Raw genomic sequence first — 288358 nt, 5'->3', positions numbered from 1 at the left:
GGCTTTTCATTCCTTAATCTATGGATGGATGAATTCCATTGCTAGCATAATATAATATGGATGCAGGTAACCATGCCTCTATTTCCACTGTGTTTAAAATGTCATAATATATAGCATAGCATAGTTAGGGTTTGAGTCTTCCCACAGTAATGGTACCTAAGGAAGGAGGTGAGGCCTTGGAGAATGACTTTAGTCTCTTGGTTCAAGGCAACAGAAACCTGGCTTAAATTAGCTCGTACAAAAGTGGGTTGGTTCATGGTCTCCTAGAAGGAAATGAGCCAAAAAACAAAGGCATAGCAGGGCCTCAGGAAAAAATTAAATCTTGGAACCTTGAATACTTAGGGACTTGCTCTCTATTTTTCTTCCGTTTCTTTTTGTGTGTTAACTTCATTCTCACTGACCACCAGACTTTGCCCAAATAGTAAGAAATGTGACCACCATTTATGGTCCATATGATGTGAAACGGATATTCTATATCCATGTATGAATAAATGATCGTTATCTATATCTAGGTCTAGGTCTGTATTTATATCTATGACAATATAAAGTAGTTCTTCACACTAAAGAGTGAAATAAGTCCAACATATCAGAAGTGCCCTTCCTGTAAATAAAAGCAATCTGCGTTTCACTCTCTCATTTGGGATTTGTTTCCAAGTTACCCACAGCTCAGATCATCTCTACATGCCATCAGAAGGTAACCAACCCCCAGTGAAAAGGTAAAGAATAGTCTATAAATTTGGTGGTTACAACATCTTAAAATGAAGAGGGGCAGTAGTGCAGAAAGAAGAATTGCCAGCGCAGTCTAGAGAAAGGAGACTGGGGGAGTGGGCAATAAGAATCTTGGGAATTTGGAAGTGGCAGAACCAAATGCTACAATCTCTGCATTGCCAATCAGTAGGAGCTAGAAGGATAGTTTGATCCTGACACCTCCAGTGGGAATTAATACTTAGGGAAAAGAAGTATGTCAGAAACTAAGGATGCAAGTGGGCCTTGGGAAAGCATTCCAATATTTGTACCTTTACAAAAATCATATACTAAATTAAGATAATAACATTTAGCATACTTCATATTAGTAACAATAAATATTATGTAAGGAATTCTCATTTATCATTCCTTATTTGATACGAGCTTTTTAGAAACTTCTTCCTCCTCCATTTTAACTAGATGGTTGTAAATTCATTTTGTATTGCTACCAAAGATATGCATAATACACCAGCATCTGCACAGTCTCTGCATCCTGTTTAAAACCTCTCTACTTTTAAGATATAGGATTGTCAGGTTCTGCTGCCAGTTCTCACTGGGTTCCAAAGATCTTTTCCAGGTCTTCCCTCCCAACAGGGGTGTTCTGAAGTGCTCTACTGCAGGACTTCTCAAACTGTACTGTGCATGTGAATCCCCCCGGGGATCTGGTTAAAATGCAGACTCCTACTCCACAGGCCTGCAGTGGGGCTGAAGGTTTGCATTTCTAATGAGCTCTCAGGTGATGCAGAGGCAGCTGGCACAGAGACCCCAACTTTGAGCAGCTCAGCAAGGCTCTCTGTGACCTTTTCCTTCACTGCAGTTGGCTTTATGCCCCCCAGTCCTTCAGCAGGAGGCTTCACTTCTTTGCCATCTGCTTGGCTTCTTTTTCTAGCCCCCACATTCTCATCTTCTAATTATCCCCAACAGGGGTGCTTTGCTTAAATAAAATTTCCCCAGGTTTCTCAGGAATAAAATCAGAATGGCTAGAGTTTCTCGCCAGGGAACCTCCCCAGTGAGGATAAGGAGTGAAGGAGCGAAAGGCTGGGAGTAATTGGACAAGGAACACAGATTTTAGAAAAGGAGAGTCAGCAAGAAGTAGGTGTCATGCTAGGGTCAGAGGATCTCAAAGGGTCTATATTGCTTCAGAACTGGGAGAGTCCGAAATGAAATTCCAGTCATGTAATTGTGACTCAGCCTGTGGAATGAACTTTGTGTGCTCACTCATACACGATCTTTTCCTTCCTGGTACTCACTTGCCTACCCCCTTGTAGTTAGGTGGGGCCATGTGATGAATTCTGGCTGGCAGTTTGTGAGTGGAAGTAATGTGTATCACCCCTATGCTGAAGCATTTACCTGCTGGTATAAGACCCTTGAGCACTCTTGCCCTGCTGCATTGATGAAGAAGGCCACCTGTTTCAGTGGTGCAATATAGGATGTTGAGCCTTTGTCAACCTGTTTTGCTGAGTCATCGTTGCTTTGTCAGCCTGTTTCGTGGGTCATCATTGGTTGAGTGATCAAGACTTACACCATTGTTTGTCATTGCTTTAACTAGGAGCAGTGTTTGTTACTGCAGCAAAAACTAGCTTATCCTGACTTATACTGCACAGTGAGAGAGGGAAGGAGGAAGCACAGAGGGAATTAGTGAAGCTTCATGGAAGCTCCCCCAGGTACAGACTTAGACCATATATAAAAGATGGAGGAAGCAGGGCTGCCTCCCAACAGAGCTCAGGAAGAACGGAGGCTTAAACTAGAGCTTAAAAAGAGCAGAGGCTTGGGGAAAATGCTGATCTCATCAGAAGGAGGTTTTATGGCTCTGTATAGATTAAGAAGAACAGGAAAAGGAAAGACACATTGTTTGGAGGAAATGATGTAAATATACGAGGGGACAAAGAGGAAGCAAAACTGCTCACCTCCTACTTTGCTTCCATTTTCCATAGCAAGGGAAATAATTTGTAATCTGAAAAGGATGAAACAAAGGGCATGAAGGGGGAAGTGGCGTTTAAGACATTAGACACTGAGCTTTGTCTCTTCAGCATCTAACATTGCACTGGCACAGTGGTGTTGCTCAAGAACATTTGCTGAATGAATGAATACAAATATGTGAAGGGGTATGAAGAGGGTCTAACTTATTTTATTGGATTCAAGTCTTTGGGCCCAGATGAATTAAATTCCAAGGTCCTGAGAGGAAGTGCAGCTGTGAAAGCAGAAGCAGTGTTAGTAATCTTCCAGAAATCAAGGGCAATGGGAAAGGGAAGGTCAGATTAGAAATCTGAGTTCTTTTAATAAAGGGAGGAAGAAAGGGGGAAGCCAGAGCCTCTCCAACAGTGAATTAATTTTAATGTCTGGCACAGTTCTAGAAGCATCTATTCCCATTTCTCTTCTAGAAATGAGTCTATTAAGTTGATGACTTAGGAACAACTGGGAAATAAAATAGTTATTGGGAGTCTCTTTATACTTAGAATCACTTATTTTTATTGAGGACTTACCTAGTGCCAATCAATGTGCAATCAACAATTGCACAGATTATTTTAGTCAACGCTCATCATCATCTAATGAGGCACCACATTCTTACAGTTGAGGACAGGGATCATACCATCAGGATCCACATCCTGCTCTCCCTGACTCCAAAAACAGTGCTCTCCACCATGAAGCTGCAAGAGCCCCCACAACTGGTGGAGAGCTGTTGGGGGAGAGGTGAAGACTGGCTGGAGGGTGGGATAAGTTAAAGCCCCTTCACCTGTGGCCACAGAGACCACCCTACATGCTGCCCTATGTTTACAAAATCAGAATGGCCTGGAAGTCGGCATGTGGCTGAAGCCTCCCTCTTGACCAGGATGCACAGTGGAGCTTCAGAACCACTGCATAGGAGGATGGAAATGGTGGTCTTCACCAATTTGAAGGACACTGACGTGAAAGAAGAAACAGGGAAGATAATTAGTGTTATTGTTTGGATATTTGTGCCCTCCAAATCACATGCTAAAATGTGATCCCCAGTGTTGGAGGTGGACCTAGTGGGAGGTCATGGGGATGGATCTCTCATAAATGGCTTAGTACCCTCCTCCCGGTAGTAAGTTTTCACTCTATTAGTTCACGTGAGATCTGATTGTTAAAAAGGGTCTAGGTCCTCCCTCCTGTCTCTATTGCTCCCATTCTCACCGTGTGACACCCCTGCTCCTCCTTTGACTTCTCTCATGATTGTAAGCTCCCTGAGGCCTTACCAGAAGCAGATGCCAGCTCTATGCTCCTTGTACAGTCTATAGAACTCTGAGCCAAAATAAACCTCTTTTCTTTATAAATTATCCAGCCTCAGGCATTCCTTTGTAGCAATGCAAAATGAACTAGTGCAATATGTTAGCTTGAAATAGCCAATTTCCCTCTTGTTGATTGTCATCTGTTGATTTTTTCCTTCTGTGCAGCCTTAGCATCATTAGGGGAAAACCTTAGGCTGATTTGCTCACAGGAGGGAGAGGACAGATGCATGACAGAGCTCATGGAGCAATGGGAAATTATTGTCAAGCAGAAATGAAGTGTAGAAAGGTGCTCAAAGGAGAGAAAGATGGGCAAGAGGTGCAATTAATTGTCTGCCAGTTCCTCATGCTCCCACGCTGCCCCCAAACACCACTAGAGTCTAATTCTTGAGTGGGAGTGGTGGCAAGTAAAGACACACACAAGTATGAGAGAATCCCAGAGCATGGCATGTTTGCAGCTTCCCAAGGCATGTCCTGGTAAAATTCCAAGCTCTTTAAAATCCACCCTCAATTTTCCAAAGCAAATTCTGTATTAATATCTGGTCATATTTAAGATGCATGTCATATTGTTCCAAAACCCTTAGTGCATTTCCCAGCTTTAATAACTTCAGAAGTATAAATGAAACAAACTTACAAAAGAGGTTATATAAAAATGTAATTATTTAAATTCCATTTACACTTACTGAATTTGTGAATTTGAAGCAATATATTTTTTAATTTGACATTTTAAAAAATGATAGACTCCTCTTGCAGATGGTAAGCATTGACTGAAACAAACAATTAAAAATGGGATTGTTCTAAATTCACAAAACTAAAAAGGTCTAAAAGAAACTTGAATAACTAAAACTTCAGATGATTTTTTTGGTAAGTTTGCAACATTTGTTTACACTTCTGCAATGATTAAAGCTTAAAACTGGCAGGGCATGGTGGCTCATACCTGTAATCCCAGCACTTTCAGAGGTTGAGGCAGGAAAATTACCTGAGGCCGGGAGTTTAAGAATAGCCTGGGCAACACAGTGAGGCCCCATCTCTAAAAAAGATTTACGAAGTAGCTGGACATGGTGGCATCTACCCATAGTCCCAGCTACTTAGGAGGGTGAGGCAGAAGGATGGCTTGAGTGCAGGAGTTTGAGGTTACAGTGAGCTATGATTGTACCTGCTGCACTCCATCCTGGGTACCTGTCTCCAAAGAAAGAAAGAAAGAAGAGCTTAAAGCTTCTCTAAGATTTTGGAAACACTGTGTAAGAAGACAGTTTCTCATCCTCCACTGTCAAATTACTTTGCCAGCTGAATCTGCAAGCTGTGCAAACAGCATTCAATACTAGGAGCTGTGGGTTGCTTATCAATGACCAATCAGGACTTTGAACTTTAAAATTCTGTAATCATTGCCAAGTCCTCAGGCGTATTTGGAGTTTCTGTTTCTTTGGCTTCTGTTTCTGTGTGTTGGCTTGTTTTATGAATTTTGGTTTGTTTTGTAATTTATAAGAGCTCTGAGATCCAGGTAAGCCTATTCCCATAGTGAAGCAAAAGAGGTGCTGTGTGTGTATTTTAAAAAAATTTCATCATGGAAGCTTTCAGAAATACAAAAAGTAGTATAAATCCCCATGACCCAACCCCAATCACTATGAATGTTTTATTTATTATTTTGCTGAAGTATTTCAGAGCAAATCATAAATGTGTAAAGTTTTGTTGAGCTTAAAAAGACAGCTTCAGTATTGGAAATGGAACCAAATAGTATTAGGGTAATTGTCAGAGAGAGAGAAAGAAAGAACAAAAGAGGGAGGGTGGGAGGGAGAGAAGATACTGAAATAGAAGAACATCTACAATGAGATTCCTATATTTATCCCCTCATTCCTTCCTGGTCCCTTTCCACAGTTTTCTCTACTTCCCACCTACTTAGTTCTTTACTTTGAAATATCAACAACCTTGGCAAGCAGATACAGACGAAGGTTTTGTATCAGAATGAAGGAAAAGGAAGCCCGCACTCTTTTCTGTGTCCTTTTAGGCCTCTCTCCTGCCTGTCTTCCCTTGGAGTTTGCAGTCTCACTGTCAGGCCTTTAAGGAGCTAGGTGGCTTTCTTTCCCTTTTCTTGTGCAGAAGGAACTTAACTCTTAATCCTGGAACATAGCCATTTTTCCTTTGCTAGCAAGGCTTGGGAATAGGGCAAGGAAAGGAAAACTCTATATAGTGGAAGGGATCTGTCATTCCTTGGGGACACCTCACCCTGGAACAGCATTTCCTCAAACTACAGTTCTATGAATGTCTAGAATTCTGATTAATGAAACTAGGATTTCCACCAATAAAGCTCCCCAAATTAGTTTGGGGCACAATATTTACAAGAAGTATTAGCCTGTTAAAAACTTAAATGATATGCAATAAAAATAACCCTCTTTAACTTTATCTTAGTTTTAGTGGAACTTTTTTCTGACTACCTATTAATATCTCATTGTATATTAGTTTTTTGTAAAGCACAGTTTGGGGAATGCTGTCTTGAAATTAGTCTTTCTGATCTGAAACAACAGGGTGGGATAAATCACCTCTCCCAGCTTGGTAAGGGACAACTCATTCCATTTGGATATTTAGATGTGATGGAAGGTCAGAAACCAGAGAGTCAGAGCTGACTAAGGGGATATAGGGTCATTAGATCCAACGTGGAGTATACATGGTGATTGCAGAGGGCCAGTGTGATTACTGGTTAAGGCAGGCAAAGCCACCAGACAAAGCAGAAAAGAGGGGTACTCAGGTGCCCACTGGCAGCCTTGAAATTGGTGTGGGATCCTACAGAGACCCGAGTTGGGGTCAAGGGAGCCTGTTGCTCTGGTGGCTCAGGGCATGGGCTGCTGAGGCTAGGGTGAACTCAGACTTGCTCCTAGAGGCCTATGGCCAAAAAGAACATTCATTCTTGAAACAGCAGTACAAAGACCACCAGCCCAAGGGAGGAGTTAGAAGAGCAGAGGAAAAATAACCCAACAATTATGTACATATGTATGTATTTTTATAGCATGTGTCAGTAAGGAATTTTTACATTTTCAAGATGTTTTAGAAGTAAATTAAAAAGCAATCTCAAAAGACAGCATGATATTTAAATGATTTCATCGCCCACTTTTAGCACTTTCAAACTATGTCTTTGCCATTCTTGAGATCTTAATTTTGATTCATTCTCAAAATTGTGCCACTCTTTTGTGAAGACTATGCTGTTGTTTTCTTGGCATTTAGCTTTGTAGAGACCAGCTTGACCTGTGTTCCTCTATATATAATTTATTTTCTTTTAAAGACCTAGATTCTTATGGAAATTTATTTTAACTTTGAAAACATTTTAAACTTTTTAGTTTGAAATAATAGACTCACAGGAGGTTGTTAAAATACTACATAAAGTACTGTGTATACTTCACCTAGCTTCCCCCAATGGTGACATCTTACTTAATAATATCTATTTATTTGTTTATTTATTTTTAAATAGAGTTGGCGTCTCGCCATATTGCCCAAGCTGTCTCCAACTCCTGGGCTCAAATGAGCCTCCTGCCTCGGCCTCCCAAAGTGTTGGGATTACAGGCATGAGCCTTGGTACCTAGCCTATAATACAGTATAAAAACCAGGGCATTGACATTGGTACAATACTGTTAATTAGTCTACAGGCTTTTTCTTTTTTTTTTTGACAAAGAGCCTTGCTCTGTTGCCCAGGCTGGAGAGCAGTGCTGAGATCTTGGCTGACTGCAACCTCCACCTCCCGGGCTCCAGCGATTCTCCTGCCTCAGCCTCCCGAGTAGCTGGGATTACAGCACCGCCACGCCTGGCAAATTTTTTGTATTATTAGTAGAGATGGGGTTTTGCCATGTTGGCCAGGCTGGTCTCGAACTCCTGGCCTCAAGTGATCCACCCACCTCAGCCTCCCAAAGTGTTAGGATTACAGGCTTTATTGTAATCCCAATCCTTTTATTGGATTACATTCCCTTTATTGTAATTACCATGAGCCACAGCACCCCGCTGTTTTTTGTTTGTTTGTTTGTAATAACATGCATTCATTTGTGTATGTTTGTGTATGTATAGTTCTATGCAATTTTAGATTAGATTCCAACATTTATCTTACAAATCTTTTCCTTCCTTTGAGCCCTGAAGCCATTGCCTTAGTTCAGGTCTCACTGTTTTTCACCTGTAAGATTCCAGTAATCTCCCAGCATCCTCCATTCATTCCTCTATTCCCTCTCATCCGTCATGTGCCCTCCTGGCAGAGTTATCTTTCCAAACTATAAACCCCTATTTATCTTCCAGCTTTAAGGCTTTCAAGTAATCCTCTATTGCTACAAGATAAAGTCTAAACTGATTTTGGATTTTGCCCTTGTATTTCTCTCTCTGACCCTACATCTTTCTCACTTATAATCTGCACTCCAATTGCTGGTAGCTGCCTTGCTGTACTTTTACTGGGCTTATGCATTCAGACATACTTTTCCTCCTGTCTAGAGTACCTTCTTGCCTTTGTGCATCTGAAAAATTCCTTCTGTTCTGTCAAGAATTTGCTCAAATGCTGCCATTTTCTGGGAAGATTTCTCTTCTTTGCTCCCATAATTTCTTTTTTTTTTAATTTTAATTTTTAAGTTCAGGGGTACATGTACAGATTTGTTATATAGGTAAACTACTGTCATAGGGGTTTGTTGTACAGATTATTTTGTCACCCATTAGTTGTTTTCCTGATCCTCTCCCCGCTCCCATCCTCCACCCTCCAGTAGGCCCCAGTGTCTGCTGTTCCCCTCTATGTGTCCATGTGTTCTCATCATTTAGCTCTCACTTTTAATTGAGAACATGTGGTATTTGGTTTTCTGTTTCTATATTAGTTTGCTAAGGATAGTGGCCTCTAGCTTCATCCATGTTCCTGCAGAGGACATGATCTTATTTTTTATGCTCCCATAATTTATTTTTCTTGCCTGTTAATATAGCACTTCTTGAATAGCTGTTTCTATTCATGTAGGCATACATTAGAAATGTATTCAAGCAATAGAGTCCTGAGTATAAATGGCGGCTTAAACAAGTGGAGGTTATTTTTCTCATAATAAGATATGCAGACGTAAGCAGTTCATAGGAAGGAAATGCACTCACCAATGTCATCAGGAACACAGGGACTTTACATATTACTCCTCCGTCCATGGTCTCTGGCTTGTCACCCCTTCATCACTAGATGGCTGCTGTATCATGTCCACATTCCAGACAGGAAGCAAAAAAGCTGTGTGCGAAGCTGTCCCTCTTTTCGTGTTATAGCAAAAGTTTTTCCAGAACACCCCTCAGCAGACTTCTGTTTATATTTCCTTGACCTGAATTGTATTTCATAGCCATTTTTAGCTAGAAGGGAGAGTAGATAAACAAGTATTTCACTCCACAATCTCTATAACAGAGAAGGGCAAGGGAGAGGAGAATTGGAATTATGTGTAGAGTGAGTCAACCTACAGTGTCTCTCCTACATACAGTGTCTCTGTTGGACTGAGAACTACCTGCTAGAAGATGGGAGTATTAATACTAATTTCTGTTCTGAATTCCTTTGTGTCTGTTATAGTATTTGGCCTTTGGTAAATACTTCTTTGAAATTCATAAATATTTGCTTTATTTTGTTTTTAAATTTTATTTCATGTTTTATTTTTTTTTTGAGATAGAGTCTTGCTCTATCACCTAGGCTGGAGTGCAGTGGCAGGATCTCGGCTCACCACAGCCTCTGTGTCCTGGGTTCAAGTGATTCTCGTGCCTCAGCCTCCTGAGTAGCTGGGACTACAGGTGTGCTCCACCATGCCTGGCTACTTTTTGTATTTTTAGTAGAGGCAGGGTTTCATCATGTTGGCCAGGCTGGTATTGAACTCCTGACCTCAGGTGATCCACCCACCTCGGCCTCCCAAAATGTGGGATTACAGGTGTGAGCCACCGCATCTGGCTGAAATTATAAATATTTGAATGAACACATGCATGCAGTATACCAAACATTAAGAAAAATAGGAAGGGTTTTAATTTTTATTTTGTTAGAGAAAGGTTGTTTTTCATTCACAATCTGAAGCTGTGCACAGGTATACAAACACAAAGAGACATAGATTTGTGTGCTATTAGGTAGAATAACAGTAGCAGTTAGGGCCTAAAGCCTCAGGTCTGTTCTCTGCCATTCTCTGTAGGTTACTGTCTTATTGGTGTGAGAAGAGGGGAGACTAGATCATAGGGCAACCAATAACCCTTTTTTTTAAAAAACGGAATTTAGCTCTTGTTGCCCAGGCTAGAGTGCAGTGGTGTGATCTCAGCTCACCACAACCTCTGCTTCCCGGATTCAAGTGGTTCTCCTGCCTCAGCCTCCACAGGTGCCTGCCACCACGCCCAGCTAATTTTTTGTAATTTTAGTAGAGACGGAGTTTCTCCATGTTGGGCAGGTTGGTCTTGAACTCCTGACCTCAGGTGATTCACCCGCCTCAGTCTCCCAAAGTGCTGGATTACAGGTGTGAGCCACCATGCCCAGCCATAACCCTCTTGAGTAGCAAATGCTGACTAGACACATGGAGGAGGAAAGAGGAGGAAAGAGGAGGAAAGAGGAGGGTCAACTCAGAGAGAGGGGAGCAAAACTGGGGTGTGCCCACAAACCATCACTTCACTAATGGTCTTTAACTACTTGGGAGAGATTATATTCTTTTGGATGGTGAGACTGTTCCTATTTTGCAAACCACTGTAAATTTATTCTTCTATGTTGTAATTCCCTTTAGCTACCCAAGCTCTTCAGTAAAATGAGCCTCACACATACAGCTGTATGAGGTGGTGTTGTGGAGGCCCATAGGATAGTGAAGATTGGGCTTTCCCAGGCCACCCTCCCGGAGGCCAGTGTGGCAGAAGCAACCCTGCATGGACACAGATAACTGTGAACTTGCTGGGGCTGGCTCAGCAAGTGAAGATGGGATATTATGGAACTGTCAACAGCAGCACTGACAGAAGCAGGAGGGGACACACCTGCCAAGAGAGCGACTCAGGATCAGACTCAGGGCTCATAGCAAACCCTATCATCTCCAAATATATTGGAGAAAGGAGTCTCTGGAATGGAGACGAGGGATGAAGAGAGGGTTGCCAGGATCCAGTGTTGCATCTTATGAATTGTGACCTTCAGCAAGTTACCATCCTTTCTAAATCTTATAGGACCAACACCACAGGGTTATTGTGAGGAGAAGAGGAGAAAATGCACAGGACGCACTTAGAACTTAGTTAATGCTCAATAGTTATTACCGCCGTCTTGGAAATCTTAAGTTCTACTTCTTATCCCTCATTATAAACAAGGGGAAGCTGAGCCAAAAGGGTGTAAAGATTGTTCCAAAGTACAGTGCTATGTTGCCATAGTACTCTAGGCATAGCTTCATGTCAGCCCTTATCATATTGCTCAAAAATTGTTTTTGCACCAGTTTCCACCACTGGACTGTTATTTGAAGGGCAAGGTCTGCCTAAGCCAGCTGACACACCTGACACAGGGCACATGCCACAGCATGTAGTATTGCTCAACTAATGTTTGTGGAGCTGAAGTGTCACACAGCCAACCTCTCCACACTCTTATTCCACACGCACTACCTCCCTTACCAGTGTGACCTCTCCCCAACCTCTAACCTCTCCTCTGGCTGTTTGAAGTGTCCTGGAAAACCTTGAGCAGACGTTTTCATTCAACAAGGACTTCCAAGGGACAACCACCCTTTCCCTTCCTGTCCGTTCTTGGGCAAGGCAGAAACTCTCAGTTCACAACAGGAAACCAATACCTTTGTGCTATCAGAAGACATTTCCTTCACAGCACAAAACGTCTGAGTAATAATTTCAAGCCGGGCTTCACCCATTTCCTGTGAAAGGAGGCAAATTTGCCTATCCTTGTCCTGGAGAGCCCTGGTTTCCCAGGCCTGCAGTGGTGCAAAGCCTTCTGCGCTGGGAAGATGAGTCTATCTTCTCCCTTTCACATACCAGATCCAGCATCCTGTGTCGCAGACACACTTGGGATGGCTTCTTAACATTTATCCAGAACACAGTCACTGTGACTAATTTGTGCCCTGTTCTGAGTATATTTCATAGGCAGCTTTGAGAGTACAAAACTCCTGGTTAAAGAAAGTCACAGCTTTTTCTGAAAGTCGAGTCAATTTGGCTACCAGTAATTAACAGAGGTTGGGGCCATGAAAAGTCTGTGGGGCTGATTTTCAGTAGCTCCTTTGTAACTGGTTTTTGTCTGTATGGAAAAATGACCGGTTTTTCCTGACCATATTGTCCATTCCACTGTCTTGGGACAGGGGTTAGAGCACCTGGGACAGATGACACTATACACTCTTAGGATTCTGAAAGTAATCTAGTCCTTCTTAGTGATCACATTTGATCTTTTAATGTTAAGTCTGGGAAAGTTAAGGGACACTCTTATTCAATTGCCTCTATTTTACAAAAGGGAACACTGAAGCCTCCAAAGGCAAATGACTTCTCAGAGGCTGCAGAAGAGCAGCGTCAGAACCAGGTTAGAATTCAGGTTTCTTCATTTTTAGGAACATTGCCTTCCCTCCTCCAAAGATGAACATTTTGAATTCCAATCTTTTAGTATTGTCTTAGAAGCTTCTTATATGGGTAGCAGAATTCCTTGTGTTTCTACAAGAAAAGTCGGCAGGAACTCCTGGGTTTTAGGGAGAATTTAGACCAACCTTTCTCTTCCCACACCACGTTAGGCAGGAAGGGAAGGAACAGGCTTATTTTGAGCAGCTCCAGGCAAAGATATTTAATCATATGAAGTAGAAAGAGTTCATGAGGGAGACAATGATCAGCCAGCTTACCGTCATGGTGGAAGGTGAGCCTGTCCGCAGCAGTCAAAGCAAAGTATGCCTCCAGTTTCTACAGCAGTGGTCACGCCTCATCCATGGGGGCTAAGCTGGAGAGACCAAGCAGAAGCATCAAGCATGCATTTATTGGTGGTAAAACTGGCACTGGAATCATTCAGTTTTGAGAACAAATGCAGAATCTGTAGAAATCAATTGGCCGGGTGTGGCAGCTCACGCCTGTAATCCCATCCCAGCATGTTGGGAGGCCGAGGCAGGCAGATCACCTGATGTCAGGAGTTCAAGACCAGTGTGGCCAACATGGTGAAATTCCGTCTCTAAAAATACAAAAATTATTTGGGCATGATGGCAGGTGCCTGTAATCCCAGCTACTCAGGAGGCTGAGGAGGGAGAGAATTGCTTGAACTCAGGAGGTGGAATTTGCAGTGAGCTGAGGTCATACTATTGTACTCCAGACTGGACGACAGAGGAGACTACATCTAAAAAAAAAAAAAAAGAGAGAGAAATCAATTGACTGAAAGAGGCACTAAAAGCCAAGACTAAGAGTAGTAAGTTCTCTAAAGCGAGAAGGGGAGGTCCCAGATCTTGTGGGACAGGAATAGTGTAGGACATACAGGTAACCATGTGGACTAGACCAGAATTGTTTCTCTCGCCACACTGGTTTCAGTGCCTTGCCAGTGCCTTAGGAAGGAGAACGTGTCTGAATGCTTGAATCTAAGTATGTATTCGGTTGGTGCAAAAGTAATTGCAGTTTTTCCCATTACATACATTTTCCCGTTTTCAGTTCAGGGAGTGGGCTTCACCATTTTCTGTTTTCTTTTCTTTCCTTTGTTTGGGGATGAGGAAGATGGGGTCTCTCTGTTACCCAGGTTGGAGTTCAGTGGCTCTTCACAGGATCTATCAAAAGGCACTACAGCCTCGAACTGTTGTGCTCAAGCAATCTTCCTGCCTCAGCCTCCCAAGTAGCTGGGACTACAGATGCGCCACTAGGCCTGGGTACATTTTCTTTTTTTTTTTTTTTTTTGGAGATGGGAGTCTCTCTATATTGCCCAGGCTGGTCTCAAACTCCGGGACTCAAACAATCCTCCCATCCCAAAGTGCTGGGATTGCAAGCGTGAACTACCATAATTGGCCTCCATGTATTTTTATAGACAAATGCTTTATCAAGCAGGGTCCTGAACAAATGGCATAGCCAAATTTGGATAATTTGAGGAGAATTTAATAAAGGGAGAAATTGCAAAGGTGCGGAGATTAGGGAATTAGTACCATCATGTGGGGCTTGTATGGCTCAAAGGGAGAAGGGAAGTGAGCAGTGGGGATATCTGGAAGGAGACAGTCTTATAAAGGAAATGCTTTGAAGAGAGCAATGACTTTTGGTCAAGGGACACAGTCACTTGCAGGAAAACTCACAGGGAGAAACCCGGAGAACAAACGCCCTGACCTCACTTTCCTCCCTCCAAAGCCAACAAGAAGCCAGAGAAGCAGGGGGCCGATTGACACATTGCACACAAACCAGCCTCCTGGGCACGACATCAGGGGTGGGAATTGGGGAAAGGGGATATCTGGAAGGGTCAATGGGAGTCTTCTGGCATGGTTACTTGGACTGCACAGTCCCTAGCTGATGCTGCTATTGGCTATGCCACTTATTGTGCCCACATGTCTTTTAGGGAGATTTGTGCAAAGAGAACAGGGCCAGGCATGTTTTATTTATTTGCAATGAGGGCTTTGGACTCAACTCCCTCTGTGGACCCCCTGGCCCTGGTGAGCTGCCCAGGAGCCCACTTGAACTACAAAACTCTCCCAGCACCTCTGGCCTAAGCCAAAACTAAATAAAGGCCAAGTGACCTCCTCAGTTCATTGCTTGCCCTAAGGCCCACACCCTAACCCTGGTCCTTGCCAGCCCATGAACAGAGGAGGCAAGGAGGACGAGGAGGACAGTCTCATTAAGGTGAAGAGAGTGTCTCATTTATCTCTAAAGTTTGGAGCAGCTAAGCCACCCATTGCCATGCGTTTCCTGGCATGGGGCCCCTCCCAGGTGGGAGGCAGCCCCAGGCCTGTCATATTTCACATGCACAGGAGTCCAGTTTGCCAGTGTGAAAATCCCAAGAGAAAGACCATGCCATTACAGAGCGTTAAGAAAAAAGATTGAACTATTTTTATAAATTATAAAAGTAATACATGCTCAAGTAAAAATCTCAAAATTAAAAATACAGAATGGTGTAAAACAAACAATAAAAAGACTTTTGCCCACTCACCACTCTCGTTTCCTAGAGTTAAAAAACTGCCCTAGGGCTAGACACGGTGGCTCACACCGGTAATCCCACCACTTTGGGAGGCTGAGATGGGCGGATCATGAGGTCAGGAGTTCAAGACCAGCCTGGTCAACATGGTAAAACCCCATCTCTACTAAAAATACAAAAATTAGCCCGGCGTGGTGGTGAGCATCTGTAATCCCAGCTACTGAGGAAGCTGAGGCAGGATAATTGCTTGAACCCAGGAGGCGGAGGTTGTAGTGAACTGAGATCGTGCCATTGCACTCCAGCCTGGGCAACAAGCCACTGATCAGAGATCTTAAAATTGGAAAGGGTGTACATCTTAGAATGAATGAAAATATGAACAGGCTAAAAAACTGCCCTGGGTTCTTTTATTTCCTTCTATAATTTTATATACAGCTAAACACATTTTTAAACATAGGTGGGGTCATATTGTACATAGTATTCTGCATCTTGTTTTGTTTTAGGTACTTGACCAACATATGGGCTGACTGCTAACATAGTCGCAACTGAAGATGATCCAACCTCGATGTGGTCCAACCTGGTCAGGGTTACAAAAAAGTCCAACCAGTACACATTTTTATGAATCTGCCATCATCAGATACTGTCCATTTGCTTAACTGCTCAGTCTACAAGTATTTATTGAATGTTTGCTATGGTTCACTGTGCTAGGCAAGAGGACTGGAGAGTTGAATAACATGGAGTTCCTACTCTGGACTTTATCTGAGGAGGGAAACAGATATATGCAGGTGATATTGTTTGGCTCTGTCCCCACCCAAATCTCATATTGAATTGTAATCCCCATGTGTGGAGGGAGGGACCTGGTGGGAGGTGATTGGCTCATGGGGAGTGGTTTCCTCCATGCTGTTCTCGTGATAGTGAGAGAGTTCTCATGAGATCTAATGGTTTTAAAAGTGGCACTTCCTCCTTCACTCTCTCTCTCCTGCCGCCTTGTGAAGAAGGTGCGAGCTTCCCCTTCATCTTCCACCGTGATTGTAAGTTTCCTGAGGCCTCCCCAGCCATGCAGAACTGTGAGTCAATTAAACCTCTTTTGTATATAAATTACCCAGTCTCAGGCAGTTCTTTATAGCAGTGTGAGAATGGACTGATACAGTAAGTGACTATAATTCAGCATGGCAAGCATGTTGATACATATGTGAAGAGGGTAATATGGAAATCCTGATGTCAGGCACCTCACCCAGTTTGAGTTGGGGAGGAAATCAAGGAAGACTTGCTCGTGGAGGTGATTCTCTAAATTTAAGCTTTAAAAAGTTAATAAGAATTGGCTGCAAGAGGGAGGCAGTGGAAGGAGAAGCCCTGGTGAAGGGACAGCAGGAGCACAGGTCTGGAAGCAAGATGCAAACTTACTCTTATTCTGTTGGAACATAATGCATGAGATAGAAAATAGCAAAGAGGAGTTAAAGAGGTAGGCAGAGGCCAGACAAGAACAGATGTTGTAGGCCATGGTAAAGAGTTTGTATCCTACCTAGTATGCAATGGGAGAGCTACTTAAGGGTTTTCTACGAGAAGCATCATTGTAATTATGTTAGTCAAGTTAGGCTAGGTTCTGCTATAGTAACAAATTACCCTTGACTTAAGTGCCAGTGACTACCACAACAAAGGCTTACTTTTTGCTTACACTTCTTGCACAAAATAGAACAGTTGAGGGCCCTGTTCCATATAGTCATTCAGGGATCCAGGCAAAAAAGGCTCTGCTATCTTGTAGCAGCACCATCTGGAACATGGTGATCATATTAACAGGGAAGAACAACTGTGCTTTTCAGTGCCTGTAACTGAAGATGACTCACATTCCTTCTACTCACATTTTCATATTGGAGCTGGTCATATAGCCCCTTCCCTCCCAACTACAAGAAGGAGAAGAAAGCATGGAAGAGGCTGGGTGCGATGGCTCATGCATATAATCCCAGCACTTTGGGAGGCCGGGGCAGGTGGATTACTTGAGGCCAGGAGTTCGAGACCAAACTGTCCAAAATGTGAAACCCTGTCTTTACTAAAAGTACAAAAATTAGCTGGGTATGGTGGTGAGCACCTATAATCCCAGCTACTTGGGAGACTGAGACAGGAGAATCTCTTGAACCCAGGAGGCGGAGGTTGCAGTGAGCCGAGATCCTGCCACTGCACTCCAGCCTGGGCGACAAAAAAACAAACAAACAAACAAACAAAAAACAAGGAAGAGCAAATCGGGACAAGGAGGAAAGACACTATCCTCACTACAAACAAAATATGGAATTCCAAACACATAGTAGTCAAGGCACAGAAGATGAATTTCCGTGGTTTAAATCCAGTGGAAGAGCAATTTGTGGCAGTAACTTAGGAGAAAGATAACAAGGTCCTAAATCAGGCAGATGGTGGTAGGAAGGGAGTTGAAGGGAAGCAATAAAGAAATATTTGGAAATACAATTGACAAAACTTGGCAAGCCATTTAATGGGCAAAAGTAAAGGTGTTGAGGACAACCTGCAGTTTTCTGTACTGGGCAGCTGGGGGTAGGGGAGATGTTCACAGATCTAGAGAATGCTGGAGGGGAGCAGCTTAGTGGGGAGGATGAAGTCAGTTTTGGACATGTCGAATTTGGCATACTAGTGAGGTGTCTGGAAAGGGGATTTCTAGCAGAATTGGATATGTGGTCCCAGAGCTCAGAAGAAAGATCTAAGGGGGAGATTGCTAGGTGTTGAAATCATGAGTATAACAACTGGTAAACGTGACAGCAGGTGATAAATACACAGTGGGAATATGTATGCACTGAGGATTTATTATGTTCTGTGGCTGATCTGTGCACCTTATGTGTATCTTATTTAAACTTAAGCAGTCTTGAAAAGGTATGCATTATTATTATCCCCATTTTAGAGGCGAGGAAACCGAGTCAGAGAGATAAGTATTTTCCCCGAATCACACAGCATGGATTCACAGAGCTAGGATTCACATCCTGGCATGTCAAACCCCAAAACATGGAGCCTGGGCCTCATGAAGGGAATGAGACTGATCTTAATCCTAGTCAACAAATCAAAGGACATAGAAGAGTTTTCTAGGTTGGGGCAAGTGCTTCAACAAATTCTAGGAGCTGGGAACGAACATTTCAGTGTTGGTGAGCAGGGAGGATCTGATCTGGGCTGGAGTAGAAGCTTCTTGATGTCAGGCACATAGCATGGCTTGTCTTCTGAGACCATGAGCAGGGGTTTCCCTTTCTCCAGCCACAAGTTCCTGTCACCTTATCTGTAAGCCACAGTCCAGCACCTATATCTTGAGTGTGCATGCAGTGTGTTAAGTGCAAGAAGCACACAGAATTGAATAAAATGCCTGGTTAGGTCTCCTGCTTTGTATTTTACTCTAAATACAGTAGTTCATATTTCCTGCCTGTCATCAAATTGGTTTGGGCCTGTATCCCAGCATGCCAAGTTCATTCTGACACTATCATTTGTTTGTTCAAATAGTTTTCATGAGTGAGCCATCTGCAATCTCAATGCCTGGCAGTGGGCCTCCTCTATGGGATATATCAGAGGCAGGGTTGGGCGTGGAATCAGGAAATATGGTTTCCATGCTTAACTCTGCTCCTCACTAATGATGTCACCTCGAGCAAGTGAGGTAATTTCTCTGCCTTCTTGTCTTTTAATTGAGCATAGTAGCACTTACCTGAAGGTACCATTGTGACTTTTAGATAAGATGATGTGACGATCAAAGCGGAATGCAAAGATAGCAGTGTAATTGATTCAAGTCACTGCTGTGTTCTTGTTAATTCCATATGCAGGCCTCACAATGATTACTTCCAGCCTTCTCTTTCTACCTTAGATTCTCAAATCGACACACTCCCCATCCAACAAATGGCTGTACCTTCTATTTCATTTGCAGTAGTGAATTATAGTTTATATACTTACTATAGCACCATTGAATATGATAACTGAAGATGATGCTTACCTCCTGCCATGATTTATCCAGAATCATATCCAGGAAGTGAACAAGTCATGGCTCAAGCCCACTCCTGTTTGATTTCCAGCCATCCTCTCTAAGCCTCATCTTCCAAGTCCTCAATTTCTTCTTCCTTTTTAGAGGAAAATGTGTTCCTTCAGCTGTAAAGTTTCCCTCCCTCCTCTGACTCAGACCTCATATTTATCAGTCCCCATCGCCATCTCCCCTCTCTCTTTGCCTTCCTTCTCCCTCTACCCTTATGGGTTTGTTACTGGGAAAGCACAGGCTCACTGCCTGACACACCTAGAAGCCAATACTATGTCACTGGCTTTTGAGAGAAGAAAGGCTTTATTGCAAGTTGACTGGCAAGGAATTAGGAGGCAGTGCTTAAATTTGTCTCCCCGAGCTGGGGACTGGGACAGATGTTATAGGCAGGGGTAATGAGATGCGATCTAATTGGATCTTGCAATGAGGTGATGCTAGGTGTGATCTGACTGGATCATGCTGTGGGAATGATGCCAGGGCTCCATCTGATGGAATCATGGATCCTGCCACGTGTCTGCTTCTTAACTCAGTTCCTTATTCTTTGGTCTGAGCACTTAGGTTCCACCTGTGTTGCACACTTGGTTCATCTGGGTATGCTCAGGTTACATAACTTGCAACCTGGGGTCCATAGCAACTGATAAACAATGCACAATTTTATTACACAAAGTTGGACCAGATTGGACTGGTACTGCAGTTATACTTTCAAAGGTATGCAGGCCCACCCTTTACTGGGAAGCCATATGTTATATGGTCAGGCTTTGTGCCCCCACCCAAATCTCCTCTTGAATTATAATCCCCGTAAGCCCCACATGTCAATGGAAAGACCAGGTGGAGGTAACTGAATCATGGGGGCAGTTCTCCCATGCTGTTCTCATGATAGTGAGTAAGTTTTCATGAGATCTGATGGTTTTATAATGGGCTCTCCCCGCTTCACTTGGCACTTCTTCCTGCTGCCTTGTGAAGAAGGTATCTTGCTTCCTCTTAACCTTGTGCCATGATTGTAAGTTTCCTGAGGCCTCCCTAGCTGTGCTGAACTATGAGTCAATTAAACTTCTTTCCTTTATAAATTACCCAGTCTCAGGCAGTTCTTTATAGCAGTGTGAAAATGGACTAATACAATATGCCACCCCATTGTGCTTCTTTATGACTGAATCCACAGGTCTCTTCTTTAACTACCAGGTTTCTGGGAGCAGGGTTGGCTTCCTCAGTCTTCCTTGCTCATTGCTTATTTTCTCCTCCTCTCCTGCAGTCTGGCTTTACCCCTTCCCTCCCCTGAGCAAGGACCCTTTGGCAGCTCATGGGCTGTCCATGTAGGCAACCTCTTTAGATCACTGGAGACTGCTGAACATCTTAGGTTTTGCAAAACTTTCTCCTCATACAGCTTTCATGACACTTTTTCAATTTGGGGTATGTGAAACAGGTTCACTGTGCACTGGTTACCAACTTCTCTGAATCTGATGAGACAGAGCATATGCATATGCAACAAGTTACATGAAGTGGATTTATTCCTAGATGCAGGCAGAAGGGACAACATAAGCCTAGGATTCATTACATCCTGGTCCCCCAAGACTCAGGAAATCTGCCCAGGGTAGATACAATCTTCTCTGCATGTGCCTCATTTGCACTCTAGCTGAGGAACCCCAGAAAAGAGATCATCTTGGGTTTTATACTCTGGGGACATGTGAGTCACTGGGTTAAAAATCTGAAAGACATCTTGTTTCTAAGGGCAACTGAAACAGAGAGCCTGGGTTTTCCTGGCCAGCTTCCCCTTATCTCAAGATATTGTGGCCAGGTGCAGTGGCTTACAACTGTAATATAAGCGCTTTGGGAGGCCAAGGCAGGAGGATCACTTAAGGCCAGGAGTTCAAGATCAACCTGGGCAGCATAGCGAAACTCCATCTCTACAAAAAAATTAAAAATTAGGCACGTGTGGTGGTGTGCACCTGTAGTCTGAGCTACTCGAGTGGTTGAGGCAGGAGGATTGGTTGAGCCTAGGAGTTCAAGGTTACAATGAGCTATGATTGCACCACTGCACTCCAGCCTGCTGGGTGACAGAGTGAGGCCCATGTCTCAGAAAAGAAAAGAAAAAAGAAAAGAGAGGAGAAGAGAAAAGAGAAGAAAAGAAACATGTTACATCCCCAGCACATTCTCAAGTTGTTCTTCAGAACTACAACTGAGGAAAGAAGGAGACAACTGGTTTGGTTCAAGGCCACCCAGAGGACTGCCCTGAAGGGTGTCTGTGGTTGGTTTTACTTATTTTATTTTTTTTTATTTGCCAAGTAGAAGCCACAAAATAGCTCCCAGAGTGCATCACTGAAGTTTCCCCTTGCCAGACATCCAGATGTGTAGCCTTCTGTAAGTTTCCCGTGACATTCTTTTTATGGGTTTAGGGTCCAATAGGGTCTGCAAGTGTAAAAGGAAGGGGAAATTTTCTGGCTAACTGAAATCTCAATTATCTGGTTGCTGTGGAGGATACTGGCTGTGGAGTGGACATCGACCTTCGCCTTCAAAAGACCACTACATTTAGAAGACGTAGCCCCCCAAACTGTGGTTAGTCTTTAGAAATAAGCTATACTACATTCAGTCCACGGACCTCCCAGCTGAACCAGCCAGGATCCACTGGGTTAAATTACTCTCACTTTGGGCCAGCGTCACCGGGTGTCAAGCTTTTTTGTGGCTCAGGGATGGGGTGGTGGTGGAGTGTTTTCTGGGGACAAGAAGAGGATAAAAACAATCAGCAAAGTGACTAGGCATGTTGCTCTCATGGTCAGACCTGGGACTCCGTGGAGGATGGTGGGTTCTGTGTTTTTGTGTTCAGGCTGCCACAAAAGATTCTGAAGCTCTTGAAACCATTTTTGATTTATCTCTCTTCCATGATTCCCAAAGCCAATTTTACAATGAACTTTCTCCCAGGAGTCTTGTGTCTCTCCCTCTTCCTATTCCCACTCTCTGGTTCACTACCTCTTTTGTGGCCTTTCCCAACAAAAGAGGCCTTTTCTAAGTAAATCTCAAGCTCTTATTTCTCCCCAGTCTAAGGCACCTACACTTCCACAACCAGATTAATCTTTGTGAAGAAGCTACCTGTTTAAAAACCTTGGCTCTCAAAGCCTGCTGAATAAATCTCTAAACTCCTTAGTGAGACCCTTGAAAAATCTACCCTTGGCTATTCTTTCTGTTAGCATCTTCTTTGTTTCCAGTTGCATGCCCTTTGTTCAGACTCAGAATATATTTGCATATTTAGGGATAATGGTCAAAGCCTGGCTTCCAATGTGTCTCCAGTAGCTGAGATGGCATCTTCCCCAAAAGTACTCTTTAGGGAAGAGGGGCTGCCCATGTCAAGTGCCCACAACCTACGACAGTGACCATTTCTCAGTATAGAGGGGCACACACATCAGGCCTTGAAGAGTACGAAGACCACCCATGGACATATGGGCCAGACTCTGAGGACCCCCTGGCCACTCAGCCAAGGAACAGGGTTGGGGCAAACTCTAGTCTAAGATTTAGGAGAGTCCCTGGATTTGGCAATAGAACAGCAGAATAGCAAAGCTGGCAAGCCTCTTAGAGTCTCCTGGTTCACCCCTATTCTACAGTTGGGCAAAAGGAAACTCAGAGAAGAGAAAGTCTGTTTTGTTTTATTATTTTTTTGAAAATCTGTTTAAATTTGCATTTATGAAATTGAGCCTGTTTGAGAATGACCTCCTGCCCCATATCTTGGTATTTTGTGTCAGTAAATTCCGTGGGGTCTTGGTATTTTGTGTCAGTAAATTCCGTGGGACACTAGGGCCCTTTTGCTGATCTCAGATAGCTGCTTTGTCTGTGGGAAGCTGAAATCAGCTCTCTTCACCATGAGGCTTATTGTCTGTCTGAAGTCAGCAGCTATTGCTGTTGCCAGGTTCTTCAGCTGGTGATATACAGGCATTTTACATACAAGCAACTCCTTACATACAAGCACCTCCTAATAAACCATCCGGTGAAAATCCGTCATTGGGAATAAGCTGCACAAATGAAGCTCTTCACTAATAGCCTGGTGTCTATTTTCCTGGGCATTTCTCCGTGAAGAATTTACAAAGGACACCAACCCCCTAAATGCCCCTACAGCTCCACTTCTTCTGCAGTATGCACTTCTCTATTCTGAGATGACAGGGGTCACTGTTGCAGGTTGTGGGCAGATGATGGGGTAGCCCATCCACATAGCTCTTTCCTGAGGGGTACTATCAAGGAATATGCCAACACACCTAGTGGAGAACAAGAGAAACCTTTTAGGAACAAATCTCTTATTTAAAGCTTGGCTTTGTACCTCTGGTAGAATTCAGCTGTGAATCCATCTGGTCCTGGACTTTTTTGGTTGGTAGGCTATTAATTATTGCCTCAATTTCAGAGCCTGCTATTGGTCTATTCAGGGATTCAACTTCTTCCTGGTTTAGGCTTGGGAGAGTGTAAGTGTCCAGGAAATTATCCATTTCTTCCAGGTTTTCTAGTTTATTTGCATAGAGGTGTTTATAGTATTCTCTGATGGTAGTTTGTATTTCTGTGGGGTTGGTGGTGATATCCCCTTTATCATTTTTTATTGCATCTATTTGATTCTTCTCTCTTTTCTTCCTTATTAGTCTTGCTAGTGGTCTATCAATTTTGTTATCTTTTCAAAAAACCAGCTCCCGGATTCATTGATTTTTTTGAAGGGTTTTTGTGTCTCTATCTCCTTCAGTTCTGCTCCGATCTTAGTTATTTCTTGCCTTCTGCTAGCTTTTGAATGTGTTTGCTCTTGCTTCTCTAGTTCTTTTAATTGTGATGTTAGGGTATCAATTTTAGATCTTTCCTGCTTTCTCTTGTGGGCATTTAGTGCTATAAATTTCCCTCTACACACTGCTTTAAAGGCCTTTGATGAAATTCAACAGCGCTTCATGCTAAAAACTCTCAATAAATTCGGTATTGATGGAACGTATCTCAAAATAATAAGAGCTATTTATGACAATCCACAGCCAATATCATATTGAATGGGCAAAAACTGGAAGCATTCCCTTTGAAAACTGGCACAAGACAGGGATGCCCTCTGTCACCATTCCTAGTCAACATAGTGTTGGAAGTTCTGGCTAGGGCAATCAGGAAAGAGAAAGAAATCAAGGGTATTCAGTTAGGAAAAGAAGAAGTCAAATTGTCCCTGTTTGCAGATGACATGATTGTATATTTAGAAAATCCCATCATCTCAGCCCAAAATCTCCTTAAGCTGATAAGCAACTTCAGCAGTGTCTCAGGATACAAAATTAATGTGCAAAAATCACAAGCATTCTTATACACCAGTAACAGACAAACAGAGAGCCAAATCATGAATGAACTTCCATTCACAATTGCTTCAAAGAGAATAAAATACCTAGGAATCCAACTTACAAGGAATGTAAAGGACCTCTTCAAGGAGAACTACAAATCACTGCTCAGTGAAATAAAAGAGGACACAAACAAATGGAAGAACATTCCATGCTCATGGACAAGAGATACCAATATTATGAAAATGGCCATACTGCCCAAGGTAATTTATAGATTCAGTGCCATCCCCATCAAACTACCAATGAGTGTCTTCACAGAATTGGAAAAAACTACTTTAAAGTTCATATGGAACCAAAAAAGAGCCCGCATCTCCAAGACAATCCTAAGTCAAAAGAACAAAGCTGGAGGCATCACGCTACCTGACTTCAAACTATACTACAAGGCTACAGTAACCAAAACAGCATGGTACTGGTACCAAAACAGAGATATAGACCAATGGAACAGAACAGAGTCCTCAGAAATAATACCACACATCTACCACCGTCTGATCTTTGACAAACCTGAGAAAAACAAGAAATGGGGAAAGGATTCCCTATTTAATAAATGGTGCTGGGAAAATTGGCTAGCCATAAGTAGAAAGCTGAAACTGGATCCTTTCCTTACTCCTTATACGAAAATTAATTCAAGATGGATTAGAGACTTAAATGTTAGACCTAATACCATAAAAACCCTAGAAGAAAACCTAGGTAATACCATTCAGGACATAGGCATGGGCAAGGACTTCATGTCTAAAACACCAAAAGCAATGGCAACAAAAGCCAAAATTGACAAATGGGATCTCATTAAACTAAAGAGCTTCTGCACAGCAAAAGAAACTACCATCAGAGTGAACAGGCAACCTACAGAATGGGAGAAAATTTTTGCAATCTACTCATCTGACAAAGGACTAGTATCCAGAACCTGCAAAGAACTCAAACAAATTTACAAGAAAAAAACAAACAATCCCATCAAAAAGTGGACAAAGGATATGAACAGACATTTCTCAAAAGAAGACATGCTTACAGCCAACAGACACATGAAAAAATGCTCATCATCACTGGCCATCAGAGAAATGCAAATCAAAACCATAATGAGATACCATCTCACACCAGTTAGAATGGCAATCATTAAAAAGTCAGGAAACAACAGGTGCTGGAGAGGATGTGGAGAAATAGGAACACTTTTACACTGTTGGTGGGATTGTAAACTAGTTCAACCATTATGGAAAACAGTGTGGTGATTCCTCAAGGATCTAGAACTAGAAGTACCATATGACCCAGCCATCCCATTACTGGGTATATACCCAAAGGATTATAAATCATGCTGCTATAAAGACACATGCACATGTATGTTTATTGCGGCACTATTCACAATAGCAAAGACTTGGAATCAACCCAAATGTCCATCAGTGACAGACTGGATTAAGAAAATGTGGCACATATACACCATGGAATACTATGCAGCCATAAAAAAGGATGAGTTTGTGTCCTTTGTAGGGACATGGATGCAGCTGGAAACCATCATTCTCAGCAAACTTATCGCAAGAACAGAAAACCAAACACCGCATATTCTCACTCATAGACGGGAACTGAACAATGAGATCACTTGGACTCGGGAAGGGGAACATCACACACTGGGGCCTATTATGGGGAGTGGGGAGGGGGGAGGGATTGCATTGGGAGTTACACCTGATGTAAATGACGAGTTGATGGGTGCTGATGAGTTGATGGGTGCAGCACACCAACATGGCACAAGTATACTTATGTAACAAACCTTCACGTTATGCACATGTACCCTAGAACTTAAAGTATAATAATAAAAAAAATAAAAAAATAAAAATAATAAAGAATATCTCTTAATAAAAAATAAAATAAAATAAAGCTTGGCTTTGTTGTGGTCTGTGTTGTGGTTGTGAATGTTTATGTCCCTCACTCCCCCTGCCCTCCCCACTTATACATTGAAAACTTAACCCCTAAGATGATAGTATTAGGAGGTGGGGACTCCAGGGGGTGATTAGATCATGACAATAGAGCCTTCAAGAATAAGATAAGTGCCCTTGTAAAAGAGGCCCAAGAGAGCTTGTCTGCTTCTTCTGCCTCTTTCACCATGTGAAGACACAGCAAGAAGCACAGTCCATGAGGAACACACCCTCACCAGACACTGAATCTGTCAGTACCTTGATCTTGGACTTCCCAGCCCCCAGATCTGTGAGAAATAAATTATTGTTGTTTTATATGCTACCCAGTTGATGATATTTTGTTATACAGCCCAAACAGACTAAGACAGCTTTAAAGTCAAATTATTGACTTTGAGGAGAGGGGAGTTTAATGTAATTCTTATAGCACCAAGAAACCCACCCCACAGACTTTCCCTGCAAATCCTGTCCCTAGAGAATGGTATTCCAGATACACTATTTTCCATTTCAACACGGCGCTCAAATTCGGTCACTGATTACAATTTTCTTTAAATATGTCATCTTTAAAGTGCTGCCCAAATTATTCAACAGGATTTTTATTACATCTGGTACCCACTCCGATATCTTTTTCTGGTGGTGGATCATCAAGAAGAAAGCATAATACAACTTAAAAAAATTGTTTTTCAGACAAAGTAGTTGATAAGATGTATGGTTTGGAGTTTGGTTGGAGATTCTCTGGACAGGCACAGTCAGAGGAACTGCGATTACAATGCAGGGTTTGTCTCTGCCCCCCCAGCTCCTAACATATGTGGGGTTGGCCAGAAGGCCTGCAAAGGAGGCATCTGGCAGCTGGGTTTCTTTTCTGTGGAAATGAAAAGAGAAAGGAGTATCCTTGTTAGGCAGACACCCGCATTATTGATGGTCAGTAAATAAGGGCAGGAGGAGGGTTAGCTGTCTGTACAATAAGCAATTCAAGATTATGTCAGAATGTGATTGCTTTGGGGAAAGGCCAAGCAAACAGTAGGAATAATGGACTTATTGTTACTTCAAGGTTGCTTATAGCATCTCTTAGTTGTAGTTTAATTACAGGAAAGTATAAAGTAAAAAATATGACTCTGGATGTACTCACATACATATATACATAAATGAACACACAAAAGAATAAAAAATAAGAACCTCTAAGCAGATAGAATAGCATATGCAAAGGTCCTGGAGTGGAGGTAGCACTGTGAGTGTGAGGGAGTGAAATTGAGGGTGGAGTGCAGCCCAAAATAAGGCTGGAGAGGCAGGTAGACTGGACATGGCAGTACCTTGTAGGTCATGGTAAGAAGTTGGGGTGGGTTTTTTCTTGGAGCAGTGGAAAGACTTTGAAAGTATATTATGCAGTGTGTGTATGTGTGTGCACGTGTGCATTTGTAAAATGATTAGATTTACATTTTGAAAAGACACCTCTGACTACAAAATGAGGAATGGACTTGGGCAAGGTGGGGAGAACAAGAGAGGACATACGAGGAACGATTTACAGGCTACCGAAAAATTCCAGCCAGAGGTCATGCTGGAGGCATTTGTATCAGGGTGGTGAGGGAGGTGGTGAGTTATTTAATCTGTCCCTTGCTATTGGCTTGTTTGGTTGTTTTTGTTTATTTTGTCTAGCTGTTATAAGAACCAGAAGTTGGCCAAGAGCATTCTTGCTCACATGTGATCTTGGTAGTCTTTGGTCAGTGTAACTGTAGGGTAAACTTCTAGTTGTGGAAGATGCATGTGTTTCACAAATGAATGAGATGTTGGCAGCTATTGCTCAAGTGCCATTCCAAAATGCTGCCTCGATGTATACACCGGCTGTGATAAGAATGCCAGTGATTTCATGCCCTTGCTAGTGTTTGTATTTTTGCCAATTTGAAGGATGAAAAATGGTATCTTATTTTATTTTCTATTTCATTTTTTAAAATGATAAATGTGGTTAAATACTTTCAAATGCTAATTTAGTCGTTTGTATCTATTTTTCTGTTACGAGTCTGTTAACACACTTTGCCCTCTTTTTAATCAGATTGATGAGTTTTTTCTTACTGATTTGTATACATTCTTCATAAATTAAAAAGTTATCTTGTTTTCATATGTGCTTCAAATATTTTAATCAGTTTGTCATATATATTTTGATTTCATTTGTAATTTTTTTTGCTGTATAAAAGCCAAACATTTTTCTGTAATGAAATTAATTTTTTCCTTTATGTCTCTGGGCTTAGTAGGTGTTCATCCTAGAAGATTTTAATAAATTATTTATTTAAAAAATCTTATCATTTGTTTTTTGTTTAGAATTTTGATCCATAGAGTATAATTGAAGTCAAGGAATGTGATGCTTTCAGCTTTGTTCTTTGTGTTCAGGATTGCTTGGGCTATTCAGGTTCTCTTTTGGTTTTATATGAATTTTAGTTTTTTTTCTAATTCTGTGAAAAATAACCTTGGTAATTTGATAAGCATTGTGTTGAATCTGTATATTGCTTTGGGCAGTATGGTCATTTTAATAATATTGAGTCCTCCAATCCATGAGCATGGGATTTTTCCACTTGTTTGTCATTTATGATTTTGTTCACCAGTGTTTTGTAGTTCTTCGTGTAGAGATCTTTCACCTCCTAGGTTAAATGTATTCACATATTTTATATGTTTTTAAATAGCTATTGTTAGCGGGATTGCCTTTTGATTTGGTGCTCAGCTGGATTATTTTTGGTGTATAGAAATGCTACTGATTTCTGCACAATAATTTTGTATCCTAAAACTTTGCTAAATTTGTTGATCAAATCTTAGAGTTTTTTGGTGGAGTCTTTAGGGTTTTCTAGATATAAGATCATGTCATCAGCAACAAGAATAATTTGACTTCCTTTTTTCTAATTTGGATGTCTTTTATTTTTTTCTCTTGCCTGATTGAGCAGGTGAGGACTTCTAGAATACAAGTTAAGTAAGAGTGGTAAAAGTGGATATTGTTGTCTTGTTCCAGTTCTTAGAGAGAATGCTTTCAACTTTTCCCCATTAAGTATGATATTGGCTGTGGGTTTGTCATAGATGGCCTTTATTATGTTGAAGCATGTTCCTTTATGTCTAGTTTGCTGAGAATTTTTATTATGAAAGGATACTGAATTTTATCAGATTTTTTTTCTGCATCTATTGAGATGATCATATGGTTTTTGTCCTTAATTCTGTTAATGTGATGTATCATGTTTATTGATTTGCATATGTTGAACCATCCTTGCATTACTGGGATATATCTCACCTGATCATGGTATATTATCTTTTTGATGTGTTATTATATTCAATTTGCTACTATTTTGTTGAGGATTTTTGCATCTATATTAATAAAAATGTTGGTCTACAGTTTTCTTTTTTTGTTGTGTCCTGGTCTGTTTGGTATCAGGGTGATATTGGCCTTGTAGAGTGAGTTAGGGAGACTTCCTTTCACCTCAGGTTTTTGGAATAGTTTTGGGAGGATTGGTGTTAATTCTTCTTGGTATGTTTGGTAGAATTTGACTGTGAATTCATCTGGTCCTAGGCTTTTATTGGGGGAAGATTTCTTTATTACTGATTCAGTTTTGCTACCAATATTGGTCTGTTCAGGGGTTCTATTTCTTCCTGCCTCAATCTTGAGGGGTTGCATATTTCCAGGAATTTGTCCATTTCCTCTAGGTTTTCTAGTTTGTGAGCATATAGTTGTTCATAATCTTTTGTATTTCTGTGATATTATTAGTAATGTCTCCTTTTTCATTTCTGATTGTATTTATTAGGATCTTCTCTCTTCTCTTGGTTAGTCTAGGTAATGGTTATCAATTTTTTTTTTTTTTTTGAGACAGAGTCTCACTCTGTTGCCCAGGCTGCAGTGCAGTGGTGCGATCTCAGCTCACTGCAACCTCTGTCACCCAGGTTCAAGCAATTCTCCTGCCTCAGCCTCCTGAGTAGCTGGGATTACAGGCACCCACCACCACACCTGGCTAATTTTTGTATTTTTAGTAAAGACGGGGTTTCACCATGTTGGCCAGGCTGGTCTTGAACTCCTGACCTCAGGTGATCTGCCCACTTCAGCCTCCCAAAGTGCTGGGATTACAGGTGTGAGCCACTGTGCCTGGCCATGGTTTATCAATTTTATCTTTTTGAAGAACCAATTTTTGTTTCATTGATCCTTTGTATTTTTTTTGTCTCTATTTCATTTAGTTCTACTCTGATCTTTGTTATTTCTTTTCTCCTGCTAACTTTGGGTTTGGCTTGTTTTTTCTTTTCTATTATACTGCAAAACTGTAGTAACCAAAATAGCATTATACTGGTATGAAAATAGACACATAGATCAATGGAACAGAACAGAGAACCCAGAAATAAGGCCACTTATCTGCAATCAGCTAATCTTCAACAAAGTCAACAAAAATATACACTGGGGAAATGACATCCTCTTCAATAAATGTTGCTGGGAAAATGGAATAGTCATCTGCAGAAGAATGAAACTGGACCCATACCTTTTACAATAAAAAAATTCACTAAATTGGATTAAAGACCTAAACATAAGACCTGAAACTATAAAAATCCAAGAACAAAACCTAGGCAAAACTCTCCTGGACACTGGCTTAGGCAAAGAATTTATGACCAAGTCCTCAAAAGCAAACACAACAAAAACTAAAATAGACAAATGGAACTTAAACTAAAAATCTTCTGCACAACAAAATTAAAAATCGTTAGAGTAAACATAACCTACAGAATGGAAGAAAATATTTGTAAACTATGCATCTATCCAACAAAGGGTTAATATCCAGATTCTACAAGGAACTCAAACAATTCAATACGAAAAAACAAAAGAAAAAAACAAAAAACATAATTAAAAAGTAGGCAAAGGACATAAACAGACATTTTCCAAAAAAAGGCATACAAGTGACAAATGAACATATGAAAAAATGCTCAACATCACTAATCACCAGAGAAATGCAAATTAAAACCACAATGAGATACCATCTTATACTAGTCAGAATGGCTATTAAAAAGTCTAAAAACAACAGATGTTGGCAAAGATGCAGAGAAAGATGATGCAGAGAAAGATGTTGGCAAGGATGCTTGTACACTGTTGGTAGGAATGTAAATTAGTACAACTTTTGTGGAAAACAGTATGGAGATTTCTCAGAGAACTAAAAATAGAACTACCATTTGATCCAGCAGTCCCACTATTGGGCATATACCCAAAGGGAAAGAAATAATATATTGAAAAGATACCTGCACTTGTATGTTTATTGCAGCACTATTCACAGTAGCAAAGATGTGGAATCAACCTAAATATTTATCAATGGAGGAATAAAGAAAATGTGATATATATATGTGTATATATATGCATACACATAACTGTATATAATGCATTATATATTATGTATGTATATATACACATACATAATATATATACACATGCACTTACACCATGGAATACTACTCAGCCATAAAAAAGAATGAACTCATGTCTTTTGCAGCAACATGGATGAAACTGGAAGCCATTATCCTAAGTGAAATAACTCAGAAGCAGAAAGTCAAATACCACATATTCAATTATAAGTGGGAGCTAAACAGTGGCTACACATGGACACACAGAGTGGAATAATAGACATATGAGACTACAAAAGGTGGGAGGGTGGGAGTGGGGTGAGGACTGAGAAATTACCTATTAGGTACAATGTTCACTATTTGGGTGATGAGTACACTAAAGGCCCAGACTTCACCACTGTGCAATATATGCATGTAAGAAACCTGTACTTGTACTCCCTAAATATAGAAAAATTAAAAAAAATTAAAGTGCTAAAAGAAAAACAAAGTTTTGATCCATTAGTTATTTTGATATGAAGAGTAAAGTAGGGATCCAGATTATTTTTTTCCAAAGACTCAGTTATCTCTACATCATTTATTGACTAATTTTTAATTTTCCTATTTTAAATACTAGCTATATTATAAGTTAAATTCCTGTATGTATTTAAGCCTGTTTATGGGCCCTGTATTCTGTTCTACTGGTCTATTTCTTCTTTTGTAAAAATAGGTTTTATTATTATTATTATTATACCTAGATAATATATTTTAGGAATAGTTCTTTCCATTCTCTACAAGTCCATTACTCTTTTTTTTACCTGAGTATTCTGCATGATAAATTTTATTTTTACAGATAAATTATAGTTCTTGTTCAGTTTCCAAACAAAATCTCTTGATATCATATTTTCCAGATGGATTTTCCAGATAACTTTTTCTAGATAAATTTTGATTCTTAAGTTTCAAAACAACGTTTTTAATATTGTCTTTGGAAACTCATGACTATAGAAATGATTCAAAGAAAAAATAAACATTTCCGATCAAAGATGAAGATATGTTTCCATTTACTCGTATTTTAAAAGGTTTCTTTCTATAGGTTCTAAACAAATTCCTGCCTAGTTTATTACTAGGTATTTTGTCTTTGTACTTATTGTTGTACCGCGGGAGATTTTTTCCATTATACTTCATTATTTCAATAGAAAAATAATTTTTCTATATCACTTGTGTAACTAGTCACCTTATCAAGTTCTCTTATTTTTTAAATTGATATTTCTATTAAGATATAGTTCACGTTCCATAAAATTCACTCTCTCAAAGTGTACAATTTAGTACACTTTAATATTCACAAAATGTGCAACCATCACCACTATCTAATTCAAGAACATTTCACCACTCCACAATGAAACCCTATACCCATTAGCAGCCACCCCCAACCCCTTCCCCAATCCTCAGCCCCTAGCAACCATTAATCTGCTTTCTGTCTCTATGGATTTGCCTATTCTGGACATTTCATATAATGGAAATCATTCAATATGTGGTCTTTTCATCTGCCTTCTTTTACTTAGTATATTTTCAAGGTTCATCCATGTGGTAGCATGTATCAGTATTTCATTCCTTTTTATAGCTGAATAATATTTCGTTGTATAGATATAACACTTTATTTACCAATTGAAGGAAACTTTCATTGTCCTCACTTTTTGGCTATCTTGAGTACTGCTACTATGAACATTTATGTCTTTGTGTGGACATTGGTTTTTATTTATCTTGGGTAGATATCTAGGAGTAAAATTGCTGGGTTATGGTAACTTTGTGTTTAACTTTTTGAGGAACTACCAAAATGTTTTGCAAAATAGCTGTAACATTTTACATTTCCACCAGCAATGTATGAGGCTTCAAATTTCTCCACATTCTTGCTAATAGTTTTTATTGTCTATCTTTTTGATTACAGTGGAAGTGAAATGATATTTTATTGTGGTTTTGATTTGCATTTCCCTAATGACTAATGATGTTGAACATCTTTTCATGTGTATATTGGCCACTTGTTTATTTTCTTTGGAGAAAAATCTATTCAGAGCCTTTGCCCAATTTTTTTTTAATTTTTAAATTTTTTTGTTTGTTTGTTTTGTTTTTTGGTTTTTGGGTTTTTTGAGACAGAGTCTTGCTCTGTTGCCTAGGCTGGAGTGCAGTGGCACCATCTCTGCTCACAGCAACCTCCACCTCCTCGGCTCAAGAAATCCTCCCATCTCAGCCTCCCGAATAACTGGGACTATAGGCATGTGCCACCACACCCAACTAATGTTTGCATTTTTTGTAAAGACTGGGATTTGCCATGTTGCCCAGGCTGGCCTCAAATTCCTGGGCTCAAGCAATCCTCCTGCCTTGGGCTCCCAAAGTGTTAGGATTACAGGCATGAGCTGCCACATCTGGCCGTTTGCCCAGTTTTTAGTTGGGTTGTCATTTTATTATTGAGTTTAAGGGTTATTTACATATTCTAAATACAAGTAGTTTATCAAATACACAATTTACAAGTATTTTCTCCCATTCTGTGGCTTGGCTTTTTACTTTCTTGATAGTATTTTTTGCAGCACAGAATTTTTAAATTTTGATAAAGTCAAATTTATCTATTTTTTTAGTTGCTTGTGTTTTTAATGCCGTATTTAAGAAACTATTACCCAGTACAAGGTCATAAAGATTTACACCTATGTTTTCTCCTAAGAGTTTTACAGTTTTAGCTCTCATATTTAAGTTTTTTTTTTTGTTTTTTGTTTTGTTTTGTTTTGTTTTGTTTTTAGGCAGGGTTTTGCTCTTGTTGTCCAGGCTGGAATGCAATGATGTGATCTTGGCTCACTGCAAACTCTGCCTCCCGGGTTCAAGCACTTCTCCTGCCTCAGCCTCCCACATAGTTGGGATTACAGGCATGCACCACCATGCCCAGCTAATTTTGTATTTTTAGTAGAGACAGGGTTTCACCCTGTTGGCCAGGCTGGTCTTGAACGCTTGACCTCAGGTGATCCACCTGCCTCAGCCTTCCAAAGTGCTGAGATTACAGGCATGAGCCACCGCCCCTGGCCTTATTTAGGTCTTTGATCCATGTTGAATTAATTTTTCAGTATGGTGTAAGATAAGGATCCAAGTTCATTGTTTTGCATGTAGATATTCAATTGTCCCAGCAGCATTTGTAGAAAAAGTTATTCTTTTCCCATTGAATTGTTGTGGCAGTTTTGTAGAAAATCATTGACCTCAAATGCGAGGGCTTACTTCTAGACTCCTGATTCTGGTTTATTGATCTATGTGTCTCTCCCTGACCCAGTACCACACAGTCTTGCTTACTATTGTTGTGTAAGTTTTGAAATCTGGACGTATGAGTCACTCATCTCATTTCGTCATTTTAAGTTATTCTTTTAATGAATTGCCAACATTCATTTGCTGACTAAAAAAAAAATGGAGACTGGATGCAGTGATTCATGCCTATACTCCCAGCACTTTGAGAGGCTGAGGCAGGAGGATCACTTAAGGCTAGAAGTTTGAGACCAGCCTAGGTGACACAGCAAAACTCTGTCTCTCTAAAAAACTAAAACAATTAGCTGGATGTAGTGGTGCACACAGGTAGTCCTGGCTAGTTGGGAGCCTGAGGTGGGAGGATCACTTGAGCCCAGAAGTTTTAGGCTGAAGTGAGCTATGATTGTGCCACTGCACTCCAGCCTGGCTGACAGAGCAAGACCTTATCTCTGAAAAGGAATAATAATAAAATAAAATTAATAAAGATTTTGGGTCAATATTTATAAGTGTACTTCATCAATGGGGAGAGATCCAAAAACTGATTGACTATGGGCCACATTCAGTTGGCTGACAAACTTTTTGTCCTATTGATATTTCAAAATAGGGGCATTAAACAGAAACACCTGGATCTACAGCTTCTCTTGATTAACCATGTTGCTTCACTAAAAAGGCTGATGGGGTGGAGAGGTGGTAGTTTCCTTTGCACTGATGATGCTTTCCAATCTCCAGTATTGCCACTCACAAATGTTCAGTCCTGTGCTTTTAGGTGGTCAGTGTCACCTGTCTTAGTCACCTTCCTAGATTGTGAGCCCATTTAAATTTGTGACATTTCTCAGTTTTCTTTTTTATTCTTTTGTTTTCAGGTATTTGAGGCTGTGGAACAGTGAAAGTGACATCAGGATGAAGCGCTCTTTGAAGGATTGGAAGAGTCACTTGTGAAAATGTTGATGTGGTGCTTATTAGTAGTAGTATCTCTTTCACCTTTTAAAAAATAATTTTCCCTCTCCCAGCTTGGCCCTCCCTGCATGGCTATAGTCTGAGAATAGCTTACAGGCTCCTCTGCGTCCCTGGACCCAACGATACAGTGTGGGAAGGAGGAAATGTCAGAGAGTTTTTCTCAGCCTTGACTGAAGACCTGGACTTGACTCTGATCTGAAAGATTGTTTATCGGGCCATTCCAGGGCTCCCTCCACAAGCAGGAGGGGTTGTGTCTTTTTCCTGGGTGATTGCAGTGGGGGACCCCTCTTTGACTTCATGTCATTCTTCTAACTCAGCTTTGAGGCCTGGAGTCTGTTCTTACAGCCCTCAGGCCCCTTACCCATTCCACTGGGTGCCCCGCTACTGGTGTGGTAAGTCAGGGCCCTATCAACATTGGTTTTTATTGTACATTTTCCCCAGGCCACACAATCACCTACTTAGATCAACGTCACTCCAAATTGGAGGCTATCAGTGAGAGTTATCAGGCCTCTCCTCACCCCACCAGCTTCCTCAGCACCTCCATCCATACAGTGGGGAGAGCAGAGGAGTGGGTTGGGATTTATGCCACATTGCTCCCACATCTTTCATCTCTTCCCCTTGTCATCATTTTTGGAAGTTTATGGTTTCTGGGGTTAAGGAAGGTTGAGTTTGTGGAAGTCCATGTAGTGGCAGCAAATTATCATAAATGTTTTTCACAGTGGAGATGCTCCCTGAATAGATCTAGAATCAGAGAAGGAAAGTTGGCTTGTAGAGTGATCTAGAGCAATGACCCTTAGTTATCCTATAACCGCCAGAAACAATTTGCTTAGATTAAAATTCAGCCTTCTAGACAAAGTATTTTGTAAAAACAAAACAAAACAAAAATGATTCAATTGCATTGATTTATGCCTGCTTGAGAAAGGATTCATGAGTCTATGAGGGAGGAACACAGATTAAGCAGTCTTAGATATTTCTTAACCCAGACCTTCTGCCTCTGTGGCCATTGTAGACAGAAAGTGCACTTTGACGACCACTTTCTCAGAGAACAGTGACTGAATAAACATGAGCTGTGGTGGAGGGGAATTGTAGACCTCTACTACTTTTCTTTGCTCAGCCCTTCTCCTTGTTACGTGGTAACAGAACTTGACCTCCTGGCCAAAAGGATGGGCACACAACCCAAGCTAGGGAAATAAAAATCCTCTTCTAGTATATTTTCAAATTGGGGCTGGGAGAGAGAAGCCTGCTTTTCTTAATGTGAGAGTGTTGTGAAGGCATAAACCATGGTCCACAGTGAAAGTGAATCTGAAGCAAATGAAACCAGCATAAGGAACCACAAGAGGAAGAGAGAGCTCAGGGTTCCAGTAATTTCTGAAGCTGGCTCCATCGCTGCCTTTCCCATGACTTGGTTATTGAGTTGATTAATTCTGCTCTTGACTAAGCTCATTTATATTGGGCTTGGAGAGTGTGCTGACTAACGGAAGGCAGAACAACTCCTCAGGGATGCAGATGTATGAGGCTGGATAACTGTGCAACCACATTCATCACCTTGGCCCTGCACTCTGATTCCTAAAGAATCTGAGGCATTGCTTTGTCATGGGAGATTGGAGTGCAGATTCTTTGAATTAGCATTTCAGTGTGACTGTTAATCGCTTTAGTGAGCATGGTCTCTATTCTTAACTTTTCATATTTGATTTTACAAAAATGGTTATTAAAGTAGATGATTGAGAGATTAAGGTATCAGAAGAAAGATGAGTCTATTCACAGTTTTCATATGGAGATGCTAATCCTCAAGGTATATAATGTGGCTGTGGTGTGGTGTGGAATAGGAAGGGCCCTGAGGAACCAATCCTCATCTCAAAGCCATTGTAAACCCTTCATGGGGCCGAGCCATTCCTGGTCCTCAGTGTTGGCCAAGGGATCCCTCAAGTTCACTCAGGCTTGATCCCACTGCCTTTCCCTCCTAGGCATGTGCATCTCTACTAGGGGTTGGATGTAAGGTATGAGTGAAAGAAGGGACATGTGGATGGCCCTACCCTCGACCAGTAAAACAGATTCTCTAGGAGGTAGGGTGAAGCACTCATAGGGTTTCCCAGCTCCTCAGATGATTCCAATGGGCAACCAGGGTTGAGAGCCATTGCATTATGCCATGCTACCTGCCTTAGTGCCATTTCTAGTTTCTCAGAGTCATTCTCACGTCCCCTCCTTTATTCTTACTTTACATTCAACCCCTAGCATATCCTGTTGGACTTACCTTCAAAAATGTGTCCAGAACCCCACCACTGCTCATGGCCTCCACTACTACTATCCTGCATGCATCTCCTAGCTGGACCATTCAGTTGCCTTGTTTCTGATCTTCCTGCAACTATCCTCACCCTGCCCCACTGTCCTCTATCAATATAACAGCCTGACGATTTTGCAGTATATGTCAGATCATGCCATGCCTGGCTCCCATATCATCAGAGTAAAACTCAAAGTCCTATCCAGGGTCCACAATATCCTCTCTGATATGGCTTCCCTTCCTCTCTGGCTTCAGGTCCTACCAGTTCTCCTCCATACTTTCTCTGCAGCCACGCTAGATGCTTAGCTATTATGGAGCATGTAAACAGTCTTCTGACCCAGGGCCTTTGCACTTGCTATTCTCTGCCTCACAGCTCACTTGTTCAGTTTCTTTGTGTCTGCTCACATTCCCCTTATCTAAGAGGCTGTCCCAGACTACCCATCTACAATAGCAGCCCCATACTGTGCTATATATTGGTCTCTCTCCCTGGAGAAGCCTTTACTCTCCATCCCTTCACCTTTCTTCTTGGCACCTAATACCACCTAATGTATTTATTTATTTATTTTGTCTGTCTGTCTGTCTTCACTAGAATGTCAGTTCCATGAGAGCAAGGACTTGGTTTTGTTCACTGTTCTCTCCCTAGAACCTGAAATAGTGTCTCTTCAATGATCATTTGTAGAATGAATGAATATTATGCAATGTTGTTTCCTTCCTTCCTTCCTTCCTTCCTTCCTTCCTTCCTTCCTTCCTTCCTTCCTTCCTTCCTTCCTTTCTCTCTCTCTCTCCCTTTCTCCCTTTCTCTCCCTCTCCTCTCCTCTCCTCTCCTCTCCTCTCCTCTCCTCTCCTCTCCTCTCCTCTCCTCTCCTCTCCTCTCCTCTCCTTTCTTTTGATGGCATCTGGCTGTGTCACCCAGGCTGGAGTGCAGTGGTGCGATCTTGCCTTACTGCAACCTCCGCCTCGCAGGTTCAAGCAGTTCTCCTGTCTCAGCCTCCCAAGTAGCTGGGACTACAGGCACACACCACCATGCCCGGCCAATTTTAGTAGTTTTGGTAGAGACAGGAGTTGGCCTGGCTGGTCTCGAAGTCCTCACCTCAAGCGATCCGCCTGCCTCAGCCTCCCAAAGTGCTGGAATTACAGGTGTGAGCCACTGTGCCCGGCTGCAATGTTGTTTTCTAATATAAGAAATTAAAAGGGAAAATATGGCTAAGAAAAAGAAAATAAATCTATGGGCAAAGTTAATGCCTAGAATATGTTCCATATATCTCATATGTTTCACTAAAAGGCTTGAATGCAAATTTGGCTTTTGGCTTTTGGCTTTTAGCAACAAAGGTAAAAAGGAAGACAGCATTAATTGTAGAATTTAGTGACCATAAAAAAAAATAAGGCTGCTACACAAGTGAAACAGAGCTATTCCTAATACTAAGATAGAAGACACATGATCAATTTATTCCTCATTAGAGGATACAGTGTGAGAAAGTGAATAATATCCTTGAAATAAATACAGTGAATTTCTCAAAGTTCTTTGATCCTTGGAGACTGTGAAGTCAAGATTGTTGTTTGAGGGAAGTGCTCTATTTGCCTTTAACAGTATTTAAATATTTACATTAAACCTATATCTAGCTGCCAGATAAAACTTTTTTTTTCCTAAATTCCCCCGATATCCAGGTTTTTGTCCAATTCATCAACAAACCCTTCTGAGCATCAGAGAGGATGCCCTATACTACTGCCAAAGGAATTTGGATCCTCTCCAGGGTGACCAAACGTCCTGGTTTTCCTGGGACAAGGGGGGTTACTGGGATGTGAACCTTTCCATGCTAAAACCAGGAAAGCTCAGGCACACTGGAATAAGTTGGTCACTGTACTATTTGTCTCTGATTTGTTGCCTTGGTTCTCTTGTGAAACATTCATGAAGTTAAAGAATGGATTACTTTGAGTCTTTGCAAATGGAGGCATGTAATGGTAGGTATGCTGAGCTCTTATTTTCTTTTTCTGACCCACACTTAGATAAATAGGGCAGAATTTGAAATGCAAGATAACATTCTGGAGCCCAAGATCAAGTGTTCAAAAATAAGTGAGAAGCCTGGGCACAATGGCTAATGCCTGTAAAGCCAACACTTTAGGAATACAAGGCAGGAGGCTCATGGGAGCTTAGGAGTTCAAGACCAGCCTGGGCAACATAGTGAGACCCCCGTCTCTACAAAAAAATAAAAAAAAATTACCTGGGCATATGGTGTGTGCCTGTGGTCCCAGCTACTCAGGAGGCTGAGGTGAAAGGATTGCTTGAGCTTGGGAGGTGAAGGCTGCGGTGAGCCATGATCATACCACTGCATTCCAACCTGGGCAACAGAGTGAGACCCTGCCTCAAACAAACAAATAACCACAACTGAAAAACCTAAAATGTAAATGGGTAAGCAGAAGGATATCAGGCAGTTTTGAAATGCAAAGGCCTACAGGTAGGCTCAAGTTAAGGGAGATGTACAGCACATGGTGACAGGAGAGCAGAAGACAAACAAGGCTCCAGGAGGCCAAGGAAGGAGAGAAGCCACTGTTCTCCTGGTGGTAGGCTGGAAAGCTACACAGGAAGGAAGCCTCCATCTGAGGACCGACCTCCGTGCTGGGTGTAGAGGCTGCTTTACTTTCAACTGTGAACAGGGCAGCTCAGCAGAGGCCTGTCTTATGCCATCTTAAACCCATTCAGAAATGGCAACAGTGGCCCCATTAGATATTTAAACAGGATGGGCTTAGGTTGTCATAGTTAGGTTCCCTGACCACTGGACCTGTTTCATAATTTAAAGTCTCAGGCTCTTTCCTGTGACTCACAGTGAAGCCTTGGGTTTCAGGAAATTGTTAAAGAGGTGTTCCTACGTCTTCGACTCAGTTATACACTTTCTAAAATATAGGGTAGATAAAGAAGGGGGAAAAAATGACTGTCTTTTAATTTCCACAAGTCCAGAGATGATGTTGATATTTAATAAATGGGTCTTCCAGTTTTTCATATGCATAGATATTTTTAAAACCTGGGGTGATATTATTTTATGTTATAACCTGTTTCTTCATGTATATGGTTTCTAAGCATAAAATATACACATAGACACACATATGAAATTAGAAGCACATTGTATACCTAGTTAAGGATCCTGCTTTCCATGTTTGTAATGTGCCAATTTTGCATGTCATTATTATGTCTCTTGGAAATATACCTTTTATGGTACACAATATTCCTTCATGTGGTGTAAAATGATCTGCTTAAGCATCTCTCTATTGGGTACTTTAACTCTTTTCAATTTTTTTATGTTAAATGTAACACCACAGCATTTTTTTTTTCTTTTCTTTTGAGATGGAGTCTCGCTCTGTCACCCAGGTGGGAGTACAGTGGCTCAGTCGCGGTTCACGGCAAACTCTGCCTCCCAGGTTCAAGCGATTCTTCTGTCTCAGCCTCCCAAGTAGCTGGGACTACAGGCGCACGCCACCACGACCAGCTAATTTTTGTATTGTTAGTAGAGACAGGGTTTCACCATATTGGTCAGACTGGTCTCGAACTCCTGACCTCAGGTGATCCACCCACCTCGGCCCCCCAAAGTACTGGGATTACAGGTGTGAGCCACCACGCCTGGCCATGTGTTATTTTTAGTCCTAATTCTTCCTTTCTCTTCTTAGAACAAACCCCATCATGAAATTGTGGATGTCCTTCAGGTCTGTGCTTTTTATGCTTGTATTACATTTGACATCCCTGAAAACAATAGATAGTATTATTTTTTTGCATATTTTTTTAAATAAAAAAACATACCATTGTATATATTCTGCAGTTTCTCTTTTTATAAACTGAAGATTATACTTTTGAGATTTTTCCATTTGGATACTTAGATTTAGTTTTTTTAGTTGCCGTGTAATAGTCCAACGAGTGAATATATTCCATCATTTTACCATTCCTCTATTGTAACACCTGGTACTGCCTGATATTTTATTTTTATTTTTATTTTTGTTTTTATTTTTATTTTATGACAGAGTCTTACTCTGTTGCCCAGGCTGGAGTGTAGTGGCACAATCTCGACTCACTGCAACATCTGCCTCCTAGGTTCAAATGATTCTGCTTCAGTCTCCCGAGTAGCTGGGATTACAGGCACATGCCACCATGCCCAGCTAATTTTTGTGTTTTTAGTAGAGACAGAGTTTCGCCATGTTGGTCAAGCTGGTCTCGAACTCCTGGCTTCAAGTGATCCCCCTGCCTTGGCCTCCCAAAGTGCTGGGGTTACAGGTGTGAGCCACCACTCCTGGCCATTGCCTGATCTTTAGTCTCAGAGACTTTCATTCTGTTCTCCTCCAGCCCACCATACACAGAGTACTGTAATCTCTCTGAAATGTAGTTGTAGATTGCATTTCCTGAGTGTAGTCTCTGAGCTGGAGACTAGGAGGAAGGAAATTTATTGGAGAGTATTCCTGCAGCCGACACTGGTGGAAGAGATGGGAAGGAAGCAGGATGGGTAGAGGGAAAAACTGGGCCATGGTACAGCCTCAGGAGGTCCCAGCCAACCCCACAGCAGCATCTGAAGCTGGAATGACCCTTTGAAGTTGCCTTGAGATGGGGTGAACATCTAACAGTCATTGGATGTGAACTGCCCTGGAAGCAGGTGTGGACTTTGGGCAAAGTGGTTCTCTTTAGCTGAGGTGCTTTCCAGAGAAAGCTGACCAGTGGCTGCATGTCCAGCAGCAGTGGAGGGAGGGCTCAGTTCTTCAGTCAACCTGAGAAGCACATCTCAGCATCCCCTGCGGTTGTCTTGTTACTTCACTGCCTAGAGAATCAGGTGCTTCCTGCAATTGTTTGGAGGGCTGAGATTTCCAAGGGAAACTGCGCCATGCATGGCCCTCTCCTCCAGTCCTACTGATCCAGGCCTTGGAGTGTTTTGTAGATCTGCTGCAGATTCTGTCCACTCACAATTTAGGAGTGTTTTTTCCTTACATGCTCACCCTTATTTGGTCTTATCTGTGCTCTATATTAAAAAAAAAAAGGTATTGAGTAATTGGCATATGGATTAATTTATTAATGAATTCATCTATTCATTCACAAGTATTTACCTAGTACCTTCTGTGCCCAGACATGGTTCTAAGGGTTAGAGTCACAGTAGTCAGAACTTATATTCTAAAGGGAAAGGCAGGCAGCAAGCTAACAGATTAATATATAACATAATGATACATAGGCGTATGTTAAATGAAAACAAAATCAGGTTACGGAGATAGAGAACGGGGGAGGGAAAGGGCATTATTTTAAATAGTGACCTTGATAGGCATTTCTGGCAAGGTGACATTTGCGCAGAGACTGGAAGGAAATGAAGGAGTGAAAAGTATGAGTATCTGAGAAGAGTGTTCTAGGCAGAAGGCCCAGAATGTGCAAATGTCCCAAGGCAGGAGAGAATCTGGAATGTTCAAGGAACATTAGAAAGGCCAAGGTGGCTGGAGTGGAGCGAGGGAGGGAGGTGTAGGAGGAGATTGTTCATAAAGACAGAGATATGGTTAGGATTTGTGTCCCCACCAAAATCTCCTGTTGTACTGTAATCCCCATAATCCCCACGTGTCAAGGGAGAGACCAGGTGGCGGTAATTGGATCATAGCGGAGGTTTTCCCCATGCTGTTCTCACGATAGTGAGTTCTCACAAGAGCTGATGGTTTTTATAAGGAGCTCTTCCCCACTTTGCTTGACACTTCTTCCTGCCACCTTGTGAAGGAGGTGCCTTGCTTCCCCTTTGCCTTCCGTCATGATAGTAAGTTTCCTGAGGCCTCCCCAACCATGCTGAACTGTGAGTCAAGTAAATCTCTTTTCTTTATAAATTACCCAGTCTTGGGCAGTTCTTCATAGCAGCATGAGAACACACTAATATCAGCATCCAGAGTGAGATCAGGTAGGGCCCTGTAGACCATTGTCAGGACTTTTGTCTTTTACTTGCATTGAATAGGAGCCATGGTTGAGTGTGAGAATACAAGTGACATGATCTGACTTAGGTTTTAAAAGGAGCATCCTAGCAGCCATGTGAAGAATAGAAGCAGAAGGATAAGAATGGGAGCAGGGATTGCAGTCGTCTAAAAAGACGTGGCTGGACTGCATCTAGGGGGACTGGACACGTTCCACTAGGGGGTGTGCATAGATGGTGGGGAGGTCCCAGGACTGAGTTTTGTGGCTCCCAGCATGTAGAGGTCAGGAAGAGGGTGAGGATACAGGAAGAGAGGCCAGCCAGGTGGGAGGAAAACCTGAGATTGAATTGTTGGTGGAAACCACGTGAAGATGGCATTCTGAAAGGCAGGGAAGGACCAGGGGGGGTTAGACATTGCAAAGACCTCACCCTTCCCAATTTGCTACTGCTGATGTGGCGTTTTCCAGATTACAAGTTTTCAGTCATTTCAATTAGCATTTGGGAGGTAGGGGAATTAAACGCAAGCTCAAATCTAGATACTGATTGCCATTGTTGAAAGTGATCAAAGGGAATTCAATGATGTATTTTGAAGAAAGAGGCCACTGTATGGGGCTTTTCCTCTTTTTTTTCAAACCTGTCAAGGACTCTTTTCTGGATGTCAGTTTCAAGGCAGTTCTCTCACACAGTGGTGCCTGCCTTTCTTCCTAGAACCCTGCAACGGGAGATTTACGTACTCAGCCTTTTGTTCATCCTGGCTGCACTTGTCCACGGCATAGCGGTTTTTCTCCACTATAAACTACTTCTGCTGAATAACTTTGTTCTACTCGTCTTTACATCCCTCATGGCTTGAAGCCCAGTTTTCCACACTCAGTGCACTCTCATTATATATGGAATGTAAAATTTACTTTTTCTAAATATAATTTTTTTCCTTTATTAAGGCATCAATCCAGTTTTTGGCAGAGGATACACTGGGCTGTATTTATTGGCAATATTATTATCTATGTAAGCAAATAGAAAAGAAATCAGAGCTATTTAGTGAGGTTCAAAGACAAGGAAGTCCCTGGAGTTCCCTTTGGTCTCTGCCTTTTCAAATTGCAGTTGAAACTATTATTCTGGGTAAAGAGAAACAGAACCCAGGGTTCCCTTTGAAGAAGGGAAACCTTGTGCTTCTTGCCTCTTGAGGACATCTACCAGCCTCTCTCATGCAGAAGGAAGGAGCACCCCTGTTTCCAATCAGATGTTAAGTTAGTCCCCTGCAGTATTTGAAAGAGTTTGCTTCTTTTTGTTTGGGAGACATAGCTAGCCTAACTAATCATCAGTCTGGGGCCAAGAGTCAGGCTTCCCCATGTCACACACCCCTACAAGCCTGCTTCCTAGCAAAGAAGTGTGCCCTGAGGTTCAGTTTATTCTGGCTGGCTCACACTGCACAGTGCCCCAGCATGTTAAGAAAGGGAGAGAACAGAGCATCAGGACATGGGAAAATTATGACATCAGACTCTGGGAAAGTGACCGAAAGCCTCCACAGACACATAAGTTAGTTCATATTTTTGTAAAGTTTACCACTGCTTTCATACCCTCACATTAGTTCACTTGAGCTGCCAAGATCCCAAGTAGATTAGGCAATATCCATTTCCATTTAAGACAAAAACTGTCTGCATTTACTTTTGCCTGCTAGGAGATTGGTATATTTCATACTAAGTGATGGCTTTTTTTTTACTTTAATTTTAGGTTCGAGAGTACATCTGCAGGTTTGTTATATAGGTAAACTTGGGTGATGGAAGTTTGTCATACAGATTATTTCATCACCCAGATATTAAGCCCAATACCCAATAGTTATATTTTCTGCTCCTCTCTCTCCTCCCACCCTCCATCCTCAAGTAGACCCCAGTGTCTGTTATTCCTTTCTTTATGCTCATGAGTTTTTATCATTTAGCTCCCACTTGTAAGTAAGAACATGTGATATTTGGGTTTCTTTTCCTGCATCAGTTTGCTAAGGATAATAGCCTTTAGCTCTATCCATCTTCCCAAATGACATGATCTTATTCTTTTTTTTATGGCTGTGTAGTATTCCATGCAGTATATGTATGGCATTTTCTTTATCCAGTCTATCATTGATGGGCATTTAGGTTGATTCCATGTCTTTGCTAGTGTGAATAGTGCTGCAGTGAACATTCACATGTATGTGTCTTTATGGTAGAATTATTTCTATTCCTCTGGGAACATACCCAGTAATGGTATACACCATTCAATCTGTCAGTTGAGGCTAAAATCATCTCAGGACCCTACTGGGGCTTACAGATCTGCTTCCAAGCTCATCTGCGTGATTGGTATGTACACAGAGGAATAGATATCATTCTGCCATAAAGACACATGCACATCAATGTTCATTGCAGCACTATTCACACTAGCAAAGACATGGCATCAACCTAAATGCCCATCAATGATTGACAGATTGAATAAAGAAAATGTGGCACATATATACCATGGAATACTCAGCGGAATAGGTATATTCTTATACCTGGGGATAAGAGTGATATCCTATTCTTGGGATACCAAATAGATAACCTGGGTTATCTATTCCTGGAATCCTAGGAATAGGATACAGAAACCTGGGTCGAATGGTAGTTCTGCCTTTAGCTCTTTGAGGAATCACCATACTGCTTTCCACAGTGGTTGAACTAATTTAAATTCTCACCAACAGTGTATGTGTCCCTTTTTTCCATAACCTTGCCAGCATCTGTTATTTTTTGACTTTTTAGTAATAGCCATTTTGACTGGTGTGAGATGGTGTCTCATTGTGGTTTTGTGACTTTTTGTTTGGACACCTTACTGAGGTGAGGTTGAGAAAGACAAAGCCCCCTAAGCATAGCCTAAGTAGCAGGGGTGAGTTGAGAAACACGAATTTTTTTGTATTATCTTGGAGAAATCTAGAAGCCTGGAAATTAGAGACACTTGGCATACACCCATTTTATAGATGGGGTAGCTGAGCTCAGAGAAGTTAAATAATCTGCCTAAAATATTTTAGAAATTTGAGTAAGAGCCTTAGACCTTGGCCCAAATCTTCTTTCTGCTTTGGGTTGTTCTCTGCCCCTTCCTTCCTTCCTTCCTTCCTTCCTTCCTTCCTTCCTTCCTTCCTTCCTTCCTTTTTTCTTTTTTCTTTCTTTTTCTTCCTTTCTTTCCTTTCTTTTTCTTTCCTTTCTTTTCTTTTCTTTCTTATTTCTTTCTTTCGAGATGGAGTCTCATTATGTTGTCCAGGCTGGATTCAAACTCCTGGGCTCAAGTGATCCTCTTGCCCCAGCCTCCCGAAGTAGCTGGAACTACAGGCATGCACCACCATGCCTTGTTTCTGTCCTGCTTACTTGTTATACAGGTGGTCACCTTTTGTCTCTTCCTTCCTAGGCTCTGACCACTTCTGTTGGGCTATGGCCTCACTTTATTGAAGTGCAAAATAAACAGAATGATATGGTGGGTTCCTAAGTGACAATTTACTAAACTACTGTGAACACTCTTATTCTCAAGGGAAGAGCTAGAGCTCATCATGAAAGTGTGGAATTGGGGTGAGGGGAGCAAGGGAAGCACTGGTTTGGGAAGCAGGGGACTTGGGATCTTGCTTGGTCTCTGCCCCATCGCATTGTTTGATCCTGAGCAAGTCACTTCTCCTCTGTAGATCTCCCTCAGTGAAGAGATCAAATGAGTTAATGTCTAATGTCCTGTGAAATATCTCTCATCATTCCTCCTAGTATCTGCAGATCACCCATCTCAGTTTGCTTGAGACTCAGAGGAGTTCTCAGGATACAGACTTTCTGTTTTAAAACTGGGACAGTTCTGGGCAAACTGGGATGAGTTGGACACCCTGGTAAGCCTAATCCTCCCAGAGCCATTTGGATGGGTGTGGAGCCAGTCTCCCAGAGGGTGCCCTATGATCCTCACCACCTGCTGTTAACAATCTTGTGTAGTCCCACACTGTACCGAGGTTGGTTGGGATAACCAATAGCATATGGCAGAAGCAATGGTATGTCACTTCTGAATTTAGGTTATAGTGTCTTCCATCTGTCATGAGCTCTGCTGTCTTAGTCAATCTCTCTCTGTCTCTCTGATTCTCTGCTGTCTTAGTCAATCTCCCTCTGTCTGTCTGATTACTCACTCTGTGAAAAGCTAGCTGCCATGCTGTGAGCAGCTCTGCGCAGAGGCCCATGTGGTGAGGAACTGAAGTCTCTGGCCAATAACCAGAAAGGAACTGAGGCTTGCCAGTAATCATGCAGATGAGCTTGGAAGCAGATCCGTCAGCCCCAGGAGAGTCCTGAGATGATTTTGCCATCAATTCAAATATTGACTTCAATCTCATGAGCATCCTAATCCTGAACCTCCAGCTAAACAACTTCCAGATTCCTAGACCTCAGAAACTGTGAGATAATAAATGGTTGCTATTTTAAGCTGCTAAGTTTTAGGGTAGTTTATTAGATAAAATAGATAATGAGCAAATAAGTTGTTATGAGAAAATTCTCAGAAAAAAAACAAACAGAATTCCAATACTCTTATATGGACAGGACAGGGACTTATTTCCCTGGCTATAGTCAATGGTTTGGGATAAGCATGTGATCTAGGACTGGTCCAGTCAGAATGAACTTGGAGATACTGGCACACAAATTCTCTTTTCTGTTTGGCTTTTGGTGCTAACTTGTGAGCCATAAGAACAGAGCCTGGAACTGTCCAGGATGGCGTGAGGTATGGAGGTGAGGGGGTAGAGGAGGACAGTGGAGGTGATCTTGTGAAAGCAAAGTAAGCATGGATTCTAGTCATGTGTGAGTCCCAGGTGAGACTGTACCTGAAGTAGACCCTTGGCCAGTGCAGCTATATATCCCATCTACTCCCTGTTGTTTTAACAAGTTGAGTTTGATTTTCTGTCCCTAAGGATATCTGTCTGAGTCAGTGACTGTTTCCATTTCATAGGTGAGGAAACTGAAGTTCAGAGCAGTAAAGTAACTATCCCAGGGTCATGTAGCTAACAAGTGTCAGAGTCGGAATTGGCTCCAGGCCTTTCTGACAGTAGAGCACTTGCTCTTTTTATAAAGCCATTCTGGCCGATGAATTAGCTTCTGAGAACTCTGGTTTCTAGGAGCTTGAAATTCCTGGAAAGATTGAATAGATCAGGATGAAAAAAAGCTATGAGGCAGGCAAAGTTCATTCAAAATGAATGAGTAGCTCCTTTTTGTGTTCTGGCTGCCATCCTTGACCGAGGAAATGACCAGGCCCCAGAGAGCCTGTGCATGAGCATGTTTTCAGTTTTCAGTGGAGGTCTGAGAGCAGAGCCACAGCATCTCCAGCAGGTTTTTAAAAACTTTTTTTCTGGCATTGGCTCTGGAGCAACAGCAAAGCAACCTACAGAAGGTATATGAGTTTCTATAGGCCAATGAGTTTCTACAGGCCAGTGTTCTAATATGAGAAAAGTTTATGTCTTGCTTATAAAAGCCCCCTGCAGATGTTTCTGGTGGGACAGCTCTTCTGGGCCAGCTTCCATATAAGCACTGACTCAGTAGTTCAGCCACCTCCAACACTTGGCCTCCAAGTTACTATGGAGGGAGAAACATGAGTATAGAGGAGGCACCTTTATTTCTAACTGCTCTGGACTGAAAGTGATGCATCATGACGGTTCACTTTGCATTGGTGAGAACTCCTCATATGGGTTCATTTAGATGTGAGTTGGGAGATGCAGCTTAGCCACATGCCCATAAAGAAGGAATGGGCTTGGTGAGAATCCACCAAGGTTGTGCAGTTTACACCCAGCAGAAGTGGGTGGCTAGAGCCAAAATCTAGACCTTGTTTCACTTGTCACGTTGTTTTCCCTGGTACAGGGTCACATCAACCCAGAGGAAAGGAAACCTGTTTCTTCTCACAAAGGGATAACTTTTGTTTCCCTCATGAGTCAACTTGAAGGATAACTTTAAAAAATTGGTCCATGCAGAAGACTATCTTTTTCCAATTTGTGTAAGGGAACTATATAAGTTTACTGTAGCTCTGGGTATCCTCAGCCCACAGATCTGGCAGGCAGCTTGCAGCCCATCTTCAGAGTAGGACCAAGAGTCCAGTCAGACTCGGGTATTTCCACACTAGCTGTCTTTGAGAATTCCATCAAGTAGATAGAGAACTTCTGATTCAAGGGATTTTATAGAGATTACAATCTTTTTCAAGCTTTATAGAATGTCTGACCTAGGATTGGTTTTAGAGGTTATGTCCTTCTCCTTCCTAATTTTACAATTGAAGAACAGTGTCCATCATGTGTTTGCTGTTATTGTTGTTATTGCTATTATTATTACTGCTTCCATATGAGAAGCATATGGGGGTCAAGTCTCAGATCTGTATTCTAAGGGAAGATCGAGAGTCCCATTTTTCTCTGTCCCTACTATTTTGGTGCCCGGTAGATTATGAGATAGAAATCTTGGTGCTGCCGATATAAGCCCATCTTCAGATGGGTAATCCCGATGTCTACCTGAATCTGAGAATTACTATCTTTTATCAGTTCTGAAAAATTCTTAGATATTATATTTTTGTACATTTCCTATCCCCATTCTCTCTTTTTGTAGAGTAGCTGCTCTTTCTGGAACCCCGATTACATATATGTTAGACATTTTCACTCTCTCTTCCATGGCTGCCAACCTATCTTTCATATTTTCATATGTTCTATTTCTGTATATTTGTATGTACTTTTCTGCATAATTTCTCCCTTCTGTTTTCTAATTGACCCATTTATTTTTCTTCAGCTGTGTCTATTCTGCTGTTCAAACTGTAGATGAATTTAAAACCTTAATTTGCCCTATTTTTTACTTCAGTTTTATCTTTTCTTCATAACTACTTACTCCTTGTTTATAAACTCTTGTTCATTTATCATATTTTGGCATCCACTTACATTTGCTTTATGTTATGTAAATGATAATTCAATATTTGTAGTCTTGGTGGGTCTTATTCTGCTATTGGTGATTTCTGCTGTCTTTTACTCATGATGGCACATTTCTAGCATGTTTTACAGTTTATGATTGGGAAAATCTTGGGGCCTTATCCACAGAACAGTTTTGAAGCTTGGTTCTAACACATATTCATCAAGAGACCATATGAATTTCCTTTTACCAGATGTATAAGAGCACTACTAACTTTTGGCCCGGTGTGGTGGCTCATGCCTGTAATCCCAGCACTTTGGGAGGCCGAGGAGGGCAGATATCACTTGAGGCCAGGAGTTGGTGTGCAGCCTGGCCAACATGGTGAAACCCCGTTTCTACTAAAAATACAGAAATTAGTTGGGCGTGATGGCACACACCTATAGTCCCAGCTTCTTGGGAGGATGAGGCAGGAGAAATACTTGAACCCAGGAGGCTGAGGTGGCTCCACAGCACTCCATTCTGGGTGACAGAGTGAGACTCTATCTCAAAAAAAGAAGAAAAAAAAAAGCACTACTAACTTTTAAAGGGTCACTTTAAATGTTTAAGCATTTAAAAAAAAAATCACTTTACCCATGCCTGTGTCCTGAATGGTATTGCCTAGGTTTTCTTCTAGGGTTTTTATGGTTTTAGGTCTAACATTTAAGTCTTTAGTCCATCTTGAATTAATTTTTGTATAAGGTGTAAGGAAAGGATCCAGTTTCAGCTTTCCACATATGGCTAGCCAGTTTTCCCAGCACCATTTATTAAATAGGGAATCCTTTTGCCATTTCTTGTTTTTGTCAGGTTTGTCAAAGATCAGATGGTTGTAGATATGTGCTATTATTTCTGAGGGCTCTGTTCTGTTCCATTGGTCTATATCTCTGTTTTTGTACCAGTACCATGCTGTTTTGGTTACTGTAGCCTTGTAGTACAGTTTGAAGTCAGGTAGCATGATGCCTCCAGCTTTGTTCTTTTAGCTTAGGATTGTCTTGGCAATGCAGTCTCTTTTTTGGTTCCATATGAACTTTAAAGTAGTTTTTTCCAATTCTATGAAGAAAGTCATTGGTAGCTTGATGGGGATGGCATTGAATCTATAAATTACCTTGGGTAGTATGGCCATTTTCATGATATTGATTCTTTCTATCCGTGAGCATGGAATGTTCTTCCATTTGTTTGTGTCCTCTTTTATTTTGTTGAGCAGTGGTTTGTAGTTCTCCTTGAAGAGGTCCTTCACATCCCTTGTAAGTGGGATTCCTAGGTATTTTATTCTCTTTGAAGCAATTGTGAATGGAAGTTCACTCATGATTTGGCTCTCTGTTTGTCTGTTCTTGGTGTATAGGAATGCTTGTGATTTTTGCACATTGATTTTGTATCCTGAGACTTTGCTGAAGTTGCTTATCAGCTTAAGGAAATTTTGGGCTGAGACGATGGGGTTTTCTAAATATAGGACTTCATGACTAGAACACCAAAAGCAATGGCAACAAAAGCCAAAATTGACACATGGGATCTAATTAAACTAAAGAGCTTCTGCACAGCAAAAGAAACTACCATCAGAGTGAACAGGCAACCTACGGAATGGGAGAAAATTTTTGCAATCTACCCATCTGACAAAGGGCTAATATCCAGAATCTACAAAGAACTTAAACAAATTTACAAGAAAAAATCAAACAACTCCATCAAAAAGTGGGCGAAGGATATAAACAGACACTTCTCAAAAGAAGACATTTATGCAGCCAACAGACACATGAAAAAATGCTCATCAGCACTGGCCATCAGAGAAATGCAAATCAAAACCACAATGAGATACCATCTCACACCAGTTAGAATGGCGATCATTAAAAAGTTAGGAAACAACAGGTGCTGGAGAGGATGTGGAGAAATAGGAACACTCTTACACTGTTGGTGGGACTGTAAACTAGTTCAAACATTGTGGAAGACAGTGTGGTGATTCCTCAAGGATCTAGAACTAGAAATACTATTTGACCCAGCCATCCCATTACTGGGTATATACCCGAAGGATTATAAATCATGCTGCTATAAAGACACATGCACACGTATGTTTATTGTGGCACTATTCACAATAGCAAAGACTGGGAACCAGCCCAAATGTCCATCAGTGATAGACTGGATTAAGAAAATGTGGCACATATACACCATGGAATACTATGCAGCCATAAAAAAGGATGAGTTCATGTCCTTTGTTAGGGACATGATGCAGCTGGAAACCATCATTCTGAGCAAACTATCGCAAGGACAGAAAACCAAACACCGCATGTTCTCACTCATAGGTGGGAATTGAACAATGAGAACACTTGGACACAGGGTGGGGAACATCACACACTGGGACCTGTCGTGGGGTAGGGGGATGGGATAGGGATAGCATTAGGAGATATACCTAATGTAAATGACAAGTTAATGGGTGCAGCACACCAACATGGCACATGCATACATACGTAACACACCTGCACATTGTGCACATGTACCCTAGAACTTAAAGTATAGTTTAAAAAGAAAAAAGAAAAGAAAAACTACCTATTGGGTACTATGCTCACTACCTGGGCCCGACATACCCATTTAACAATCCTACACATGTGCCCCTGTATCTAAAATAAAAGCTGAAATTAAAAAAAAAAAAAAAAACTTTAAATGTTTGGTTTAGGGGCCGGGCACAGTGGCTCATGCCTGTATTTCAGCACTTTGGGAGGGCAAGACGAGTGGATCACCTGAAGACAGGTGTTCGAGACCAGCCTGGCCAACATGGCAAAATTCTGTCTCTACTAAAAATACAAAAAATTAGCTGGGTGTAGTGGTGGGCACCTGTAATTCCAGCTACTTGGGAGGTTGAGGTGTGAGAATCACTTGAACCCAGGAGGCAGAGGGTGCAGTGAGCCGAGATCATGCCAGTGCACTCCAGCCTGGGCAACAGAGTGAGACTCCATCTCAAATTAAAAAAAAATAGTTTGGCTTAAGGTTTTTCTGGACATGCAGATAGTATAATTCTGATCTCAGATCTGCATGTTGTGGGGAAGCTTGTGGTTATGAATTCTCAGTGGGACTGTTTTCTTTTTACCTCTTTTATACAGAATCAGGCTGAATAGCCAATTATCCCCATCAGAGATATAAGGCAAGACATGACCAGACCATGCCTCAATCACTTGTCATCAGTACCACATCAGGCATATTCTGATTTATTTCAGGGGAGACCATTGGCATAAAATGTGGAATACAGATCCACACCAGCCCCTGCTTATGGTTCATTGGCTCCCTAAAAGTCTCTTGGTCTCTGCAGTGACTATGAGTGAACAACAGGTCACCCTTCATGCTTAGTGAGTGGTTAAACTAGATCTCAGGAACATGCATTACAAGGAAAAAGGGACCACCAGATTCCTCAAAAAGTACATTCAGCCTGGGCATAGTGGCTCATACCTGCAGTCCCAGCACTTTGGGAAGCCAAAGTGGAAGGATCACTGGAGACCAGGAGTTCAAGATCAGTCTGGGCAATGTAGCAAGACCCCATCTCTACTCTACACACACACACACACACACACACACACACTCACATACATACATACACACACACAGACACATTCACTGGAGTAGTAGATAAGAAATGATAAGAGTGAAAGTCAACTGGGATTGGGAGGTTAATTTGGCTGTTTAGAGATATGGTCTAGAAGTTGTAAGGAAGAAAATATAGGGATGCCGATCCAAACAGTAGTCTGATTTTTCTCTGAGATTATCCCAGGGTGAAGGAGCAGAGACAGCAAATGCTTTAATTGGTGCCGATATGGGCATGAGAAGTTGCTGATGAGAGAATGGGTTGTGTGACTGAGAAGGGGGCTGTAGCAGCATAAGGAAGGAGGTGCAGCCAGGTGGAAGCTGTAAAGGCCTGAGGTCTTGAGGTAAGAGCTGATGTGGAGGGAGTGAGAGCACTAAAGAGATGGGAGGCTGTCGTTTGGATTTAGTCTGAGAGAAGAGAAACAAAGGAGTCACCTTGGGTAGCCCTGGAAAGATAAAGAGAAAAAAGGTGGTTAAAAAAATTAGAGAAGCTGAGATGAGAAGGCAACAAGGTCCCTCTGCAGGAAGCTTTTCATCCGTGGTGCAGTCAAGCCATTCTTCTTCTACCCACCACCATTTCTGGTCTCCTTGTGGGGACAAACTTCTGTATTGACAGAGATGAGCATGGAGGAAGCTCTCAAGTGCCCAAGGAATAAAAAATGGCCATGCTGTGTGATTCTTGTTTTTCCATCCCTTTGGCCAGTAGTCAAACTGTCACAAATAAAAATGTCATGGACTCCATCTGGCTTCTTCTAATGGATTTTTTAGGAGTAGAGCAGATGGTTCACCCAGCAAGAAAGAACACTTAAGGTCACTTGCAAGTGGAAAGAGATTTGCATTTGGGCGTGGAAAGGGCCACTAGTATGGAAACATTCACACACGTAAGTTATGCAGAATCCTTTTTGAGGCTTAAATGGAGTCTGAGAAGGGTTTCCTCCCAAGGAATGTTCCCAAGTTCTTCAGCTTCATAGGATTGCTCTTTCATGTAATGTGTCTTAGTTTGGGTTCCACCAGAAGTAGATCTTGAAACAGGGAATTTGGAGCAGATGTTTTATTTGGCAAGGGAACAGAAGAGGTAGGGGGTAGTGAGACAGGGAAGGGAAGGCAGCCAATTAAAGGTGCTTTATCAAGCCAGCTGTAACCAAGAGTGACTAGAGCTTCACCCAGAGGGAAATGTCTGAAGTAAATGTAAAAGTACAGCTCAGAGTTGGCCCCTCATTAGGGGCAAGGGAGCTGGGGTATTTATACACTGGCTCCCATCAGTCATTGGTTGAGGGTTGCTCTGAGGTGCAGGCAGAGGGTGTGCATTGATTCCCCTGTTCTTCCATCCCACTGCAATGGTCTTCAGAAAGGCTTCAGTGAGAAGATGCATGGCCTGGCATTTGTAAGTCGGCAGGTGTTATTCACCGAAGTGGGTAGGGCAAGGGTACTACCAACCTCTGCTAGGATAGTCAAATAAAATAGCTGGGACGCATCTACTTCACATGCTGGGAAGTCCAGCAGCCTCTTCAGAAGTCTCAGAGGATACTAGCGCAGGGGGTGGGAGGACTTGTATTCTCTTGTTTGCTTCTTATTCTGTATTCCTGTTCTTGATGTATTTTCATCTCTCCATTTGCCAACCTTCCTGCAATGGGAATTGTGATGGCTGCTGTCTTTGATTTGCTTTATCAACAGTATGTGCAGTTCCTTTTCCCAAAAACCTCAAAGCACCAATAACACTTGTGCAGATAAGGGACATTTACTAAGGAATTAGGAATCATAGAGGGGAATTAGAAAACAACTCAGACGAGGCAATTGCTGTCCCACCTTCATTCTGGACCACTTCTTCACCAGATACTTTCCAGATTCCACATCACAGCCTTGTAGCTGGGTTCCATTCTCCTTGGGAGACATGTCTCCATCTTTCCTCTTCTCCAAGACTTGGAAACCCCACAGTCCTTACGTCTTTTTTTATTATTATTTTATTTTAATAGGGTCTCACTCTGTTGCCCAGGCTAGAGTGCAGTGGCACAATCTCGGCTCACTGCAGCTTCGACCTCCCAGCTCAAGGAGTGCAGTGGCACAATCTCGGCTCACTGCAGCTTCGACCTCCCAGCTCAAGTGATCCTCCTGTGTCAGCTTCCCTAGTAGTTGGGACCACAGGCACACGCCACCACACTTGGCTAATTGTTTATTTTTAGTAGAGACAAGGTTGACGGGGTCACACTATGTTGCCGAGGCCGTTCTCAAATGCCTGGGCTCAAGCAATCTGCCCACCTCAGCCTACCAAAGTGCTAGGATTTTACAGGCACCACACCTGGCCCCTTACATCTTATTCTGTAAGGGAACCATTCCCATATTCCTGTTCCTATGTTATGCAGCTCATTTTATATTTAGGCTCACCTTTTTAGTTTAAGAAGCCCCACCAACATGTTTTCATGAACAGAAAAGGAATCATTTTCTCCTTAAAAAATAAACAGGCTAGGCGTGGTGGCTCATGTCTGTAATCTCAGCACTTTGGGATTCCGAGACAGGAGGACCACTTGAGCCCAAGAGTTCGAGACCAACCTGGGCACCATGGTGAGCCCTCCATCTCTAAAAATAAATTTAAAAATGCAATGAAAAATAAATAGATAAACCAACTAACAAACCAACCAAACAAACAAACAAAAGTGGGTCAAATGGCAGCCAACTTTTAAAGCAAATTTTTCCTTCCCTATGACAAGTGGCTACAACGTGGCATGTGGATGAGTGCATTTTATCAATGATACTCTTGCTATCCCTGGTCAACCACACCATGAGAGACAGATAGCATGCTTCATTTTCTGCTTTTTTCTACTTCCATTTATTTCATGTTTATTTTGAAGATTCAGTGGGACTCATCAATGAGTGTCATGGGAGACACTTAAGAAAATGCTGATACACACAGTTTTTGATTGATTGCAAAAGACAAGGATTTTGTATTCATTCACTTAACCTATTCTGGGCTTCTGCTCAATGCCAGGGACATTGATATGTACTGGGGATGCAGATATGAAAAGATGGTGTCACTCTCCTTCAGATCCTACCGAATGGAAAAAGAGAGACACACAATTCAGAGAGATGCACAATGCTCATTTTGGAGTCGGAATACCTGGGTTTGAGACCTAGGTCTGCTTCTTGCTAATCTCAACACCCTGGATAAATCATATACTTTCTTTGAGGAAGACGTGGTCCAGAAAGCTGAACGTTTACCCTTGAGTCCCAACAGGGTAGGGCCTGTAACACAGGCATACCAGTGCCTGGTTCCACGTCCCTTTCACTGGACCATATAGCCTCTCACTGGCTAGATGGTAGAAGAGAATTCCAAAAGTAGAAAAACAATTGTAAACATGAGCTTGCCTTTATGCCCAGAAGGCTTATACATTGTACAAGTTAAAAGCACACATTTTCTTAAGCATTATTTTTCATGACTATCATTCTGATTAATAAAACAGAGATTTGGAGAGAAACATTTTTCCACTAACTGGGAAATTCATTAGACTGAGGATACCAGTTTCAACTTCATCTCAGCACATTTGTGGGATGTGGAAGAAAACAGAGAAACCTGTTTGAAGGATGATTCTAGCTGTACAGCAGCTCCTGATCTGTTTTCCCTGATTCTTAAAACTTATGAATAATTTGTTGAACAGTCTGAACTTGCTGTGGAGATATTTTTAAAACAGTTCTACTCCTTGCCTTCAACTGTTCTATGACAAATCCCCAATTCCTTTTCCTTGTGGCATCTGGGGCAGATCTGAATGAAGCCTTGGTTTAAAACTCATTATCACATTGAATTTAATACTTACTTCATCCTCACTCCACCTGGCTTAGGCCTGCAGGACCTGGGACAGATGAGATTAGGTTTCTCTTTTCCCTCCTCTCCCTCCCCCGGGTCACTCTTTTGCATTGTGTTGGGGGCTGGTGCTACTGAGGTCCTCTTTCTGTTGATGGTTACTGCTTTTCCACCATGGCCATTGGGTAGCAGGTGCTCAATGGCAGCCCCTCTGAGGGACTCACATGTATCTTGTAGTAGGCCCTTTAGAAAGAAGCCTCTGGCCGGACACAGTGGCTCACACCTGTAATCCCAACACTTTGGGAGGCTGAGGCAGGTGGATCACCTGAGGTCAGGAGTTCAAGCCCAGCCTGGCCAACGTGGTGAAACCCTGTCTGTACGAAAAGTACAAAAATTAGCTGGGTTTGATGGTGGGTGCCTGTAGTCCCAGCTACTCAGGAGGCTGAGGCAGGAGAATCACTTGATCCAGGGAGGTGGAGACTGCAGTGAGCTGAGATTGGCGCCACTGCACTCTGTCTCAAAAAAGAAGAAGAAGCAGCCTGTGATCTGCACAGTTCCCTTATGTGTGAGATGCATGTGAGATGCATTCTAGCCTGATCTCCTATCAGCTCCACCTTGATGGTGTCTAGAGCTTCCCCTTGCTGCGGTTCCCTCACCTGCTGGCCATTGCTTTTGAGTGGCATAATGGCAAGAAGGCTTGGTCCTGGCTACTTGTACTGTGCCTATCACTCTATGGCAAATCTACGTAACTTTGATTCTCCAAATAGTGGGAATTCAAACGGCCACCTGTTACCCTGCTTTTCATCTGCCATTGTTTCTTCAATTCTCTCTCCCCCTGCTGCTTTAGGCATAGAAGCATGACACCTCTTACTCTGCACAATCAACTACTCAACTTAGAGGGAGACATTAGTTCTCCTTCTTTCAAACCACCCAGTCACTATGAGGGGGTTCTCTTGGACCACCCATCACTTGGTATAGGGGTTAGAAAACCTCCAGAACTTCCCAAATAGTTCTATGACTTATGATTCCAGTGACTCTCCAGATTTCCTCCCCCGCCACCCCACCCCAGTGGTTATCTCCTTAATACAGAGACTAGAGGGGAAGATGGGGTAATGGGCTCTGCTTCCTCTTAGTCATCTCTGGAGGGGGATGATAATTATTCAGAATGCAAGAGTCTATTTTTTCCTCAGCATAATTCTAGATGCAATAAAAAATCCCACACAACACCCTAATACAATTAAGGTAATGAACAATTCTCACTCTATCAAACTGATATAGGAATGAATTCAGGGTGATACACAGATGAAGAGAATGAAGCTTAGGTCTCAGGTGCCTCCCCCCACACAGACCCCTTCCAGGGCCCTGGGGATGTGTTCACATGTTCTTACATTTTTATACAGTTTGAACCAATAAATATTTTGAATCACATTTGATTAAGACCACCATTTCTATCCACTCTGGCTTCCCCTCTGTTAATTTCCCCTTGTGTCTGTTGACATCAGAGCAGCTGCAGGTATATTTAGGATGTAAAATTGACTTAGAAATAAATCTGTTAGGTTGGCACAAAAGTAATTGCAGTTTTTGCCATTTAAAGTAATTGCAAAAACCGTGATTACTTTTGCACCAACCTAATAGTTTGAGTTTGATGGGATATATTTATGTCATTCACAGCCACTTCCATGTAGAGTTAAGTTATTGTTCCCTATTCCTTTACAGGAATGGTTTTTGGGAACACGCCTACCATTCATTGTCTGACTCAGTGCCACCTTGTCACTAAGGCGCAGGGCGGGGGTTGTAGCCCCTAGGTACACATCCCACAGCAGCCAGTGCAGGAAGTATGTGGGTACTGGTGGAAAAACAAGGTTTGAAATACATTCAGACTCAGTTTAGATCATCTTCTCATGCAACTGTAACATCAGCTCCAAATGATCTGTCCAAATTGGGAGAAGAGATTCTGATTTAAAAGTTTGATAAAACACCCTCCTCTTACAAAGATGAATTCCTCTCATATACAAAATAAATTTGACTGAGGGTTTTCCAGATTGTATACTTCTAAAACTCTATGCAACAGAACTAATGATAAGTTGTGGAATGAAAAGAAACCTTTATAATTTATTAAATGGTAACGAACAAATTTTGATCAACCAGGCCAGATGAAAGATGAAATTAGCTTTCTATTCGTGCTACAGAAAATGATACTGAAAACTGTCACTGTGTGTGAGGAGATCAATGAACAGGCAGCCAAAAATGTAGGAAAAGAGTGTTATAGAGGGCAATTAGTAAAAATTATGATTTTTTCCAATTTATAAATTTGTGGCATTTCTGGCTTTCTAAACATTTGTGATTTGTTTCAGTTTTTTCTCTAATTTGAAAATGTCCCTTTCATATCTAATTATATAATTATATGTTGGTGGTTTTATATTCTTTCTCTTAAAGATGATTCCTTAATTTGTTTAAACTTTAGGAATCAGAAGGCTGGATTGGCCATTGGTCATCTATTGTGTATTTTGGTGCTACAAGATGTCATCAAAGTGCCAAACTAGTTCCGTGCACCTACGAGTTTTAGGATCTCATTAAAATAGTTTTTTTTTTTAAATCATATAAGAGAGTTCTAATGAAGTGAGCACTTTTCCACACTGCGGGTGGGAGTATAATTGGCTGGACTCTTTGGGGTTTGATTCTTCTAACGATTCGTTAAAAAAAAAAGCCAAAAATAGTGCATGACCCTTAACCTGCACTCCTGATAATTTATGCTAAGCAAATAGTTCATAAGAAAAACAGCTCCAAACCTCACTACAACTTTACTGTGTAAAATTTGTGAGGCAGCTTAAATATCCAGCCATCAGGGAGTCATTCAGAAAATGATGATGTCTCAGCCTTCAGTTAGTTCATCAACATGAAAAAAATGCTTATAATATGTTGGGTAGCACATTATAAAATGTTTCCGACACGATGACAACAACATGCAAAAAAGAGTCTGCATTTGGACAATGACTAGAAGGGAATATGATAGTTGTTATGTCAAAGTGATAGGACTAAGATTTTGTTTTCTTTTTGCTTTTGTTTTCTTTCTGAGATCAAGCCTCACTCTGTAGCCCAGGCTGCAATACAGTGGCACGATCTCGGCTTGCTGCAGCATCCGCCTCCAGGGTTCCAGTGATTCTCCTGCCTCAGCCTCTCAAGTAGCTGAGACTACAGGCACGCCACCATGCCCAGCTAATATTTTTTGTATTTGTAGTAGAGTCAGGGTTTCACCACGCTGGCCAGGGTGGTCTCGAACTTTTAACCTCAAGTGATCCAGCTGCCTCAACCTCCCAAAGTGCTGGTATTACAGGCTTGAGCCACTGTGCCCTACCTCTTTTTGCTTTTTTTTCTTTAGTGTCATGTTGAGTTTATGTTTTTTTGTAAAGGGAAAAAAGAATCCAAATGCTTTGGGTATCTGCTGTCTAGACTGTCTCTACTTTACTCTTTCCTTTTCCCTGCACTTTCTGATGCATGCAGGAACACATACATACACATGCACCCATGCACACACACATGCACACACACAGGTGCATTCTCACATACTTTCACATACAGGCATATGCTTTCACACATGCTCACACATTCAGACACACTCACATGCACTTTCCAGCAACTTTATTCTCCCTGCACTCTGGGATCTACAGTGTTTGCTCCATAAACAAGTCTGGACCCCTTACATGCCACTCTGCAAGGGCTGTTTTCTGAGCTCAGTAGTGTCCTACCAGGCATTGTCCAGGTCTCTCCAGACTGATGAGTCTATAGGCTGCCCTTGCAGGAGTTGCTCCGACTTCCATCATCACTCTTCCCCCAACCTCTGCCTAACTGCCTCACTGCCCCCACAAAACCTGTATACCCTAGAACTGCTTTTTGTTTCTGTAAGTTTCCAGAGTGTAAGTTTCACTCATCTCTATAGGTTAACTAGAAAGGTTCAAAAAACATGTCTGGTATCATCACAGCATGTTGCTTAAAGTGATGGCTTCATAGCTGGAGTCAAATCAACCCAGAGCCTACCTCACTGCTTGTTTACTACATGACCCAGGAAAATCACTTTCCTTTAGGTTCTTCTTTTTAAAAATGTAAGAGTTGGACCGGAAGGTTTGTTAACATCCCTTCTAGCTCTGATTCTGTGATTTATAACCCATGCATATTTCTTATTAGTTCTGTTTTGTAGTCTGCTGCAGCACTGTGCCATGTGATGGCTGATACCGCCTGGAGAAGTTTTCAGAGGCCGTGGGGGCACAGCTGCTAGGGCAGAGCGTGGGGAGTGTGAGTTTCTGCCTCATATGGTCTGGGGCTCCAGGTCAGCTGTTTTTTACGCAAAGGATGGTATTCATTTTGGCTTTTGAGTGCAGAGAAAATCTAAGAGGCTAAAAATTTGTTGTGGATAAAAATCACGTGCTTAATGGAATAACTTAAGAGCTCTTGTGATGTAGGGCCAGACTTCCAGGATGGAGGCATCCAAGACAAGACAAGGAAAAGAGACTTACATGCACTTTCTAACAACTTTATTCTCCCTGCACTCTGGGATCTACAGTGTTTGCGCCATAAACAAGTCTGGACGGCCTTAACCCCTTACACGCCACTCTGCAAGGGCTGTTTTCTGAGCTCAGTAGTGTCCTACCAGGCATTGTCCAGGTCTCTCCAGACTGATGGGCCAGTCTACAGGCTGCCCTTGCAGGAGTTGCTCCAATTTCCATCATCACTCTTTCCCTAACTGCTGCCTAACTGCCTCACTGCCCCCCAAAAACCTGTATACCCTAGAACATCTTTCTTTTACTGAAGGCAATGAAGTAGGCTGTAAGCATATATTCTGGGAGACTAAGAGCTCAGTGAAACTTGTGTTTAATGAAACAGTGTGCTTTGTGGATAGGATTGTGGTTCCCGAATACAGAATGAAGGAAATGGAAGACCGTTTTTAGGGAATGAGTATTCCTTTATTTTGTAATAGGTGCAGTCTGACAAACTGTTTACCCAAAGTAAGCCTCTGATGTAGAAAAAAGGCAAGTTGAAAGAAGGGAACTTGGGGAGAGCATAGTTGTAATTACCCTAAAAGTGGGCACCCAGATGAGATGAGAGGGTTGAGGGGAAGTCTGGGATAGCCAGCCATTTAATGACACTGGAAACATTTAGTAGACATTTTTCCCTCTGGTTCTTCATCCCTTACCCTGGGACCAAGATTTATTAAGGATAGGGAGGATCTTGGTCATGGATTTGTACTGAATCTGTACTGACTCAGGACCAAGAAGGGAGCACCCTGGTTATGGGAAGGGAAGGAATCAATGCTTTTGAGGAACCCATCTCTCACTCTTCCCCAGACTGAGCCAGATAGTTTATTGATTAATTTATTTATTAATCTTTATTGAGTCAAGCTTTATGGTGACAGCTACTGCAAGGATATAGAAACAATATGTTCTGGCCGGGCGCGGCGGCTCATGCCTGTAATCCCAGCACTTTGGGAGGCCGAGGCAGGTGGATCACGAGGTCAGGAGATCGAGACCATCCTGGCTAACACAGTGAAACCCCGTCTCTACTAAAAATACAAAAAATTAACCAGGCGTGGTGGTGGGCGCCTGTAGTCCCAGCTACTCGGGAGGCTGAGGCAGGAGAATGGCATGAACCCAGGAGGTGGAGTTTGCAGTGAGCCGAGATCACACCACTGCACTCCAGCCTGGGCGACAGCAAGACTCCGTTTCAAAAAAAAAAAAAAGAAACAATGTGTTCTTCAAGAAGCTCTTGAGCACTTCGATGAGAGTTCTATGACATGAGGTATAGGCAAGAGAGGTAAAGGCAAGATTAGGCAAAGTCTACTTAGGGGAGCTATGTGCACAGCTGACCCCAGGTGAGAGACACCCTCAAGGAGGTATGGCTCACTAATGCACACATGCTTTCCACTGGGGACAACAGCGTTGCCAAGGACACACAATAACAAGACTCGAAAATAGGACCAGTCGCTGGTAGAGTTATAATTCAAATTCAAGTTTGTATGTAGCAATTGTAACACAAACTTATGTTCAATGCCACATTTTTCAGAATGGATACAGAAAATCTATGCCCAGCAAGATTATAGGGTGAAATATAAGTAACTTTCTTATTGCGTTACTGTACTATTCACCAATTGTTCAACATCTTCACTGGGGAGAAAACATGTAGAAACGGGCTTGCATTGTAATGAAATAAAAAAACTTTCAGGTTAATTGAAGGAGGAAGAGTCATTATAAGTAACTAAAATGTTCACAGACTTTGCTCCAGGAGATCTGGAAGGATGGAATAAAGAACTATCAGGAGTATAAGTCTGGCTTATGGCAGAAAACTAAATTGAATGTCCTCTAACTTGAAAATGCAACAGACATCATTGAAATTTTCCACATCACGAGCTTAGGGGTTGGAGCCCCAGAGTTAAGGGTTCTTCCCACTCAGTCCAGCAAGAAGTGGCTTGGATAGGAGAAATGTAACTGGAACCATCAAGCATAGGACCTGCAAGAAGCTGAGGGTTAGAATCCTGTCCATCTCCCAGATACCATGATTCCATTTATTTGAAGTTAAGAACTAGCAAAACTAATCCATGTTGATAAAAATTAGAACTGCAGTTGCCTAAGGGGTGGACTGGGAAATTGACTAGAAAGGGAAGCATGGGGGGATTTTCTGGGGGTGATGGAAGTATTCTTTGTCTTGATAGGGGTGGTACATTTTTCAAAATTCATTAAATTATATGCATGATATCTGTGCATTCCACTATGTGTAAATTTTACCTCATTAACGATATAGAATTAGTAGGGGAAATTATTTAGAAATATTTCTGAATGGCCCATACTTCAAAAGGGAAACAGCCCTAACCTTTAGAGGGTGATGTCACAAGGAACACAAAAGACTGGACACCCAAAGACCTGGGTGCTACACTTGGCTCTGCTGGCCTTTTGATGGGGAATTCTGTTTTCCTCTCTACCTCTGCTTTGTCTATCACTCAAGGAGTTTTACAAAGAGATCGCTAAGCTATGACATTGTGAGACACCTTGTCCCTACTTTCTGAGACAGAGGTTGGGCACAATGACCTAAAGGTGAGACTCGATTTGGTGATTCTTGTGATCTGAATCTCTTCCATATGTCTAGTGTCAGCCCGGCTCAGGGAGCGGAGAACATGGGCAATCTGATACCTCCAGGAAGTCCAATGCTCTGTTGTTGCTAAAATTAGAACCAGGCTGCAGCTTAGATCAAGGCCATTCCTTTCCCAGCCCCACGGTGAGCTAACTCTTCTCCCTCCACCCTGCACCGTACAAATGTGCCGGTAATTATAGCAACATGAGCACCAGATGATTCATCTGGGAGTCTGGAGAAAAAAAAGCAGAAACCAAGTTGGAGCTTTGCAGAGATCCTGACCCTTTTAGATAAGGAGATGAGAGTAGGCAAAAGGAGAAAACAAATGATACAGGAGGGAAGGAAGAAGGAAAGAAAAAGGCAGAAACAATTGAAGAGAATTAACTTAGCCTGGACAGGAACATGAGCGGAAGACCTAGTTAGTTCCTACTTACCCTTTGCGGCTGTGCTGGCAGCATACCAAATGACTTCCCCAAGGACAGTGGTCCATTCTTTTTAAAAAATAACTTCAAAAAATGAAATCATGATCTTTCCTGGTAATGCATTTCAGTAGCTTGCTAATATCTGTGTGCCAGTGGGAATGGAGCTGGAGTTAGGCTTGATCCCAGCTTTGATACAGATTAACCATGATCTCGAGCAATTTACCTAATTGTTTGCATCTCATTTTCTTTATCATAAAACAGAGAGATTTACCTCAAAGCACATTGTGCAGCTAAAATGAGGTCAAATATATGAGAGTGCCTGGAAAGTACACACAGGTTGGCTCAACCTAGGTTTAGCTGAAAACATACATAAAAAAGATTTTCTAATCTAGCTGGTCTTTGTTTCTGCCTCTAGGGATCTTAACTTGTCGTCCGTATCCATTTCTGAGTTGTTCTGTAGTAGTTTCTTTATCCTATATTTCTCCAATCATCCACTAGGTTTGCATGCCAATGGCAAGACTAAAGGTGCCTTTGCCTTCTGGTTGACAATGGAGTGGCAGGTAGCTTTTTAGGAGCTACCCTATCTTGAGCCTGTGCTATCCAAGCTCTCTATGCCATTTCTTCTACTGTATGAGGGGATAGATCTATCCTGCAAGGCTGCTGTGCAGATTAAAAGCAATATCAAATAAGAAGTGCCTAATATACTGGTAGACACATAATAGATGCTTAAGATGAGAAATGTTTAATAGGATGAATTATTAGGAATTTTTAAACATTAGTTATTTATGCCTGCAATCCCAGCACTTTGGGAGGCTGAAGTGGGCAGATCACCTGAGGTCAGGAGTTCAAGACCAGCCTGGCCAACATGGTGAAACCCCGTCTTTACTAAAAATACAAAAATTAGCCAGGTGTGGTGGTGGGTGCCTGTAATCCCAGCTACTCAGGAGGCTGAGGCAGGAGAATTGCTTGAACCTGAGTGACAGAGGTTGCAGTGAGCCGAGATAGTACCATTGCACTCCAGCCTGGGCAACAGAGTGAGACTCCATCACAAACAACAACAACAACAACAACAACAACAACAACAGCAACAAACATTAGTTATTTAGTTAGTAAATTTGCTGCCTTGGACTTTTAAGCAGAATAAAAAACTATTTTTCTTTCCCCTGCAAAGTCCTCTGATGATCATGCCTTGTGTTCATGAAGACTGAACTTCCTTTCCCCAGGGGGAGTGATGCTCCCCTTGACACACCCCATCCCCTTAGCTCTTACCTTTTCCTGGCACTTTGACGTGACGTCCATCTTCCAGAACCTGTGTCTTTCTTTCTTTTTTCTTTTTTGCTTGGGAATTGGGGACTTTCCTAGCCACCTGAGCCCACTCTGTCCCCACATGGTTGGAAGTGTTGGGGAATTTGTACTCTTCCCCAGCAATCTTCAACCAAGGACTGATGGGAGCTGGTGGATAAATACCCCAAATCCCTCCCTCCTCAGGTGGGATACAGTTGAGGTTTGTGTTCTGTGTTACCTTCCAGAGTTCCCCAGAGAGATGAAGACCCAGTTGCCCACAGTGGAAATTTACTTGATCAGGTACCCTTTGTAGGCTTCTTCTCCGTCTCACTTCCCTCTGCCCCTACCAGGGTCCTGGGTTCACTTCCCATTCACCTACTTACACTCATTCCTTTTCTCAGAGTCGGCTCCTTGGAGAATTCAACTAAGAAGACTTCAGGGAAGGCTTTGCTTTTGAAAATTAAAGTCTCTGAAGGGCAAGCTTCTTCTACTGTAGGAGGGGATAGATCTGCCCTGCAGGATAGATTAGCCAAGGGTTAGGGGTTGGAAGTTAATGTGGACTTGGATCCCAGGTAAGGAAGCAGCTTCAAATTGACTGGGAAGGAGACCAGAGCACAAGATCACATGCCTCCAAGGGTCAGAACCTCCCAGGGGATGTATGTGTGGATGTTAGTGGGGGACTTGAGGCCTAGAGCAAGGTGCCAGGTGGCCAGGTTGGGAGGAAAGGCAGCAATTGATGGAAACATCTCACCACTGCAGAGGCCTCACTCGACTGGATGAGTATTTGGGTAAGCAAGAGGGCTTCATCCAGAACCTCACCGTTAGACAGTTGGGGAAGGGCTAGTATGCAATAGTGGCTTTGGGGGAAACACAAGAAAAAAACAACAGAAAGATGTCCCCACACAAAGAAACACTGTTTTTGGACACGTATCAGTTGCCTAGACTTCTCTATGTTTGGTCATAGGGAAGAATAGTTGATTTTGAACTTCATGCCAATCCTGGCATATGGAGAAATTAAAACACACCTAATTTCTTTTGGGAAAATACATGCCTCCGTTTTGTTTTTTTCACACACACACACACATACACACACACACAAGACAGGTTTTTTTTTTTTTTTTTTTTTTTGAGACAGGTTCTTGCTCTGTCACCCAGGCTGAAGTGCAGTGGGGTAATCACACCTTACTGCTGCAGCCTTGACCTCCAGGGCTCAAGCGATCCTCCTACCTCAGACCCTGAATAGCTGGGATGACAGGCATGTTCTACTACACCTGGCTATTTTTGTTTTTATTTTTGTAGAGACAGGGTACCACTATGTTGCTAAAGCTGGTCTCGAACTCCTGGGCTCAAGTGATCCTCCTGCCTCGGCCTCCCAAAGTGCAGGGACTAAGACATGAGCCACTGTGCCCGGCCTATGCCTCAATTTTGTACTTGACTGCCAAGCTCTTCACGCTCATAATACCATTCTTATCACTGCTGTTGTTAATAGTAGGAATAATCATAATGATAATGATAAGAACAATAGATTGAGATTTCGCACTGCTGGTGGGGCAGGACTGAGCTGCATCTTTAAGTGACCCTCCCTGTACAGTGGATCTGATGCCCTCACTTCTGGTGGGCTCCATTTGCAGTGGGTTTTCAATCTTATTGATTGGATGTGTTGAGCAAAATTCAGAGACAGTGCTTTACAGAACTGCCCTGGCAGGGCTACGAAATGGCCACACGGGGCTACCCAGAATGAAGCCACAGCTTCTAAGTGGGGAAGGGAATACAGAATTAGTCTTCCTTCTGGGCATCCTGGCCACCCCCTCCTCTGACCTTGTGATGCTCTCTCTCTCTCTAACCTCTCCCTTCCCCTGGCACTGACTGATAAGGACAACAGAAGTCTGTTTTTGCCAACCTCGTGAGGTCTGTGGTGGCCTAAAGTGACTGTGGGGTCTTGACCCTCAGGTCTTACAAGAGTCAGATATACTGCGAGACCAGCTTCCCAACCAGAAATAACTTCAGAGAAACGGGGCCAGGCTTCCGGAGTCACAGGACTAAGAGAGACTGAGCCAGCTATTTCAGGAGGTCTTCATAGCAACAGGCACAAAAACGGAAGACTGAAAAGAGAGAGAGAGTGTTCTTTCTAGACATAAAACTCTCAAACTGAAAACCCTGGGGCTATCTCAGCATCGACTCTTGGTGAGGCGCTGCTGTTTCTCAGGTGTGTAGGGGGCCAGAAGGCAAGTGCTCCCCTTTTAATGCAGAGACAAGCAGCCGTCTTAGAACTGACGATCGGTGTGCGTGCGTGGCTCACACCTGGAATTCCAGCACTTTGGGAAGCAGGTGGATCACTTGAAGTCAGGAGTTTGAGACCAGCCTGGCCAACATGGTAAAACCCCATCTCTATTAAAAATATGAAAATTAGCTGGGCGGGGTGGTGCAAGCCTGTAATCCCAGCCAGTTGGGAGGCTGAGGCAGGAGAATTGCTTGAACCCAGGAGGCAGAGGTTGCAGTGAGCTGAGATCACACCACTGAACTCCAGCCTTCCAGGCTGGACAGAGGCTCCATAACAGAGTGGGACGCCAAACAAAAACAAAAACAAAAACAAAAAAAACTGATGATCGCAGGACTGTAGTAGCCACAGATGCGAGCCCTTGGGCATAAGTTTCTCTCTGTCAGTCTCGGTTTTTCCGAGGTCAGTTGAGATGGTCAGCTCCCACCTCTCCTTTCTGCCTCTGAAACTCACAGATGGATACCCCAAGGTGCCCACATTCTGATTCAGCCCCACCTGAGGCAGGTTCTTTTCTGTCATCTTGGTAGTCTTAGAATTCAGTTGTCCTGGGGGTCTGGTGTTACCATTATTAACTATCATTCCTTAGGACTCTTTCATTGCCTGCCAAGACACCTGTTAGCCTCTCCTTTGAGGCTAACCAGGCCTGGACATCCATCCTGATGAACAGGGGGCCCACTGATGTCATCCTTTTGGAGGGACAGACACTGACTATTGTGGACACAGAGCTCTGCCTGCCTCAGTCCATACTTGTCCCAGCTGCCTGCTTGCTCCCTGTGTCTTCCTGCCTTAAGGTGTTGCAAGCTAGCCACCAGGATCCTTAAGGGAAATCTAGACATGGCTTTTATTTTTTAATTGTTTTTTTGAGGTGGGGTTTCCCTATGTTGCTCAGGTTGATCTCAAACTCCTGGCCTCATGCAATCCTCCTACCTCAGCCTCCTGAGTAGCTGGGACCGAAGGCACGTGCCACCATGTGTGGCTAATTTCCTTTTCTTTTCTAGAGATGGGGTCTTGCTATGTTGCCCAGGCTGGCCTTGAATTCCTAGGCTCAAGAAATCCTCCTGCCTTGGCCTCCCAAAGTGCTGGGATTATAGGAGTGAGCCATTGCACCTGGCCTAGAGGTGGTCTTTGAGATCGGATATTAAGCAGACTTACACCAACTTTTCTTTCTTTTAGGTTCTCAAGGCATCTCTTACAAATGTAGAGAAAGCCCTGGCTATGCGCCACGTCTCATTTCCTTGCAGAAACCCCTTCTCTCTGAAATGCAGTGGAATGTAAGAATTGCCCATCTGAAAACCTTTGTGTCCTTTTTCAATGCTGCCGTTGGAGATGCTGCTCATTGTGTGACCTCATGTCTGTTATATAAAGATCCACTTGATAAATTTCTCCTTGAACACGGTGCCAGGAAAATTTTCTTTTTCCAATCTGATTCCAAAGTTATTGTACAATGATAAGTATATGAGCCAGTGTGTTTCCCTTTTATCCAGGAAACTCAGTGATAAATCCAGGGTTTAACTGTAGTAAACAACATCCCAGGTGCCTTGAAACATACTGTTCTGTTTTTACTGTAGCTCGTTGGTCCTTGAGTTGTGTTCTGTTTTTAATGTTTCCTTAGACTCCTTTGGGAAATAGTAAGGTGTAAATTTTCTCCAAATAAATCCATGCATACAAGCACATATGCATGAGATAGATGGCCTCTTCCTGTCCCTTTCTTACCATCACCACTGCTATGTCCCCAGCCTAGGCTAAATGCCAGGCATTGGGAGTGCAGTGATGAAAGGCGCTGTCTGTGAGTGACTCATGGTTTGTCTATTGCAGGGATAAGCTGGCGCACAAAGAACGTGAATGTAAGCGGAATAGGGTCAGTGCTGACATCAAGGAACAAAGAAAAGGCCAGAGGGGTTCAGAAGGAGAGCAACTGATTCTGGAAAGAGACATCAGAATGTGGAAGCCTTCCTGGATGGAAGGGAATTTCAACTGGACTGGGAACGATGGAAAGGATTTTGAAGGCAGAGATAGAGGAGGAACATCTCTAACTGAGAAAACAGTTTGAACAGACTTGTACAGGAAAAAAAATAAATCGTCTTCCACATTTGGCAAAAACACTAGGAATTGAGTTGGTTGGCAGGTAGGATACATGAAGGAGTCAGTGGGAGCTGAGGATAAGATTATTTCGCATGATATGTACTTTGCCATTTATAAACAGAATTTGGGTTCAAGCCTGTAGTCCCAGCTACCCAGAGGCTGAGGGAAGAGGATTGCTTGAGCCTAGAAGTTCGAGACCCACCTGGGCAACAGAGCCAGACCCCATTTCTTAAAGAAAAAGATCTTGGGTTCAATATGTCCTTTTGTTCAACAACCCTGTGAAGTAGGCAGAGGAAATAGGATTATTTCCTGTAATGGATCAGGTAACCTGGTTACAGGGCAGTTAATTCATCCTAAGTGACACAGGCTGTAAGTGAGAAAACCAGCACCAAATTTCATACTAATTTTACTACATTAAGTTTCATCGCTGGAAATAAAGAAGTTTGCAGGGCCAAGCTAGTTGAAGCTTACCTTGGACAAAGAATCAAAGTTTTTTTTTTTTTTTTTTCTTTCTTTTTTTTTCTTAAGAGGTGGGTGGGGGTGTTGACAAGGAGGAAAGGGAGGAACCCACGAACGTAATTTCAGCAACAGTTCCCTTAACAACGCCTGCAGATGGATGAATTTCCGCACAGTCTGGTTCTCTGTTCCTTTTCTGTTCCTGAAGAGAAACAATGAGGGAGTGAGGGATACACAGTGATGTTTATCTTTCCAGCTCTGGACTTTCAAATTCTGGAATCCCCCAGGGTTGGGGAAGGGCGGGTGTAGTCACTTCCCACCGTTGCAGAGGGTTGGGAGATGTAGCAACTCCTGTCGGGGCATGGGGCGGGGTGTGTGATTTCCTCCCAAATCGGAAATTTATCTCCCGAATGGGAGGCTGCAGAGAGTCATCAAGGACTTATCTCTAGGAGCAGACACCAGAGAGGAGCCCTGCCCAATCCTTTACCCCAAAGTGGGTGTGCTTAGCTCGAGGAGGGAGAAGAGGGTTGCCAGCTAAGAGTCAGCACCAAGGGCGCCTGCTCTCATGCATGTGTCAATGAAGAATTCCTGCCAGACTTCCAGTACTGTCCCCGACCCTGGGCAGAATCCCAGCTGCCCCTCCCAGAACGCTCCATGCCGCTGGAACTCAGGAGCGCAGCTCAGTTCTGTAATCGAAAGCAAAGGAGAGTTTTGGTCCTTTCCTTGGATTGAGTCCAAAATTCAGGGATGAACAGCTCAGCTCCTAGAAATTACGCTCTGGAATTTCCAAAAGCTCAACAAATAGCCCCAACATGCAGGGTTGTTTGTTGAGATGAAGCATCCTTATACTACCCTTAGAACATTACAACAGGAAGGAAGTCCCATCCCTTTTTTATAGATGAGGAAACTGCAGGTTAGAGAGACTAAATATATATTAAATCAAGCATATTAATTATAGTATTTAAATTTTCTAAGTCCTTATTTTATTTTAAATCTGATTTATTAGACCTAAAGGTAGGTAAATCTTCCTCTCCTACTGTCTTCCTCCTCATGTATATTTCCAAAGTTTTTTTTTAACCTATATTTATACAAGTAATTAGCTTCCATTCATTTGTTTCATCATCTATAAAATGGAAATGATCTTTGCCTCACAGATGCATGAATATTAAAGTACATAAGATAATACGTGTAAGGCATTTAAAGCAGTTTGCAAACACTCAATAAGTGTTATCACAAGAGAAGAAAATTTCCACTTAAAACTTCTTCCACTTTCTCTGCCTGTCTGCATCCCAGGTTTTTGGTATAGTCTGGGACTTTTGACAAAGTTTAATGCTCATTACCACACTGATGTACTTTTTTTCTCTAAGAATTATTTAACATCTGCATTATTTTGATACTGTATTCATAATACTTATTTCATCTTAGTTCTAAGTTTAAATTATTTCAGTGCTGATCATCTGTCCTATCATAATACAGTCTTCTATTATAGAGTTATTTATTTTGATGTAGAGATCAACTGCATAGTTTTTTTTTTTTTTTAGATGGAGTCTCGCTGTCACCCAGGCTGGAGTGCAGTGCTGCGATCTCGGCTAACTGCAAGCTCCGCCTCCCAGGTTCACGCCATTCTCCTGCCTCAGCCTCCCGAGGAGTAGCTGGGACTACAGGCACCTGCCACCATGCCCAGCTGATTTTTTGTATTTTTAGTAGATACAGGGTTTCACCGTGTTAGCCAGGATGGTCTCGATCTCCTGACCTCGTGATCCACCCACCTTGGCCTCCCATAGTGCTGGGATTATACAGGCATGAGCCACTGCGCCCGGCCAATTGCATAATATTTTTAAGAAAAGGTACAGCAGAGGCATATTGAGACCTTACAGATACCTTAAAGTGTCTTTCTGTTGCTTTAAATAATGAAAAATAGATGACTTCTTGGGTTTTGAAGTCTTGCTTTCCAAACTTTCCCCCTCAGAATTTTATGAGGCTGCTGGAGTACTCTGAGGCTAGCTCCATTTTTCTTCTGTTGCCTACAATGTTCTACATGCCTAGATAATTATAGGCATCTTCCTTTATCCTTGAAATTAAAAAAAATTATCTACTTTTTATCTCTTAAGAATTCTCATTCTTAACAAAAAGAGGTTTAAGTTGGCCAGGTATTTCTTCTCTCTCTCTCTTTTTTTTTTTTTTAGAGACGGGGTCTTGCCATATGGGCCAGGCTTTTCTTGAACTCCTGGGTTCAGGCAATCCTCCTGCCTTGGCCTCCCAAAGTGCTAGGATTACAGGAGTGAGCCAACATGCCTGGCCCCAAAAGATGTCTTTGTGTCATCCTTGGGTCCTCATTGGATTTGTCCTCCTGAATACTAGTAGCTCCTCTCATTTTCCCCCAGGTAGAGGGCTGGCTGGTTAAGTCTGTGTTACTAGTTCAATAACTTGGCCACCAACTTGGCTGGCTTGAGGAAGGAGTCTAGAAAATCCCTAGATGTGTATGCTTGGTTTTGTTTTTTGATAATGCTGCTTTACTGGGGCACACATTCCACATCTCATTTCTGATCAGTCCAGCCTTCCTTCTGTGAATGGGTCCTGGCAAGGTTGGCAATGGAAATATTTAACAACCCGCCCTGACTAATCAGGAATGGGCAGATGTAGTGTTGAGGCAGAGGCCTAGAAGCCCCTCTTGTGCCAAATATTTACCCTTTGTTAAATAAAGGTGGTGGTGGTGGCTAGGTGTGTGGCCTGTCATCTCAGCACTTTGGGACGCTGACTTGGTTGGATCACCTGAGGTCAGGAGTTCGAGACCAGCCTGGCCAACATGGTGAAACCCTGTCTCTACTAAAAGTACAAAAATCATCCGGGTGTGGTGGCGGGCACGTGTAATCCCTGCTACTTGGGAGGCTGAGGCAGGATAATCACTTGAACCCGGGAGGCGGAGGTTGCAGTGAGCTGAGATCGCACCACTGCACTCCAGCCTGGGTGACAGAGTGAGACTCTGTCTCAAAAAACAAGATAGTGGTGGTGGGGTGATTCGTGAGTGATCTGAGAGGGAGGGGCTGGGAATGTTATTATAGCAGGGAGCATGCGGGAGGCTCTGGGCAATAGCTCTTTGCCAACCAGCATGGAAGTATATCAATGCATCAACACTCAAAGAGCCAGCCAGTGCATCTGGTGATGTCAGACTGAGGTCCAGCCCACAGTCAGGGACAATTCCAGTGGAGCTGGCCCCTAGGTGCTCTGTCAGTGTCTCTATTTGCTGTTGTCTTCTGTCAGGGATGCTTTGCAACGCTGTTTGATTAGCAATGACATCCCTCCAAACTCAGAATCAGGATGGTTGTCCAACATTCTCCAGGAATCTAATCATGTACCTCACCAACTGACCTTACTACCTCAGTGCAGACAACACCACCACCGTCTTCCAGGACAAAAGGTGTAGCTCCGAGGGTACATTTGGAGACGGCAAGTACCATCTGTAATATTGAACTGAGATTGGCATTTAGTTGTTATTGAATTTCATCATTCCCTGGAATTGAGCCAAAGAGTGGCTCTATCATGTGGCAGCCAAACTGTTAGGAGAATAGTGCCAAGTAGTGCAAATTTGTTCAGCACAAATAGCAATTGTGCTCAGAATATTCTTACACAAGGAGAGGATTAGGAAAAGAGTGGCTCTGATCTAGGTCCCTGAGCTGCTAGGTGAGGGCTGGGTCCAAGAAAGTATCAGGACCAGGCTATGTTCACGTTTTCTAGGCCAGTTCCAGCACAAGACCTTTTGCAGAAAATTCAAGGGGAGGTGATGTATGCAGAGTGTTATGTAAATCCAGTCATAGAAGTGGGTCACAGGGCCTGGTGCTGTGGCTCATACCTATAATCCCAGCACTTTGGGAGGCCAAGGCAGGAAGATTGCTTGAGCCCAGGAGTTCAAGACCAGACTGAGCAACATAGCAAGACTTCTGTCTCCAAAAAAAAAAAAAAAAAAAAAAAAAAAAAAAAAAAAAAAAAAAATTAGTTCACATGGTGGTGCACATCATTTCAGCTACTTCAGAGGCTGAGGTAAGGGTTACTTGAGTCCAGGAGGTGGAGGCTACAGTGAGCTGTGATTGCTTTGCTGCCCTCCAGCCTGGGCAACAGAGTGAGATCCTGTCTCAAAAACAAATAAATAAATAAAAAGTGAGCCACAGATATTTTATAGATATTTGTATTTCTTCTGCCGGGGGGAGGTTGGTATCCATGGCAGGCAAACCCAAAGAGACACAGGCTTAGCTTGCAGATACCTCGAGCCCCAGGACTCGTATGCCAGGACAGATGATGGGACAAGAAATGTAGTTGTTGTTGGATTATTACATTGGGTATTAATTTGGAAGGGAAGAGTTTGATCTATGGGGTTGAATCAATGAGGAAATTTATAGACATAGAACATCCAAAAGATTGAGAATAAAGGAGGGTTATGGAGAATCTGCCAGACAAGCCTTTAAAATGTACCTGGGTTGAAAGACCAAGTATCTTAGCCTCATTGAAGGACAGTTGCTGGAGGAAGAGAAGACCGAGGAAGCACATCATGATGATGATGGTGATGATGGGCAACTTTTATTAAGCACTTAGTATGAGCCTGGCACTGCTCATATCAAATTTATATGTATTAACTCATTAACTCATTTACTTGTTGCAGTAAGTGAACAAAATAGGTAGTATTACTGTAGTGTTATGATGAAGACTTGTTTTCATCTATGATGCCTGGCTCATAACTCCCATAACACAAGTTACAGGCTTTTGTTATAATGCTGGATGTGTTTGACCTCAGGAAACAGAATCTCTTGCCCTCCTTTCACTTGCCCCAAGGCAGGACTCTAGTCTTCCCATACCTTTATGATTGGAGACTCAAGACCCTCCCCAGGGAGGATCCCACCCTATATCCTGGAGAAAGGATTGCTGACCTCATGAACCTCCCATAAAAACTCAAGAGGAAAACAAAAAACCCAAGAGGACTGTGAATTTGGGGAGCTCATGAATAGAATAGCTGACCACGTGGAGGTTCCTGCAGGGTGGTGCGCCCAGGAAGGGCATGGAAGCACCGCACCCCGTCCCCCATAGCTCGCCCTATGCATTTCTTCACCGGTATCCCTTGCAGTACTCAGTATAATAAGCCACTACCTGTGTTTACCTGAGTTCTGTGAGCTGCTCCGGCAAATCTCAAATGTAAAGAGGGGGTTATGGGAATCTCAACTTGAAGCCAGAAGGTCGGATGCTCTGGAGGCCTGAACTTGCAACTGGAGTCTGGTGTGAGGGGGTAGTCTTGGGAATTGAGTCCTCAGTCCATGGGTTCTGACACTATCTCTGGATAGTGTTGGAATGAATGGGAAGGCACCTAGCTGGTGTCCGCTGCTTGGTGAATGGGAGAAAACCCCCACACGTTTGGTCACAGACTTCCTCTTCTATGTTAATGATTATTGTGGTGGTGTGAGAGCGGAGGAAAAACATGATTTCAAAGAGTTTTTCCCTAAATAATTACTATTCCCATTTTCCAGATGGGAAAATACAGGCGCAGAGAGGAGAACAAAAACTGCTCAAAGGTGACAGAACTAATAAGTAATGGAGCTAGTTGTCAAGTGCTTTTCCACTAAAGAAAAAGAATGGGCAGCCTTCTAATTAAGTAATGAAAATCATTTTTTTTTTTTCTGCAAGGCAGAGAAAGTAGCAGTAGAATTCAGCACGGAAAACAGGGACTGGCTCAGTCAAATGCTACCAGGAGGCATCCACAGACAGGAGCTTTTAGCCAGCTTCAATTTTCACCTTCAATTTTCCCTCTAGTGCAATGAAGCTAGGTAGAGACCAGAAAGCTGTGACAGTGAGCATGGGACAGTGGGGACTGCTTCCTAGGCCTTACTAGGGTCATCTGAACTGAACGGGGAGGGGTCGAAGTTCTGGAAGCTACTATAAAGATGGTGAGTATTCCACAAGGAGCTGCAAGGAAGGTATCCTCTCCCATGAGTGGGACTTAGGCTGTGCCAAAGGGATATGGTATCCAAGGGAGTTATGAGGCATCCTTCTGATCTTATTTGGAATGTTCTAGAAAGATTGCATTTGGATCTCACATGCTGAGGAAATATATGAAAGAATTCTTTCCAAATACCTTATATCTAAGTCTTAAGTTATTCCAATCTGGAAGTTTGGAAAAATCATCCCCCTCAGAGGCTATTTCCAATCCTAATCTGGAAAACATTCTTCCAGGCATCCCTGTAGGCTCCTATACATGGGTATAAAATTTTACATAAATGGCACCTACTGTATATGATATTCTCTAGTTTGCTATTTATATGGCATGTTTTTATTCTAGGGCTGCTGTAAGAAATTGCCACAAACTTGGTGGGTTAAAACAACTGAAATTTATCCTCCTATGGTTCTGGAGGCCAGAAACCTGTTATCAAGATTTTGGCAGGGTTGGTTCCTTCTGGTGACTCTGAGGGAGAAGCCGTCCCATGTCTCTTCTGGCAGCTTCTGGCGATCCTTGATGCTCCCTGTCTTGTGGCTGTGTCACCTCAATTTTTTGTCTTCCTTTTCTCCTCCCTCCCTCCCTCCCTCCCTTCCTTCCTTCTCTCCTTCCTTCCTTCCTTCCTTTTTCCTCCCTTCCTCCCCCTCCCTTCCTTCCCCTCCCCTGTCCCACTGTCCCTTCCTTCCTTCCTTCTTTCCTTCCTCCCTCCCTCCCTTCTTTCCTTCCTTCCTTCCTTTTTTCCTCCTTCCCTCCCCCTCCCTTCCTTCCCCTCCCCTGTCCCTCTGTCCCTTCCTTCCTTCCTTCCTTCCTTCCTTCTTTCCTCCCTCCCTCCCTCTCCCTCTCTCTCCCTCCCTCTGTCCCTTCCTTCCTCCCTTCCTTCCTTTTTTCCTCCCTCCCTCCCCCTCCACCTTCATTTCTCCCCCGCCCTCCCCCTCTCTCTCCCTCCAGCTCTTTCTTTTTCTTTCTCTCTCTTTCCTCTTTTCCTTTCTCTCTTTGTTTCTTTCCTTCCCTCCTTCTTTTCTTCCCTCCTTCCCTCCTTCCTTCCTTCTCTCCTTCTTCCCTTCCTCCCTTACTCCTTTTCTCCCTCCCCTCCCTTACCCTCCCCTTCCCTTCCCTTCCCTTCCCTTCCCTTCCCTTCCCTTTCTTTTTCTGAGACAGGGTCTCACTGTGTCACTCAGGCTGGAGTGCAGTGGCCCAATCACAGCTCACTGCAGCCTCGACCTCCCAGGCTCAAGGAATTCTCCCACCTCAGCTTCTGAGCCAAGCAATCAGTGGCCACTGGAGAAGTTGGTTGGGAGAAGTGGAGGGATAGCAATTTATCTGAGACAAATATAGGAGGGTTTCCTGCCTGCCTCCAAGATTCCGACCATAGTCTAAGTATGAGAAGGAGAAGGAATCCTATCAATCAAGCCGTACTTCTGGGGAAACTGAGACCTGCCTATTGCAGCAGCTCATGCTAATGTATTAACACTTCAGGGCTGCTATGAGATCCAGGTGGACAGGCATTTGAAGGCTGAAGTAGGCAGAAGATTATTAAGTCCATGTGATGTGCAAACACAGGTTTTGGTGGGTGGGTAGCTGTGTATTTCCAGTGAATAAAATTTATGATAATAAGAGTGTTTGTACTGTACCACGGATGGTCCCAGGAGAGCGGAAAAGAAACTGAACAATTCACTGATGTGGCAGGTGCTTTCAAATATCCCCTTGTCTATCAGGCATTGTCGTTGGGGCTAAGGGTATATCAATGAAACAAAAAGACCCCTGTCTTTATGGGGTTTACACTAGTCCAAGTTGCTCATTACTTAGAAAAATTGCTCATAATAGGGATTTGCAGAGAAAATGCAAAGTGTCATGAGAGCCAGGGAGTAGCAGACAGCTTAATCTAGGCTGGGGATGTTGCTGAGGGAGATGGCTTCTAAGATAGTCTTGATGGATGAGTAGAAATCACATGGAGAAGAAGGGTCTGGAGAAAGTAAATTCAAATAGGATTAACAGCAATGGCAAGAAAGACATAGTGTGGGGGAGTCTCAAGGATTTTGATATTTTTAGAACACAATGTGAAACAGGATTATTTGCAGGAGAGAAACCTGAACCTATTGCAAGTAGACAATGATTTAATAGGCTTTCGACATCAGACTGACGGGGTTTCACCATGTTAACTAGGATGATCTCGATCTCCCGACCTCGTGGTCTGCCTGCCTCGGCCTCCCAAAGTACTAGGATTACAGGCCTGAGCCACCGTGCCTGGCTGACTTTTAACCTCAGTGTTTATTGTAGTGAGAGAAGATGTATTGTTAGTTCCAGGAGCAAAACTATAGAACTCCTTTTGGAATCAGAGACCCACTTGTAAACTGGAGTCTTCTGAACTGAGCCTGGAGAACACCTTGCTATCATGATCTGCATCATTTTTCTAGTTACAAATCAGAAGCTGTACCCATGAGTTGCCACACGAGGGCACAATTGCCCAATTATGGAATTACACACGCTCTTTCAAAGGTCAGGAAAGCCCTTGTCCTAAACATTTCTTCTGAATGAGACATTACTTTTGAGCGTGAGAAACAGCCTGGTGTGGCTGTGCGGTGGCTCAAGCCTGTAATCCCAGGACTTTGGGAGGCTGAGGTGGTTGGATTGCTTGAGCCCAGGAGTTCAAGACCAGCTTGAACTACATAGCAAGACCCCGTTTCTACAAAATATTTAAAAATTAGCCGGGTGTGATGGTGTGCATCTATAGTACTAGCTTCTCAGGAGGCTGAGGTGGGAGGATTGCTTGAGCCAAGGAGTGCAAGGCTAGAGTGAGCTATGATCACACTATGACACTCCAGCCTAAATAAAGCAAGACCCTGTTTCAAACAAAACAAAACAAAACAAAAAATGAGCCCAATGCGACTATCTAAAAGCGGCAAACATCTGCTGAATGAGGTGCCTGGAGGAATTTGAGCAGAAAACTGGTTCCCATTCTTGGTCGACTGTCAGTCTTTTCATAATAATAAGCAGTAGTATTTACTGAGTACTCACTGTGTCCTAGGTACTGTGCCAACGTGTCACACACGTTATCTTACATACATATCCACACTCATCATATGACATGAGTGGTGTTATTTCTCTATTTTACAGATGAGGCAACTAAGTCATAGATTGTGATTCCACCAAAGGTTTACGCAGCAGGTAAGTGCTTAGTTCTGCCATTTGGATTGAAAATATCTGACTCCAAAGCCTGTGATGTAAATTACAGAGGCTGGGGGCAGTGGCTCACACCTGTAATCCCAGCACTTTGGGAGGCCGAGGCGGGCGGATCACCTGAGGTCAGGAGTTTGAGACCAGCCTGGCCAACATGGAGAAACCCCATCTGTCCTAAAAATACAAAATTAGCCGGGGGTGGTGGCATGTGCCTGTAATCCCAGCTATTCAGGAGGCTGAGGCAGGAGAATTGCTTGAACTTGGGAGGCAGAGGTTGCGGTGAACCAAGATCGTGCCATTGCACTCCAGCCTGGGCAACAAGAGCGAAACTCCATCTCAAAAATAAAATAAAGTAAAATAAAATATAAATTACAGAGCTAGTCATATAATATGGAATTATTTTCTAACCTCTTGTAATGGAAGTACCCAAATAAAACTGATGTGTATAAATATGGTCTGAGACCTGTGAATGCTATCAACACATGAGGAAGGCTATATTTTTCATTGTTTTCTTCTTTCTCCCTTCCTCCTCTCTTATACATTTTTTGTGTGTGTGTGTGTGGTGGGTTTTAGTTCTGACTCTCATGTTAACTCGAGTATTTCCCATACTATCTCTACATTTCCGTTTCCTCGGCTGTGAAACTGAGACACACCCTATCTTTTCCCATCAGCTTAAGGGAACTGGAGAAGCTAACGGTTTGGGGAAATGAGTCTGGCTTGATACCCTTCTGTGCACATTCATCCAGTATAGTTAAGTTCCTGGAAATGGTCTCTTTCTTAACTTTGCCCTATTGTACTGTAAGTGAATAATGCATTGCTTTCAAAACTTTTATAATTACTGACTTTTAAATTGCAGAAAAATAGGAGAAATGGACCCAAACGGATTCATCCTTGTTGCATTCTGGATCTTATATTCAATATGTGAAATGCTTTTATTTATATTTTTCTGAAGCCATAAGGGCCAGCATTTTTTTTCCCCCAATCAGCATGAGGAGATGAATGGGTCAATGGGAATCAGATGAGTGTTCCCACAGTTGTGGCCAGATAAGGGCTGGGAAGTAGAAAAGGACCTGGATGAAAAGTCAAGTGACATTGATTCTAGCCCCTGCTCTTCCTCCTGAGGGGCTTGTGGTCCTCAAGAGTTTGAACCCACTCTGTGGGCTTTTATTTTCTCAGCTATAAAATTAGAAGGGCCAAACTAGATCGGTGGTTTTCAATCCATGCTCTACAGATTCTTAGGGCCCTTTGGTGGGGCAAGGTGGAAATTTTGTCCCCAACTCACCATTTGAGTCTATCATAAGACCACCTTTTTCAAAACTGTGAGGCAACTTCAAAAGTTCTTGGGAAAATGTAATTAAAAGGTAAAAATAAAAAATATAAGCTTTATTTCTCAGCATAACCTCCATCAAATTCAAGACACTTTTGTAAGCAATGATACCAGCCATTTAGTCCGTCTGTAAAGAATTGAGATTCCTGGGAATTTAACCATGTCAATGTCTTTTTCACATTATTAACTGAAGAAACAAGGGTGTCTTTAAAAAGTTTTTCAAGATTCGGAAACAAAAAGAAGTCAGAAGGAGCCAAATCAGGATTGTAAGGTGGATGCCTAATGATTTCCCGTTGAAACTCTCACAAAATTCCCATGTCTGATAAGAAGAGTGAGCAGGAGCATTGTCATGGTGGAGAAGGGCTCTCCAGTGAAGCTCTCCTGGGTGTTTGTCTGCTCATGCTCTGGCTAACTTTCTCAAAACACTCTTATAATGAACAGATGTTATCATTCTTTGGTCCTCCAGAAAGTCAACAAGCAAAATGCCTTGAGCATCCCAAAAATCTCTTGCCATGACCTTTGCTCTTGACTGGTCCACTTTTGCATTGACTGGGCCACTTCCACCTCTTGGTAGCCATTGCTTTGATTGTGCGTTGTCTTCAGGATCATACTGGCAAAGCCGTATTTCATCTTCTGTTGTAATTCTTCAAAGAAATGCTTCAGGATCTTAATCCCCCTTGTTTAAAATTTCTACTGAAAGCTGTGCTCTAGTCTGCAGCTGAGCTGGGCACAATGGTTTTGGCACCCATCAAGTAGAAAGTTTGTTCAACTTTGATTTTTTCAGTCAGAATTGTATGCACTCCAGCCTGGGCAACATAGTAAGACCCTGTCTCTACAAAAAATTAAAAAATTAGCTGGGTGTAGTGGTGTATGCCTGTAGTTCCAGCTATTCAGGAGGCTGAGGCAGGAGGATCACTGGAGTCCAGGAGTTTGAGGCTGTGATGACCTATGATTTGCACCATGGCACCCCAACCTAGGTGACAGGGTGAGACTTTATCTCCAAAAAAAAAATTGTGTAAGTTACCAATTGAGATGTCTATGATGTTGGTTATTGTTTCTACTGTTAATGTCAATTCTCTTTAACCAGGGCACAAAGAAGATAATATTTTTCCTTCCAAATTGATGTGGATGGTCTACCACTGTAGGCTCCATCTTCAACATTGCCTCATCCCTTAGTAAAATGAATTATCCATTTTTAAACTGCTGATTTCTTTGGGGCTTTATTACCATAAACTTTTCATAAAGCATCAATGATTTTTTTCCACCCAAATTTCTCCATAAATTTGATGTTTGCTCTTGGTTCAATTTTAGCAGAATCCATGTAGCTCTGATACAGGATATTTGCAAACTGATGTCTCATCCTTCTTAATGCCTCAAACTAGATCCTGTTCACACATGCAACACAAGTTAGTGTGAGTTTGTGTTGGTGCAAAGATTTTTTAAATCTATGTATAGTTTTTTCATAAGATGTGTCTTCCATGAACTTTTTCATGACCTCTCATATTTGTTTTATGTAATCGAATTCTGTCTTGCTTTTGTTTAAAAGAAGCCTCCCCTGCTTTAAAAGGGGGGGAAAAGTTTAAAAAAATTTCTGGTGATTTTGAAGGACAGCATCCTCCTATAACATAAATATCAGTTTAAGGTCTCTCTGCTTTTTGAGATCTAGAATAAATGACTTGAAGTTTCCCGCTCCCTCCACCCCCTTTATGCCACTTGGAAGTCTGAAACCCTCCCCAGGATATCTGTGAATTTCCAGGAGGTTGCTGTTCTCCTGGTCACCCTTGCCTCTGGGTGCTTCTATAGAATGCATTACCACAGATGGGAAACTTAGTTTCTTTTCACTCTCTTAGGCAGAGACTAAGAGTGACTAAACACTACTCTGGGTCCATGCCAGCATTCCCAAACCCACCAGAGTGTTGACTAGAAAAGGGTTTCCTTTTAACAGGGCCCACCCTCCTCAGAAGCCAGTGGAGAATGTAAATAGTAGGAAATCTCTTCTGCTTTCAGGATTTCATAGTATAAGCAGGCATATTACCCAAGTGGTCAACTTCAGTGGAAGGGGACTGGAGACTGACCACCAGATGGTCAAGGGCACTAAAAAGGGGCTGCCAGGCCTTAGCCTCACGGTTCTGTTTCTGCGGACGAATGTTGGGCTCTGGTGGCCATGCTGGGCTGCAGAGAAGCAAAGGTGCATTGTTGGTGTGATATTCTTTTCCCCAGGGATCTGATAGAAGCAGAAGGCAAAAGTAGATGGAGACAGAAAAGACCCTTTCTATGTAGAGACATCACTCTATATTCTTTGTAGAGAATAGGAATACATGCCTTTGATCAGATGAGGTATTAAAAAATGATTATGTAGTTCTGTCGCGATGGATTATTTTCAATATCCTGTCTACTTTTTCAAAGGACTGTTATTTAGTGGGAAAACATTGCTGAGTTCCTTTCAGAGAAATCCTCCCTGTACTGACCCCTTGGCAACACACCTTACACATGTAATTACTTGTTCAGAACAATCTTCTCCTTCTGACTCTCCACAAAGGCAGGGACCATAACTATTATTTCCAGCTGCATCCAGAAGGCTGAGCACAGTGCTTGACACACAGTGAATTTTGGTCGAAGGAACAATTGAAAGGATTTGCCCATTGCAGTGTCATTTTTCCAAGACCTGACAATATCACTTTTGATTCTTTTCTTATTTAGTTCCACTTCCTTATTCCCACTGCCACTGCTTAAATCAGCACACGGCATCACCTCTCCTGGGGCTATCTTTAACTAGGCTTCCTGCCCCCCTACCCTGACCTGTCTGCTTCAAATCCAGGCAATGGCCTGTAGCCCCAGCATCCTTCTAAAAGCTCTATTCTCTGTCCCTTGTCAATTTCCTCTTCTGAAAGTTTCAGGGGCTCTCCATTACTTGCAGAAGAAAACCACCAACTCTTGCCTCAATGCTGAAGGTGCTTTCCCATCATCTCCTCTCTGCCTCTCATCACCCTGTGTTCCCTCCTGGCCCTTGCTTTCTTGCTTCTGTGCTTGGTCTCATCCCTCATCCTCCTTCCTCTGCCTGGAAAGTGCTTACCTCTGTTCTTGCATCTGCATGTCCAAATCCTACTCATCATTTCTATTATTATGTCATTTAAGTTTCAAAAAGTCTCTGAGTCAGCGTTCCTTAAATAGCAGTTTTAAAAGGTGATTCTTAAGAAAAGGATTTGATGTTGAAATTAGCCTAGGAAGTGTTGTATGGCTTATTGCCCTTTTGTAGATTTATAGTGCAGGCCATTAATTCACAGATCTGAGAAGGCCTGCAATCAAGAAGCCTGTTTAACTCAGCATTTCTCAAATTTATTTGACCATAGAACCCTTTCCCCTTTCATACCTATTAACATATTGCAGATTATTTTGGAAATACTTTTCCAAGAGTTACCGGTAATATCTTTAATCTGTTTTTAATGATTAAGATGCTGAGGCTCAGAGACAAAAATACTTGCACAAGCCAAGTGAAGGGAGCTTCAATCTAGTTTTTTTTTTTTTTTTTTCTTTGCTACACTGTGATGACTTACATTTGTCATCCAACAAGAACTTTTAAACTTTCCAAGCTATGGAAAGTAAGATAATAGCCTGTATTTCTGTTTCCTAATATCTGAATTTTGTCCCACTTCTCTTTTCTAAAAATGATTATTTCCAAGTTTTTCTTTCACTTTTCTTTCCTGCCAGATATTTTACAAGTAATGAGAGGCTCCAATTAAATTTTCCCAAGAACTTCACGAAATAATGAAAATAATACATAGAGCATGTTATATGTTTATGAACTTAAAAATAAAATTAAAACGTATAATTTTGAGTTTACATGTAGGTATAATAAAACTATATATAAAGAAAAGCAAGCAGATAATGAACACAGGATTTAGGAGACGGTTACCTTGGCTGGGGGGAGGGAGGCATGGGGAATGAAAGACTCTTATATTTAGATGTAAACTATTATCAAAATCTTAGCTTTTACTTTGGGGTTATAGGTTTACAGGTGCTTATTACATTATGTAAAATAACTGGCTAAATAACTAGAGGACCTCTGCTGAGAGTGTGTCACAATTAATCCAACTTAATGTACCTGAGACCCTAAAATAAATACGTAAGTCATAGAAAAAGAAAACAGTAGCAAATTAAGTTTTCTAGTATATAGCTAGTTTATGTCAAAATAATAATACTTATAAAGTGAGGGGAGTGGTGGCCTGATTTTAAGGGGATATTTATTGCTAAGTTATACTGAGTAAATTGCACAGCACCCCATAATGTATGAGTGCATTTCTGTTTTAATTTTGGCTTTGAGAGTTTTTGAGGAATGTAAATTTAGAACTTTATATAATCACATATAAAATGAATATTTTATGATAAAAAAGAGTAAAAAGTAATAAAAAGATAATTTTAAAAATCCCTTGCATATTTGTTTATTATTTTATTATCACTTGGTTTTTAAATCCATCTTTGTTGTAAGTTGTGAGATGATTCTTTATGTTACTTTGTTTATCTTGTTAAGATTCATCTGGGGAGTCAAGGGACTCTGCTCATGCCCAAGGCTGTGCCCTCTAATAAGTAACACCAGAGACTGCACAGTGTCCAGGAAATAGACTTCAACAAACTAGTGTAGCCAAGGTCACTGGAGTGTTTTCCAACACTAACAACCAACTATTGATTCTCCAGACACCAACTGGGTGTCCAACAATTAAATTCCATTCTGACATTAACTACCTGGAGTTAGTGTCAGATTTCACAGGCTAACAGGGTTTGGTTTTACAAGACTGCCCTCACTTCAGATGCCAAATGCAAGTCCTGGGCCACCCATACTTCTGGCTGTAAAATTGGTAGTTCCCATGACCCCCTCCTCAAGTTCAATAATCTGATAGAATGACTCATAGAGCTGGGAAAGCACTCTGTATTTACTGATTTATTACAAAGGATGTTATAAAGGATACAACTCAGGAACAGCCAAATGGAAGAGATGCATAGGGTAAGGAGTAAGGAAAGGGGTGCAGAGCTTCCATGACTTTTCGGGGTGCCACCTTCCCAGCACCTCCATGTGTTCACCAGTCCAGAAGTATATCAACATTTATTGTTCAAGAGTTCTCTCAGAGTTTAATCTCCAGCCCCTCACCTTTCTTCTTGGAGCTGGGTGAGTGGAGCTAAATGTCTCCACTCTAGAATCACTTGGTTCTTCTTGTGGTCAGCCCCATCACCAGACTATCTAAGGGCTCCACCTTAAGTCACCTTATTAGTATAAATTCAGTGTGATCAAAAGGAGCTTATTATGAATAACAAAAGACATTCTCATCATTCAGGAAATTCCAAGAGTTTTAGGAGCTCTGTGCCATGAACAAAGAACAAAACCCAAATATGTTTCTTATAATACCACAGTTGCCAAACAAATATACTAGCAAACAAGCAAACAAAAACAATGAGCCCTGGGCATGGAGAAACAATAGACAGAGTTGCTACAACACACAGGCATACCTCAGAGCTAATGCGGGTTTGTTTCCAGACTACTGCACTAAAGCATATATTGCATTAAAGTGAGTCACACAAATTTTTGTTTTCCCAGTGCATATAAACATTTATGCTTACACTATACTGTGGTCTATTAAGTGTTCAATGGCTTTATGTCTAAAAAGTGTACATATCTTAATTTAAAAATAGTTTACTGCTAAAAAGTGCTTAGAGCCATCTGGGCTTTCAGTGAGTTGTAATCTTTATGATGGTGGAGGATCTTGCCTTGCTGTTGATGGTTGCTGACTGATGAGGGTGGGGGTTGATTAGGGTGGCTATGGCATTTCTTAAAATAATACAACAATGAAGTTTGCCACATCAATTGACTCTTCTTTCACATGTCAGTCTGAACAAACAGAGAGAGGCTCTCTGAAAGAAAAGATGTATGTTTGGGGACAGACCATTGCAATGGGAATATGCATGTCATAGTAAACTAAGTGCATATTCAGGGAGGTAGAGGAAGACAAGAGTTTTTGTTTTTTTTTTTTTTTTGAGACAGAGTCTCGCTCTGTTGCCCAGGCTGGAGTGCAGTGGTGTGATCTCGGCTCACTGCAAGCTCTGTCTCCTGGGTTCATGTCAGTCTGCTGCCTCAGCCTCCCGAGTAGCTGGGACTACAGGCGCCTGCCACCACGCCCAGCTAATTTTTTTGTATTTTTAGTAGAGATGGGTTTTCACTGTGTTAGCCAGGATGGTCTCGATCTCCTGACCTCGTGATCTGCCTGCCTCAGCCTCCCAAAGTGCTGGGATTACAGGTGTGAGCCACCGCGCCCAGCTGACAAGGGCTTTTAAAATAAAAATAAAAAAAAATGAGGAGGGTTGCATAATTGTTTTGAAACAATTATCCTTGGTTACAAAGACCAATAACAAGGGTGATGATGCCCAGACCAAGGTGGGACAGGCAGTTCTTGGGAAGATGTTTTTGCAGAAGGATTTTGTGTATAAGTTTGTGATGACTTTTGTGCAAGGTTGTGGTTTGTGCCGTCTTTTTGTTATCAGGCATACAAACTTGAGAATTCTTTCTTCATGGCTTTTTCTGGCTCTACTTGTCAGGGTTTTGTGTTTTTTTTTTTAGCATTAGTGACTCCATTTTGATTCTGATAACTTTCGCATTTCCCGTTTTTGATGAAGATCTTTTTCCAAAAGCATCACTGATCAATCAACCTGTAGTTAGGTTTTGATGTCTCTCGACACTGGGATGAACCTGTTCCAGTGGCTGGTCTTGTGTCACACTGGGAGCAGTGGAGGGGGGTAATCGGTGACTAGCAGTCAGTGTCAAAACCCTTTTAGCTACATTTGCGCAACAAAGAAGGTTGGAGGAAGTGGCTTTAAGTCAAGTCTACCAGAATCCATTATTAAGCTCAATTTTGCAATTGTGTCAAAGTGCTGAGCCAGCATTGTTTCATACTTCTGCAAACATTTAATAAATAACAGATCCAAAGTTTAAAAAGGGAAAATACAAAGTAAAATTAATAATTATATGACCAAATTCTAGTTTGCATAATGGTTTTCAGCTAGAACCTAGGCTTTTGTTTTTCATTTGTTTTGAGATGGGGCTCACTCTGTCACTGCAGCTGGAATGCAGTGGAGTCATTGCCTCTCACTGCAACCTCAATCTCTCAAGCTCAAGTGATCCTCTTACGGTCAGCCTCCCAAGTAGCTGGGACTACAGCAGGTACCACTGTGCCTAGCTAATTAAAACTTTTTTTTTTTTTTTTTTTTGACAGGGTTTCACTATGTTGCCCAGGCAGATTGCGAGCTCCTGGGCTCAAGCAATATTCCCACCTCAACCAGAATCTACGCTTAAAGACAACTAATTGAATAAATCAAATGACTATAGGGAATTAAGTGAGACCTGTTGTAATCATGTTTGCCTGTTTTCTTATATTGTAAACATGGGTCTGAACTTTTCCAGAGAAGATGTGTCTAGGTACAGCATGTAGTATTAGCAATAGTACAGACATTTCCTTATTTAACCAGTGGTTACTAAAGGATTTCTTAGGGTAGATTCTGTTAGGTTAGCAGCTATTAACTGTGAAATTTCGGTTACACCATTTCACTTGCCAAGTGAAAAAGGTAACATTAAGGGAGGTCTCATTATGTTATGGAGTCTTATTTCTTTTTTAAAATTTTTATTTTATTAAAAAAATTTTTTTTTGAGGTGGATTCTTCCTCCATTGCCCAGGCTGGAGTGCAGTGCCACATTCTCGACTCACTGCAGCCTCTGCCTCCTGGGTTCAAGCGATTCTCCTGCCTCAATCTCCCAAGTAACTGGTACTACAGGCGCACACCGCCATGCCCAGCTAATTTTTTTGTGTTTTTGGTAAAGACGGGGTTTCACCATGTTGGCCAGGCTGGTCTCAAACTCCCGACTTCAAGTGATTCGCCCGCCTCAGCCTCCCAAAGTGCTGGGATTACAGGTGTGAGCTATCATGCCTGGCTGGGAGTCTTATTTCAACATCTTGGGAAAAGCTGTTTATGGTGTGAAAACACCAACTTTTTATCCTGGTTTGTAGTTGATGAGCATCTCTGGTCATGACATTGGGTGGCATGGTGAGTTTTTTGTGTGGTTAATACACTGAGCATGAGACTTCTTTCTTAAAATTTGTCTAGTTTCAGCTTGTAGGGCTTTAGGAATGGGGCAACTTTTGTTTTTAGTTGGAGAGTTGTAACCAAATATTAGAGAAAATTAGGAGAATTCAGGGTCTAGTCTAGTCTATAGGTAGATAATGAGAACTTGAAAATAATACACAAGGCTACAGTCCAATACAGATGGATTACAGTGTTGGTTTTGGAAAAATTACTTTTTCTCTCTGTACTGATCACTTAGGAATCTCATATTTAAAAACTTTTTGGGGCTAGGAACCCATAAGAAGGCAAACTTTAGATTTTACATACAGTTTTAAGGTTCTTGGACCTGCTAGGAAGTGACAATTTTTACTCACTGTGAGGCTGGGAACTCTGGAAGCCAGGTATTTTCTGCACATTCTTAAATGTGATATTTTAGTCAAAATTTTGGTAATATAACCAAGGTTTCCACTTGTATCCTACTTATAAAGAGATTATACATATATATATACACACACATATATATTCAATGTTAAGATTTTATTTTCAAAGCTTTTTTGTTGTACAAAAAGTAAAAATGCTGTCACAATCTCGGTGTAATTGGTAGCCACAGATGGTTGACTCACCAATCACAGCTATCCATGCTACAGCAAGAATCTTACACAAAAAGCTAACAACGCTTACAATTTTGTTGGGGTGAAGTCCCTAAACTCGGTGGTAGATTACCAAGAGGGACTAAATGGAGGAAGGCAGAATGTCACAGAACCTATTCTTTGGCTCTTTGGGTGGGTGGATGTCCTGGGGTTTGTATCACAGCTACTTTTTTTTTTTTTTTTTAAACAGCTACCAAATCCATGAGTAGTCCAAACAATACTGAACAGTTCTGTTTCTGCAGGTGGTCTGGGGTCTTAACCATCTTCTTCATCATCTGTTTCTATCTTCCTCTTTCCTCTTTTCACATTTTCCACTTTCTTCCTCCTCTTCATCCTCATCCATCTTCATCTTCATCAAGTCCAAATTCTTCTTCCTCCTCACTGACTTCATCTTTGTCATCATCCCCTTCTACATCTTCTTCATCTTCCTCTTCATCCAACTCCTCTTCTTCACCATCCTCATCCTCCTCGTCTTTCTCATCTTCTCCTTTTTAGCCATTGTAACTTTTTCAAAGGTTCCAAGGTGCTGATATCTTTCAGTTTATTTCCACTTAAGTTTAGATGTGTGAGATTTGGAAGTTTTTCTGCAAACATATTCGGACCTCCAAAGATTCTATTTTCACTGAGTACAAACTTTTTCAATTTAGGCAGCTTGGGGAGATTTGAAATTGAAATCAAGCCTACATTTATTAAACGGAGGAACTCTAAGTTCACAAATTCAGCTGTTAAGCTCTCAATTTTCCAGTCATTTGATTTGCAGTTGTCCAAGACATGTTCTCGAACCCTCTTTAAACACTCTTACCTCTCACTTGAAAAACGTCCAGCACACCAGGTAAACCCTGATGGACGAATTCCCACAAGTTCGCGACTTGTTAACCACAGCCACCTGAGGGCACGAAACCCGGCTGCTCGCGGGACTGGAAGCGGGGTGCGGGGGCCACGCGGGCCCGCCCTCAGCGGGAAAGCCACTCACCCGTGGGGGCGTCCGCCCGCAGCGCCATCTGGCCCGGCGCAGGTCCATGAGGGATTTCCGGCTGCGGGCAGTCGCGCTAAACCCCGGGAGACCAAAGGGGCGCTTCCTCCAGGCCGGACCAGCGCACAAGCAGCCGCGCCTCACGAGGGCCGCACCGGGCTGCACTAGTGAGGCCAGAGGCTGCAGGACCCGCGAGCGGAGCCTAGCTGAGGTCCGCCCCAAATCCCCAAGAGAGAATGTATTTTTATTGAACTTATGTGAATAAAAATACTCATGAATAATTTCTGAATTTTGGAAGAATCAAGTAGGGAGAAGAAGCCGTTGCTTCTATTTTTGTATGCGTTACCAAATTGTTATAAACTATAGATAGCTTATGAGATAAAATTTCCCGAAATCTGGAAAACATTTAAGTAAAGAACCAATAAGGTTTTAAGTAAGAGTCGTAAGAACATTATTTTTATCAATTGCTTAGTTTCATGATTTTGTTTTGTTTTGCTTGATGTTAATTAGCAGTTTTATGAACCCACTGGTTTTTTAATTAGGGCTCTGGAAATTTTGATTGAGTCTGTTGATCTTAAAGTTATCAGATATCTGTGTTCAAGAGCCCTTGTTAGAGCGTTTTCCATGAAAAGCAATTTTAGACTATAGCTGATTGCAATACTTTTAAAGAAGAATTCACAACAGTAATTACAGATGACAAAAACTTAGAATAGCCATGATTAAAATCTGATGAAAGCTCTCAGTTGACAAAGAAATTTATTTATTTATACTACTGCAGTATTTTACGATAACAACCAGAATCATGATTGACAGTGTCACATCAGGACTTTTATAAATTTTTTATAATCTTTTATAAATTTTATATAATCCTTAGAATACTCACTTTAATAAGATAGCCACACAAATACAGCTTTAGAAAACCTTCAACATAGCAATAAAATTATGGCTTTTGATAAATTAACAGATTTTAATAACATTAAATAATTTTTGAAACTTTATATTAATAGCATACCTCTAATTGTAACTGAAAGAAGATCCAGCATCACTTACCATTTGGCAATGCCTCCCATACAATTTACCTAAGTCTAATCATTTAGTATCTCTGCAAGATAGAGAGACATTTTTTGAGGCTCTCTGGAGGCCCACCCAGAAAATCCCAGTTAATTTTAGGTCAAAAAGAGATAATTTAGAATATTGATTCTGGGGAAAACTGCCAAAGATATTAAAAGGTTCAAAACAGTTGATCAAAAGAGAATCACAGGCCCCAGCCCCCATGGTGGTTCATGCTTGTAATCCCAATATTTTGGGAGGTCAATGCAGGAGGCCAGAAGTTCAACACCAGCCTGGGCAGCATAGCAAAATCCTGTCTTTACAAAAAATTTTAACAAATAAAAATAATTTTAAAAAACAGAATCACCAGTCACTATAAAATAAGTTATTCATTATTCAGAGTGATAAAAGACTCAAAAGCAGCACAGAAAGTTGCATGGATATTAAAATCTTAACCTCTTTAAAGCCCAGTTTTCCTAAATAATCAAAACTTAATAAAGACAATGGAGGTATTATCTTCATATAATGTAAAATATATATATATATTATATATATATAATATATATATATATATATATTTTAAGGCCAATTACCAAAAAGGTAAAGAAAAATCTCCTGTAGTGTGATTGCTCCTCCTTAGGTGAAGCCCATTTAGATAACCTGGAACTCAAATTAATCAGACACATGAAGGGTATATCCCAGATTATGACTGTATGCTATTTATAGAGGAATGTAAACAAGAGAACTAGTACCTTGACCAGGAGAATTCTTGGCTCTTAGTAATAGCATGACAAGTTTCCTGGTTTCATGGAACAATTCAGACACATCAAGAAAAGCCAAGAGTATGGAATCAAATTATATTGGAGGAAAACATTGCTTTTCTAGACCTCCAAAATAAAATGTCAGCATCAGGTCATAACAACGGAGTTAAAACTGAAGAAAATGTTACAGCAGTTGGCCAGGCCCAGTGTTTCCCACCTGTAATCCTGGAATTCTGGAACACTGAGGTCAGAGGATCACTTGAGGCCAGGAGTTCAAGACCAGCTCTGGCAACATAGTAAGACCTTGTCTCCACACACACACACAAGTTACAGCAGTTGACAAAAAGGTTGAAGGAGAGAGTTATCACCAGAGCCAAGCAAAATGATACACCTTTTCAAGGGAAGAAAGAGCAGAAGGCAATGATGTATGTCCTACAAATCATATGTGGTGAGGTATAGCAAAAGTTGAACTTCTAACATACAAGTCTGAGAAGTTTCAAAAAGGAAAATTTTACCTCAAGAAATGAAGTTACCATTCTGAATAAAAAACACAGCATTTTCTAACCTGAAACTAGATAAACTAATTAGATATCTGGATGAAATAGAAACTGTCTGTAGTTTAGAAGATGGCTATTAAATAAATGGGTTTCAGAATTAAAAATCAAAACCTCTTGCAATTCTACTATGAGCAAATCAATACTTTAAGAAAATCTTGTTTTTACACAGAGAACCATATTTTAACATTTTGGATTAATGCATTTTTAAGGTCCAATTTCAATCTTTAGAAATACTTTTAAATAATTTCCTTCCAATTATAGCCAATTTGATCATACAAACAATTCCTTCTATAAATTATTTTTGATGAAACTTACTGCAACCTACTAAGACCACTGATGACAAACTTGGGCTTTCTGCATTTTCCTATACTTCCTCTATCTTAAATAATGAATTACTTTACTGTAGGACAAAATTTACCATGCAAGATTCTTTCTTATTTAAAATTATTCTCTTTTCTTTTTCATGTTTTTTACCAAAAACACATTTTCATGTTTATAACTTTTCTTTACATTTCTCTCTCCTACTTGCTGGTTCCATTTTATTTTATTTCTATTTCCTTCATAAATCCATATTTTAAAACAATCTTCAAATAACCTCTGAATTAGACAAAATTATTCTTTCTTTCTCAACAAAGAGCATATTTGCATACTGTTCTTATAATTTTTTTCATCAAAAACACATCTGACTTTTTTGGTATATTTTAAGTACAAAGTTGAATATATTAATGTGAATTTTTAACTCTTAGCAACCTTAAATTTTTAGCAAGAGCCTGGGAAGCAAGAAATCTTGATTTGTCTGTTACATATCAGTATTTTAGAGATCAGAACTATTTTATAAGTTTTAGAAATATGTTTCCCCATAACATATTTTTTTAACTGTTATTTTAAGTTCAGGGGTACATGTGCAGGATATGCAGGTTTGTTACATAGGTAAACATGTATCATGGGGGTTTGTTGTACAGACTGTTTCATCACCCAGATATTAAGCCTAGTATCCATTAGTTATTCTTCCTGATCCTCTCCCTCCTCCCACCTTCCACCCTCTGAGAAGCGTGTGTTATTCCCCTCTATGTGTCCATGTGTTCTCATAATTTAGCCCCCACTTATAAGTGAGAACATGTGGTATTTGGTTTTCTGTTCCTGCATTAGTTTGCTAAGGATAATGGCCTCCAGCTCCACCCATGTCCCTGCAGAGGACATGATCTCATTCTTTTTATGGCTGCATAGTATTCCATTGTGTGTATTTACCAACTTTTCTTTATCCAGTCTATCACTGATGGGCACTTAGGTTGATTCCATGTCTTTGCTATTGTGAATAGTGCTGTAATGAACATACGTGTGCATGTGTCTTTATAATAGAATGATTTGTATTCCTTTGAGTGTACCCAGTAATGGGATTTCTGGGTCAAATAGTATTTCTGTCTTTAGGTCTTTGAGGAATGGCCACACTGCCTTCTACAATGGTTGAACTAATTTACACTCCCACCAACAGTATAAAAGCATTCCTTTTTCTCTACAACCTCACCAGCATCTGCTATTTTTTGACTTTTTAGTAATAACCATTCTGACTGGTATGAGATGGTATCTCATTGTGGTGTTGATTTGCATTTCTCTAATGGTCAGTGATGTTGATTTTTTTCTTTTCTTTCTTTCTTTCTTTCTTTCTTTTTTTTTAAGATGGAATTTCACTCTTGTTGCCCAGGCTGGAGTGCAGTGGTGTGATCTCAGCTCACTGCAACCTCTGCCTGCCAGGTTCAAGCGATTCACCTGCCTTAGCCTCCCTTGTAGCTGGGATTACAGGCACACACCACCTTACCCAGCTATTTTTTGTATTTTTAATAGAGACAGAGTTTCACTACGTTGACCAGGCTGGTCTCAAACTCCTTACCTCAAGGGATCTGCCTGCCTCACCCTCCCAAAGTGCTGGGATTACAGGTATGAGCCACCAAGCCTGGACGATCATGATTTTTTTTTTATATGATTGTTGGCCTGATGTATATCTTCTTTTGATAAATGTCTGCTCATGTCTTTTGCACACTTTTTAATGGGGCTGTTTGTTTTTTCTTGTAAGTTCTCGATTAAGTTCCTTATAGATGCTGGATATTAGACCTTTCTTGGATACATAGTTTGCAGTTGTTTTCCCATTCCATAGGTTGTCTGTTTACTCTATTGATAGTTTCTTTTGCTGTGCAGAGCTTTTTAGTTTAATTAGATCCCATTTGTCAATTTTTACTTTTGTTGCAATTGCTTTTGGCATCTTCATCATGAAATCTTTGCCCATGCCAATGTCCTGAATGATATTACCTCATTTTTCTTCTAGGATTTTTATAGTTTTGGGTTTTACATTTAAGTCTTTAATCCATCTTAATTTTTGTATGTGATGTGAGGAAGGGGTCCAGTTTCAATCTTCCACATATGGCTAGCCAGTTAGTTATCCCAGCATCATTTATTAAATGGGCACCCCCCATTGCTTGTTTTTGTCAGGTTTGTTGAAGATCAGATAGTTGTAGGTGTGTGGTCTTATTTCTGGGTTCTCTATTCTGTTCCATTGGTCCATGTGTCTGTTTTTGTACCAGTATCATGCTGTTTTAGTCACTGTAGCCTTGTAGTATAGTTTGAAGTTGGGTAGTGTGATGCCTCCAACTTTGTTCTTTTTGCCTAGGATTGCCTTGGTTATTTGGGCTCTTTTTTGGTTTCATATGAATTTTAAAATAGTTTTTTTCTAGTTCTATGAAGAATGTCAATGGTAGTTTAATGGGAATAACATTGAATCTATAAGCTACTTTAGGCAGTATGGCCATTTTGATGACATTGATTCTTCCTACCCATGAGCATAGAATGTTTTTCCATTTGTTGTGTCATCTCTGATTTTTTGAGCAGTGGTTTGTAGTTCTCCTTGTAGAGATCCTTCACTTCCCTTGTTAGCTGTGTTCCTAAGTATTTTATTCTTTTTGTGACAATTGTGAATGGAATTGTCTTCTTGATTCGGCTCTCAGATTGACTGTTGTTGGTATATAGGATTGCTAGCAATTTTTGCACATTGATTTTGTATCCTGAGACTTTGTTGAAGTTGATTATAAGCTTAAGAGGGTTTTGGGCTGAGACGATGGGGTTTTCTAGATGTAGGATCATGTCATCTACAAACAGGGATAGTTTGACTTTCTTTATTCCTATTTGAATGCCTTTTATTTCTTTCTCTTGCCTGATTGCCCTGGCCAGAACTTCCAATACTATGTTGAACAGCAGTGGTGAGAGAGGACATCCTTGTCTTGTGCCAGTTTTAAAAGGGAATGCTTCCAGTATTCCCCATTCAGTATGATATTGGCTGTGGGTTTGTCATATATGGCTCTTACTATTTTGGGGTATGTTCCTTCAATACCAGGGATATTGAATTTTATTGAAAGCTTTTTCTGCATCTATTGAGATAATCATGTGGTTTTTGTCGTTAGTTCTGTTTGTGTGATGAATCACACTTATTGATTTGCATATGTTAAACCAACCTTACATCCTGGGGATGAAGCCTACTTTATCATGGTAGATAAGACTTTTGATGTGCTGCTGGATTCAGTTTGTCAGTATTTTGTTGAGGATTTTTGCATTGATGTTTACCAAGGATACTGGCATGAAGTTTCCTTTTTTTTGTTTTATTTCTGCCAGGTTTTGGTATCAGGATGATGCTGGTCTCATAGAATGAGTTAGAGATGAGTCCCTCCTTTTTAATTTTTTGGAATAGTTTCAGTATAGTACCAGCTCTTCTTTGTACCTCTGGTAGAAGTTAGCTGTGAATCCATCTGCTCCTGGGCTTTTTTTGGTTCAAAGGCTAATTACTGCCTCAATTTCAGAACTCGTTATTGGTGTATTCAGAGATTCAATTTCTTCCTGGTTGAGTCTTGGGAGGGTGTATATGTCTAGGAATTTATCCATTTCTTCCAGATTTTCTAGTTTATGTGCATAGAGGTGTTTATAATATTCTCTGATGGTTGTTTATATTTCTGTGGGGTCAGTGGTAGTATTCCCCTTATCATTTCTGATTGTGCATAACATAATTTTTATTGTATATTAATAGACTCATATACTTTAGTCTTTCTATAAAACTTAAGAAGCCAAGAACAAGCTTATATTTATGTTCGGCAATGTGTTTCAGTTAAAATTTTTTTTTATTTGGAAATGGCCCAGGCATAGATACCAGAGTATCTATTATTTAATTTAACATAACGTAACTTTAAGGTTTCCAATTACAGAAAAAGTTTATTTAAAAGAAAAGTAAAAAAGAAGAAAACCATAAAAGGTTCATTTATAAGCATTTATTTGATTTACATTTACTTGATTTTTTAAAAAGTTTACCTAGACTACTTGTGAGAACTGAAAAGTAGACAAAGCCCATCACCATTTCAAGTTATTTCCCTATTAATCATTTTAATAGCCTGTGTTAGGTATTTCAGTAAAAACCTTAAAGTTAAATATGTGGATATTTTGCTGGTAAATATTCAGCAAATGTATCAGAATATTCATCTGTTTTCATTAAACTGACAATATTAAAGTCTTATTTGTCAAAAAATTACACAAACAGATAATTCTGTTTTAGGCTAGATTTATAGTTTCGTAACCATTGTGTCAAACCCAGATTCCTTAAAATATCTAGAAGAGACAATATAAAACTGACCAGTAAACTTAAGCAAAAATGCATACTGACAATTTTGAAGACATTTTTATTTTTATTTTATCAGTAACTTAAAAACCAGTTTATTTACTAAAGATCTACTTTAGTCATGTGAACTAAAAGGTATCTGGGTTAATGGCTATATACATATTATATTTTATATAAGAACTCATTTATTCTTAGAGGATTTCTGGCCAACGACATCAGATTTTACTATGTAAGTACAGAATACAACATTATAAATGTACATATCCATAACACATCTAAACATATACACGCTCAAATAAAAATCTTATAGCTTTCATTTTAGTATTTTAGTCATGAGATAGTATGACCACTCACTGTTTTGTTGTTTGTTTTTTTGTTTTGTTTTTTTAATTAATTAATTAATTATTTTTGAAATAGAGTCTCGCTCTGTTGCCCAGGCTGGCGTGCAGTGCACAATCTCGGCTCACTGCAACCTCCGTCTCCCGGGTTCAAGTGATTCTCCTGCCTCAGCCTCTGGAGTAGCTGGGATTACAGACGCGCACCACCACGCCCAGCTAAGTTTTGTATTTTTAGTAGAGCTGGGGTTTCACCATATTGGCAAGCTGGTCTCAAACTCCCGACCTCAGGTGATCCACCCAGCTCGGCCTCCCAAAGTGCTGGGATTACAGGTGTGAGCCACTGTGCCTGGCCAACTCACTGATGTATAAAAGAAAGTTAGATCCAAATTATATTTCTAACAAAATTGAGATTTGTTCACATTACTAAACTTTATTTGCCCTGATAGGTAATCGAATGAAGGCTGAAGATCGAAATTTTGGGTAAAACAGTTTCCATGTCAGTTTGATTGTGAAAAACTTCCTTCATCTTATTTTTTTTAGCTTCAAGTGAGTTCAAGGTTAAAATTTCAATATTTACATTTTATCTAGGATTGGCTGAATTGTATAAGAAAAATAAAATCTCCAGGTAGCCTCGAACGAGTAACAAATCTATTTGCTGATCTGGTTTACTTCATTAACAAATGTGGACAGGGAAGAATTTAAGCAGTTTATTTTTCTCTTTTTCTCAGCTTTTTCCTTTTGGCCTCGGTGTAGCCAAAAAGTAAAATTTTTATGCTGGACAGATATACCTTATGTTACTGCTCTGAGCTCAAGATTTTGACTTGTTTGATCTGAGAGCCTAATTTTTAGAAATATTTATCTATTTTTTTTTACTTTAGATTATTAATTTGTCAGTTAAGTATTTTATCATTGCACACAATTGTTAGGCAAACCTATTTTATATTTCTAAAATATATCAGGGTTGTTGGTTACCATGGAACTTATAGAAATTTGCAAAACCATTGATTTGAAAGTTCTTAAAGACTTTTAAAAATTGCTTGAACGCCATAAGTGGTTTTATCTTAACACCAGTGGAAAAGTCAACAAATTCAAAGTAGGTAGAAAAAAATAGAGAGAGAACATGTAAGACTCTCCATTTTAACTCTATAGTTGCAAGTTTTTTGAATAAAGACCGTTTGAACTCTGAATTTTCCTTGATGGAATTTGCCTATCAGTTTGAAAATGTACACAAGAACAGGCCATAATATATAGCTGGCTGGAGTCCCAGAAAACCTGGCATGCCTTAATGTTTGTGAATCCTATTCTGTTTCTTATTAATCTCTCAAGAGCGAGGAAAATCCAAAAATCGTGTCAGAGAACATCTGGAATTTAGACCAGTGTTTTAGATGATGGTGATTGCCCTGTGGCTTTTAATTAGTTGTCCTGCACCCACCATCCAGAGTGTTTATTTTTACTCTCAGAAGATTTTCAGAAACAAGTAAGGGGAAAAGTAAAAAAAAAAAAAAAACCCAGATAAGAATGTTCACAAACATTTTAACCTAGGTGTACAGATCACATAAAATATTAAACTGGGTATGCAAGCTAGACCAAAAGCAAATTCACCAGAAGATATGCCTCAGAGACAGAATGTAAATTCTGTGGAAACCAAGAGTACTCAATCTGGAAAAAAACATTTGTCTTTATACCAGAAAGGACATATCAGAAAAGACAAAAAGTCTTTTTTCATCCCAATAATGATGTATGGTTTTTTTTTTTATTTTTTTTATTAAGGTGGCCTTATCTAAACCAGATCCCAAATAATATTTAAAAAGCCTCTACCAAAAGAAGAGAGACTCAACCTGAGAGAAAACTCACCAGGGCAGAAAAGGTGAGCAATGGAAGCAGAGAACTCAAAGGGCTGAAGTGAGTACCACACACTGGTTCCAAGAATCACTGATTCTTCCCAAGCGTGATCTTTTTCAGATCCCACTTTTGACACCGTATATGTCACCCTAAATAACAAATAGAAAGAGGCTCTCTAAAAGAAAAGACACTTACTTGGGGATAGAGCATTGCAATGGGACTATGCATGCCATAGTAAACTATGTGTGTATTCAGGGAGGTAAAGAAAGATAAAGGTTTTTAAAGGAAAAGATTAGGACTACATAGTTGTTTTTAAATAATTTTCGTTGGTTACAAAGATCAATAACAAGGTGATACAATCCAAGGTTGTATAGACAATTGTTGGGTAGATGACCTTGTAGAAGTGTTTTTTGTATAAGGTGGTAATGACTTTTGTGTAAGGCTGTGGTTTTTGTAGAATCTTTTCATTATCAAGCATAGGAGTGTGAGAACCTTCTCTTTATGGCCTTTCCCAGCTCTATTTATCAGAATTCTCTTACCATTAGTGACTCTGTTTTAATTCTGACAATTTTCATACATGAAAAATTTCTCTGTAGCATGTGATGATGTTTGATAGCATTTCACCCGCAGTAGAACTTCTTCCGAAATTGGAGTCAATCCTCTCAAATCCTGCTGCTGCCTTGTCAAATAAGTTTATGTAGTAGTCTAAATCCTTTGTTGTCATTTCAGCAACGTTCATAGTATCTTCACCAGGAGTAGATTTCACCTCCAGAAACTACTTTACTTGTTCATCCATAAGCAGCAACTCCTCCTCAAGACTGCAGCAACTCTGTCACATCTTCAGGCTCCATTTTTAATTCTAGTTTTCTTGTTATGTACGTGACATCTGCAATTATCTCCTCCATTAAAATATTGAACCCCTCAAAGTCATCCACAAGGATTGAAATCAGTTTCTTCCAGACTCTCATTAATGTTGATATTTCGAACTCCTCCCATGAATCACAAATGTTCTTAATGGCATCTAGAATGGCAAATCCTTTTCAGAAAGTTTTCAATTTACTTCACCCAGATTTGTCAGAGAAATCACTATCTTTGGCAGCTATGGCCTTAAAAATGTATTTCTTGGCTGGGTGTGATGGCTTATGCCTATAATCCCAGCACTTTGGCAGGAGAATGGCTTGAACCTGGGAGGCAGAGGTTGCAGTGAGCCAAGATCACACCACTGCACTCCAGCCTGGACAACAGAGTGGGACTCTGTCTCAAAAATAAATAAATAAATAAGTAATTCTTAAATAATAAGACTTGAAAGTTGAAATTACTTCTTGATCCATGGGCTGAAGAATGGATATTTATGTTAGCAATCATGAAAACAATATTAATCTCCTTGTACCTCTCCATCAGAGCTCTTGGGTGACTAGGTGCATTGTCAATAAACAGTAATATTTGAAATAAATCTTTTTTTTCCTAAGCAGTAGGTCTCAACAGTGGGCTTAAAATAGTCAGTGAACAAAGCTGCAAACAGATGTGCTGTCATCCAGGCTTTCTTGTTCCAGTTGTGGAGCACAGGAAAAGCAGATTTAGCATAATTCTTAAGGGACCTAGTGTATTATTCTGTTTTCATGCTGCTGATAAGACATACCTGAGACTGGGTGATTTATAAAGAAAAAGAGGTTAATGGACTCAAAGTTCCACATGGCTGGGGGGGTCCTCACAATCATGGTGGAAGGTGAAAGGCACATCTCACATGGTGGCAGACAAGAGAGAAAAGAGCTAAATTAAAGGGGAAACCTCTTAAAAAAACCATCAGATCTCGTGAGACTTATTCACTACCACGAGAACAGTATGGGGAAAACCACCCCCATGATTCAAATATCTGCCACTGGGTCCCTCCCACAACATGTGGGAATTATGGGAGCTACAGTTTGAGATGAGATTTGGGTGGGGATACAGCCAAACCATATCACCTAGGATTTTCAGAACAGTAAATGAGCATGGGCTGCATTAGCCACTAACAAGATAATCATTCTGTTCTCTGAAGCTTTGAAGGCAGGCATTAACTTTTTTCTCTATGAGAGTCCTAGATGACATCTTCTAATGTAAGGCTTTTTTTGCCTACATTGAAAATCTGTTTTTTACTGCAGCCACCTTCATCAATGATGTTAGCCAGATCCTCTGGATAGCTTGCTTCAGCTTTTACATCAGCACTTGATGCTTCACTTTGCAGTTTTATGTTATGAAGATGGCTTTTTCCTTAAACCTTCTTTCCTTGAACCAACATTGGCCAGCTTCAAACTTTTCTGCTGTAGCTTCTTCACTTCTCTCAGTCTTTATAGACTTGAAAAGCATTAGAGCCTTGTTCTGGATTAGGCTTTGGTTCAAGGGAATGTGGTGGCTGGTCTGACCTTTTATCTAGACCACTAAAACTTTTTTATATCAGCAACCGGCTGTTTTACTTTCTTATCATTTGTGTGTTCACCAGAGTAGTACTTTTAATTTCCTTCAAGAACTTCTCCTTTGCATTCACAACTTAGCTAACTGCTTTATGCAAGAAGCCCAGCTTTCAGCCTATCTTGGCTTTCGACATGTTTTCCTTACTCAGTTTAATCATATCAAGCTTTTAATTTAAGAGACAGACATGGTTCACGCCTGTAATCCTAGCACTTTGGGAGACTGAGGCAGGTGGATCATGAGGTCAGGAGAGCGAGACCATCCTGGCTAACAAGGTGAAACCCCGTCTCTACTAAAAATACAAAAATTAGCTGAGTGTGGTGGCCTATGCCTGTAGTCCCAGCTACTTGGGAGGCTCAGGCAGGAGAATCGCTTGACCCTGGGAGGCAGAGGTTGCAGTGAGCCAAGATCGTGCCACTGCACTCCAGCCTGGACGACAGAGTGAGACTCCATCTCAAAAAAAAAAAAAAAAAAAAAAAAGGAGACAGACATTTGGCTCTTCCTTTCACTTGAACACTTAGTGGCCATTGTAGGGTTATTAATTGTCCTAATTTATGTATTGTTGTGTCTCAGGGACTGGGAAGGCCTGAGGAGAGGGAGAGAGATGGGGACATGGCTGGTAGGTGGAGCAGTCAGCACACATAACATTTATTAATTAGATTTGCTATCTTATATGGCCATGGTTCATGGTACCCCAAACAACTACAATGGCAACATCAAAGATCACTGATCCCAGATCACCATTATAGATATAATAAAATGTTTGAAAGATCTTGAGCATTACCAGAATGTGACACAGAGACACAAAGCGAGCACATACTGTTGGAAAAATGGCTCCAACAGACTTGCTTGATATGGCTTGCCAAAAACCTTCAATTTGTAAAAAAAAAAATCAGTATCTGCAAAGTGCAGTAAAGTGAATTGCAATCAAATTATGTATGCCTGTATCTAAAATGTCTAGTTTTCAACAAAAAAAATTATGAGACCTGCAAAGAAACAGAAAAATGTGACCCACATAAACTGCCTTTGACAGAGCCCAAATGTTGGACTTAGCAGACAAAGACTTCAAAGCAGCCATTATAAATATGTTAAAAAAAACTAAGGAATACCATGACTAAATAATTAAAGGAAGATATGATGATAGTGTTTCATTATGAAGCATAAAATATCAATAGAGAGAAATTATAAAATATAACCAAGTATAAATTCTGTAGTTGAAAAGTACCATAACCAAAATAAAAAATTCACTAGCGGAATACAGCAGTAAGTTTGAGCCGGCAAAACAAAAATTTACAAACTTGAAGATAAATCAATAGAAATTATGCCATCTGAAGAACAGAGAGAAAAAAATGAAGAAAAACAAATAGCATCTCGGAGGAGTGTAGAGTATCAGTAAGTGCATTAGTATACACGTGATGGGAGTTACATAAAGACATCAGAGAGACAAAGGATCAGAAAAAATATTCCAAACAATAAGGTCTGAAAATTCCCCAAATTTGATGAAAAGAGCATTAATTTACATATTCAGGCAGCTCAAGCAGGATAAAAGAAAAGAGATCAATATCCAAATATATCTAGTTAAAATGTTAAAAGACAAAGGCAAAAAAAAAAAAATTGAAAGCAGCAAGAGTATGTGTAAGGGAAGCAAAATAAGATTAATAGCTGATTTCTCATCAGAAATAATGGAGGCCACGGTTGGGCACGGTGCCTCATGCCTGTAATCCCAGCACTTTGGAAGGCTGAGGAGGGCCAATCGCTTGAGGTCAGGAGTTCAAGACCAGCATGACCAACCTGGTAAAACTCCATCTCTACTAAAAATACAAAAATTACCTGAGCATGGTGTCACATGCCTGTAGTCCCAGCTACTCGGGAGGCGGAGGCATGAGAATCACTTGAACCCGGGAGGCAGATGTTGCAGTGAGCCGAGATCGTGCCACTGCACTCCAGCCTGGTTGATAGAGTGAGACTCTGTCTTGGAAGAAAAAGAAATAATGGATTCCAGAGGTAGTAGGATGGCATATTTAAAATATTGAAAGAAAGAAAGAAACACTATCAACCAAGAATCATATATCTAGAAAAAGCATCTTACAAAAATTAAGGTAAGCAAAAACCAAGAGAATGTATTGCTAGCAGACCTGATTTATAAGAAATATCAAAGGAAGTTATTCAGGTTGAAAACAACACCAAGCAGTAATTTGTATTCACAGAAAAATACCAAAGAGCACCAATAAAGATATTTCTTCTCCTAAGTGATTTAAAGCAATTGTATAAAACACTATGTATAATTGTATTGTTGGGTCTATTATGTATAGAAATGTAATATACTTGTCAAAAATAGCATTAAGGAAGTAGGTGGGAGCAAAGCTGTATCACTGTAAGGACTTACTGAATGACCCAATCATTAGAACCATGTTAAAAAATGTAGAGTCTAGAGCGGCCTTGTTTTATTCTTGATTTTATGGGGAATATGAAAATACTTAAAAGGAAAAACAAACAAACATGACTGTGGAGTCAGAAAGTTTGGATTGAGTCCTTTCTTCGAGCAGCTTTTAGCAGTTTGAATTTAGACTGCTAGCTTCTTTGAGTCTATTTCTGAATTTATCAAATGCAGTTAGTGGTATACTATCTGATCTAACTGCTTTGTCCTATGTGTCCTTCAGAAGTATTCTCGAATGTGGTGATGTATTGACAAAGCTAGTGGATTCACCAGTATGGGGAATGCACCTATTTTTATTCTACACTTCAGCCTGCCAGTTCAAATCCTTCCCAGTTCAGCTCCAAAGCAGCCCCTCTCCCACCACTCAAAGGCCATCCAATTCCCATTCTCACAGTTCCTCAAGGCAGAAAGGATCCTTCAACTCCATGGCCCTTCATCAGTATATATATATTTATTGGAGATGGAGTCTCACTATGTTGCCTCGGCTGGTCTAGAACTCCTGGGCTCCAGTGATTCTCCTGCCTCGGCTTCCCAAAGTGCTGGATTATAGGCTTGAACCACCACGCCAGCCCATCAGCACATCTTTAATTGCACTTTTCACAGTTTTCCTGAAGTAATTAGTTTTCATGAATTATCTTTTTTTTTTTTTTTAGACTGGGTTTGCTGAAGGGAGCGAAGTCTTCCATTTCAGTCATGTCTTACTAGACCCTAAATACAGGTAAATTACTGAATGCATTCAATCAGCATCAAGCCTCCGGTAGTCCTACGGTAACTAGTATCCCTCCCCTCCCCATAAAATAATATTTTGTTTTAATAATGCTGGCTACATTATTAAGAGTTTTTCTTAAGAGTTCATGCAAATCACAGACTCGTCCTTTCACTTTGAGACCCAGGGAGGGAGGGAGGGAGAATGCTGTCAAGTCTGCAAAAATATGGACAACCTCAGAAACCTATCAACAGAAATATACTAACAGGGCCTTACTTTTAAGGCCTTGAAATTTTTAATTCTCCCTTCTTCTTTCTATGCGATTTTGGTTTCCAAAAGTCTACATTGAACAGGTATTGTTTTATTAGGGCGAAATTGCTGCTGCTGCTGCTGCTGCTGATTACAAACAATAGGCTGCAAGCAAGCTGTGTTTCCATTTAAAAGCTCTTGTTTGCTGCCTCGACAAGCAAGGGGTACTGGATAGCACTTTTCGGTTAGATTCTAATAAAAAGAAAGAAAGTTTTAAATTTCTCTCTCCAAGCACTTTGTCAGCCAGGGTTTTCCCTCTTGCCTGCCCTGCAGTTAAGGAAATCTAAGAGGTGGAAGGTGGGGCGGGCTGGAGGGCCACAGACAGCCGCTGACCCAGACGCCCCCTCTCCCGCCCCGGGGCGAGGCTGCGCGCTGTCACTTATTGGTCAGTAGGGTCCCGGACCTTGACCAATCGCCTCGGACCGGGTCGTCATGGCGACGGGCCACGCTAACACCTGGTGGCGGAGGGAGGCCCACTTGCTGAAAGGCAAGGCGCGATGGCGCAGAACTTGTATGGTCCGGGAGTCCGGATAGGCAACTGGAACGAGGACGTCTACCTGGAGGAGGTACGCAGGGTGTGGCCGGGCGCGGACCCGCAGCTCAGGAACTCCCAGACCCTCCTCTAAGTTCAGTCCCCTGCTTTGAGCGCCTCAAGCCTCCTCTCTCACCCAGCATACAGTGAATACCTCTAAAATCCCCGCCCCTCCGCCCCTCCCCCTCACCCAATCTCTAAACTCCCTAGGAATCCTACCTGCCCAACAAATCCAGGTCTCACTGACCTCTACTCCGAGCACCCTGACTTTTCTTTCTGCGGGTCCCTTGGCCTCCCAAAGTCGGGCACCTTGACTCTTAAGCCCCTGGCCTGTGTCTCCCGCTTAGCCTAGAGTCCCACTAAGTCCCCCGTATTCCTTACAGTCTGACAGCCTCAGGCTGTGGGCCAGGTGAGAACACAGGCTCTAGGCAGAAATAATATCCCTCCCCACTCCAACCCTGCCACACTTGCCCTCTTGAATGACCCTGAGTGTTCCTTTTACTGACGTTGTACTCTCTGCCTTATATTCCCCCAAGGTGGTCTTAACAAGGCTCTGAGCCATTCGTGTATGGGTCAGGTTGGGGAGGGGTGGACTTTCTAGTGTCAGTCATCATACAGTCGAGGGAAACCTCAGCAGGGAAGACATGGCCTCCAAATGTCACTCAAGATGGTATCTGGCTGGAGTAATTACTGGTAATGTTTCTTTTTCTTTGTTTTGCCTTTCTCATTTTTCTAAACATTCTATAATGTAGTAAAAATATTAAAGTAATGCTAAAAATGTTCCATCATTCCCATTATGCTCACATTCCTTTTTTTTGTCCTCAAATTTTGAGTTTTCAACTTGGAAGAGCTTCTGACCTAAAAGTTGTTAATACTAACATCTGTATTATTCAGGGCTACTGTTGTTGATTTTCTCTTTAACTAGGAGCTTATGAAAGACTTCTTAGAGAAGAGAGACAAGGGGAAACTTCTCATACAGAGACGTAGAAGACTAAAACAGAATCTTTTGAGACCGGTAACTTTAAATTCAAACATTGTTTTCAAATTCTGTGTGAGTATATGTAAAGAAAAAAATTTCATAACCGAGTTACCATTTGGAAAATAACAGTTTTTAAAAACAAATTTTGCAATGTTTAAATTCTTCTAAGATCTTAGAAACATAAAGGAAGTCTGCCCTAAATCATGTTTACCTGCATTTTACAAATAAAGAAATAAATGAGTTAATATATAAATAAGTAAAATGCCCTTTAGTTGGTAATCGACAACTTTTTCAATGAATGTTGAATTTCTAGAATAATGAGGAAATCCATGTGATTTTCACCAGCTTCATTTGGCTTCATTTGGGATTACTGGGAGCTTTGCCTTGGCAAAGGCAAAGGGAAAGGAAGAAGGAACTAAGGTTCAAGTGAAATCCTGAATGAAATGGGTACTAGTCTGAGAAGGAAGAAAATTGCCTTGGCCATGACTGTTGAGGAATTGCATGGTTTATGTAATAAACTACTATTAAAATTGTAGATGCAACTTTCCATGACTGAAGATGGTTATGTTCATTACGGTGACAAGGTGATGCTTGTGAATCCTGATGATCCTGACACAGAAGCTGATGTGTTTCTGGGTGGGGACCTGAGCCTGTGTATGACTCCAGATGAAATTCAGTCCCATCTGAGAGATGAATTAGAGGTACCCTGTGGCCTGAGCGCAGTTCAAGCCAAGACCCCAATTGGCAGAAACACTTTTATCATTTTGAGGTAAAGAGACTTTAATTTGCAGTTCATTTTCATCATAAATATGTTTCACTTGCAGCTTAAAGATTCCTAGGTATTGGAGCCGCTGAGTGGAGGGAAAGGTTTTGTGAACATTTTCTGTGATTTTCATCTTGCTTTGCTTACTTTGAGAGTTATTGTTAAGGGAACTTTACAATCCCTTTTTATCTTAGACAGCAGGATAATTGTGTTCAATTCAAAATGCTTAAATCATGAGTATTGGATCCAGGGAATTAAATTCATATTCTGCCTGGAAGCAAAGTGGCTTTTCCCTACAACGTTTTGGAACTCTTTGAGCTCATTTGAGTGTTTTCATTGTTCTTAATATGGCTACGTTATTTTTTACAATAAAAATGTATAGTTTAATACAAGGTGGCACTAGATGGGATTTGCTCTTTTAAAGTTAACTGTCCATTAAAAATGTACTTGCAGAGATTTTGAAAATGAACAATTAAATCCTTAGGGAAGAAATAGATATATGATCACAATGAAAAACTATTACTAATTCATATAACAGCAATGTAAGCATTGCAAGAATATATAGACCCGGACCAGGTGCAGTGGCTCCTGCCTATAATCCCAACACTTTGGGAAGTCAAGGTGGGCAGATCACCTGAGGTCAAGAGTTCGAGACCAGACTGGCCAACATGTCGAAACCCCATCTCTATGAAAAATACAAAAATGAGCTGGGCATGGTGGCAGGCTCCTGTAATTCTAGCTACTTGTGTCAGTGAAGCATAAGAATCACTTGAACCTGGGAGGTGGAGGTTGCAGTGAGCCAAGATTGCACCACCAAACACCAGCCTGGGGGAAAAAAAGAATATATAGACAGTTCTTCAAGTTCTAATTTAGATTTCTTTTGAATACATATGTTAAGACAACTAAAAATGGATCACAACCTCTGTTTCCTGAAGGATTAAGAGGAAACTGTATTAAATGTCTACAAGTGTGTTACCTTGGTTCTCTCTGAAGATGTCAAAGCACTTGACCAGAATTCCTTAGTATACATTAGCAAGACGTGCTTAGTTTACTCTAACCAGAGGCTCACAAAGTGGGGATGCTTTGTGTTCTAGCTATGGTGCAGGGTAGGGAGTAGGGTGCTAGCTGGATTTTGAGACCAAAAGAAAACACCTTTTATTTAGTTATTTAATTCAGTTACAGTATGTGAATATAAATTATCGAAAAAACTGATTATAAACAAAATTGCATGCATAAACATAGAGTCATAGAATGATTCTAATACAGAGAGTTTACATTTACATTATACTTATTGTCCGTGGACAGTGTACACGGAGATGCCACTGGTCAAGTCCTTAGATACGGGCAGGACTTTTGCCTGGGGATAACAGGAGGATTTGACAACAAAATGGTGAGTTATCACTTTGCGTATCTACTTTGGATCAGTCCTTTCTGTTGCACCAAAATGGGACCATAACTATCTACTCAAGTGGACAGAGAACTCTAGAGACATGGGCTCCATCCCTGACTTCACTATGGTTTCAGCTTGTAGCTTTTCACAGGCAGTTTCGGGCCAAGCCAGTCTTTCCTTTTAACTTCCCAAATTACAAAAACTATACCCTTAAAAGCTAACGTGTAAGGGGGGAAAGCCATTTCACAACGCAGCTGGCAAAAAGCAAAAGTTTATATCACTTCCACCTGTAAATTAAATGATTGAATTCATTAATAGCCATCTGATACCTGTCAAATGTTGCCAATGCTAGCAAGGCATATTATCTGCCAACTTTTTAATTTAAACTTTTGATGATCAGACTTTTGCCTAGTATGGGAGTAAGGACAATTTGAGTTGCTTAAATTTGCATAAATCAGGGAGCCTTGAGGATTAGGAAGTATAATAGAACCAGATAGATTTGGGTTCGAACTTCAGATGCGTACCTATGGGATGGGAATTGGGGTAAGTTATTTAATGCCTTTTGAGCCTGTTTCTCATCTATAAGATGGTGAGTATTAGTCTACCTTACTACATGCCAGGCAGTGTTGTAAATGCTTCACATATTTTAACTCTCCTAATCCTCCAAACATGCCTTTGAGGTAGGGACTATTTTACCTTTAATTTACTGGTGGAAACACTGAGGCACTAAGAGGTTAAGTGATTTCTGACTCAAGTCACTCAGTTAGCAAGTAGCAGAGCTAGTACTATATCACATTTTTTATTGAATTAAAAATTCATTTACTATATAATGTAACGTTATTAATATTATTATTTTTGATACCACTAAGAAAACACAATGCTGCCTGCTGGGTGCAGTGGCTCATGCCTGTAATCTCAGCACTTTGGGAGACCAAGGCAAGAGGATCATTCGAGGCCAGGAATTGTAGACCAGCCTTGGCAACATAGTGAGACCTCATCTCAACAAAAAATTTTAAAAACATTGGCCAGGTATGGTGGTGAGCTCCTGTAGTCCCAGACACTCATGAGGCTGAGGTGGGGGGATTGCTTAAGCCAGAAGGTAGAAACTGTAGAGTTTGCACCACTGTACCCCAGCCTGGGTGACAAAAAGAGACCCTGTGTCAAAACAAGAAGAAGAAGGAGGAGGAGGAGGAGGAAGATGAGGAGGAGGAAGATGAGGAGGAAGAGGAGGAGGAGAAAGAGGAAGAAAGAGGAAGAGGAAAAGAGGAAGAAGAAGAAGAAGAAGAAGAAGAAGAAGAAGAAGAAGAAGAAGAAGAAGAAGAAGAAGGAGTCCCTGTGTCAAAAAGAAGAAGAAGAAGAAGAAGAAGAAGAAGAAGAAGAAGAAGAAGAAGAAGAAGAAGAAGAAGAAGAAGAAGAAGGAGGGTAGGAGGAGGACAAGGAGGAGGAGGAAGAAGAAGAAGAAGAAACAATGCTACCAATTAAGCTTTGACACCCCACAGATGGTAAGTTGCAGCCTGATAAGTATTGACTTATTGAAAAAAGGGAGTAAATTACCATTTATTAACCAGAGATTAGCACCATTAACATTTTGGCTTATTTTTACTTTCCTATGTATTTTGTTAAAACTTAGATAAATATACAGATAGGTTATTCTTTCTAAAATAGCATTTTTAAAGCTTTTTAAAATGACAAATGCATTTAATGAGAGCATAATATATAATTGTGTGGCAGTATCATTATTTACCTAGCCTTTCTTCTACTTTTGGGCAGTTGGGTTTGGTCCAATATTTCTGTCTTATATGTAAAATTCCAGTGTGCATTTGTGTATAAATGCTTAAAGCTTCCCCTCTCAAATTTCAAGTTAGGAATTCTACATTTAGGATAGATTTTTGGGCAAAGAATTACTAAGTCAAAGAATATGAACACATTTAAAAGTATTGATACATATAAAGAGTTCTTTTTGTAATGGGCTGTACCAATTTGCACTCTCAGCAACAATAAGAATGATCATCTACTGCTTCACTGATTGTATTAAATATCATAATTTAAAACTTTGCTAATTTGAAAAGCAAACAAAATGAAAAGAAAAAATGATATGTAAAGGTTGTACTACTTGTAATTTCTCCTGTATTTTAAGTTTGTTCTCTTTCCCTTATCTCTTCCTTTCTCTCTTGCTTCTTTTTTCTTTCTCCCTCCCTCTCCTCTCTCCTGCAAATCATTCGTTTTTTGCCTTTGTGTTGATTTGGGTTTATATACCATTGATTACTAAATTTTGTCATATGTGTTGCTAAGATTTCCATTTGCTGCTTGGCTTTTAAGTTATAGTTGTTCTAATATTATATTTTTGAGTAAAATGTATCAGTGTTTTTCTCTGTAATTCCTTCCATTGCTTTTAAGTTTTAAAGAGTGCTTTAGAGATCGGATAAAAATAAAAACTTGAATTAGCTTCTAGATGTTTGCAATTTGACTTTTGCTTACATTTATTATTTAATCAACTTGGGATTTATTTTGATAAAGGGTTTTATGTGAATATCTCATTTTGTCCCAGATTACTGATCAATTATATCCATTATCTCTTGAATGATTATTCCTTTCTCTACAGATGCATGACATTTCCCTTAGCATACATTAAATTACTGTATATACTACCCTCTCCTTCTGAGCTTTCTATTTGGATCCATTAAACTCTAGTTGTCTATTTCTTTCTTTCTTTTTTTTTTTTTTTTGAGACAGGATCTCACTCTCTCACTTAGGCTGGAGTAGTGTCACGAACATGGTTCACTGCAGCTTCCACCTCCCAGGCTCAAGCAATTCTCCTGCCTCAGCCTCCCGAGTAGCTGGGACCACAGGTGCACACCATTATACCTGGCTAAGTTTTTAAAATACATGATTTATTTATTTATTTATTTATTTATTTATTTATTTATTTTAGAGACGGAGTTTTGCCATCTCTGCAATAACAGATATTATTGGCCATGGTCTTGAACTCGAGTTCCAGTGGTCCTCCTGCCTCCACCTCCCAAAGTGCTGGGATTACAGGCGTGAGCCATAGTGTCTTAATTATTAGAGCTTTATGATAGGGCTCATAGCCCTGTGACCTTGACAGCTCATAGGGCTAGTTGCCTCTCATTACACTTCTTTGTCTGAATTATGTTAGGAATTAGTTTCTCAGTTAAATGTAATGTTTATTTTTTCCAAGTCCCTCTGCCACTGTGGGGAAAAGATTACTTGGTATTATATTTTGATTGGCATTGTAAAATGAAGTAAATTCACATATTTAGTAACTTTGCCATATTTATTCTTCTGGGATGTCTCTCCATTTATTCTCTCAGCAAAATTTTCTATCACCCAAGTAAGATTTTGTGTTTTCCTTTACATGGATTTGACAACGATTTTGTTAAGGGGTTTTCCTTGGTACCTTGTATTTTCAGATGCTATTGTGGAGAGGTCCTTTTGATAGAGTAAGGATAGAACATTTTATAGAATAAAGGATAATTTATCTTATAAAAATATAAGAAGGCTATTGATTTTTATATTCACCTTTGATGAAATAACTTACTCTTATTAATTCTATAGTTTTTTCAGTTGATTCTTTTATGTTTTCTAGGTAGACAGTCATTTAATCTTCAAATGATGACAATTTTCTCTCTTCTCCAATTCTTATACCCCAAATTTTGGTTTCTTGTCTTTGAATTAGCAAGCCCTTCTGGGCATTCATAGAAGCATTGGTGAAAGAGTGGCCCTTCTGGGTTAGCTCCTGATTTTATTATTGTGTTACTTTAGGTGAACAAAGGAGTTTGTGATGTGAGACAGATATTATTTGCCTTTTTTTTTTTTTTTTAAGTTGGAGTCTCACTCTGTCGCCTAGGCTGGAGAGCAGTGGTGCAATCTCGGCTCACTGCAGCATCTGCCTTCAGGGTTCAAGCAATTCTCATGCCTCAGCTTCCTGCGTAGCTGGGATTATAGGCACCTGCTACCACACCTGGCTAAGTTTTCTATTTTTAGTAGAGACAGGGTTTCACCATGTTGGCCAGACTGTCTTGAACTCCTGACCTCAAGTGATCCTCCTGCCTCAGCCTCCCAAAATGCTGAGATTACAGGCATGAGCCACTGTGCCTGACCTTATTTGCCTTTTTAAGTTCTGGTTTTCTCGTTGCTCTGAAAGGCACCATCATCCAGGGCCAATGGCGAATCTACTTTAGGCTCATCTCCCTTCCCCACCCACGTCCAGCTGATTACCAGGTCTCTTCCTCCATTCCTAGGCACTGTTCTCCCTTCATACTGCTCTTTGGCCTGTTTCTTATGCCCAGTGCAGCCCCTCAGCAGCCCAGGTCCCACTGTTTTGCTCTTTTAGTCTATCCTGATTTCAGACCATACTAGACAGGGTGCTGCCAGGTTGACCTTTTTTTTAAAATTTAAATTTAAATTTTAAAAATTTATTATTATTATTTTTCATTTTTCAGGTTGATCTTTTACAAGCACAGGTCTGGTCACCGCCCATCCTCACTGGAGTCAGCAGTGGCTCCCCATTGCCCTTTGAATGAAATTCTGGCTGTTTGCTGTGGCATCTGAGGCCCTCTATAATACATCCTCACCCTCTCTGTGCTCACCCGCTCTGGCTTTCCAGCTTCCTCCTCAGAGCCTCTTTTGATCCCCCAGGAAAGTACTATACTCCTACCTCTGCCTCCCCCAGCTCATTGCAAATCTGCTGGACCTCCCTAACCAGAAAGGTACATGCAGGTGCTTCCCATTTCTGTGCTCAATCACCTCTTCTGCTAGGTGAGGATAGTAACCTATGAGGATAGTAACTCACCTCTGCCTTGCCCACAGTGCCTTACAGCACAGCCTTGCATGGGAAAGGTGCTTATTGGAAACCCATCGAAATATGCAGAAACTACTGCCACATTCAGGGTGGGGCTTAACCAGTGAAGAACTAGCAAAGAACTAAGATTTTGGACTTTTCAGCAGGATGGGGGTAGTTTCTTGGCAAGGTTACAGGCAGCCAGATAGCCAACATAAATTTCCAGCATGGACATCAATTCCAGAGGGGTGTGGGTCACCTTGGAGGCTCACAAATGAATATCAACTGTAAGGATATTGATTTGAAGAATAATTCATTTCATGTGATGAGTTTAATGCACCATCATTTATATTAAATAAAATATTAGTCCATGGCTGGGCATGGTCGTTCACACCTATAAACCGAGCACTTTGGGAGGCCAAGGTAGGAGGATTGCTTGAGACCAAGAGTTCAAGACCAGCTCGGGAAACAGTGGGATCCTATCTCTACAAAAAATAAAAGAAAATTAGCTTGGCATGGCGATGTGCACCTGCAGTCCCAGCTACTCGGGAGGCTGAGGTGGGAGGATTGCTTGAGCCCAGGAGTTGGAGGCTGCAGTGAACCGTGATTGCCGCTGTGCTCCCACCTGGGCAACAGAATGAGACCCTGTCTCAAAACAAAAACAAAACAAAACAAAACAAAAAACCCCATTGATCCAGTTCCTATATCCTGAAGGGTTACAGGGGACAGGGAGTAGGAAGGAGAGAGGAAGATTGAGTTTGGTATTCAGAGGAAGGAAAAGTAGTTGGAGATGTGAGTGTGTGTATGTGTGTGTCTTGGTCTCAGCATGCCAGATGGCATACCTAAGGTAGAGGAAAATTGTGCTTTCTCATACAATCAGTAAGAACACAGTTTTTGGGAATTGCTTTGAATGTGCTTGCCGTCCAGCCAGTCAATTGCTTCTTTATTCCCCAGCTTTTAACAGAGCTCTGATGTAGAGCATCTGCTTGCTGTCAGTTGTATTTATCAAGTGACCACAGGACCCTCCTGAAATCGTCTAAGAGGTCTTGGCTCCAGGAAGTGTACCTAACAGATGAGGTCTCCCATATGAACTGCTGGCAGGCTGCCATCCCTGACCCCCAGTTACGCCTGGAATATGAAGGCTTCCCCGTCCCGGTGAGTGCAGCATCGGGAAGACATGGGTGCCTATGCTATGAAATGAATGCAATTTACTCCTGTCTATAAAACACAGACTTATAGCTCAAATACCTCAAATGCCTTATGACTTTCTCTCTCTTTTCTGTCTTTTTTATTTTCCATGCATAACACACAGACTTACAGCTCAAATGCCTTATGACTTTCTCTCTCTTTTCCATTTATTACACAAGTTTGGAAGGCACCAATTTACCTCATGGCAGCATTGTGCATTAGAGTTTCTCAGCTCTGGCTGCACATGAGAATCACTTCAGGAGCTAAAAAGCTCAGACCCTGCCCCTGATATCAGGTTAAGAACCACTGATGTGCGACTGTAAGGGTTGTGACACTGCTTCCTTTGCACTGTTTTCACTAAGGCCTCTGGTAAGTCCTAATTTTTAAGGAGTTTGAGGCCAGGTGTGGTGGATCACACCTGCAATCCCAGCACTTTGGGAGGCTAAGGCAGGCGGATCTCTTGAGACCAGGAGTTCAAGACCAGCCTGGGCAACATGGCGAAACCCCTGTCTCTACAAAAAATACAAAAATTAGTCAGATGTGGTGGCACACACCTGTAATCAAAGCTACTCAGGTGCCTGAGGCATGAGAATCTCTTGAACCCAGGAAGCGGAGGTTGCAGTGAGCCAAGATTGCACCATTGCACTCTAGCCTGGGTGACAAAGTGAGACTCTGTCTTAAAATAAATGAACAAATGAATAAATGAATAAATATTAGCCAGGTATAGTGGTGAGCGCCTGTAGTCCCAGCTACTTGAGAGGCTGAGGTGGGAGGATTACCCGAACCTGGGAGGTTGAGGCTGCTGTGAGCCCTGATTGTGCCACTGGACTCCACTCTGATCAACAGTGAGACCTTGTCTCAAAAAAAAAAAAAAAAAAAATGGAGTTTGGAGAAGCCAAGGAGACAGCAGGGTAGCCACACAATCAATGCAGTGGTCCTGCAGGACAGCATCATTCTCATTGTCACTGTGCGACATTTTCTCCGGATGCTGGGACCCATGGGACTGGAACCTGAAGCATGGTCCTGATAAGAAGGTCAGGGGGTCTTGTGGGCACAGAGTAGGCCTCCCTATTTCAAGGGCCAGAGGCTTTCCTGCTCATGAGGCATCCAACAAACAGAATGAAGATGTGTTGGCAGCCACTGCGTTGAGTATGGAATTAGTAGCAAGCATGGCCAGGGTTTGCTTGCTACCGACCAGGAAGTGGCCGTGGTTGCAGGCCACTGAGTCCACCTGACGCAGCATGCCTGTCCCTCACCTCTGCCAAGTGCACCCTGACTTCACAAAGTTCTTTCTCCAAGCATGGAGGACATATATATTATCTACAATGAAACAGGCTTTACAAATTTTTCTCTTTAGCTGTCCTTTGCTAAGCTTTGCTCTTCTGAGAATTACCTTCTAGTTCCACAATTTAAACTGTCAGTGCTTCAGTTTCCCTATCTAAATTTGTGGTGTTAATAGTACCTACCTTCTGAGGTTTTGTGAAGACTAAATGGTTAGTACATTTAGAGTGTTAATTCGAAAAGTGCCTGGCTCATAGAAGGCACCCACAAGTGTTTCTTGTTGTCATGACTGTTGTTATATTGTTATTGCTGCCAGTTTTTTTAGAGGTTAAGGGAGCAGTCAGTGTTCCAAGCACCAGGAGTTCTTTTCTCCATTACTGATTCACCTTATGACTTGAGGAAAGTTTCCCCAAGCCTCACTGAGACATGGTTACACATCTGCAAATGGGAAACCCAAAGCTGTCTGAGCTACTTTGCACATGTCAAGGATCTCTGGCTAGAAAGACCACCAGCAACAACTGTGTTTTAACAGGTTAGGTGGATTACTTATTGCAGTGAGGGAGAACACACACCCTGGGGAAGCATGTAAGAGGGTGTTAGGATGCTTATAGAATTTGGGCTTTGGTTGGATGGTGTTAGAGAGAATCCCAAGAAGTAAGGCTTCGCTCTGGACTGGATGCTATAAGGAAGTCGGGGTAATTCTATGATTATTTATTGCAATAAATCTTATCTCTAGGGAGGGCCAGACTAGAGTGAGGACAAAGCTGTCATTAGTAAAGAAGCAGCAGTCAGTCGCTCATATTAGCTGGGAGAGGCTGGTATTTGGTATTTAGTGGCTTAGCCAATGTTTGTGTTTTATGTGTGTTCAGATATGATTATAGAGTGCTCTTGTTTTTGTTTTGACCCCTCATGATCACAGAGTGGCCTTGTCTGATGTGGACATTCTGTGAAGTTGATTCTGTTTCCAGGAGAACACTAAGGCCTACTTGTGAGTGCCAGGCCAACCCCTGTATGGCAGGGCTGCTTTTTCTTTCTTACACAGCTTTTAGCTTACATGAGTCAGGATTTTGAAATAGTATATATTTTTCCTGATTATAAACATATGTTCACTTATGAAAAGTCAAGAAAGCACAAAAATAATATGAAAATTACCAGTAGTTCCACTTCCAGAGAAAGCCATTGCTTATCATTTCTTTTTACAAGATAGGACATCATGAAGATACTTCTTTTTTTCCATTGAATAACACCATCGACCATATCTTGTGTGGCAAAGGTCTTCTCCAGTATAACTTTGAGTGATGATTTCATCATACAGATATCTACAATAATGTATTTCATCCATCCATTATGGTTTGGCATCTACATTTTTCTGTGTCTGTATAAATATATGTACAGTCATGTGTCACTCAATGATGGGAATAAGTTCTGAAAAATGCATCATTAGGCAATCGTGGTCACCTGACAATGATTTTGTCATTGTGTGGACATTGTGAAGGGAAAATCAATCTTGGGACCTAAACTCACTACGTCAAAGCAAAAGTCAAGCTGGGAATGGGGTCACACAAACCTGCCTCCCATTTTGCTCTTAAATAGGATAGTTAAATACACACACACACACACACACACATAATATATATACATATATATAATATATATACATATATATATTTTAAAGCTACATACATCCCTCACAATTTGCCCACTAGGAAATTCCTCGAGGGTCCCCAGATGTTTACCTTAAAACAGTTATGTGGAATGTTACCCATTTACAATGTAAAGCAATAGCTTCTCTTCACAGTATGGGACAAAGGACAGAATTAAAAGGCATCCTTCTGCTCACCTGAGACAAAGGCATGTATGAATGCTCCCTCTGCCCCATGTTTATTTCATCTTATGTAAAAATGCAGATTCACTGAGCCCAAGAGGAATGCATAAGTAACTATTCCTCTACCCGCCTCTCACATGTAAAATGTGTATTTGGAGAACACTGACAGAAAACTCAAAAGAACGCAACTGCTTGCCTCTTTTATTTACCCTTCTTTTTGTTGTTGTTGTTGTTGTTTTTTCCTTTCTTCCTCTTCCCCCCAGTACCTGCTCTTTTCACTTTAAATATTGAGGTCCCCAGACCCTCTTTGGGAAAAAACATGGACCACCAAGTTTTCCTGTTGTTCTGTGTTCTTTTTGGTGGGCGTGTCCTTGACCTTGGCAAATAAACCTCTTAAAATAATTGAGACTCGCCTCAATAATTTTCTTTGATTTACACATCGTAAATATACTTACAGAAACCTAGATGGCATAGCCTACTATACACCAAAGCTACATGGGATAGCTTTGTGTTCCTAGGCTACAAACCTGTACCCCATGTTACTATACTGAATACTGTAGGTAACTGTAACACAATGGTAAGTATTTGTGCATCTAAACACAGAAAAGGTACAGTAAAAATAAGGTCTTATGGTCGTACATGTGGTCGCATAGGTGGTCCTTTGCTAACTGAAATGTCATGAAGTGGCACATGACTGTGAATATATGTAATTTTTTCCTGTGAATATATATAATTTATATAATTGAATAATGTATAGTGTAATTTCAAATTTTTTGCTTCCCTAAAAGCAAAAGCAAAAAAAAAAAAAAATTTAGAATGCTAATAACACATTTTCTTTATCTGTTAAGGCAAATGCTAAAATTCTCATCAATCACTGTCACACAAATCGGGGACTGGCAGCCCACCGGCATCTTTTCTTAAGGTATTGTATTTCAGGGCACAACAAAATGCTGTGATTGGGGCTGGGGGCTGTGAATATAAGCAAAGAAGCTCAATTGACAGTATATGGCTGCACATACAAAAAATGTCCTTTGCTGATGAAATACTGCCACATAGAACTTCGATGGTGTGAAAAATTATATTAGAGCCCCTTCTTTTATACAAGTTCTTCCCCTACAAGAGGATTTTAGTTCTAATGGGGTCCCACCGGCCTAATCCTTGCCCAAATAGGGTGCAACCTCCCTGCAAACATATCCCATTTTAGAGATTCCCTAGGGCTTTATCCAGCAATCCACTTCTTAAGGTACTTTTGAGATTAAATTATTAATAACAGCTTATTGAGAGTTGTTATTCAGTTTCAAACCACAATTGATTCTCTCTTGCTACAGCACCTATTTTGGAAAGGAGGCTGAGGTTGTAGCTCACACATACCTGGATTCACACAGAGTTGAAAAACCAAGGAACCACTGGATGTTGGTTACTGGGAATCCCAAGGATGCCTCTTCCACCATGTTGGATCTGCCCAAACCGCCCGCAGAGGACACTCGAGCCATGGAGCAGGCCATGGGCCTTGACACGCAGTAACGTGCCAAGCACGTGCATGTTTTCCCTGGTCCCGCTCTCATCAATGTAGCTTTAAAAGAAATTAACAAACTTGGTCATGCCTCAAGCTATTTTTGAATCAGATGTGGAACTCTCTGAGCACTATATTAAAACAAAGATTACATTAAGATTATTGAATTTGTGGTGACAGTCTAGGGCTGAAAAAAACAGCTCTGGAGAATAAATAGTATTGGAAAGTGACAAACAATGGCCCTTTGTTGACAAACAAATTCTGAAGAACTCAGCTTCCTCTACTTATATCCTTCATTGTCTACAAGGACAATGCATTACTTTTCAAAGTTATGTCTATGTAATTAAGCTGTTGGAACTATACTGAATTTTTAGTACCACATTTTCCCTCTTAAATGTACTAAAACACAAAAAACTGACAGCTGTGAGCTGTGGCCTTACCTTGGAATTAAACATTTATATCTTTGTAAAACATCCTATTTTTGTTTCTACCTTTGGCTTTCGAGGTCAAGACCTCTACCTGATCAGTAACCTACTATTTTGTAATGATTTTTAAACTACAAAATCTCTGCCTTGTCTTTGAAACTGGCACATTAGTTGTGACACCCATGTGATTAGATAATTCCTGACAAAGTAAATGTATGTCCTTCCATTTATTTGTTCATCTGTTCATTCTTCATTGAGTACCTGTGATGTGTAGGGTATTATAAAGGGATATAGAGTTTCCAAGTCTTGTGGATACAGATAAACTATTAGGCTGGTTCACAAATATGTATACTGAGAGGTAGAATGTGGGATGTAAATGTGTTTTAAATAGATGCAGTTTCAGTCAATGCAGGTTGACCCTCTTCAAGAAGGCAGGCATTTTCCATCAAGTATACTGCGGGATTTAGGGCAGTGCTTCCAGCCTTGGCTATGCATTGCATTCACTCTGGGAACTGTAACAATTACTGATTCCTGGTCTGAGCCCAGAAATTCTGATTGAATGGTCTCGGGTACAGCCTAGGCATTGGGCTTTGTCAGTGTTCTTTAGATGGTTCCCATGTGCAGCCACGGCAGAGACCCACTGTGTTAGGAGGTGGAGAAGGAAGCAGTGGTTCCTTACGGGCGGTCAGAGAAGGCTTTCCTCAGCAAGTCTCACTCTGGCTGCATGTTAGAATCTCCTGAAGAATACTGAAAAAGCCCACGGCCCAGGCTGCACTCTGGACCATTCAATCAGAATTTCTAGGGTGGGACATTAAAAAATACAGATGCTTGGGCCCACCCCAGAGCTTCTTACTTGATTTGGAACCCACGTATTAGTATTTTTAAAAACTCACTAAATTTTTAATTTTTGTGGGTATGTAGTAGTTGTATATATTATACAGTACATGAGATTTGTTCTGTTTTTTTTTTTTTTTTTTTTTTTTTGGGATGGAATTTCGCTCTTGTTGCCCAGGGTGGAGTGCAATGGCACCATCTCTGCTCACTGCAACATCCCCCTCCTGGATTCAAGCGATTCTTCTGCCTCAGCCTCCCGAATAGCTGGAATTACAAGCATGCACAACCATGTCAGACTAATTTGGTATTTTTAGTAGAGATGGGATTTCTCCATGTTGGTCAGGCTGGTCTTGAACTCCCGACCTCAGGTAATCCGCCTGCCACCCAAAGTGCCGGGATTACAGGCGTGAACCACTGCGCCTGGCCGTGAGATGTTTTGATACAGGCATGCAATGTGAAATAATCACATTATGGAGAATGGGGTATCTGTTCCCTCAAGCATTTATCCTGTGTGTTAACAAACAATCCAATTACATTCTTTCAGTTATTTTTAAATGTACAATTAAGTTATTATTGACTATAGTCACCTGTTGTGCTAACAAATAGTAGGTCTTAATCATTCTTTGTAACTATTTTTTTTTTGTGTGCCCATTAACCAACCCCACCTCCCTCTCAGGTCTCTAGTGCCCTTTCCAGCCAGTGGTAACCATCCTTCTGCTCTCTATGTCCGTGAGTTCAATTGTTTTGATTTTTAGATCCCACAAATAAGTGAGAACATGTGATGTAAAAACTTGCTAATTTATTTTAATGTGCGGTCTGGGTTGAGACCTCTGGCTTAGCTGAGAGGTAGGTCTGCCTGTGTGTCTCCAAGGGGTGAGACCAGGTGGGTTTGGGCTCCAGCTGGGGAAAGACATTCTTTAACAGTGTGAGCCACCTGAAAGTATCTAAACCAATTTCAGTGCATTCTTGCTCCTACCATAAGATATCCATGGAAAGCTTCAAACAACATCAGGGCTCTTGATCCTTTCCTAAGTGATCTTCTGATGGCTCCTTGACTGAACACTGAGAGGTTTCCACCAGATGGAAAGTCTTGACTGTGAGTTTTCCAGGTTTTTGGCACATTGAACAAAGAATTGAACAAAGTGTACGAACAGAGCAACACAAAACGCAGAAAGCAACAAAAGAATGAAACAACGCTGTAAGCAATACAAGCACAGATTTATTTAAGTGAAAGTACACTCTATAGAGCACAAACAGGCTGGGCAAGAGGCTCAAGAGCCGCAATTACAATTTTTTTTTTTCCATCTAGTGTGCTATTATTAATACAGTGTATTATACAACATTTTTGTTGTGACAACAACCTGATTCTCTAAAGATGAAAAATTATTTCATTACAAATATAATATAGATCAAGTTCATATAACCTTTCTGTAGTCATTGAATAGTTAAGTGTTTCTTTTTCTTTTCTTTCTTTTTTTTTTTATTATACTTTAAGTTCTAGGGTACATGTGCATAACGTGCAGGTTTGTTACATATGTATACTTGTGCCATGTTGGTGTGCTGCACCCATCAACTCGTCAGCACCCATCAACTCGTCATTTACATCAGGTATAACTCCCAATGCAATCCCTCCCCCTTCCCCCCTCCCCGTGATAGGCTCCGGTGTGTGATGTTCCCCTTCCCGAGTCCAAGTGATCTCATTGTTCAGTTCCCACCTATAAGTGAGAACATGTGGTGTTTGGTTTTCTGTTCTTGTGATAGTTTGCTGAGAATGATGGTTTCCAGCTGCATCCATGCCCCTACAAAGGACACAAACTCATCCTTTTTGATGGCTGCATAGTATTCCATGGTGTATATGTGCCACATTTTGTTAATCCAGTCTGCCACTGATGGACATTTGGGTTGATTCCAAGTCTTTGCTATTGTGAATAGTGCCGCAATAAACATACGTGTGCATGTGTCTTTTAGGGTTTAAGTTAAGCTAGAAGAATTTTGGTAACACCCGTAGGTGCCCTTCGGAGGGTTACACCTTATGAATAATTGGCCCATGACCAATCACAGGCTGAAGTGCAGACTTGGCCCATGACCAATCAGAGGCTGAAGTGGAGACTGCCCGCAGCCAATTAGAGGCTGAAATAGAAACTTCTGTCTTGTTATCACAGGAGTGAGGATGTGGCCTCTATGCTGCCTAATCTTGCCAAGAACCAAGGAATGGTGCCATATCAAGGGCTCAGTGTTGGTCTCTGCTGCTGGTAAATTGGGCACTCGGCAGTGGTTGTAGCCAGGTCAGCCTTGGTGAGTGGAAGTCCACGTTGCTGAGCCCATGCCCTAACCCTTGGTTACCCTAATTCCCTATTCTGTCTCAGTTTTAGTGCCACCAGGAATTAGTGCCACTGACCAAGTTTGCACTCAGGTAATCAGTGACTGACTACAGTGACTGCTGGGGGCGTGACTGCCGCCTGGCTGACGGTGATTGTGAAGCACTTCATTTTAATGTATGCATACTGAGTTTAGAGATATTAAAATATGAAAAAGAAAAGTCTGTACTTCTCAGAATAGATGAAAGACAATAAATAGCTAGAAAGTGAGCACTTATATGCATCACCTCGTGTTATTTACAAATCAGTATTTCTATCTTGGGTCTGTTGTGCACCTCAAAATTATAAAGGGCTTTTATACCAATTTTCTTATTTAATTTTCACTACTCTCTGGGGTTAGATCAGGTCTTGTTCTTTGCTGTTTCTCTCCATTTCCTGGAAAATATCTGTTAAGTGAATGAATGAATGAATGAATCAGCAGATGAATGGATCCATAACTTTTACAGAGGAGCCAGGCTTAGAGATTTGTTCAGGGACACAGCTCCTAAACAGTATAGCTGGGGCAGGACCAAGTCAGATTCTATCCCTTCTTCTGGACAAGGGCTTTCTAATCTAATTTTTTTTGTCCAGATAATTCTTTGTTGTGGTTGCCGTCCTGTGCATTTATAAGATGTTTGGCAGCATCCCTGGCCTCTGTTCACTAGATGAAGTAGGCCCCCTCCACTCATGACAACAAAAAGTGCCTCTAATATTGCTAAATGTCCCTGGGAGGGGTCTGCTATTTAAGGACCAATGATCTAGACCTACTTCTAGCTGTTTTTTGTTCACCATTTATAAAGGATGCTGTAAAATGGGTATTTATCTCTCTCTCTCTTTCCTTCCTTTTCTTTCTTCCTTTTTTTTTTTTTGCGTCCTATGGAGATGAGAATATGTGGTCTCTAACATGACTTCCAGATGTATTAATAATCTGCTTTTAGCATTGAGCTGGACTTTGATGGAAACTTAGAATACTGGCAGGTGGAGACTAGCTGTCTAGGATGCAGCCACTGTATGGACCTGTGCACGGTGACTTTGGCACGCAGCACCTCTGCAGCAACCTCCAGTGTGGGGCACAAAGATGCTCGTTGAGATGTGAAGAGTTTACAACTCTGCATATATCATTATTTTATCATTTAAAGTGCATTAATGTGTGTGTGCTTTATACTATCCAGAATAGTTTTTATTTTTTACCTTTAAAAAAAGTTTATCTTTTTGTTTTTACACTTCAACTTGACAAAATATTAGGTTTTTTTTTCTTTTCTTGAGACAAAATGTTAGTTTTTAAATGTACATGACATTTTAGCTTAATGGACATGAGTAAAATTTCTTAATAGAATTACATATAAGTGTATGTGGGTAGCAAATACCCAAAAGGATTGCTTATTGGGAAGGGTGCACAATCACAAATTGTGGAGAGCATCCTGTGTGCTGTGTACAGTGTGCAGTCATTCATTATACAGAAAATGCCACTGAGTCACTGTTGCTGCAATGATGCCTGCGCAGCTTTGTCCTGAGTCATGGACAATGGGCTCCTCCCAGCTCTAAGGTCCACTTTCTTTCAATTGAACAAATGTTTATGAATTATTTGACAGTGAGGAACAAGGTAAGGACTCCGCAAATGCAAGAGAGAGGGAAGAGGAGACCATCTGTGTGATTACTTACAGGGCATGCTGCAATCCCAGTGTAAGGACCACATTACTTATACCCAGAGGTCAGGGAAGCCTGCCTTCAGATGACACTTGAGCTGGAAAGGACACGCATGGGAAGAGCATTCTAGGCAAAGGAGACTGCGTTTGCAAAGGGCCAACACCTCTCCTGGGGAGAAGTGGGGACTGGCAAGAGACATTCGAAATGGGCTGTGTGCTGGTACAATCAGCATGGCTATACTGGCTGTTAAAATACCATAATGCCTCCATCCTGGTTGAAAAATAGCTACTGACTCAAGCCCCTGAAATGCCCCCTGTAACTCTGGCACCTCCCTGGGGACCCTTGGACTTCCCTACAACCAGCAACTAAAGGGTTAATGTTCAGCCCAGTGGTGGGGCCTCCAAGACCCTACCCCAGCATGGTGCCTGGAGTTTGTTTTATTTGGCTAATGTCCAGAGATACTCAGGAAAAACTATAGAGGTGGTTAACTATTTTGAATATCACTCTTGGCTTCACGTATCAATTATTGAACTTGAATTTGATCTTGAAGGTGATAGTCAGCCTGTGAAAGGCTTTGAGGAGGAAAGTGTCATGATTTTACTTTAGGAAGAGATTATGGAGGCACAGGAGGATGAGCTGATGTGGCTATGAACTAAGGCAATGTCTGGAAGCACTGGGAAAAGGGTATGGGTTAGAGAGAGGCCAGGAAGAGAGAGATGGGACTCTATAGCTTGGTGGGTTAAGGCCAGGAGAGAAGGAGAAGGTGGGCACTCAGATTTGGGGCACATGCCCCTCCCTGAGATTCAAACGCAGGAGGAAAAGCAAGTGCACAGGAAAGGTGAAGCGGTTACCTGGGAATGTCTGGCTCCTGAGTGGAGGTTGTTTTTGTGTGGATATAGCTGCAGCCCACCTACAGAGCTGTCATCTGCTAGGCTGTTTGTCTCTATCACACTCACATAAGTCCTGGATAACTGATAGCAAATACAACTTTGGGATTGAGGAGCGCCTTTAGCATCCTGCCAGCAGGAGCAAGGAAGAAACCAACGAGCCCAGTGGCTAGGGTTCGCCATGTCCTAGCTCCAAGAACTTCACCTTTGAGGGCTTCTGAGAGGACTGGATATGTTGGCTATGCAAAAGCAGGTGCCCATGTGTGAAAGGGCCTCTGTTGCTCCCCCTCCGCCTTCCTCTGGCTTTAGTATGTGTACATCCCAGTCAGTAAGTGAGTTCATCTTGATCACACTTGGTTCCATACCTGGAGGAGGACTCGACTCCTTTCCTGTATACAGTAGACCTTTTTGCATTCAACCAGATCCAGCAGACATCATTGGCTGTTTTATACCAGGTCTTGAGCTAGACACTGGGGGTCCAGTGGGGAATAAATGTGTTGCTACCTTCAAGGCTTCAACTGCAGAGAGGGTCAGAAAGGAGATGAGACATTGAAGGAAGTAGAGGGGTCAGAGCGTGGCAGTCTATATTAATATATGGAGCATTTGGGAGACACCATGTATTTTTGAGCAGGGGAGAGAGGACAAGAAAGGACAGTTAGTCTGGGAGTGAGGGGTACAAGGTAGTTGAAGGAGGTCATTTATGAGTCTCAAATTATAGTTGGTGAAAGCCCCCAAAGGCTTAAACCTGAGGAGAACAAAGCTGAAGTCTGATTAATGGGTTTTGGCAGATATTTTTTTCCCCAATATCCCTTCAAAGGCAAAAAACAATAGAGACATTGTTTTTTCCATTAGTAAATACACTCAACATCTCCTTATTTGTCTGTAGCTGTTTCAAAAGAAAATAACTTTGTTTTTAAGAGCTACTGTGTAGGCCCCGGTGTAGCTCATGCCTGTGCTCCTAGTGCTTGGGAGTTTGAAACCAGTCTGTGCAACAGACTGAACCCTTCTTTACGAAAAATAAAAATTAAAAAATGAGCCAGGTGTGGCGGCACATGCCTGTAGTTCTAGCTACTTGGGAGGCTGAGGCGGGAGGATCACTTGTGCCCAGGAGTTAGAGGTTACAGTGAGCTATGGTAATGACACCAAACTCCACCCTGGACAACAGAGCAAGATCCTGTCTCAAAAGAAAAATAAAAAAGAGCAACTATTTAGAAGCATTTCTATATTTGATAATAATTCAATATAAATTCAGTTATCTTGAAGACTTGGCATAAGGAGAGCCTGACTAAATTACTGGGTTCAATTCCTATGGGGAGATGATGTCGTAGGGAAGTCAATTGGTTAATATATAAGGAACTCCTACAAATGCAAGAGAAAACTGTAAACACCCCGTTAGAAAAATAAGGCAAAGGCTTAAACTGGCAACTCTAAAAGAAGTAATTTGAGGATCCAATAAACATTTCAAAACATGTTCAGATGAAGACAGCAATGAGATGCCATGTTCCTGTCATCTGATTGGATGGCAATGGCAGAACCATAGAGTGTCAGAACCTACAAGGACCAAGTTATTTGGCTTCCCCTGGTCATTTTACAGGTAAGGAAGATAGGCCCAGATAGGGGAAGGGACACACCTAAACCCAGGGGTTAGACAGAGGCAAATTCTGAACAGATCCCCCTCTGATGACAGTGGCTGCTGAGAAGTCAGGACTGATGAACCTTGAAGAGGTTTTGCAACCTGGAAGGAGGCCTGGTTTCTGTCCTGCCAACTTGATCTTGCAGTTTTCCAAAGTGGCCACGAGATGTCAATGTTAATAATGCTAACAAGTCAACACTTGGAATTGCTCAAATATTGAGCTTATTGCAAAATACGAGGGAGTTTTCAGTTTTCAAAATGTACATTTTAAGAGAGGAAAAACCATAAAAACAGTGTGGTCAGAGTATCAGTTCAATTTAAAAAGAAAAAAAAAACTTTATAAAGAAAACTGTATTAGACACATGTAAAACCTGCCTAAAACAGCATTCTGAGGGTTTGTGACAAAACAAAGGAAGTTCAGGTTAGCATATAGACCCTTTGGGACTTTTTATTAACATTACATCTGGAGCCTGGAGTTCCCTCCAAGAAATTGTATCCTAATCCCTAGGTCCAGGGTTCCTGTGTGATGGGCCGAATAGTGTGATTTCAAAGCCCTCGCTGCTACTTACCATCCTCAGCTAAGTCACTTTGCCCTCATCAAGCCTCAGTTTTCTCTATAGGATTACTAGCTCCCTCTTAGAGTTGTTTAGAAGATTAAATAGAACGAGACAATGTATTTGAGAGAAGCAGGAGGAGATCATGGTTCTGAGCGCTGGCTCTGGGATCAGACAACTCAGTGCGGACACTGTCCGCTTCCCAGCTGCATGTCTTTGGAAGGTCATTGCACCTCTTTGGGCCTCCATTTATTCACAGGTTAAAAAGAGGGCTAAAATATTACCCATCTCTTAGGTTTCCTGTGCAGATTAAGTGGAGTTAATGTGGTTAAGCATCGAGCATCCTGTCTAGAACTATGTCAATAAGAATAATAATTCTCATGGCTACTTGGGTCTCTTGAATGTATCTCTGCCTTGCATTGCTGCATTCTAATTTTTAAATATTTGTCTCTTCTCCACTTAACCATGAGCCCCTCAAATACAGATGCTGTGGGTATACACAGCTGATTTTAATATCCACATCCCCCATGTTCAGCCCAGGGCTTGGCTCATACTGCTAAATGGCAGTTCTTCCTTCTCCCTCATTTTATAGGTAAATGAAAGCTTGGAGAGGTGGACTGATTTGTCCAGTGTTACACATGAGTTAGTACTTCTTCTATTACAGCACTTGTCACTCTGAATTATATGGTGTGTTTACCTCTGTCTACCATGCTTGACCATAAGCTCCTTGAGGGCAGGAAAACTTACCCCAAGTTGGGTCCCCTGGGTTAAAATACTGTCTTTAGCATAGCTAACATTTATTGAGAATGTACTATGTGCCAGACATCCTTCTAAGCACTCTTTTTCATGCATTAACCAATGTAACTCTCACATATAACCTGTAAGCCAGGTACCATCATTATCTGAGTTTTATTGGAGCAGAAACTGACACATGGAGAGGTTAACTTACCCAATGTTACACAGTTGGTAAGTAGAAGAGCCAGACAGTCTGAATCTGGGGCCGGAACACTTCACCTGTAACTTAACCTCTCAGGCAGAAATCCTTCATGAATTTTTGTTGGCTAGAATTGAATCAGTGAGATTGGAGACAGAGCAATACTGTAGTGTACATTGGGGAGTGACCCTAGGTGTGCCTTCAAGTTCTATGTTGAGTTCTGCTTCAAATATACCATCCAAGGGTGACAGGAAGAACCATGTCTGCAGGGAGAATGTTCTGCAGAACCATGTCTGAGTGAGTGGGAGGGGAGGAGTGAACAGGAGGCAAGGTGCCAGGGGAACCGCTCAGCTCAGGCACCATCCAGTCGGGGGGAGCAGATAGCAGTGGTGAGGACTATGGAGGAAGCCTGGGAGCTGGGCATCCCCCCATCCCTGCCATGAGTCTATGGTGGGACCACAGTTGTTTGCAATGGCATGGATGAATCTGGAGGACATTAAGTGAAATAAGCCAGACACAGAAACATAAACACTGCATGATCTCACTCACATATGGAATCTGAAAGAGTCAAACTCTCAGAAACAGAGAGTAGAATGGTGGTTCCCAGGGACTGGGAGCTGAGGGAAATGGGAAGATATTGGTCAGAGGATACAAACTTTATACGATGAACAACTTCTAGGGATCTCATGTACAGAGCCACGTGGGTGATGAGAGATGTGTTATTTGGTTTGATTGAGCACACCTAGGGTCACTCCCCAATGTACACTACAGTATTGCTCTATCTCCAATCTCACTGATTCAATTCTAGCCAACAAAAATTCATGAAGGATTTCTGCCTGAGAGGTTAAGTTACAGGTGAAGTGTTCTGGCCCCAGATTCAGACTGTCTGGCTCTCCTACTTACCAACTGTGTAACATTGGGTAAGTTAACCTCTCCATGACTCAGCTTCTGCTTCTCTACAACTCAGATAATGATGGTACCTGGCTTATAGGTTATATGAGAATTATATTGGCTAATGCATGAAAAAGAGTGCTTAGAAGGTTGTCTGGCATATAGTACACGCTCAATAAATGTTAGCTATGCTAATGATAGTATTTTAACCCTGGGAATACAACTTGGGATAAGTTTTCCTGCCCTCAGGGAAACTTACACAGTGTGTATGTATATCAAGTCATCACGTTGTATGCTTTGAATATATACACTATTTGTCAATTAAATATTTTAAAATAAAAAATGTCTTAAGAAGAAGATGGTGCTTAGTTCCCTGAGCACCCACAGATGCCTCAGCATCCCTGGATACTCAGTTGCCCGCCACATCCCTCCAGCCTAGATGGACAGTGCATGGGACTCATCTTCCCAGCTCTGTCAATGGGTAGTAGCTCTCTGGAGCCCCGTGCTGGAAAAGATTAGAGAAATGTCCAGTCTCTGTGGGAAGAGCATTCGAGATGCCATCATGTGTCCAGGAGGGGATCGTGGGCCACATTTTAGCCGGTCCTGCTCCAGGCCCTCCCTTTCTGATAAACCCAAATTCTTGCAGCTTCTGCAGGCCTCCCTGGGCAGCCAGGCTGGCACTGGGCTGTGGGCTTTGTCTGGGGAACTGAGAAAAACAGGCTGATCCCCCCAGGATTCCACCCTAGAATACTGGCACTATGCATCCCATGCTCTAACTCACTGCACGCAAGTCATACATGAGCACCCTGCCTCCCTCCCACCCAGAAGGAGCTGGAGATGGTGTCTCCTGTGGTTGTCCCTAGCTGCTAAGCAAGTCTCCTCCCATCCTCCATCCCTGCATCGTCTCTGCGCTGTGTTATTGTTGGCTGACATGGACAAGGTTGAACATTTGCCAAACATCTGCTCATGTCTCCTGAATGTGCTCCCAAACAGTCGGGCAGGAAGCAGCACCACCCTTGAACTGCACTGCCAGGGCCTGTGAGCTGCCACACCAGGACACTGCTTGGCTTGCTTGGGGCTGGTGGGATTCCCTGAGCTGAGATCTGGTCTCTTCCTTTGGGAAGGGTGGAAGAATGGTGAGAGAAGCCTCTTGGCTTCCTTCCCTCTGGGTAGGGATAGTGCTGGGGGTTAGGGACATTCAACAGACAGAGGCCTGCCACAGGTGGCTGGAGATGGAAAGAGGAGGACGTTAGGTTCCCCCTGGGAGACAGAGGGGAGGCAGTGGCCTCTACTTCTGGGATAGAGATGGGAAGCAGACAAGGATGTGAGTGCAAACAGCTCATTTGTGAGGTGATATGAGACAGGAAAGAGAGGCAAGTCAATAAAAGGTGCGTTTTACCAAGCAGGTAGTACTGGGGGCAGCTGGAACTCCATCCCACTACAGAACCTGAGAGGCAGGATGTGCCTCAGCAAAAACTCCACCTGAGGGGTGAGCACGAGGGGAGATTTACTACTCATCTCACATCTGTCTTTGATTGAGGACTGCTCTGGGGACGGGAACTCCTTGGCTTTTTTGTCCTGCTGCAGGGAGTAGGCTGAGAGAAAGCCCTCATGGGAGCCCTGGGTGCTTGCAGTAGGAAGCCACAGAGGAAATTTGGGCAGGACAGGACAGTTCCTGTTACAAGTGGCAAACAAAGGTCAAAGATAAAGGGTAGATGGGGGCATGGACCCATTACTTATTTCTCCCCTCCTCTTTTCCTGTGTTTTCTTTTTCTATTACTCTTCATGGTTACTTGTTCATCTCTTCTCTCTCCTCCCCTGCCTGTCTCTCTCCTGCCACTTCTCCTGTCTCCCTCTTTCTGTTATCTCTCTTACCCTTTCTTTCCCTATGTACCTGCTTCTCCTCTCTGTTTTCCTTATGTATCCCAGACATGGAACAAGCAAGTAATGGATTGGTAAAGTGCCTTCATTCCTACTGCCCAAGCAGGGGCCCTTTAGTCCCGCCCCAGGGAGATACTTCTTCCTGTTCCCAGGATGAACACTGCTCCATTAGTACCTTAGCTGGTAAAGTGATCTTGGACCACTTTACATTGGCAAACACAGGCTCAGTTTGGCAATTACAATGTTGTTTTTCCATGTCACAATGAGGTTCTGAACTTAATTGTAAAGTTGAATCTTTCCTCCTCCTCCAGCTCAGCTCACTGCTGGCAGGAGGTACCTGGTAGATTTACTTCTCCACCTCGCCAACTGCAGTTTCTGACCCTTTTGGGGCTGAAGTTTGAGGGCAGGAAAATAAATGAGGTCATCAGGAAAGTTCTTTCTTGACACCAGTTCTGAGAGATCTAGCTTCTGTGTTCTCTGGTCTTGGCAGATGGCCAAGGTCACTGTCTATCTTGAGTGTTTTGAGACTTCCCTGGGGATCTCCCACTCTGCGGGGTCTTTCCTAGGGTTTCTGTGGAAGGCAGATTGGTCTGTCATCCAACTCATTGCTTGCTCTCAGCCTCTGGGCATTCCCCATACTTTTGGGTTCTTCTTGTTGAGGTCTGTCTTCTCTTTCAAGGATACCACCTAGACAGAGCCTAGGATGATCCCACATTCTCTCTCTGTCTTTCCCTCTCTCTTATAGCCCACATCTGGCCCACAGGAAACAGCCATGGACTGACTCTTTGAGCTCCAACAAATTCTGGGTGCATAGATACAGCCCCATGAAGCCACTCTTTCTTCTTGCCACCAAAGCAGCAACTCAGTATTTCCTAATTTCTCTCTGTTTTTATCCTTTCCAGGTGGGAGTCAGCACCAGTGCTGGGTTTCCTTCAAATGGCAGGGGGTGCTAATCAATATCCCCGAGTGACCTCCTTGAAGCTCTCTTCTGTTAACTTTAGGTGGAGGGGACATATTCTCATCCGTCTTTGGGGATGATGCAAGGACACAGAACACCACCAGTTTTCTCCAAAAAACCCTTTTCTCATCTCTAACTGCTAACTCTTATAAACCTCTCTAATAGGAGCCGAAGTTTTTGGTCACTTCCTTTGTAAATGTTTCCAAGAGAGGGCTATAATGTGCGGACTTACCCAATCTCATTTGATCATGGAATTTCTTTTTTTTTTTTAATTTATTTATTATTATTATACTTTAAGTTGTAGGGTACATGTGCATAACATGCAGGTTTGTTACATATGTATACTTGTGCCATGTTGGTGTGCTGCACCCATCAACTCGTCATTTACATCAGGTATAACTCCCAATGCAATCCCTCCCCCCTCCCCCCTCTCCATGATAGGCCCCGGTGTGTGATGTTCCCCTTCCTGAGTCCAAGTGATCTCATTGTTGAGTTCCCACCTATGAGTGAGAACATGCGGTGTTTGGTTTTCTGTTCTTGTGATAGTTTGCTAAGAATGATGGTTTCCAGCTGCATCCATGTCCCTACAAAGGACACAAACTCATCCTTTTTTATGGCTGCATAGTATTCCATGGTGTATATGTGCCACATTTTGTTAATCCAATCTGTCACTGATGGACATTTGGGTTGATTCCAAGTCTTTGCTATTGTGAATAGTGCCGCAATAAACATACGTGTGCATGTGTCTTTATAGCAGCATAATTTATAATCCTTTGGGTATATACCCAGTAATGGGATGACTGGGTCATATGGTACATCTAGTTCTAGATCCTTGAGGAATCGCCATACTGTTTTCCATAATGGTTGAACTAGTTTACAATCCCACCAACAGTGTAAAAGCGTTCCTATTTCTCCACATCCTCTCCAGCACCTGTTGTTTCCTGACTTTTTAATGATCGCCATTCTAACTGGTGTGAGATGGTATCTCATTGTGGTTTTGATTTGCATTTCTCTGATGGCCAGTGATGATGAGCATTTTTTCATGTGTCTGATCATGGAATTTCTTTTGCATTATTATGGTACCTGGAACCTTAGAGGCAAGCATATCTCATAGGACTGCTGCTGCTCCTCTGACCTTCCATTTCTTGCCCAACCAGAAGACTCATCCATCAAAGCTCAGCCCAATTCCCCCCTCCTCCAGGAAGTATCTCTTGATGTTTCCCAAGTAGAGAGAGGTACTTTCCTCCCAATACCCCACAGTGCCTTTTATACCCCACTCCCACCCATCACAATACATGAACTCTAGGGTAACTTTCTCTTTCCCTATTATCTGTCCCTTGCAGGGATCTAGTGAAGAGGGACCACATGTTGGTCACTTTGAGGTTCCTAACAAGCAACCTGAGTGCCTGATATTTAGCTCGTGCTCAGTGTGTGTTTGTTAAGTGACTGAATGAGTTCTTAAAATTTGGGCCAGCCTGGCCCAAGACAGACCTCTGGGATGTGTTGATTGAGCAGGTCTTTTGCACAAAGATTTCAGAGGAACCCTTTATTGAGGATGGTGACTAAGTTTGGATACAGTTCCCCAACTCTCCCTGCCAGTGTTAGACAAATTGTACTCAGGGGACAGAGGAGGGTAATAATTGGGCCTTGTCAAATGCAGTGGCTCGTGCCTGTAATCCCAGCGACTTGGGAGGCTGAGGCGGGAGGATTGTGTGAGCCCAGGAGTTTCAGGCTGCAGTGAGGTATGATTGTGCCACTGCACTCCAGCCTGGAGGACAGGGTGCAAACCTCTCTATAAAATAAAATAAAAACTATTTAAAAAAGAAGAATGGGACCTGTCAACCTGAGTTTGTGGCAGTGGGACTTGCGAATGGCAGCTCAGCCTCTGTTTTATTTTAAATGAGTCATTGAGAGAAACTAAAGAGTTGATTCAGAGAATGAAGGCTCAAATACCAACCACAGGCTCAACCAACTATGAATAGAAAATGTAGGGGAAAGAAAACTCACAATAAAATATAATAATATTACCATGAAAAATAATACGAGGCGGGGCATGGTGGCTCATGTCTGTAATCTCAACTCTTTGGGAGGGTGAAACAGGAGGATTGTTTGAGCCCAGGAGTTTGAGGTATTGCAGTGAGCTTTGATCACACCACTGCCTGGGCAACAGAGAGCGACCCCATCTCTAAAAAAGAAAAAAATAACAATACAAATAAAAACCAACACAGTATGACAACTGTATATATAGCGCATATATATATATATATATATATAGCATGCTGTATATATAGCATTCCTCCTCCAGGAAGTATCTCTTGATGTGTTGGGTATTATAAGTAATCTAGATATGATTTAAAATATATAGGAGGATGTGCATGGGTTATATGCAAACACAACACCATTTTAGTTGTAGTTGGAACATTTACTCACACTGTATTCTTTTTTTTTTTTTTTTGAGATGGAGTCTCACTCTGTCACCCAGGCTGGAGTGCAGTGGTGTGATCTTGGCTCACTGCAACCACTGCCTCCTGGGTTCAAGCGATTCTCCTGCCTCAGCCTCCCAAGTAGCTGGGACTACAGGCACCCACCACCATGCCTGGCTAATATTTTTTAATTTTTTTTTTTTTAATAGAGCCGGGGTTTCACTGTGTTGGCCAGGCTGGTCTTGAACTCCTGACCTCGTGATCTGCCTAACTTGGCCTCCCAAAGTGCTGGGGATTACAGGTTTTTTTTATGTTTGATAGGATCTTACTCTGTCACCCAGCCTAGAGTGTAGCAGTGTGATTGTAGCTCACTGTAACCTTGAAGTCCTGCTGCCTCAGCTTCCCAGGCACCTAGGACTACAGGCATGTTCCATGCCAGACTTCATACTACAATTTAAATGTGCAAAACAAAGGACTCCTATTCTCTACAGCTATGTGATTTTCTTAACAAATCTCTACCACCTGGCAAAGGTGTGATGGGGAGGAGACGAATTAGACTTAAATAAACCATAAAATCTTATTCTGATACAATAATTCAAACAGTCCCTTTAGGTAAAATTTTTGATCTCTTAGGTTTGTCCCCACCATCCTTCCCTACCTCAAGATGGTATGTAGTGCATGTGGAGGGCTTATAAGCTGTGCATGGCATCAGGAGAAAAGGCGGGTTCTTGAGTCCATGAGTTGTCCTGGAGGGTCCTTGCTGAGCTCTGCCATGAGGCACCTGGACTGCTCTGGGCTGGTGACTGCTGAAGGCTGACCAGCTCCCTCTGCTGATACTGGCCATAGTTGTCTGTGGCTAGAGTGATTAGTGATCTGGCCTGGTCAGTACTTTATGGTCCTTCTTGGTTGACCAAACCCCCCCTCAGTTCTCGGTGGTGCTGTGGCTGCCCTACTGCCTTCAGGTACAGGCCACTTTGTCCCTATAGCGGGGACATCATCCGGTAAACTCTCCTGCTGAACCCTCAGCTAACTTCTGCTTATCTTCTTCCACAAATTGGAACTTTTCAGTCATGAGCACAGCACACTGAAATGAAAAGCAGCTCATTTGTGCTCAACTCAAGCCCCATCTCCCTGATCCTGCTAAATCATGAGTTTACTTTGATGTGGTTTCCCTTTAAGTTCTGCAAGTCATGATTTCCCTATAGTTGTACATGAGAGGCGACTACAGCTTGAATTGGGCAAAAGCATTTTCCTAAACTTCCCTAAAATATCAGATTAATATATAGATAGAAACAGGAAGTAGAGAATCTCTAGGCAGGCAGGGGAGGGTCCCTGGCAAAGCCTGATCTTCAAGCTGAAAAGCCTGAAACCCATGGCCCAAAATGATAACTTCTATCCCTGTTTGCCCACTCTCTCCCAATTGGTTCTTTCTGAATAATGTCTTTTTACCAACTGAATGTTGCCTTTTCCAAAACTACCTACAGCCCATCCCACCCTCTATCCTGTGCCTATAAAGACCCCAGACTCAGCCAGTAGATGGGAGAAGCAGCTGGATGTCGAGGAGAGGCAACCTGACTTTGGAGGAGAGAGGCAGAAAGGTGACTTGACTTCGGAGGAAAGCAATCTGCCCTTCCCATCCCCTTTTCAGCTCCCCTTTCCACTGAGAGCTGCTTTCATTGCTCAATAAAATTCTCTGCATTCACCATCCTTCAGTTTGTCCATGTGACCTCATTCTTCTTGGGCACTGGACAAGAATTTGGGACCCACCAAGTGTAGGTTCCCAAAAAGGCTGTCACACTGGCCCTTTGCCCTCACCGGCAGAGGACAGTTGCCACACGTGATGAGGCAGAGGGGCCACTGAGCTGAGAGCATACTGCTGTCTGCAGACAGCAGAGCGAAGACAGCACTGTAACATGCCATCTGGGATTTTGGGATCACAGGCACCCCCCAGGCTGTGGGGCCTGCATGGAGTTTGCTCCTGCCTGCACAAAAGTGGCTGGCTGGTTCTTGCACTCGCTCACCTATGCACTCCCTCACATGAAGGGTGGGGTCCAGTGGGCCCAAGTAAATGGAGTTTGATTCTGCTGGCACTGAAGCAGCCTGCACTTGCTTTCCTACACGCTCCCTCCCATGAAGGGTTGAGCTGAGTAAACAAGACACCCCTGTCACAGGTCCCATGTAGGGGTCAACAAAAGAGCCTGTATCAATATTATGCCCCCTTTTCCTTCTCTTACCAATCTCCCCTTCTGTCCATTATTCTTTGAGACCAGAGGTATGAGCTCCAATCTCTACTTCCTCTATGTCATACCCTCTCCCCTAGGGTAGCATCTTAGGCTGTTGTCTCCCTCCTCCAAAGCCAAAGTTATTTGCTTTCTATTATGGAATTAATTGTGAAGTTTAGCAACCAGACCTGCCTCCTAATAAGCCAAAGAGGAATGGGGGTAAGAAAACCAATTGGTTTTCTTTCTTTCAATAAATCTAGCTTATAGAACTACTGCATGGTTGGAGATCCAGAAAATCCTATACAGATGCCAGAAGCTGAATGACTTGTGTTGCCTTCCTACTCTACTAGTCTGTACTTGCTTGCCTCTTCTCCCATCTCCAGGCAGGTGTATATGCCTCTATTGCCTAGGAAAAGAATGGAAACAGAAATGCAAAAAGAAAAGCATATTCCTATATTATAAAATAATATACAATATCCAAATGCTGTAATTATACAGATAGGAACGTGAGAGAACAGAAGAGGGAGAGACTCAGGGATGCTTTGTAATTGGGAAAACTTCACAGAGCAAGGGCCATTCCAGTAGAGAGAGGGGCCTATATACTGTGTGTAACTTTTTTACTTCTTTAGCTTTTTGAGACAGGGTCTTGCTCTGTTGCCCAGGCTGGAGTGCAGTGGCATGATCTAAGCTCACTGCAACCTCCTCCTCCTGGGCTCAAGCAATCCTCCCACCTCAGTGTCCTGAGTAACTGGGATTACAGGTATGCACCACCACATCCAGCTAATTTGTGTATTTTTTTTGTAGACACGGGTTTCACCACATTGCCCAGGCTGGTCTCTAACTCCTGGGCTCAACGAATCCTCACACCTCAGCCTCCCAAAGTGCTGAGATTACAGGTGTGAGCTATTGTGCCTGGCCTAATGTGTAATCTTGAACGACCCATTCAGAGGACTAGACTTCAGAAGACAGTCAGTTAATTGTTAGGAAGCATACCCTCCAAGCAACTGGATTGCCTATTGACTTTAATATTTGTGAATTCTTCTGATTAAAAAGTAACAAATGCTCACTGGATTAAATAAATGCTCACTATATACTTATACTGGATATAAGTACCTGTAGTGTTAATTTTTCATGTGCCTCCTTAGCATCCATTTTATATGCCATAAAGAGCCATCAGACTCATATCAGACTTTCTATGAGAAAGCACATTACTTGTATAAACCCCTGAATATTGGGATTAATTTGTGATGATAATATTTCCTGACTTGTTCTAATTCATTTAGAAATTGGTGGTAGAAATGGAATGCTACATTGACACATTGGCTAGGCAACAGCAAAACTAAAATATGTGCATTGACAGATTGGTTAGGTAACAGCAGTGAGGAAACTGAATCAGACTGAAAACCCCGCAGCCCCTGCTATACGGTGGTAAAATATTTATAAGACTAGCCTGCAATAACTTGGAAGGCTTATTCACTTCCTAATGAACTTGTAGCTCTAGGGGAAGGCGTTGAAAATAGAATGTTGGTAGCATGTACTGGTTATTACTGTGCTTAACAAAATTTACAAGGAAGAGATAAGCACAGAAAATAATTGACTAGTTTCTAGGAATAATAAAAGAAAGTAATAATAAAAGAAAGTCAGAAATTAAAGTTGAAAAGCTAACTGCCTTTAGATGATAAATGCTAAGTAATGGAATTTAGAAAGATTTTAAATGGCCAAAGGCAAATATCAAATTAAGGGTGTGCTGTCCAATTGGAATTAAGGCAAAAGTCAAATGAAGGGTGTGTTCCATAACTATTGTTAAAATTTCCCTCTGGCTAAAATGTATCAGAGAAAATATTAGATTAAGACTATGGCCTTGACACCTATTGCTCCAAATTGCCTCAAGGTAGCCACTACCACATTAAGTGAAAGAAGCTGGGGTGCCTAGAATGAAGAAATAAAGCAGATCTGGAAACCAAGCTTTCAAAGAACAATGGGTGTGGTTCTTGGAAGAGGAACTGACTGCTAAACTTTGAGACTTGTACACCAGTACACCAACAAAACAAAGCAACCTCCCTTCTCATGATTCTGGCCTTAAAAGGCCTGTGATTATTTGGGACCTATAACCACTCTTGAGACTCCAAGAGGCAAACAGGCTGGGAGAGCTATGCAGCCCCCCAGGAGAACACACTTTCTGAAACCTACTTCAGATGAGGTCAAGGAGGCAAGGGAAAAGGAAGAAACTTCTGAAATATGTCCTTGGAGGACAATAAAAAAGGGAGTGCCCTCCAGAGAGCAGCCTAAAGGACTAACTAGGGAACATCTCCCATCCTCCAGGTCAGAGGTCCTCACAGTGGCTGTCCAGTAGGATTTCAGAATTTCTATGGTTCTACGACTACAGGAGTCTCCCATTTTTCTCCTCTTTGAATGAGAGTCCTTATGGCTATTGTCTTGTCTCTGTTCCACCACTGAATACTGGTACATAGAAGGCAGGTAACTTGACTTTTCAGATCAGCAGTTGACAAAGTATTGGCCACTGGCCAAATACGGCCTACAGCCTTCTGCCTATTTATTTATTTTTTTGAGACAGGGTCTCACTCTGTCACCCAGGCTGGAGTGCAATGGTACGATCTCAGCTCACTGCAATGTCTCCTCCTAGGTTCAAGCGATTCTCATGCCTCAGCCTCCTGAGTATCTAGGACTACAGGCATGCATCACCACACCTAGCTAATTTTTTGTGTGTGTGTATTTTTAATAGAGATAGGGTTTCACTATCTTGGCCAGGCTGGTCTTGAACTCCCGACCTCCAGCAATCCGTCAGCCTTGGCCCCCCAATGTGCTGGGATTACAGGCATGAACCACTGCACCTGGACCCTTCTGCCTGTTTTTGTAAATAAAGTTGGATTTATTTACAAAAGCCAAGCTCATCATTTGCATACTGTCTGTGACTGCTTTTTGTGCTATAGTGGCAGAGTTGAGGAGTTGCAACTGAGATGCTATAGTCTGCAAGCCTTACATTCTTACACTTTGGCCAGTTAAGGAAATATTTGGTGACTCCTGTTCCATGATGATAGTTCCCTCGATCACGAGGAGCCACATCTGACTCAGTGCATAATAAGAGACGGCAATTAGCCGGGTGTGGTGGAACACACCTGTAGTCCCAGCTACTCATGAGGCTGAAGCAGGAGGATTGCTTGAGCCCAGGAGGCAGAGGTTGCAGTGAATGGAGGCAGCACAACTGCACTCCCACCTGAGTGACAGAGTGAGACCCTATTTGAAAAAGTAGATAAATAAAGAGATGTTGGCAAAAATTTATCAACCAAGATTTTTGTTTTAGCTTAATTTATAATATCAAAATTGGAAATGACCTAAATATCCAACAGTAACCAATCTGTTAAATTAATGACAATGCATCTCCAGGCGTTGCCTGTGTGTTGATGTGGCTTCTTTAGCATCAAGTGGCTGGAACTTGAGACAGAGAACATGGATCTGATCTAACAATTGGCAGCTTGAATGCTCTGTCTTTCACACTGTACCTATTCATTTCCTGCCGACTGCCTTGGATTATAGATAGGGCTGGCTGAGGTTTTTCTCCTCTTAATTTTCTTGGCAACTCATGACTTCTGGCTGCAAAGACTTTTCAGATGGTCTCTTGGACATCAAACAGCTACAGGCCAACATTTGGTTACATAAAGTGCAAATGAATCATGAACATGTGGATTATATTTCTATTCAAATACGCAGGGATTTCAAATTATGGGAAATGGACTCTGGGCTGTACAAATTAGCACTAGGCTTGGGAAGTCCATGGAAATGCTGAACAGATTCTCAGTTATGTCCATCTACTCTGCCCCAAAACATTCTTCCTTAGCACCCTAGAAATTACAGCTATTTAATTCAAGGGAATGCTGAATACTAGTCTTTCCTGCAAGAGAGAGGGAAGGCCGAATGAATTTGCCAAAGGTTCTTAGGGTTTATTTATTTTGTTCCAAAGCCAGCAAAGACTGAACAACATGCAAAATATATCCTCCCTTCCCCTTGGCTTCTGTGTTGAAACTTTCTTAATTTTATCTTTCTTCAGTCTCTTCTCTGTCTTGGTGTTGCATCTCTGTGGGATGTCTTTTCCATTGCTTGTTTCTTCAATGTTGAAATTTTATAAGGCTTCATGCTCAGTCCATTTTTTTTTTGGTATTGTTGTTATTTTTGTTTTATTCTGTCTCTGCTGCTTGAATCAGAACTTAGGCCATTTTTCTTACTGTGCTTTCTATATTATTTTAAATCAGAACCTTTGACTTCAACTACTTTCTATACACTGATGATGTTCATATTTCTATCCCCATCCCAGATCTCTCTCCTGACCTCTCCAGTTCCTGCATCCATATGCCCATCGGGCATCTCTACTCTCTGTAGCCCACAGATGCTCCAAACCATATGTCCAAACTGAGCTCATCATCTTCCTCATCATTCCTGTTGTTTTCCCTGCATTCATTATTTTCGTAACTAAAAGTATCAGTCACCAATGCCATTATTTAATTAGTTTAGGCAATTCTGAGTCTTCGCTGGATGCCAGACACTGAGTTAGATCAGGGAACACAAAGATGAATAAGAGCTAGTTTTTGGCCTCAATGTGTTCACAACCCAGTGGAGAAGATGGACATATCAACAAATAATTACAGAGAAAGCCCAGCATTAGAAATATGCAGAGAATCTTAGTAGCGTGGGAAAGGGGCATGAATTATATCGGTGGTGGGGAGCATTCAAAGGAGAATTTTAGAAGGGTGATCCCTGAGCTGTCAATAAAAGGGTGAGAAAGGTAAAGGAAGAGAGGGGACAGATGCACAAAAGCATGGAGGTGACAGACAGCAGTGAAACAACTTTGCTGGAGCCTGGCATTTGAAGCAAGTAGTCAGGGCTTAGTTATATAAAGGCTTGTATGCCTTGTTCAGAAGGTTTGGGATTTTTTCAGATAGTTTATATAGTCTCTCAGAGGAGTGTTCAGTGGCAAATATAAAGGTGAGATTTCTCCCCCTTCTCCTCTTCCTCTTCCTTCTTCTTCTTTCTTGAGAGAGGGTCTCCCTATATTGCCCAGGCTGGTCTTGAATTCCTGGTCTCAAGCAATCTTCCTACCCCAGTCTCTTCTCTTAAAGTGTTGGGATACAGGTGTGAGCCACTGTGCCTGGCCAAAAGGTCAGATTTCTATGGTTATGAGAGAGGATGAATTTGAGAAGAGTAAGACTGGATAAAGGTAAGAGAAATTAGGAGACTCTTGGGTTATTCTGGCTAAATAGTATGAATTTCTAAGCCAGGAAGTGGCAGAGAAGTCAGTGAGTCTGAGAGATATTTAGAATATATAACTGTCAGGGGCCAGGAACAGTGGCTCATGCCTGTAATCTCAGCACTTTGGGAAGTTGAAGTGGGCAGATTGCTTGAGGTCAGGAGTTCAAGACCAGCCTGGCCAACATGGCGCAACCCCATCTCTACTAAAAATACAAGAAAAATTAACCAGTCATGGTGGTGTGCACCTGTAATCCCAGCTACTAGTGAGGCTGAGGCACCAGAATCACTTGAACCTGGGAGGCAAAAGTTGCAGTGAGCCGAGCTCGAGCCCCCACACTCCAGCCTGAGTGAAAGCACAAGACTGTCTCAAATAATACTAATAAAAGCAATAAAGAAAATGTAACTGTCAGGACTTGACCTGAAAGTTGAGATAAGGAAAAAAAAAGGAGTCAGGAATAGATTGTAGCTATCTGGGTTGGGTGATGGGGAATATGGTAATGGTGCTAGCAGAGAAAGCACAAGGGACTCAGAAATATTCTTGATATATTAGACTGTGGTTCCTTGAACTCATCCTCCTGTTTCCTGTCCCTGTACCATGGTGCATACTGATGCCTGTAACTCAAACATGCCCACCACCCTTTTCCAGCTGGCCAACTCACCCAAAGTTCAGAGTAAACTCATTCATCTATCCAGCGTTTATCTGACCTAACTCAGCAGGGTCTGTGCCTTCTTCTGTGCTCCCACATCTCCCAGGGCTGAGCTTTATCCCCCAAACCACCTCACTGTTATGTACTTGCCTCCGTCCCCTCCATCAGTCTCCAATAGAGAGGTTTTGAGGACAGAAGCCCAGCAGCCATTCAGTTGCTCTTTGCTGACTACTGCATGCATCTTGGGAAGAAATGAAGGTTGTTCTTTTTGGTTACAGAATTGAAATCTAATGCGTCAGAGAAATGAGGACAACATAGATGGCATCTGAGCCTTGATTTTTCTTTCTTTCTTCTTATTTTTTGAGATGGGGCTCACTCTGTCACCTAGGCTGGATTGCAGTGGCACAATCACAGCTCACTACAGCTTCGACCTCCTGGGCTCATCCTCCCACCTCAGTCTCCAGAGTAGCTGGGACTACTGGTGCATGCTACCATGCCCAGTTAATATTTTTTTCAGAGGTGGGGATCTCACTATGTTGCCCAGGCTTATCTTGAACTCCTGAACTCAAACAGTCTGCCTACTTTGGCCTTCTAAGCTTTGATTTTGTGACAATTGTTACCAGTGTGGTCTCAGGGAAAGAGTAACATGCAGGCAGCATGTTCTATGACCATCTAACAGGGTGATTGGGGGCTATAACAACTTCTCAAGCTATTAGGTGTGTGAGTGAATGGCCAATACGCTGGAGGCAAAGTATCTGGGCTCAGGCCTTTCAGGGACCAGGGTGGGAGGAGGATGGCTGATGGAAAGTAGTAGCACTGGTCAAAACAGCAAGATGACAACAGGAGGCTCCAAGGAGGAGAGCTCAGTCACAGGGCTCTAGGTGAGCCTTTCCCTTGATTCCTTAGCCGTGCAGGATGGGTGTCAGCTGCAAATGAGATTCTTGAAAAGGGCAAGGACAGGAACAGGCTAATTTCAGGGGCAGAGGAAGAAGGAACAGTGGAAGGAGGAGGAAAGGTGAAAAAATGTCTCTAGAGAAACAGTGGAGCTGTTGGAGCAGAAATGGTGGAGATACAGAGAGAGCAACCTGAGTAGGAGCTCCTAGCCTGCAGTGGGGCTGTGTCCACTGTGTACTGTGCAGACGTGGAGACAGCAATACAAGTGAGCTCCAAGCCTACAGTGGTGCTATGTCCACTGTGTCCACAGCAGATGGTGCAGGCATGGAGATAGCAACCCAAGTGAGTTCTAAGCCAACAGTGGTGTTGTGTCCACTGCAGTTGTTGCAGGCATGGAGCCAGCAGCCCATATAAGCTTCAAGCCTACAGTGGTGGTGTGTCCACTGCAGATGGTGGAAACATAGAGTCACTAACCCAAGTGAGTTCCAAGCTTACAGTGGGGCTGATCTGGGGGAGCCTCCAGAACTTGACAGCCTCACTACTGATTTCTTCTGGCTCTGTGGTCAATGTAAAGGAAGAGAAAAGGGTGGGATGACCTGGAAGGAGTTGAGAAGGCATCCTGGGGGGACTAGAAATACCTCTGAGGCTAAGCCTAATGTCATCCCCTCTATGAGGTCTAGTCTGTGTTCTCATTGTTGGAGTTCTTCTCTCCCTTGAGCTCACGCCTGGACTTTAAGTTATCCAGTCTACCCCCACACTGTGTTCTTAGTTCTGCAGTCACCACTTTTGGACATAGGGCTGAGATCTGATCTTTGCAACTTGACTCTGGGGCCTTCCTTGAGAACAGAGCTCTGGCGTTTCCTGCTAACTCTCTGCTCTTTAAACTGCCTCAGTGAGTAGACCCGGCCTTGGGTGGACCATTGGCCTCTTTCTGGTTGACATCCATCCAAACACATTCAGTTTCCCTTGGAGAGGTGGAATTCGGACAACAGTCCTTTGTCCCCCCTGGCTTAGCAATCTGCGGCAGCATGAACTGGAATACTCAGCATTCCAGCCAAGCCTCTGCCTCCTCCAGGTTTTCCTAGCTAGTACAACTCCGTAATTTCTGCAAGACGAAACTGACTTAAGGTAGGAAGAGCAGAACTTACTTACCATCTTCCAAATGATGTACTTATTACTTGCTTATCTCCACATCAAGGAGGAGCAAAGATATAATGCCCCAGGGCTTAACCCAGGACTTTCATGTTAGTTCTGGTTCTAAGTCATTCCTGGGTGCCATTTGTTACTCTCTGGGTCCCCTATTGCTTCTTGGGTCCCTATATGGGCTGGTATTGGAGTCACTTTACTTTTTTCCTTTACTACAACAGACAATCCAGATGAGTCTCCATAGTCAGTCAGTCAGTCAGATAGTGGCCATAAGTATCAATTGATATTTGTCAGTTTCTTCCCTGCGGTTGTCTAGTTTGGAGGAGATAACCAAACTTAGATGGCATTCTACAATGTGATGCTGACCACAATATGCCTTAATTCAGAGAGGTAATACAGGTGAAGTGATTAGCACAATGCCTGGCACAGAGTAAATGCTCAGGAAATGGTAGCTGCCATCACTACCATCACCGTCATCACCATCATAACCACCACCACCACCACCACCACCATCATCACCATCATAAACACCACCAACAACCACCACCACACCATCATCACTATCATCCTCATCATCATAACCACCACCACCACCATCATCACTATTTTCACCACTACCATGATCACCATCGTCATAACCACCACCATCATTGCCATCATCACTACTACTACCATCACTATGATCACTATCATCATGACACCATCATCACCACCACTACCGTCATCATCATGATTACCACTACCATTCTTATCAACATCATCTTCACCATCATTATCATCATCACAATCATCATTATCATTGTCACCACCACCGCTCTCATTATCATCATTACTAGTATAGCCACCACTGTCATTGTCATCACCATCATCCCCACCATCACCATTATCATTGCTGTTCATTACAATTATTCATATCATCTCTTTATTTCTCACTGTTCAGGCCCAGTCTAGAGTATCATACTATCATATAGAACTTAGGGCAGCTGGTGGCTGATATATTAAATTGAAGGGGACTACTAGAGCAGAATAAGCACACTTCATCCCTAGAGAGAAAAGATAAGATGTAGTCCAGAAAGGAGAGCCATAGGCCCTGAAGTCTGGGAGTCACTGGGTTTAGTCTACCAGTGGTCAGTCTTGATTTGGGAAGAAGCTGGAGAAAAAGAGCAAGGGCTTGAGTCAGTCCTGTGAGGATAGATGAGAGTGTTGCTGGAGGGCAGGAACATGGCTTACCCATTCTGGTCTCCCACAGCTCAGTGGGTACCTGGCTCAGTGCAGGTGCGAAGGAAGTCCTTGGTGCATTGAACTAGCTTCCTGATGACAGATACTATGGTGAGTTTCTCTCCTGTGAATTATACTTGCTTCTAGGTTGCTCTTGGGGAACATTTATAGTCAACATAGTATTTGCGGAATTTTGTGTATTGGCCATGAATAATTAATGATAAATAAGTATATATGTGAGTATATATGTACAATGTAAAATACATACACACACATATAAAACTTTTTCATTAAAACAATAAAAGGCTTCTAGAATAAAAGAATAAACAGAGACTTTATGCTTTGAGTGTACAGAAAATATTTTCTGATACCTTAAAAATATAAGATGAGATTGGGTATTTATGAATATGCTTTCAAAAGTACAAAGTGGGCCCGGTGCAGTGGCTCACACCTGTAATCCCAGCACTTTGGGAGGCCGAGGCAGGTGGATCACGAGGTCAGGAGATGGAGACCATCCTGGCTAACATGGTGAAACCCCGCCTCTACTAAAAATACAAAAAAATTAACCGGGCATCGTGGTGGGTGCCTGTAGTCCCAGCTGCTTAGGGGGCTGAGGCAGATAATTGCTTGAACCTGGGAGGTGAAGCTTGCAGTGAGCCGAGATCACGGCACTGCACTCCAGCCTGGGCGACAGAGCAAGACTCTGTCTCAAGACAAAAAAAAAAAAAAAAAAAAAAAAGGCCGGGCGCGGTGGCTCAAGCCTGTAATCCCAGCACTTTGGGAGGCCGAGGCGGGTGGATCACGAGGTCAGGAGATCGAGACCATCCTGGCTAACATGGTGAAACCCCGTCTCTACTAAAAATACAAAAAACTAGCCGGGAGTGGTGGCGGGTGCCTGTAGTCCCAGCTACTCGGAGGCTGAGGCGGGAGAATGGCGTGAACCCGGGAGGCGGAGTTTGCAGTGAGCCAAGATCGCACCACTGCACTCCAGCCTGGGCAACACAGCAAGACTCCGTCTCAAAAAAAAAAAAAAAAGTACAAAGTGCATGAAAAATTGATAAAGCAAGCTCTACCTATCTGTAATTTGCTGAAATGTCTGCCTGCTTGGGAGCCGCTGTGGACAAAGGAGACTTTGAGCAGAGGGTCTCTTTCTAGTCTTAGTATGCAGCAGACTGGTCACAGCAGGACGATGAAGTGAGTTCTTCATTCATCAGCCATCGCCGTGGATGGTTGAGATGGGTGCTGGTGGCAGAGCGATTGGCATTGGTGGCCTGTATGACTCTCGCTGTTTCTGAGATTCTTTGTCCTTGAGCACATCATTCTTCCCTCTAGGCCTCAGTGTCCCGGTGTGTATGATGAGTGGGCTGGTTTAGGACAAGGGTTTTCCTAATGTGCTCAGCAGAGCTCCAGGGGGCTGCTGAGGAGAGGAGGCTGGGGGCAGGGCAGCAGACTTGCCACCTTGCTTTCAACCAGAACAACTTCACATTTATCTGTTTTAGTCATTGGTGTCTCATGTGAGATGTTATTTGTAAAAAGAGATCTGGTCCTCTTCAAAGTTTGCAAATCACATGGATCAACTCATCCCTAAGTTCTTCCAGCTCTGACTTTCATGGTTCCATGACTATGATCACTCAAGGCTTGGAGTGGATACCAAAGATTATTGCCTTTCCTTCTGGGCACAGGTGAGATAGGTCCTTTTCACTGATGCATCTACTTAGTTCTTGGTTGAGAATCTGTAATTGGTAGTTTTCTGGTCCTAGCATAAGAATATTGGGCATAAGTCCTACTTCCATCATTTCTTAAATCTGTGACCCCAAGGAAGTCTCCCAACCTCTGTGGGCCTATATTTCCACGTCCATGCAATGGGGAAACTCTGAGGATTAAACGATGTCATGGCGATAGAGTAGTTCTTTGTAATGTGTGAGGCGTATGAGTATTGATCATCATCGTTAGGCGGTTAATAGTTAAGCAGGTTTTGTGGTTTCTAGCACTATTACAGATGACTGGATGAAATTTCAGGACTTTTTTCTGAGATTTGGGATTTCCAGATCTCCCAGGTTAGAAAAACCAGTCTGTGCTTTTGCCCTTCTTTGAATGTTGAATGAGGCTCAATTTGTCCTTCATGTGAATGTTGAAAAATAATAAACTGTTTAAAAATCCATAAATTGGTATAATGGCCTGTCTCTATAATGTTCTGAATGCAAAAATAAATGATGAAGGCAGTGAACATTTTAAAACTAATGAGCTAGTTGAATAAGAACATTGATTTTTAGGTGAACTTACCATCTGTGGAGTTGAAGGCATTGGGGTTAATGATTACACATTAGACTGAAAAATAGTTTACTGGCATTTTCTGAGCCAGCTCCATCTCCCATGGGGTCACTGTCATGTAAGTTGTCACATGTCATTCCATGCAGTGTGGCAGCTCTCCATGGGAATGTGTGGGACGTGGCCAAGGGTTTGAGAGATAATGCTGGCTCTTCTGATGACAGGGCCTGGAAGATGTTGCAGGCCATTTGCTACACAAGGCCTCGATGGAGAATGAAAAAGCCAAGTTTTACAGGTCTGTGATCTTGGGATGATGCAGGCAGGCACTGGCTCAGCTCCTTAAGTGTTAAATGTGATTTGACAGCATCAGCTGGGAACTCAGAGGTCCAGGCAATGGGAAATGGGAGGAAGTCAGCTGTGGGAACTGGTCCCGGGGCTGCTGTAGGTCTGACCCCTCGGGAACACTATGAATCCATTATATAACAGGGAGTGGTGCAGTTGGACTGGATTTGGGCTGTCTGCCCCACAGAAGTGGCCTGTGCTGAATCTGGTAGGCGCAGTAGCTTGTGGCTTTGGGAGAATGAAATAGGGGCTGACTATACAGGCCAGTCTCTACGTTAGAGGCCACTAAACAAGAGGGAACATACAGCCGAGAGGCAGGGTATAGGGTGGGTTCAGGCCCACCAGGGAAGGCACAGGCCAGGCAACAGCAGTGGGAGGCAGGCTAGGCAGACCAGGTCAATACATGAGACCTGGGAAGACTCAGGGCTCATTCCAGGCACAGTAGATCCTATGCCCACAGGAGTGCGGGTCACTGTGGGCCTTGCCTGACAAACTCTCTGAGCCCCCCAACATCTTGGCAGCCCAGTCACAATCAGCTCAGGGCTAGGGAGGACCCAGTAGCAACTGGAAGCATCTGTGTCCATAGCCCTGAGGGGCTGGGGGCCACAAGGAGTAGCTGAGGAAGGGAACCCGATCATTTGAAGGGAGAACAGTCCAAGGGACTGTGGAGTGTGTGGGGAACACCAACAAACTCTCAGTGCTAGGGGCCAGTAAGGGGTGCTGCTAATGGAGGCACAGTCAAAGGCCAAGAGGGGAACAGAAACTGGAATGTGTATGTGTGGCTGAAGTTATGTCTTTCCCAAGGTGGTTTAACTGGTAAGAGGCAGGACCTTTCATTCGTTGTTGTAGACACTTGGTGTAACACAAAGCTGCTCCCTCAGCTCCTTTTATGCAGGGGAAGGATGGCAAGGATTTGGGTTTATGTATGGTAAGAGGTCACATAGAAAGAATGAAGGAAATAGAGAGAAGACCTCCCCAAATGTGGTTTCTCCCCAACCACCCAACGCTCATTCCAGCTTTCCAGCTTTTCTAATTTGTGGTTATAATTGGGATGGTGCCGTTTGACCCCCACCCCATTCTTCCAGGTTGAGGGACATAGTCGAGAGAGGAAGGAGTTGTGCAAAGAAGCCTGGTGCTTTGGGGCCTCTTCCTGGGGCTGGGGGTAGAAACTCAGAAGTCAGCGTCAAAGACCTTTCATCGGAGACACACGTGCATGAGATTCCTTAGCCAAGAGGCCAAAAGCAACGGGCCCACAGCTCTAGCTTAATTTCAACACCGCTGCAAGCTTGGAAATGTTAACTTCAAAAGACATGGTGTCTGGCTAGTGATTCCCAATGTAGCCGCCTGATCTTCCCACCAAAGTCCCTAGGAACATACAGACTAAGATAGAAGCTTGTCATCAACGCTGGAAACTAGACATCTAGGTTGTCTTAGAGGCATGTGAATTAGTTGAGGATGTCATTCAACAAATATTTCTTGAGCATCTACTATGTGCCAGGCATCATTCTAGGCACTTGGGATAAATCAGTGAACAAAACAAAGATTTCCTCACTGAGAATACAGTCTCTTCATGTATGCATAGTTCTGGCCTCCCAAAGACTAGGGCTTCCCATATTTTTATACAAATATATATCCCCTCACCACTCTTCTTAAATATATATACACATTATATATTTTATATATTATATATATTTATGTGATATATTTTATATATTATGTATATTTATATATAAATATATGCTTATTTACATGTTATATATATTATATATATATATTTTATATGTATATATTTTAAGAGATGGGGTTTTGCTATATTGCCCAGACTGGTCTCGAACCCCAGGGTTCAAGCAATTCTCCCACCTTCACCTCCCAAATTGCTGGGACTACAGGCATGAGCCATCATACCTGGCCCTATTTCCTCCCTTTTTGCCAAGAAACAAACATGTTTCTTTTGGCAGAAAATAAATTAGCAAATACAGAAAAAGTAAATAATCCCACTAGCCTGAGATAATCTTTGTTCAAACATTGGCATATAGTCAATAAGCTATTAACAAAAAAAAAAAAATTATGTACAAACATGCAACCTTATTTATTTCTAAGTGATTGAATGTTAACTCTTAAATCTCCATTGTTGTGGGTGATGGAAAGTTAATTTTGTCAATTCAAAGTAAATTTAGTCACTCTTAAGTTAAAACGCAGTCTCCTCTGGGTAACTATTCACTCAATTCAGGATTTTCCCTGCTGGGCTGCTGTGTAGCATGGTGGTGTTTGGAAGGCGCACACAACTCGCAGTTGCCTCTCTGCTGGAATTCACTGAGGATGTCACCTGTCAGCCTCTCCTTTGTCCAGGGAGGTCCCATCCTCACCACATGGGCTGCAGAGACATCTGGTTCTCTGATCCATGAAGGTCATCCTGCTTCCTCTGCGTCTGACTGTCAAGAGCTCCCTGGGGCAGCTGGCACATCAGGGCAATCCTGGGTACCTCTTCTAGGCACATGAGACTTTCAGCTATACTCCCACCCCCAACGGAAGACTCAGGAGAGTGTCCCAGAATCTTTGTCTAAGTATCCCAGGTGAATATTTCTACCCTGTGTAGACTCACACTCGAAGAGGCTCTTTTCTCCCAGAATCTCAGGCAGGGAGTGGGATACAGGTCCCTGAGCTCTTTTCTCCAGTGTGGACGGCCCCTGTCTCTTGGTGCGGACCTTGGAAAGGAGCAGAGTGGGCAGAGGCCCTCTCAGGCTCCAACCTGTGGCCTTTGAACGTCACCCTCCCTTCAGCTGGGCAGACTTTTATCTGTTTTTGGATAAGAAAAAAGCTGCCCAGATAACATCTCATGTTTTTCCCAGGTTCATGGTTTATGACATAAATTTTGTGCTTTGCGTCCTCCAGGCTTTTCTCTTTGTAGTCAAAGCCAAGCTTTTGGCATCAAAGAAACAAACAAAATAAAAACAAATCCAAATGTATTTATCTGGATAAGCCACACAAGTTTAGTGGCTTAAACAAGGCAAAGTTATTAGCTTATAGTTCTGGAGGTCAGAAGCCCAACATGGGTCTTCCTGGGCTAAAATCAAGGTGACAGCAGGATTACACTTCTTTCTGGAGACTGGAAGGGAGAATCCATTTCCTTGCTTTTTCAGCCTTTGGAGGCCACCTGCATTCCCTTGGCTTATGGCCCCTTCCTGCATCTTTAAAGCCAGCAGAAGAGCATCTTCAAGTCTCACTCTGCTTCTGACCTCCTCTTCTACCTCCCTCCACTGTTAATATAAAACACAGTCTCCTCTGGGCAACAACTCACTCAATTCAGGATTTTCCCTGCTGGGTTGTTGTGTTTGGAAGGTGCACACAACTCACAGTTGCCTCTCTGCTGGAATTCACTACAGATGTCGCCTGTCAGTCTCTCCTTTGTCCAGGACCATGCTCACTATATTGGCTGCTGAGGCATCTGGTTCTCTGATCTTTCCACTTTTTTTTTTTTTTTTTCGAGACGGAGTTTCACGCTTGTTGCCTAGGCTGTAGTGCAATGGTGTGATCCCAGCTCACTGCAACCTCTGCTTCCCGGGTTCAAGAGATTCTCCTGCCTCAGCCTCCCTAGTAGCTGGGATTATAGGTCCATGCCATCATACCTGGCTAAGTTTTGTATTTTTAGTAGAGATGGGGTTTCACCATGTTTGTCAGGCTGGTCTTGAACTTCTGACCTCAGGCGATCTCCCTGCCTTGGCCTTTCAAAGTGCTAGGATTACAGGCGTGAGCCACTGACCCAAGTTCATCCTTCCACTTTTACGGATACTTACGAGTACTCTAGGCCAGCCTGGATCATCCAGGATGATTCTTTTGTTTTGAAGTCAGCCAATTAGCAAGATTAATTCCATCTGCAATCTTAATCCCCCCTTGCCATGTAACATAACATATTCACAGGTTCCCTGGTTCAGGATGTGGACATCTCTGGAGAAGCCATTTTTCTGTCCATCATACTTTTGTCAAAGACTTGATTCATATCATTATGAGCCATGGTTTTCAATATTATAGTCTTTGCTACTGATTTAACAAAGTCTATTTAAGAATTCTAAAGCCAATGCTTTAACTTATTTTTTTTTAAATAATTGTATAGATGGTATGAATTGAAAGTGAAAAGCCCAAAGGAATATTGAAAAGCTCATGGTGAAAATAAAAAAAAAAAAAACTCAATTTTATTCTCCAGATCTGATCTTGTTGCATGTATGTGGATCATATTTACATCATGTTTTTTATAAGTGGTTTTATTCACTTAATAATACAATGCAGACATCTTTCTATGGCAATACATCTTATTTTATCACATCATCTTAATTTATTTTCTTGTTTTTCTTTTTTTTTTTTTTTTTTGAGACAGAGTCTCACTTTGTCACCCAGGCTGGAGTGCAGTGGCATGATCTCGGCTCACTGCAATGTCCACCTCCCAGATTCAAGCAATTCTTCTGCTTCAGCCTCCCACGCTGCTGGGATTACAGGCACACGCCACCACACTAAGCTAATTTATGTATTTTTAGTAGAAACGGGGTTTCGCCATGTTGGCCAGGCTGGTCTTGAACTCCTGACCTCAGGTGATCCACCCACCTCGGTCTCCTAAAGTGCGGAGATTACAGACGTGGGCCATGGTGTCCGGCCTCACATCATCTTAATATCTGCAGAGTATTCCCAGAATTTATCTAGCCTATTGCCTGTTGTTGCTGCCGTTGGGTACCACTAACATGCAAGGCCAGTTTCTGGCCCTCACAGTGCTCCTGGCACAGCTGCAGCATCCTGCAGTTTCAGAGCCTGGGCAGTTCATTCAATAATCAGAGTAAGGAAGGGCCACGAAGTGCCAGTGTGGGGTCCCCACCTTCACCCAGGGGTGATGATGGCTCTCAGGGAGCTGTTCTGACTCCAGGTGCTGATAGCAGAGTTTCTCTGGCAACCTGTAGCACTGCCTTGAGAAATGATTATCTAAAGCATGTTTGCATGGGGGTGAGGGGTGCGGAGGGAATAGGAAAGTCACAGTGTCTCGGCAGTGGATTGAGCAGAGTGATGGTGATGCCAGTGGCCACGATTCTTTGGAGCCCTGAGTGGTAGCAGAGGCACCACGGCAGGGGGTCCATCCCAAAAACACCTGGGGCCCTTGGCTGGTGACAGATAACTCAGAGACTAGACCAGGATCTGTCTCACTTGCTTTCCTGGTAAGTTTTTCTCTCTCTATCAAACAGAGCAGGCTTTCCCTTCCATTCAGTCTCACATTGCTATGTCCAGAAAATCATCACACTCTTCCACTAGAGGGGTAGATATTACTTTCTCAGGTTTCAGTTCTGTTTGCCCACTCACTGTATATTCTTTTGGTCTTTCCAACAGTGATCCAAGGATTTATTTAACCCAGCGGTCAAATTGGTCATTTTAAATAATAGTACATCTTGTCCAAGTCCAAAAACAAAATGTCCTGGTATGAGAAGGCAAGCAGAGGAAATTGGATAGAGTAGGATGAACACATTTTACAGCACCAATACCCAGAGCCCAAATCCCTTTTTCATTTATCCCTTTTTTGTCCTGGCATGGCAGGAGTCAGAGCGCCTTCTGTTTGTGTTGATTAAAGTCTGCCTCCACCTTCCCCCGAGCCCAGTTGCCCTTCTCAGGACACAGGCTGCATTCACCATGGGTCTCTCTGCCCAAGCTCTTTGCAGATTTTATGAAAGGCGTTTTCACTTGGATTAAACAGGCACTGTGTTTGTGTGTGGTGTGTGTGAAGGAGAAAATGAATCACTTCAACTTTGGGCAAGGATTTTAGGTGTTGTGTTTGTCCCATGCAATTACATAAACACACCAGAACTCATTAAAAAAAAAAAACACACACACACAGTAGAAGAGAGGGGCAGAGATTCAAGTGCTTGCGATGATCTAAACAGTGCGGCACATTTTCCATACATTAGACCCCAGAAAGGGTTGTGTTCTGCCCTCTCACAACAGACTCCAAGTCCAAAGGAAAGTTTGAGGTTTTACATTTCTGTTTGTGGTACAGGAAAAGGCTTATGATCTGAGGGCTTGATTCAGTGAAATAACATTGCCTTTATACACATTTGCTTCTCAAGGAGGGCAGGAGTTGGAAACGACCGTTGTGAAACGTTAAAGATTTTCTGGCAGAGGGAAAGGGATTTTTTTTTTTCTCCCTCCCTGCCGAGGAAAAAAACAGTTGTAACGAGGAGTTACTTTGTAGTTTTAACTCATATTCAAATACTCCCAGTCGAGAAGCTGCCATCGACCCTCCCATGGACCCCTGATCCTGGTTTGGAGGAACTTTTGACAACTCTCTCTCCCTCCTTCAAACCCTGTGTGATGAGTTTGCAGAAGAGAGTCTTCCCGAGAAGGCAGAACGGTGAGTGGAGCTGCTTCTCCTATCCCAGGGGACTCAGGGGAGGTTGGAATGCAGGGGTGGACCCTTCCTGACGACCTCCCAGGGGAGTGGAAGCATGGTTTTGGCCACACTGTGTAGTATATGAGTGAGTGTGTCAGTGGTGTGTGTGCTCACATGTAAGTGTGTGGGGGCACACATGTGTGCTGCAGTAGGACACAATGCCTGTCTTTGCAGAGGCTGGCTGAATGCTTACCATGTGCTTGGCAGAGAGTTCAGGAAGGGCAATTGCAGGACCCCCGAGGGATGAGAGTGAACCCTGGCCAGGGCAGTGGCTTTCCGTGTGCCCTGGCTTCCTCTTCATGGGGCAGAGGCATCAGTGTCTAAAACGCTGTAGCTGTCAGGGTCCCCACCAGCTCCGCTCCAGTGTCAGCAGAAGCAGAGCGGAAGAGGGAGCTGCTCAGCTCCGGGAGAAGTGAACGGAGCGCAGGTCTCTGGAGAAGATCTGAGAACTGGGAGGGGCCTCCATCCAGACCCCCTACCTTCCTGCAGGTACAGCCCAATAGATGAGAGCATTTCTTATTACGATCTTCTTCCTTTGCTCTGGAAACATAAACAGGCATCAGAGCAAAACGTTTTAACCCTTCTGCCTAACTTTTAAAGTTAACACTGGCGAAACTTCAGGTCCATTGCAACTTTGGCATAAGAGTTTTCCTTAAAAAGGAGAAGTAAGCAAGTCAAAGGCATATTCTGACTTTTCTAGCTCCAGAAAGACATGGCTGGAACCCTGGCATCCACTTGCTTAGGCTGCATTAAGGCATCTGCTGAAGTCTGAAGAAAGGCAGTGGGGTATAGGGAATAAGAACCTGGGCCATGGGGCGTGGCCACCTGGGATGGAATCTTGGCTCTGAAGGTAACAGGCTCCTTTATCTGGGAAAAGGTTTTCAAAGGCTCACTTTCCTCCTTTGCAAAACGGTGGTCATAAATTCTTACCTCACAGGAAGGCAGAAACAATAACGAAGATAAAGTATGTGAAATGACCCAAATGGCATGTACATATTCAGAGGACATGTCAGCTCTCCTAAGCAGGCTGCTCCCCTGTTCTGAAACAGCAACCATCATAGATATACAGGCTTGAGGATGAAGAAACGAGTACTTGAGGGCCCAAAGTAGTCCTGGCTCTTTGTGTAGCAGAAAGTGGGGTGAGCATTCAGGTGGTCTCCCTTTGGAGGCAGACGACATGGATGCATTTACTTCCACTGGGGATCTTTGAGGCTGGGACTTTGACGTGGTGTTTACTAGGTGCTCAGTGTTTGGTGAAACCATTTTATTCACTCTGATTCACGGGGAGGTCTTACCACTTCCTACCCTGGCTGCACCGCCTTTGGTTGCGTTTCCCTGGTAACAGATGGTGAGACAGAGATTTGCACATACGAAGTTCATTGGTGTGTGCTCTGGGAACAACACCAGTGTGGGGTGAGGGAGGCAGAATCAGACAGATGGAGAAGTTGGGCTGTGATGCAGTTGCAACACCGGCCTCAGCAGATCCAGGGGATCCTGTGGGGTTTTGTATCCCTGCAGTGACCAGTCATTGCTTGTGGGCTGCCCCTGGAACCCAGGCATCACCTTGGGCGAGGCAGCTGTCTTTGGCTGAAGGTAGTTTCTGGAGAGGGACTCAGTTGTGAGTTGTCACAGACAACCCTATGCCAGCTGTGGGAATGAACGCCTCGGCCCAGGGTTGAGGAGCTTATCTGGGCGATGCCCCATCATCTACTCAATACATTTGATGCAGTCCCTTCTTTTCTCTGAGTTAGGCTGTTAGAAGATTGGGCATTCACATGCAGGGACACCTGTCCAGTTAAATCCTTGCATAGCAGTGTGACTTTGGATAAGCCCCTTTCCATATCTGGGACTCAGTGTCCCCGTCTATAAAGTGGATGGAAGGGTGTTGGACTAGAGATGGCCCCTAACAACACTCCAGCTCTGCTATTTCACATATGCAGATTCTGAGCATGTGGCCATGGTGGTTGGATGTGTCCTTAATAATAGTTGGGTCCTGTGGTCTCCACCGTAGGTGCCTTGACTCCTGCTGGGAAATATGAATCGAGATACCTGGGGATCCTTGGGACTTGGCCAGCTGTCAGCAAGGAGGGGCTGGGCCTGTGGGAAGCAGAGGGAGGCTCTGCGTAGGGCTGGAGGGTGGGGCATAGGGTTTGAGGAGGATTCTGCTGCACACCTTCCCCCACACTCCCACAACATTTCTCCCCCCTCAAAAAAAGTAAAACCACATGAGACACTGCCATATGTCTTTGATAGTTAAGAGCTATGTAATGTTGCCCGGGACAAACTTGGATGTAGTTTTATTACTCTCTGTCTCCTCCTAATTTCCTATTTACTTTTCAATATACAAAGAGTGAAATCACTTTCCCAAACACTTGGAATTCATTTTCATTGCTTTTTTTCTTTTCTTTTCCCTTTCTTTTTTTGAGACAGGATCTCATCTGTCGCCCAGGCTAGAGTGCAGTGGCGTGATCATGGCTTACTATGGCCTCAACCTCCTGGGTTCAAGGAGTTCTCCCACCTCAGCCTCCTTAGTAGCTGAGACTACAGGAGTGTGCCACTATGCCTGGCTAAATTTTATTTTTTTTGTAGAGATGGAGTCTTCCTATGTTGCTCAGGCTGGTGGGCCACTATGCCCAGCCTGGAATTTATTTACAATAAATTTATTTAGAATATTCTATGCTTCAAGCACTGTGCTGGGCTCTGGGGATCTAATGGGACACATTAAATAAACAACTGTATGCACATAAATATAACGGCAAAGAGGGTTAAGTTCTATGGGAGGCTGTACCAGGGGAACTGGCCTAGTCTGGCAGATCAGTGTGGGGCTTCCCTGAGGAGGTGCTATTTGAGTTGCTTTCTGAAGGGCGTGTGGGAGTTATGCTGGGGCAGGGATGGAGAAGCAAACAGGCGAACTGTAGAATAGGGATGGGAAAAGAAACGTGTTTCAAATCTTACCAGCTTAACCTAGACACTGAGTTTTATAAGGGTACATCCATCCAGTCTGTTTTTCTTGCAGCATCTTAAAAAAATTATGGTGACCTGTTAGCTAAGGGAATAAGAGCTTTTTGCTGGTGGGGCAAGGTTCTGCCTGTGTATCAGCCAGTTGTCTCTGTTCTCCACATCTGGATCTGGCAGCCAATCCCTGAGTGTGCATCTGTCATTACGAGGGGCCTTGCCCTGAACCCTGGAAACCCTCAGTAATAGCAGCAGCTCCCTCTTCCTGAGTGCTTTCAGCATTAGGCATTGATTTAGGACCATCCTTCATGAGCACTGACTCATTTGACCTTACCTACAGTGCTGTGGGGTACATGCTGCTGTCTTTACTTCACAGGTGAACCAAAATGAGACACAGGGAGTTCAACCAGGTGATGAGTGGCAGGACAGATTTGAAAGCAGGCGAGTCTATTACATTCTAATGCCTGTACTCTTAGCAAGCAGTATGCAGCTGAAAAAGCACAGTGAGCCTTCTGCATATCCATACTGCTCACATGCTGATGCTTCCACTCGACGTTGGGTTGTGGATAACTTCTCAGTTCCGACAAAGTTATCTGAACCACCAGTCTTACCAACTTCAGAAAATCAGATCAGATGCCTGTGCAGTAATTTATTTAACCATTCCCCATATTATGGACATCTTGGCTTGCTTTCAATTTTATGTTTTCCAAAATATCATCACAAATATTTTCAAACATATGGAAAAGAGGAGAGAATTGTTGTCAACATACCTATGTCCATTATCTAGGTTCTACAAATAAGATTTTACTATATTTGCTTTGTCACATCTATCCATCTCTCCATCCCTCTGTCCATCCATGCGTCTTTTTTTTCCTCATTTTTTTCTTTTTAAAATATAGACATGAAGGCTTATCATGTTGCCCAGGCTGGCCTCGAACTCCTGTCCCCAAGTGATCCTCCCTGCCTCAGCATCCTAAAGTGCTGGGATTACAAGAGTGAGCCACCATGCCTGGCTATCCGTCTTATTTTTTGAACGCATTTCCAAATAAGTTGGGGATTAAATAAAGAGTACCTAAGGGCCCAAAGTAGCCCCCGCTGGCTTCTTCTCTAGCAGAAAGTAGGATGAGGATACAGGTGGTCTCCCTTTGGAGGTAGACTATGTGTATGCACTTACTTACACAGGGGAACCTTCCAGGGTGGAACTTGACTTCATCATACATCTAACTTTCAATATTTGTTTACTATTGTTCTTTCAGGTAAGATTTACATACAGTGAAATGTATGTATCTTAAGTGCACCATTCAGTTCACTGTGAAAAGTGTATATCCCCAGTGTAAAGCACACCCCTAGCAAGGCATAAAATGTTATCATCACAGGCTGGGTGCAGTGGCTCACATCTGTAACCCCAACACTTTCGTAGGCTGAGATGGGGGATGGCTGATGCCCAGGAGTTCAAGACCAGTCTGTGCAACATAGCAAGACCCCGTCTCTACAAAAATTAAAAATTAGCTGGGTGTGACAGTGCACACCTATAATCCCAGGTACTTGGAAGGCCGAGGCAGGAGGGTCGCTTGAGTCTGGGAGGTTGAGTCTGTAGTGAGCTATGATTGTATCACTCTGCATTCCAGCCTGAGTGACAGTGAGACTTTGTCCACCCCCACCCAAAAAATTACCATCATCATCACCCCATAAAGCTCTCTTGTGCCCTTCTCAGTTGCTTTCAATTTTTGCTGATAATACACAACTTGTTGCTAACTTTCAAGACCTGATTAAATAAAGTATGACACTTGCTTTGTCCTCCTTTGACCATGGGTGCAAAACCCTTGCCTGTAAAGGCCCCCAACTGTGGTGAGCAGACCGCATGATGAGTTCAAGTGCAGACGTTGGCTGGGGGTTCTGGGACAAGAAAGCAGCACCAAGCCGTGGGTTATTCTGGGCTAAAGGGCAACAAGGTACAGAGAGTGGTCCTGGCTATCTCTGGGCTTGGGATTAGGGTTGCAGTTTTGGGTTCTGACAGTGAGGTTAGAAACAGGTCAGGGCAGAGGAGATGGAGCAGGGGCCCCATGGGTGGTGAGCACTGTATTGAGGCTTTGTATGTCCTTGTCTATCCTGAGGGCCTCACCTGAGCCCCCATGGACGCTAAGGCCCGGTGATGGGTGCCAAGCTGTTCCCATTAGAGTTGTCCTCGTATTTCCTGCTGCAGTCCAGACTAGAACAGCATTGGAGGCAATGCATGTGCCTTTCGCTGGCAAGATGAATATAAAAACAGCACAAAATAGATTGCAGGTAGTGTCGGGCGGATGTGCTTTCAACTGTCTGAATCGCTATGATGTTATGAGGCGGAAAAGGGGAGGGTATAGACACAGGCATTTCTGGCTCTTGCACACTGCTGCTCTTTTCTTCCCATTTCAGAGGGTGTGTGGGGCACTGCAGGCGGGATGGAGCTGAGGGAAGGCAGAGCTGGTATTTGTTGAACGTCCAATGTATTTCAGGCAGTGAGATAATTCTATGTAAGTCTTATAATAACCCATTTTACAGATGAGGAAGCTGATGCTCAGAAAGAGGACTGGCTTCCCTCAGGTCACACACTAGTCAGCAGTAGCCCAGGGGATAGGAACTCAGCCTGTTGGACTCCTGGACCAGTGCTCTTTTCAATGCAAACCCTGCCTCTTGTGACTAGGGTGTGCACATGCATACGTGTGCCTGTAACAGGTTAGATCCATGTGTTGATGTGTCTATATTGTCCCTGTGTCTATACATCTGATCACAAAGAATCCCTCTCTCCCTCCTTCCTTTGCCCTTCTTCCTCCGCCCTTCTTCCTCCCTGCCTTTTTTCCTTCTTTCTCTTCCTCTTCTCATCCCTTCCTCTCACAGCTACTTAGCATCCAGTTTGTGTCAGGTACTATGCTCAATACCAGGGCTACAAAGAAAGATATGGCACAGCCCCTGGCAGCAAGGCTTTATTCTCTTACTGGATAAGGCAGACACACAGATGAGAGAGCTTAGCATGGAGTGCTTTGAGAGGACAAATCAAAGGGCAGTTCCTTATTTATTTCTTATTTATTGAAACAAGGAGTGCAGTGGTGTGATCAAGGCTCACTGCAGCCTTGACCTCCTGGCTTAAGCCTGGGCTTAAGCAATCCTCCTGCCTCAGCCTCCTAAGTAGCTGGGACTACAGGCACATGTCACCATGCCAAGCTATTTTTTTTTTTTTTTTTTTGAGACGGAGTCTCACTCCATCACCCAGGCTGGAATGCAGTGGCGCGATCTCGGCTCACTGCAGTCTCCACCTTCCGGGTTCAAGCAATTCTCCTGCCTCAGCTTCCCGAGAAGCTGGGATTACAGGCACCCGCCATCATGCCCGGCTAATATTTGTAGTTTTAGTACAGACAGGGTTTCTCCATGTTGACCAGTTGGTCTCCAACTCCTGACCTCATATGATCCACCTGCCTTGGCCTCCTAAAGTGCTGGGATTATAAGCATGAGCCACTGCACCTGGCCCATACCAAGCTAACTTTTCATTTTTATTTTTGTAGAGACAGGGTCTTGCTGTGGAGACAGGGTCTTGCCCAGGCTGGTCTTGAACTCCTGGTCTCAAGTGATTCTCCTGCCTCAGCCTCCCAAAGAGTTAGGATTACAGGTCAGATCCACTGTGTCCAGTCAACGCAACTCCTGATTTAATGTGTGAGTTGGGAGGGGGTGTCAGGGAAGTCTTCCTGGAGGAGGTGATTCTGAGCCAAACCTTGAAAAACATATGAGAGTTCGCTGGAGGCAGGGCTTGTTGAGGTCCTTGCTTAGAAAGGACAGAGTGTGCTGACATGTGGAGGTGGAAGGACGCACGAAGCATCTGGAGGAACTTCAAGCGTGGGGGAGACAAGCCTGTGTCCTTGGGCAGGGATTTAAAATTTTTACTTATTGAGTCAGTCATGTCATGACAACAACAAATTAAGAGAAGAAAGTAGGGATTTCTTAATCTTTAAAAATGTTGCTTTCTGATGCAAGGCAGGAAGCGGCGTTCCTCAGATACTTGTGTGGGCAGAAAGACTGAAAGCGTGGGACAAATAACTGCTTTGCACAGCCCGGCACCATCCACCTCGAACTCCACCCTTGTCCCGTCTGAAGCCACGTGGGCCAGGGCATCTCGGCCATTCTGTGACAGCCAGAAAAGACGAGGGACTCAACTACCTCCACACCCTTGTAAAAGGCAAGACCCCAAACTGAACACACGGTTCCTGCCAAAGTCTTGCTGAGTGGAAACATTCTCCCCCTTCTCCCCCTGGGTGTGTCGTTCATTAATACCTGGCCTTTTCTCATTGCCAGGTGGTGCTGTGCAAACCATCCTAATCTTGGCCTTAAAAATAGCACCACGCAGGCACTGACCACTCCCTCCCGCCGTGGCGTTTAACCCTTTCTAAGCCCAGCCATGTGATGGGGCTGAAGGGGATGGATAGGGAGCTCTAGATGCTCAGCACGGCAGTGTTCACTTACTCAGCTTTTGTTACAAGGACGAGAAGTGACTGGATTTTGTTGTCAGATAATCCTGGGTTAACCTCCTGGCTCTGTGCTTTGGGCTTTGAGTTGTTTTACTCCCTGTGATGTCTCTTCCTCCCTTTCTCATAAGAAAAAGGGGAAATCATTATGGTACCAACCCTCCAAGTGAATTGTGGAGCAAGATACCATGTGGATACTCCTCAGCCTTGTGTCTAGATGTTCCATGGTGAGCAGGCCTAGGTAAATCTACCCCGAAAGGCTGAGGAAGTTGAGGGGCCAAAGAAAGAAGCTGAAAAATCCAGTTTCTTAGAAAGAAATGTTGAATAGGGACTTATGACCAGAAGCCACGTCTGTGTCTAGGATGGCGAGACAAGATGGTGAATCCCCACCATTACACTCCAGACCCAGGGTTTATATATCATAGGAGAAGGGCACAGTGCTTCAGAAGGAATGGGTAGGGAGATTGCTCAAGGTCAGAATTTATGGTAAGTACAATAACATTGAGATTGTTTTGACCTAAGGGCAGGATAAGTACATGTTCTTATACAAGGAACAGTAGATAGACTAGAAATCTTACGAGACTTTCCTGGAACTGGAGTTAATCAGAAGCCAACATGGGGGATTAGCACCCAAAATGGAGTTGCCTCAGCCTCTACATTGGCCCACAGCAAGTGCTGTGCAGATGCTTGTTGTTGCTGTTATTAATCAGCTGAGGTTCTATATCTCTAAGTACTTTTTCTTTGTTTTAGAGTCATGAATTAAACCAAGTGATTCCTCTTGTCATGTCCAGAGAGTCATGAATGCTCTTGGAACTAAACTCTCTTCCCTTGGAGAGAACATTCTGTTTCCTAATCTGTGGCTTCTAGGAGCTAAGAGAGATACTGTGAATATGTTTTTTAAGTTCCATTTAAACCTGGGCCTAATCACATAAATTACGCAAAGGAAATGTCTGGAAGAGCTCTTTGTAAACTTGAAACTACAACCAAATGTAGAAACTCATTATGTGGCATTGGTCATTTATTTATTCATTCATTTGTGCATTGATTCACTCAGTAAATGTTTATCAACCCTTTATGGGCCAGGCATGCTCTAGTGCTGGGGACCCCACAGTGAACAGGCTGATGAGGTCCCTGTGTGGGACCTAGATGGGGTGGATGGATGGTATGCAGGTACCCAAGCAGACTAACAAGACAGCTTCAAATGCTGGCAAGTTCTATGAAGAATATACAATAAGGAGAGGTAACAGTGAGTGCCTGGTTTAGGAGTGGACAAGAAAGATCCCACTTAGGATGTGGAGTCGGAAGAGCCAGCCATATGCAGATCTGGAAGTGGAACTTTCCTGTAAGAGAAAACAACTAAGGCAGAAACCTTAGGGTGACATGGGCATGGCTTATTCAAGAAAGAGCCAGAAGGCCAGGGTGACTTTGGGTTGCAGCGAGTAGGAGAGGCAGAGGTGGAAGCTGAAGTTTGGGAGATAAACAAGGGTGAGATCATGTAGCTCCTTTGGGACATTGTAAGGAATTTGGGTATTTTTTTGAAAAACAATGCAAAACCTTTGGAAGGGGTGGAGCACAGAGCATTTTCAGGGCAGTAAATACATCCCTCTGTTTGATACTACAGTGGTAGATCCATAACGCTATACACTTGTCAGAACATAGAACTGCACAAGACAATGGGTGAACCGTCATGTAAGCCATGAACTTTAGCTAATAATCATGTATCAGTATTGGTTTATCAATTGTAAAAATGTACCACACCAATGCAAGATGTTAATAGTATGGGAAATTGTGTGTGTGGAGAGGGAGATCAGTATTTGGGAGTTCTGTACTTTCTGTGCAACGTTTCTGTAAATCTAAAACTGCTTAGAACAGTAAAGTTTATTAAATTTTTAAAAAAGTGGTTGGGTGCAGTGGCTCATGCCTATAATCCCAGCACTTTGGGAGGCCAAGGAAGGAGGATTGCTTGAGGCCAGGAGTTCGAGACTAGTCTGGGCAACATAGAGAGACCATGTCTCTACAGGAAAAAAAAAAAATAGCCAAATGTGGTGGCATGTGCTTGTTATCCTAGCTACTCGGGAGGCTGAGGCTGGAGGATTGCTTGAGCCAGGAGTTTAAGGCTGCAGTTAGCTATGATCTTACCACTACACTGCAGCCTGGGCCATAGAGCAAGATGCTGTCTCAAAAACAAACAAACAAACAAACAAACAAAAAACAGTTTTTAAAAGTAATTCAAAGCCCTTGCAAATTTTTTGCTGGCGAATGTCATGATCCAATTTATATTTTCAAAAAGCCTACCTGCTATTATGTGAAAAATGGATTATGAAGGTCTAGGTAGGAACCAGAATCCCAGTTAGAAGGTGAAAGCCATAATCAGGCAAGAGGCACTGGTAAGAGGAGGGTGGCAGCAGTGAAGACGGAGAGAAGCAGAAAGAAAGTGGGATAGCTTCTGGGGATAGAGCCAACGAGAATCACTGATAAATTGGATGTGATGCGGAAGGTCAGAGAGACAGAGGGATCAAGATGAATAAAAGCTCACAGAGGGCTTATTCTGGCAGGAACTATTCTAAGAACCTCACAAGTATTACCACATTTAGTCCTAAACAAACCTTGTGAGGTAGATGTTAGTGCACTAGCCGTCCTATAGATGACAAAAACAGTCCACAGACATGTGCCTCTTTGCTTGCTTATGATCATGCATTTGGGCAGGGACAGACCTGCGAGATGAACCCAGGAATTTTGGCTTCAGAGTCTATGTTCTTCCCACCTTGATACTGAGGATTTTGGCTTGGGAAATTGATGGATACTAGTGACAACTACCAAAATGTGGAAGTTTAGGGAAGAAACATTTTATTAGGGGGAAATCAAGAGTAGTATTTGGCAGTGTTTCTTTTTCTTTTCTTTTCTTTTCTTTTTTTTTTTGCCTCACTGAATAAGAGCCAGGCAGTGTTACTTTTGAAATGCAAGTTAAACCCCAGCTGAAGATGTTAAGCAAGTGGTAGGAAAAAAGAGTCAGAATTCAAGAAGTCCAAGGCTGGAGAAGTGAATTTGGGAGTTGTTGGCAAGAGTGTGGTATATTTGCCTGTGGGCTGGCTTCAGTTGCTTGTTTTAGTTGTATAGTACCTTAGTGATGGAATATTACTTTGAAAGGATGCAAGCCCATTGGACAGTTTGAAAGAAAAAAAGGCCAGAAAGAGGGCAGCATGGCCTAGATGAAAGTCAGCTAGAGTTTTTGTATGAAGTTAAAACCTTTGGTTTAAATCTATACGTTGCTGTGGGCCAGGGAAAGAGGAGAAGAGACCCCGGGAGCGGGAATCAAGGGACCAATGGCTTCTGACTGCATAGCCTTGGATGCGCACTTTTTGGACATGTAACTTCTCTGAGTCTCAGTGTTTGCATCCGTAAGTGGGGACATACAATAAAATCGTCAAGTTTTAGCCTCAACCATCTTTCTAAGTTGAAAGTGCTAAATGCGAAGAGAATTTATTATCATCATGTCGTGATGTTACGTTACTAGTTAAAATTGTTAAATTATATTCTGCATCATGATAATGCAGTTCGCATGACCGAAAGTGTACGGCATAAAGAATTCCCAAGGCATTTTATAGACTGCGAGACAGCTCCTTGCTCAGACCTCTGAGTAACCCTGTCAGATTGTTGAGTTATTGTTTCCATTTTGTGGACGTGGAAACTGAGACTCAGCAAGGTAAAAGGACTTGCAGTTGACAGAGCCACTTAGTACAGAAGCTGGGGCTTATTGCTCTGATTCTAAGCTCTTTATTTTGCCATTGTTTGAACAGAATAGGAGATGACGCTGTTATGTCGTTTTAAGGATACACTTTCTTTTTGCCTTCTGAATGTTTTTACCTGCCACAACAAATATATATTACATTTATAATTAAAATTTTGAAACTAAAAATATTTATAATTTTAATTTTTAAAATTAAATTTAAACTTGTAATTTTAATTTTAAAAAATTAAATTAGAATTTTTAAAATAAAAAATTTTTAAATTAATTTTTTAAAATTTGTAATTTTAATTTAGTAATTAAAATTTCCAGAATTAAAAATTTACATAATTAAAAATTTGCTTTTGGAAATAAAATTTTGTAATTAAAAAAGAGGAGAATTAGAAGGAAATGCACGTTATTGGTTATGGAACTTTAGCAAGCATCAGAATTACTTGTTCAACAGATTTCTCCGCTCCGTGGGCTGGAAGGCCAACAAGGTGAGCAGGCTTCCGCTTGGTTAGCTGTTGACAGCATGCTTCCACCTCTATTGCCTCATTCTCTCAGTAACACTGTGCAGTAGAAGCTTCTTATTTCTTCTGGCAGAAAATTAATTTCATCTACTTTTGATCGTAGCACACTAAGGCTGTGAATTACCAAGATTGCATAGGAAGCTCTTGGTTGAGCTTGAAGTGGTGCTTGAACTTCCTGGTTCTATCCAGGGCGGGGCTCTCTCAGCTGCGTCTTCCTCCCTTTCTCTTCTGGCTTGCAGTGAGCTGGACTGTGGAGCGCTGGGCAGGATGGAGACTCTTCTTCTTCTGCAGAATGTCCTGAAGGGGACAGGGGTGATAAAATTTCCACCTTGAAGCACAAACCACCCTGTATTAGGAAAAATCAGGGCCAAGTCTCAGCTACACTTTGGAATAATTACCTTCTGAGAGTGAGAAAGAACAGATCTTCTGAAAAAAGAGGGAGAGGCAGGAACTGGATTCAGGTACCGATGACAAGAGAGAACTTAGACTTAGTGGAGGAGGGAGGCTATGGGGCCCTCCCAGGCCTCAGGATCCAAGAAGGGCAAGGCCAGCCTCCGTAGCCCTGGGGTGCTAAATTGCTCCTCAGCCTCTCTGCCAGAGCAAGATGGAAGTGGGACCCGATGTCTGTCCTGGCCCCACCGCACCCGGGCCATTGTGAGAGAGATTGTGGGTGTGAGCTGAGCAGGCGACACTGACAGAGGCGCTAACTCCTTGCAATTTAGAAATTTCTTCACTGCACTCCAGACTGAGCCCTACAATGTCCCCTGTGCCTGCTGACAAAGGCAGCTTTATCCCCAGATAAAGTACTCCCTCCTCCCATGCTTCCCTTGCGACCGTGGGCCTGGGTTCTCCAGCAGCAGTGGCTAGATCTTCGCAGCCTTGCATGGAATTTCAAGGGCTTCCTACAGGTTGCACCTACACCCTCATTAAAGCCCCCAGGAAGCCCTGAAACATTTGGTGCTGAGCATTGGGAAACATTCCATTCTTCAGAAGAGAGGTCCATACAAAAACCTCAGGCTAGCACATACACACGGCTCACAGAGACTGAGCTTAGGAGAGATGTGTGGGATGCTCTTTGGGGGGCAGATGGGTTAAATGCCACCCTACGATTAGATTCTCCAAGGGCCTACGTGGGGGAAAGGCACTCTAGTCTCATGACAGTAATGCCAACAGGACACACACAAAAGTGCCCCATTCTTTTATGCTGCAATTTTCAACATGCTCTGTATACATTAGGTCATGGGCTGTCACACTTGAGCACGCTCCAAAATCACCTGGAGGCTTTGTGAAAACAGAGTGCTGGGCTCCATGTCCAGAGGTGCTGCTTCAGGAGGTCTAGGCCAGGGCCTGAGAGCTTGCATTTCTAGCAGATGCTGCTGATGCAGCTGGCTTGAGGACCACTGATTTACGTAAGCTTCTGAGAGCCAGTCTGTTGCTTTTGGGAAAGGGTGGCATAGACAGGAAATGAGATGCTATGGAAAATGCCTGGGCTTTGGAGACAGGTGGATTTTGGCTTGCTAACTTGCTAACTATGTGACCTTGGGGAAATTGCATGGCACACAGTAGGTGTTTAATGAACGTTTGTGCAGTGGCTTTGTCTGTAAAGTAGGTGATATATTTACCAGATTGATGGCAGGATTGTATGTGACTTTTTTTTCTCTTTTTATTAAATTTTTATATAATTTGAGATGGGTTCTCGCTATGGTTTGCCCAGGCTGGTCTTGAACCTCCCGGCTCAACTGATCCTTCTGCCTCAGCCTCCTGAGTAGCTGGGATTATAGGCATGTGCCATAGCTCCCAGCATGTGATGAGGTTTATGGAAAGCTCCTAGCAGTGTGCCAGGCACATTGTAGGCACCGAGTCATGTTTGCTATCTTTCTGCTCTCCTAGTCGTTTCTGTGTTGTCCAAAGAAGGCAGGGGCAGCTGGGCTGGACCAAGGAACTTCACTATGGTTCTGTGGCTCTGCACTGGGTTTGCCTCCTGGGTGTTGCCGGCCAGCCCAGCAGATGGTGGACCTTGTTCCGAGGCTGAGCTTCTCAGCACTGGCTGTCCCCCTTTTTGGATCAAGCCTTTTCACGTGGAGCAGTCAGATGGCTCAGATCGGGAGTCTTCGAGCAAATCCATGCCAGGTGGGACACATTTGTCCTGAGTCATCTGTCCAGAGCAGGTGGTGAATATTGTGTCCTACTCACAGCATCTCAACTATCGGAGCCTGGGATCTGACTCAAAGGCTGGCCTCCATCTGAGAACTGAGCGTCCATTTCTCAATCCTTGCCGGCTCTGACCCAGGCCTGGGCCACAGGCTGTCCGAGAATAAGTGGTGCTGCAATCCCTGCTGGGCAGCTGGAGAGAGGAGCAAGGGAGGCGGCAGCCCTGGGGGACAGTGCATAGGGAGGTAGGTGGGCACCAGGTGAGTGAATGTCTATCAGGCAACTGCTCTGTCCAGGTGGCTGTTACCAGAGGGAGGAGGCTGGTCTCTCTGACCTGAATGGGGAGGGTCTTGGTTGCTAGGATGTAACTTCATATTTGAAAGTGGTGCTGGGGTAAGGGGCAGGAGCAGAAGCCAGGATTGTGTTGGTAGGAATCTCTGTGTCACCATGTCACACAGTTAGGTACAGAAGGAAGCAGCTTCAGAAGGCCAGGGTGGGCAGAGGGATATTGCTTGACCTGGCTCTGCAGCATGGGGATCATTTAGTCCTGAGATTTCTGACTTTTCAGCCTAATCTCATCCTTGGTAATGGGGTGTGAAGGAGGTGGAGGAAAGGAAGGCAGCGGGAGAGAGAAAGGCCACAGGCACCTGATGGAGGCTTCTCTGCTGCCTGGCCAGACTCCTTTTCTCCAAAGTGGGGACAGTGAGTGGGCATCTCTGCAGACTGACCATGGGAAAAGAGTTCATTCTGCTTGCTTTTTTGATAAGGGTCCTGTGACTAATTCCTGCATTGGTAGGTCCCAGGATTGGTGTTTTTTGTTTTTTGTTTGTTTTTTTCTTTTTTGGTCCATAGCAAGTTTGCTTTCTACAGCTGGAGAATGAGGTAGGACCAAACCTGTCTGCTTATACAAACCCGTCTAGGCATTTTCAGTGTCTTGCTTTAGGTAAATTAAGCTACATAAACGGGGGAAGTATGTGTACGTATATATGGTTACGAAGTGCTATCTTTGGGGTTGTGGTAGTAAGGGTATAGGTCTGATAGTGGAAACAGCACAAGAATAGAGGTTCCCTGGGGAATACCGGGGAGCATCTGCTCCTCCTGCCCTTGTCAGGTGAAATCGTCCCACTTCAGGCTGAGCGACACAAAGACAACACAAAGTTCAAGCTCCCACCGGGTTCCTGGAAGCAGCCTGGGAGCTGCCATCTCTGTGACTCCCCTTCCTATTTCTCCAGTTTTCCCTGGAAGAAGAAGACCATTCGGTCTTTTTCCTCCTCACTGTTCTCCTTCTTTACCCCGAAGTTAAGTGATGGTCAACATTTATGAGCATAGTAGAAGGCACCTCCCCTGCTGCAGATATGGCGTGGGCATGAGCCGTCAGGTGGGTCAGACCCTCGAAGCCCCTACTATTCATTTATTCAATCTCCAGTGAGTCTTTTTAATAAAACTTAGTACCCCAACCATTTCCTAGCCACTCTTCATGCCCCAGGCACCACGCTAAAATATTCACGTATCTCATTTCATTTAAACCTTACAACAACCTGGAGCTTAGGGAGTATATTCCCAAACCGAGAGGTGAGGAGGCTTGCACAGGACCACTCAGCTAGACATTCCCAGGACCCAAACCCAGGCTGTCTGACTGCAAAATCCATGCTCTTACTGGCTTTGTGGTATGCCTCAATAAATACTTTAAGTTTCCTAAACAGAAAGATGGTCATATATCCATAGGGTAAAAAAAATCTCCATTGGATGCAATTAACTATAGAATTATTATTTTTTATTTTTTTGTATTCATGGAAACCTTTTTAGAATTAAAATCTATCATGAAAACTCATATATAATCAGTTAAGGCAGAATTATTTTGGCAGAGGCAGACCAGGACCTTGAGACCTGCCCTTTTGTCAACCCCTCCAACTTTCTGTTTCCCAGCAGTGGCCCAGGGGTATAGGAGTGAGAGGGAGGGAGGTACACTTTGAATTGAAATATACTGGCCAGCACAGTGGCTCACGCCTGTAATCCCAGCACTTCGGGAGGCCAAGGTGTGTGGATCACCTGAGGAAGGTAGTTTGAGACCAGCCTGGCTAACATGGTGAAAGCCCGTCTCTATTAAAAATACCAAAAATTACCCAAGCATGATGGAATGTGCCTGTAATCCCAGCTACTCTGGAGGCTGAGGCAGGAGAATCGCTTGAACCCAGGAGGCGGAGGTTGTGGTGAGCTGAGATCCTGCCACGGCACTCTAGCCTGGGCAACAGCGCCAGACTTCTTCTCAGAGAAAGAAAGAAGGAAGGGAGGGAGGGAGGGAGGGAGGAAGGAAGGAAAGAAAGAAAGAAAGCAAGAAAGCAAGCAAGAAAGCAAGCAAGCAAGCAAGCAAGCAAGAAAGAAAGAAAGAAAGAAAGAAAGAAAGAAAGAAAGAAAGAAAGAGAAGAAATCTATTCACCAGTAGGAGAAGGTCCTCATTCCCTAATTGGCCTGAATTGGCTATTCATTTCTCTCCTCTCTGCTCATGCTCCAGGCTCCACTGCCCTGAAGACATTTGCTTTGACCCAAATACAGAAGGGTCTCTTCACCTCAAAACGCTCATTCAGCTTTCAAGCCCTAGCTCATGAGTTAGCTCCTGATGTGGCCATTTGTAAAGTCACTTTAGAAGGGGGTACTTTATTTAAACCTTTCTTATGAAACTTCCCACACTAGGAATATTATCCATTTACACATCTATCTTCTCCAGTAGGTTGTAAAGGACTATCTTCATCCTTTGTATCATAAGTGCCTGGCACACAACAAATCTCAGAAAATGTTTATTGTATAAATAAATGAACAACATCAACAATAACAGCTTTAACAATAGCAATACAGGTTGAATATCTTTTATCCAAAATGTTTGGAACTAGAAGTGTTTTGGGTTTCGCATTTTTATGGATTTTGCAATATTTGCATTATATTCTTAGCCTCGCTTCAGCATCTCCAATCTGAAAATCCAACATCCAAAGTCTCCAGTGAGCATCTCCTTTGAGTGTCATGTGGGTGCTTAAAAATTTTCAAATTTTGGAGCATTTTGGATGTCAGATTTTTGAATGAGGGAACTCAACTTGTAATACCTTAAATTTGTATTGTGCAGGCTGGGCACAGTGGCTCACGCCTGTAATCCCAGCAGTTTGAGAGGCCGAGGCGGGCAGATCACTTGAGGTCAGGAGTTCCTGATCAGCCTGGCCAACATGGTGAAACCCTGTTTGTACTAAAAATTCGAAAATTAGCCAGGTGTGGTGGCACATGCCTGTAATCCCAGCTACTCAAGAGGCTGAGGCAGGAGAATCGCTTGAACCCAGGAGGCGGAGACTGCAGTGAGCCAAGATCATGCCAGTGCACTCCAGCCTGGGTGACAGAGGGAGACTCCATCTCAAAAAAATGCATGTATACATTTGTATTGTGTATTTGAGTTGGTAATACATTTTCATATATAGGTTACATTTTGCTATTAAAAAGCAATTCATTGTGAGTAGCAACATGCTCATAAACATGGGGAGAAAATAGGCACTGGGGCAAAATAAACAAATAGTTCCAAGAACTTGGAGTTTTGGTTAGCTAGGAAGGCAGCTTGAAATTAGGAATTTACTTCAAGTTCTTCTTTTGAATTCCTGTTGAAATAAGGACAACTCTATGTCAGTCTTGTAAACTAGAGAGGGTTGCTCAGCATATGCCAGAAACACTGAGAAGTCTCAGTGGATGTCTCAGGTGGATGTGCAGGACGCTGGGTGGAAGGGCAGAGCCTATCATCAGGGAGGTGCTGTTCTTGCCACATCTGGAGATGCTGGAGGGGTTTGCTTTGAGTGGGAACAACTGGTAATGCTGGACAGTGACCCGATGCTGGGGACAATTCAGCGTGGAGATCTCCATTGGTCTTGCCCCTGGCTTAGTCTTGGCATGTGCAGCTGGGATGGAAATGCTCCTTCAGTGGACAGTTACAGCAGTTAAGACATGGCTACCTCGTTCAGCCAATAGGAAGCGGTCACCTACAAACATCCCTTCAAAAGGTCCAAGGCTCCCCTGAGAGCTTGGATGCTGGGGAATGGTGCACCTTCCCTGCTGCTCACTGCACCTCTCACCCAAAGAAAAGCCACAGGAAATCTAAGCCCTTTCTGCAGTCTGGCATCAGCATATGAAAAATTCCAATGAGGAATTTCAGAACCCATCCCAGCTCCCAAATCTGAGTAAGCACTGACCTCTTGAGTAGGGCTGATCAAATGCAAATGCGGCAAAATCAATGTACATATGAAAAGATTCACTGGCTCAAAGATGGGAGCTAAATGAGGAATCAAAACAAATACCCCATATGGAATTGCTATAAAAAATCAGAGAAAACTTGAAAGTAGTGATTTTCAAGCATGACCCACTAGTGAGGACTAAAAATCAATTTAGTGGGTTGGAACCAACTTCCTTTTTCTAAAACAAAAAAATAATGGCATATATCAGATTGCATAAGGCTCTTAGCAAAATCATATTTTATATTATCTTTTTCATAGCAAAGGTATTTTATATTATTTTTATTATACCATAGTAAAGGTATTGTTTCATGAAACTTTTTAGTTATATTTATTTATGTATACATATAAGTCTTATGTGTGTTTATGTGATCCATGTACTATGATGTAAAATGTAAATTCTTACTGTAAGTTGAGATTTTTTTAATTTTTAAAATTCTTTAAAAATTATTTTTATTTATTTCTCTATTTATTTATTTTTTGAAACAGGGTCTCACTTTGTTGCCCAGGCTGGAGTGCAGTGGTGCAATTCCAGCTCACTGCAGCCTTGACTCCGTGGGCTCAGGTGATTCTCCCACTTCAGCCTCCCGAGTAGCTGGGACTACAGGCATATGCCACCACACCTGGATAATTTTTCGTAGTTTTATTAGAGATGGGGTTTTTTGCCACGTTGGCCAGGCTGGTCTCAAACTCTTGAGCTTGAGTGATCTGCTTGCCTCAACCTCCCAAAGTGCTGGAATTAAAGTCGTGAGCCACCATGCCTAGCCTAGGTCAAGATTTTAAAAGTTTCATAAATAGTTCTGTAGAACACTGGGTGGAGTTTGGGATGGTGAAAATGTGTCAGGAGAGTATTGTAACTGAAATATTCCTGATCTTCTCTTTCAAAAAGATGGCCTTCTCCCCATTATCCAAGGCAAGGATTTCAGGCCTGAGTCAGCCATAAGCTGATCTCTCTTTTTTTCTGTACTTACCTCCTCATAAATGTATTAAGAGAGCCTTGAGCAATGGTGAGGGTTGGAGAAGGTGGTCAGGTGGCCCAGTCTTATGTGCCTTCTCTCTCTTCCTTCCTTCTCATTCTCCAAGGGTAGTTGTAGCCAAACTGCAGATACCAGAGAATCCTGCAGCAGTTGCTGAGAACACAGGATACCTGTCACATTTACTGAAGCAATGGCTGGACAATGCGTCCCCTGCATTGAGCTAGTTGTCAGAAGCAGAAAATAAAAGTGTGTGTGTGTGTCTCTGTGTGTGTGTGTGTGTGTATGTGTGGTGAAAAAGAGAAATATATCTACAAATAATCTTAAATGATATATAACTTCTTACCAAAACCCAAACCAAAACAATCACACATACACCCACACACATGTATGCACACATACCCACCCCCCAACCCCAACATACAGCAGTTGGACCATCAAAATCTGAAAAGTTCTTTCAGGCCAAAGACTCTATAATGCTCTATAGCTGTTATTTTGCATTTCTTTGAATCTCCTCCCAGTTCTATTTAGAGATCACTAGATGTCAATTTAATGCCCCTGCCCTTAGTTTCCCAGGAAGGAGATCTTAGTTGTGCATCCACGAACAACTTTTTGAGCTGCTTTCCGGCTTCTATTCTATTTCTCACAGTAGGCAGATCATATTTTGGGTTTCTTTGTTTTAAGTTCGTGGTTTTTGTTTTTGTTTTTCCCTGTTTTTCTTTTTAGGTTGTAGTTAAGTGGTGTATACAAATTTATTACCAATTTATTATATTGCCACTTTGTATTTTAATCTTTACTATAAAATAAAATCTTTAACCTCATTCTTCTCCATGCCTCAACAGTATTCCATATATCTTGATGATCAGTTACAACATAAGGCAAATAAGCATGGGCAATTCATCAGATTTGAATCAGAGATGGTGTTACTAAGTGAACTATTAGTTCCCCCAAAGAGTTAGCCCAAGCAAAGGTTTTGTACGATATGTAAAATGTCTTTTCTTATTTTATATATTTTATTTGGCCAGAGAACACCTTCAAACATTAAATGTAATCATCCTTAGTCATTCAACAAAGATTTACTGAGCAATTGATAAAGGCCATTCACCATGCTAGGCCTCATGGATCAACTTGAAATATGACAGACATAGTCTGCCCTCAGGGAGCTTAGAGTTCAGTAGACATGACCAATGGTGACGGAAGCCACTGCAGTAGCATCAGATGAGTGCTTTGGTAGCTGAAGAACCTGTTCTCAGAGCACAGACAGCACTGGGGGTCTGTATTGGTGTGTAGTTTCATTTTAAAGAAGTATTATCCAAAAACAGGGTTTGAAGAGTGATGAAAATTTAGCATCATCAAGGACTATAGAAAGTTTGGAAGGCATTGGAAGCTTCCTGCACCAAGTCCTGGAAGCTAGAGAGTGCATGGGACATTCAGGGCACTGAAAAGGTTTAGTGCTGTACTAGAATGCAGTTCAAGATAGGGCAGAGCAAGAGCCTGGAGGGGTTGGGGGAGCAGACCATGATGATAAAAAAATTGACAGTCAGGTCACAAAACAAGACAAACTTTAAGTTAAGTCTCAGTGATGGTTGTTAACAAGATTTTGAAATAAAGCAAATGATAAAAATAATCTTAGGCTGGGTGTGGTGGCTCACACTTGTAATCCCAGCACTTTGGGAGGCCAAGATGGGTGGATCATTTGAGGTCAGGAGTTAGAGACCAGCCTAGCCAACCTGGTGAAACCCCGTCTGTACTAAAAATACAAAAATTAGCCGGGCATGGTGGCACATGCCTGTAATCCCAGATACTCGGGAGGCTAAGGCAGGAGAATGGCTTGAATCTAGGAGGTGGAGGTTGCAGTGAGCCGAGATCATGCCATTGCACTCCAGCCTAGGTCACAGAGCAAGACTCCGTCACAAAAAACAAAACAAAAACAAAACAAAAAAAACAACAACTGAGAGATGATATATAATGATATATGATGTCCCCTAAATAGTCAATCGCTCTGAGAGCACCTAGCACCTCACCTCTTGCATAGGAAAGAGGCATTAGATAGTGCCATTCTTGCAATCGATGAAGAGGAAAAATACAGGCTCAAACATTGCTTTGAAAAATTCTTTACATAGCCACCAGTAATATCAAATAAAATGAATGAAACCAATGATTCATTAAGAAGGAAAAGAAAGTGTGAATAAATTGACTGGAAAACAAGAAAAGGAATAATTAAGGAGCCGTAATAAGAAAAACAAAACATGTGAGAAGAAAGATGAATTAATTAAGTTCTGTAGTAAGATTACACATTAAAATAAAAGAGACTCTCAGATTCAGTTTACAAAAGGGAAAGAAGAAAAGCCTAAAGAAACAAACTCTCTCTCCCCAGTCCAACTATATCCCACTTTCAAGAGACACATTTAAAACTTAATCACATAAAGTTACAAAAAAAGGGATGGGAAAATACTGTGCAAATGCACATTAAAAGAAAGTGAGGTGTCAGTGTGAATTTTTTCAGACAAAATAAAAATTGAGGCAACTATTAAATAGATCAAGAATTACTTTTTACAAAATGATAAAAAGAACACTCGATGAAGGCATTAAAATCAGAAAACTTTGGGTAAGCATAAAGGCATTGAAATATGTAAAACAAAAAAATTAGAGATATACTCCAAATACAGTGTTAGAATTCAATGTACACCACTGTAAGACTTTTTTAGATTAATTAGACAAAATGTACCTAAAGAGCTTGAATTCTATGACTTACAAGATTGAATATGTGCTTACATATGTACGCAGTCATGTGTTGCATGGCAATGGAGATAAGTTCTGAGAAATTTCATCGTTGTACAAATGTTACATAGTGTACTTAAACAGACCTGGATGGAATAGTCTACTACACCCCAAGGCTATATGGTATAGCCTACCGCTTCTAGTCTACAAACCTGTATAGCATGTTATGGCAGGCAATTGTAACACAGTACTAAGTATTTGTGTATCTGAATATTTGTAAACAAAAGGTACAGTAAAAATAACGGTATTTTAATCTTATGGGACCACTATCATATATGCAGTTCTTTGTTGACCATAATGACTGCATTTTAATATCACAGTTGAAAATATAAATATTTGAAACTCAAAGCAGAGAATAATCATTCTTTTCAAATGTGCACAGAACACATAAAACATTTAATCACATCATATACTGGCTAACAAATAAACCTCAATGAATTCCAACAAATAAAAATATCTAAGACACATCCTGTGGCACGATGCAATTAAACTGGAATTTTCTAATACAGAATGATAAGAACAGCAAGACTAAATCTGGGAAATTTAACCACATGAAATTAACAATAACAACAAAAATCTCCTGAAGAACTGAGTTTAAATTGGGAATCAAAACTGCAATTACAGACCATTCTTAAAATAACAATTAGAATATTGTATTTCAAAATTCCTGGGTTGTGGCCAAAAGGATGTTCAGAAGAGAATTTCTGGCTTTAAATAATGATGATGATGATGACATGGTGACAATAAAAACCACCCAACAAACCATGCTAAGAAATTTACATCCAGGCCGGGCGTGGTGGCTCATGCCTGTAATCTCAACACTTTGGGAGGCCGAGGCGGGCGGATCACGAGGTCAGGAGATTGACACCATCCTGGCTAACACGGTGAAACCCCATTTCTACTAAAAAAAATACAAAAAATTAGCCGGGCATGGTGGCGGGCGCCTATGGTCCCAGCTACTGGGGAGGTTGAGGAAGGAGAATGGCGTGAACCCGGGAGGCAGAGCTTGCAGTGAGCCGAGATTGTGCCAGTGTATTCCTGCCAGACTCTGTCTCAAAAAAAAAAAACAAAAAAAAACCACCCAGAAATTTACATCCAATATTTCAATTTATAATCACAATGTTGCTGTGAGATGGCTAATCATCCCCATCTTACAGATATTTAAAAAGTGGGTCACAAAAAGACTAAGTAGATTTTTTAAAATTTCAACTTTATTTTAGATATAGTGGGTACATATGCAGGTTTGTTACATGGGTATATTACAACTAGGTAGTGAGCATAATACCCCATATGTATTTTTTTTAACCCACACCCCACCTCCCACCCACCCACCCACAGTGTCTGTTGTTTCCATGTTTATGTTAATATGTGACCAATCTTTAGCTCCTACTTACAACTGAGAACATGAGGTATTTGGTTTTCTGTTTCTATGTTAATTTGCTTAGGATTATGTGTGGTCTCTAGCTCCATCCATGTTGCTGCAAAGGACATGATTTCATTCTATTTTATGGCTGCATAGTATTTCATGGTGATATGTACCACATTTTCTTTACTCCACCGTTATCAGGTATCTAGGTTGATTCCATGTCTTTGCTATTGTGAATAGTGCCGCAATGAACATACGAGTGCATGTGTTTCTTTTTTTTTTTTTTTTTTTGGCATAATGATCTGGTTTTCTTTGGGTATATATACAGTAACGGGATTGATGGGTCGAATGATAGCTCTGTCTTACGTTCTTTGATAAATCTCCAAGCTGCTTTCCATAGTGGCTGAACTAGTTTACATTCCCATCAACAGTGTATAAGCATTCCCTTTTCTCTGCAACCTCACCAGCATCTATTGTCTTGACTTTTTAATAATTGTCATTCTGACTGGTGTGAGATGATATCTCATGATTTTTATTTGAATTTCTCTAATGATTACTGATGATGAGCAGTTTTTCATATATTTCTTGGTTGCTAGTATGTCTTCTTTCAAAAAGTGTCTGTTCATGTCTTTTGCCCATTTTTAATAGGGTTATTTGGTTTTTGCTTGTTGATTTGTTTAAGTTCCTTATAGTTTCTGGGTAGTAGAACTTTGTCAGATGCACAGGTTGTGAATATTTTCTGTCATTCTGTAGGTTGTCTTTTTACTCTGTTGATAGTTTCTTTTGCTGTGCAGAAGCTCATTAGCTTAATTAGGTGGCATGATCTCAGCTCACTGTAACCTCTGCCTCCCAGGTTCAAGCAATTCTCCTGCCTCAGCCTCCAGAGTAGCTGGGATTACAGGTTCTCACCACCATGCCCAGCTAATTTTTAAAATATTTTTAGTAGAGATGGGGTTTCACCATGTTGGCTGAGCTGGTTTCAAACTCCTGACCTCAAGTGATCTGCCCGCATTGGCCTCCCAAAGTGCTTGGATTACTGGTGTGAGCCACCCACTGCACCCGGTCTGTATTTTGGTTTTAAAATGTTTTCACAACTCTTATCTCGTTGTCTCCTTTTCCCCCAAACCTTGGGAGGAAGGTAGTATAATACGTTAATGATGCATATTATCCAATATACATATATTAATATAATAATAGGAGTATTGCTATTTCTGAAGGGCAATATGGCACAGGGGTTAGGGGTGTGGCTCATTAATCTCACTGCCTAGGTTGTGGTCTGACTTTCTCAGTTACTAGCTGTGTAATCCTAGACAATTCGCTTTACTTCTCTGTGCCTCAATTTTCTCACCCGTTAAATGGAGAATGTTAAAAATAGTATATATCTCATATAGATTTTATAAGGATAATATTATAGGCACTTACATGAGAAAATTCACCTAAAACAGAACAGTGCACACAGTAATTGCTTGATAGATATTATGATGATTATTATCTCTATTTTAGCATGGGGCCACTAATTCTGAGGAATTAAGCACTCAATGAATTCAATCACATTTATGGAGTCCCTTCAATGTGCTAGACAGTGTGCAAGAGTTATAGTTGATGGTGCTTAGAGGATAATGATGGAGACAGGGACAAACCAGATCATTCTTATTTCTGATGTGGCCAAAGTGCAGGCACAGACATGTCAGGGAAATCATGGGTACACTGGAGAGGGCAGACAGTGTGGGGAGGGGCGTCCTGGGGGAGGTGGCTGTTGAAAGCAGGATATTCCAGGAAACCAGTCTGGATGGTGGTAAGAGGTGGGAATGGGCAGAGGGATATGGGCTCGCAGCAGCTTGTAGGAGCTCACAGGGGCTTGGAAGAATTTGCCGGGAGTGGCGGAAGAGGTGATGAGCACAGTGGAGTCAAGTTTGAGGCAGGGATGAACTGGGACAACAGAGAGGGTCATTGTCCAATTCAGAACCTGAGATCTCTTGTTCTTTTTTTTTAAGGAACACAAGTGATCCTTAAAGATCCAAGAGTGAATTCTAAGCAAGGGAGGGTTTCAGTTGTCTAAGCAAGTCCTGCGATCAAAGGTGCCAGGTCAGCAGGTCCTCATATCCTTTCTGGAGAAGCTCAGAGTACTCAATAGCCCACTCACTTTTCCCTTCTCACAGGGACACTTTAGTCCATGCCCTGACTGCCTCCCTCCCTGCCTACCCTCGCCAGAGTGGCCCTGCACCCAGGCATGACTCAATTGGCCCAGATGAACTCTGCAGCCTCTAGCAATACCACAGTTACACTGATTTCAAAACAACATCTGGAATTGTCGAGTTTTGTTTTTGTTGCAATTGGTTTTGGGGACTTAGCCAAAAATTATTTGCCAAAGCAGATGTTGATAAGGATACTTCTTAAGTTTTCCTCTAGGATTCTTATAGTTTGAGATCTTATATTTAAGCCTTTAATCCATCTTGAGTTAGTTTTTGTATATGGTGAAAGGTAAGGTTCTGGTTTCATTCTTCAGCATATGGATAGCCAGTTTATCCAGAAACATTTATTAAATAGGGAGTCCTTTCCGCATTACCGGTTTTTGTTGGCATTGTTGAAGATCCGATGGTTGTAGGGGTACAGTTTTATTTCTGAGTTTTGTATTTCATTTCTTTGGTCTATGTGTCATTTTCTATACCAGTGCCATGCTGTTTTGGTTACTGTAGCCTTATAGTATAGTGTGAAATTGGGTCATGTGATGCCTCTGGGTTTGTTCTTTTTGCTCAGAATTGCCTTGGCTATTTGGGTTCTTTTTTGATTTAGTATGAATTTTAGAATAGTTTTTCTAATTCTGTGAAGAAGGACACTGATAGTTTGATAGGAATAGCATTGAATCTTTAAATTGCTTTGAGCAGTATGGTCATTTAAACAATATTGATTCTTCCAATCCATGAGCATGGAATATTTTTCCACTTATTTGTTTCATTTCTGATTTCTTTCAGCTGTATTTTGTAGTTCTCCTTGTAAAGATCTTTCACCTCCTTCGTTATTCATTTTCTTTGTGGCTATTGTAAGTGGGATTGTGTTCTTGATTTGACACTCAGCCTGGACATTATGGGCGTATAGAAATGCTACTGATTTTTGTACATTGATTTTGTATCCTGAAATCTTGCTAAAATCGTTTATCAGTTCTAGCAGCCTTTTGTTGGAGTCTAGGGTTTTCTAAGTATAGATTCATATTGACAACGAAGAGAGATAGTTTGACTTCTTCTTTTCCTATTTTTCTTTTGCCTGATTGCTCTGGCCAGGACTTCCAGTACTATGTTGAATAGGAGTGGTGAGAGTGGGCATCCTTGTTTTATTCCAATCCTCAAGGGGAATGGTTCCAGCTTTTTCCCATTCAGTAAGATATTGGCTATGGGTTTGTCATAGATGGCTCTTATTATTTTGAGTTTATCTTCCTTAGATGCCTAGTGTGTTGAGAGATTTTTTGTTTGTTTGTTTGTTTGTTTGTTTTCATAGACAGGGTCTCACTCTATCATCCAGGCTGGAGTGCAGATGTGATCATTGCTCACTGCAACCTTGACATTCTGGGCCTGAGTGGTCTTCCCACCTCAGCCTCCTTAGTAGCTGGGACTACAGGCATGTGCCATGCCTGGTTAGTTTCTGTATTTTGAATTCTTTTTTTTTTTAGACAGAGTTTCACTCTTGTCACCCAGGCTGGAGTGCAGTGGCTCAATCTCTGCTGCTTGCAACCTCTACTTCCTGGCTTCAGGCTATTCTCCTGCCTCAGCCTCCCAAATAGCTGGGATTACAGACATGCACCACCACACCCAGCTAATTTTGCAGTTTTTAGTAGAGACGGGGTTTTGCCATGTTGGCCAGGCTGGTGTCAAACTCCTGACCTCAGGTGATCCACCCACCTCAGCCTCCCAAAACACTGAGATTACAAGCATGAGCCACTTTGCTCGGCCTAGTTTTTGTATTTTTAGTAAAAACAAAGTCTCACTATGTTGGCTGGCCTTTAACTCCTGTGCTTAAGCAATCTGCCCCCTCTTGGCTTCCCAAAGTGCTAGAATTACAGGCATGAGCCACTGCACTTGGCCATGTTTAGGTGTTTATTATTATTATTAAGCAATGTTGAATTTTATCAGAAGTTTTTTTTTCTGTGTCCATTGAGATGATCTTATGGTTTTTGCTTTTAATTCTATTTATATGATAAATCACATTGATTGATTTAAGTATATTGAACCAATCTTGCATCCTAGGAATCAAGCCTACTTGATCGTGGTGGATTAACATTTTGATATGCTGGATTCAGTTTGTTGACGATTTTTGCATCTATGTTCATTAGGGATATTGGAGTGGAGTTTTCTTACTTCATTGTGTCTCTGCCCGATTTGGGTATTAGACTGATGCTGGCTTCATAGGATAAGTTAGGGAGGAGTGCCTCCTCCTCAATTTTTTGGAATAGTTTTGGTAGGATTGATACCAGTTCTTTGTACATCTGGTAGAATTTGGCTGTGAATCCATCTTGTCTAGGGCTTTTTTTTTTTTTTGGTTGATAGGTTTCTTATTACTGATTCAATTTCAGTGCTTGATATTGGTCTATTCAGAGTTTCAATCTCTTCCTGATTCAATCTTTGGAGATTGTGTGTTTCCAGGAATTTTTCTATTTCCTCCAGATTTTCTAATATGTGTGCATAGATTTGTTCATAGTATTCTCTGAGGAATGTTTGTTTGTCTTTGAGATCAGTTATAATGCCATCTTTATTTATTTATATATACATATACATCTGTATATGTGATCTATGTGTTTATGTGATCTATGTACTGTGATGTAAAATGTAAATTCTTACTGTAAGTCAAGATTTTTTTAATTAAAAAATTTTTTTTTAAATCATTTTTATTTATTTATTTTTTGAGACAGGGTCTCACTCTCTTGCCCAGGCTGGAGTGCAGTGGTGCAATCCTGGCTCACTGCAGCCTTGACTCCCTGGGCTCAGGTGATTCTCCCACTTCAGCCTCCCTAGTAACTGGGATTACAGGCTCCCTCCACCACACCTAGCTAATTTTTGTATTTTTAGTAGAGACAGGGTTTTCACTATATTGGCCAGGCAGGTCTTAAACTCCTGACCTCAAGTGATCTGCCTGCTTCAGCCTCCAAAAGTGCTAGGATTACAGGCATGAGCCACCATGCCCAGCCCTTCTCTTTTTAAATATAGCTAGCTGTCTATCAATCTTATTTATTTTCTTGAAAAAACAATTCTTGGTTTCACTGATCTTTTGTATGGATTTTTGCACCTCAATTTCATTCAGTTCTTCTCTAATTTTAGTTATATCTTTCCTTCTGTTAGTGTTTGGGTTAGTTTGTTCCTTTTTTTGTTCTAATTCCTTTAGGTACAAAGTCAGATTGTTAATTTAAGATCTTTCTGATTTCTCGATGAAGGTGTTTAGGGCTCTAAACTTTCCTCCTAACGCTACTTTAGCTGCATCCCAGAGATTTTGGTAAGTTGTATCCCTATTTTCATTAATTTAAAAGAGTTTTTAAAATTTCTGCCTTAATTTCTGTGCTCATCCAGGAGTTATTCAGAAGCAAGTTGTTTAATTTCCACGTATTTATGTAGTTTTGAGAAATCTTCTTGATATTGATTTATATTTTTATTACACTGTACTTTGATAATGTGCTTGGTATGAGTTCAATAACTTATTTGAAGTTATTGAGACTTGCTTTAGGAATTAACATGTGATCTATGTTAGAATATGTTTCACGTGTGGAGGAGAAGAATATATATTCTATGGTTGTTATATGGAGTTCTATAGATGTCTAGTAGGTCTAACTGGTCAAGTGCTGAGTTTAAGTCCAGAGTGTCTTTACTGGTTTTCTGCCTTGATGATCTGTCTAACATTGTCAGTGGGGTGCTGTTGTCTCTCACTTTTATTGTATGGTTGTCTAAGTCTTTTTGTAGGCCAAGAAGGACTTGTTGTATGAATCTGGGTGCTCCAATGTTGGGTGCAGTATATATTTAGGATAGTTAAATTTTCTTCTTGGATTGTATCCTTTATTATTATATAATGCCCTTCATTATCCCCTTAATTTTTATTGGGTTAAAGTCTGTTTTAAAGATAGTGACTCCTGTTCTTTTTTGTTTTCCATTTGCATAATATATCTTTCTTCATCTTGAGTCTACGGGAGCTACATGAGATAGGTCTTTCGAAGTAATAGATGGTTGGGTCTTGTCTTTTTATCCAGCATGCCCCTCTGTGCCTTTTAAGTGGGAAGATTTAGCCCATTTACATTTACAAGGTTAGTATTGATATGCGTGATTTTGATCCCATCCTCATGTTGTTAGCTGATTGTTATATAGATTTGATTGTGTAGTTGCTTTATAGTGCCTGTGGGCTATGTGCTTAAGTGTGCATTTTGTTTTTTTGGTTTTTTTTTTTCTTTTTCTTTTTGTTTTGTGGCAGTAGGTGTTGTTCTTTTGATTCCATGTTTAGTATTCCCTTAAGAATCTCTTGTAAGACTGGTCTAGTTAAAACAAATTCCATCAGCATTTGCTTGCCTGAGAAGACTTTTAGCTCTCTTTCACTTATGAAGCCTAGTTTGCTTCACTTATAAAGCTTAGTTAGCTATGTGCTTAAGTGTGTTTTCTGTGGTAGCAGGTGTCATCCTTTTAATTCCATGTTTAGCACTCCCGTAAGGACTTCTTGTAAGGCTGGTCTAGTTTAAACAAATTCATTAAGCATTTGCTAGTCTGAGAATGATTTTATTTTTCCTTCACTTATGGAGCTTAGTTTGGCAGGATATGAAATTCTTGGTTGGAATTTCTTTGCTTTGAGAATGCTGAAAATAGGCCCCCAATCTCTTCTGACTTGTAAGGTTTCTGCTGAGAGGTCTGCTGCTGCCTAATAGGGTTCTTTCAGTTTATGATTTACCCTACTCTCTATTTGCCTTTAAGATACATATATTTTTTTGTTTGCATTGACCTTGATGAATCTGATGACTATGTGTCTTGGTGATGGTTGTCTTGTGTAGTATCTAGCCAGGATTCTCTATATTTGTCATATTTGCATATCAACCTCTGTAGCAAAATTGGAGAAATTTTTGTGGACTATATCCTCAAATATATTTTCCAAGGTGCTTATTCTCTCTCCTTTTCTCTCAGAAATACCAATGAATTGTAGATTTGATCTCTTTACATACTCTCATATGTTTTAGAGATTTTGTTCATTTTTCTTAATTCTTTTTTCTTTTCCTTTATCTGATTGAGCTGATTCAAGGAACCAGTCTTAGAGCTCTGAGAGTCTTTCCTCAGCTTGATCTATTCTGCTGTTGATATTTCTGATTGTAGTATGAAATTTTTGTAGTGAGTCTTTCAGCTCCAGAAGTTCAGTTTGGTTCTTTCTTAAAATGGCTATTTTGTCTTTCAGCTCTTGTATCATTTTACTGGATTTCCTGGATTGATGTGGCTTCAACTTTCTCATGAATCTCAATGAGCTTCCTTGCTATCCAGATTCTGAATTCTATGTCTGTCATTTCAGTCATTTCAGACTGAGCAAAAAACCATTGCTGGGGAACTAGTGGACTCATTTGGAGGTAAGGGGACACTGGCTTTTTAATTTGCCAGAGTTGTAACTAGTTCTTTCTCATCTGCAGGGGTTAGTGTTCCTTTAACTGTGGTGTAAGTTGATTATACTCAGTTGGCTTTGTTTCCAGATGTTTTCAGAGGGTCGGAGCTCTGTACAGGATCTTTATGTGTGGGTGAGTTCTTGTGTTTGGTTTCACAGATGCATATATTAGTAAGATAATTTTTGGTGTTGCAGCTCAGGCTGTGATCCAGTAGATGATGTGGAAGAGTGATGGCCAATAGCTAGGCTAATAACCAGTCACACTACTCTTTTGTATTTCCTCATGTTGACAGGTGTGCTCTGCAGTCGGGGGTGGAGACAAATGGCCCCTTCACCAGGTCTGCTCATGAGCCTTGGGGGAGACCCTTTTGATCACCAGTTATGTGCCCATGTTTCTTTCGTTAGGTGTTCTGGGATGCAGGGCCCCCTCTGGGAAAGGTTGTAACAGGAAGATGTTCTTTACCGTTTCTGGATTGAACCTCATCCCTTGCCACACTCTGAGGGTGGGGGATCCTCCCTCACTCAAGTGCCAACCACAGATCTTGGCTTTGTATTCCTGAGCTGCTGTACTGTAGCCCTGGGGCACCAGGACATCCCATGGCTCTGTCAGAATCCATTGTTGGATTCTGGCTGCACTGGGGATCCTATGTGCTCCAGATCACCAAGAAAGTACTCAGGTGGAGGAATGCACTCAGGCTGGGCTGAGGAGGCTGTGCTGTGCACCTGCTCCTGCAGGGTGGCTAGGCATGAGCCCTGGGAATGGCTGGCATGTAGGAAGTCTTGCAGAACAGGTGTGCATCATTCCCAGGGAAGCCAGCCCTGCTCTCTCCTGGCTGGAAGGTCAGCTGGGGCCAGTGCCTTCCAGAGGGGAATAGAGAGTCCTGGGGGATGACCACCTATGACTGCTCTCTGCTGGACCTGTCCAGTGCACACAAACTCCTCAGCTCCAGGCTGTCTGAAGGCCTGTCTTTGCCTGTTCACTGGGGAGATCCCCCTCCAGCTCCCACATCCTTGTGTGATTCAGGGTCCCCTGTAGCTAGAATCCCAGAGGCTAGTGGCAAGAGTGAGGCATCCTTCAGTTCCCTCACTCACACCTTTCCCAGGAACTGTTTGGGCCAGGAACTAGCCCTAACAGCGTTTGGGTACCCCTGCAGGGTTCCCAGCTTCCTCCCTCTTCAGCCTCAGCTTCAGCATCACCTCTACCCACCCTTGGCTTTTTCTCTTTGAAGAGCTGCCCAAATTGTGATGGCTTACTTGATAGTTTGGTCTCTCTCAGTGGGAGCAGCACTTCCTGGCTGCATGTAGTCGGCCATCTTGTTTCCCCCTCCTGCTGTTTTTGAAGAGTGCGCACCCTCCATCCAGCTGGGCAACATCTGTCTATCTTAGCAGCAGCAGCAGTAGCAGCAGTAGCAGCAGGAGAAGGAAGACAGCAATGATGAGGCTGCCTACTGAGGACTTCCTATGGGAAGAACCCAAAGCTGCTCCCATCCCTGGCTGCTGAATTGGTCTACTGTGCCTGGCACCCCAAGTAGCCCTCCTTACAGCCTTGCAGCCGAGCCTCTTCCAGCCTCCCTCCTCTCCACTGCATGCTAAATAGATTTCTTCAAGGTCAGGTATAGTAAATTGTTGGAGTGGGATTGACACCTAGGTCTGCTTAGGCTATAAAGCTACAACATGTAACCACTACATGATATGCTATCATTTCTAAAAGAGAATAAGTTTGAGGAAACTAAATATTCAATTCTTGAAGATAGAAAAAAAATAACAAAACAAATAAAAGCAAGAAGGAAAAAGGTAGCTAAAGCAGAAATAAATACGTTGGAAATCAAACCCCCAAAAATAGATGTTTTCTCTGCTTCTAAGAATGAGTCCTTGGAAAGGACTAATAGAACAGATAGCCCTCAGTGAAGATAAAGCAAGGCAAACAGAAGGGGAGGCCAACAGAAATGCAGAACACTAGTTAGGAGAGCATATGCACAGATTTTAGAAAATATTTAAAATTGTGAGTCTGTGATAGACAGCTCTATACTAACAAACCTGAAAATCTGGATGAAAGAGTACTTTTATGACAATGTAAGTGATCAAAATTAACAGAGGAAATTTTTTAGAAATTAAAATAGACCAACCAAGGAAGTAATGGAAAAAGTTTCAAAGAACTACCTAAAGGGGATGCCAGGACCAAAAAATGTTATGAAAAAATATTTCAAGCTTTTAGGACTAGATGTACTTTAAACTATTAAACTATTTCAGAAAGTAAAAGAAATGTCCAGCTTCTCATTGCTCTTTTTATAAAACCTAAGACAACCCAAATGAGATGGCAGACCATTCCTATTTGTGAATATAGATATAAAAGTCCTAAATAAAATGTTAGCAAACTCAATCCACTTATCTATTAAAAGAGATGCATACTGTCATCTAATGGGACTTAAAACAATAACAAAATATAGGTAGCTCAATTGTAAGAAAGGCACTAGTATATTTCTTCATTTTGACAAATCAAAAGAGGAAAGACACCTGATAGTAACAAAGAGCTAAACAAGTATTTAATAAACAACCACCCATTCTTGATGAAAATGCTGCCAAAATTATCATTGGTAATGTGTATTTCCTTAATATGATAAAAAAATTATGTCTCAATATATTGGTCAATATTCTACATACCAGAAAACACTACAGGAATTTCCATTAATGTCTGGAAAGAGAAACGAAAATCCTGTATTGTCATCATGATTTATTAAGGTTCTAGAAACTTTAGTCAGTAAAATTAGAAAACAAAATGAAATAAGTGACCCAAATATTTGTAAATGAAGCAAGTTTGTTAATGTTCAGAGGTTACATGATTGAAAATTCAAAATAAACTACTGAATGGTTATTAGAATTAATATGAGATCTGCAAGTTTGCAAGTTATGAAGTAAATATACAAAAGTCACTTATGTATATGTAAAGACTAACCAATTAGAAAATATATTTTACAAATAATTCAACTCAAAATAGAAAAAATGTTCAGGAAAAATGTAATTAATCATATTTACAGCCCAAATGAAGAGTATAAAATGTTATTGAAGTCTGAAAAGAAAAATTGAAGGAATATAAAAACAAAACAACAATTAAAAAAAAAAGTCCCTGGATGGGAAGACTTTCTTGCCTAATTCATCTATAAATGCAAAGCAATTCCAATAAAAATTTCCACCAGACATTTTAGAACCTGATAAAATTATTTCACAATTACTAGCTGACAAAAAATTAAGCATAAATTTCTATTTTGTTCCTGCAAATAGAAAGTCTTTATTTTTCTTATCATAATTGTGACATGATTATTGTAAAAAGAAAGCAAGTGTAGGAAATTACACAGAAAGGAAAGACTCCTTGTAAATATCATCCCCTAGCACCTTGCTGTACCTTCCCAAAAAGTTATTAATAGTTTGATTTTATTGATGCAAGTAAGTTATTTGTAAATAAAACTCAACTCCAGCTATTTTGTGGTTTTTCAGCTTTACAATATATTGCAGACTTATTTCCAAATCTATATATGTATCTATTTTATTTTTGTGATTGGCTGCATGGTATTTCATCATACAAATGTATCATAATATATTTAACAAAATCTCCCATTCATATACATTTAGAATTTTTTCTCCTCTTTTACTGTTTTCTGAGTAGCATTTTTTTTTTTTTTTTTTTTTTTTTTTTTTTTTTTTTTTAGTCCATGCTATGTGCAAGGCAATAAGCTAAGTATCTCTCAGAATTATTTTCTTTAGCCTTCACGGTTGTTAGCATTGTTATCTCAAGCCATAAAGGTGTTAAATACTTTGCTTAAGTTGTCCAGATACTAAGCAACAGATCTGGCATACAGGGCAAGGTCAATTTCAGAGCCTAAGCCTTTAAGCAGTATGTTTATAATCCTGCTTGTCCATCCTCCCAATTATTAACAATTATTAATTAACAACACTATAGCTTTGTGCAGTTGACCTCTCATTTCATTCTGCAATGACATTGACTGAGTGCATCCTAAGTGTGAAGTCCTGCTCTGGGCACAGGGATTCCATGAGGAATGAGCTTTAGCCAGTCTCTCAAGAACAATGATGGGTGGATATACCCTTATTTATCTGGGTGGAAACGCCTTTATTTATCTAGCTCCTTCTTGAGATTAACTATATAGCAGGCCTTTACCATATTGGAGGTAATATATACTGAGTGGGAAATCCCTTTTCTGACTTATCCTGTGCCCCAGGGGCCTGGATCTTGTTGAGGCCATCCTGATGCCCCACTCATGCCTGTGCACTGATGGTTAGGTTCTCCTTCCAGGATGCTGAAAGTGCAGTGGTCCCTGTGAGGGGCTTCTCCAGGGTCTCAAGGACTTTTCTGAGGAGCAGCATTGAAAATCTTCCCTGATGACTCTTGACTTGTCTTCTACTCTGAGGTTAGCCCACTGTGGCTCCTTGTCACTCTGATGTTGGTTGGTTACCTGGAGTCCATCATTCTGTTGTCCTAGTTGAGATGGTTTCCTTGAGAACACTTCATATGTTGTTGGTCCTGGAAAAGTCTGTTGGAAAGGGCCACTGAAACACTCGTCTGCCATTCATTCACTGAACATGCCGAATGCCCCTTCTTTGTGTCAACCTCCATCAAAGCTTTGGGGACCAAAAATTAATGAGACTATATCTATCTCTCCTCTCTAGGAGGTAACAGTATAGAGGAAGAAAGACGACAGATATGAAACTAACTTCAACACAACTTGCTTAAATTACCAGTTGGGAAACTGAGGCCCAGAGACACTGTCTTCCTAGTCCTCTGTACAGTGTATAGTGACATACACAGAACTACTCCCAGCTGCAGATCCAATGGAATCCTATTAAAGATACTCCTTTTTTTTTTGAGACAGGGTCTCATTGTTGCCCAGGCTGGAGTGCAGTGCTGTGATTTTGTCTCACTGCAACCTCCACCTCCCAGGCTCAAGCAATCTCTCCATCTCAGCCTCCTGAGTAGCTGGGACCACAAGCACATGCCGCCATGCTGGCTAAGTTTTGTTTTTTGTTTTTTGTTTTTTTTTTTTTGTATTTTTGGTAGAGATGGGGTTTCACCAGGTTGCCCAGGCTGCCCTTGAACTCCTGAGCTCAAGCAAATCACCCGCCTTGGCATCCCAAAGTGTTGGGATTACAGGCGTGAGCCACTGTACCCCACCTAAGATATTCTTTTAGAAAGAGAAAGAACAATACATTTCTTCATTCCTTATCATTGAGTTATTCTTTAATTGACAAAGACAAAAATTATCCCCTGGGCTAGAGTGACCAAACTTTAAAAATTGCCTTTGATATAGGACACTGTTGGAGAATTCAGCAATTTGAAACACATTTTACCAGCTAGTTTTCCTTTCTCCATATAGGTATTTACCCTCCCAAAGATCTCCAGTGAGTTAAATGTATTTTATCCAGATGGAAATACTGTGGCCTTTCCTCCGGTGGGTTAGTTTACCTAGCACAAAAACAGGCACTTGACAGTTTCTCAACAAGTGCTTGCTGAATGAAATAAAATAAAATAAAATAAAATAAAATAAAATAAAATAAACCCATAAAGGAAGGAAGGAAGGAAGGAAGGAAGGAAGGAAGGAAGGAAGGAAGGAAGGAGGAGGAAGGGAGGGACAGACTAACTGATCCTGCTTCACAGCACATATTCTGCAATTTTTTGAACTTCTTTAAAGGGGAGGAACTATCCATTTATTTTCAATTCAGCTCTACCCTTTTGGCTCTGCATTTTCTAAATAAATGACAGCTCTGCCATGGTAAAAACATATACTGATAACTATGATGATGAGTCAGTCCTGTCCCACTTTTTTTTTGGCACAGTGTCCTTACCCTTATAAGATGTGATGGGGAGACCCCTTCCAGATCTAGTATTCTGTGGAAGATAGAACTAAAGAGCAAATACACTAGCCCAGTTGGGGAGACATGGGAAAGCCTTCAGGGAGTTGGAGAGCAGTTTTCTAGGGAGTTGCAGAACTTCTCAGTTTTTCTGCTGGGAATTAAAAGCAACTGATCGCATTAGCTTAGCCATGTTAGAAACCTTCATTGTGCATCCTCTCCCCACGCCCTGGAATCCTCTGGAGAAGACCCACAAGGCTGTCTTGTGGAGGGTCCACCAGAGGCAGAGAAAATCTGGCAAGAGTTTGACAAGTTGTCATAGAGCCTGGGGAAAAATAAGGGAAAGCTCATTAGTTCCAACCTTTTGAAGGCAGCTGGACTGGAGGACTGGCACAGGCTTGCCCCCAAGCTCTGCTGACATTTGGTTCCTTTAGGGAGCAATAGCTGGTTCCAATGTCCTGAGCTCAATTACTGAAACTAAGATGAACCATGTGACCACAGCACTGTGTTTTCAATTATTCTCTCTCCCTTCCTCTCTCTCGGTGCCAGGCCTGGAGGGAAGGCAATCTCCCACAGAAGTCCAATTCTGGCTTCTCCGCTACAGCTCTTTTGCAATTGTTCTCTTCTTCCTTAAAAAAAAAAAAATTTCCATAATGACAAGGCTCATTTTGAAAACTGCCTTCACTCTTAACCAAAGGATTAATTCCTTGCCCCCTGGTTCATTGCCATCTCCCATCCCATGGGCCCTGCCATCCCACATGAGAGCCTAGGTTATGAAAGTGGTGATTCTCTTCAGAATAGCTTATTTTTTCAAAGCTGTCGGTACTCATCAGACACTCCTGCAAATGGTACATTGGGATTAGCACAGTTTCCACCAAGGAATTTGATTCCTCTGTTCTCTTAAATGCTACATGCAGCCAACTATTCCACCACTGAGTGAAGCACACAACCTTACACCTAGCCCCAAAGGTCCCCAAATTTTTTTTGGTCCTGGAAAATGCCCAGTGAGTGACCTCGCTATTGCTGGGACAGTTATTGCACATTGGAAGAAGAGGTAGAAGAGAAAGGGAATCGGGTTTGCATTCCAAGAACCCGTGCAGACTGTGGCAATTCTTGGTGGGACAAGAATGCAAGAGGCTGTTATACGAGAGCCTGGCACTGGGGCATGGAGGGGGTAGAGTTGAGGCCTTGACTGGCTATGACTGGCTTCTCTCCTAGGCTTGGGGTGGGATAGGAGAGTTTCAAAAATCCTCTTGGCCCTTGGATGTCACTGTTTTCCATGCTTTATGCCAGCAACGGCAGTGAGAAGAGCCACTATTCCAGGAGGGTTTTTTTAAAAAAAGCAAAAAGAAGAGTCTATTTGTGTGCATAACTGCATAGGTTGATGTGGTTTCAGACATGGCTGGATCTGGATGCTCATGTCTGAACTCAGTCCCTCTCAGATTTTCTCTCTATCCTCCTTCTTTATCTCTGTCTCTCTCCCCACCTCTATGAGTGCTGTACCTTCTGTGTTGGCTTCACTCACAGGCAGCCCCTCTACAAGGTGGACCTCAGCATCCCCATGTTTATATCTTTCCTGTTTAGCACCAGCAAAGTCCGGAAGGATTTTAACACAGCAATGATTATCTTACAAATTTCCAAATGCCTAATGGACCAGTGTTAGCTGTGACCAACACACACACACACGCACACACACACACGCACATACACACACACATCTTTCCCCATGAAACCCTGGTGAACTATGGGAACTCCTAAGGAACTGATCAAAATGGAAAGAAGTTTGGATATATTAATATTTATAGCGACATTGGTGTGGAGAGTCACTAGTTTTGGGAACTGGAATTGGCAGGATGCAGAGAAACTCTTGGGTTGGGGATGGGGGCAGAGGAACATTCACAATCTGCATTTGGAAGATGACATCTGGAACTAAAGGCAATAATGAGGTAAAAGAGAAAACTACTCTAAAAGCTTGAAACCTATGTCGTCTTCTGCCAGTGGATCTGAGCATTGATATACTGGTTAACAAATCCTCTAAAATGCAGCAAGTTTTTTAACCAAGCAGACAGACTGTGACCTCTGGACTTCAGTTCATGGCTGTGGGGTTTGTAAAAGGCAGACCTGACACAACAGTTTCAGTGGCTGTAGGGAAAGGAAGCAGACTCTGGGCTGAGGCTTGAAGAGGAGGTAAGCATGAGGGGAGGAAGTACAAAGTGCAGAGCATTTGCTCAAGAAGACATGAAGGGGATAAAGGAAAAGCAAATGACAAGGGCAGGACATGGAGTTAATATGTAGTGTTTGAAAGACAGAAAAGGTTTGAGTGTGTTTATGTCCTGAGGATAAAGATCCAGCACAGAGGAAGTGATTGAGGCTAAAGGTGAGAAAGGCAATAGTCAATGAGAAGGTAGAGCCAGGGTAAAGCATACAGGCTTCAGAGACAGATTTCCTGGTTTGATTCCTGCTTTTACTGAGTCCTAGCTATGTGATCTTGAGAAAGTCACCTAACCTCCCTGTGCCTTAGTATCTCTTCTGTAAAATGAGGATATTGATGGAGCCTACCATAGAGTTTATGAGAACTAAATAGTAAAGCAATGAGAACAATGCCTGGCACACCATAGTGAAGTTTTCAGACATTGTTGGAAATGTGTTATCAAGCTGATTAGTGAAACAGTACTACTGTTGACCAGAGCTGGCGGCCCAGTTGGAGGCCGTGAATGTTTCATGATACCAATCTGTTCAGGAGTGAGAGTGTTTCCTTCAAGGCTTAGAGACCCACAGTCAGGCATGAACTCTGTAGAGGCTTGGATTTGTCTGTGATTGGGGTTTTACTATCATTTGAGATGGAAGGACATACAGTAAAAAACTTAGGCACCTTAAGAGGGTGCTTAATAAAATGGATCAACGCTGAAATAATTTATACTAAAGCATCAAGCACAGTGCCTGATATATTGTAGACTTTCAATCAATCATTCACTCATTTTTGTTTGTTGCTATTGATTGCTGGGATGGTTGGTGAATAAATTGATAAAATCAAAGAGCTAATACAGAAAACAATAAATGTATGCAATGTGAGTGTTGAAAAACAGTCTACTGTTAGGCAGAAATTCTCTTCGGAGGATATGTGAAAGGGTTTTGACGTAATGAAATGTTATTAGGTCTCTGCTATTCCTTATTCAATACTGGATGTGCACAAACAGCAGTACCAATGGGCCAAGAGCATCCCACAATTTGTTGTTCTGGCGACAGCCTCTCTTTTGTGGCTTGGGCCTGAGTCAGAACTTTTTAGGATACAGCATCAGGGCCTCTTTCACCACCTGCTTCATGGAAATTGAATCCATGGGAGGCTCCTCTTGGCAAAGCTGAGCCGGGCTCTTGGCCTGACTGGAAAGCCTATCTTTGGTCTGTCTGGCTGTGAGAGTTTGACCCAGTGCGGGTAGGTGATGAAGCAGGAGCCCCTGGGCTTGACTGTGACTCTGGCCAAGTGTTTGACTTTAGGCCTGGAGAAAGGCACTCATGTTTGCTGGGAACCTGTTATGTGCTCATCCCTTTGGCAGGCATTTGCCAAGTGTCACCTTCTTTTATGCTCACATCAACTCTGGCAGGTCAGTGTTAGGTAAGACTTCCAACCTTCTTAGCCTTGGGTTCTTCACCTGTCAATGGAGGACATAAGACATCAGTGGTCTTCAGACTCACCTCCATGGATTCTGGGGTTTCTTTGGAGATGCCATGGGAGTTACCAAGGGTGGAGTTACCAGGGGACCAGGGAAGTGGAACTTAGTCTTCGGTTTTCCCATCTTTGGTCTGCTCTATAGACTGGAGTTCACTGTACACTTTTGTTTAAAGAATGGCTTCCAAGTTTAAAAACTTCACAAAGCACTGGCCTCTATGATCCCTAAACTGTCTCCTGTGACTGATTACTGGCTCTTCTGCTAGTGCCTTGTGTTGGTACTTCCCCTCTCTGCACCTCAGTTCCCCCATCTGTAGAATGAGAAGTTCTGGGGCTAGGTCTCCATGATACTGGGAGTGGAGTGGGTGTTAACTGCTTGGGTTAACTGAGCCCCATTTGGCTGGCACACTGGAAGGGCCAGTGATCTTAAAGGATGATCTGCCCATCTGTCCTGCTTCATGGGCACCAAGAACCTGTGGCTCAGATCCAGGACTCGTGCAGCTCCACTTGTCAGCAGCAAGTCACATTGCTTCTTCCCATTTCCTCTTTCCTCTAGGGACTCATGAAGTGGCAGCTAAGCCCTGTCCAGTGGCCACCCGTCAACCAAGGGCCAGAGACCAGGAAAGGAAGAAAGGCAGCTTCACTTCCTCTTTGAGGATGGAGTCACACAGCCGCACGGGAAAGAGCAGAAAATCCACAAAATTTCGGTCCATCTCCAGGTCCCTGATTCTCTGTAATGCTAAGACCAGTGATGATGGCTCTAGCCCTGATGAGAAATATCCTGATCCCTTTGAGATTTCCTTGGCCCAGGGCAAGGAGGAAATTTTCCACTCATCTGCGCAGCTGGCAGACACATCGGAGGCTGGGCCCATCAGCATTCCTGATCTAGCACTGGCCTCTGAGGCTGCTCAACTCCAAGTAGCTGGGAATGATCGAGGCAAGACCTGTAGGAGGATATTCTTCATGAAGGTATGCCTAGGCTTTGCAGGCCTGAAAGAGCCTGCAGTTGGTTTCTGGTGCTGTGAATTAAAGTATTTGAATCCATTTATTCAAAAATCAGGAAGCTGCAGAGTTGTAATTCTGAAAGAGAGCAAGGAAAAAGTTGAGGTAGGGCCCACTGGAACTATAACAATGAGCATGGGAGTGAATCAGGCTCAGTTAACACTCTTGCTTGAGAGGTTCAGGGAAGCACTATTTCACTCTAAGGTAAACTGAGCCTAGATCCTTGATGGAAAATGCCAGATGCAGTAGTCAATACACTGGGAAGCTCTCATCTCTAGACAGGTACTATAGAACATACCATAGGCAGGTCAAATCACATCTTTCTTGTAGACTTGTAGAAACAGACTTACAGGGCCTGGGCAGATGAGGAGGCCTTTTGGCAAGCAAGGTAAGGGGTGCCAGATGAGTGAGTTTGTTCCCTGAATGCTGACTGTGAACATTTTCCAGGTGCCCGCTCCCATTTTCAATATAGGTGTAGATGCTGAAGATGGCAAGTGTAGCCATCAATAAGGGAGCGGGAAATAAGCAGTGTTTGAGGACCTGCCAGAATTCAGAATGTTTTCCTTTCTGTTATATCGTATTTCAATTTTTGTCATCATAATGAGATGGAGATTGCAGAACAGCAGAAATCTAGACTGATTAAAAGATTTTGATGTCAAACTATTCACTATCAAGTGCTGTGCCTTCTGTGAAAGGTGAGATTTCTCAAGGGTCCAAATGGCCCTGAACCATGGGGTCAGTGCTGCCAACTCAGTGATGAGCCAACGTAGAGACATTTCTCCTATAGCCTACTGCCAGGCTATGAATATAAATAGGGAAGGCATTCTAGTACCTTTGAAAGGGGTCTGTCACATCTGTACAGCTTGCCTTCTTCAGGAGGGAAATCACTATTTAATATACATAATGAACAACATTTCTGTTAAGGGCCTTAAGGATTGCACAGCATCCTTAAGGGCCTCACCCAGCCCAGTGTGCTCTATAACCCATGATATGACTTCTGTTAATATGTCCTGCACTCACTTAATAGGGTAGAAGGAGAAGCCAGCAGCCCAGTGGGTTTGGGGGAGGCTCACCAGGCTCCCAGGCTGCCATTAATGATGTGAAAAAATCCAATCCACCAACTGAGAGTCAAATTTATTAGTGACATTGTGAATGTATCTAGATTAGCACTTACCTAAATGAAATTCAAAAATTATTTCAAGACCTCAGCAGAATTCTAGAATGGATTATTCACACGCTTCCATTTAATATCATAGGTATTTCCTGGGCACCTATTATCTGCAAGGCACGGTGGGGGTCCAGTCTCTGCCCTGAAATAACTTACTTAAAATAGAGTAAAAAATACAGTACAAGATGGGTGTAGGAGGGCTGTGGGAAGCTCAAAGGAAAAAGGGAGCACATCTCTGGGGGTGCTGTCATTCCTTCCTTCATTCAGTAAATACTTAAGCCAGGCATGGGAGTGAGCAAAACAGACCCAGTCCTTGCCCTGTTGCAACTTTTATTCTGATTTGGGGATACAGATAATAACAACTTGATATATAATATTATATTAAATACTGAAGGACTATGAAGAAATATTAAGCAGGATAAGGGGATAGAGAGTGATGAGGAGGGGTTACTGCTTTTTTTTTTTTTTTTTTGGAAAAGGTAATCACAAAGCCTTCCCTAAAGATGTGACATTTTGGCAAGGACCTGAATGAAGTGGAGGGGTGTGTCACATGACCACCTGGGGAAGGGCATTCCAGGCAGTGGGAACAGCATGTGCAAAGACAGGAAGCAAGAATGTGCTTGGGAGCATCAAGGAGACCAGTATGCCTGGGGTAAAGAGGAAAGAGGAGGATGGTAGAAGACCAAGTTGAGGTGGCAGCCAGGGACCGGAACAAGGGCTGTGGCAAGGACTTGGAATTTTATTCTACGAAGGATGGGAAGCCATTGGAGGATTTTGAGTAGGAAAGTGACATGCTCAGATTGGTGCTTTAAAAGGAGCACTCTGACTACTGAGTGGAGAATGGAGTGAAACCAGTTGCGGGGACTGCAGCAATAACCCAGGCCAGAAATGATGTGACTTGGACTGAGGTGGTGTGGGTAGAGGCACTGAGAATGGCCAAGGTCGGGATTTGTTGATGCAAGGATGTAGCATGTGAGAGAATGAGAGAAGTAAACTTCAACTGCAAGTTTCAGCCTGAGAACCTGGGGGTAGAAGTTTCAGCTTGAGCACCTGGGGGTAGTAGTGGAAGGAGGTGCCCTGTCCCAACCTGCAAAACAGGAGAGGCTGGAAAAATGGTCAGGAAAATGGTGAGTTGTGCTCTTAAGGGTGCGCAATTATATTAAGCAGGGGTGGATGGGAGAGAATTCCAGGTGAAGGGACATGCGTCTGCAAAGACAGGAGAGGAGAAGTCTGAATGCTTATGCTGGGGCCTCTGGGCACAGGTGAGCACGTCTGTCACTCTGTCCTTGTACCTATTCCACGGCAGGAGACCAGATACTTGGGAATGGCTAGATGGCACGGGGAAGCAGTGGGCATGGGGAGGGACCTGGGCAGGGGAAAGAACAAACTTCACCTTTTCATCTCTTTGTGATTCACATGTGCACCACTTTTTTTTTTTTTTTTTTTTTTTTTTTTTTTTTTTTTGAGACGGAGTCTTGCTCTGTCACCCAGGCTAGAGTGCAGTGGCGCGATCTCAGCTCACTGCAACCTCTGCCTCCTGGATTCAAGCGATTCTCCTGCCTCAGCCTCCAGAGTAGCTGGGACTACAGGAGCCTGCCACTATGCCCAGCTAAGTTTTAAAAATATATTTAGTAGAGATGGGGTTTCACCATGTTGGCTGAGCTGGTTTCAAACTCCTGACCTCAAGTGATCTGCCCGCATTGGCCTCCCAAAGTGCTTGGATTACTGGCATGAGCCACCACACCCGGTCCATATTTTGGTTTTAAAAATGTTTTCACAACTCTTATCTCATTGTCTTACTTTCCCCCAAACCTTGGGAGGAAGGTAGTAGAATATGTTAATGATGCATATTATCAAATATACATATACTAATATAATAATAGCAGTATTACTATTTCTGAAGGGCAATATGGCACAGGGGTTAGTGGTGTGGGCTCATTAATCTCACTGCCTAGGTTGTTTCTCAGTGACTAGCTGTGTAATCCTAGGCAATCCGCTTTACCTCTCTGTGCCTCAGTTTTCTCACCTGTTAAATGGAGAATGTTAAAAATAGTATATATCTCATATGGATTTTATAAGGATAATATTATAGGCACTTACATGAGAAAATTCACCTAAAACAGAACAGTGTGCACAGTAATTGCTTGATAGATATGATGATGATTATTATCTCTATTTTAGCATGAGGGCACTAATTCTGAGGAATTAAGCACTCAATGAATTCAATCACATTTATGGAGTCCCTTCAATGTGCTAGACAGTGTGCAAGAGTTATAGTTGATGGTGCTTAGAGGATAATGATGGAGACAGGGACAAACCAGATCATTCTTATTTCTGATGTGGCCAAAGTGCAGGCACAGACATGTCAGGGAAATCACGGGTACACTGGAGAGGGCAGACAGTGTGGGGAGGGGCGTCCTGGGGGAGGTGGCTGTTGAAAGCAGGATATTCCAGGAAACCAGTCTGGATGGTGGTAAGAGGTGGGAATGGGCAGAGGGATATGGGCTTGTAGGAGCTCACAGGGGCTTGGAAGAATTTGCCGGGAGTGGCGGAAGAGGTGATGAGCACAGTGGAGTCAAGTTTGAGGCAGGGATGAACTGGGACAACAGAGAGGGGCGTTGTCCGGTTCAGAACCTGAGATCTCTTGTTCTTTTTTTTAAGGAGCACAAGTGATCCTTAAAGATCCAAGAGTGAATTCTAAGCAAGGGAGGGTTTCATTTGTCTAAGCAAGTCCTGCGATCAAAGGTGCCAGGTCAGCAAGGTCAAAGGCGACAGCAGGTCTCCTCATATCCTTTCTGGAGAAGCTCAGAGTACTCAATAGCCCACTCACTTCTCCCTTCTCACAGGGACACTTTAGTCCATGCCCTGACTGCCTCCCTCCCTGCCTCCCCTCGTCAGAGTGGCCCTGCACCCAGACGTGACTCAGTTGGCCCAGATGAACTCTGCAGGTTCCAGCAATGCCATGGTTACACTGATTTCAAAACAACATCTGGAATGAGGCTCTGTGACGTTAGCCTCTCTTCTGGAAACGCCTAATATAAAAATTAAAGAAGAGGAAGTTATATAAACAGCCAACTTTTTTTTTTTTTTTAAGCCTTATTGGATGGGTTGTATTTGGCCCAGACAAGACTGGTAAATTAATGCCCCAGGATGTGCCAAAGTGGGGCATGGACATGAAGAATTCGAACTAATTACTCATTTGAATCTGTATTGTGCATTAAAGTACTGATTAGGGCTTTTTGCTCTGGGGGAGCTTCTAGACCCCAGAAGATGAATTCAAATGGAAGAATGTCAAAAGGCAGCCTTCCCAAGTTAACAAACAAAAACAAATACAATTTATCCGACTTAGAACTTTGAAAGAAGGAATACAGGGACTCACTGGCTACTCCAGCCCCTGTCTGTTTTCAAATGGGAAGAGTATTTTTAAATGCCCTTTAAGTAGGTTGTTAAGGCCAAATGGAAGGCAGCTCAGTTAGAGGGAATGAAAGCTCAAACTCTCCCTCTCCTCTTTCCTCTCTTCCTTCTCCTTGCTTCCTTATTTCTTTCTTTTTTTTCAGACATTGGCAGGCACCTGGTATGTGCTATCCTCTGGAGATAAAGAAATAGATTTGATATTATACCCTCAGGAAACTTGCAGTCTAGAGAAGGGGGCAGGTGTAAGCATAGTTAATCCTGTCCCTTGTGTCTTCCCCAACCTAAATGGCATTCCTTGCTCAGTTTTCTTAAGGAAAGGACTCATCCAGAGAATGAGTAATGGAAGAATTATATCCTACAAAGAGACTTCTAGGTTACCTCTCATTTCCCTGGAACATTCCACAATAGTAGGATTTACACCCTTCATTATGGAGCTTCCCTAGAAGGAATGGGTCCAGCTAAGACTTCTGTGAAATCTAAGCAATCTTAGAAACGAGCAAATGAGCTCTGGTCAAGCTATCTCCTGTCCACTCCTCCAGGAGGCTCAGTATACATGGGTGGTGGACAAAGGTAGGATTCCCTGGAGAGTTAAAGGGCATCAGAGCACAGGGGGTGCAGGTGAAGATGGAGGTGAAAATGCAAAGGGGACAGTGGAGGAAGAGGAGAGAAAGCTGGAGGTAGGAGTGAGAGGGATCACTCCTACATCTCAGAAGTCAAACCTGGCCCCAGACTCACAAATAAATCATTTTCTGGCTGGGCACAGTGGCTCACGCCTGTAATCCCAGAATTCTGGGAGGCTGGGGTAGGTGGATCTCTTGAATCCAAGGAGGTTTTGAGACCAGCCTGGGCAACATAGCAATATAACATAATATAACAATAACATAACATAGCAACATGACATAACAATACCTTGTCTCTGAAAAAAGGAAGGCAAGCAGGCGGGCAGGAAGGGAGAGGAGAGGAGGGCAGGGAAGGGGAGGGAAAGGAGGGGAGATTACCCCAACGTCGGTCTCTCTCTCTCTCTCTCTGTCTCTGTCTCTTAAAACAGTGTCTTGCTTTATCACCCAGGCTGGGATGCAATGGCATGAACATGGGCTCACCACAACCTCAACCTCCCAGGCTCAAGTGATCCCCCGTTTCAGCCTCCTGAGTAGTTGGGACAACAGGCACAAGCCACCATGTCTGGCTAATATTTGTATTTTTTGTAGAGGTGGGGTTTCACCATATTGCGCAGGCTGGTCTCGAACTTCTGCACTCAAGCAATCCACTCACCTTGGCCTCCCACAGTGCTGGAATTACAAGAGTGAGTCACCCTGCTCAGCCTACCCCAAGGTCATAAAGATATTTTTTCATGTTTTTTCTAGAAGCTTCGTTGTTTTATCTTTCACATTTGGATCTTTAATTCACATTAAGTAAATTTTTGTATATGTTGTGAGTTAGCTGCTAACTTTTCTCCTACATGAATATCCAAAGAAGTCAACACCATTTTTTGGAAATCCTGTCCTCACCCCACTGCATAGCAGTGTCATCTCTTTTATAAGTCAAGGATCAAATATGTATAGGTCTATTTATGGTTTCTCTATTCTGATCTATTAGTCTTTTATTTTTCCTATTTTTGCACAGTTCAATTTACTGAAGCTTTCTAATAAGCTTTATGATATTTCGTCAGTAAGTCCTCCACATTTGTTCTTAAAACTAGACTTGGTTTTTCCGTTGGAATTATTGGAATTGCATTGGCTTTACAGATCAATCTGAAGAAGACTGACATCTTTACAGTACTTAATATTCCAATCCCTTTACATGATATATTTCTGCAAAGTTTGACTGGATATTTGTTGCTGTTGTTGTTGTTTATTTTTCAGCATACCCAATCATTACCTACCATTTTTGAATAAGCAGAACTCTATTTCTCCCCTTCCAATTTTTGTACTTTTTTCCCCTTTATTTTACAGGTTAGGGCCTACAGTGCAATGTCGAATAGAAGTGGTGATAACAGGCATCCTTGTCTCATTCCTAATCTCAAGGGAAAAGTTTCATTATTATTATGTCAGTATGTATGATGTTTGCTGTAGTTTTTTTGTAGCTACCCTTCATTGGATTAAGGAAGTTTCCTCTGTTCACAGTTGGCAGAGGTTTTATTTTGCCCCCTACCCCCACCCCTAAAATGAATTGTTGAATTTTGTGAAATGATTTTTTTCTACATTTGTTGAGATGCTCATATGGAGTTTTATACTTTACTTGTTAATGGAGTGAATTGGACCAATTGACTTTTTTGAATGTTGAAACAACTTTGCTGGAATAAACTCAATTTAGCTATGATGTATTGTCCTTTTAATATAACTCTGGATTTGATATGCTAATATTTTGTTAGTAATTGTTGCCACTTGTGTTTATGAGAGAGATAACCTAAAAATTTCCTTTCTGGTAATGTTTTGGTCTGGTTTTCAAACTATGGGTATTTTGACCTCATGAAACGAGTTAGGAAATACTTTCTCTTTTCCATTTTCTGGAATACTTTGACTTACATTTGTGCTATAGATTTTTAAAATGGCTGAAGAATTCACCTATGAGCCATCTGGGACTAGAGATTTCTTTTTGGAAAGGTTTTAAATTATCATTGTATTTATTTAGTAGAAATAGGACTATATAAATTTTCAACTTCTTTGGATATCAGTTTTGGTAAGATGCATTTTTCTTCTGAGAATTTGTTTCATCTGAATTTCCGAATTTATTAGCATGAAGTTATTAATAAAAATCCTATATTTTTACTCAAATTTTGAGATAGTTGTAGATTTACATAAAGTTGCAAAGAATAATAGAAAGATCCTGTGTACCTTTTTCCAGTTTTCCCCAAAAGTAACATTTTGCATAACTCTAGTACAGTAGCACAACCAGCATATTGATTTTGATACAAACCATTAATATTACTCACATTTTCTCAGCTTTGCTTACATTGATTTGCATGTGTGTGTATACTTGTTATTTTTTAGGCATTGGTAAAAACCATAGTGATGTTCATTTTTCATTCCTAATATTGATACATATGTCTTCTCTTTCTCTGTGTGTGTGTGTTTGTGTGTCTTGACTGAGTCCTAGATTAATTGTTCCATAGTTAAAGAAGAGAATGTATTGTGAATGATTTTAATCTCTGGAAATTTGTTGAGAATATATATACACACACAAATATGTATATATATATGTCTGTGTATATGTGTACATACATATCTGTATATACATATATATTTGTTGAGTGCCACCTTCTATATTTGTCTATTAGGTCAAATTCCACAATAACCATGAATTTGAGTGAATAGACAAATAGAGAAGATATTTGTCTACCTATTTCCCCTATGAATAGGTTGTTAGCTATTTTCCCAATCTTTTTTAACTTTATCAGTTCCAGCTTTCAATTATTTACTGAAAGAAGCATGTTAAAGCCTCTCATTATTATTGTAGATTTGTCTGTTTCTCCTTTTAGTTCTGGCAGTTTTTGCCTTACGTATTTTGAAGTTATACTTTATGTGAATAGACCTTTATAACTTTTTAATGTTTTCTTGGTTGATGAATGCTCTTAAAATTTTGAAATATTCTTTTGACTAGTGCTGATTTTTTTCTGAAAAATTTTCTGATACTAGTATAGCTTCACCACTATCTTTTGGTGAGTGGTTGCATGGTATATCTTTTTCCTCCTTTATCTTCAATCTGTGTTCCCATATTTAACATGTATATCACAGGCAAGCATCATATAATTATGTTGTTCTTCCTTCAATCTTTGTCTTTATAATTGTAGTCAAACTATTTACATTTAATATCATTTCAGATGTGTTTAGATTTGTGCATACTCTCTTATTATTTGGTGTCTAATTGTCTCAAGTGTTTTATATTCTGTTTTCTCTCTCTTCTTGCCCTCTTTTGTACTAACATAATTTTTACTCTTCCATTTTCCCTATAATTAGCTTGTTAGCTATAATTTTTTTTTTACCTTTTTAATCATTAAAATATACAATATACACTCTTAATATATTAGTCTTATATAAATTTGTACTTTTTATTAGTTCTCAAATAATGCTAAAACCTTAGCACAGACAACTCCATTTATACTTGCCCACTTTTTGGTATTATTGTCATGCATTTTAATTCTACATATATTTTAAACTCCAGACTATATCATTATTATTCTATAGAGTCAATATTCATGTACATTAATTTACATGTTTACCTTTTTCATTACTTTTCATTCCTTGCTGCATTTATGTGTTTCTCAGTAAGATCACTTCCTTTCTGCCTGCAGCAGGCTGCCTCTAATACAGGTAGGCCCTGGAGTGAAAGTACAAATAAGATCTAAATATGAAGTGTCTAAAAAGTTATAAGTCAAGGTAAAATATATTAAAAATATACCTTCTACCTTCCTACCTTGACAAATATACCTTTGCAAGAACTTGGATGGCCAAGTTCAACTGACTTCTTGGACTCCTCAGAGTTTTACACTGGAAGGTGATAGTGTAGGAAAAGTCATTTCATGGCTCTGGCTGCCAGCTAGGATCCTCTTTCTTGTACCACTCTCAGCACTGTTCATCACCACTAGGGACCACAGATGCATGTATGTGAACACCTGTAGTTCTCTAATCACTGCCCCCATGCCCAGTAAACAGCTACCCTGGCACCCCTCCAGCCTTGAACTGTGCATACCAGTGGTGTAATTATCTATGGATAGCACAGACCCAGAGAAAAGATGAGGTTGGGGGCTGTATTAGTCCATTTTGCATTTCTATAAAGGAACACCTGAGATTGGGTAATTTTTAAAGAAAAGAGGTTTATTTGGCTTACCATTCTGCAAGCTATACAAGTATGGGACCAGCATCTACTCGGCTTCTGTTGAGGCCTCGGGAAGATTTTACTCATGATAGAAGAGGAAGGGAGAGCAGTTGTATCACATGGCAAGAGAGGGAGCGAGAGGAGTGGGGGTCCCAGACTCTTTTTAACAACCAGATCTCATGTGAACTCATGACCGCAAAGAGCACGAAGCCATTCACGAGGAATCTACTCCAATGACCCAAACACCTGCCACTAGGCCCCACCTCCAACACTGGGGATCACCTTTCAGCATAAGATTTGGAGGAGACAAACATCTAAATTGTATCAGGGGCACAAGCTCTCCTGATGGAGTCGGATGTCTCCCATTTCTCAGTTTCTCTCTAGCTGAATGTTAACAGGTCACAAAGTAGACCTGGAACCCCATGTTTACTCACTCTGGAGCTGGTACTCTTTTTGTGACACGGTGGAGCACAGAACTGAATGAGACCGGGAACTGGCACATAATAATGACTCTATAAATATCTGTGAAAGGAGTGGCTGCATAAATGGGTATAATGAGACCACCCTTAAGGCAGAAAGTCTATTCACATGGCCAAAACTTGCATTTGTTTATCTGAGTCAACACACGGCTTTACACTGGATATTGCTTTGGGCATTCCCGTTGGGTGGGATATGGAGTTACAGGGCACTCGATCAGGAAGAAGGACAGCAGCACATGAGACCAAAAGTGTGGGAGGTCCCCACTTCAGAACTGCCTTCCTAAAAAGATGTGAAATGCTTTATCCACATGAGAATGACCTCCATAGAGTGGAAAATCATGCTTGCTTTAAAAATTCAAAGTAATTGGTCAAACAGTGTCACTACTCATATAGCATGACTCAGGATTTGATGAGGTCAGATCAGTCGTCTGAATCTCTGGCATGTGCTGTGGTTGGAGAAAAGGTGGTCAAGGCCTTCCTTCAGCAGACAAAATCCTTTGCTTTGCTGCCCATGAGCAACTCAGCCTGTGGGGCCTGGGCCTTCTTGGCAAGTGGGAAACCCAATCTTTTGGCTGCCTGCCTCTTCCTGCCACAGAAGAGCGACTTGTGGATGCTGAGAGCAGCCACTGAGAGGGAAGCTTGGGGCTCCAGGACTCCCACAGAGCCAGCTGTATCCCCTGAGTATGTGGGAGGATGAGCAGGGAGGCAAGGGTGGTCCATGTGCAGGAAGCAAGGAGGGGCTGCCCACAGGTATGATTAATCTTCACTTGCTGACTGTCTCCCCAGTTCCATGTGATTTCTAGTTGTTGTTTCTATTGCCAGAAGACATTTAGTACTATTCCTGAAAGCTAGCTTTAGGAGTTGGCCTTTTGATTTTCATTAGCTCTGGCAGAATATCATTTGGTTAGTGAAGAGAGGTTAGATAGAAAAGAGGAGGAGAATAAGGCCGGGCGCGGTGGCTCTTGCCTGTAATTACATTTTGGGAGGCTGAGTCGGGTGGATCATCTGAGGTCAGGAGTTCGAGACCAGCCTGGCCAACATGGCAAAACCCTGTCTCTACTAAATACATAAAATTAGCCGGGCCTGGTGGTGGGCGCCTGTAATCCTAGCTACTTGGGAGGCTGAGGCAGGGAGAATTGCTTGAACTTGGGAAGTGGAGGTTGCAGTGAGCCGAGACTGCACCATTGTACTCCAGCCTGGGTGACAGAGGGAGACTCCATCTCAAAAAAAAAAAAAAAAAGAAAAAAAGAAAAAAAAAAAAGAAAGAAAAAAGAAAAAAAAGAAAAAAAAAAAAGAAACTGGGAAGAAGTAGTAAACCATCTACCTTTCCAACTCTATTTCTCAATATGGCCCTTCATTTGTACATTACAACCCAAGTAGGCTTCTCCCTGTTCTTCACATACAACCCACTGGTTACTGCTTCCAAGCCTTTGCCCTTGTGGCTCTCTCTGCTTGGAATATCTTCCTCACTCTCATCTTTATGAACCCAAGTCTTAGTTATCCTCTAAGGCTCAGCTTCAGTGGAACATCCACCATAAAGCTTTTTCTGATCCTCCTCTTATCCTGCACCCTTAATTTCCACCAACCCTACTTGAAACAACAAACAATTAAGAAACTTATATATTCCCACTGAAGAATGGCAACTAGCTGCAGGTAGGAGGAATTTACTGTATCAATGTGTGTTTCCACCCCCAGTTTAGAAGAATGTCTGAAGGAAAGGTTTAAGGCTGCATGAGATTCTACACATCACATACATGTATCATAGTTTATTATTTTAAGATCTTCAAAATATTTTATTAAATATCGAGCATATAAAAATGAATTTATAAGATGTATACACACTCTAAAAAATAAAGATGCCCTGTACACCTGTGTGTCAATTATCAAGTTTAAGAAACAAACGTTACCATTAACTTTGGGATTATTTGAATGTTCCTACCTGATGCCTTTCCATTCTCACTCCTCTCTAAGGTAACCACTTAATTTGGGTATATTATTATCTTGCTTTTCTTTATGCTTTATCATACCTGTTTGTATATCTGAATGTTGTAGTATTTAGTTCCACTTATTTTTGTTCAGCATTTACATGGTGTCTATTGTTTATCCTTTTACTTTCAACCTACTTGTTATGTTTCAAGTGAGTTTCTTATGGATGGCATATAATTGGGTCATAGAAATTTTTATTCATTCTACCAGTCTCTGTATTTTATTTTTAAAATTTTATTTATTTATTTATTTTTATTTATTTATTTTGAGATGGAGTCTTGCTCTGTCTCCCAGGCTGGAGTGCAGTGGTGCAATCTTGGCTCACTGCAACCTCCGCTTCCCGGGTTCAAGCAATTCTCAGCCTCAGCCTTCCGAGTAGCTGGGATTACAGGCACCTGCCACCACACCTGGCTAACTTTTGTATTTTTAGTAGAGACAGGGTTTCACCATCTTGGCCAGGCTGGTCTTGAACTTCTGACCACGTGATCCACCCACCTCAGCCTCCCAAAGTGCTGGGATTACAGGCATGAGCCACTGCGCCTGGCCTAGTCTCTGTATTTTAACTGGTGTATTTAAGCAATTTATATTTAAAGTAATAATTTGTATGTTAGAACTTAAGTCTGTCATTTTATTTCCTGTTTGTTCCCTTTATTTCTTGTTTCTCCATTTATTTTCTTTTGCCATCCTGTGTAATCCTCGAACATTTTAAAGAGTTCCACTTTGATTTATTTATTATGCTTTTGAGTATATCACTCCTTATAGTTTTTCATGGTGGTTTTTTATAGTTTCATAGTGGTTGCTGTATATATTACCATATATGCACATAACTTGTTGCACAGCCTATTGGTACTGACATATTGCCACTTCGAGTAAAGTGTAGAAGTCTTACTTATATTTAGATCCCTTTGCCCTTCTCATTTCTTAAATATTATTGTTTTAAGTACTTTCTCTATATCTATCCAACACCTCATTAGGTGTTGTTATGACTTTTGCCCCAACCATAAAATATAAGTAAAAAAACTCATAAAGGAAAAGATGATCTATTATGTTTACTTATAGTTTTACTAATCCTACTGTTCTTCTTTCCTTTCCAAAGGTTCCAGACATTTTATCATTTTCTTTGTATTTGAAGAATTTCCTTTAGCCATTCTTTAAGGGTAGGCCTGCTAGCAATGAATTCTTTTAGGTTTGTTTGTTTGTTTGTTTTTTACCTGAGAATATCTTTATTTTCCCTCATTCCTGAAGGGTAGTTTCAATAGATATAGGATTTATGGTTGACACGAATTTTTTTGTGCTTAAAAAAATGTGTCCTGACTTCTGACCTTCATGTTTTCAGATGTGAAATCTGCTGTCATTTGAATTGGTGTTCTTTTTTTTTTTTTTTCTTTATAGGTAATGTGTCATCTTTTTGTTATTTAAAAAAATTTTCTTCTTTGTCTTTAGTTTTCAGGAGTTTAATTATGATGTATCTAGGTGTTGATTTCTTTGGGTTTATTTTAGTTTGTCTTTTCTCATTTTGCTTGTGAATTCTCAGTTCTTGACATTATAAGTGACTTTCAATTGTATCTTGGACATTTTGATTATTATGTGAGGAGACTCTTCATCTGACTTAGATCTTTTGTTTTAGTAGGCAGCCACTTTGTTTAGGATTAGCATGTAGTTCTGGCCTACTCTTATGAGCTTTTGTTATAATGACATTTCAGTGTTCAGAGCCCTTGCAATGCTATTCTGGTATGCTTCATTTATCTGGCACTACCAGTACTCTTGCTCAATCCCTGCAGTTCTGCCGACTGGGGTGAAACGACCTTTCCTGGGCTGCCTGGTATCTCTGGGTGACCATCTGCTGCTTAGGTTTGGGGACAGACAAAACCTGCAGGACCTGGACCTCTTTTCCCACTAGGTGGAGAGCAGAAAAAATGAAGCACTCAAATGATGCTGCCCCTGAAGATGAACTGGACCACTTGCCAGTGCCCCAGTGATAGAGTGGGGCTGAGTTAACCTAGGATTTTGCTGCTGCTAAAGTAGACATTTCAGACCACATCTTGGCACCCTGGTTGTGGAACAGAGGCAGGGATTCCCCACTAGGTCTTTGCTGGTCTTCCCCCTTTCCTGGTGTTTTAGCCAGGCTGGAGAGAACAGGCTTGTCTTATTTGTTTGTTTGTTTTTGGCTTTGCCTATTGGCAGTTCTGGGTTGCGGGCCTCTCCAGTCTCTAGTTTGGGGTAGATAGTAGATAGAAAGAAAATCCAGGGAACTCACCCTATTGTTGTTTCTCAAGTCCTGAGGTCCCTAACCAGTTCATTCTGACTTTCAGAATCCTTATATTGTTGTCTATTAAATAATTTCCAGAGTATTTAGTTGTATTTAGCAAAGAGGAGGAAAGTCAGTCTCTACCATCTTGTCCTGGAACTGGAAGTCTCAGTTCTTCTTATTTGTGAACATGATGTAAATGTAATTGCACTGTGATTCCTCTTTGGTAAATTTGTTTCTGTTATTCAATATTATGTTCCAGGAATTCATTCATATTATTTCATTTTGTTGTAGTTCGTTGATTTTTCTCTACTCTAGAGTTTTCCATTGTTTGAAAGCCACTCAATTTATCCATTCTACTATTGGTGGACATTTGAGATATTTCCCCTTGCCCCTCCCCTACTTTAAATTAGAGACTGTACTTCTATGGGCATTCTTGTACATACCTTCAGTGGCATCTGTGCAAGTTCAGTAGAGTATAAATCTAGGTGTGGAACTGGTGAGTCAAAGGGTATGGGAATTTTCATTTATACTGGATAATGCCAAATTATCTTCTGAAGTGGTTATACCAATCTACCCTTCCATTAGCAGGTGTAAGTTTCTTTGTTCCTTTGCTTCCTCATCAATCCTTGATAACATCAGATTTTAAACTTTCTCCAATCTTGGGGCAATGAAATTGTTTCTGATTTTAGTTGTAACTTGCATTTCCCTGATTACTAATAATGTTGTACATATATAAAGCTTTTTCATATTTTACAGAACGTTTTATGTGATATGCTCATTCAAACCTTTTTCTATTTTTCTTTTGGCTTGCTGGTCTTCTTCCTTCTTTTCCCAGTTTTCCCTATTTTCTCCCAGCTTTTAATTTGTCATTTTTACTCTTTTAATTAATGAGTAGAAGTTCCTAACTTTAATGTGGGATTTATCAATCCTTTCCTTTATACTTTATGCTTTTGTATCTTATTAAAAATTGTTATTTCCTAAAGTAATAAACATTATTTTATAACATCTATTCTTTTTGTTGTCTTCTAAACATCTTAGAGTTTTGCCTTTTGTATTTATGTTTTTAGTCTACCTGGAATTGATGTCTGTGAAGTATAGGGGTACATTATCATTTTTTCCATACAATTAGCCCATTGTTCCAGCATCCTCTGTTGAAAAGTCTCTCTTTCCCCCCAGATCTAAAGTATTAGTTTTGTCACAATTCAGGTTTCCTCTTATGAACATGGGGTTGTTTCTAGGCTCTCTATTCTATTCCATTTGGTCAGTTTTTAAGATTTTTATGCTAATATGCCATTGTCTTAATCATTATATTTTAAAACAAGTATTGTTCTCTTGTATGAAAGTATCTCCTTCCTAGTGCTTATTTAGATACACTTATTTATTTGAGGCCCTTTGCTTCTTGATAAGTATTTAAGGATAAGCTTAAATCTAAAAAAAAAAAAGACTTGAACGTTTGATACTATATTAAATTTGTAGATAAATTTGGGAGAGAATTGACATCTATTAAGCCCACCATTTAAATAGACATGATATATTGCTGCATTATTCAGGCCTTATTTAATGTATTTCAGTAATTTTTATAATTTTCTTCAGCAAGGGCTTACATATCTTTCATTAGATTAGTTCCCAGGCAGTCCTTATTTTCTGGTACAATTGTAATTCTTATCTTTTTAATAATTCTATTTATGAACTGCTATTTGCTGGCATATGGAATGCAATTTTTAAATAGTTACTTTAATTAAACATTTTATTTTGCAATTATGGTAGATTCACCAAAAGTCATAAGAAAACAATACAGAGAGATCTGTGTATAATCCAGTTTCCCCCAATGGTAACATCTTGTAGAATTATAGTAGAATATTACTGATGTTGATGCAGCCAGGATATAGAATATTTCCATCATTACAAGGTTCCCTCAAGTTACTTCCCTCCCAACCCCATCTCCACCTTTTCTCCTATTTTTTCTACAAGTTTTATAGTCTTACATTATACTTGTAAGTCCATTTTGAGTTAATTTTTGCGTAAAATGTGACACTTAAACCAAGCTTTTTTTTCCTCTCCTGTGGGTATCCAATTACTTATAGCACCATTTGTTGAAAAAAACTATCTTTCTTCCTTTGAATTCCTGCTGCATCTTTGTCATATATCAGTTTGGTATATGCTTCAGGCTTGTTTCTGGGTTCTCTATTCTATGTATATCTCTTACCAAATATCACACAGTGCTGAATTCTGTAGCTATATATTAAGTCTTAAAATTGGGTAGACTGATTCCTCCCATTTTATTCTTCTATTTCAGTCGTTTTAGCTAATGAATAATTTTGTTTATATCTACAAAAAGTCTTACTGAAATTTTGGTAGGAATTGCATTAAACCAGCATATTGGTTTGGGAAGAATTGATCTTTACTATGCTGAGTTTTTCAATCTATGAACATGGTATGTCTCTGTATTTATTTATATCATCTTTGATTTCTCTCATTAGTGTCTTTGTAGTTTGTAGCATACAAGTCCTGTACATGTTTTGTCAGATTTATGCCTAAGTATTTTGCTTTCTTTTGAGTGATTATAAGTGGTACACATTTTAATTTAGGTGTCCATATATTCATTGATAGTAGATAGAAATACAGTTGATTTTTATAAGGTAATTTTATATCCTGTGAATTACTGAAACTCATTAGTTCTAGGCATTGAGTTTTTCTGTGTAGACAACGACATCATGCACAAACAAGGACAGTTTTATTTCTTCCTTTCTTATCTGTATGCTTTTTATTTTCTTTTGTTTCCTTATTGTAGTGAGTAGAACTTCCAGTAGTATGTTGAATAAGAGTATTGAGATTGGGCACTCTTTCCTTGTCCCCAGTCTTAGAGCGAAAACATTTGGTTTTCATTATTAATTATATTTTTAGCCATAGGATATTTGCAGATGTTCTTTATGAGGTTGAAGATATTCTCCTCTAGTCCTAGTGTACTGACAACTTTTAATCATGATTGGGTATTTAATTTGGTCAAAAAATTTTTTGCATTCATTGATATGATCATGTGATTCTTCTTCTTTAGCCTATTAGTAGGGTGAATAACATCAATTGATTCTTGAATATTGAGCCATCCTTGCATTCCCAGAATAATTCCATTTGGTCATCATGTATAATTCTTTTCATATATTGAAGAATTCAATTTGCTAACATTTTGTTTATATATTATCTGTATATATTTTTTGAGGCAAGATCTTGCTCTGTCACCCAGGCTGGAGTGCAGTGGCACAATCATGACTCACTGCAATCTCCACCTCCCAGGCTCAAGCAATCCTCCCACCTCAGCCTCCCAAATAGCTGGGACCATAGGCATGTGCCACCATGCCTGGCTACTTTTTCTTTTCTTTTCTTTTTTTTTTTTTTTTGTAGAGGTAGGGTTTTGCCATGTTGCCCAGTCTGGTTTCAAACTCCTGAGCTCAAGCAATACACATGCCTCTGCCTCCCAAAGTGCTGGTGTTACAGGCACGAGCCACCATGTCTGGCCATGCATCTACATTTATGAGGACTATTGGCTTGTAGTTTTCTTTTTTTGTAAATCTTTGTCTGGTTTTGGTACCAGGATAATATTAGCTTTATAAGATGAATTGGGATGTGTTTTCTCCATTTTCTGGAAAAGATTGTGTACAATTTATGTTAATTCTTTAAATGTTTGGTAAATTCTTCGGTAAAGCCATCTGACCTTAGAGGTTTATTGTTTAGAAGTTTTGAAATTACAAATTCAATGTCCTTAATAGTTATAGAACTATTCAAATTATATTTTTCATATTTGTAGAGTCGTGGTAGTTTGTGCTTTTTGAGGAATTGGTCTGTTTCATTTAGTTATCAAATTTTTGTGTGTAGAGTTGTTTGTAGTATTTCATTACTATGCTTCTGATGTCTTCAGGGTTTGTAGTGATAGCTTCTCTTTTATTTCTGATATTAGTAATTTGTGTCTTTTCTATTTTTTGTTGTATTAATCTTGCAGTCTTGCTAGAAGTTTGTTTCACTGTCTCTATAAAAAATCTTGTATATCTTTTTTAGTTGTTGTTGTAGGCATTACATTATATAGACATAACTCATTACATAAGGTCTACTAGTGATCATTTTACCAATTCAAGTGTAGAAAACTTATTTCCCTTTACCTCCCTCATTTATACTATAATTGTCTAAAATATTTCCTTTACATACACTTAAAACCACATCACGTTATTAACATTTTTTTTGCTTCAACCATCAAACACAACTTAGAAAACTCAAGAGGAGAAGAAAAATCTATTGCATTTACTCATATTTTGTTTGCCATGTGTTTTTCCTTCCTGATGTTTAAGATTCTTTTTGTTTGTTTGTTTGTTTTCCTTCTGTTTAGTGAATGTCCTTTAGCTGTTTTTTTAGGATAGTTCTGCTGGTGACAAATTCTCTTCATTTTCCTTCATCTCAGAATCTCTTGATTTCCCTTTCATTTCAGAAAAAAATATTTTTGCTGGATAAAGGACCTTGGGCTGACAATTTTTTTCTTCCATTACTTAAAAATATACCACATCCTTCTGTCCTCTTTCAGATAAGAAATCTACTGTCATCTGAATTGAGTTTCCTTTATAATTAATGTGTTATTTCTTTCTGCTTGTTTTTAGATAATTATATGTGTCTAGTTTTTAAAGTTAAATTATAATGGGCTTTTATGTACATTTCTTTGGATTTATTGCTTGGAATGCTCTAAGCTTCTTGAATCTGTAATTTCATATCTTTTCCTAAATTTGTGAAATGCTCAGCTATTATTTCCGAATCCCATTTTCTTTCTCTCTCCTTCCACAACCCTATGACACAAATGTTAGCTCTTTTGTTATAGTCTCACAGATCCCTGAGACTTGGTTCATTTTTTTCCCAGTCTATTTTTCCCTGTCTTGTTCACATTGAGTAATTTCTGTTATTCCATATTCTAATATATTGATTCTTTCCTCTGTTCCCTGAGCTCATTCCTTTAGTTTCTTTTTTTTTTTTTTTAGCAATTATAGTTTTTAGTGCTAAGATTTCCACTTGATTCTTCATATCTTCTATTTATTTGTTGAGACTTTCCATCTTTTTTTATTGCTTTGAGCATGTTTGCAGTTGCTTATTTAAAACATTTTATAATAGCTGCCTTAAAATCTTTGTCAGATAATTCTGTATTTTCTGTCATCTCAGTGTTGGCATCTATTGATGGTTTTTCTTCTATCCTGTTCAAAATATTTCTGGAGTTTGGTATGATTAGTAATTTTCATTTGAATCCTGGACTTTTAAAAATTGTTATGAGGCCCTGGATCTTATTTAAACCTTCCATTTTAGCTGCCTTTGACATTGTTCTTGCAAGTGCGGGGAAGGGGCCACCACTTTGTTACTGCCAGGTAAAGGTAGAAGTCCAGCTTCCCCATTTGGTCTTCATTGACACCCAAGGTGAGGGGCTTCTCATTAATGTTGTATAGAGATGTGACTTACAGTTCTCCATATGCTTTACACTAAAATTGTGGGTGAAAAGGGCTTTTTACCTTATGGCAGGGATGAAAGTCCTATCATTCTACTCAGCCTTCTCTGACACTACCCCAACAGCCCGGTTGGAGTAGGGTGTTACCACCTGGGAAAGATGGAAGTCTTTCAGCCACTGCTGGCACGGGTAGGAAGGGGCCCCATTTTTCTTTGGTTGAGTGGAGCAGTTATTGTCTAATGTTTTCTGTCTTGCTGAGCAGTCCCTTCGTGGTCATTTGGCTAGAGAGATCAGACTTTTGTTTTGGCTTTTTTTTTTCTTTTTTTTTTTCTGTACCTGCTGGCAATTTCAGATTGCCAGCTACAACTCTGGAATACATGAGAAAAGTATTCCTAGAGAAGTCATCTTGTCATTCCTTGGGTAACAAGGTTCCTATCTGATCTGTCTTTTCTCTACCTTTCAGAGTCTTCTTCTGTTTGTTTAACGTCAAATATCTAAAGTTTTTAGTTGTACTTACTGGGAGAAATAGGGAAAAGTCTATCTACTTCATCTTCCCAGAGTGGAACTGCAATTTATTTTTGTTCATTGTTGTTATATTCAGCATCTTCAGGCTCTTTGAAAATCTTTCATCTATAAATTTTATTTTCTATATAATCATATCATCTATGAATAATAATGGTTTTGTTTCTTCAAACCCCCTTTCTTTTAAATTTTTTTAATTTTTAAGTGAACATACTATAAAAATGATTTTTATGTTTTTCAGTGTAGAGTTTTATCAGTTTTAACACACGTAGGGTCATGGAACCACCACCACAATCAGGATACAGAAGAGTTGGTTCTGTCACCTTTAAAAGTTCACTTAGGCTTCCCTTTTGTACTCCAACCATCTCCCTACCCCTAACTCCTGGCATCCACTTTTCTATTCTCTCTCTTTCTTTTTCTGCCTTTTCCAGATAGCGTATAAAATGAATTCATATACTTTGTGATCTTATAAGATATTTTTTCTTCTTAATCTGTTAAAGTGGTAAATGATTTCATTTATTTTCCAGTATTCAAAAAATCTTTGAATCCCTGGATTCAGTCGACTATGATTTTATTTGTAATTTTTATGTTCATGAGTGTGATGGCCTTGGAATTTTTCTCCTGTACTGGTTCCAAGGTTACACTAACCTCACACTGATACCATGCTCATCTCTTTTACTGATATCAACGTTTTCTCTTTCCTTGCCAGGTAACTAAGTTTGCCACCCTTCTAAAATGCGAGGTGTGGTTTCTCATTATCTACGTTCTGGAATCTGTATTCTAGGTTTGGAATTATTTATTTCTTCAATGATTTATAGAACTGACTGTTTAAAACCATCTGGTACCAGTGTTTTCTTTGTGGAAAGAGTTAAAACCACTCTGTTTCTTTAATTTTTACAGGCCTGTAAAAGTTTCCTTGTCTATCTTGAGTTGATTTTGATACAGTTTATTTTTCTCAGAACTTTCTCATTTCATCCAGTTGTTCACATTTATGCTATACAGTTATTTGTAATATCTTCTTATCATCTTTTAATCTTTACTGTATCTGTAATTGTATCCCCTTTCAACCCTCATTTTATTTGTGTTTTCTTTTTTTTTTTTTTTTTTGGTCTTGAGTGACCTTGCTGGAGTGTCATCAGTATTTTAAAATCTTGTCACAGAACCAGCTTTGAATTTTGTCAACCCCCCTATTATATGTGTATTTTTATTTAATACATTTTGTCCATATCTTTATCATTTTCTCTACCTTCTTTGATGATTAGCCCATTATTTTCAGCTTTTCTTCTTTTTTAATATAAGCACTTGATATAACTTTTCCTGTAAGTACTGTTTTATCTTTAGCTGCATTCCACAAGATTTAATATGTAAAATTTTATTATCATTCAGTTCTAAATGCTTTTAAATTTCCAGTATGATTTCTTCTTTGACCCATGAGTTATTTGGAGGTATGTTTCTTAATTTTCAAATATGTAGTTATTTTCCAGTTACCTTGAAGACAAAAATCAAAACCTTTTTCTTTTCAAGTAACTACGTATTCACAAGAAGTTGCAGAGCTAGTACAGAGAAGTCTCATGTACCCTTCACCCAGTTTTCCCCGTTGGTTCCATCTTACACAACTATAGTAAAACATCAAAACCACAAATTTGACATTGCTATAGTGTGTGTGTAGTTCTATGCTATTTTATCACTTGTAACCTCCACTTCAGCGAAGACACCAAAGTGCTCCCTCACCACTAAGATCTCCCTAATGCCACCCTTCAGAGTCACATCCCACCCCTCTTCCCACCATCCTTAACCTCTAGCAGCAACTCATCTGTTTTCTATCTCCCCAGTTAATATTTTTAAGTGCCTTATAATTAATTGTGTTGTTGTCAGAAAGCATGGGGTGGGTCATTCCAGTTATTTGGAATTGTTGAGAATTATTTGATGACCCCATATAAGATTATTTTCATATTTTGTTTATGTTTAAAGATACATTGTATACAGCTATTAACTTTACTGCTTTTTGTCTGCTTGATCTATCAGTTTCTTAAGGAGTCAGTTAAAAATCTAATGCTAGATTTTCCTTTTAGTTATTTCAGCATTATGAGGCTATATTATAAGGTGTGAACACATTTAGAGTTGTTATATATTCTTTATGATTGAAAGCAGTTATAATTTATATCCTGAGTTGATCTCTATTATTTTTGTTTGAATCTACCTTGTCTATAAAATGGTACTAGCTTTATTTTTATTATCAGTTGTCTGAGCTATCTATCTACCCACTTATCTGTCTATGTCTATATCTATCTACTTCTATCTAGTTTTTATTATTTTGTTTTCAACTACACATACATATGTATGTATGTATGTCTGAATGTGTATGTGAATGACTTTTGCTTTTTGAACTTTTTGTCTTCTTTTGTTTTACCTGTATATTTCTTAAATGCTTTATGGTTGGATTTACAATGTAAATCTATCTTGACAATCTTTGTCTCTTAGATGAATCTCTTTAAAATTATTTTTTATTATTATATTGAAAATTATTGAAAATTATCTTTAAAATTATATTTAACCTCTTAAATTATGTGTGAAATTATTTCATGTTTAATATTTATTCCATTTTCCCTGTTTTATTCTCTGCTTTCTTGTCTTTTTATTGATTGTATTTTCTCATTCCTTTTCTCCTCTTCTATTGATTCTGTTTCTAATTCTATTTCTGTGATTTTTTTTTTCTTTTTCCATTTTTTTGAGAAAGAGTCTCACTCTATTGCCCAGGCTGGAGTGCAGTGGTGCAGTCTCCATTCACGGCAACCTCCACCCCCTGGGTTCAAGCGATTCTCCTGCCTCAGCCTCCCAAGTGGCTGGGATTACAGGCACCCACCACCACACCTGGCAAATTTTTGTATTTTTAGTAGAGTTGGGATTTCGCCATGTTGCCCAGGCTGGTCTTGAACTCCTGAGCTCAAGTGATCTGCCCACTTCTGCATCCCAAAGTGCTGGGATTACAGACAGACATGAGTCACTGCACCCCCACCTATTTCTGTGATTTTATGGTGAACTCAGAAAATTTGGCATGTATATGAAGGTTTTCAAAGTGTAAAATTTATGAATTTTTACTTTTACCCTCTTCCTGAATAACAGAAAACCACTGAATATGTTCACCCCAATAGTATGTTTTCCTGGCTCATATCCTTTTGTTAACAGGTAAATTGTTCCATTTTTATTTGTAAAACCATAACGTATTATTATTACTTCAGACAGTCACTTTTTGTTTAGATTTACCTGAATATCAACTCTTTCTTTTAATCATCATTCTTTGCCTCACAGGCCTTCATCTTGGGTGACTTCTTTCTAAAGAAAAAAATATTTTTGGAATTTATTTTAGCGAGAGTATATTGGTGGCAAACTCCCTTGGGATTTTTTTTTTTTTCTGTCTGTAAAGACCTTTATTTTACTCATTTTTGAAGATATTTTAGCTGGTATACAATTCTATGTTGATGGTTTCACTGAACTAATCATTACACTGCTATTTGACTTATACAATTGCTGTTAAGAAGTGAGCTTTAAGTTTGAGTTTTGCCCTTTTGAAGTTAATCTGTCTTTTCTCTCTGGCTGCTGTTTTAAAATCTATATGTTTTGGTGTTTTGCAGCTTCACTAAGAACTATCTAGGTATGCTTTTTGAATTTATCTTATTTGGAATTTGTTGGGTTTCTTTCATGAATTGATGCATTTCTTTAGGACTGAAAGATTTTCAATAATTACATGAAGTATACTTCTACCTCATTATTCCTATTCCCTTCTTGTGGAACTCTGATTAGATGTTAGGCTTTGTCACTGTATCTTACGTGTTTCTTTACCTCTCTTTTATGTTTTCTTTATGTTGCCATCTGAGTATTTTGTCAGATCTATATTCCAATTCTTTCATCCTCTTTTTAACACTAATACACTTTTCATCCAGCTATTTAATTTTGAATAATTTTTTTTTTTTTTTTTTTTTTTGAGACAGAGTTTCACTCCCAGGCTGGAGTGTAGTGGCATGATCTCGGCTCACTGCAAGCTCCGCCTCCTGGGTTCACACCATTCTGCTGCCTCAGCCTTCTGAGTAGCTGGGACTACAGGCTCCCGCCACCATGCCCGGCTAATTTTTTTTGGTATTTTTAGTAGAGACAGGGTTTCACCGTGTTAGCCAGATGGTCTCAATCTCCTGACCTCGTGATCCGCCTGCCTCAGCCTCCCAAAGTGCTGGGATTACAGGCATGAGCCACCGCGCCAGCCTGATATGAATAATTTTTTTTTTTTAATTTTGTGCTTCTTTTTCAAGTTGGCTGGGAAACCTTATTTTCTCTCTTCTTAAATTTCTCAGTCACTTCTTTTTTTGTTTTAAAAATATTAAATATGTTTATTTTGTATACTGTGTCTTCTCACTCCATAACTGGAAGTGTTCACCGGTCTGATTATGGTGTGTTGCTCCTTGTAGTTCTATCTCTTAGAACCTTGTTTTTTGTTTTGAGACAAAGTCTTGCTCTGTCACCCAGGCTGGAGTGCAGTGGCATGATCTCGGCTCACTGCAACCTCTGCCTCCTGAGTTCAAGTGAGTATCATGCCTCAGCCTCATGAGTAGCTGGGATTACAGGCATGAGCCACCACACCCGGCTAAGTTTATTTCTTTTTTATTTTAAGTAGAGATGGGGCTTCACCATGTTGGTCAGGTTGTCTCAAACTCTTGGCCTCAAGTGATCTGCCCACCTCAGCCTCTCAAAGTGCTACAATTACAGGTGGGAGCCACCACACTTGACCTAGGACTTTGTTTGAATGTGTGTTTTATCTTATGTTTTGTTCTGTTTTGATTTTTTTTTTTCTGTGACAGCTCATTTTGTGGAGCAGTTTTATGACTGAAATCAAAGCTGATTCCTGCAGAGAAGATTCAAATTTGTTTCTGCCAGGTAGTGGGGCACACCAGGCTGGAATCACTTTAAACTAAATTCTTATCTAGAGGTTTTAAAAAGATGTCCATATGTATTAATTAGGGTTGCCAACTCTTGCAAAAGCCGTCTGGTAATTATTACTCCTCTGAGGGGAAGATTTTCCTCCTTCCATTCAGGGTCGTTTCCAGATTAATTGTTTTCATGCATTTCCTGAGGGAGGGGATTGATTTATTTCCAGTTCAAACTTAAAATAAAGATACAATCCTTTGGGACTCCCTTTTTATCCAAGAGAAGTATCCTGTTAAACTCTCCTTCCCAGGAAGGAACTGGTATTTCTCTTCTGTTCCCAATATCCCATAAGGCTATAAAAGACAAAGTTCAAGTTAAACCAGTTCATCAAATTATCTCAGAGCAACCTCCAGCTTCTGGGCTCTGCTTGTTTCTCAGAAAAGCTGTGGTACAGCTTTTATTTACTTTTTGGCCTCCAGGTATTCCTTACCCATTTGCTATTTTGTTGATACATTTGCATCCCATGCAACACTTCTACTTGTTGTTTTTGTTTTTGTGTTTCTAGAGACAGAGTTCTCACTGTTGACCAGGCTGGGATGCAGTGGTGTGATTATACCTCACTGCAATCTCAACCTCTTGGGATCAAGTGATCCTCCCACCTCAGCCTCCCAAGTAGCTGGTACTATGGGCTTGTACCACCACACTGGCAGAATTTTTAAAAACTTTTTGTAGAGATGGATCTCACTTTGTTGCCTAGACTGGTCTTGAACTCCTGGCCTCAAGCAATCCTCCCGCCTTGGCTCTTTTACTTTTATTTAGTAGAAGGATCCGCTATACTACCAGACGTGGAAGTCTCCTGTCATGACACTTCTAATCATTCTCCTATAATTGAATGTCCCCCTCCATGTTTTCTATTACAAACAATGTGATGATGAACATCTTTGTATAGACATCTTTGTGTACCTTGTCCAGTTTGTTTCTATAATAAATTTCTAGAATATAAAAAGAAAGTGACAGCACTGAGGAATATTTGGAAAATAGCTTGGCACTACTTGTAGACTAACTAGATTCCTAAGGGTCTTGATAGTCATTGCATATATTACTTTGCTTACTCCTTTCAAAAATCCCACTGGAACTAGCATAATGAAAACTCTACTGAGGGTCATTTCTGTTAAGTAAATGAAAATATAGACACTGTTTCTGGAAAAAAAAATAGCCAATTATTTTAATATTCCCTGGAGTGTTTTTTAAGAGGACCTTCTCCCAAATTATTAACAGAAATAATTTCTTAACTAAGTAACATAATTCTGTAATGTGTTTGGAAAAACATGTAAGATGAGTCAAGATGAAGAGCAATGAAAAACTGGTCCTATCAGGTTTGAAAACAACTGTAAACAACCATGGATATTTTAATCCTTCCTAGGGTCTGGTTGGTGGAGAAGTCCATGGTTTTTTCAGGAGACAACTATTTGTCTGGGAACATCACTACAAAGGTTCTGTAAATCAATTATAAATTGATTCCAGAAGGATGAAGGGGAGAATGGATGGGTAACTACACAAACAGAGCAGGAAATACCAGGATCCACTGGTAGGAAGTGGACTAACAAGGTGCAGTGGAGATTTGGGGCTCTCTGGGTAGTGTCAGAAGAGGAGGGATGTTGAATGACATGCCAAGGGGTTTGGATTTGGTCTTGAATTCATGAAAGACAAAGCCATTAGTTTTAATCAGAAAGTTTCATGGGCAGCATTTGTATTTTTATAAAATTATGCTGGCAACAAGGTGCAGAGGAATTTAAGGGAGAAAATATTAAAGCCAGGAAAATTAGGAATAGATGAGTGAATATTCTATTTTTTAATGGCTTTATTAAGATATTAACTCACATACCACACAATTAAGCCATTTAAAGTGTAATGTTAAATGGTTTTTAGTATATTTACAGAGTTGTACAACCACACCACTGTCTAATTTTAGAACATTTTTGTCCGCCAAAAAAGAAACCTCCTACCCATTAGCTGTTACTCCTTATACCCCTCACTCCTGTCCGATCCCTAATTACCCATTAATCCACTTTCTGTCTATAGATTTGCTTATTCTGGACATAATATAAATAGAATTACACAATATGTGGTCTTACGTAACTGGCTTCTTTCGTTTCATTTAATGTTTTCAAGACTCATCCATGTTGTAGCATGTATCAGCTCATTAATTTTAATGTATTAATGTATCAATTCTTTCATTTTAATTGGCAATCTTCCATTATGTGGATATACCACATTTTACTCATCCACTTATCAGCTAATGGACACGGGTTGTTTATATGTTTTGGATATCATGAATATTATGCTGCTTTGAACTTTTTTGTACAAGTTTTTATGTGGTTGTATGTTTTCATTTCCCTTGGGTATATACCTAGGAATGGAACTGCTGGATCATAGGGTAACTCTATATTTAACTTCTTGAAAAGCTGACACTGTTTTCCAAACCCCCTGCTCCATTTTACATTTCCACCATCAATGTAAGAGTGTTCCAATTTCTCATATCCTCCTTCCACTAGCAGGTATGAAGTGGGTGTGATCATAGCCATCCTAGTGCGTGCGAGTGGTATCTCATTGCAGTTTTTATTTGCATTTCCTTGATGGCTAATGATGTTGAATATCTTTTTATGTGCTTCTAGTCTTCTTGAATATCATTCGAAAAAAATGTCTATTCATATTTTTTGCCTATTAAAAAAAATTAGGTTATTTGTCTTTTTATTTTTGAGTGGTAAACATCCTTGGTATATTCTAGATACACAAGTCCCTTATCAGATATATGATTTGCAAATATTTTCTCTATTTCTGTAGGTTGTTTTTTCACTTCCTTGATGGTGTCCTTTGAGGCACAAAGGTTTTAACTTTTGATGAAGCTCATTTATGTGTGTTTTGTCATCTGTGCTTTTTGTATCATATTGAAGAAGCCTCTCCCTAACCCAACCCAAGATTTACTCCTATATTTTCTTTAAGACTTTTATAGTTTTGGCTCTCACATACAGATCTATGATATATTTTTAAGTCCTTTTTGTGTATGGTGTGAGAAAGGAGTCCAGCTTCACTCTTTTGCATGTGAATATCTGGTTGTCCCAGCACCATTTGTCAAATATATTTTTAAAATAGTCCTTCTATAACCCCTAGGGCATTGTATTAATAATAGTCCAATCTAAAACAAATATCCTGAGCTATGCCATTAGCAGTGGGAATGGGTGTGCTGGGGAAGGTTGAGAAGGTGAGATTATAAGGACTTTGGAACTACAGTCATGCAGGGGTCGGAGAGTAAGAACTTGAGAAGTTTTAGATTTCTGGTTCCCAACCATCCCCTGCATATCAGGAGGTCTGTGGCCTCATCATCCCACATGACATGCGGCCATCCCAGAACCAATCTGCTAGGGCCTACTTGTTTATTCTCATGACTTGAGGATCAAAGCCTTTAGCTGTATGATCAATTCAACCACAGGAAATAAGCCTCAATCAGGAGGACAGTTGAATTCTATTTTGTGGTTCCCTTAGACTGGAGCAGCTATGGCACCTCAGTTCAAAGAGAAAACAGTAAGGTTTGGATGGAAGGGGAATGCAGTCAGCAAACTCCAGAAGCATCAGGCTTCTGTCAGTAATGCCAGTGATGTCAGCCAGGGCTGGCTACACGAAAAATAAACACTCCTAATAGAGCAATGGAATTGTCTTAATCTTCGGGGAGTTGTTTAGGCTTTGGAATCACCTTGTTTGCAGGACACAATGCCCCAGAATTCTCCATCTTCATTCTGGGTCCTTTCCCTGGTTGCATCTTGTCTGTTTTTGTTTTTTCCCCCATTTCTTGGAGTTGACTGTTTAGCCCTAGCAGCTGCATGACCAATCCTAACTTTGGAAAAAATATTTAAAGAGTTCTCTGGACAGTTGACCCCATTTCCCACTCAGTCGCCATGGAGACTGGCAGATGGAGAGACTACTACCCAGGTAATTATGGGGTGTATCACCCACAGAACTGCTGCTCAGGGCCACAGTCTCTGATGAGAATAGAGAAAATGTGTTTAGAAATGATTTTGACAGCCCCTGACCTCGATGACAAATCCTCAGCTCTGAGAGCAGCCCCACCTTGAGAGCAGGAACAGAAGAGTTCTGTTCTGTGTGCTGGGAGGGAGTCACACTGTGTAGATGTTCGCGGGGCTCCTCCAGAGACTCCTTTGATGAGAAACCTCTCCACCCGGGACATACTTGCCAGAGAGAGACCAGATGCTTTGTTCTTATGTAAGATGTTCTGACACGTGATCATTTGAGAGAGGTGCCCTTTAAACATAACCGTCAGTTACTATTAAAAGTAAAGAGCTAGGCTGGGCGCGGTGGCTCAAGCCTGTAATCCCAGCACTTTGGGAGGCCGAGACGGGCGGATCACGAGGTCAGGAGATCGAAACCATCCTGGCTAACACCGTGAAACCCCGTCTCTACTAAAAATACAAAAAACTAGCCGGGCGAGGTGGCGGGCGCCTGTAGTCCCAGCTACTCCGGAGGCTGAGGCAGGAGAATGGCGTAAACCCAGGAGGCGGAGCTTGCAGTGAGCTGAGATCCGGCCACTGCACTCCAGCCCGGGCTACAGAGCAAGACTCCGTCTCAAAAAAAAAAAAAAAAAAAAAAAAGGAAAGAGCTAAAAGTGATTATGGAGATTGTTTAGTTCACCCCCCAGCTTTACTAAAGAGGAAACTAAGCCCAGATAATTGACAAGCTCAGAGTCATGAGAGAGTTAGTGCTGCTGGTCTCATGACCTTTTCTCTGCTGCTCATTTCTGATGAAGAAACCGTTTAGCTTGAACAATAACTTGAAATACTCCCAGAGTATAGATGAGTACTAGACCCTTTTGGTGTCGAGAAAATAGAAGGTCCAAAAATGTGTGCATTGCCGCTGTTTTAAGAACCTTTAGGAGTCATATGGTTTTATATGTGTTTGATAGAAAATTGCTACTTAGACCTCATCTTGGGTCATGATAGTACATTTCTGTTCTCTCCTATAGTAGCCATTTAATGAGCCACTTCACACCATAGCCATGTTGAAGTGAAGCACATCAATTTCACACAACTATCGAAGAACTTGATTATAGCCTAGTTAGATACACCTTACTGGAGCCTCCAGCTACTTCAGAGACTGGCTGCATGGCAGTGGGAAGGGAACAACCTTCTGTCATCTGTGTCTGAGATGACTTTGGTTGGAGGATACAGACTTGTGAAGGAAGGAGAAGGACTCATCTGCATAGCCTTGTGCATGCACAAGAGGCTACACCTCCCTGCATGTGGAAACTGAGATTGCTGTTCCCAGGTGCCATGGAAAGAAGAGAATGAGCCACTGAAATGTGGAGAATTGAGGGCCCAAGTGGGGACCCAGTTGGTTCAGTGTCTTTTGGTTAAGGCCTTCTATAGCCAACATTGAAACCCCCAGAGAAAGCATTAAGTATTTACAGCTAATCTGGGTGGGCGGGGCAGGGAGAGGCTCCACTTCCTATGATTCTCCTGGCATCAATTGGCTTTACAGGCCAAGCAGTTTCCAAGTTGTGCCTTGGACTCAGGACTTACAAAGAGGATTAAAAGAAAGACATTTAAAAATAAACAGACTTTAAGTCTACCAATGTGACAATTGAAATAAAGGTAGAGCACGCCCAAGATGGCCGAATAGGAACAGCTCCAGCCTCCGGCTCCCAGCATGAGCGACACAGAAGATGGGTGATTTCTGCATTTTCAACTGAGGTACTGGGTTCATCTCACTGGGGCATGTCGGACAGTTGGTGCTGGTCTGCAGGTGCAGCCCGACCAGTGAGAGCTGAAGCAGGGTGAGGCATCGCCTCACCTGGGAAGCACAAGGGGGAAGGGAATTCCTTTTCCTAGCCAAAGGAAATTGAGACACACAACACCTGGAAAATCGGGTAACTCCCACCTTAATACTGTGCTTTACCAAGGGTCTTAGCAAACAGCACACCAGGAGATTATATCCCACACCTGGTCCAGAGGGTCCCACGCCCATGGAGCCTTCCTCACTGCTAGCACAGCAGTGTGAGATCAAACTGCAAAGTGGCAGCCAGGCTGGGGGAGGGGCGCCTGCCATTGCTGAGGGTTAAGTAGGTAAAGAAAACCACCTGGGAAGCTCGAATTGGGTGGAGCCCACCACAACTCAAGGAGGCCTGCCTGCCTCTGTAGACTCCACCTCTGGGGACAGGGCATAGCTAAACAAAAAAGCAGCAGAAACCTCGGCATAGGTAAATGTCCCTGTCTGATAGCTTTGAAGAGAGCAGTGAATTTCCCAGCACAGAGGTTGAGATCTGAGAACAGACAGACTGCCTGCTCAAGTGGGTCCCTGACCCCTGAGTAGCCTAACTGGGAGAAATCCCCCACTAGGTGCAGACTGACACCTCACACCTCACATGGCTGGGTACACCCCTGAGACGAAGCTTCCAGAGGAAGAATCAGACAGCAACACTCACTGTTCAGCAATATTCTATCTTCTGCAGCCTCTGCTGCTGACCCAGGGAAACGGGGTCTAGAGTGAACCTCAAGCAAACTCCAACAGACCTGCAGCTGAGTGCCCTGACTGTTAGAAGGAAAACTAACAAATAGAAAGGACATCCACACCAAAACCCCATCAGTACGTCACCATCATCAAAGACCAAAGGCAGATAAAACCACAAAGATGGGGAAAAAGCAGTGCAGAAAAGCTGGAAATTCAAACAATCAGAGTGCATCTCCCCCTCCAAAGGAAAGCAGCTCATTGCCAGCAACTGAACAAAGCCGGACAGAGAATGACTTTGATGAGTTGAGAGAAGAAGGCTTCAGTCTATCAAACTTCTCAGAGCTAAAGGAGGAACTATGAAACCAGTGCAAAGAAACTAAAAACCTTGAAAAAAGATTTGATGAATGGCTAACTGGAATAACCAATGTAGAGAAGTCCTTAAAAGAACTGATAGAGATGAAAACCATAACACGAGAACTACGTGACAAATGCACAGGCTTCAGTAACCAACTTGATCAACTGGAAGAAAGAGTATCAGTGATTGAAGATCAAATGAATGAAATGAAGAGAGAAGAGAAGTGTAGAGAAAAAAGAGTAAAAAGAAATGAACAAAGCCTCCAAGAAATATGGGATTACCTGAAAAGACCAAATCTACATCTGATTGGTGTGCCTGAAAGTGAAGGGGAAAATGGAACCAAGTTGGAAAACACTCTGCAGGATATCATCCAGGAGAACTTTCCCAACCTAGTAAGGCAGGCCAACATTCAAATTCAGGAAATACAGAGAATGCCACAAAGATACTCCTCAAGAAGAACAACTCCAAGACACATAATTGTCAGATTAACCAAAATTGAAATGAAGTAAAAAATGTTAAGGGCAGCTAGAGAGAAAGGTCGGGTTACCCACAAAGGGAAGCCCATCAGACTAACAGCAGATCTCTCGGCAGAAACTCTCCAAGCCAGAAGAGAGTGGGGGCCAATATTCAACATTCTTAAAGAAAAGAATTTTCAACCCAGAATTTCATATCCAGCCAAACTAAGTTTCCTAAGTGAAGGAGAAATAAAATCCTTTACAGACGAGCAAATGCTTAGAGATTTTGTCACCACCCGGCCTGCCCTGCAAGAGATCCTGAAGGAAGCACTAAACATGGAAAGGAACAATAGGTACCAGCCATGCAAAAACATGCCAAAATGTAAAGTCCATCGATGCTAGGAAGAAATTGCATCAACTAATGAGCAAAATAACCAGCTAATATCATAATGACAGGATCAAGTTCACACATAACAATATTAACCTTAAATGTAAATGGACTAAATGGTTCAATTAAAAGACACAGACTGGTAAATTGGATAGAGTCAAGACCCATCAGTTTGCTGCATTCAGGAGACCCATCTCACATGCAGAGACACACATAGGCTCAAAATAAAGGGATAGAGGAAGATCTATCAAGCAAATGGAAAATAAAAAAAAAGCAGGGATTACAATCCTGGTCTCTGATAAAACAGACTTTAAACCATCAAAGGTCAAAAGAGACAAAGAAGGCCATTACATAATGGTAAAGGGATCAATTCATCAGGAAGAGCTAACTATCCTAAATATATATGCACCCAATACAGGAGCACCCAGATTCATAAAGCAAGTCCTTAGAGACTTAGAAAGAGACTTAGACTCCCATACAATAATAATGGGAGACTTCAACACTCCACTGTCAACATTAGACAGATCAACAAGACAGAAAGTTAACAAGGATATCCAGGAATTGAACTCAACTCTGCACCAAGTGGACCTAATAGACATCTACAGAACCCTCCACCCCAAATCAACAGAATATACGTTCTTCTCAGCACCACATTGCACTTATTCCAAAATTGACCACATAGTTGGAAGTAAAGCACTCCTCAGCAAATGTACAAGAACAGAAATTATAACAAACTGTCTGTCAGACCACAGTGCAATCAAACTAGAACTCAGGACTAAGAAACTCAATCAAAACCACTCAACTACATGGATATTGAACAACCTGCTCCTGAATGACTACTGGGTACATAACAAAATGAAGACAGAAATAAAGATGGTCTTTGAAACCAATGAGAACAAAGATACAACATACCAGAATCTCTGGGACACATTTAAAGCAGTGTGTAGAGGGAAATTTATAGCACTAAATGCCCACAAGAGAAAGCAGGAAAGATCTAAAATTGATACCCTAACATCACAATTAAAAGAACTAGAGAAGCAAGAGCAAACACATTCAAAAACTAGCAGAAGGCAAGAAATAACTAAGATCAGAGCAGAACTGAAGGAGATAGAGACACAAAAAACCCTCCAAAAAACCAATGAATCCGGGAGCTGGTTTTTTGAAAAGATAACAAAATTGATAGACCACTAGCAAGACTAATAAGGAAGAAAAGAGAGAAGAATCAAATAGATGCAATAAAAAATGATAAAGGGGATATCGCCACCAACCCCACAGAAATACAAACTACCATCAGAGAATACTATAAACACCTCTACGCAAATAAACTAAAAAACCTGGAAGAAATGGATAATTTCCTGGACACTTACACTCTCCCAAGACTAAACCAGGAAGAAGTTGAATCCCTGAATAGACCAATAGCAGGCTCTGAAATTGAGGCAATAATTAATAGCCTACCAACCAAAAAAAGTCCAGGACCAGACGAATTTCACAGCTGAATTCTACCAGAGGTACGAGGAGGAGTTGGTACCATTCCTTCTGAAATTACTCCAGTCCATAGAAAAAGAGGGAATCCTCCCTAACTCATTTTACGAGGCCAACATCATCCTGATACCAAAGCCTGGCAGAGATACAACAAAAAAGAGAACTTTAGACCAATATCCCTGATGAACATAAATGCAAAAATCCTCAATAAAATACTGGCAAATCGAATCCAGCAGCACATCAAAAAGCTTATCCACCATGATCAGGTGGGCTTCATCCCTGGGATGCAAGGCTGGTTCAACATATGCAAATCAGTAAACGTAATCCAGCATATAAACAGAACCAAAGACAAAAACCACATGATGATCTCAATAGATGCAGAAAAGGCCTTTGACAAAATTCAACAGCCCTTCATGCTAAAAACTCTCAATAAATTCGGTATTGATGGAACATATCTCAAAATAATAAGAGCTATTTATGACAAACCCACAGCCAATATCATACTGAATAGGCAAAAACTGGAAGCATTGCCTTTGAAAACTGGCACAAGACAGGGATACCCTCTCTCACCACTCCTAGTCAACATAGTGTTGGAAGTTCTGGCTAAGGCAATCAGGCAAGAGAAAAAAATAAAGGGTATTCAGTTAGGAAAAGAAGAAGTCAAATTGTCCCTGTTTGCAGATGACATGATTGTATATTTAGAAAACCCCATTGTCTCAGCCCAAAATCTCCTTAAGCTGATAAGCAACTTCAGCAAAGTCTCAGGATACAAAATCAATGTGGAAAAATCACAAGCATTCTTATACACCAGTAACAGACAAACAGAGAGCCAAATCATGAATGAACTACCATTCACAATAGCTTCAAAGAAAATAAAATACCTAGGAATCAAACTTACAAGGGATGTGAAGGACCTCTTCAAGGAGAACTACGAACCACTGTTCAGTGAAATGATAGAGGACACAAACAAATGGAAGAACATACCATGCTCGTGGATACCAAGAATCAATATTGTGAAAATGGCCATACTGCCCAAGGTAATTTATAGATTCAATGCCATCCCCATCAAGCTACCAATGACTTTCTTTACAGAATTGGAAAAAACTGCTTTAAAGTTCATATGGAACCAAAAAAGAGCCTGCATTGCCAAGACAATCCTAAGCCAAAAGAACAAAGCTGGAGGCATCACGCTACCTGACTTCAAACTATACTACAAGGCTACAGTAACCAAAACAGCATGGTACTGGTACCAAAACAGAGATATAGACTAATGGAACAGAACAGAGCCCTCAGAAATAATACCACACATCTACAGCCATCTGATCTTTGACAAACCTGACAAAAACAAGAAATGGGGAAAGGATTCCCTGTTTAATAAATGGTGCTGGGAAAATTGGTTAGCCATAAGTAGAAAGCTGAAACTGGATCCTTTCCTTACTCCTTATATGAAAATTAATTCAAGATGGATTAGAGACTTAAATGTTAGACCTAAAACCATAAAAACCCTAGAAGAAAACTTAGGTAATACCATTCAGGACATAGGCATGGGTAAGAGCTTCATGTCTAAAACACCAAAAGCAACGGCAACAAAAGCCAAAATTGACAAATGGGATCTAATTAAACTAAAGAGCTTCTGCACAGCAAAAGAAATTACCATCAGAGTGAACAGGCAACCTACAGAATGGGAGAAAATTTTTGCAATCTATTCATCTGACAAAGGGCTAATATCCAGAACCTGCAAAGAACTCAATCAAATTTACAAGAAAAAAACAACCCCATCAAAAAGTGGGCAAAGGTTATATGAACAGACACTTCTCAAAAGAAGACATTCATACAGCCAACAGACACATGAAAAAATGCTCATCATCACTCGCCGTCAGAGAAATGCAAATCAAAACCACAATGAAATACCATCTCACACCAGTTAGAATGGCGATCATTAAAAAATCAGGAAACAACAGGTGCTGGAGAGGATGTGGAGAAATAAGAACACTTTTACACTGTTGGTGGGATTGTAAACTAGTTCAACCATTGTGGAAGACAGTGTGGCAATTTCTCAAGGATCTAGAACTAGAAATACCATTTGACCCAGCCATCCCATTCCTGGGTGTATACCCAAGGGATTATAAGTCATGCTGCTATAAAGACACATGCACACATATGTTTACTGCGGCACTATTCACAATAGGAAAGACTTGGAATCAACCCAAATGTCCATGAGTAACAGACTGGATTAAGAAAATGTGGCACATATACATGACGGAATACTATGCAGCCATGAAAAAGGATGAGTTCGTGTCCTTTGTAGGGACATGGATGCAGCTGGAAACCATCATTCTCAGCAAACTATCGCAAGAACAGAAAACCAAATACCACATGTTCTCACTCATAGGTGGGAAATGAACAATGAGATCACTTGGACACAGGAAGGGGAACATCACACACCGGGTCCTATTGTGGGGAGGGGATAGGGGGGCGGGATAGCATTAGGAGATATACCTAATGTAAATGACGAGTTAATGGGTGCAGCACACAAACATGGCACATGTATACATATGTAACAAACCTGCACGTTGTGCACATGTACCCTAGAACTTAAAGTATAATTTAAAAAAAAAAAGAAAGAAATGTAAAAGTAATCATTTATTTTTGGTTTGATTCTAAAAGTAGTATATACTCACTATGGAAAATATAGAAAATACAGAAAGATGTGAAAATAATAGTGTCCATAATCCCATCACCCAAACACATTCTTGCTAATTCATGAGAACAGGACCTTGTGTTTAATATCTGCTGTCACATCCTCAGTACTTGGAACAGTGCCTGGTACAGAGTAAGCGCTTAATGGACATTTGTTGAATGAATGAGTGTCACTGTTTTGGTATATTTATTTCCAGCCCCTTTCCCATGTATATTTTACATGATTGTAGTCAGTCATCATCATCATTACAGAGTATCTTTTTTTTTTTAACATACTTTGATAACACAGGTATATCTATGTCACAACTCTTTACATTTTTTTTTTTTTTTTTTTTTTTTTTGAGACTGAGTCTCGCTCTTTCACCCAGGCAGATCCATACAGTGGCAGGATCTTGGTTCACTGCAACCTCTGCCTCCCAGGTTTATGCGATTCTCCTGCCTCAGCCTCACAAGTAGCTGTGACTACAGGTGCATACCACCATGCTAGCTAGTTTTTTTATATTTTTAGTAGAGACGGGGTGGTTTTTGCCATGTTGGCCAGGGTGGTCTTGAACTCCTTGAACTCCTGAGCTCCAGTGATCCCCCCACTTTGGTCTCCCAAAGTGTGGGGATTACAGTTGTGAGCCACCATGTCCGGCCTGTTTACAAACATTTTTAAAGGTGCTTAGTATTGCATGTATTGTGTATACATCATTTACTTATTTATGCTCATGTGGCTAGATATTTGAGATAAAATATCCATTTCAAAGATCCTTTGCACATAAGGCTTGCTACCCATGGATAAGTAGACTAATTGACTGTTTTACCAGGCTTTCTTATGCTCAAGGGACCCTAAAATGTTAAAATCACATTCTATTTTTTACTTTCATAGTCTCACTGGATTGCATAAAGAAGTGAAAATAATGCCAGAGGGAGGTCATGAAATCAGAATCAGGACATTAACTTGTCAATCTATTGTAACTAAGAAATATCTTTTGAATATTGTGTTTTATGAAGCATTGAATTCAGAGAACTAGTCATTATGCTAAATTCTGACAATACAGAATCTCAAGAATTCAACTGAACTCAACTACTTTCTATATAGTCACTGCTTTCTCCCCTTTAAAAGAATTCCCTGGTTAGCCTGGTTAGAGAAGGTAATTTTGTCCAAGTTAATGTAGCACCATCTGCTGCTGAAAAGGAGTCCTTCAGGATGAGTTCTCTAGTTTTAAACATTGACTTGCATAAGAAATAAAAGGGAATTCACATGTGGTTTCTTGCAGGATCCCCTTGTGTCAGAACTGGAAACAATCTTTTTCAAAAACACTGAGTGGACTTCTGGCTCCAGATGGCGAAAGAGTACACTTGATTAACTCCTCCAACTGTTAGAAAGTTCTATCAAAATTCAAAAGGAATATACAAATAGGGAGAAATGCATGTCAGAAACAGGAAACCATGGAAAAGGGCCCACACATTCTGAAACTCATGAGAACTTTCTGCACGAAAAAGTGCAGGTGAGATTGGATTGAGGGAAGGGCTCATTAGCCTGCCATTGACCACATAAGACAGAAAAGCCAATGGAATGAGGGAGACAGATTCCAGCAGAGCTCCTCAATACCTACCAGCTCACAGTGGCAGGGGCTGGAGCTGAGGGTGGGTTATTTGGGACATAGCAAGAGGCAAGCATAGATCCTCCCTCTGCTCTGGAAAATGCACCAGGTGCTGGGGTCTGCAAACCCTTGGCACATGAAATTAACCAGGCATTGCTAAGCCTGGCTTCTAAGAAACGCAGTTAAGTCAGTTAGGATAGAGTTATAATAGAGCATCCATGTCTCCAACAAACTGTACCCTGAATCACTAAGTCCCAGCATTTAAGCCATCTATTTTCCAGGCTGAGTAACCAATATCCAAAGATTCTATACCCAGCCAATCATTCACATTTGACAACCACAGAAAGACATTCCTAGCCATGCAGATATTCAGAGAGCTTTCCTGAAAGAAACTACACACACACAGACACACACACACAGACGCACACACACAGCATGTGCACACACATGCAAGAATTATGGTAGGGTAATAAAACCAATATAAATCAAGAATTAAGTGAAGATCATTGTGGCTAACAAAGTTACAAAATGGAATAATCAGAAAACGGCTTCAGGAAGAGAAATAAAGTAATTAATACCATCATCCTCATTATCAGTTTCTATCCCTATACCCATCCCTAAAATCTCAGGATGAGGAGAGAGAAGAAAGTAAAAGTTGTCTCAAAATCTCTTCTTAGATGAGGGAGAGTCATATTTTCTGTTTCCTTACTGACCCTGGTATGGCAATGAGTCCAAGTATGTTGTTTAATATACTGCTTACATACTCAATACTATAAAATATTTTTCTAAATTATTAGTATAAAAAGAGAGCAAAGAAAATTTGATTGGCTGGACGTGATGACTCATGCCTGTAATCCTTACACTTTGGGGGGCTGAGTTGGGAGGATCACTTGAGCCCAGAAGTTTGAGATCAGCCTGGGCAACATCATGAAACCCCGTCTCTATAAAACAAATACAAAAACTAGCTGAGCATGCTAGTATGCATCTGTAGTAACAGGTACTCAGGAGGCTGAGTGGGAGGATCTCTGGAGCCCAGGAGGTCGAGGCTGCAATGAGCCAAGATCATACCATCGCACTCCAGCCAGGCAACAGAGCACCACCCTGTCCTGTCCTGCTCTCTCTCTCTCTCTTTCTTTCTTTCTCTCCATATATATATATATATTTGTGCATATACACACACAGCATGTGCGCACATACACACAAGGATTATGGTAGTGAGTAATAAAACCAATATAACTCAAGAATTAAGTCAAGATCATTGTTGATAACAAAGTTATATAATAGAATAACAATCAATCAGAAAACTGTTTCAGAAAGATAAAATAATTAATACCATCATCCTCATTATTAGCCCATATCCCTACACCCATCCCTAAAATTCCAGGATGAGGACAGATATATAAATATATATATATATATACACACATATATATATAGTAAAATCATAATACCCTTAATCATGCATGGATAGTTCAATATTAAGAAATCCATTTATATAACATATAACATTCATTCAACAAGTATTTGTAAGTGCCTATTATGTGCCAGGTATGCCGGAACAATGTAACTTGCTTGATCCTTCTCTCTCAAACACACCTGCCAGGCTCCCTATCCACATCACCCTCTAGTTCCTTTCTTCAGAGCACTTATCATTCTCTGTAATTATCTTTCACCTTTACTTTGCTTGTTTATTGTCAGTCATCTTTCACTAAAATGCATTTTCCCCAAGATCAACATCCTTGTCTGTCTTGGTCACAACTGTATGCACAATGTCTAACAAAGAACTTGACATGTAATAGCTCATGGAGTCATTCAATTTGTGTCGTATTAGTTTATTATTAATGTAATTTATTAATTCAATATTTGTAATTAAACAAATGAATGTATGTCTATGAGTGAAAGGATGATGGTGATTCTAAATCCCGGCTCTTATGGTGCTTATCATGTAGTAGGGGAGACAGACAATCTGAGTACTTCTATGATCAGTGTCAAAATCCAATTTTGCTGAGCAGTTTTCTATTCTAACTTGCTGAATAAAAAGACGGCAATTGTTTTGCAGGAATCTTCCACAGCTTCCTCTCGAGAAAAGCCTGGAAAACTAGAAGCACAAAGTAGTAACTTCCTGTTTCCTAAAGCCTGCCACCAAAGGGCACGCAGCAACTCAACCAGTAAGTGTCTCCCCAACACGTCTTTAGGAACAGGGTTCAGCTGCTCCTGGATAGCAGGAATATCAGGAGGAGGGTGGAACTCTTCTGGTCCAGGTGGACTAAACTGGCATTGGAGTCTGCTCACTTTCTTCATGGTGTGTGCATGCTCTGGCTAGCCAGAGCTCTGTGTGGTCTAGCCAGCTCTCCTCTTGGCTCCAAGTACCATGCTGGAAAGACCTGGGTGTGGGGAAGAAGAGACTGGGCTTTACTCTGCTCTGTCTCCTGACATGCTCCTTGGTCTTGGGAAGGCTTCTGTCTCTCAGCTGCAATATGATGGAGGTTGAGGTTGGAAGATCTCATGATTTTTATTTGCTGAAAATAGAAGAGTGCTAATACAAAGTCAAGAAAATATGAAGAATGCAAGAATATAGAAAAACCTGAAGAAATTAAAATCACACCAAATCCTAATATTAGAGATCATCTATGTTAACATATTCAGTTATTTCCCTTCTATGCTTATATATACTACAAAAAACTTCACACACACACATTTATTTATATATAACTATTTCATGTCATCAGAAACTCTTTTGAAAACACCATTTTTTAGTGGATCCATGGTATTTTATTGTATGAATTTATGAAATCTAGTTAACCAACTCCCTATTATTAGATATTTATAAAATCTACTTAACCAAATCCCTGTTATTAGGTATTTAAGTCATTGTCAGGTTTTCACTAGCCTAATCAAGTTGATGAATGTGTACATGAGATTTTGTCTGAGTTTGTGATGATCTTTCAAAGAAAATACAGAAGGCAGTGGCCTGGTTAAGAGCTCACATTTGGGAGCTAAGGCAGTTGGATCTGGGTCCTGCTTCCAGAACTAGTGACCTATGTGGTCTTGGGCAAGTCCCTTAGAATCTCTAAGTCTCATTCTGCTGTACGATGCACCATCCTTAGTGATTTCCTAGTTTTGGAAATAAAAATATTTTTAAAAAGTTACTTGCTTTTTAATCATAAATTTTTACTTATTCTAGCATAATTTTCTAGAAATGGAATTTGGGGTCAAACGGTAGATGTAGTTTAAGGCTTTTTATCTGTATTGCCAAATTTCTGTAGCTACTATTCTTTCAATAATGTACATGAATACCTATTTCTTCAATCACAGCCCACATAGGATTATGATTTTTAATAAATATTTGCTTTACAGTGATTTACAGATTTACAGGTATTTCTCCTTTCCCTTTCTTCCTCACCCATTCTTTGCTTTTTTACTGTTTTGTTTTGCACCCAAGACCAGCTATACAATTGGTAGGGCTCAGTGTAAAATGAAAATGCAGGATTGCTGTTAAAAAATATGAATCGTTTCAAAAAAGTAGAAGAAAATCTTTGAACTAAGTTGGGATTCTTCAATCACAGGGCCCCAGGTGACTGTGCAGGCCACGTGCCCCTGAAGCCAGGCCCACTTGCCCCCCGGGAGCTGACCCCCTTAGAGCTCCCTGGCTCCCTGGCATCCCCAGGGCTCCCTGGTTTTCTGGCTTCTGATTGAGCTCAGTCAATGACAGGCATCCATGGAGGACTGGCAGGGGGCAGACAGCCACCAGGGTGTTTCTTCCCCTGCTCCCCCTACCTTGGTGCTGTGACAATAAATTGTGTCAGGGTGGCCTGTCGGTTCCAGTGCGCACCGGGCTCTGGTAACACCATTTCCCCACCTTACTCCTTCAAGCCTGGGGTGGTAACAGCATCTGGTACCTCAATAGGCCTTTGTTATTTTTCTAACCCTTCCCATCCCTCTGTGTCTGGCTCCTTTACCCAATTCTCAGAATCCCAACTGAGTGTGCCTTTTGTTTCTTCCCAAACCCTGATTGATGCACTGATAAAAATAGATGAACAAAAAGTACCTAGGCTGGGTGCCACAGCTTATGCCTGTAATTCTAGCCCTTTGGGAGGACAAGGCGGGAGGATCGCTTGAACCCAGGAGTTTGAGATCAGCCTGGACAATATAGTGAGACCACACCTCTACAAAATTTTTTTTTAAAAAAGAAAACCCACCAGGCATGATGGCTCATACCTGAGGTCCCAGCTACTCGGGAGGCTGAGGTAGGAGGATCCCTTGAGCACGGGAGGTTGAGGCTGCAGTGAGCCATGATTGTGTCACTGCACTGTGGTCTGGACAACAGAGTGAGAGCCTGTCCTGCCCTCCTAAAAGAGTACTTCTTCATAAAGGTGAAGTTAAACATTCCTTCATTTATTTATTTTGTTTTTGGTGAGTTTGCCGGTTCTTTATTGGAATAATCATCTTTTATCATTAATTTATAAAAAGCCTCTTGGTTAAATTAATATTTGGCATCATACTTGTTGAAAATACTTTCTCCAGTTTGTTGTTTTAATTTTTTAACATTAAGGTTTTAATCTTTATGTAATCAAGTTTCCTGATCTTTTCTTTTCTAATGTGAAAGTTACTTCCACATTCAGATAACTATTAAGTCTATGATTATATATTCTTCTAATTTGTAAATGATTTATCTTTTTTCCCTCAAATTTACTGTATTATCTGTAATTTATTTTTGGTGTTTAATATGATGTAAGAATCTAGGTAGATTTTTTTTTTCTAAATGAATAGAGAATGATCCTAGCATCACTTACTTATAATCAGTTCTTTTTACTTTGCCTTTTTTGTTTGCTTTGTTAATCTCATGCAAATGATATGCAGTTAGGTCTTTGAAAGCAAATTTGGCAATTTTTTTAAGAAGAGAAGCTCGAGGCCGGGCAAGGCGGCTCACACCTATAATCTCAGCACTTTGGGAGGCCTAGGTGGACAGGTCACCTGAAGTCAGGAGTTTGAGACCAGCCTGACCAACATGGAGAAACCCTGTCTCTACTGAAAATACAAAATTAGTCGGGCGTGGTGGCACATGCCTGAATCCCAGCTACTCAGGAGGCCGAGGCAGGAGAATCACTTAAACCTGGGAGGCAGAGGTTGTGGTGAGCCGAGATTGTCCAACCGCACTCTAGCCTGGGCAACAAGAGCAAAACTCTGTTTTAAAAAAAGAAAAGACGCTCAGATAGTTGAAATCAGTGCTGTAGATCATATTTATTTTTACTTACCTCTTTTTATGCTTTTTATTTTGATGGTTCCTTGTCATTTGTTTGTTCTTGGCCTCTTGCTATAATGATTTTGAAAGGTTTAGTTAATTTTTGTCTCTACTTCTGATTTCCTTTAAGTTTTAATTAATTACCCAATTAAGTTGTATCAATTAATTAATACCTGACATAACATTTTCCAAATTGTCCCCCTCATGAAAGATGAGGAAGTTAGGTTGGTATTATTCATCCCTTTTCCATGGATTTTTCCATTTTGTAATTCAACATAACTTTAAATTATAAACTCATGACAATATATAGCTCTAAATACAGCTTTTTTGTATATAATCATGACCATATATAGCTCCCCTTTCAAAAACTATTTTGCTTTGTTTTTTGCATTAGGTTGTAATAACCACTTTTCAATTAACTCACTCAACACTCTACACTTAACTGGTTTAAACTTCCCTCAATAGAGATGATAATTTTGATACATTTCCTAGTTGGCTGGAATGCATCAACAAGCAATGTTCAGAAACAGTGGGCAGAAGTGGGCACTGAAATCGACCCCAGACCAGGGAGAGTTTTGGGGAACCCACTCTGTCCTGAGTCTGGCCCACATTCCCACAGATCTGAATGCCTAGTGGGAACTGGAGCCTCCACACAAGTGGAGCTGGGTGTGGCCTGAGCAGTTGCACTGGGCTCTCCTGTGGCTCTGAGGTCAGGTTGATCTGCTTTGTGAACCATTCCAAGGTGGCAGCCTGTTTGTTCATCCTCATTCCCTCTGAACCCAAACCATGCACCACAGCTCACCTTCAAGTCACAGGTCACTCCTGCACTGCTGTGGATGGAGGAAGTGCAAGGAGACTGGGATTCTGGAGGCCGGAATCTTCAGATTCTTTCTTCACTGATCTGGAACCCTCTGGGCTTCCATTTCCTCACTGATAGAGGAAGGAGTAACTCAAGCAGGGTTCCCAAAGGACAAATGATGAGCCGCCTGCATCACCTGCACAGGTTGACGAACATACAGGTTTCCCCAGACCCGACCCATGAAGATATGGATCAATAGGTTGGGTGGAGCACTGAAATCTACCTTTGGGTTAAACACTCCAGATAAATACAATGCACAGGCAGAGTTAGGACTAGAGGATCTCTAGCCTCTCCTCTCAACCCCCTTTCTTGATTCTGAATCGCCTCTTTGCAGCGTGTGGTTTTCTGAATCTTTTGGCTTCCTCTCCCTCCTGGTCCATCGGGGAGGATCTGGGAGCAACTGGTCCCTGTAACTCAGAGAGGGCCACCTACTCAGAGAGGGTCACCTACAGTTGAGGCAGCTGCTGGGAGCAGCTGTTCTTGCAGGGGCAGATTTCCCTAGCCACTCTCGGACCCAGATGGACTAAAACCTCTCCCTTCTTCACCTTGTCTTTCTTCCTTTCCTCATCCCCCTTTAGGGATCTCACACCCTCAGGGATGCCACTCCTCTTTTCTTCTCAAGCTTCCCTGGCCAGTGGCTTCCTCTCTTCAGCCTATAAATAAGCTTAAGTCTTTCCCATCCTGAAAATAAAAGCAAACCCAACCCTGCTCCATCCTGTGTTTCCTTTGAACTACCACCAATCTTAACTTTTCCTCTAGGGGAATTTTTCACAAAAGCCTGTCCGTTCACTCAAGCCTCCCTTGTCGCTCAGGACACTGGGCAAACCCCGCCCCTCTCCTGGCCTCTAGAGCGGAACTGCCCAATTAGCCACATGTAGTCTTGAGCACTTGACATGTGACTTATTCAAATAGAGATGTACCAAAAGTATCAAAGACCCACTGGATTCAAAGACTAAGTGCAAGAAGAAAAGGATGTAAAATATCTCACTAATAATTTTACATATTATTTCTATGTTGAAAGAACAATAGTTTAGATATAACAGACCAAATAAAATATATTATTAAAATTAATCTCTCCTGTTTCTTTTCACTTTTCAAATGTGGCTACTAGGAAATTTTTTAATTACATAGGTGGCTGACATTATATTTCAATTGGGAAGCACTGTTGTAGACAATGACACATTAAATCAGATCATCTGTGAAGGTTTTCCCAGCTGGATGTGGTAGGGTAGAGAAGTAGGGTAGAGTTCCCGGTTGGATGAAAGGAAGTCTGTGGTTTCCACAAAGTAGAGGAAGCCTGCCGCTTTGCATTTTTGCAGATATCCAAAGAATCAAGAGTTGTCTCCATGTGTGTATATCCTTGTGTGTGAGTGCCTGTGTAAGAGGCAGTCAGATAGGATCGCCCCTGCCCCTGTTCCTGCCGGGTCTCGCCTGTTTGTTCCTGTCCTGGGAAACCTTTGTGTTTTCCTCCTTTCTCTCCTCTCCTTGCTTGGGATTGAAAACATCGGGGCCTGGATCTGATGCAGCATTGTGGTTTCTGAGAGCTCAGCACACTGATTGACTTGCAGGAGATGCCTGTCAACTCTCGTTGCACGGAATGGAGGAAATGGAAGTGAGAGTTCTGTCTGCACCCCGCAGTACAGACAGCATGTGTGGAGATCATGAAAATGCTGCTCATGTCTTCCACGGCCGCCTCTCCCCACCACGCACCTGGCACAGGGTGCTAAGTGGTTTACAGTCACACTGGCCCCTGGCTAATGAGGGGCTGGCAGTTGGTGGGGGCTGATATTGTTCTCAGTTGAACTTTGCATTTTGAGAGCACAAATGACTTCTTGCTGTTTTTCCTCTTCTGGTTTAGGTGTTAATCCCTATTGCACAAGAGAAATTGATTTTCCAATGACCAAGAAATCTGCAGCGTCCACAGACAGGCAGCCTTATTCTCTCTGTAGTAACAGGAAGTCCCTCTCTCAACAACTGGACTGTCCAGCAGGAAAGGCTGCGGTAAGAATACAAGGAGGGAAACTCGGAGAAGACGGGGAGAAGGGAGGGGCCCAACATTAACAGTGGCTGAAGAGGCCTTCCCAGTAATTTTTTGTCCGCAGAACTACAGAGGAGAGGGTCTGGCTTGGTAGCTACAAGAAGGTACAACCATCTCTGGGCCGAGAACCGCGTTAGAAATAGTCATCCATTGAGCGCCCCCTTGTGCCAGGCACTTGCAACTGCTGCCACGTGTGTGCTATTAAGAGCTAACACGTAGAGAACACGGCACGTGGGGGGACCCTGAACTATGGCTTTGCGTGGATCGCTTTATTTCATCTGCACATACTCCTAAGAGGTAGAAGAGGGAGCTACAGCTTGGACAAGTTAAGGGATTTATGTACGTTCACATTGTTGAGGAAAAACAGGGCTGGGACTTCAAGTCTGATCTTTACGACTCTGAAGCCTATGCAAAGAGGCTTTTCACTCCTGTAATACAGTGACTTGCTTTGCCAACATTGCCGCTAATTCTTAAAACAAGCTTAGAAAGGAATATGTTGTTGGCCCCATTTTATAGTAGGACACTGAGGCTTGGCAAGGTGAGCAGCTGAGTTTATGCATCTTAAAACCTATGGGACCAGAATTTAAACTGCCCTGTGTGCTCCTCAGTCCATGACCTTCCCACTACAGGTGTCAGCTTGCAGGCAGAGAGCTAAGCAGGTATAAAGCACAGTGTACCCTACACACGTCCCCCGCAGCTTGCCTTTCAGCCCCAGCCAAAGCACGCTGTGCTGCACCCTGCCACTTTTGGTCACACAGCGCCCTCTGTCTGTAGCATCTCACCCCTCCTTCTCTGATCTCTATTTCTAGAAACTGCCCCAGCCTTCAAAAATCTTCCTAAGGTTCCCTTTCTCCTGGGAACGCTCCTGATCCCTCCAAAGGCGTGGACTTCACATTTTCCCAAATGCCCATCAGGAGGCAGCTGCACTCCTCTCACAGTGCTCGCGCAGCCTGTCTTGTGAGTGTCATTTATGTTAGCATTTCATCTCACCCACTGACTCTCCCGAGCGGGGGCTCTATGGTTGAGCAATGTTTCCCTGCATAGTACATAATAGATGCTCAGTGAATTTCATTTCTCTCTCTCCTTCCTTTCCTTGAGTCAATATGTTTTTCATTCCCAAACTGGGAGTGTGGTGTCCCAGTGTTAGAAGAAGATGGTTCCCTGGTGCCACCCTGAGCTGAGAACTTTCCCAGTCCCTGGTTTTCTGCACATCTGGGGTCATACAGGAGTACACTGGAGCCCTCCAATATCTGCAGCCAGCGCTGGGTCCCTGAGGATTGGGCCAGCGGGTACTTCCTGGGGGAAGCTGCCTCCTGTCTTTGCTGCCTCATGCACTAGGATCCAGGTCCTTGGGAACAGGAAGCCTACCTGGCCGGCAGGGATGGGCTAAATGTCAGCCAGTAGTAGCTGCCTGGAAGGCTGTGTTGAAAAGAATTGAAGCTCTGCTTCTCATTCACAAATAGTTAACTGCCTGTCTGCCTACCCCAAAATTACATTCTGAGTTTTGAAGTCTTTGGGTTCTGCCCCCTTGCCCACCACCTTCTGCCTGGCACAAGGGGAGTTCTCAGTAAATGTGTCTTGGATTGAACATCATCTCGGGGCATTCTTGGTAGCTGGCTTCCCAGATTCTGCCTGAGACATCAGTTATGAGGACTTGTCCTGGAGGCAGCGTGTTCTGTGACATTAACCTGGGCCTACTTCCTTGACAAACGTTGGTGAGCCTTTTGGCTGCTCATCTACATTAGGCTCAGCAAAACAGGCTCCTAGGACCAAGGAAGTCCCTCGCCACCAGAATCCTGCCCACACCCCACTAACCACATTCTGGTCATTATGCTGCCTGCCCTTAGAAGAAAGAGGACTTGGTTCCTCTCTTTGGCTGGGCTTTTCCCCTTCCTGGTGAGGCGGGTGCTACTGTCCTATGTGGCTGATCTTCTGCCCACTCTGGTTCCTTGTTGCAGGGAACTTCAAGGCCAACACGGTCCCTGAGCACAGCTCAGCTCGTGCAGCCATCTGGGGGCCTCCAGGCTTCAGTCATCTCCAACATCGTGCTGATGAAGGGCCAGGCTAAGGTGAGAAGGGATTGTGGCCAACAAGAAGTCCTGGGGAGCGGCAGCAGTCTCCAAGGAGCTGCTGTGTCCAGGAAAGGATGGGAATAGGACTACTGGGGTGTCCTGGCACATCAGAAGAGACAAACACAGAGCGGCTAGTCTTTCAAAACTCACAACTGGCTGAGTTCAAGCAGCACACATTTTTCTAACTAGACAAAGTGATCATTTTCTTGTAAAGGATGCCAGTCCCTGCCAGCTGCCTTAGCACTTTCAAAACTTGTTCTCTAATTCATTCCTGGCACAAGTTTCCAAGACTTAATTTTATCTGATACATAAATCCAAATTGTTTACATAGATTTCTGGATCCTGGGTTTGCCTCTGCCATTCAGATGTTGGCATAATAAAGCAGGGACCCATATATTAATTTATAAAAACATATGCTACCTATTACATGTGAAAATTCAGTGGTTGATAGTGCTTTTGGCTGTCAATTGGAGCCTCCAGAAGAGTCAGAACTAACTCTACCTCTCTCAAGATGATGAAGCATCGTACTCATCTCTGCTTCACAATTGAGATATGTCCAAAGGGGATCCGAAAGCATTGGTGGTGGTGGTGAGGTAGGGGGTGTACACATGTTTGCACTGCTCCCAGACCATGCCACCCTGTGCTTGAGGTTGACTGCGAAGTTCTCAGGCCAGCCCGAGCAGCCCAGGTGCTAAAATAATGAAAGGGCGGTTTCTTTATGTCATATATTTTTTGTGTGTGGTATGAGGGGAGGACCTAATTGCTACTTACGGTCTGTCCAGTGGGAGGGGCCCCACCACACACCTCCAGTCCTCTTTCCCTCCATCTCCTGTTCCTTCTGTCTCCTGGGAGCTTAGCAGGAAATAAAACAGAAGACAGACATGAGAGATGCTGGGATGAATGCTCCTCTCATCACAAGGGAGTAGCTGTCTTCTATGCTGACTTTCTCTGAACGACCCCATTTTCTGGTTAGTAAATCACAATGCTTTTTCCCCTTGAATTTAGGTAGAAGTAATTTTTTTAAAATTGACTTTTAAATTGTTTGCAGTGCCCAAAAGAAGGTGAAATGGTAAAGGCCACCAAAACTCATGCAAAGATGACCAAAAATGGTTTAAGTTATCTTGGTGTGCACAAAATGTGCATTCCATGAGTAATTTTTATGAGGCCGGGGGATGGAAGAAGATGAATCATTTGATATAGAAATCCTCATGTACAGAGCAGGGATGATAAGTTCAGAAATAAAGCAGGCTTCCCACTATCTGGCGATACAACCTACACCCCAAGATCTCGTCACTAACAGGATGACAAGTAGCAGTGAAGCAGGGGGAGGAGGATTTAGAGCCAGAAGAATCAGCAAGTGCTTGAGGTAGAGTCAAAAGCAAATCACACAATAAAACCAACCACCGAAACCCGGGCATTGTGCTGTGGGCTCTGCAATGGTAATTCCTTTAATCCCCACAACAACCCTCCTATTATCTCCTTTTATAGACGTGGAGCCGGGTGCACTGGCTCACGCCTGTAGTCCCAGCACTTTGGGAGGCCTTCTGTTTGAGTCCTGGAGTTGGAGACCAGCCTGGGTAATAGAGTAAGACCCTGTCTCTACAAAAATAAAATAAAGTAAAATAAAATAAAATAAAATAAAATAAAAATTAACCCAGTGTGGTGGCACATGTCTATAGTCCCAGCTGCCCAGGAGGCTGAAGTGAGAGGATTGCTTGAGTCCAGGAATTCGAGGCCACAGTGAGCTGTGATACAGCCACTGCACTCCAGTCTGGGCAGCAGAGGGAGACGCGATCTCTAATGAATATCTATGTGTATATTTTGTATATCGATATGGAGATGGAGGACCTGGGAGATTGCAGGGCTCGTCCAAGTTTACTTGGTTAGTGAGCAGCTGAACCAAGGCAATGACCCCAGGCTGCCTGACCCCTGGGCCTTGTTCTTAACCATGATGCCATCCTGGGTCCCTAGGGTGGGTGAGACTTTGAGTCTAGAGCAGCTGTCTCAGCCAGGATGAGGCTAGGGGCCCATAGAGGAGCCCTGAAGTGGCTCCTACCTCACCTTTTCCTAAACCTGTGCTACTCCCAGACACCATTTGTCCTGCCCATCCTGGAACACACACCACCTTCACCAGAGGCTTAGAATAGCTGCACATCCCCACAGCTCTCCCACTGACTCCCTACAGTGTCAAGAAGATGGCGGACAGCCTGCTGTCCCTGTGGCACGTGTTGATGCTCCTAATTAGCAGAGCGGCTATAGCCTAGAGTAAATTGCCCATGAGCAATGGGCCTGTTACAGCAGTGGCCATCACTTTAAAGGGTCTGTCTAGGAGCCAAGCTACTGGCCACTGCCTGGCGTGCTTGTAGGTTGGACCCCAAAACCTGGCCTCCAGGTGGCAGTTATGCCTTTATCCTGTAATACGTGCTTCTTGAGCGCCTGCCTGATGCCAGACACAGAAATAAGACGCATTTACTGTCTTCAGAGAGCTTATAGTCTAGAAAGCTGCTTATTAGACTCAAGCTATGCCCTTGAGGGCAGCATGGGGTACCTTAGTCCTCAAAAAAATTGAGAAAGCCATATGCATTTCCTATGCTGCTTTTCAGGTCTGCCAGGCTGTTCTGTGAACTCACTGGCAGATTTGCAGGGGAAGCTGTGCCCACCCTCCCTTCTCTTCCTGCTGTAGAGCTCACTCAACCTTTCCCTGGACTTCTTCCTGTCTGGCCTTCTCTCTACTGCCTCCTGGCTTCTCCCCAGCTGGGACTATCTGCTGAGCTATGAGTTTCTCCTCCCAGGGTCACCTGCACAATCCCAGCATATGTTTGTTGGCTCATGGGAATCACCTAGGACAATGGCAGATAGAGCAGGTGCAGGAGAGAGCGCACATGATTGGAGGGATGTCCATGAGAAGGGGATTGAAGAGGCCTTTGGTAGGAGAAGGGATACCCTTGTAAAGCTGCTACTATTATTACTCTCGTTGATATTTTTATGATTGTTGCTAGGTATTTTACTTTCAAACACAACCCTGTGAATTAGGTAATATTATCATTATTTTAAAAGGAGGGAAATTGAGGCTCAGAAGCAGAAAGTGATTGGCCCAGGATTGCCAACTGGAGGGACAGAGCCAGGGTGCTGGTCTCCATCCAGCCTCCCTCTGTGTGGGGAGCATCAGACTCCCACAAAAGCTCCAGACACTACCCAGCCCAGGCTGGCCTTCATGCCGCTGCTCTTGCTATTTTTGTTGTTGTTGTTAAGTCCTCAGACCTTTGAGACCAAAGGCACCTTCTCTCCTTCCCAATCCCTTTGTTCAAGGCTGAGGCAGGCCCTCAGAAAGCATCAGCCCAGTGAGAAGCATGGACTACTACCCCTAAATCAGACCTTCTCTTCTTTCCCCAGGGTCTGGGCTTCAGCATCGTTGGGGGAAAAGACAGCATTTATGGCCCCATTGGGATTTACGTCAAAACCATTTTTGCAGGGGGAGCAGCAGCAGCCGATGGAAGGCTACAGGAAGGTAGGCTTCCCAGCCCTTTTCAGACCATGGTGGAGGAAACAGAAGCAGAATCCAGAATTGCTGGGGCCATAGAAGATGTTGGGAAAGCAAAATGTGTCTTGAGCTGTCAGGACACGGCCGGCATGGATTCTGGGGTCTGCGGGCAGTGGGGACACAGCTCCCCCGAGGGGCTCTTCATTATGACTGGCAGGTTGGTTGTGTATGTTTGCACATGTTACCTGGTACCGATACCCCTTAGCTGGTTGTGGTGCTAGCCTGGGTGGGACTGAAGTCTGAGGGGTCTGTTTCTGACCCTCCCCTCCTCTCACCCATTCTCTCAGCTGTCTTTCCTTTTCCATCCAAGATCCTGTCTCAGTTGTTGGGATCCGTTAACACCCCCTCTCCTTCATTCTTCCTGTCCTTCCTAACCCACAACCATAGGGAAACCAGGTTCAATGCTTTCAACCCTTGTAACAGATGAGTCTGATAAACATTCACTAGGAGCCTACTGAATTCTAGGGTCTAGGAATAGAGAGAGAAACAATCAGGCATGATTCCTGCTTTGAAGAGCTCATAATCTGCCAGCCAGGGACCCTCTCTTCCACTCCCCACCCACCCTTCTCCCATTGACTCACCCCCTCTCAACTATTTCATATCCTCACAGTACAGAAGCCTCAGCCATCCTGGGAGTGAGGGGCCAGGGAAACAGCTGCCCGTCTTCTTGTCCTAGAGAGTCAGGTTCCCCCCCACCCCCAACTCCACCCTAAAGTCATGCATGGATTATTGAGCAACAGGTTTGGCCCAAAGAGATTGCCAGGTTTCAACTCAGGAGGCAAAGTTCAGGGGCTGGAAGTCACAGGGCAGAGAGTACCCACCGCAGGCCAAGGACTGGGTCATACACCAGAGGTCTGAAGAGAAGTAACTTCACAGCATTTTCACTCTTCTCTGTCAGTTCGGTTTCTGTAAGCTATGCTGGGAGCCTAACCACCTTTAATCATCTAACTTGCTTAGGGCAGAGTAGGCACACTACAGTCTGTGGGCCAAATCTGGCCCACCCACTGTTTTCAATATCTCATGAACAAAGAAAGGTTTTTACATTTCTAAATGGTTGAACATTTAAAAGTGTTTTTGATTCTTTCATGATATGTGAAAATGAAACAAAATGAAATCCAAATTTTAGTATCCATAAAAAAGCTTTCTGGGGACTCAAGCATACTCATCCACATACCCGTCATCCAGGGCTGCTTTCATGTTACAGCATAGTGTGGAGTGGTTGCAGCTCACAAAGATTAAAACCTTTACTATCAGGGTCTTTGCAGAAAAAGTTTACCAACCCCAGCACTATGCAGAATTACACACACAGATTTTTGGGTGTGGGCAATGGGGAGCCTCTGAAGGCTTTTATACTATGGGAGGGACTGTGACCAGGGTTTTCAGAGGCTTCAGGAAGCAGAATGTAGGATGAAGTGGGCCATTGTGAGCCCCAGGCTCCAGCTCCAAGGACTGCCCAGAGGCAGTAACCCCGGGAGGAGAAGGGAGCAGATGAGAGAAGTGACAGCGCCTGAGCAGAGGTCGCAAAGGGCGGGTCAGGTCAGAGAGAACTGGAAGGTTTCTGGTCTTAGTAAACTAGAGAAAGACATTGCCTTACCTAGAGGAAGAGGCACTGGAGGAGGAGGAGGAAAAGGAAGGCAAACCAGATGTGTAGGTTTGAGTGGCAGAAGGGAGAGCGATGTCCCTGGATGACCACGAGGTGGCGCTGTCCAGCAGGGGAATGACATCCGTTCTCTCTCCGTTCAGGAAGACAGAAGTGAATGCAGACGTTTGGGAAACATGGACATGAGAAAAACAGCTGAAGTTACCGAGCAGATGTAGGGGGGCGAGAAGAGGGGAGGGCAGGGCCCAGATGCAGTTCTAGGGGAATAGCTAAATCAAGAGGGTGGTGGAGAGCAAATGTCAAAGAAAGGAAAAAAGAACAGTGGGATCAGAACTGGGAGAGTGTGCCATTGTGTGTTTTATTATCTTTTGTACTTTTCTGTGTTTAAACAAAGGGTGGGGGAAGGGTTGAAGTGGCAAGAAAAGAGAATATTGTGTTTTGCTTTCTTTCCTGAATGTGAGCTTGCCTGAGCCAACCTTTTTATTTTTTTCTGAGCATTTGCCTCCCTTAGTTAACAGCAATCACAAAAATGGAAGATTTCAATGAGTCAAGACTCTCAGCTAGTGTATGATCCCTGATTCTAGCCTCAAACATTGAACAAATCATCTTTTGTAACTTCTTTTAAAAGTAAATATTTGAATCTTGAATTCAGGGCAAATACATTAATTTTAACAAAAGTTTTGTGTACAGATCAAGGCTACTAATGTTTTACTTTTATTCCCCTTCCAAGAAACCACTGTGTAAGATTTATTTGGCAAAACCTAATCAACCAGCTTTTACCAGATATAGCCAAATAAGGAGAGGACATTCCAAAAAGCCCAGAGTTGGGCTGTGTGGCCCCAGTAAGAGGGACATTCTAATAACTTAAAGAGAAGTCCAGCCACTTAGGTAATTAAGAATGGACATCCTGAATTTTTGTTGTCTATCCTTCCTTCAGCACACATGTAATTATATTTTGATGTTTTAAATGTATCTATTTTCCTTCCCAGACTTGGAGTCTCACAATGACAAGGACTGGTTCCTTTTATTTTTCACTTTGGCTCCAGCAATCTAAGAGATGTAACTAATTTGAATACTCTCCCCACCCTGCCTCCAGCCTCTGTTTCCAATACGTAGACTTGTGAAATAATATAGCCCATCCAAAATCAAAATAAAGACATGGAAATGCCCAGCTGCTAAGAAACAAAGAAACAACTTTAAATCTAAGAATGGCAAACTCAGGGGTTGATGATGTGGCTGGGAGGGCTGCTGGATGCTTATAGACCTTAAAGGCTGGAGCTCAGATTTGAATGCCCACATGGGCAGAGGGGACAGAGCCTTGGGTCCATGTGAGGCTCTGAGAACCTGCATACAGCCTTGATAATGAAAGAGTTTCCCCTCAATAAAGCTAACAGGCCCCAGGGGAGCAACAAGGAAACAAGTTTACCCATGGCTCCTCAATGGGCAAAAAACATCTCTCACCAAAAAGTGAATATCACAATTGTGTCATATATAGGCATGCGGGTTACATTTATAGTTCCTGTAAAGCAAAAGTAATGCCAAGGTAAGAAATTAACTTGAAAACTACTCCTAAACCAGTGAAAACCTTGGGGTGCCAAATGGAAATAAAGGAAAAACTGGCAGTGACCTGGGGTATATGGGAATCCCATAGAAAAACAGAATGTCCTGAAAATGAGTTTATAAAGATTACATACTATAATACATCAGGAAATGTCCACTGTTGAGGAAAGTCAGCAGAAGTAACAAAGAGGAGTGTTAGCCCTTAACAACTTAAGATTACAGAACAATCTAAAAGGGACTATAGAATATCTATATTTAAAATCATTTTTAAAAGATAAAAAAGGAATATAAACTGTAAGATAAGACCAGAACACAGTAAAAAAGATAAGTGGAAGTGAAAAAAATAACTTTTGGAAATGAGCAAAAAAAGCAATTATTTCAATAAATCACTCAATGGATGGCTTAAACAGAAGATTAGATGCAGCTGTAAGGTGAATTAGTGAACTGGAAATTATCCAGTAGGCCACACAGATCAAAGAAGAAAAAGATGAGCACTAAAGAAATATGGAGAATGGGTTGAAAGGGTCCAAAATACATTTAATAGGAATTTTAGAAAGAATAGAGTGAAAGGGGAGAGATAATATGCAAAACGATAGTGGCTTATAATTTTCAAGAATTGACTTAAGGCATGATATTTCTGCTTGAGGAAACACAAAATGTTTCCTTTCTCTCTAGCGCATCATAGTAAAACTGCAGAATATCAAAGACAAAGGAAAAAGAAATCTTTCTTTCTCTCTTTTTTTTTTTTTTTTTTGAGACAGGATCTCACCCTGTAGCCCAAGCTGGAGTGCAGTGGTGCAATCACAGATCACTGCAGCCTTGATCTCCCAGGCTCAAGTGATTCCCCCACCTCAGCCTCTGAAGTAGCTGGGACTACAGGTGCATGCCACCACATTCAGCTAATTTTTGTACGTTTTGTAGAGACAGGGTTTTGCCATGTTGCCTGGGGTGCCCCCATCTCAGCCTCACAAAGTGCTGGGATTACAGGTGTGAGCCACAGTGCCTGGCTAGAAAAAGAAACCTTAAAAGAAACCAGAGAAAAAGGATGGATTATATACAATGGAACCATGATTAGGTGACAACAGATTCATCAGTAATGACCAGGCCCAGAAGTCAGTGTAAACATAGTATTTATATCTGAGTTGCTTGGCACAATTCAGAGAAAGTGCTCCTTGTTTGTGTATTGAACAAATTGAAAGAAAGGAAGAAAGTGGTTTTCTATTCACATAGAGATGGATTTTTGGTTACAGGAAGAATGTTTCTCCTACAAGTATACTGTTGTGAAAAAAGGACTTGCAGTCAAAAGATCCAAGCCCTTTTTTTTTTTTTTTTAACCATGTGATTTGGGACTTCTCTGAGTTCACTTTTCTATATTGTAAAATGGGGTCTTCATTGCATTTTGGAAAATCATATCCAAACCACATCCACTGAGCAATCTGTACTCCTCATCCAGCATTGGTCCTGGGGATATATCATCTAATAAGACAAAATCCCTGTCCCCAACAAGCTGCCAGCCTGGCCAGGGAGTGACTTAGGGTGCAGGCCGTTGATCACCACCCAGGGTGACAAGTGCAGTAGGTACAGTGTGACATGAATGTACAAAGGAGCTAAAGGTAGCAGGGCCTAAAGATTAAGAAGGAATAGGAGGAGAAAGTAGAAGTACATTTTATTTGAGAAAATGGCATGGACAAGCATTTAACTGCACAGACCATTGTGGAAAATGCAGGCCGCGTTGCATCAGAAAATGCTGCATGGGAGCAAATGGTGTGAGGGTCAGGGAGGCAAGGAGGAAGGAGATGAAGCAAAGAGGTGGGCAAGGACTATATCCAACCAGGATTTGTGTGCCTGGCTAAGAGCCCTAGGTTTCACCCTGGAAGAGAGGGGGTGCCAGAGAAGGCCCATGTTGCTGCCCTGCCTGCCTCGCAAGGGGAGAGCACCAAATGAGACAATGTTCTTCCAGAGCTTCGTGCATCATACAAAGAGCTGGGCAGGTGGGGAGACTAGAGTTCAAGGTAATGATAATGCCCTTTGATTGGGCAACACTCTTCTTAGCTACACTTTCTCTCTCTCAACAGGTGATGAAATTCTGGAGCTCAATGGTGAATCAATGGCTGGACTAACACATCAGGATGCTTTGCAGAAATTCAAGGTGACCGTTTCTTATCAACACGTGACTAAACTCTGGGGCCTTCAGGCAAAGAAACCAAGCTCTCAGCGTCCAAACCTGCAAATTCAAACTGTGGGGCCCTTCACATGAGGCACCTCACCGATGTGGGTCTTGGCGCAGGGTTAAAAGAAGACCTGACTCGGAAACCATAGTGTGATCGGGATTGTTGTGGGGGATTTTAAAACCCTTTACTATTTATACAATTGTTTTAAAACACTCCATGTATTTATCATGGTATATTTACAAATCTGTTTTAAGTTTGTAAGATAATTGCTAAAAGATATTTTTATGTCTCCATCTAGTTAGTTCAATTCACGACTCTGTCTATCCATCCATTATCTATCTATCTGTCTATCTATCTATCTGTGTCTATTCATCCATCTATCTATCATTCCATCTGTCTATCTATTCATCCATCTATCTATCCATCCATCTCTTCATCCATCTATCTATCCTTCCATCTATCTATTCATCCATCTATCTATCCATCCATCCACTCATCCATCTATCTATCCTTCCATCTATCTATCTATTCATCCATCTATCCTTCCATCTATTCATCCTTCCATCTATCTATTCATCCATCTATCTATCCATCCGTCTATTCATCCATCTGTCTATCCTTCCATCTATCTATTCATCCATCTATCTATCCATCCATCTACTCATCCATCCATCTATCCTTCCATCTATCTATCTATTCATCCATCTATCTATCCATCCATCTATTCATCCATCTATCTATCCTTCCATCTATCTATCTATTCATCCATCTATCTATCCATCCACCTATTATCTATCTATCTATCTATCTATCTATCTATCTATATCTATTCATCTATCTATCTATCCATCCATCTATTCATCCATCTATCCTTCCATCTATCTATTCATCCATCTATCTGTCTTTCCATCTATCTATCTATTCATCCATCTATCCATCCATCTATTCATCCATCTATCTATCTATTCATCCATCTATCTATCCATCCATCTATTCATCCATCTATCTATCCTTCCATCTATTATCTATTTATCTATCTATCTATATCTATTCATCCATCTATCCATCCATCTATCTATTATCTATCTATCTCTATTCATCCATCTATCTATCCATCCATCTATCTATCCTTCCATCTAGCTATCTATTTGTCCATCTATCTATCCTTACATCTATCTATTCATCCATATATCTGGCATATGTAGATATATGTAGTAGTTGTGTGTATATATACAAATATGTCATAATTTAATTTGTAACATGTATGAATACGTGCACACATTTGTATTTCATACACATACACACACACACAGAGCTGCATTTCCTTAAACAGTATTTCTTCATCTCACCCTGCATTGCTGCTGGATGTTGTAGCCCTCTCTCTTTCCTTTCAGCAAGCCAAAAAGGGGCTCCTCACCCTCACCGTGAGAACCCGCCTGATGGCACCCCCTTCCCTGTGCAGCCACCTGTCTCCCCCGCTGTGCCGCTCCCTGAGCTCCAGCACTTGTATCACCAAGGACAGCAGCTCCCTCGCCTTGGAAAGCCCCTCGGCTCCCATCAGCACTGCCAAGCCCAATTACAGAATCATGGTGGAGGTTTCTCTGCAGAAAGGTAAGAGTGCTGCAGCTGCATCCCCTGCCTGGGTCTCCCAGCACTGGCTGAGTCTCCCAGGCTTTCCTCACTTGGAATCAGTGCAGAGGCAGGGCAGAATGTTGTCTTTTAGCACATTTTATGGCCATTGCTTCGAGCCAGGTCTAGTCTTCTGTTTATAGAAGCTCAAGACATACCATTCGAACCTAGTCAATGTGTTCTGGGTCAGTGGTTTAAATAAAACAAAACAAAGCAAACAAAAACTCAAACACAAAAATACCGAGAGAGAGAGAGAGAGAGAGAGAGAGAGAGAGAGAGAAACAATGGGCCAGGAGTGGTAGCTCAGCAGTAAGTATGCTAAGACACCCTGGGCAGGCCACCTGCCTTTCTCTGGGCCTCTGTTTCCCTACCTGTGGCAGAAAATTGAGGTCCTTTCTACCTCTGACATTCAGGGACAGACAGCCATTCCCTTTGCCACCCCAGGTGGGCTGCTGACTCCAGAGGGCTTGGAGCCCTCTCTGCCTGAATGCAACCGAGCTAAGACCTGGAGGATAAAGAGGAGGCAGCGAGGCACAGAGTTGGCCGGCAGCACAGGGGCCAGCATGTCTTCTAGGAGCAGAATGAAGGCCAGCATGGCTGGAGCTAGTTGGGCAGAGTGAGAGCTGACATCAGGGTACTTGGCAGAGGCAGAGAGACCCTGTGGGGCTTTGCAGCTCGATTCTCTTCTAACTGGAGTTGGAAATCCTTTAAAGATTTCTAAGCAGGGGAGTGACACAGCTTATTCTTCAAAAAATGTCTAATAGGGTTCTCCTTGGAGAATGGCCCATAGTGTGACAAAAGTAGAGGCTTAGAAACCACTTGCAGCCATTTGGGTCAGAGCTTGGGAGTAGTGGACTTGGAGAGAAGAGGATGGGCTTGAGATAAATTGTCAAAGTGGAAGGGAAGCATACATAGTTAATTCCTTGCATACAGCTTTGCCTGATGGATGTCTTAGCTCTCCTGCTAGAACAGAAGCTCCCTGAGGCCTCAGATGCCTCTGTATGCCTGCAAGCCTGGCAGAATGCTTGGCATAAGGACTAAGGGCAGATAAGTCTGTGCTGGCATGATCCCAACAGCTGTATTTAGGGCTCCCTCAGTGCATTCGCTGAGCAGGCATAAAATGGGAAAGGCATGGCCTCGGAGTGGTGTTTCCACTGATCACTGGCATCAGAAACACCTTAGGGAGGATTTTTGTTTGCTCATTTTATATAATGCAGCTTCTTAGACTCTACCCCCAGAGATTTTGCTTCAACAGTGTTTGCTCAACAGGGTGAGGTGAGGCCAAGGGATCCACATTCTAAACAAGTATCTAATGCAATTTGGACGCCCATTAGACTGAAAAACTGCTCTAGTCAGGACACCTGGGCTGTAGGAAGGGCCCTGACTTTTATCAAATTCTTCATCCTTAAAATGGGATTGCCAACAATTGCCATGGCCTCCGTCATGGGACTGCTGGGAGAACCAGCATGAGAAGGTGAAAACATTTGCCAAAGTGCTCTGTAAATCATACGTGTCGAAAGAAAACTGTAAAGGGCTTCCCCTACTCTGTGCTCACTCCATGTGGTCCTCCTTGCTGACAGCTCCTCATTTTCCAGGTGTTTCTATGTTGGTGAGCCCCAGGCCCTCCTCTCCCACACCCTGGGGGATCCCATCCAGTCCCACGGCCCTAACACCACCTACATGCAGCTATGTTCAAACTTTCAGCTTCCACCCTGCTTTCTCCTCTGGGTTCCGGCTTCATCTGTGCAAACATCTGCTCTACACGTCCCTGGGATAGTACCAGACATCCTGACAGCACCCCCTTCCCTGTGCAGCCAGAGGTAGCCATTCCTCACTTTCCAGCACATTGCACATGTCATTTGGGCAAAGCTGAACCCCCCAGTCTTACCCTCACAACCCCGGTCCTCCATAACCTTCCCTGCTTTGGTAAATCACATCACCATCCGCCCAGTTACTCAAGGCAAACAAATCTCCAAGTTATTTTGATTTTATCTGCTAAGTTTCTATACTTCATCCATCTGCAAGTCTATCTTCAAAATATATTCCATGGGCATCCATTTCTCTTCACTAGAGGTGAAGTCCAAGGCCACCACTGTCTCTCTCAATAGTGGCCTCTTAGCTGGTCTCCTTGCTTCCATTCTCCATGACCCATAGTTCTTTCCCTTCACAGTAGCCAGATGTGTTCATAAAAGTAGGAATGAGATCATGTCACTTCCTTGTTCACAGCTCTCCTATGGCATCCGCTCTCAGTAGAGAATAAACCCATTCACTGACATGCCCTTGTTGGCAAAGCCCCACTGAATCTGCGCTTGATCGCTCTCTCACTGTCACGTGCTGCTCTCCCATGCAGGCTGTGTCCCCACCACACTGGCCTTTCTGGTCCTATGACATGGCATGCTTGCTTTTGCCCTTGGGTCTTTGCGTTGGCTGTTTCTGCTTCTGAGATGCTCTGCCCCATCTCTTCACTCCTAACTCTTGTCACTTGCATTTTAGCCTAACTAGTGTCTCCTCTGAGGCCTGATGTAGCCATCCCTCACTTTCCAGCACATTCTGCATACACTTGCCATATAATACTTATCACTCTTAGATACTGTCCTCTCTTCTCATCTAGCGCCCTCCTTCCCTTCTTCCCTTCCTCCCTCCTTCCCTCCTTCCTTACTAGTCTTTCCCCACTATTCCTTGCCTGCCTTGGTCACTGTTCTGACCCTAGAGCAGTGCCTGCACACAGCGACTACTCCGTGAATACGGGTGGGATGAAAGCTGTAATAACCAGGGGTCCATGTCTGTGGCACCCAATTGACAGGTAGGCCCTCTGGGAAAGCTCAGTTCCGGTCTCCCCACCCTGTCCTGTTCTGCTTCCAGAGGCCGGTGTGGGCCTGGGCATTGGTCTATGCAGCGTTCCCTACTTCCAGTGCATCTCCGGCATTTTCGTCCACACGCTGTCACCAGGATCCGTGGCGCACCTGGATGGACGTCTCCGGTATGTCCTCACTTCTGTTTTTGAATATACCCCTGACTTACAACCAGGAAACAAATACCTTAGAATGTCAGGAGATTGATTTGGAGATGAGCTATAAAGAATGATCTTGTGGTGGAGGTCGGCTACTCTGCCCACCAGGACACCCCCTGTTGTGGGCACTGGCTAGGGAGGGGCAGGCTTCCTTCCTGCCCCTCAGGACACTCTTGGGAGATGCATTTGCAGTCTGGCTCACAGGGAGGGAGTGAGGCTTTGCACCCCAGCCCCTGTCCAGGCCACTGGGAGGATGGGTGCTGACTGAGCCCCCGGGGCTAGCAGGAGCCGGGTGGGCAGGGGCTTTGTTCTCAGCTCCCACAGCAGAGCCAAGTGTGGGTCCTGCCAGGACCAGACTGAGGTGGGGTGGCCTAAATACCACATCCCGCTGTGGCCAGCACACCCCTGACCCTGCACACATTTGTGACCCTGAGAAATCCCAGGGCGGGGCTGGGAGGCAGAGAACCTGGTGGGAATATCTGAGGCCATACCCCGTAGGAGGGTTCAAGCCTGTGGCTGGACCTGGTGTCTGCTTATCTAATAAAGTCCCACAGGTGTCTCAAAAAAAAAAAAAAAAAAAAAAGAAAAAAAAAAAGAGAATGATCTGGGCATAGCTCAGAGCCATGTTCCTCAAAGTGTGGTCTGGACCAGCATAATCAGCATCAACTGGGAACTTATTAGAAATGTGGGATCTCAGACGCCCCACCTGGACCTGCTGAGCCAGGACCTGCATTCTAACAAAATCCCCATGAATGTGTATGCATGTTACAGCGGGTGCCTGTAGTCCCAGCTACTTGGGAGGCTGAGGCAGGAGAATGGCATGAACCCAGGGGGCGGAGCTTGCAGTGAGCTGAGATTCCGGCCACTGCATTCCAGCTTGGGCGACAGAGCGAGACTCTGTCTCAAAACAAACAAACAAACAAACAAACAAAAAACATCGTCTCAGAGAACGCCAGTCCAACATAGAAAACACATTTAATTCAGATTTAACTAATATCGAATTTACAATGACATAAATAGGAGCTTTGATGAGGTGAATCTATGAATTCTATATAGAAATGGTGGCTTAATGACAAAAATATTAGTAAGCTGGGCACCATGGCTCACACCTATAATCCCAGCACTTTGGGAGGCCAAGGCAAGTGAATGGCCTGAGCTCAGGAGTTCAAGACCAACCTGGGCAACATGGCAAAACCCATCTCTACTAAACATACAAAAATTACCGAGTGTGGTGGCACATTCCTATAATCCCAGCTACTTGGGAGGCTGAGGCAGGAGGCTCACTTGAGCCAGGGAGGCTAAGGTTGCAGTAAGCCAAGATCGTGCCATTGCACTCCAGCCTGGGCAACAGAGCGAGACCTTGTCACAAAAAAAAAAAAAAAAAAAGAGAGAGAGAAAACATGAGTAGTAGAAATACAGGTTCTTTCTGGCATAAACAAAATATTTTTGGGTACTCCAGATATATTTTTTATAAATAATTTCTAAGAGAAGTTCAAATCTAATTTTTTTTTCAATAACTGATCTGAACTTGATTTAAAAATATATCCTATTTAATTTGTTACAATACTTTGCACTCTAACATTCATGTATAGTGCAAATCTTCTCTCACTGGTTTTGGGTTTTCCTAAATCAGGAGAGTTTTGCTATCCCTTTAAAGGGTTTCCTACAATTGCAGTGTATGGAAAGGCCATCCCTGCTTACGATGCTGTCTTGATGGAGCTTCTGAATTAGAAAAGGATTTGCTGTTATCTGCAGGAGGGTGGCAGGTGATTAGCTGAGCTGCTCTGCTGGTTCGTAGGACATAACTGCAGGCTCCATGTGGTTGTCTTGGTCCTAGTACCCTCAGACAGACAGTACCTCCTTCTCAGATCTGTAGTGGGATAGGGATTGTTCTGGAAGCTTCTGCTTTCCTTAGCATCTGGTGCTATATGACCATGGTCTTCAGTTACAGCAGTAAAAAGGAATACTCTCCCAGCAAGGGTGAAGGACGATGAACTCAGCAGAAGGAAGTCACAGAACACAGCAGGGGGCACATGGAAATCAGGCTCAGGAGGTTGGATTTCCAATCCTGGACCTGCTGATGAACAGCTGGGCCAGGGGTCTGCAAACTGGGGCCCATCATTGTTTTGGGGTTTTTTTTTGTTTTTTGTTTTGTTTTTGGTTTTGGTTGTTGTTGTTTTAATAAAATTGTATTGGAACAAAGCCATGCTCATTTGTTTATGCCTCGTCTATGGCCACAGCTGTCATGCTATTAATATAACAGCAGAGTTGAGTAGTTTCATTACAGACAGTACGGCAAAGCATGCAACATCAAAAATCTCTGGCCCTTTGCAGAAAAAGTTTGTCAATTCCTGAGCAGACCTAGATCAGGGAAATCTATTCAACCTCTGCAGCTCAATTTCCCTATCTAGATCAGGAAGGGGACTGGATTATACAAATCCTCCATGTATCTACGTCACTCCATCTTTCCTACCTTTTTTTTTAAGGTTTAGGTTGCTATTAACTCCCTTCCCACCTCACAACTAGAATGAATGCCATCACCTTTTCTCCTTATTTCTTTTTGCAAGAATCTCAACTGCTGTCCTGCTGAGTTATTTTTTCTCTACCTTATAGCACATATGGGATGTTAGGTCCGACATTCAACATCCTGTGTGTGCTATGTTAGATCCAATCCTTCCTCCTAACTAGTCTACTTATGGGAACACTGAGGCCCAAGGAGAGGATGTGGTGGATTAAATCCTGGTGAATTGGTTATTTAGTTGAATTGGCTAAACCATACCCTCAGTCTTTAATGGGCATAGTTAAATGTGAAAACAAGGAGGAAAGTTGCAGATGAACTTTTGTTAATATTGACCCACCATAAATATGAAACGTCTGCTGCTTTGTGGTTGTGCAGTAAGGGGGTGTGGGATATGCTACTTTGGTGTGCCCTGTTCTGAGTTTTGGTCTGGTGACTAGCAGGGTCTACTTATTCATGTGATTTTTAGATCTCATCAAACAGCCCAGCCAGGAGTGGGCCCCTGGGGCAGTGTTCAAATGTCTCATTGATTCACTTACTGATGGCTTCTTGTTGATGCTTGCACAGGTGTGGGGATGAGATTGTGGAAATCAGTGATTCCCCTGTGCACTGCCTGACGCTCAATGAAGTCTACACGATCCTGAGTCATTGTGATCCTGGTCCAGTCCCCATCATTGTTAGCCGACATCCAGACCCACAGGTAACACCCCCTGGGTTATCCTCTTCTTCTCAGGCTCACTCATTCAGCACCAAAATTGCAACAAGAAATAGATGAAAATAGAGATGTTGCTGGCTGGGTTTGTACCTGAATTCCCAAGAATCCCTTCCAAGTTTCTGTAGTTAGATTTGTCTGCAGCAGAGGTCCATTAAAGAACTCCTAGATATCAGAGGCAATTGACATTAACTTAGGGAAGCTCTTACAGCTGAGTTATAAGCTCTGGGGCAGGAAAATAGAGACCCAGGGTCCCAGCTAGTAGATGCAAGAGATTTATTCATTTATGCATCTAGTAGGTACCCACTGTGGGAATGTCTGGAGATAGGTACTGAAGATACAGAGACAAGTTCATAGCATGTAGTCCTGCCCTGCAGAAGCTCATAATATCAGTAAAGAGCCTGATATAGACATAATTGCAAAACAGAGATGGTAAGTCCTATGCGAATACAGGAATATAGCAGGGAATGGTTGATAAAGTAAAAAAATACCAGAGGTTAGTTTTCTCCAGGCAGAGAATATAAGGAAGATCATTCCAGGCAGTGGGAACACAAAGTTTAATGTTAGAGTCATGAAGGGGCCTGACATGAAGGAGAGGAGTGCGTTCTGTGGGGCTGGAATGTAGGGTACTAGGTAGGCGTGACTGAGAACAGAGGTTGGCAGGGCATTGGGGTTACACTGCAGAGGGCTTTCAACAGGCTACTAAAGAGTTTCCATTTTATTCTGCATAGTGAGGAGCTATGGGAGGTCTGTAGCTGTAGATGGAGCGTGTTCATATTTTAATTTTTTAACCTTTGATTGCACTGTAGAAGACAGGATAGAGTGGGTGGAGTGTGGGGTTTGTAAGAGGAAGGAAGCAGATGGTGAGAGACTGAACTACACAGCAGTCATAGGAAGAGAAAAATGAAGGGGCAATGTATTAGTCTGTTCTCACACTGTTGATAGAGACATACCTGAGACTGGGTAGTTTATAAAGGAAAAGAGGTTTAATGGACTCACAGTTCCATGTGGCTGGGGAGGTCTCACAATCACAGCAGAAGGTGAAAGGCATGTCTTACATGGTGGCAGGCAAGAGAGAATGAGAGCCAAGTGAAAGGGGAAACTCCTTATAAAATCATCAGCTCTTGTGAGACTTGTTCACTGTCATGAGAACAGAATGGGGGGAGCTGCCCCTATGACTCAATGATCTCCCACCAGGTCCCTCCCACAACATGTGGGAATTATGGGAGCTACAACTCAAGATGAGATTTGGGTGGGGACACAGAAAAATCGTATTAGGCAACATTAGGCAATGCTTGGGAAGACTCAACAAGAGCTGCTGGGCAAGTGGCTCTGGGGTAAGAGAGGGAGGAACCAAGGATATCTTGAATATTTTTAGATTGGAAGACTGAGCAGTGGTCTTCCACCAGAAGAGAGAAGAGGAGAAGGTAGCAGGTTTGGGAGGGAGAGAAGAGCATGATCTTAGTGTAGGACATAGTGAGGTGGAGGTACCATGGAGTGTTCAGGTAAAGATCCCCAGCAGGCAGGTTAGACTTAGGGCTGATAACAACTATAAGAGGGACCCAGGCTGGAGCTAGACTTGGGGGTTGAATCCCTGCTGCTGGTGAGAGCTCTGGGGAACCTGGAATAATCACCACCACTAATTATTTAATCCTAGTGTGTGCCAGGCATGTTTTCCAAAGATGTGACCCACACAACTGCATTTAGTTGTGCAGTCCCCTGAAATCAGTGTGATATTTCTCCCCCCAAAATCACAGATGAGGAAACTGAGGCTTAGAAAGGACAAATATGTTTCCCAATGGTAAAACTACTAAGTAAAGAAGCTAAGGTTTAAATCCAGCAAAGCCTGTGCTTTGAACTCACTCACTCCCAAACTCCCAGTGGCACTTGGACAGAGTGGAGTAATGAGGAAAATCAATATATAATGGTGTGGTGGAATTCAAACTCAGCCCCATTCTATGGATTGCACACTGGGGCTAAACACACCAGAGACAAGCAAACTTCTTAACTAAGGCAAACAAATAATTGGCCTAAATCTCTGGACACTACAAGAAAAGAAAGAGGTCCCAATTAATTTATCATTTCCTCTTGCTGCTTTTAGGACTATGGCAGAAAATCAGTAGAGTAGGGGTCAGGTTGTGGGCAAATGCTGTGGCCCTGGCCTTAAGGAATGTGTATTCTCCCAGAGAGATGGGACACACACAGAGAGGCCACAGAGGTGAGGGCCTTGAGAGTGAGGGAGCTGGAGTTCCAGCTGCTCACATAAGGGAGCCAGGTCAGAAAGGACAGGTAAGGTTTAGAGCAGCAGAAAGGCAAAGGCACCACAGGCAGGGGAGATCCAGGGGCACAGGCATAGGGCAGAGAGAAGAGAGCCAGGCCCAGCAGTAGAATGCCTAGTATGTGTCCAGTCTGCTGCTTGCTTATGGTGACCTTGGGCAACTCATTTAATCTCCAAGAGCCTCTGGTTCCTCAACTCTGACAAAGGGGAGTGGTCTTTACTTTACAGGACTGTTGTGGATGGTAACTTTCCTCTATTAAGAGTTTACCATCTGCCAGGCATTGTGCCCAAGACTTTAAATGATTTATTTATTGTTGTTTATTGTGGTAAAATACACATAACATAAAATTTACCATCTTAATTTTGTTTGTTTGTTTGTTTTTTTGTTTGAGACGGAGTCTCGCTCTGTCGCCCAGGCTGGAGTGCAGTGGCCGGATCTCAGCTCACTGCAAGCTCCGCCTCCTGGGTTTACGCCATTCTCCTGCCTCAGCCTCCGGAGTAGCTGGGACTACAGGCGCCTGCCACCTCACCCGGCTAGTTTTTTGTATTTTTAGTAGAGACGGGGTTTCACCGTGTTAGCCAGGATGGTCTCGATCTCCTGACCTCGTGATCCGCCCGTCTCGGCCTCCCAAAGTACTGGGATTACAGGCTTGAGCCACCGCACCTGGCCATCTTAACAGTTTTTTAAGTGTACAGTTCAGTGGCATTAAGGACATTCTCATTGTTGTACAACCATAGCCACCATCCGTCTCCAGAACTCTTTCCATCTTTCAGAATTTAAACTCTACCCATTAAACAAGTCCCTCCGTTCTCCCACCCACAAGTCCTGGGAACCACCATTTTACTTTCTGTCTTTGTGATTTTGACTACTCTATGTTCATCAAGGTGGAATCATATAAAATTGGTCCTTTTGTGTCTGGCTTATTTGACTTCGCATAATGTCCTCAAGGTTCATTTATGTTGTAGCATGTGCCAGAATTTCCTTCCTTTTTACGGTTGAATAATCTTCTAGTGTGTATATGTGTGTGTGTGCGTATGTGTGTGTATCACATGCTGTTTATCATCTGTTTGTGGGTACTTGCATTGTTTCCACCTTTTGACTGTTGTGAATAATGCTACAATGAACATGGAGTACAGATTCCTCTGAGATGTTGACTTCCCTTCTTTTGGGATATATACCCAGAAGTGGAATTGCTGGGTCATATGGTCATTCTATTTTTAAGTTTTTGAGGAGCCTTCAAACTATTTTCCACAGTGACTACACCATTTTACATTCTTATCAGCAGAGTCCCAGGGTCCCGATTACTCCATATCCTTGCCAATACTTTGTTCTTTTCATTTCTTTTTTGAGAAGGAGTCTCACTCTGTCACCCAGGCTTGAGTGCAGTGGCACAATCTTGGCTCACTGCACTGAGTTCAAGTGATTCTCCTGCCTCAGCTTCCTTAGTAGCTGGGATTGCAGGTGTGCACTAACACACTGGCTAATTTTTGTATTTTCAGTAGAGATGGGGTTTCTACCATGTTGGTCAGCCTGGTCTCGAACTCCTGACCTCAAGTGATCTGCCTGCCTCAGCCTCCCAAAGTGCTGGGATTAGAAGCATGAGCTACCATGCCCAGCCTCTTTTCTTTTTGTTGACAGTAGCCATCCTAATGTCCTAATGTGTGTGAGGTGGTAGCTTGGTGTGGTTGTGATTTGCATCACTGATCATTAGTGATGTTGAGCATTTTTTCACTTGCTTTTTGGCTGTTTGTATATGTTCTTTGAAGAAATATCTATTCAGGTTCTGTGCCCAGTTTTTAATCAGGTTGCTTTGTTGTTGTTGTTGCTGCTGAGTTGTAGGAGTTCTTTATATATTCTGCAACTCAACCATTTATCTGAAATATGATTTGCAAATATTTTCTCCAATTCTATAAGTTGCCTTTTTAATCTGTTGGTTATATCCTTTTGATGCACAGAAGTTTTTGATTTTTACGTAGTCCAATGTATCTACTTTTTTGTTTCCTGTACTTTCGATGTCAAATTATTTATTTTTTAAAAACCTGTCCTCATTTTGAAGTGGGTTTTATTACTGTTATTATTTTACAGAAGGAAGAAATGGAGGATTAGGAGGTTAAGTAACTTGTCTAGGTGTTCACACCTAGACAGTAGAGGAACTGGGACTAGAACATAAGCCTTTTTGACTCTAAGACTCATACTCTTGACTATTACTCCAAAGTGATAATAAACTGTGAGTCACAGCTCAGACAGTATAACAGTGATTGTGATGATTATGACATTGTTGATAATGATGATGTCATGACAGCATTGCCAAGACTGGACTAGCTCACAGAGATAACCCATGAAGTGGTAACTTTGCCTAGAATTTTCCAGCAAGTAGTGGGGAGAAGGGTGGAGAGTTGAGGGGGCCTCCTTGGGAACCCCTGCATTGATAGACTTTGGACTTTATCTAGAAGATACTGAGGAACCATTGATTTCCAGGGTATTTCTGGAAATGGAATTTGTCAGCTATTTGCAGAGTAAGTTGAAAGACAAAAATCCAGAATCCAGTGGCCCAGCTTGGGAGCTGGTCCAGGGCTGGAAGCCTGATGCAGGAGCTTCCACTGTTTGTTTGAGGAGATGATTGATATTTTCTAGGTCTCTGAACAGCAGCTCAAAGAAGCTGTGGCCCAGGCTGTGGAAAACACCAAGTTTGGAAAGGAGAGGCATCAGTGGAGTCTGGAAGGTAAGACAAATGGTGAACTTTGATGTAAAATATCTTTGCCTTCTTAGAAAGCTTAGGATTTATCCATTAACTCATCCTCTATCCAAGGAATAGTAATAGCAGTTACCATAGACCAGTATAGTATGTAGACAGAGGCTGAAAACTAGCAGCCACCAGCTAAATTTAGCTTATATTTTTGCTTTGTTTGGAAGACACAAGATTTTAAAAGCATCTGAATTTAAATCGCTACAAATGTGCCAGGCTCTCTCCAGCTTCCCTATGGTCCCCACCATTCCCTTTATCCTGTACCAAGTTGCCATTCACACAATAGCCTCATAGGCATTTGAGTTTGCAGCCCCTAGTCTATAATAATAGAATATTGGAAAAATTAACATTTGGGAATATAATTCTGACATTTATTGAATATTTGTAATGTCAGAGACTGTGCTAATTCATGCATTCACACATAATTTTTATGCACATTTTGTAAGAAAAAGGGAGGTCCTCAGAGACTCTCTTACTCAAAGTCATACCACTAGAGCGCAGAGGCTTTGGAATGGAAATCCAGCTGGCTTGACTCCCATGCTTAGCCATTGGGCATTAATCACGTCTACCATGGAATATCCTTGTGACAGAACAACATGCAACCATTGGCAATGATATTGATAAGAAATTAAATGATCTGGGAAAATGTTCAGAGAAAAGAGCAGAACACAACATTTCATTTCAGCTCTGGTCTATTATTTCTACCCACCCAACACGCATATATGCTCAGAAAAGCATGACAGAGAAACTCACCAAAATTTTGACAGTAGTTATTTCTGGCTGATAGGAACACAGGTGAAGTGAATTTTTACTTTCATTCCTTCCTCCTTGTGCCTGAGTTTTCTCCAAGGAGGATGCATTATTTCATGACCAGGAAAAAAAAAAAAAAAGGAAACTTTTTATTTAAAGAGAAAGTGAGTTAGGAGCTTGACTGGCCTTGGTTCTCTCTCATGGGGCTCCTCTGGCTTTCCTAGTCTCTCAGAATAAGCTGGAATTTGAGCAAGGGACTAGATTTCAATCCTCTCCCACCCCCTCAAGCTGTGATTTTAGGAAAGGGGCACCCTTGACAGCTTACCACTAGAGAGAAGGGCCTCTCAAGGATATGTGGGTAGCCCTAGTGCTGGAAACCAGGGTAGGGGGTACTGAGAACCAGGAAGAAGGGCTAATGGGGAGGGAGGGAGGAAGGTGCAATGGCTAAGAAATAGTGGCTTTCTGCCCTCACCTCACCCTCAACTAGAAAGAAATGGTGACTTCTTCGTGTCAGATTCAAAGTGCCTTGACAGGTAGTTTCTCTGTCTTTGTTATTGAGCCTCAAAATAACCCCAGTGACTTTAAAATTATCATCCTCATTTTACAGATGCAGAAATGGAGTTGGGTCCCCCAGGAAGCCGACTCTAAGATGGAGTTTGGTCTGCAGCGTGTTTATTAGGAAGTGTCCTGGGGATCACTACCTGTGGCAGGGAGGGGAGCAGGCAGGGTAGACAGAGGGAGGATGGAGCTGAGATGCACACCCAACAGCTTCAGCCAAGCCCTGGAACTCTGCAACTAAAGTCCACATTAGAGTTGTCCCGAGTTTACCAGCATAGCTGGACCCTGTAACCCAGCTCCAGCAGTCCCTGGAGATGGGCTGCCCCCTTGGGCAAGGCAGCTGTCCGCAGCTATGGCAGCCCCTGGAGGGACCCACAGTTGAAAGTAGTCTGCCAGCAGCACTCCCCACAGCTGGAACATCAAGCCCTTCCTCAGTGGGTGATCTGGGTGGCATATCTCCATATCCATCACTCACAGGCTCAGAAAGCTTGAACGATTTTCCCAACCCAAAGTCATACAGCTCACCGGGGACCAACACCAAGACTGCCACACTCCAGATCCAGAGTGGCGCAGATCAGAAGCAGATGGCTGGTGTGCAGTGTGCTGCCCGCAGCAGTCGCAGGCGAGGCCAGGGGGTGCTTTTGTTTTCTGAAGCTCAGCTATGAAGATTCCCTTGTGCTTCCCACACAGGTGTCAAAAGGCTGGAAAGCAGTTGGCACGGGCGGCCCACCTTGGAGAAGGAACGAGAGAAGAACTCAGCACCCCCGCATCGCAGGGCTCAGAAGATCATGATCCGCTCCAGCAGTGACAGCAGCTACATGTCTGGGTCCCCAGGAGGAAGTCCTGGGAGTGGCAGCACTGGGAAGCCATCCTCTGACGTGGACATCAGCACACACAGCCCCAGCCTGCCCCTGGCAAGGGAGCCAGTGGTGCTTTCTATAGCATCCTCCAGGCTGCCCCAGGAGAGCCCGCCTGTCCCAGAGAGCCAGGACAGCCACCCACCACTGAGACTGAAGAAACCCTTTGAGATATTGGTGAGAAAGCCTACATCCTCCAAGCCCAAGCCTCCACCCAGAAAATACTTTAAAAGTGACAGTGACCCTCAGAAGAGTCTGGAAGAGAGAGAGAAATCCTCATGCTCTTCTGGGCACACCCCACCCACCTGTGGCCAGGTAAGAGGATGGGTCCACAGGTTGACTGTTTCCAAGACCAGACTCAAATCTTGAGCATGGGCAAGTTAGTGTTAGCAGAGCCAGAATGAAAGTTTCTCTTGCTCCACCAGAAAGAAGCTGTTGCTTAGGACTCAGCTGAGGACTGACCATGGAAAGATGGGTTTGAAGGTTGACAGATAATTGAAGTCCCAGTCCTGCTTGCTGGCATCGGGGTTCCCACCCATAACACACTGGAATTTAAGGTTCCTTTCCTCTGTCATTTTTCACTCACCATGAAGGAAAAACACCAGGGCCCCTGCAGGGCCACAGTCTTTGCCTGTGGATCTTTGAGTGTCCTGCTTGTAGGGAGAATAGTGGCTTAAATAACTAAAAAGGGGCCTGGCGCAGTGGCTCATGCCTGTAATCCCAGCACTTTGGGTGGCTGAGCTGGGTGGATCATGAGCTCAGGAGTTCAAAACCAGCCTGGCCGAGATGGTGAAATCCTGTCTCTACTAACAATACAAAAATTAGCCGGGCATGGTAGTGGGTGCCTATAATCCCAGCTACTCGGGAGGCTGAGGCAGGGAATTGCTTAAACCCAGGAGGCGGAGGTTACAGTGAGCCAAGATTGCGCCACTGCGCTCCAGTCTGGGCGACAGAGCAAGACTCCATCTCAAAAAACAAAACAAAACAAAACAAAACAAAAGCAAAACAGAACAACAACAACAAAACAAAACAAACGAAAAACAACTAAAAAGGGACAAGAGTTGCTTACCCTGCTTCTTAAGTGAGTAGACTGATATGATTTTGAGAAACTGGCTCCTATTTCTTCCCCAGTTATCTTTGCCTCCTCACTTCCATAGGCATGGATCCTTGGGGAGACCCCACCAATCCATTAATTGGGGCTGCATGTAGTGGCTCCTTCCAAGGGCTATTGTGAGGATTAAAGGTAACCACTTAAGGCAAGTACCTGAGAGCATCTCAGGCATATTAGCATTCATTGCCATGATCTTTCCCCATCAGGCCCCTGAAAGCCCTCCTTCCCGCCCCTTGCATAAAAGGCAGGCTGACTGACAGGCAGCTGCTATGTCTTGAGCCATTTTTATGCACAGGCTAATTACACTGAGTACTTTCATGTACATTGTGTCAATTAAATCTTACCACGACCTGATGGTGAGAATCCCAATTGTGCAAAGAGGGAACTGAGAAACTCTCTCAAGTTCACATCACTAGTGGGTCACGGTTACTGACTATACCACGCTGAGTTTTCCATCCTTACCCAGAAGCTGCCTCCCCCATGGCGTAATGGCCCTGCAGGGGCCCTGGCCCTTCCCATAAGCACAATGTAGGGAGGTGGGAAGGGGCCTCTGGAAATCCTCTAAAACAATCTACAGTGAGGGTTGGCTAGCTTCAGGAGGGGTAGCGGTGGAGTCTGGATATTGAGTAGGAGGGGTGAAAGTGAAGGAGGGAGGAGGAAGCCAGGTTACTAAAAAGGAAGTGCAGTTCTGCAGAGTGCTGGCAGGATGTGGCTGGTTAGCAACACATGATGGAGTTCTCAGATGGATCTGTTCTCCCACCCCCCTCTTTTAAGCCCATATTTCATTTTCCCTTGGGCCTGAGACCTACGAGTCCAGAAGGGCAAATCAGGAGCAACCAGTTGAGAAGTCAGTCATTTTGCCTTCCTCCTGGAGGCCCAGAAAAGGAGGAGTGCAGTTGCCACAGCAGGTCTGTCCCAGTGATGCCCTTGGCAGAGCCACATAGGGTACGGAAATATTCCCAAGTAAGGTGCTGGAGAAGGAACTGGGGTGTCCTCAGGGAAGCCCAGGCAGGGAACTTCCCCACAGGTCATCTTTCATGCTCTGTGTGCCTGGGCAGAATACAGGGCTCCCTCCTGTACCCACCCCCAACAGCACAGTCTCCTGGAGACAAAGGCCGTTCTGCAGCTGCCCTCCTCTGTCTGCTCTGCTCTGTCCCACGTGGCCAGCAGATCCTTCTCCCACAAACATTTCCATAAACGCAATTAGCCTGACATACTTTTATTGGGCACTCAGGGGTCACAGAGAAAGGATCATGGCACGCAATAGAAAACAGGAAGCAATTTGCTTGAGGTCACTCTCAAACTTCCCTTGACCGTTCCTGGGGATTTCTCACTGGATGTTTTCTTCCGTGGCCACAGTGTCCACTCTCAACACCACCACCTTCCCTCCCTGCAGTCTTTTCTCTACAGGGTCCCAAGACTGTTGTCAAGCTGCTATGAATGACTCCCAAATCTTTCCCATCTACTCTAATTCAAGGGGAGTTAACTCTCACAAGCAATATGAACTTTGGGATATTTTCTTCAACAAAAAACTGACATCTCTCTTATAGAAAATCAGCTTAAACTCTCACCTGTGCTTAAAAAAACTTCCAACACACAACCAGATTTTCTAAGAATCCTCTCTCAGAAAACAAACAAAAAACCAAACAAAAACATACTTTCTCCCTTCTATGCTGAATCAACTCTCTCCCTCTTTCCTTCTTTCTCTTCTCCCTCCCTCATCCACCAAGCACAGTTCCAGGAAACACTAGTAAGAGAAAAATTTGTGTAAAATCAAATTTATTTCAGGGGCTAATTTTGAAGTCTCCCATGAAGAGGATGCAATATTGGATGTGTTGATGAAAAGACAAAACACGTTTGTGTCTGTTCCAAGATGTAAAGCTGCGTTGACTGCAGTTGGTATCACATGTGGCTGCCTGTAAAAGCACTAACAATTCATGAATGTCAGCAGATGTCAACTTACACAGCTCACAACCGGGTGAAATTAAATTTCATCCACATGTCATTTCTCTTGTGGACAAGAGTCTTAGAGATCATCAGACCAGTATTTTAAGCTTCTAATGCCATGACTCAGCCTTACTTTTTTAAGGGCTAGTTTGAGAAGCCCAATGATTCCTTTGAAATTAGTTGACCTCTCAATATTTCATAATGCTTTCCTACAGCTCAGTTCTACAGTAGGGAACTTGAGCTGAGGCAATGCTCTGTGAATACATTTCTAACTTTTGTAGACCTTTCCTTCCCCCAAAATGTTTATTGTCAATGTAGATCTTAAATTTCAGGCCATGGATATTTGCCATTTCTTTTTTAGTCCCAAAGGATGCATTTGTTCCTTCCTCCTTCCTTCCTCTCTGGAAGGAAGCCTGCAGCCATGTCAAATGGCCCATCATTACACAAATCTGGAATGAACCGGACGTGGAGACCACTGCAGTATAACACAGCATTTCTCTTGCAGACGATCAAATACAGATGGCATCATTTTGATGATGTCTGCCTTCTCAATCTTTTTTTCCAGATGGGTATTACATTTGGTTGGGCTATGTCTCTGGAGCCCTCTTCTTCTGCCTCTCTGCCTGGAAAATTCTTACTCTGTTTATGAAGCAGACAGAAAGCACTTCTCTAGGAAGCCTTCTTCACCTCTGGGATGGAACTGGTCTCTCTGTTTCCTCTGGGCCCTGACAGCACCTTAAGTACACTGTATGATAATCCAGATTCTTCAAGTATTGCATAGCTATTCAGAGCCTAGTCCATCTTGTCCCTAGACTGTTTCTGGAAGGACCCCAAGGCTGCATCCATGCTCAGTGGTGGAAACAATTCTGCAACAGATTGATGATGTGTCACCCTAGGTGCCACAGAGGGGAGCAATGGCACAGGTGCTGAGTATCTGTCATCTTTTGCAGAACACTTACTAAATATTTGAAGAGTGCTTAACAAGTGACAGCAATTGACAAGTACTTTTCTGAGTGCTCTAACCTTAGGGAACACTAGCTGCCAGGTTTTTTGCTGCCTTGTTTCTACACTGCCCTGTACCCTCCTGGGGTGGGTAGTTCACCAGGATGCAGTTGTAACTGAAGCAATGCTGGTCCCTCTACACTCAAAGCCTTTTGTTCCTATCATAAAGAGCCAGGGTCTTCACGTATGTCAACAGTATGAGCCCATGACCTGGACACCAGGTTGCTGGAAGTCAAGGGATGCTCTTCATGTCTAGGAGGTTCTGTCTCTGCCATGTCAGCACCAAGGAGGAAAAAAAAAAAAACCTCCTTACATGGCTGCTGATGAACTTCTCATTGCAAGCAGCTCAATATCCGTTTTTCCATCCCAATCAAAGCGTGTCTCGCCTTCTCACAGCTTGAGGCTACCGTTTTGACACGGTCTCGCTTCCTGTTTACACCACAGGAAGCCAGAGAGCTGCTGCCACTGCTGCTACCACAGGAAGACACAGCAGGGAGAAGCCCTAGTGCCTCTGCCAGTTGCCCAGGACCTGGTATCTGCCCACAGACCAAGTCCTCCACAGAGGGTGAGCCAGGGCGGAGAAGAGCCAGCCCAGGTAAGCTTTCATTGAGATCTTCCAAAAGGGTCTTTTGAAAAAGGGTACAGGGATAAGATAAGAGCACAAACTGGCCTGAGGATCAGAGTGCTCTGCATTGATACCACCACTGGACCCGGCTGATCAATAGTCAAGGGTCCTGGGTGCTAGGCAGCAGCACCATGGAGGTGCTGTCCAGGGTGGGGAGCCTCCTGGGTGGACGGGTGATGCTGTGGGGGTGGCAGCAGGAATGTAGGCCATTCTGGATAATCGGGAGGATGGAGCCCTTGGAAGAGGTACAAAGACACACCCACCCAGCCATCCTGGGCAGCTGCTTCTAGGATGCCAACATTCCAGATGCAACAGCCCTGCTGCATTCAGGATTTCTGAGTCAGAGAATGCAATACCAGAAAAGTATAAATAGCATTTACCAGTGGTCACCTCCTCCATGAAGTGGATAGCAAGGGTGTGTCCACATGGTACACCTGACAATGCTAAGACATGACTCAAATATGTATTTGCTTGCTAGAGAGAGCATAGGACTTGAAGTCAGGGAGTCCTGGATCTGTCTGTCATTAGCATGATTCTGAGCAACCTACTTTGCCTTTCTGAGCCCAGATTCACATGGGATGCATTCAGCAAGCGCACATTGAATGCTGGCTTCGTGAGGACCCGTGCTAGATGCTGGGGAGAGAGAGAAAGGGATGAGACCAGGTAGTCAGGTCCTGCCTCCAAGGAACAACTAGTAGTGGCAGGAAATAAACATATAGGCTATAAACCATGACTGTTTGAGAAACACTACAGCAAAAGTTCATGAAAGACTTTTGGAGGGCTAAGGGACATTTTGGAAAGATCTAGCACATCTCACCCAGAGCAAAGGACCTGTGGGTGGAGGCTCCTCTCCCTTAGTCACCCTAATTGAGGAACATACTAGCGAAAGCAAACGCCTCAGTGTTTAACTAATGGGAGGTTGTCACTCCAGTCTGCAAAGGGCTTGCCTATGGAACCTGTGCCTCCTGATTCTCTCAACAGCCCCTTACAGCCAAGCCATTCAAAAATGCAGAAACAGGCTGGAGGCCTGGGCTCACTTGCCAAAGGCCAGTCTCTTAGATTGTGCAGAATTTCTCTTTGATATCATCAAGGTGTAATGCTCCATGATTCACTTCTTTTGAAACCTGGCATTGAGACAAGGGACAGGAGAGATCAGAGTTCCTTAAACTGGGTTGCATTCCAGTAGCAAGCATCCCCAAAAAGCACACAGGCCCAGCCTTCCTCTGCCCCTCAGAAAGAGCCGGGGCACAGTCTCCCTTACCCATGCAGATATGATGCTGGTTCAATGCTGGCTTCTGAGAAAGACTTCTATGTGCTCCAGGGCATGCCTGAGGTCCTGGCTGGCACAGAGCATTGCAATCCCCTGCTGATCACATTACCAACACCCAGGCTGCATCCCAGGTATCTTCAATCAGTACCGAGGGGTGGGTGTCAGTATTTTTCAGAGCTCTCCAGATTCCAGTGTGTAGCCAAGGTTGAGAATCCTACTTCACAGATTTCTTTCTACCTGGAACCTTTTCATCAGCTTTTGAGGGAGGGAAAACACTCCTTTGCCGAGCAAGCTGATCAATGACCTGTGTAGAGGGAGAGCAGCAAACACACGGCTTCAGGGCCAGGCAGGTACATACATGAGAAATGTTGGCTGGGTGAGAGGGAGCATGAAGAGCTCTGGGAAGCTGGAGGGCCCCATCGGCAGTTGTGCACGGGCACCTTGCTTTTTAACGACATGGGTAGGCCAAAGCACAAACAGCTGTCAACTCATGACCTTTGTCTTAAAAGTTTAAATGGCAAGAGAATTGCTTTGGCTTTTACACATTTAATACAGTATCTTGGAGGCTCCTTAGTGCAGTAGAAAGGACATGAACTTCAAAAGTCAGGAGACATGGGGTCTTGCCCGAGCACTGCCATCAGATGGCCCCTTACCCTTCTTGAAATGTAAAATGCCAGAGATCGGCCCAGATATTCTCTGAGCACCCTTCTAGGCCTAAAACACTACGATACTGTGAGATTAACTCCTACTTCTGGTTCTTCACTTCTGCCTTTTGGCAGCTCAGTCAGGTAATAGCACCTGGAGTTCACCCACCTGGGTGTCCCCCACTTCTGCTAGTCTCCTCCTCTTGAATACTTCTTGCTGTTCAGCTTGGAAACTAGAATTTAGGAAGAAAAGTCACAGTATGATGTAATGCACAGCTTTGGCCTTGTTTCTGCACTGTAGTGACCCAAACATCCTCGATAAAACACCCACTGCTTAAGAGGCAGGCTCGGATGGACTATAGCTTTGATACCACAGCCGAAGACCCTTGGGTTAGGATTTCCGACTGCATCAAAAACCTATTTAGCCCCATCATGAGTGAGAACCCTGGCCACATGCCTCTACAGCCCAATGCCAGCCTGAGTGAAGAAGATGGGACACAGGGCCACCCAGATGGGAACCCACCAAAGCTGGACACCGCCAATGGCACTCCCAAAGTTTACAAGTCAGCAGACAGGAGCACTGTGAAGAAGGGTCCTCCTGTGGCTCCCAAGCCAGCCTGGTTTCGCCAAAGCTTGAAAGGTTTGAGGAATCGTGCTTCAGACCCAAGAGGGCTCCCTGATCCTGCCTTGTCCACCCAGCCAGCACCTGCTTCCAGGGAGCACTTGGGACCACACATCCGGGCCTCCTCCTCCTCCTCCATCAAGCAGAGAATCAGCTCCTTTGAAACCTTTGGCTCCTCTCAACTGCCTGACAAAGGAGCCCAGAGACTGAGCCTCCAGCCCTCCTCTGGGGAGGCAGCAAAACCTCTTGGGAAGCATGAGGGAGGACGGTTTTCTGGACTCTTGGGGCGAGGGGCTGCACCCACTCTTGTGCCCCAGCAGCCTGAGCAAGTGCTGCCCTTGGGGTCCCCTGCAGCCACGGAGGCCAGAGACCCAGGTGTGTCTGAGTCCCCTCCCCCAGGGCTGCAGCCCAATCAGAAAACTCTCCCCACTGGCTCGGACCCGCTTCTAAGGCTGCTGCCAACACAGACTGAGAAATCTCAAGGTCCAGTGCTCAAGATGCCAAGCCAGCGAGCACGGAGCTTCCCCCTGACCAGGTCCCAGTCCTGTGAGACGAAGTTACTTGATGAAAAGACCAGCAAACTCTACTCTATCAGCAGCCAAGTGTCATCGGCTGTCATGAAATCCTTGCTGTGCCTTCCGTCTTCTCTCTCCTGTGCCCAGACTCCCTGCATCCCCAAGGAAGGGGCATCTCCAACATCATCATCCAATGAAGACTCAGCTGCAAATGGTTCTGCTGAAACGTCTGCCTCAGACACGGGGTTCTCGCTCAAGTGAGTTTCTACACCTGGTGTTTCTCTCTATCTTTCTCATCTTTTTCTTTCTCATCTTTATTTTTAAAAATAATTCTATATATCATTTAAAAAATTCTCAGATACACTGATTAAAGAATTGTTCTGCCTCTTTCTTTCCGTGTGTGTGTGCACAGATGTCTGAGTGTGTGTGTATGTGTGTGTGTCTGTCTGTAGGTATTACACCTCCGCCTTCCATATTAAGGAGGAGTTTTCACGACACCTGGCTCCAGGAAGGCTGGGAGGTAGGAGGTGGGACTGGCTCCCTGGTGCATTGCTCATGAGGGCTGATGCATACCTGTGGAGATTTGGAAGGTTGATGCACATCTGAAATGTCCTGCGGTTACTCAGAAAGACCAGAATGAGGCCAGATTATCCATTGGGAATTCTTACTGCTCTCCAAATGGAATCCACTTGTACTCTGCACGTGGGTTCAACTCCCTGGTCAGGGAGTTAGGATGTCTGGGTCCTAGTCTCAGCTCAGGCACTGAGTCTGACTACGAGCAGGTTCTTTCCATGCTCACCCTCAGATTCCTCATCAGCTCAAATTAGGAGATGAATGAGACCTTCTTTGCAGAACCAAGAGGATGTCAGGCATGCCATGGGGTTCCTGCTGTAGGGCTGGGGCTTGGTCTTCCCTCTGATCAAAGTAGCTCTGCATTTATTAATTTTATTTATTGTTCTTATGCTGCTGGGAAATATCTGTAGAGTGAAGGGATGCTAGTATCTACTCATAGATTTGTTGCATCAAATAATATGCACATAAATGCTTGGCACCACACCTGGGATAGACTAATTATACAATTACTGTTATCTCTTTTTAATAGGATTGTTCATACTGTGTGTTGTTTCTCCCTATGAAAGCCTTTCAGAGCTGAGAGAATATACAGAGGGTCTCACGGAAGCCAAGGAAGATGATGATGGGGACCACAGTTCCCATCACTCTGGTCAGTCTGTTATCTCCCTGCTGAGCTCAGAAGAATTAAAACAACTCATCGAGGAGGTGAAGGTTCTGGATGAAGCAACATTAAAGGTAGGTTTCCTTTGTAAGCATCTGCAGTAACCAATGGCTTATTATGGCTATGTGGCCACCTTAGTTGGGCCAGAGGGGAAGTAGCTTGAGTAGCCTGCTGACATCAGACCCAGGTTGTGTCCTGTGATGGTTGGACATGGTAGCACTTGGCCACAGTAAGACTTTCCATTTGAAGAGAGCCTTTTAGCTTGTGAACTGCTTTCAAAAGAAGGGTTCAATGACTTCTTGCATCTTCTTTTGTCATTTTATAAATGAGAAAGGTAAGGCTCAATCAAGGTTACAAAACCTAGGTTTTCTGTCTCCAAGTTCAAGTTCAATGCTGTTTCCACAAACCATGGGCTGCTGTCCTGGCATGTGTCTGTTGTGGGATGCTGTCCATTGTAAACAATGTGGGTCACAAGAGCTCTCACCTGGAGCTTTCATTATTTCCACTGTGCATGGAGAGGTGGCTGATCCCAGGGCTCACAAGGCCCCCATACTTCAGTCAAGTCATTCTGAGAGTCTCACTTCCCATATGTTTTCTGAGCATGACCCAAAGGGGTGTGGGGAGGAAGTGGCCAGGCTGAGCTGGGGCCAGCAGTCAGATGAGCTCGGGCTCGTAGGTCCTGCACCCTCTAGGTGCTGCCCCAGGTCTACGCAGGCTTTTGGCACTAGAATGATCCAGACTAGGATGAGAGGATAAGGAGGTTCTCGTTTTCCATACAAGGAGGCCTCATAGCTGCAATTTCCACATCAATAATGTGGGTGAGTCTGGTAAGCACAAGGTGCTGCTGTGCTGAGATTCTTTCTCTGTGGCTTTCACTCATCACCTGGGACCATCATCCCCCAGGACCTTACTCAGTGCAAATGAAATAACATGAAGAGCTGTTCTGCCTGAGCTGCTCTGGAGAGAGTATTTGCTTTCTAACCTGAGAAGAGCCTTCCACAAGGCAAGTAACCTGATACTTGGGTAAGAGTTGAGAGATTTGGGCTAGTGTTGGGGCTTGGAATGAGGTACATTCATCCTTCCATGCTTTTGGGTCTTAGGGGCTCCAAGTCTTAGGATCATAGGGACAGCTACAAGTCAGGTGCTCTAGTGGCCCTGAGCAAGTGAATTCTTTGATATAAATTTACTCCTTAGTGCCAAGGTACAAACAGGTGGCCCAAGAGCCTGTAGGTGTATTTTGTTTGGTCTGCATGGTGATTAAAAAAATACTGAATTCTATATATGACAAAACCTGAATTGAAACCTGGACTTTTTTTAGGGAAGTGATCTGGTAGCGCTAGGTCTGTATTCCTATGTAGAGCTGACCCTTTGAGCAGATGTACTCCTTGGCTCTTTGCTGTCACTCACATCTGCCCATTTTGCTCATTTTAGGGACCTGCCTAATTCCTATAGGCATCTGAGTTTGAGACCCCTGCTCTAGACTGGAATAGGACTCTCTGACGATGTCCTGGCTCCATGTGAGTCCTGGTCTAGGCTAGGAAGTACTGTAGTAGTGTGAGTGTGTGTGTGTCACATTTGCACACTGTGCATTGGGGCAAGATGTTAGCTGGATTTCCTTAGTGCTGCTGCTGTGACCCACGGAGAAGTACAAGGGAAGAAGGAGCAACCAATTCCTGCAGAAGAGCACTGACCCCTGTTTTGTTTTTTTTTTTTTTACCTGAAGTCCTACAACCTGACTTCATCTCACACTGTCCAACATGCTATGATTTCTGACTGATTCATGGAATGCCCCCTGCCCGGGTGTGGATGGGGTGAATGAGAGAGGAAAATAATTATGCTTGCTGCTTTACATACATTTTTTTTCTTCTAAGCTTCCCATGACTCCTGAAGAGTCCATTCTTTACAGATGAGGAAACTGAGGTTTGAGGAGGTGATGTAACTTGGAGGCTGGCCAAGCTGGGGTTTGAGATAACAAATCAGTCTGATGTCAGTCTGATGTTAAACTGTTTATCCTCTTGCAGTAAAATTGTTTTTGAATGTATGTATTTCCTCCTGCAGCAATTAGACAGCATCCATGTCACCATCTTACACAAGGAGGAAGGTGCTGGTCTTGGGTTCAGCTTGGCAGGAGGAGCAGATCTAGAAAACAAGGTGATTACGGTGAGTGGTCAAGTGAACCTGAGGTTCCTCCTTTAATTAACTTTAATCTTTGTTGGCCTAAAAATCCTCTAGCATTGAGGAACCTGAGGTTCAGAGGGGAGGTTCTGCTTCATGCTTGGATCTTACAGCCTGGCGATTCTAACGATGTAACAGAATTTTTCTAACACCAACACAATTTAGAGAAGCAAAGAGCTTTGCTCCCATCATAAAAGCAAAACTACAGGTACCACATTTTAGTGATTTCCATGCATGCTATCACTCAGTCCTCTTAATTATTAATGGACCTCATTAAAGAGGCTGAGGCAGAGACATGAGATTTTTTTGTGTTTGTTTATCCCACATATCTTGCAGAAAGGGGACCAAGAAGTGATTGGAGGTAAAGAGTCAGAATTTCTAGGGGAGGAGCTATAAAAATGTCTAGACTGCCTATGAGAGTGTTTCTCAAAATGCATTCTGCCAAATGAGACCGACCATTTCTCTATGAGAAAAGAATTCTTTGTTGAAACATTTTGGGAGTCCCCATAATACCCTGCCAATACTTAGAAATCTGCCATGCAAATTTGCATTGTAGACCCTCTAATGCCTTTTGCTTAGAAATCTGCCATGCAAATTTGCACTGTAGACCCCCTAATGCCTTTTGCTTTTTAAAAGTAGACATTTTCAGAGCTTTTGTTTAACCCAGTATTCCTCAAGTTTCTTTGATTTAAAAAAAAATTTTCTTGGCCGGGTGGGTGGCTCACACCTGTAATCCCAGCACTGTGGGGGGCCAAGGTGAGAGGACTGCTTGAGCCCAGGAGTTTGAGACCATCCTGGGCAACACTGGGAGACCCTGTCTCTATTTTTAAAAAAATTATAGGAAAAGCCCTTTTCTTACACAATAGCCATAAATATGTCATCGAATCAGTGTTTTGATAAAACTACTTTGGGGAATTCTGACCTACGGCAGGTGAGGCAAAAGATTTTAGTTGGACTCCCAACTAGAATTGTGCTAATACAGTTTAGGACGTTGTGTTGGGATAGATTCTGAGGGCTTACCTGGTCATTATTGCTGGTGATCTCTGCTCTGGATGGAGAAGGAGGGAATGCTGGCCTCTGTGCCAGCAGCTCCAATCTAGGACACAATTATCTTTAATCTTTGTTGGCCTAAAAATCCTCTAGCATTGACTAACTGGTTCAATCCTCCTCCAGCAAGTATGTGGACTTGACTTGAGTGATTTCTGGTCCTGACTTCCTTTGGTTTGCTCAGGTTCACAAAGTGTTTCCAAACGGGCTGGCCTCCCAGGAAGGGACTATTCAGAAGGGCAATGAGGTTCTTTCCATCAATGGCAAGTCTCTCAAGGGGACCACGCACAATGATGCCCTGGCCATTCTCCGCCAAGCTCGAGAGCCCAGGCAAGCTGTGATTGTCACAAGGAAGCTGACTGCAGAGTCCATGCCCGACCTCAACTCCACCACTGACTCTGCAGCCTCAGCCTCTGCAGCCAGTGATGTTTCTGTAGAATCCTGTAAGTTTTCCCAACTCCCACATAGGCCACATCCTCTTTGGCCATGTGTGGCCAGACCTGATGGGGCTACTCAGTAATTTGTGACCCCAAGAATGTGTGGCCTGCCTAGTATACTGTTTGAGATGTATGTCTGTGTTACATGTGCCTGTGTGCAAACATGGGGGCAGCATCACCCCGGGCTCACTTGATGCCCAGGGCATCTATGGCCTGGGAGAGGAGAGGATCCCTAACAGACACCTTGTGTTTTTCTTAGCAGCAGAGGCCACAGTCTACACGGTGACACTGGAGAAGATGTCTGCAGGGCTGGGCTTCAGCCTGGAAGGAGGGAAGGGCTCCCTGCATGGAGACAAGCCTCTCACCATTAACAGGATTTTCAAAGGTGTGGGGTGTGTCTGGTTCTTTGTGGGTTCTCCAGTTGTGGGCATGTGGCCAGGCCCCCAAAAGGCTTCTGGGCACTTTCTGGGCTATGTTGGTTTCCCACAACTCCATGTCCTCTTCATAGGCCTGCTGGTCTTTTTAGGGCTGAATTCTGCTTTTTCTACTTTTTCTCCTTTGCTCTGACATCCCCTGAATCCCTGGTGTGTTTTGATGGGTCCTCATAAACACCTAAGTCCTGGGCTTGGTTTGGGTTGGCAGGGCCAGGACTCTAGAGTGAGGCAGTGGGGCACTGGCCTACGGTGCAAAATTTTAAAGGGGTGCCAAAATATGCAGTAACCCAGATCAATACTATTTTAATGCAGTGTGTTTTTTTAAAGTTAATTTTAGAAAAAACATGTTGAACAAAATATCAAAGTTTAAATAAAGACAGTCTGACTTTGTACTGCACACTTGGCCTCATTTGCCTTACCCTAGAACTCGACACATCAGCTCCTGCCTTTATTTAAAATTTTGTTATTTGGTTCACCAGGGATTGGAGTACAAATCAGTCTGATATGGGGGTCACTTGGATTTCCCTGTGAACATCATGAATGACTGTGGCAACCATGTAAAACCACCCCTGATTCTTTGGTGTTCCTCAAATTGGAGGTCTCCAAGCCACAGAGCAAGGGGTTGTAGAGAGAGGAGTACTGGAGAGGGAGGCAGGTGAGCCGGGTTCTAGTCCCAGCTCTGCCTGTAACATGCTGAGTGACCATTCCCTTCTGGGCCTGAGGCTCCTCATCCATAAAAGGAGGTAAAGAGGTACAGGTGTGTATCTGAGGGCTCTTAGGACTGAGACCCAAAGGGACTCTTAGCTCTGTCCCTCACCCACCATAAGCTCCTGTTGCCAACTGGTTTCATTACAGGAAGTTCTGCTGCAGCTGCAGAAACCCAGAAGGTACAGTGAGGCTTACATGGCATTCCCCCCAGAATCCATGTTAACCCCAATTCTGGGAAAGATATTTCTAATTTTTGAAGGTCAATTTAGAAGGAACATTGGGTTCAATGTCAAGAGGACTAGATTCTAGTGTTAGTTCTGCCCCATGACCTTAGTAGCATGACCTTGGACAAGTCACTTCACCACCATGGACCCATTTACTTAAATGTTTAGGATAAGACTGCCAGCTACAGCGTGATGTGGGAGGGGAGATGCAGATTCTGGAGCCAGAAAGTCTGGGTTCCAGCCCAGGGCCTACCACTAGCAGCTGTGAAGCTCTGGGCCAGTTACTTGAGTTCTTGGTTTCCTCAACTGTTAAAAGGAAACACAAATAATACATCCCTCATAGGATTACTGTCATAAATGCAAAACATTAGCACAATGCCTTTTAAAATAAATGCCCAATACACTTTAGCTATGTTTTCATTACTATGATTAGTATTGTCTTCTACTCTTATTCAGGATTTGTGAAGACCACTGTGTCAAATGGATGGGAAATTATCTTTTAATATAAACAAGTAAAATAGCATTGTTTTCACATGCAGCTTTGAAATAGTGGGGGGCATATATGTTTGTTTCCTTTTTTATGTAGACACAGAGGACTTCATGCCACTCAGAGGCAAGATCCCTGTAAAGATTGTTGCACAAAAGTCTCACTAGCCCTCTTCCCATACCACCCATTGCTGATGTCCTCATCAGATGCGGAGAACAAATGTGAAGGGGACAGGATATTGGGTCAGTGTCCAAAGCAGGGTCTAGGCAGGACTCAGTTCCCCAGAGTCTTCTATGAACTATGGACGGTGCTCCCGCCAGGCTAAGGCGCGGAGCTGCCTGATGATTCCCTCCCCTGGAGACAGCATGGGCTATCCTTTTCCAAGGGCCATGGAGAGCTGCAGCCTGGTTCCCTAACCTCTGAGTCACCATCTTAAGAGATGCCTCATTTTAGAACCACCGACAAGCAAGCTCCCACGGGATGATGCCCCACTCTCTACCGAGCTATCCTGGCTCCCTGGAGATCAAGGAGAGGAGGCAACTTTTCTTGTTCCCCATCATCTGTGGAACCCATTATCTTCTCCCTTTCAGGAGCAGCCTCAGAACAAAGTGAGACAATCCAGCCTGGAGATGAAATCTTGCAGCTGGCTGGCACTGCCATGCAGGGCCTCACACGGTTTGAAGCCTGGAACATCATCAAGGCCCTGCCTGATGGACCTGTCACGATTGTAATTAGGAGGAAAAGCCTCCAGCCCAAGGAAACCACAGCTGCTGCAGACTCCTAGGCAGGACATGCTGAAGCCAAAGCCAGTAACACATAGCTCCTATAACTGCTGATTCTCAGGGTCTCTGCTGCCGCCCTACCCAGATGGGGGAAAGCACAGGTGGGCTTCCCAGTGGCTGCTGCCCGGGCCCAGACCTTCTAGGACACCACCCAGCAAAAGGGTTGTCCCTAAAGTAAGGGCAGAGTCACACTGGGGTAGCTGATACAAATTGTAGACCGTGTAAAAAGAGAGCTTAATGATAATATTGTGGTGCCACAAATAAAATGGATTGTGATTTCATATGAAATTCATGCCTGGCTTTGAAAAATGTTTCAAGTACTGTAACTGTGTCATGATTCACCCCCAGACAGTGACATTTGTTTTTCTCATGAATCTGCAATGTGGGCAGAGATTGGAATGGGCAGCTGATCTCTGTTTCACTTGGCGTCAGCTGAAGTCATGCAAAGGCTGGGACCATGTGAGATTACTCACTCATACATCTGGCCGTTGATGTTGGCTGTTGGCTGGGAACTCACCTGGGGCTGGTGGCCTGAATGCTTATAGGTGGCCTCTCCTTGTGGCCTGGGCCTCCTCACAACATGGTGTCTGGATTCCCAGGATGAGCATCTCAGGAGTGCAAGAGCCATGTAGAAGCCGCATCTTGTTTATACCTTTGCCTTGGATGTCGCATAGCACCACCTCCACTATACTCCATCAGTTAGAGCTGACACAAACCTGCCTAGGCTTAAGCGGAGAGGAAATATTGCTGGGGTCATTTATGAAATATACCATTTGTCACATGAAAGATTTGCAAAATTGTTTTTGTTTGGATTGGAGAAGTAATCCTAGGGAATGGTGGTGGAGCCAGTAAACAGAGGAGTCCAGGTGAAGCACCAAGCTCAAAGCGTGAACAGGTGTGCTGACAGAAGGAACCAGCACGTATATGAGGGTATCAAATAAAATTGCTACTACTTACCTACCACATGCCAAGCACTGTGCTCAGGGCTAAACGGACACTGCCTTTGGTGATCACAGCAGCTTCTACAGTGTATGGTTCTGTGCCAATGTATTGATATTAGGGCAAAAATGTACAGTAAATAGATTATCCAGCTGGTAAGTGATGCGGCAGATTGAGTCCTTCCTTCTGTGATTCGGTAGAGACTGTCAGCCCAAGATGCTTTAAGTGCACAACATTATAGGGAATACCTGAGTGCCTGGCCAAAGGGATATTTGGTCTGGTCATCTCTGGGTGCCTGATTGCCAAGCTAAGGACCAGGCAATGTGCCTTTGCATCAGCAACAACCAGCATCCCTTGACCAGGCCTGGGCCAGAGTATTGGCCTCTTCTCAGCCCCTGATCCTGTTAAGTAAGGATGTGGGGGAAGACCTGGCAAGGACAACAGATGGAACACAAAAAGTAGTAATTCTCAGGCCATCATCAGTGGAGCCATGTTAATGCAATCCGATGGCTTCTCTAGGGTCCACAGGAAGTGAAGAATCTGTTTCCCAGCAGTAGACTCAGAAAACCCAGCTGGGCTCCTAACCTTACTGTAAACCCCTTTAATGGCTTCATTAGAGCAGGCATTCAGCTCACTGTTCTATTCATCCCAAGGAATAATGGGTTTAGAGCAGTTTCCGTCCTGCTGGTTAACTTGTTTGGCCTTCTACTTGGCTACACAGGGCCGGACAAGGCGATCCCATCTTGGTTAGACCACCACCTCAGAGTATGGAGCTCAGAGGGGGCAGGCATGAAGTTTCCTTGGCTGGTGCACCTAGAATTGGCTGAGCTCATGAGAAGTTGATATAGAACAGTGCTTGCCACAGAGTGGGG

At 42.3% G+C, this 288358-nt stretch overlaps 2 protein-coding genes, 2 long non-coding RNA genes and 1 pseudogene across 21 annotated transcripts; 3 read left to right on the top strand and 2 right to left on the bottom strand.

Annotated features, from left to right (window-relative positions):
- Positions 1-69014: 69014 nt before the first annotated feature.
- LOC139364124 (uncharacterized) lies at positions 69015-72857 on the top strand. 2 transcript variants are annotated; one of them, XR_011625412.1, is made up of 3 exons: positions 69015-69422; positions 70500-70597; positions 71142-72857. It is a non-coding gene; the product is annotated as an uncharacterized lncRNA (long non-coding RNA). The 2 variants fall into 2 exon arrangements; XR_011625414.1 differs by lacking the exon at positions 71142-72857 and having other exon boundaries at positions 70500-70717.
- An 18227-nt stretch (positions 72858-91084) lies between these two features.
- LOC112428750 (acidic leucine-rich nuclear phosphoprotein 32 family member B pseudogene) lies at positions 91085-92093 on the bottom strand (annotated as a pseudogene).
- A 15490-nt stretch (positions 92094-107583) lies between these two features.
- Positions 107584-122089, top strand: LOC105493095 (cilia and flagella associated protein 161). Of its 3 annotated transcripts, XM_011760530.2 has the most exons (8): positions 107623-107727; positions 108230-108386; positions 108619-108708; positions 109209-109441; positions 110741-110825; positions 116623-116781; positions 120769-120842; positions 121249-122086. In XM_011760530.2, exons 3-8 carry the CDS (start codon positions 108625-108627, stop codon positions 121442-121444), a joined length of 831 nt encoding a protein of 276 aa, XP_011758832.1. In that variant the 5' UTR covers positions 107623-107727; positions 108230-108386; positions 108619-108624; the 3' UTR covers positions 121445-122086. The 3 variants fall into 3 exon arrangements, with proteins under 3 accessions (XP_011758830.1, XP_011758831.1, XP_011758832.1); XM_011760528.2 differs by lacking the exon at positions 108230-108386 and having other exon boundaries at positions 107584-107727; positions 121249-122089; XM_011760529.2 differs by lacking the exon at positions 108230-108386 and having other exon boundaries at positions 107584-107727; positions 109257-109441; positions 121249-122087.
- Positions 122090-157088: 34999 nt separating this feature from the next.
- On the top strand, positions 157089-286835 carry LOC105493094 (interleukin 16). 11 transcript variants are annotated; one of them, XM_011760522.3, is made up of 20 exons: positions 171119-171372; positions 187909-188074; positions 198189-198601; positions 239201-239309; positions 245101-245243; positions 247239-247349; positions 250746-250860; positions 256129-256202; positions 257619-257835; positions 260716-260833; positions 263949-264081; positions 269007-269094; positions 271117-271598; positions 275788-275938; positions 278184-279276; positions 280159-280327; positions 282312-282413; positions 283660-283918; positions 284172-284297; positions 286356-286835. In XM_011760522.3, the coding sequence occupies exons 3-20, from the start codon at positions 198290-198292 to the stop codon at positions 286547-286549; spliced, it is 3996 nt and encodes a 1331-aa protein (XP_011758824.2). In that variant the 5' UTR covers positions 171119-171372; positions 187909-188074; positions 198189-198289; the 3' UTR covers positions 286550-286835. The 11 variants fall into 11 exon arrangements, with proteins under 11 accessions (XP_011758819.2, XP_011758818.2, XP_011758820.2 ...); XM_011760519.3 differs by having other exon boundaries at positions 171119-171387; XM_011760517.2 differs by lacking the exons at positions 171119-171372; positions 187909-188074 and adding an exon at positions 157089-157235 and having other exon boundaries at positions 284175-284297.
- LOC105493092 (uncharacterized) lies at positions 235911-251580 on the bottom strand. 5 transcript variants are annotated; one of them, XR_011626262.1, is made up of 5 exons: positions 251475-251580; positions 248124-248204; positions 243186-248043; positions 242397-242455; positions 235911-239660 (listed from the first exon to the last, which is right to left on the bottom strand). It is a non-coding gene; the product is annotated as an uncharacterized lncRNA (long non-coding RNA). The 5 variants fall into 5 exon arrangements; XR_011626263.1 differs by having other exon boundaries at positions 243186-245110; XR_011626261.1 differs by having other exon boundaries at positions 235911-239677; positions 243186-243378.
- Positions 286836-288358: the final 1523 nt, after the last annotated feature.

This window comes from Macaca nemestrina, chromosome 7 (genome assembly GCF_043159975.1).
Source record: "Macaca nemestrina isolate mMacNem1 chromosome 7, mMacNem.hap1, whole genome shotgun sequence".
Taxonomy (NCBI): domain Eukaryota; kingdom Metazoa; phylum Chordata; class Mammalia; order Primates; family Cercopithecidae; genus Macaca; species Macaca nemestrina.
Note: the sequence above shows the minus strand (reverse complement) of the source record. Positions and strands in the feature narration are given on the sequence as shown.

What these genes read in the sequence shown, in the direction of transcription:
- LOC105493095 (XM_011760528.2), top strand. Translation starts at nt 107,659, where the DNA reads ATGGCGCAGAACTTGTATGGTCCGGGAGTCCGGATAGGCAACTGGAAC. An exon ending in AACAGAATCTTTTGAGACCG is followed by an intron (nt 108,709 to 109,208) that starts GTAACTTTAAAT and finishes TTAAAATTGTAG; the next exon opens with ATGCAACTTTCCATGACTGA. An exon ending in AACACTTTTATCATTTTGAG is followed by an intron (nt 109,442 to 110,740) that starts GTAAAGAGACTT and finishes GTCCGTGGACAG; the next exon opens with TGTACACGGAGATGCCACTG.
- LOC105493094 (XM_011760516.3), top strand. Translation starts at nt 157,196, where the DNA reads ATGAGTTTGCAGAAGAGAGTCTTCCCGAGAAGGCAGAACG. An exon ending in GTCCAGCAGGAAAGGCTGCG is followed by an intron (nt 245,244 to 247,238) that starts GTAAGAATACAA and finishes TCCTTGTTGCAG; the next exon opens with GGAACTTCAAGGCCAACACG. An exon ending in TAGAAAACAAGGTGATTACG is followed by an intron (nt 282,414 to 283,659) that starts GTGAGTGGTCAA and finishes TGGTTTGCTCAG; the next exon opens with GTTCACAAAGTGTTTCCAAA.